The sequence below is a fragment of the Pithys albifrons genome, chromosome 1 (genome assembly GCF_047495875.1).
Source record: "Pithys albifrons albifrons isolate INPA30051 chromosome 1, PitAlb_v1, whole genome shotgun sequence".
In the NCBI taxonomy this organism is placed as follows: domain Eukaryota; kingdom Metazoa; phylum Chordata; class Aves; order Passeriformes; family Thamnophilidae; genus Pithys; species Pithys albifrons.
Window position 1 is genome coordinate 73,977,973 of NC_092458.1, and position 288,358 is coordinate 74,266,330.

The following is a 288,358-nucleotide window of genomic DNA, read 5'->3' on the forward strand; positions in this document are numbered from 1 at the left end:
AGTTTTATATTTAAATTATTTATCCTCCTCCACCTTTATTCCTGTGGCTTTCAAGAGCTCAGAACAGGTATCCTATTCAATTATTGATTATATTCTGTTACAAATTGTGCTTATATTCTATTTCAGACAGAATATATATCTTATCTGTCTATTCAAATTTTTATGTTAATGTTTCCAGGTTTGTGGTGGTCTACTTGTTGGAAAGGTTGCAGAAATCTAGCAGTTCTGCTTTAGCATGAGATTTGTTGTAAATAAGTGATGAAATAGACTGTGACAAAGCAAGGCTTCTGTCTCTGCAGCAGAAGCTCCCACCAATGCCTAATATGTAACCATGGCATTGGTATTACTGCCAGGTCTTCTCCTTTCTATGCATTGCTTCCTTCATCCCTCCTGCCACCCACTACTACCACTCTGGTGATCTAGTCTCTGCCTCATTGATCTATTTTTCCATGACCACTGGTAATACTTTTTTTATGGCCAACAGCACCACAGATAGCACCTCAGTATGCAATTTTTGGGGGAGTTAGATTTCTCTGTGTGTCTACTGGTCCCTCGCCTAAGGAAAGCAGAAGTCAAGAGAAAGTCAAATCCTACAACACTCCTGTAAGATGAGTTATGGACAGAATTTCAAAGGCAGAGTATCTTGAGATTAATTTTAAGGCAGAGTGATTAACAGCTGTGGCAGCCTTCTGGTGTGATTAAGTGAACACCTCACTCACATGTATCTATATTTCTACAACAAACTACCCTATCATCTTAACATTTATATTTTGTTTAGAAGACGGTAACTTAAAATAATTTTCTGTGGTAGGTTTTCAGAACACTATCTTTCTGCTAAATACTTAACATAGAACTGGGGCCTTTGATCAATGATGACACCTCTGGGGATGAACACAACACCAGCATTTATAACTAATAACAGAACTAACAAGGCTATTTCACAAAGGAATATTCTACTAGAAAGTCTGTGCTCTTTACTGACTTGAATAAATTTTCTTATTTTGAGTTACCGTAAAGCACAGGGAACTAGATATTTTACATCTTTCTATGTCTAGCTGAGGGACTAATCCGCAAATCATAATTTCGGGTGAACATAAAAATAGTTTGTGTAACTTGAAGGTTTTACTCTGTGGTAAATAAAATTTTATCAATGTGTTAAACAGCCCAGGCTTTATACCAGTTTAGTTTAGGCAGCCTTCTCATCTTTTAGAAGATTCTATTTAATTGAATAGTGACCTCTTATTTTCCATATTCCATACAAGTTTCACTATTGATTTTGTTTATAAAGGGCATGTAGCACTGTTAAATTTCAGTGATGAAATTTGCTGTGATTTACTTAAGAACCTGAGCAACCATCATGCCACAGCCATATATCTTCCCTTCACTTCCTGTGGTTTAATATTCCACATCCAAAACAGTGCCTAGCAGGCTTGTGGCTTAAATCTAGCTATTTTTATTTTTTTTTTAATTGAATAGTCAGTAATAAATTAAAATCTGCTGAGGTTTAAGTTGAGCGTTTGCATGACAAATCTTCACTTCTGGGTTTCTTGACTATTTTTTTGCTGCTCTCAATTGAGATTCATGCTCTCTTTTGCAAGAATTCAGAATAACAGGGTTTTTTCAGTCAGTCAAATGTGAAATACTGGTTTTGTCTGACACTTTGAGAGAAATTTCTTTAGAGAAGTTTCCAAACCCAAAGGTACAGTTGTGAGAGTCTTTGAGGCTTGCTAGGAAACAATGACCTGGCAATGACCTGGATTTCATACAGCTGTGTTGATTTATGGCATTCAAGTATCTGATGCAAAATTCAGAGTCTAACATTTCAGTTCTTTAATTATTAGTTGATTTAAAAACAAATGGCAATACTTTGAGTAGATTTTATTGTGATACACCGTCTGGATAGAACTTCACCTTTCAAAAGGTAAAGGTGAAGATCAAGGTGATCCTACCTTGATCTTTGTTTAATTTTAACATCGCAGGGCACCTTCCTTTGCATCTTAGTATTCCTACTCAGAATTGCTGAACATATGGACACATTCACAGCTAATCCTCAAACAGAGGCAGAGTATATCTTCATCTTGATAACTGTTTTCCTCAAATGATACTGTAAAATAATGAAAAAATACCATTTAAAATTATCTTATCCAGTGACAAAATTGGATCAATTAAATATAAAGAAAAAGAACACCATCACAAATGATCTGCAAAGCCCAGCCAAGAATATCAATACAGCAGAGGGAAATATAACAGTTGTTTCAACCAATACAAAAATTGAAAAACTATTTTGCTACAGTAATAAATTTTGTGATGATGCAGAAAGACTAAAAGGCTGTTTAGAAGAAAGCTTGAAAGCAACACAAAGTTACATATGTGGTTGAAACTAGAAAATTACTATACATCCACAAAATGTTCTGTGTTTGCACAAGCACAGTTTTTTATAAATTTTTAGGAAAATGGAATTTTCACAGACATCAGTTTTCAACATGCAAATAATTCATGCATAAATATTAACTATTGCACAATATAAATTACTTATATTCTATCTTAACAAATTTATGTTCTTATAGTAATGTGTAACTATAACACAATTTGAATCCTCTGCTGTTCAGTTCAGTGTATTTGAACAAGTAAATTGGTGAAGTCATCAAAGAAAGTACTATGAGGAATCATGGGAGAAGGAGACATGAAAAATTGGACAATTTCTGACTTGCAAGAATTTAATGGTGATAAGTACCATATGAAGATCTGATGTGTTCCAAGGAGAGCCCATATACACAGTAAGTATGGCTGATCTGAGGTAGAATGCAGAGCCTAACCCTCACCACTGATATAGTTCCATGTTCTCACAGCAGAAGTTTTATTAATGCAGCTCATTCTTGTACAGAAAGGAGCTTGGTGAGACCTTTAGTTAGGCAAGATGGCCAATCAAAAAAAAAACCCTAATTTTTCTGACACAGGAGCTGTTAAAAGTAAGCAGGCACAGAAAATACTTATGTCATTTTAAAATTTATATATTCATGCAAAACTTTCCTCTTAGGAGACCAAGCAGGCTTGCATTTAATGCAATAAAGTTTCACAGGAGAGGTACAATATTGTGCAACTTAATACATGAGCAATGCCTTGAAAACATATTTATGCTTCTCTTTCATCGTTTACATGGCAGATTAATACTTTATTGCAAAAATGGATTTTGCAGAAAGAACAATTTTTTGAGATTTTTTCTATAATGATTATAGGGGTTATAACATGTCAAAAGGGACATATGTATTTTGAAAAAGTAAATGCATGTTTTGGAAGCTTGAAAAATTTTATTGCTGAGCTCTGTGTGTGTGTGTGGCTCAGCTTCGCAAACGAAGATTTGGGCAGGGCTGTCCCCACGTGGGTGTGCCCTTCCAGCCTGCGCAGTGGATTTTAGGTGAGGCTCAGCGTGCGCAGAACTGGCCCCACCGTTTAAGTCCTGAGGTTCATCTGCCACGGCTGAGCGAGCTTGGACAGTGACAGTGAAGTCCTCAGCACTAGAAGCTACAGCACCCGGCATTTCCCAGGAGGTCTCCCATCCAAGTACTAATCCGGGGCTGACCCTGCTTAGCTTCCGAGATCTGACGGCATTGGATGTCAGGGAGGCATTTAACTGCCTGCTGAGATCTAATTAGGAAATAAAACTATAAAGGTTATAATTAAAGTAAGAGCCCAAGAACTTTCCAGTTCTGTGAAAAAAAAAAAAGAAAAAAAGAATGGAAGATTTCATGTGACATCAATGCAAAGCAATGCTCCTTTTTTGCTATAAGTCATATTACATTTTTTAACTTCACATGATCTTCTAATATAAAATATTAAGAGAGCTACCAGTTTTGATCTCTCTTTTGGCACCCAAGAGTAATCTAGCTGAAGTCAGTTCATCTACAGAAATGTAAAAAAGCAATGTGTCCACACCTGGACTTCCAGACCATTTGAATTCCTGTGAAGGATGAATCAGGCAAATGTTGGCACTCAAATCTCTTCAAGTGCTTTTACCAGCCTATTCTGGAGTATAACCTAAGTCTGCCTGTACCACTGTTTTGAGACAGGACATTTACTGTTTCCTTCCTCCTGCTGCACAAAAGCTTTTGCAAGAAGCATGCAGATAGGTATGGGAACACTGGGCCTTGGCTTTCCTAAAGTACATTCTAAAGTACAAGCTGCATGGTTTGTCAGACAGAGGACAGACTCCGAACAACATGTAGGAAAAGAGAGAAAGAGTAAATAAAATTACCTAGAACTCCCTAAGAACCGAAACACTCTGGAAACTTGTTAGAGTATGGATGGAATTTCAAGCAATGTTTTAGTCTCAATGTGGCAGTGATAGGACACAACAAGATAAAAAACTCAGGTTATTTTTTATGTGTTTGATATTAGAACATTTAGCTATTTCCAATTAATTTTGGAATAGCTAAGTATGATGTAACATTTTTATACTGTATTCCTTGTAGAAATTAATATATGCCTTTATGAAAACAAAATAGTAATTCAGAGCAGTTTATGAATATTCCAAGGCTGAGGAGTCAACTGTAGAGGGATTTCTTACAGAAAATGACCATGTGAGCGACCCAGACTATGTGGACTCTGTCAGACTGAAGCAGCTACCAGCAAAGAATAAACAAAGGCACAGCTGCTGCTGAGTGGTAAAAAAGAAATCACTCCCCAGGAGTTAACACAGCAACTCCACAGACTTTCACACAAGAACCCTTGAAAGTTTCTTACAGAATTCTTGAGATTCACCTGGGAACAATTAGGATGTTTTATCAAAACCCTGGACTGGTGAGATATGGAATATAACAAATAAGAATTTTTGCTTTATGGTGTGAAAATTACTATAGCCAATTAGCATGTAGCTTTAACCCTTTATAAACCGCTTCCAGGATATCAATAAATGGCATTCTACCTAAAAACATATTGGTTCATCATGTGATGTCCTTTGATCCTCTGCATTAGTTAACTTTGAAATTTCATGGGACAACCAAAAAAACCAACTATGGAATACAAGTAAATGGCAGATTATGTCTTGCTAACATACTTTGAATTTGCATAGGAAGGATGTCTCTTATGAAATGAAAGTTGGCAGCAAAGACTGTGAAAAACTAATTTCATTCAGCTTTTGAAATCTTAAGAAAGTTCCATAGTTATGTTGAACCCTTGTTTTATCTTTGTGTTAAGTAGCATTTTCACATCAATTTGGATCTCTAGATTCACTTGTATATGTCCTGAAGTTCTATCCGGTTGTTACCTTCTCTTCTATGATAACCTAAGACACACAGTTTAATCAGGATATTGGTTTTAATACTTCTGAAGGTCTATTGTCTACTTCTTTCTGAATTTCAAAGATGCTAACAGCTGTTTAGTATCACTAGCCAGCAAACAAAACTTGCCTCAATATATTGACTATCATGAGTGTTAAACTGCCAGGAGTCATCTTTTTCAATTGAGCAGTACTGGGTTCAATTTTCCATATACAGCCGTTTCACATATCTATATAAAATACATATTCTGTATGTACAGATAATTGAATACCATATTTTATATAAGGCAACCTTTATTTCTTTGTCCTGATGATAGACAACAGCAATAGAAACACTTCAAGGAAGGTGATGGGTGGGTAAAAGTCCCCCAGCTGGGCCTGAAGGGAAGTGTATCATGTGCCTTTTGACACCTTGAGGTGTTGCATTCCTTGAAAGACAAAGGACACAATATTTGGGAAAGTTTTTGTGGTGTCCTCCATCAAGCAATGATATTCTCTCTGGGGCATAAAACCAGAAAGTTTCTCTTCTCTTTTTGCCCCTCCTCATGCCCCTGCTTATTTGCTCAGTTACAAGTGTATTGTATTCTGCAGTTTGGTGAGAGTTAGCTGAAGTATAAAAAGTCAACAATAAATAAAATATATTACTTCTTTACCAGAAGCAGTTATCAGTTTCATGACTATAACTAGATACCCGTCTGTTTTGTCCCTTTGGAGAATTTATAAAGATAAAAGTGCCTCAGAGCCCACTACATCTCCCATTTCAGTATTATCCCTGTAGCAACTTTAGCACCTGAGAGCAAGAAATAATGTAACATGGCCTGTGATTAGCTTCCTTTCCCTCATCTCCTTTTAAAACTCTATTTCTTACTTTCTTTGCCACATACCTTGCTCTTTTACAATGCTTTTTGCATTTACATTTCTTCCAATACACCCTTGTATTTAGGAAATCGACAGTTTTGACAGCTTTCAGTAAATCTGATGGTTTACCTTAAGGTAATAAAACCTCATAATAGGCCACAGAGATTAATTACATTGTGACTTGCCTTTGCTTAGAGGAAAAGAAAGTATGCCTACAGTGTAGTTTACAAAAATAGGATTTCAATAATATTTTCAATTATTGTAGTAGAGCCCTCTGATACTGGATTTTAAGGATTTAGGACTCGATTCAGACCTCTTCATGTAGGTGTCAACATTGCACTGCCCAAAAATCATGGCTTTTAGAGTGCTTCAGATCACAGAAGTCCTTTATGTCTTTAATAAAACACTAAGTGTCTCTGAAGAGCTGCAGAAAATGATCCCCACAGACATCAATGACTCTTACCTGACTACAGAAACCTGATCAGCTGCCTCAGATGGGAACATTTACCATCAAATCACATCCCTGATGCTGAATGCTTCCATGACTTAGCTGGTATTTCAAAATCATCACGTCTGAGAAGGATGTATTCAGTATCTGCTGGTATCCTAATTTAAGTAAAAGTTAGCCTGCTAACCAGGGCCTACATTTTGACAGAACAGGGATGCAACTGCAGAAGTACATAGCTCCAAAAACTGTAACAGCAAGAATGTGCTGTTATTTACATGGCACTACTATGTTTTTTATCCTCTACACTACATGCTAAAAACGCAGGGGCTTTTCACAGTGTAGGAATTGCAAAATGCAGTTACAGAGATAATTTTTTTAAAATAAAAATTTTATGACTGTAGTAGAAGCCAAAATCTCTAAGCCTCTTCTTACGGAAACTGCCTTTTTTTTTGGGGGGGGGGGGGCACGAACTCATAAGTTGCTTGAAGCAAATAGTCTTTCCACCTCTCTGTTTATAAAAAGTGAATCTCATTTTTGGTTGTACTATATACTAAACAATAATAGTACGAAATTGTGAGACATTGATTGACTGTGAGAAACCAAACCAAAACAACATTATTTTTAACTTCTAAGTTCTGCTGTCCAACAGGCTGCAGGGAACAATGTTGTGGTCATTATATGTAAGGTCTGTACAGACTAAGACACTAATTCAGAAGAAAATATGGACAATATTTAGACAAATAATGTGAGTCGTAAACACTTATATTTCTGGTGAATATGCAGGTGCTTATAGTCACATGGCCTTGTTAGCATAGAATTTTAGCAGACAATCATTAGTAGCAGTGAGTGGAAACTATTTGGTGATGCTTTCCTTTTAGTACCCCCTATTCAGGCCATCTGCAGCTCTTTACCTCTCAAGTCTTGAAGCAGCAGGAAGGAGGAAAGTCACTGTAAGGAAACATGTTTTTGGAGCACAATTTTATGGAGATGCAGGCCATGAAAGCCCCGTGCATATGGGGAAGTGGAAATGAGAAAACAAGGCGGTGGCAATAAAAAGGCATTACAATTAGCTGACTAAGCATGAAAACATCAGGGGAAAACCAAAACCAGCATGGAGATGAACAGGACTGTAGAGGAACTTCTGTCTCTTCTGAGAAAAGGCAGGTTTGGGAGAAGGGAGAAATACGGTAGCATGAAAAAGACAAATTCAGTGGCCAGAGAAGCACTTCATATTATTTGTCTTAATTTCACATCATAACAGAACTGGGTAGCTCCTCTTCAATAATTATTTTAACATTGGTTCCACTGATAAGTTTTGAGAAAACATCTTCAGCTCTTGGTACTTGCTGGTCAAACAATTCTTTCCCCTACAATAACAACAGAGTGAAACAATGATGTTCAAGAGATATTCCTATACATAACAAGTATACTTGGAGGTGCATCACTCTGTTGAACCTTCTAAATGTATAGACAGGTGCCCACATAACATCTGAGTTTTAAAATGTTAGTTATTGCCTCAATTCTTCTAAATACTGAAAAAAAGTTTATTCTATATATCCCTGAAGGAATAAAAGGCATACTCACAAAGCAGTCTATAAACCAGTAGTATTTTACAAAGAATACAGTAAAAAGTACACACCACAATGAATAAGATTTATAGGACACCACTGCTTCTATAAACTTGCCCTGTACGATTTCAGATGCTACTGAAATAATTTCAAAGAGTTGTGTTTCTCTCCCTGAGAATCTGTCCCTTACAGCCTGAAAATGTTTTGAAAGTGAAAGCAACTATTTCATGGTAATCAGTTTTTTGGAAAAAAGGATTTTTTTTCTGCAAAGCATGTTATATTTACAGAGCATAACCAGGCATTTAACAGCATACTTTTCTCTACATATCAAATATATACTTACTCTACTTAAAGACACAAGGACTACTCCTATGCCATTTTATTATTTTCTTCTTTTTTTTTTCCTTTTCTTTTTTTTTTTCTTCAATTAGTAGCTGTCTTATTGAGCTGAATGGGTTCTGCCACAAAGCCAACATTTTACACAAAATGCCAGGCAGCAATTAGCTGGTGACAGCTTCTTGACCAGAACTAACCTGGGCTGCGTTTTAACTTGCTACATGCAGGCTGGCCAGTCAGACTCTGTAAACCAGTTCCCTTTTCAACATCCTCTCATACCTCTGACAAAGTAAAGTTTAGAAGCAAAAAATGCCCCACTTTCCAACTCTTTTGTGGAAAAGACTTTGTGCTTTTTGGTGCAGAGGGTGCTTTGAGGTCCCGTAATGTAATTTAAAGAGCTTTACGATGCCTTGGTTTCTTTGATACTGGAAAACAGATCCTAGAAGAGGATTCGTGACAGAGCTCAATCACGAAAAACTAGTGAAGCCTGAAAGGGACAGTGAAAAACAGACAAAAGGAAGCATTTACTATTGTCACTGCAAATCAGTAAATCTTGTTTTGCTCTCTGCTCTCCTCAACCAGGGGTCTCTTGCCCAGTGTTGCACTTCTTGGGACGGTGAAGGGAGAGGACGGAGCGCTGGCAAAAGAGATGGGGGAAATGGATGAGAAGACAGAATACCAAGAGAGACCAAAAAGCGCCGACCTAGGACGCGATAGGGCGGGATGTGTGCACGGCTAGCGATGGGAGGGACAAGCGGGGGCAGGCGGAGTGGAGGTGGAGCCGGTGGGAGCGCTGCTGGGGGAGCCGCGGTGCCCGGAGGCAGCGGAGAGAGTGGGACCTGGAGGGGCGAGCCCGTACCCCGAAGCGCAAACCCTTCGTAAGGGACTGGGCTGGCGGCGAAGAGGGGCGGGGAGGGAGGGACGGGCGACGGGCCGTGGAGGCGGCGGCCAGCGCTCCCGAGGCGGTGGGAGGCAGTCCAAGCACGGGCGAAGCGCGGAGCCGCGAGCGGCAGCCCACCCAGCGCTGCTGAGTCTGGCGGACACTCCGCTTTCCCACCCGCGCCCCGCACACGCTCTGATACTTTCTTTTCTCCAGGCTGCACCGTCCCCGGCTTCGTGTCACCCGCTCCCGGCGGCGAGGGCCGGGGCTGAGCCGTCTCCGCGAAAGCAGCACCATGTGAGCGGGACCTGTGCCGCCGCGAGCACGTCGAGGATGTGAAGAGCCGCCCGCATCCTGCACCGCCCAGCCGTCCGCCCCCCGCCGCTGCCCGGTCGCCTCCCGGGCCGGAGCCTCGCCGGTGTCCAGCGCTGTCCCGGGCCAGCATGACCGAGGTGAAGGCTAAGGAGGCCACAGCGCCTCCGCCTGCCAGAGACGGGGCGGTCCTGCTGCAGGGCCAGCCCGGCCGAGACCCCTTCCGCCGAGAAGCGGAGCTCATTGACATCTCCCTAGACGAGCTGCTCTACCCCAAGAGCAGCGACGAGGAGGAGGACGAGGAGGAGGAGGAGGAAGGGGAGGAGGAGGAAGAACCGCGGCAGCAGCTGCTGGGGCAGGAGGAGGGCCGAGATTCCGTCTCCTATCGGCCAGGGAGCGGCTCCCTCTTGGATAAGGACTCTCTGGACACCGTCCTGGACACCTTCCTGGCTCCCACGGCTCATGCCAACTCCACCGTGGCCGCGGCGCCGTGGTCGTTCTTCGAGGCTCAGGCAGCGGAGGCGCCCGACGGCCCGATGAGCCGCGGCCCCTCGCAGAAGGCGAGCGAAGCAGCCCCGGAGGCGCCCGGTCCTTCGCAGCCCCCGTCGCGGCCCGCCCCGCTGTGGCCGGCCGGCGACGCGCTGCCCCCCGCCGCTAAGCCGCGACCGGCGGGGCCGGGGGACGGCGCGGAGGGTCCCGCCGCGCCCCCCAAGGGCGACGCCCCCGGGCTCGGGGCGCTGCCTGGCGGGTCCCGGGAAGGGGACCCGGGGCAGGAGTACCTGCACGTGCCGCTGCTCCCGCTCAACTCGGCCTTCCTGGCCTCGCGCACGCGGCAGCTGCTGGACGGGGCGGACTACGAGGGCGGCGCGGTGTCGCGGTGCTCGCCCCCCGCGCCGGACCTGCCAGGCTACGGCTTCCCGCCGGCGGACGCCAAGGAAGGGTCTTTCGCCTACGGCGACTTCCAACCCGTTCTGAAGATCAAGGAGGAGGGTCTCGGCCTCGCCGCCCGCTACTCGGGCGGCAGGGCCACCCCCGCGGCGGGCTGCTCCGACTTCCCGCCGGCTCCGCGGGCCGGACAGGAGCCCTCGCTGGAGTGCGTCCTCTACAAGGCGGAGCCCACCCTCCTGCCCAGCGCCTACGGGCCGGCGGCGGCAGCGGCGTCCGACAGCCTGCCTTCCACTTCGGCCGCGCCACCGGGGCTGTACCCGCCCCTGGGGCTGAACGGGCACCAGCCGCTGGGCTTCCCGGCCGCCGTGCTCAAGGAGGGCTTGCCTCAGCTCTGCCCGCCCTACCTCGGCTACGCGCGGTAAGGAGGGCGGCGGGGCGCTCGCCGAGGGACGGGGCCGGGGCGTCGCGCTGCGGGACGGGAGAGCTCCGCGCGTCCTTCTCCGGAGGGGCGGCCTTGGGCGCTGCGGGGGCATCTCAGTGAGGTGCCGAGACGAAAACGAGCCAAGTTTCTGTCGGCGAAGGCCTCTTCGGGGTTTTAGGCAACACCTGCAGCCCCGTTTCCATTCTCTGCGCTGTTCGAGCGCGCCGGGGTGTCCCAGGGCCGTGTGAGACCGGCAGTGTCAGCTTGGCAGCTCGCATCTTGTGGCTCCTTTAGGCACGATAACGCTCCAGGAGATCGTTTGTTACCGCTGCGGGGCTTCGGTCCCGTCCGGTGTCCGAACCAGTGCCCGCTCCAGAGAGTGGCTGCTGTGTTCTCCAGATTGCCCTCCAGAACTCTATCCCGATTTGGAAAAAAACCAAACCAGTTGATTTCACACACACACAAATAAAGAAAGCTGAAACACTTGTATATTGATTTCCTAGAATGAAATGGGATACTGTCATGCCAAGACGTGGATTACCTAGAAATATGTGCAGAAATATGTAGATGCAATGCTATAGTTTCAACAGAAATCCTTTCTGTTTTCTAAATGCAGTGGTTACCTCGGTTAGTCTGTGCCTTTTGTTGGAGGGAAATTGAAAATACCCTTGATATATGCCCATCAGAGTTAGTTACTTCTGACAATGTTGCAGCTGATGGGAAGTGATAATCTGGTTATTAAAGACTTTTTAGTTGAGATGAAATTTAGTTATTTTCCATGTGAAAGAGGCCTTTGAAATTCAATTGACTTCTATCTGATTCTATCTCTGCACAGGAAAAAAAGAGTATCAGTCACAATGACTGCACTCACAAGAGCTGTTGATCTGAGGAAGATGAACATTTTAATAAAGAGTTTCTAGATTGCAACTTTTTTTAGCTAAATGGATTAAAATATAACTTCATGCTTTTTCCCCACTGCTTTCCTCTAGTACCATAATAGAGACAAACTCTGATGCTGGAAGGCAGTCATACCTTTTTTTTTTTTTCTTTTCCTTCTGTAGCTTGATTACAAATTTTAAAATGAAGTTTTTAATATAAAACAGATCAAATTAAGTAGTTAACTGTGCAAAGCTGGATCTTTCATTTCTTCTTTTTCTTTTGAAGGCCAGATGCAGAAACCAGCCAAAGTTCTCAGTACAGTTTTGAGTCGCTACCCCAGAAGATTTGTCTCATCTGCGGTGATGAGGCTTCTGGTTGCCACTATGGAGTACTCACCTGTGGAAGTTGTAAAGTCTTCTTTAAAAGGGCAATGGAAGGTACTATATGATACCATTGTTCCTAATTATCTGAAATATATCTTCTAGGCACTGTTAAAGACATACTGTTTATTTATTGCTCATCTTTATAAATATTATCACTGTAGTATATTTTTTTTTGTTTTGCCAAATCTGTGTAAATATTGCAGTGAATACTGACAGAATTCTTCCTTATTTGGTTTTTTAGTATTACTTGTTTTATTTTATTTATTTACTATTATTTACTGTTATCAGTTAGTCTTTCCAGGCAGGCAGAGTTTCATAAAAACTTAGTATATTACACAATTTGTTTTAAAAAGTCTAAAGGCTGTTGAAAGGAAAATATTGTGAGTATGAACTAAGAACAGGCAGATAAGAATTTATTTTGGCTTCAATCTTTCTTTGAAGCCATAGAATTTTTCTTGCTTGCAGGATCCAGTTTTGGCTTCCTGAGAATTATGGAAATATTTAAAATTTCACTGAGCTATTTCAAGTCATACAAACAACAAATATGTTTGACTTTTTTTCCAAATAGCCATTACATTGTGAAGTCAAACTGCAGGTTTAATAAATCAGTAGCAATACCTATGTTGATTATTTTCCTTTTGGATTATATTATATACCTTGCCCACCAAGATTTTAAATATTAATGCAAGAGCAGATTGTTTTAAATAGTTCAACAGATGAAACAGTAAAAGTGATCCTCCTGCTTTTTAGGCTTTGTCTCCTTTTTTGATTTTTATTTAATCCTGTCAGAACTAGGATATTCAATTTTCTGTTGCATATGCTTAACAAAACCATTGTTACAATGGATACTATTCCTTAAAATAAAAAAGTGCATTATGCATTTTCTTGTGATATTTAGTTTCTTCAGGTTTATAGAGTTTATTACTCTTCAAATGAAAAGGGGAATATTTTGCTAGTTCATGGATTTTCTCTATCTTGAGATCTTTTTGTGTGTTGTGAGATAAAGCACATAATACAGTAATATTAAATTTTTTGCTAAATGTCTGGATTTTATCTTAATTACTTCTGTAATCTCAGATGTGTTGGCTGTTTCAAATCAAACAGCCTATGTATTTTTGTAATTTTTTTCCTGTAGAAATTGTCCTATTCATACACTGTTTATTTTACCTTCCCTGGTGTGTAGACAATACTATTTTGGTTAAGTGCTTCCATTTGGATAAAATGGACTGTTACGTTACCCAGATAACTCTTGGTTTTTTCCATCTCTTAATATTTTTGAAATAGAACCAGAGCTTATTTAAAATATTCAGGCTGAACAATCTATATAGTTTTATAGCAGTGTTTCTATACTAAGTGTGACTGAATCACACATTTGAATGTAAGTAGTAGAGACACATACAGCTTAACAGGGGGGCAGAGTTGTGTGAGGATCACGAAGGTTCCTTAGAAGGCTCATTGGCACTGAATACTTAAATGTATATGATTTTGTAGATATTTTCCGTCTTTTGGGTTCTCGGTTCCCCATATGTGGCTATTTATGTGAAGAAAAAGTTGGTGTTAATACAACAAATGTGGTTTTTTGTAGGCAGAATTTTGAAGTAAGGTTAAGCAAAAATGCACATCCTTTTTTTGGGAACCTGTAGTACAGCAAGTTATGAAATAAAGTTAGTACTGTGAGTGGGGAGGAGAAAACGGGCAAAGATACTGGGTTGGTTTTTTAGGAAACATTTATTTGCACTTAGAGGTGGTACATTTTCTTTTGGACACTTACAAATAACTGATTTACTAGTCTGTAGAGTCAGTTAATGCACAAATAAAATACAAATCTTCTTAAAAATACTTTAAAGATCTCCTTTAAGTATATTGAAAATAACAAAAGTTACTGTTATTTATATTCAGTTAAGAAATTTGGAAAGAGAAAATTGGATTCACTATTTTGATGGGATAGTGCTCTTCCTGCCAATGAGCTGAGAGTGATGAGCAATTTGGAGTAAGCAATCAAAAAAATTCAGAAATAATATTCAAAATGCTTTCAAATATGTAGAGTTACTATATTTGCAAAGTAATGTGCTATTGATGATCATGCATTATTTATTTGCTACCAATATATCTCATTCATGGCAACAAAAAATAGAGAATATTTCTAACAGGGCATTAGGAGAATGAAGATTAAGAAAGGAACTCTACTTTTTTAGCACTAAATTGTCAAACGGTTATTATAAAGTTTCCTTCATGTAAAACTGTGCAGGGCAACTGTGATCAAAGTGCTGGCAGAACACTGCGGTGAAGTGTCTGTCCCTGAACAGGAACCCTGTGTTTAGAGTATTGGGATGCTGGAGTTACACTGTTGCTAACACTTAGTTTCTTGGTAGCCTGCCGTCTGGCCTTCTGGTTGAAAATGTCTCCTTTGCGTCAGTTTTACTAGTGAAAATTTAAAATTACCTAAATTCTGAAAAAAATTTCATGTGCTGTTTTCCCTGTAAGGTCCCACTTCTCATATTTGTTCTATATGTATATCTGCACTTTGTTTATATTATTGATATCTAAGGAAAAGCCAACAAGAATACATGATATTACTGCATGTTGGTCAGAAACTAACTCATGGTTTGTTTAAATACCTGGGAACAACCTATTACAAAATGCATCAAATTATTGTGTAGCACATTTGTCTAGTTTTAATATGTGCTTCAAGCTCAGGGTAGCAACTCTGTGCAGACAATGGCATCAGGGAACAAGCTCAAGCATGTGTAGTACATAACATTTAACTGACCAAGTGTGAACTTTGGTTTTCTCTGAGACGTGAGTTTAGTCAAATGTCTGACAAAAGAGTTTCTCTGTCTGTATATGGAGAGGTACTGTGGAGGAATTGATGATAAGCTACACCTACACAGGAAGAAGGCTGATCATGACTTCAACCAATCTTTCTGATAAAGTTTATCTGACTTTTATCAGTGTTATGATAGGCAGTTTTGTGATGACTGTGATTCACTGTGTAAGTAGTGAAATACTCTGCATAAGAAAAATTGCTGGTCTAAAGAGTTGTGCTTTTCCATAGCTAAAGAATGTAAAATGGCACAACATGCCAACTATTTAAAAAAATGCTAACTACTACTAGCAAATCCTCTTTCAAAACCAAGACAAATGCAGTATCATGGAGACATTTTCGGCTGTGAAATTGATGAGGCAGGTGTTAAAAGTTTCTTTTTCTCCTCACTACACAGGGATTTCTAAGTTTTAATCCAACTTTCCAGGCTGGATCTTGGGATAAGAATTTGGTACAGCATGTACTGTAAAGTTGATAGTGATTAAATTTTCATGAATTAGAAGACATACAAACATACAAAGCAGACACATGGCAAGTTGACAGATAAAAATGCTTTTCACTCAGTACAACAGATTTAATGTTATTAAAGTTCTTTTATTTTGCACATGGCCAAAATGTGTTAATGTACAATAAGATGTGTATTTTCAAATTAATACATAATGAATATATAAAGTAATATATATAATATATAATGACACTTTTTGCGTTCAAAGAATTTGCAATGTGAAAAGAGGAAAATCTGCACTGGTATGTAATTATGTATCTTCATCATACTTTTGACTTCCGAAGTATTTGTTGTCCAGTCATTTGACAAACAGTAATTTGATGAATTGAATTGTATGAGGCACAAGGATTGAGCAAGCTAAGGTATCCTTTTGTTCAGGTACTTTGGCTCTTGTGCCAATGCTGGGCTTCCTGCTGCTCTCTCAGTGACTTACTGGTGTTTTGCTAACAGACAGAACATAATCAACTGCAGAAATGTCAATTACTAAAATTTTTCGCTTGCATTCTATATGATATTTTAGAAACAGTATCAAATATTATCTTAAACATCTTCTCTGGTGGAATGGTAGCTATTTCAGGTAGTGTAAAACCGCATGCTTTAAAAAGGACCAGCAGCTGACTGCTCAGAGTTGGTAATACTCTGTTCTAACTTCACTTCACATGTACACAATGTGAGCAACTGAGCTGCTCATCTTAGGTTCACTTTACAGTGAATGGAGATCAACAAGAATTTTTAGGAAGAAATTTACTGACTTATTTTTAATACATACTTGGGATAAAAATAGCAGTACTTTAACAGTACTGCAGTAACTTTCTGAGCACTGAGTATCAAGGAGTATCTGCATTTGATGATATGAATCCCACCCATATCACCAAGGTAGCTAACACATTTCTGTAGTACATAAAAGAAATATAAGAAGCATATAAAATACTCATATTACTTATTTTAAGTAATAAGTGTTATATAAAAGGTATTATAGATATCTTATTTCATATATAAAATCATAATTAAGTATTAAAATATTTATAAATTATATAAAAAGTATATAAAATAAAAGTGTTTGTAGTAAAACTGTTCTCTGTTAAAAACAGATTTGGATTTGATGTTGTCCACCTCCCTAAGCTGTGTGTCTCTTCCACACTACTCATGATCCACAGTAAGGAGTGATTTTTTAGAAACCACTGAATGGAAAGACTTAGCAGATGGTATAATTTGCCACTGTGCATAGTGATACATGACTGAACTTCAGAGGTTTCCTGGTTATACTTAGCCACAACTTCTGCATTTTCACAAGCGGTTGTTGCTGATATCACTTAACATCTGAGGATATTTCAACAACATGGAGTTTTTTGGAGTTAAAACATAGAAAGACTTACATGTGGACATTGTGATCCAGGAGAATATTACCCTATCCTCATCCTACTGTTATGATTCCATATTCCCTTATCCTCAAAGACAATATTTTTTGTGAGCTTTGTTTCACCAAGCTGTAGGCATTAAAATGCAAACATCTGTTTTGGGCTAATCACTTGTGTCCTTTGGCGAGCAACAAGCTATTAAAAAACCAAAATTTAGACATATACTCAAGGTAAATTGCATCCTAAAGTGCCTGTTTTTCACTTGTGCCCAAGAAGGCAGTGTATGCTGCTTGTTTTGATAGATGTCTATGCTTTAGAATCTAATTAACTGAATAGAATCAAATTAGTCTAAGGTGTTTCCATCAACAGGCAGCAGTACCTGTTTTTGTTTTTCTCTTTTCTTCACATTGCTTTTTTCTACTACTAATGTTTCTGGATTTTTCTACCTTTAATATTCCCATAGTGAGTGACCCTGTTCCACTGATTCAGTTGTAGGACAAGTCAAGGAATGTAAGGAAAATACATATGAAAAAACTTACTATGGCAATGTGCTATGATACTTCCACTAAATTCAGAATAATGACATGACTGAAATACAAATACAAAGCTTCTTAGTTGATAGAAGAATGTCACACTCAGGGTTCAAAAGAACTAATGGTACTTTAATGCTTATACCTCTGAAATAGTTGATGTATTTTTAAAGTGGTTTTCTGTCCAAATCCCCTGTTCTTCATTTGTAAGAAATGGACCCTTACTGACAAAAATGCTGACATTTCCATCATTTCACATGTCTATATCAGTGATGTAGGTCATTAACTTAAAAATTATGACCAAGGAGCAATTGTGACACAAAGCCATAAAAAGAACTGGAAATACTGAGTTGTAGAAGCCGCCATCTCCTCCTAAATGGTATTAGCTGTGGAAAAATTTTACTGTTGTCAGTTCCCATATTTAGGCTCAAAAATTATGCATTTCAAGTTGTTGCAGTAGTAAACAGTCTAGTCAAACCAACTGAAAATCAGTATGAGATAGTATTCCTAATTTTGCAGTTCATGATACTTTCTGTGAATTATGACTTAATTTTGCTTCATTTTGTTTTTTCTGTGGCTTTTTTTTTTGTTTTTCTTGTTGAAAACAATGGAACAGACAGAAAAATGTAAAAAGATTGTAAAAAAGAGTATTGTAACTACTATCTTTGTCCAGAAATGAATGAAAACAGTATAGATACATTCAATTATTCTATTTGTAGATATCATAAAAAAGCATGTACAGGTTGCTCTCTGGAGAAGTGATTTTGGAAGGAAGAAGCCAATGGTATTGCAGAATTCACAGGAAAAGGCAGGAAGATCTTCAGATCAGGATACAAGAGAAGGAAAGAATCTGTCAAAGATTTTGCAGACATTGGAAGTGGTTTGTTGATGAGAAGGAAAACAGTGCAAGCTACATGGTGATTTGAAAGTGATGCTTTCTTTCTAGAGAAATCAACTTTCTTTGGTCCATTCAGCAAAAAAACCTGACAGATGACTGTGATATTAATGCTTAAAGCCAACAGTCAATGGAGTGGAAGAATGCCAGAAGTTTGCTGTCAAACATCAAAAATTACTTGTAAACATGTTCACCAAAGCAATATATACTACAGAAAAACACTGGGTTTAAGTTAGCAATGAACGTCTTAGAGTTTCTTGAACAAAAGAAACATTTTTACTGAACCCTTTTTTCATCACATGTGAGTAAGGCAAAGGAATGAAAGACTAGTTCTACAAAGGTGAAGAAATTACTAGTACCTGTAATAGCAGAGTACATAGAGGAGTTAAGGTGCTCCCTCAGGACTTGAAAGCTGTGTTCACCCTCTCCAAATAACGTGAAGGAAGTAAAACACACCTCTCTGTGCAGCCCTGACCACCAGACAGTTGGATGACCTGGAATGCAATTATTCTTTATTGCCTTCACTTTGAATTACGTTATTATGAAGAAATTCCACACTATTTCAGGTGGATTCCAAGGTGGAACATATTCAGTAGTCACTCTGCTGTCTTTTGTTCTCTTTGGTCCATTGAATTCTAGATTCTTTGCTGTGAAGCAGACTTGCATTGGTAGCCAGTCTTTATACCAGTATAGACTACTGAGGAGTAGTCAGGACACCGGCTTAAGAGTTGAGAAGTGAGAATTTCACTTCAATGGGCAAAGAGGGAATTGGGAAGAAAATTCCCCACTAGCTACTGGCCTCTTTGTTAAAAGATTGTGCATGGCAAGGTCTGTGGGAGATGTGTTTTTTGGATAAGTGGTTAGAGTAGAAAGTCTTTCAGAGACTATTTTCTTTTTATAGAAAATGTTAATTCAGAAATGAAGCTGGTATTAAATGATTAAAAAACATTGTTTGAGGTGTGTGAAATCTTGGAAACTGTAATGGCATGTAATAGCATACAATTACATGAAGGGTGTCTTTTCAGTATTAAAGACTGTGTAGTATAGACTACTAGTTCCCCACGACTGAAGGCCATAAACACAAATAGTGAAAGGTAAATTCAACGCACATTTCCTGTTTTGCAGATTGAAACAGTTTAAATAGAGCAGTGTTACATTTGAATCTGGGCAAAAGTTGATTTAGCTGTGCTTCCCATTTTACTGAGGATGAACTAGGCCAGACTGTTCACCAAGTGGTGGCAAACCTGACTTGACAGAGCATTTTCAGGGTCAGGATTACCATGTATTTGCTCTGACAAGTCAGTTTTTCAACAAGCTAAGGACAAGTGTAGTCTGTTGTCTTAGCTTCCAGAAGTCAAAGTTTTACTCAAAAGCTACATCTGCACCATTATGTTTAATTAAGGTATACAGTTAAACCTATTTCCCATTTTTAAAATTTTAAACCCATATTTATTATGGACTTCCAGAATTCCTTTGTGTTTGGTTTTGTTGTTTTGGGTTTGTTTTTTGTTGGAGTTTGTTGGTTGGTTGTTTTGTTTTGTTTTTTAACCTATTGATTTAATTGTTACTTTTGAAAAATATTTTCAAAAGGCAAAATATACTGCTAGAAAATTATTTAACAAAACCTTGGGGCTAGTGTTCAGAAAGGAAAAAGTCAATGCTGGGAGATATTTGGCAGTAATTTGCAGTGAAATGCAATAGATATTTGCATTTTGAGACAGAAATCTAAAATAAATCTAAATAAAACACCATGATATGTTCTGCAAAGAACAGTTCACTAGAAACTGGTTATTTTATACAAAAGCATTTCCAGTTAAGAGAGATACAGGGAGGTAGAATGAGATACAGGAGAGAGGAAAAAAGAGTTGAGAAAGTAGTCTTCTTAGCACATGGGAGGAACTGAGAGATTGCAAACAAGTGCTTTGCTTCTGTGCAGGGTGGCAGCAGTTCAGCACAGATGCAGTTACCCAAGTCACCCATTGCTGTATCTGATACCCTAGGTTCAGATAAAGCCTTATGTTTTCCATATTTTGCACATCTGCAAAGTTGCTTCAACTCATGAGTTTACTCAAGTGATTTTAAGTTACTTATAGCATGTCAGTGAGCTAAGTTAATTGTGCAGTTTTTAAAAACATTGTGCATGCTACTTCCGGCACTATTTGGATTAAAAACCTGTCCATATAGCAATAGTCATTACAGTACTTAAAATTGCCTGTGCTTGCTTAGTTAGGACTTGTACCTTTCCTAATATCAACAGATTTCGATGGAATTTAAGAAAAATGCTATCCTACAAGAATCTGAGTATTTGAGCAACAGATGAAATGGTCTCTGTATTTTCTCAGTCAAGCTGGTCATGAGCTGAAACATTGACACGTTGAGAGGGACCCTCAGGGACCCTCAAAGTGCATTTTCAAAAAGCGGTGAAAAGTTAAGATGTACAGGAAACTCAGCATGGGGTGAAGCTTTCTGAGGATGTGGCAGTTGCCAGAAAGTTCTTAGGTTCATATTTCTGTAAGAAATCCAAATACCTTTACTTTCAAACCTGTGCTTTAGTGATTATGCTGCTACCTCGTTTTTTTTCTGAGCTTTTGTTTGGTTGATTCGTTTGTTTTTCATTTTCCTGGTTATAATGACAGTCATGTAAAAGATACTGAATGTCAAGCTACCAATTGAATGGTAATTTTATCTAGACGGTGGGTTTTGGATACTTCCAATGCTCACGTATTAAAGACAATGAATTCAAATATAGATGACCCTAAAGACTGAACTATAGCAAATGTATTTTCAAATAAATATTTTAGCTTCCCATGAAAGCATTCTAAACATCTTCATCTAACTAAATATTGCGCTATAATTTTGAAATTAACCAAACATCTGGCATATGTTCTACTTCTTACGCAATCTCTCCTTCAGATGGCTGCTGTCCCTAAAATATTAATGTCAAGTAAGTAACAGCTTCCCAGAACTCTTCTCTGCACAGTGGTAGAAGCGATTTCTGATGAGAACATTCACTCAGATTTATCTATTGATATCAAATCCAATCAGATGACTGAGATAATAAAAAGAAATTCTTGACAGATGAGACTATAAAACATACTATATAATTGAATTTTACATGTTTCTCAAATAAGTTGCAGCTAAATCAGAATGAGTGGAATACACTTAAGGAATGGAAGGTGTTGGAAAGAGATAGGATAGAAATAAGTGGAGTGGAAAACACATGTGAAGGTGTAATTAAAGTGTAGGATATGACTGTGGTTTTTTAATAGTCTTGAAAGTATGAAAGTGGTTAACAATAAGCACCAAGGCGTGCCTGAAACTTTGTCACCACAGTCTCATGGGAGGGTTGGGTTGGCAGGGTTTTGGCTTTTTCCTATGTTTTGCGCTAATGTCATTGAGGCTTTATGAAAGAAATAAACTAGGTAAAGACCTAATAAAGGTTAGATCATTGATCATTATTAGATTTGTAAATACAATTTATAAAACAAATGTGAATGAAATAATTTTGAAGATCAAAGCAAATTTTAATGTTCCTAAATGGTAGTAACAGATTTCATTGCTTGCATGGTATGCACTGGGTAGAGAGATCATTAAATCCTGTCTAATCTGAAACTTTACAACATATGAACAATGAAAAGTAGTTTTCATAATTGTGATTCATTTGTGGTTTGTTTTGCAAATCTGAAAAATTTTGTTCAGTCTTAGATTTATAATAAGGAGGTTTTGGCTTGCAATGTGATGATAAAGTAATTCATCCATTTTAAACTGAAGTGCAAGTTGGATCTGCTTGTAACCCCTAAGTTATGTAGATTTTTTTAAGAGATGTAGCTAAACTTAAATCTGTAACTGTAAATTTAAAATTTTGTAATTTGATTTGTGATGCTTTATCTTAGATGCACAATATTTGAATGCTATTATGTAAATAGTACAGGCTAATAATACAGTGTATCAGTATAAAACAAGCTGTTAATTTCTGGTTTTTCAAATAATTTCCTCTTCTAGCAGACAGTCCTTAACCTCCTTTAGTAGTTAGAGCATGCACTTGGATCTTCAGTACACAAGTCACATACTCCTCTCAAGAGTGAATCCTAAATACTGACATAATTCTACAGTATAGAAACAGTGTTCATTTGGTTCATTGGATTTGGGGGATCATAATTTTTCTGTGCCATTATAGGAGGAAAAGTAGAACTTGAATACCTATAGCATTGTGAGCTGCTTGCAAGTATTTCGTGTCCTACTGGAAATCCATAGTCCATTTTTTGGTCTTGCAGTGGACACGGGTTATATGGACTCAGACCATGTTGTGTAGACTCAACAGATTCCCTGGAAAAGCGGTCCAGAAGAAATAACCTCTCAGGGGACCAAAGAGAAGCCCCCAAGAATAGAGCAAACAAAACTTGAACTATGTTTAAGCATTCCTTTGTAAATTAACTGTACATTTAAACATTAGAATGCCACAGATTTTAGTTACACTAATGGAGTTTTAAAATTGTCATTTCTTGTCAAAAGACTGAATGCCTTTTGTAGCTAATAAAGGCAAAGCAAGACAAGGAAAAACTGCAAATAATCCCAAGGAAGAAATGTTCAAAATAAGCCTTTTGTTTACTGGTCTACTGCTAAAAGCAAGACAGATTTTTATTCATTCAGATTATTTCAGTAATGTTTCCTGTAAGAATGAATCCAGGATTAGAATTAATGGGAGAAAGTAAATGAGAATTTCTTTTGGTTTGCTGCATTACTAAGTACTTTTTAGGTGCCAGGCAATGGGTGAGGCAACTGTTTTTGTTTCCAGTTGTTTTGTTTTTGTTTGGCTTTTTTTTAAAGGAAATTGTTATGAAAATGAATTTCAGACAATCAGGTTTCTGTCACTAAATCCAAACAAGTAATTCTTAAAATAATCAGTAAGAAGTAAATTATTTATCTTTTAAAATGTTAGCACAGAAAGAAATACATTGTTTCACATGGTTTAGCACTAGCTCTTTTCTTTTTTTAAAATGGAATGTTGTTTCTCCTGTATTTTTATCTGAGAATTAGTTTATAGTTTGTCTTTCTTTTGTGCAGAAAAGTTACTGGTGAACAGTTGTTCATTTTACTCAGTGGTGAGAAAGGGCAGAATAAAGCTCTATTTTAAAGAAGGCTGAATAACAGTATCTTAAGTAGAAAAACCCTCTTGGATTTGTTTCATGCTTGTGACATCAGATGGCTAACTCAAGAGTAATACTGATCTAGAAATCAGTAAAAATTTGACAGGTTAGGTACTGATGTCTGTCCACATCCACAGTACTCTGTGAAGAAAGTATGCATGATATTGGTACATCTGAGATGTGTCCTTAGGTTTTTGATCTAATTTGTTGCTCTCAAAATTTTTTCAGTTCTTTTCGTGCTTTAGTGCTTGGTACTGGTAAGAAACTGAATAGAGGATGATGTGCACAACCAGACAGTTCATGCTGCTTACTAATGTATTTTGGAATTTCATAGATGGGGAGTTTCTCTCTTAAATGGACCAGATAAATAATAATATTCAAATAGTAACACATGATTATTTGAAAATTAGCATAAAATGAAGGAGTTCTTTAATGATTCAAGTCTCCTTTTAAAAAATTGTCAGTAAATTTGGGACATTGACACACAGAAATAACTTTACCCTGTTAGAAAACATAGTATTAATCCTGTTCTTCTCTTGTCTGCAGGGCAGCACAACTATTTATGTGCTGGAAGAAATGACTGCATAGTCGATAAAATCCGTAGGAAGAACTGTCCAGCATGTCGCTTGAGGAAGTGCTGTCAAGCTGGTATGGTCCTGGGAGGTGAGCTGCTTTTCAAATCAGATTTATGAAAATAGGCAGTCAAGTACACCACCTTTAATCTTGTCAAGCTTAAACAACATTACTTTGATTCTGTAAAGGAAAGAACCACATTCAAGTGTTAGTTTTTGGAAGAATTACCTAATATTTTATGATTTCTTAGAATTTTTCTTTAATGAGTCTGGAAACCCTGAAACAAAAATACCTTTCTGTAGCAATCTCTCTGTCCTACTGTGCAGCGTTATACTTATTTTCTTGTAAGATCAGGAACTGAGTCTTTGATGTGCATTTATTGATAATTTTGTATCAGAAAATTTGATTTAGGTAAAAAATAAAGAAGCAGATTGAAATTGACACTAAAATCAGGAATCAGTACTGTCCCCTTCTCTTTCCTGTTATGCTCTCTGTCATTGCTTTGAGTGCATGTTAACAAAATTGTTCTGTTCCACCAAAGACTGTCAGGCAGTGATTGCACCAACACTACAGTCTTTGCACACTAGGTGCTGAGAAATCCCATCTTTCTATTAGTTCTTACTGTACCAGATTTGCTTTCTTTTTATGTATGAGCAATCAAAACAATACTACTACAAAGGCAGGACCTAAAGCATTTTTTACTTAACTTTGGAAGAGGAGAAAGCCAAGGGGTCTATAGTAGGCCATGAGAAATACAGGGTAAGAATGAAGACTCAGGAAAAGAGGAGTTGGCAGATAACAGTGCCTCCCTTTTAAAATCTGGGAGAACTTGTGAGGTTTGATCAACTTGATCTCTAAAATATATCTCTGCGTACGGCAGGAGGGTTAGACTAGATGGTCTTTAAAGATCCCTTCCAATCCAAACCAATCTATGATTCTAATGGGTGTAAAATACAAATAAAAATTCATTCCTTGCTGTAAGTTTTGCACAGCTAAGAGTTTGATGATGATTTGATCTGAATTTTCATTTATGATAGCCAGAATAACACCAATAACTGAACCCCACATGTTTTAACAGGCAGCAGTTTCAACAAGCAGAAGAGTGCGTGATGACCCACTAGCATTGTCTAGTCTTTTTGCTTCAGAATTGTTCTGCATAGTAACACTATGTAGGAAAAGTTGCCAGCAAGCTTGACATCATTCTACATTTTGTATGCATTTATGGATGCTAATTTTACTAGTTTTTGTATGTATATGTATATGTTTTGCTCTGGGTGTAGGTACTTAAAATGGAAAAAGTTGGATACTTTTACTAGTGTATGAAGAGCATAAAACCTTCCTCTTTCTCTTTGGATCACCTCTTTTTTCCCTAGCTATTATTAAGCACATGTGAATAGTTTCTTTGTTAGTTGTTCTCTCTAGTCTGTTTCTTTTTGTTGTTTAGACTTTTTCTAAGTATACTTAATCAAAGATGTCTCTCCTTTTTTGGAGGAGACTGTTGCAATCCCAATATGGTGCTTAGTACTGGAAGGAGAAGAAAGGAGAAGCGTAGACCAAAATATGAGGAAAACTGGAGTGAGACTATATTATTTGTAAATGATGATTTAAAATTCAAACCAGCAAAAGAAATCTCAAGATAGGCAGTTAACCATAATGCTCTTTCTATGGTTGCTGTTATCCTTCTTTCTTTTGCTCTGCTGCCATTTTTTCAAACCTCCTTTAGTGTATCACATGAGCAGAACTTCCTGGCCATGACTCGATGTGCTGATCAGCACGGTATGATTCATATATGGGGTACTACAGAGCCTAGATCATGTTACCAGGGGCATAAGTATTCAAGGGGCTGGGAAGCCTGTGAGGAAAGGGTGAGAGTACTGGCTTTGTTGAGCCTTGAGAAAAGAAGGCCTAGGGGAGGCCCTATCACCACATTCCATTATTTATAGCGTGGTTGCACAGAGGACAGAAACTCTCTTTTTACAGGGAGCCACGTGGAAAAGACAAGGAGTAATGAGTGCAAGTTACTCCTGGGGAGATTCCAAGTAGACACAAGAGGAAAATTTTTCACAGTGAGATCAACCAGCCACTGGGATAGTCTCCCCAGGGAAGTGGTGGATTCCCCAGTGTTGGATATTTGTAAGATTCAGCTGGACATGGTTCTTAAACATCTTATCTAGACAATACTTTTGCCAAGAAAGTTTGGACTGAATGATCCTTAAGGCCCCTTCTGTTCTGATATTCTGTAATTCTGTAAGTGTCCATAAGCAAACTTCCAGTTCTTGCAACAAATTACATGCTTAGATAATTCTTGAGTATTTTAAAAGGATCAGAATTGGCAATACTTTAAATCTCCTCTTGTGTTTATGGCCTGTTTACTTCAAGACTTTTTGTGCACTTTCTGATTTCTGCCATTCACAACTTATACAGATACCTTTTTGTTCTTTTGCCCCTGATCCTTAGTTTCATAAAGCTAGTCTTGAGTTCCTAAATGCAGACCTCTAATATTGAGTTACTTGAGTTGCTATAAACACTGACCTCTATTACTTAATTAACATGAGACACATTGTACAGGATATTAATGATAGGATTCTAAAAATTATTATATTAATTAAATTAAAATCACTACTTGGAGAAGTATATTTATCTTCCACTGAATGTTACTAAGTGGCAACCATAGAGTGTAGCATTATATCACATGGACAACAGTTCCATTTTTTTGACCCTAATTTCAAAGCAATAAACTGCTAAATTGTTCTAAAAGAAATTGTAGTCAGTTTTAGATAAATTATAAAATAGCAACGAATAGCTTTTGTAACTGATTTCACTATATGGACTGTTTCTTCTTAATATAGAGAAGGAAACTATCAATTAAAGTATGTATTTCGTAGTACTTATTTGCCATTCTCTGTGAAAGTGTTGCCTTTGAATATTTAACCTCATAACTGGAGACATTAATCTGTCCCCTTTCGAATCTTCTACCTAATAGGATATCAATTAGCTGGGTCTGGTTCTTGAATAAACAAATAACTACTCGACTCTCTTATTTACTATAAGTGAATCTGTAGTTTTCCCAGGCTGATTATCACAGATTCCTGGTTCAGCTGTATTGCCTAATTATTGTGTTCTTCATTGTTTCAGTGAGCTTTCAGTCTGCAGTGCAGTGATTACATGCAGAAAAATTTGAATTAATTTTCCAGGTAGTACTTTCTGAAGTAGGATTAAAGGGTTTATTAAAATCTAGATGTATTACTTCTGCTTGGTTGCTTTGTTTCTTTATTTTGCATACACCTCTTTAAGGTGTACACAGCTTGTTCTTCTGCACAAAATGCAAGAGCATAGTGACCTGAAAATAAGGACCATAGTGTTCTGTCAAGAATAATAAATTATTGATGTTTTTCACCTGATTACAGAGTAAGGAGGATAGTGAGATATCATACTTTTACTAGAAACACAACTCTTTTAATATAAAATGTCTATCATCAGTATTATCTGATTGTCAATATGATCCTTTATACGTAGTTAACATTAGAATATAGAGTTATGTACTAAGGAGAATATCATATTTGATGATGGGATTAAGTAGATTTTATTTATTTTTTTGTTTTCTAGGTACATGTAGTACACAAACAGTATAGACATGCTATTCACAGTAATCAAGGGTAAGGGAACAGTGGGTCCTGAGAAACTGCTTGAGTGGCTGGCTGTCTTAAAAAAAATAATGAAAATGTCTAAATATGCACAGGCAGGCTATAGTATGAAGATGAATAATTGCAGAGTGGATGGATGTTCTTTACACATTATAGGACTAAGTAGAGTTATTTATTTATCTTACAGCAGGAACTTACCTGGTTATTTTGTAAATAGCGAATCAAAAACTCAGCTATTGTTAAATTTCTGTGGTTTTCCTTATGTCCTTAAGAGATTTTATTAATTTGACATAGTCTCCTTGTGGTAGATGGGAAAAGTTTACTGTGAGTTATTAATAGTCACCTCTCCAGTAGATAGGTAACAAGAGGAGTTGCTTTACTACTGGCTGTTAAGCAACGTAATTATATATACACACATAAGCAATCCTGCAAACCAGTGTGACATTAATTCTGATACATTTAGTCACTTGGAAACATGGGTACTTATTAACTACTAACATTTCCATGTGTTAAGCACTCTGTTTGGTTTCTTTTTTTACTTGTTCTCTGAACTGTAAAAGTATCTGAAGCTATTATTTCAGAAAATGCCTGAAATCATTATTTATGAACTATCAAATGAATTGTTCCCTCTGTTTTCCTTCATGCCTAAACAATACTTGGTGGGAAATTCCCAGCATGTTTAGGACTATGCATAGATTTGTTATGACAGAGATTGGCTCTAGGTCTTTTCTCATAATAAATTTTCTGGTTTGGGGTTTTCTGTTGTTCTGCTGTAACATAAGGTATAACTTTTTGTTTGGTTCTTTACAAAGGAGTTGCTAATCAGAAATATTTTTATTCTTACTGAAAGTGATAAAATGAGCATAAGATTGTTGGGGCACATGTATGTATGTATGTATGTATGTATGGCCAAGCTTCGCAAATGAAGATTTGGGAAGGGCTGTCCCCACGTGGGTGTGCCCTTCCAGCCTGTGCAGTGGATTTTTTAGGTGAGGCTCAGCGTGTGCAGAACTGGCCCCACCGTTTAAGTCCTGAGGTCCATCTGCCATGGCTGAGCGAGCTTGGACAGTGACAGTGAAGTCCTTGGGACTGTCACAGCACCCGGCATTTCCCAGGAGGTCTCTTATCCAAGTACTAATCCGGGGCTGACCCTGTTTAGCTTCCAAGATCTGATGTTGGATGTCAGGGAGGCATTTAACTGTTTAGTTTTATTGTAGGAAAATAGTAAAATGCACCCTTGAAGGGCACATGACACTAAACTGATTAAACCCATAGTTAGGTTAGTGGGAGTATGACCCCTGATTGCATTGCATGATGAGTGTTACTGAAGACCCCATCACTCATATTTACACTATAATTAAAGTGTGTTTCTTGAAATTTGGTTTAGCATACTTGTTTTGATTTTAAATGCTGTTTCAATTAAAATCAAAGGTTTGCTCTTATGTGTATTACTTCTTTGTACGTGAAATGCATAAACATGCATATTTATGACAGCATAAAACAAAATTAATTTTTATTAAAGGTAGATTTTGGCTTTTTTGGTTATGTTCCTCTTATCAATGCTGTCTGGTTCAAAAACAAGAGGATTGATTCTGCCTTCAGTTATGCCAGTCTACAACAAAAATACTTAAGTAATAGCATTTGTTCTGTTTAACATCAGAAATCTTTCCATGTTTGGATTTTGAATCTTGCTTGAAGTTATACTGCCTGTGTATTAATGAATGTTTTGAAAAGGCCAGTTTAATTCTCTGAAGTGTACAACCAAGGTCTTCCTAAGTGGAAACACTGAATTTTCATAAAATTTGAAATCTTGTGTGATATGGGAGCACATGGGGAAAGTGGAATAGATATGTTCTTAAGTATAACCATTTTTGCCGAACCTTTCTGATTTAGTGTGTAGTTTGGAAGACTGGGATTTTCCAAGGAGAAAAGTAATAGATGAGTCTGACTATACTAGTATCTCTCCATTCCTCTCAGAAGTTGTTGAGAATGGATTAAGATGTGCCAAAGTTTAGGCCCACCTGCTGTGTCCTAAAGCTTCTTTGGAGCACCGGTTGCGTTCTGACAGTGCAGCACTACTTTAAACTAAAATAAAAAGAAGGCAGTAAGAGATGGAGAAGTCTCTATTCCCTTTCCTTTAGGATCTGGTAAATTTCCTTGTCTAATTGTGTACTTGTAAATAAAAGTACAGTTTTTCAAAGGAAAATTTGATATATACATTAGAAACTTGATTTTAATTCAGCCAAATAGATGCCTACAGTTATGCCTCTATTACCTTTCACCTTCTGTACTTTTAGAGTGGTTTTTGCACATTGTCATTTTGTAATGTAGTTTCTCAGTGGTTCGGTAGTTTAATAGGTGTGGATTTTCCTTTCATCCAGTAAAATTGGATGCATCTCTTTTTCTACGGTTTTTGAAATATTCAGCACTTCAACAAGTAAAATTATCCACGTGATTTTTGTAGGGCTTTTTGAGCAAGACCTCCTTCCTTATTTTCTTTAAGGTTGAAACATGTGAACTTTCTTTTCTTTTTTCGGTTAGCAGAATGATTTACCTTTTTTTTTTTTTCTCACCATCACCCCCATCTCTCTTAATACCCCACTGTCATATAAATCACACCATAACTATCAGTATCTTTATTGCATTTTTATCCCTTTTTCCCTAAGCCACACTTGTTTGGCAGAACTAATGATCTGTCAGGGTTTTATCACCTTTGAGGATCTCTTTAAAGCAAGTGTGTTCCATGCAGTCATCTTCACATGGATTTGCCTTTTTATTGAAACTTGTAATATGGTAATATGTTACTGTGAGTTACTGTCTTTGAAACTCTCAAGGAAGGTTTGATTTTTTGTGTCTATAGGGTGCACTTCCAAACTGTTTCCATGAAAGAAATTTGAAGAGTTGCTACCTAGAGCTCTCTGTATTTCCATTGTATCTGTGCTTATTTTGGGAAGGTAGTTCAGCTATGCTTTTTTATTTTTTATTTTTTTTTTTAGTTAGTTAGTTGATATACCAATAAGAATTGCAAATACTGCAAAAGGAAATTAATCTTTAGAAAGTGAAGCATTTTGTAAGTGTTAACATGTGGTTTTACAGGATTTGTTGACCTTTCATTCATCCCCTGACCATCAAAACAGAATTCACCCATGAGACTGAAATGCTTTTAGGGAACTGAAGGAAAAGAATTCTGTTTGTAGTAATTAATTAGTAGCATTTTTGTTTCTGAATATTAGGGGGTAAAAGAAACAGTATCCTTAACTGACATTAAATAGAAACCGAATTGTAGAGCCAGCTGGCTCAGCTGTTGGAGTATGACAGAGCAGTGGGAACGGAACCAGAAAACATTTTATGAGGTTACTGTAACCTAGAATTCATGGCAGTAATTTTATTGGGTGGGTGCCGTTCATCTCTTAGTGAAGGGAAGAGGATATGGAGCGAGCTCTTAAGAATTTTCCATGATTATTTCTCAATTATATAAATAGTCAAAAAATAGAAAACTTATTTGGAAGACAGTTCTCATTTCCTTGTATAGATTAAGAATGTAATCCAACACTAGCGGAAAATATTAATGTTACTGGTTAATTCTTTCTAACAGATAAACAATTTTCTTTTTCAGGTCGAAAACTGAAAAAGTTTAACAAAATTAAGGTTGTGAGAACACTAGATGTTGCACTCCAGCAGCCAGCAACCCTTCAAGATGAAAGCCAGTCTCTAACTCAAAGGCTGTCCTTTTCTCCAAATCAAGAAATACAGTTTGTCCCCCCAATGATAAGTGTTTTACGAGGCATTGAGCCAGAAGTTGTTTATGCTGGGTATGACAATACAAAACCTGAAACACCAAGTTCCTTGCTGACCAGTCTAAATCATCTTTGTGAGAGGCAACTTCTTTGTGTAGTCAAGTGGTCTAAATTGCTACCAGGTAATGGCATTTCATATATGTAGTGCATTGTAGTTCAGCAAAGATGAGCAGTTAAAGAGAATATTATTGTCTGCATCCCAATTATTTCTTAACAAATTCCAAAATTATTAATCTTCCACTTCATCAGATAATATAACTAATCAAATAAATTATGATGGGGGTCATATTTGAAAGAATCCATCTAAATATTTAGACTCATTCCAAGAAACCACAGAAACCCAGAGAGTTCCTGTATGTGATTGTTATAGCCGCCTTTCCACCCAAACTTCTCCTACTCTATTATTTATTTATTTGGTGTAAAAAGGGTTGTATTTCTGTATATTCTTTATTCTTATTATTACTAAAATGAGTTTTTGACAGCAACAAAGATAATTAGTAGTACCAATTAGTACTAAGAAGCTCACAAACAGACTGGTAATTATAAGTGACTGAATTTATGAAGATCCAAGACTGGATTAAAAAAAAAATCCATGCTGGGTGTGTATGTATGCTGTATGCTCATAGGGGCCTGATCCTGGATTATACATAAATCAATATTTGAGCAAAAGCCTGGAAAATATGCTTTCATGTGAGCTCAGTTTGACACTTCACTGCTGCAGGAAAGGGTAGTCTCTATGACTGCTCTTCCTGTTGCAGTTTGTGTTTATCAGACCTCTTGAATGAACAGATTCATCTCACTAAGTGAGAAGAAAATAAACTTTTTTTTTAAACCCTCTGTATTTTTCTGATGTCTTCATGAGCTGCGCCAGTTCACTGAGGGGTGGCATAAATGCCAGAGCTTGCTTGAAGGAGGTAACAGGACCAGGGGAGCAGGAGCAGGAGCATTGCTTTCAGTGGCAGGAAGCTGTTAGTTTGATTCATAATTCATGGCAATCTTTAAAGTTTCCAAGCAGCAAAAGTTGTCAAAGGCAAGAACACAACTGAATATGCTTCTCTTTAGTTGAATACAAGAAAGGTATTCATATACAGATGCTTACGATAAGTACATTTCATGTTAAAAAACCTGAAGTTCAAGCTATCAATATGATAGTGAGATATATATATATATATATATATGGTTACAGTGATCGTGTTACAAACTGATATTTTTACCAAAGGAAAACGAGGTTCATTCCTACTCCCTGAAACCATAATTTATGCTAAAGTTAATTTTACTGAATCAGAACCAAAAGACAAGAGGTTGACTATTGAAGTGAGAAAGCCAGTTACTAGCCAAACGTCTGAGAGCTATATCCCCAGAAACACTTGTCTTTCTAGGTGTACTTAGTTTGATAGCTCAGACTTGTAATATCAAACACCTACTCAGCTGTGGTCTAAATGAGAATTTTGAAGTATTTTAACTTTTTAACTTTTAATTTCATTTCCAGGATTTCGGAATTTACATATCGATGATCAGATAACCCTCATCCAGTATTCCTGGATGAGTCTAATGGTTTTTGCAATGGGATGGAGATCATATAAACATGTCAGTGGTCAGATGTTATATTTTGCACCAGATCTGATTCTAAATGAGTAAGTAGACTCTGCTGTTGCATTATATGAGTAGCATTTTGAACTTACATGTGCCAATGAGACTGTGACTCCATTGGGACCAGGATTTCATTCATTACTTGTTCTGTTTTAAAATTAACAGCAGAGAAATTCTTCTGGCCATATCAAAGTTCAGCAGTTTTTGGAAGGATTTTGTGGGAACCCTAGCTATTCTATTTACATGGTCAAACAAAATGAGTTCTAATAATATTCTAATTATCTAATAGAAAAATAATAATAATTGGGAAAAAAAAGTGATGCTGTCATAAGATTTACCTGAATTCATCTGAATAAGACCTGAGTTAATGTTTATTAAATGGAGCAGACTGATTTTCTTTTGTTGTTTTTGTTTGAGTGGTTTTTGCAAATACTTTGCATATGGTCTAAATACTCAGTTTTGACCCTTTCTGATAAAAATATTTTTTAAAGTACATTTCTTATTAGAAAAATACATTTCTTGTTGGAAGATTGCAAAAAAAAATTAACAAGAAGGAATTTCAGTATCAAGAAGAAAATATGTGAAACTGCTCTTTTCTGCTGAGGGGAGGGGATTGTTGGCATAGATTTTCAATTCCCTAGGCTGTTTAAGTTAGTTAGTCTTCGTTTCAGACTGTGTCAGTTTTTCAGATCTGCAAATTAATATTGTTACATCTTTAATATTAGATACTTTGGTTATAGTACATGGAAGGCTGCCAGGAGCAGTAAAATCTAATTTAATCTCTATATTTATTTTTACTTAATACATTTTTGTAGTTATTTCTTTCTTAAAATATTAAAAAAATAACTATGAAGCAAGATGAAAGTGAAACAGGGTTTTTTTGTAAGACATATCATTTAAGGATTAAGAGGTGAATTTGCAGAGATTGACATCTAATTTTAAAATTCATAGAAGTTCCTGCCAGTGAAATTCTTTATAGAAAACATTCAGTGGAGCAGGCTCTGTAGCTCTTGACCTTTTGTGTTCCAGATGACTGTAAATCACTATGAGGTTATTGAGTAATGAATTCTTTCCTTTTCCATTTGTATTAATTATGGTGCACAGACTGAAATACTTGGAAGTGATGAGTTTGAAAGAAGTTCTGACTATGCTGCTGCAGCATAATCTGACATATTTTATGGTTATATTCAGAGCAAACAGAGTGAGATGGCTTTAGGCAGTAATTTCACAGCTTGAGGTATTACCCTGCATGTTGGACCACTGCTGATACCTTGTGAAGAAAACTTTCTTCTAGAATAGGGTTGAGATTTTTGAACCCTGATTGTAATCCATCGGTTGCTTAATGGCAGTTCGAGACCATCTTCACTGGGAAGGAGTTGGACTGACAGTACATTCTTCCCTTGATTATAGAACATCTCATCAGGGTGATATTAGAGACATTATAAACAAAGAAACATGAAAAGTAACTGGCACACTAAATTGTAGCTTACAGCTATTTGTTGGGAAATAAGTTAGCTTTTAGATAAGTAAAATGTAAGCAACTTCACTGTCTGCGACTGTACTTTCCTAATCATTTAAAGCAAATGTAACTGCTGAACATGATTTCAGCTAAGCTGTACTGAACACTGTCAAACGAGAATTTATATGCCTGAGAAGTACCCCAGAAAAAGCCATTCATTAGCAGGCGGAGGTGATCCCTGCCTTGACTCAACACGAGGGAGTGCAGGTACTAATGCCGGAATTGCAGGAGTGCATGCCTAGAGGTAGAAAGAAATTCCTTCTACAGTGGCAATGCACACCTTAGTTGTTTCAAAATGACCGTGAAACCACAATCCAAAGATTGTTTCACAGCCAGTCTGCCATTTGGTGAACTGAGTTGTTGTGCTTCTTGCAAAGGGCTTGTTTGGTAGCATCAATTTCAGAACAAGAAAGCCAGGAGTGTTAGTTTGACAAAGCTTTCATAGTCTTAACATTATACAATTATTTACTCTTACTTTTACTTGCAGTGTCTGACAATGTAAGAACAGCATTTAAGCACACCACACCCTGAAAGCTGCTATCACTCTTTATAGATCATAATTGGGAAGAGATGCTACCAGAAAGTAACAGGAAGGGAGATTCAAAGCCAATATAGAAATAATGAGTCCGTGCAGACCTAGGAAATTAAATTTCTATGTTTTTATGTCTTTTAAGAACTGGTATGAGATATCAGATGTTGAACAACGTTGAAATAATTTTCATTCAAGATACCAGTAACTTTAAATAACAAGAGAAATACTCAATGCATTGAGAAAAGTCTTTCACTTGTGGAAAATATCTTCTGTTTTCATTGTTGAGGGTACGATCTGCAGTCAGATAGTTGGAATGCTGATCTGAACTTCCTAGGGGGCAAATTTAATCTTCTTGTGCCACATTCATTAGGATCAGGGTGCAACTTTGTAAAATCAGTCCAAGTTACTGGATCATCAGGTTAATGTGCACTGAATTCGATCTAGATTAGAATCTTTGTAATGCTGTCATTGCAATCATTTCAGTTGAAAACTACCTTCCTAGTAAAAAAATGCAGTGATATATACTCAATACAGCAACTCATGAAGGGCAAAGTAGTATCAAAGTGCTGCAAAATAAAATAAACAGTTTTATGTATTTCCTGTATGATGTGTCAATTTGTGTCTGTGGGAGTTTAGGTAAGGCTGTATTAATATCTCTGTTTATTTAATATGTAACATTTTTAACTGTTTCTTTAATGGCATAAAATGTTTCAAATAATATCATTGCTATTAGAAGTACAATGTTAGAGTTGCTACAATGTACTTTGGTACAGACATTTTTGCAAAAGCTAAGAATAAATTTTCTACAGACTTTCAGGTTTATCTTTCGTTCTATGCTTTGAAGTCTTTTCAGAGATGCAAAAATCTATCAGCCTCTAAAATAAAATAGCACTTCACATTAATCATTACAGTATTTTTAAATAATAAAGTCGTTCCCTCCCCCCCCCCCCGCCCCCCTTCCCTATTTTTGATGGTTAGCATTCAGCTTTGATAGTCTCCAAGTTGCTTTTTTCTGGACAGCAGTGATAGATTAAACATACAAAATAATAGCACATTCATTACAATTAAAAAACTAGCATAGGTCCAAAAATTCAGAAAATTGTTTATGTGTATAACCTCTTCTCTAATTTCTGTAATTTGATAGTTAAACTGCTAACAAGGGATTTCTTTCAAACAGTTAGTACTGAAACCATTCTTTTTCTTTTTTTCATGTTTTTTAATTTATTTTTTTGTTTACCTTTTCTGGGTGTAAGACAGAGGATGAAAGAATCATCGTTCTATTCCTTGTGTCTATCCATGTGGCAACTCCCACAGGAATTTGTCAGACTTCAAGTTAGCCAAGAAGAGTTCCTATGTATGAAAGCACTGTTACTTCTCAACACAAGTAGGTTCTTTCATTTCTTTGTAACATATCACTACTAAAAGAGTTTTTAGCCACGTTGTTTAACTTGACAGTCACTAAGCTGTCTGGCTTAAGAAATGGAAACTTCTTTAGGAGGAATGTTAGCATTACAAGACTTAAAAATATTTTTCTAGGATTTATAAAGAACCAAGAATTTATGATTCATTGTTGGTTTTATTCTGTATAAAGACTCTGGGGAGATGTTGAATCCCTTTTAACATATAGCTATATTGTGTTAACACATTTTCAAAACAAGTGTGCAGCATTTCTGCTGGGAAACATCTGTTTAAGTGACTAGAAACAGATAAAAATGAAACAAAACAAAACAAAACAAAAATAAAACAACCTTACAAGTATTAGAAATATATTTTAAAATGTTTAATAAATTATAAGGACTAAGGACTTTATCTTGGCCAAGATCTTAAAGAATATTTACTCAAAAGAATTAGGGAACTGGTCATGGCAAACAACACTAACGTTTATTTAAGTTTTTGTTGTTATAAATAGGTGAAATTTAGCAAAGATATAAACAAATCAAAATGTTTTTCTTTGGTTTGTTTCTCTGGAACAAAATCCATGATCACTTTCTATCATATGCATCTTTTAAAGAATGCAACATGGAGCTGCATTGCACTTCATGTAGGAAATGAGGTAGTTGGTGAAGTTATCTTCCAAAAGCTTTTATAAAATTCTAAAATGGGCATCTGCTGAGGCCATAATTGTTAGCTGTGAATCCCCAGATAGAAAGTTTCAAATCTATGCATGTGCTATTAGAAATGAAAATAAGCATTTTTGAGAAATATAATGGAAAGAATGTAGAAGTTTGGTTCTCAATTCACTTATGGAGTCAGAGGAGAGATGTGCAAATCCTGTGTAGCCTGCTTGTTGGTTGTACAAAGTTGAAGTAAAAGATAAGACATTAAAATTCATTCCATCTTAAGCTGTTCTTGAGTGGTATTTGCATAAGCTAATGCTTAAAAAAATTCAGTCTCAGAAGAGTATAAAGATTAAATTTAGCTCATGTGAACATAGAAATTGCTAAAATAATAGCAAAATACCATAGACTCTGCTAAAGCAATAAGGGCAATACGGATAAAAATCCCTCTGTGATATAACTCCAGTTGCTTTGTTGGAATCTGAATGTATTCCTATTTTAAATATTTTCCACCTTGTTTTTGTTACAAATGAACTCCTTTGTCAATCATCTGAGCCTTGGAGGGAACTTTAAAATTTCAGTTAAATGTAGATAAATTTGTGACATTCCAGCTACCCCTTTCTGTTCCACAATATTCAGATCAAATTCAAAAAAGCATTGCAGTTATTGTCCAATCCCTCTCATTTATGAGTGCATGAATTTTATAGAATTCAACAAGCTACCATTCTTTATCAACTGCATTGCACTCAGAAGCTAACTTTAAAGATTGTATGTTTATGTATATGCTAGAATTTAAAAAAAAAAAGTATTTCTGCCTGTGCTGATGAGTTTTGCTTTTTGTTCTCTCCTGCACTTATTGTCTTATAGGAAAAAACTATTTGTCAGATCTTTGGGAAAAGGAACACAACCGTTGTTGCTGAGACGTTTAGTAAACCTTTGGTACTGTATAAATATAATTCCACAAAAGTATTTTCAAAAAGCCCATACAACCTCATTGTTGCTCTAAAGCATTTTTAAGACTAGTTTTGTTTTAATCATGATATTCATCTTAATCCTCTTCAAATGTGAAAGTATGGCCATTTCAAGCTTTGGTATACTAACAGTATACCAAGTCTAATCTTTGAGTCTCTCATTGTGTCTTTTGTTCAATTTGTTATTTAGATGAACTGTTTTAGACTTTTTATGCAATTTCAAAGAAAGAGTAGTTTTTATTAAAATAAATAAATCTAAGTCTTGAAACATTTCTAATTGTGAATGGACCCCTGCAATTGAAATTATAACATTTTTGATTTTGTATTTTTTTCTTGGAGTTTGCTGTGGATTAAACATTTTCTTTATAATATGCTTGTGATAGTTTTAAAGCTGTCTTGAAGGCAGAATTAGAGTGGACAATAATTTTATTTTCTGCCATTGTTTCCATTTTACAGGTCCTTCTTTACTGTATGTATCATGCTGTGTTGTGATAGTGCCCCATAAGTTTTAGGTAGGATTAGGTCTTGCAGAACATCCATCTCAGAACTAATACTTTGAACTGTTCAGAAAGACTATGATTTAAGAAACTAGAGCTATGCCAAAAAAAAAACCAAAGAAAAAAAAAGACAGATAAATAATATGAGCTCTAGCAATAGCAAGTTCAGTTCTTTTTCTAACACTTTCCAGACTTTTGATTTAAAGGGATTTCTGAATCTTGTTTTGTAAGGTTTTGACTTGGTTCTTGCTGCTGAATAAAAACATCCTCATTCTTTACATATGTTCAGTGGGAGGTAACATTTGAGCTGCCTGTGTTTAAGCTGCATTTGTCCATGTAAGACATTGTAATTCTTCACTCAGATAAATAGCTTAGTGGAACTTTTTGTGACTATGTGGGAATGTGACTGTGTTTTTGCAGAATTCTAAGGAAACAGGCCATTAATTGCTGGAAGATATCTTTTAACTTAAGTCACAATGGAAATATAAAGGCTTAATCGCTGTTTTAGAGATGTAAGTCAAGGATAGCATCTACCTAAATCTAAACTCCATTAGAGTGTCACTTTATATGAAAAAGATTTCCTAGTTGTCTGTAAAACTGTGGATAAGACATACCCAGAACCATACAGACTTTGAGAATTAAGCTATTCTTTTTCTGTGACATAACTGTCACAGAACACTGTGAGTGTTCTTGCCTGCATTGCTCCTAAGCACATTGTGTTCTCCACAAACCAAAAGGTGTCTCTTCTGTTTAGACGCTTGATGTAGATGTGACAGACACACTTTCAGATACCTCCTTTAACTGTCTGAACTTGAGAGTCAAAGCAAAAGTCTGCCTCGTTTCATCTCCCTCAGCTTCCACGTAGTGGAAGTAAGTGGAAGTACCAGGTTATAAACATACTTTCTGTGGAAACAGTTACAATTTCTAATCTCTATTTTTACTTTTGTTTGAATCCTGTTTTAGTTAAGAACCAGAGCCTCTACATAGGCCAACTCAGTGTTTAGACACTTGTCTTTGTAGTAACTTGCTATTTTCTGTCTGTCTATTTCCTTCCCCCAGACATGCAGTTGTCTGAGGACACACTAAGTGAGAGACTACCTTGGTAAATGGGATCATTTCCTCTCATGGGCATGATAGAGGAGACTTCTGCTTAACACACATAGAACAGAGATTTGAAATTCTGTCTTGTCGTTCCTCTCTGGGCTCAAGACAAGGGAATTTTAGTTTTAATATGCTTGCCAAAAGTGTCTCTGTTCCCCTTACATTTTTCTGAGGAGCCAGGAATGACTTAGACAACTGATTTCAGGACAGCATTTCTGATTTCAGAGTGGAGAGCAGTGTTTCTGTCAGTGCAGGGTTTGCCACTCAATTCGTTTTCAGGCAAAGAGTTTACGTCGTCCCCTGTGCAGGTATCTCCTTTTTGTGTGGCTTCTCTCTCAAGAATTCCATTATGGGGTATCTGACAATGTGGTGCATTGTAACAGAGAGTCATTAAACACATTTATTTATGTTTTAATTCCAGACATTGACAAATCAATTGGAATTCAGGTTTCAATATATTGAATAAGTCAATGTCATTATGAACCAAACTTATTTATTTATTTCTTTGTTTATTTTTAACGAGAGTCAAGTGAAGTGTGTTGTGGCCTCATGTCAGTCATAGTCCGATACCAGACTGAAGATGTACTAGATACGTAGATAGCTAGTAGGCAATTTATTTAACAGTGTGAGCTAATCCTCATGACATTCTTTTAGAGTCTGTGGAGAAAAATAAGCATAATTAATTTCTTTCTGAGGATCATTCCAGAAGTCCAGACATTCCTTGTGCCCAATACTTGCCTGATTATTCCCACTAAAACTACAAGCAGTTATGGTGACTAATAGATGAAGAGTAACTAATAGCCTAGAGTTTGGTGAGGTGAATCCTTTTCCTCATGATTGTCAGAATATGAAGTGATGTTGCAGTGTGAAATGTCATTGGCAAGAAGAGAAAAAGGAGAAGAAATTCAACATCTCTTTTGAAAACAGTCTGTTTGAAACAAGCCCATGTTTTTATGTGATTATTATTATAGTGAAGCAAGGATTTAGATTTGATTGCCAGATGGGAATAACTTTTATAGTTTCATTTCTACAAGTTTTTAATTTCTTAGTTTCATTTGGCAACATAAGTGATAAGACCTGTGTATTAACTCTGCCATGTCAAGGACAGTCGAGATCTTTTATTTGTTTCCTTACAATGTTACCAACACTTAGCATCAGTGATCGAATACGCTCTTATCACTAGCAGTTCATTTCTCGGTGTTCTCTCCATGTCCTCATTTTGATTCTGACCACTAAGACAAGAGGGAGTTCAGTCATTTTCTCCTCCTTGCTATTTTTTTCTAAAAAGCTGTTCACGTGTAAGACTCTGAAAATACAGCTGTTGTATTGAGTGAAAGAGGTTCAATTGGGAGGCCTGAACCCTGGATGCTTTACTGTCCACCCAACTTGAGCATTGTTAGTTCTTTCCTTGACTCCATTATGAAGCACTCCAGCTAGAGGCCTCTACCATAAATTTGCTGTGAAGTGGGCTGGCTCTCAGCAGTGTAAAAATGAATCAGTCCCTAACGTATTTCCCAAAAGATGGGAGTGGTTCTTTTGGCTGTCTTTCTTTTTTTTTTTTTTCAGCAAACACATGTAGCTGAGGCTGAAGGATATTTCTAGATGTAGGCAATTAGCAAAACTGATTGATTATTGCTGGTATATCCTTTTAACTAATTGTATTGCTCTTTCTGGAGTAACTTTTGAATGGGAAAAAATACCTGGCATATAGTAATGAATTGCACTGTACAGCATGAAATACAATAAACTTTTCCTGTACTTTAAATTTCTTTCATTGCCCTCAATGTAATTTGTAACACAACTCTTATTTTTGTTTAGTTCCTTTGGAAGGTTTAAGAAGTCAAAGCCAATTTGATGAGATGAGAACAAGTTACATCAGAGAGCTGGTGAAGGCAATTGGCTTGCGCCAGAAAGGCGTTGTGGCCAACTCGCAACGTTTCTATCAACTAACAAAACTGATGGATTCTATGCATGATGTAAGTTTATTTGTTAATGTGTTTTGCTTTTTATGTAATTTTATAGGAGGAAGCAGTCAACATTTGTAAACAACAAAAGAAAACAACAAAACATTTTTCTTTCATCGTGTATATGTGTGTGAATAGATAGCTAAGTATTCAGCTTCAGGATATATATTGTGCAAGTATTATATGACATACAAGGTTTAAGTATTTGTGGAACATGCTTTTGAATGCTACCATTTTGTTTCATTATTAATGTAACATAACCTACATAATAAGCTTTGGTAGGGAGTGGTGTGTATGTGTGTGTGAGCATATGTAGGAAAATAATAATGCAAAAGATAGGCAACTCAAGTTGCCAAATCAGCCAACTGAGAATTAGAGAAAGATTGTCTTTGCAACCTCAATTCAAATATTTTTATGTGTATCTGTCTATATCTGGGAATTGAGTAATCTTTGAGAATTCTAGTAGTGATATCATATAGATTCATAGGTGTCTCAAAAGATGCAACTGAATCCTTTCCACATCTTTGAGAACCGTGTTACTTTTAGATTCATTTAAATTGAGGAGGGACATTTCATATAAACCTTTGCCCATGTGAATGTTCATACAATGATAGAATGGTTTGGATTTGAAAGGAGATCTTAAAGATCATCTAATTCCTACCTTCACTGTATGAGAGGGGAACTGGACCAGGTAGTCAGAGCTCCTCATTCTGTCACTACCTGCCTTTGCAAAAAGTCCTTCTCCAGATTTCTTGTAGCCCCTTAAGGTACTGAAAGGCCACAATAAGGTCTTCCCAGAGCCTTCTCTTTTCCAGACTGAACAATCCCAACTGTCTTAGCTCATCTTCACGGGAGAGGTGCTCCTGCCTCTGGTCATCTTTGTGTCCCTCCTCTGTATTGTTTCATCAGGTCCACATCCTACTTGTCCTGAGGGGCCCTGATCTGGACTCCACCCCAAAGGTGGGGTCTCATGAGAGCATAGCAGAGAGGCAACATCACCTTCTTGCCAAACTGTTTTTTATGCAGCCCAGGACATGTTTGGCTTTTTGGGCTGCCAGTGCACATCTCCGAGTCATACTGAGCTTCTAATCAACTAGCACCCCAAGTCCTTCTCCTTCTGCTCTCAATTCTTTCTCTGCCCAGCCTATATTTGTGCTTGGGATTGCCACTACCCAAGGGCAGGACCTTGCACTTGGCCTTTTTGAACTTCATGAGATTCACATAGACCCACCTTTCACGCCTGTCCAGGTCCCTCTGCATGGCATCACTTCTTTCTGGTGTGTTGACTGCACCACACAGCTTGATGCTGTCAGAAAACTTGCCAGGGATGCACTCAATTCCACTGTCCATGTCACCAGCAAAGATGTTAAACGGCATTGGTCCCGACACCAACCCCTGAGCAGTTTTGGGTTTCAGTGTTTGTTGTGAGGACCATACAGGGAGTTCAGGGTGGATGGGATTTTTGCATCTTTGTATTCTTCAGCACTCAGCAAATCTGCATTTTGTTTTAATTCAATCTCTTAATTTCAAATACATTAAGTAAAAAATAGCCAGGAGGCAGGGAGGGATGGAGGGAGAGAAGCTTTGCTGCAGAATAGCAAAGGGATGTTTGGTACATAGAGTATCTTTGTTCAAGTCCCTGTTTCAGCTCAGGGTGATAAAGTGATTGGAAGTAGAAGGAAAAGACAGATCATCACACTGAAGAGCCTTGTGTGATGTTAAAGCCTAGGGTAGCAGAAATAGTATGATATTTGACAACCTAAAGGTCACTAGTCTGAAAGAGAAATTGGAGCCTCTGAGAGAGGATGGAAGAGATGAAATAGTCACATGTATTGAGTAATTGCTTTCAAGGGACTGTGGAGTTTCATGTTTGCAACATACTCAGGCATGAGCATAATCAGAACCATGGAAAAGCTCACAGGTAAGTAGTAAATGCTGTCCCTCCGTGCAGTGTTTGAATAGCATGTAGTGAACAAAGCACTGAGTCTTGTCTTGAGTGTGAGATGGAAGACTGATTACTTGTTAAGTAATTGTCTTTGTTCATCGCACATGTCATGAGTGAGGATTATACTACTTTGTAATAGTAGTGAGGCAGTGTTTTTATATGACATGCCATTTAGCTATATTTACGATTTTTGTCATTAATAGAGAATAACAAGTACCCTAATTACAGATTCAAGAAATGACAGAGTAAAATCATTATAATGATGTCAGCTAATGAATGTATAAGTGATTGACAGCATGTTTATCTGTCTGCTTTACTCTTAGCCTGATTGATCATGTTTGTATTTTATTAAATCCAGCTAGTGAAACAGCTCCATCTCTTCTGTTTGAACACATTTCTCCAGTCCCGTGCACTGAGTGTTGAATTCCCTGAGATGATGTCAGAGGTGATTGCTGCCCAGCTACCCAAGATTCTAGCAGGGATGGTGAAACCTCTTCTCTTTCACAAGAAGTGAAATGTCTTCTCTTATCATAGAGATGATTTCTGAGTCATTTTTTGTTTGTTTATTTTGGTCAAGATTTTGGAATGTCAGGACTTCAGTATATTTGTCATACTTTGCCTACTGCTTTACACTTGTAACATAACAAGCCATTTAAGCTTGATGTACATATTGTGAGTTTCTGATTTCTTAACTGCAAAAATCACAACAGTCATAAGAAATGTTTTGTAAACTTGGCTAGGCTGCTTTTTAGATATGCAAATGAATGACAGTGAGTTTCTAACATGACAGATTTCTAACACCAGTTATACATTTTTCTTACATATAGCACGCTCTCAAATTTCTGACACAGTGTGCCAACTTTTTACTTTAGTACATTGTGTGCAAGGATACATGTGGGTATGTGCATAATACAAGATTTTTGAGGAATTAAAATAAATTTTTCCCACTTTTTCTCATGGATATTTCACTTTTTATGAACTAATTAGCCACACAGAAATTGCCTTTCAAAGTCAGTCATTCAGCATTAAGCAGATGTAACTGCAATACCTTCATGAGTAACTAAAATTCTAGGCACACACTGTACATTCGTGTTTTATCTGTGTTCATGCTGCATGGAAACCCTGAGTCCAGCATACTGTTTTCTGCAGCATTCAGTGCAGCTCTGCTTCAAAAATCAGAAAGCTTAGGAAAATTTCAGTGTGTATTTCACCAGGAGTAATGTGTATGCAAACCCACTAAGCTTTGGTTTGTGTTGTTTTCCTTAAAAGTTTGGCACTTATTAAAGCTAAATCACTTAGCTGTAATCTTAAATTCATCAGCTATAACATTCTGTATTTCAGAAGCTTCAAATAGATATGTTTTCACTGACTACAACTCTTAATAATGTTTTGAATTCCAGTGCTGAATACTCAAACAGTGATTAGCATCAGAGTGAGATTAAAAGCAAAAACAAATGGAAAATATGACTGCAAACATTTTTATACACAACAGACTCATTTCAATACTATTTAGTGCAGCTAAATATTTTATATTTTAAATGCATGCCATTATAATTGGGGTAATTGTAAAAGAGGAATTGAACTAAATTAGCTTTATACATTCAAGAATTGCATGTTTTGTCACAGAAATACTTTCCTGAAAAATTACAATGTGATGGTGTTTGTTCCTCTGATGTGGATATGAAGAAAATCATGCATTTAAGGCATGTAAATTGTAGATATATTCAAAAAACAGAGTAACAGATAAAGCCTAAGATGAATTTATGAGTCTATTAAAATATAACAATTTTTTCCAGTCACTGGAAATGATATTTAAATGTAGGAAATAGTGAGTCTTGTTTGGGTACTTGCTGGTCATATGCTTTTGCTTTTCCCCACTACAATGGATGTTGGTTGCATCCATTGTGTGACAGTGAACTGTTGGTGGTGTGTAGCTTGGTCTGTAAAGACAAATCCCTGTCACATGAACAAAGGCCTATGGGACATAAATTCAGTGTCCCTGGTTAAATTGGGATGCCCCTCATTAAAAGTATGGGATGTTACTTGTTCATAAAAATTGCATCTTGATTCGTGAAAAAAAACGTGGACAACTGACAGCTAAATGTATATCTAAAGGTATCCTCACTGGTCATAATTTCCTGAAGCCAGTGAAGAAGAGCCTGCATTACAACTGGGGATAAGAACATTTTTCAGATTCCTGAGATAGTAGCAGAAAACCCACTAAAGCTGGTGCAAAGGTGTGGTCCTTGATAAAATGTTACAGGCAAACTTCTGTGTTAGTTGACTTGGGTTATCATTTCTAATTGCCCAGACAAGCAATTTCTTTCATATTCAGTAGAGTCTGACTTTTAACTGTGATTCTTAAATTCTTTTAATAAATATCACAAAATTCTTTGTTTCTACATACTGAAGTTTTATTTTATTTATTTTAATTTGTGTTTGCATTCAGTAATTGTGGATCTCTGTAGAAAAGTCCATTTCAAGCATTCCACTTTTGTGTAACAGTATTTCAATGCATTCTTTTGGAATTTAAGAATTTTTACATGAGTTACCATTGAATAAACAGACCGACTATGTTACCATTTAGATTAAACTGTTAATAGAAACTTCCCACACTAAAAATTGCTTCTCAATACCCTAATTCTGAAATTAGAAGACAGAGCCAGCAGTATGTTTCCCTTAGGAATGCACAGATCAGCCTACATCTGCCTTTTACTCAATCCCTAAGTGGCTGACATGTCATCATGTCCCATAAATATGGCAGATTAGTCTGAAATGCACTATATTTGTCTCAAAGGCATAGTCAAAAAGGAAGAAAATACATCTTTTGGAAATAAATGACAAATGTTAAAAACATTTTCAATTTTTATTTCTCAAAGATCTGTAACTCACAGAAAAAAATCTCAGAACTTCCTGGTCATGCTAAATGCCCTACACAAAATAGAAGATGTTTGGCTAATTGTGGCTGCTGTATAAATTTGAAAGTCTTGTGTTCATTATATGATTATCTGAAGTTCAAAAAGGAAACCCATTTAGTTTGAGAACGTCCAACTTTGACCCCAGTTTATAAAATTGCCTTTAGTCTCCATTTTGATACTGTAATTTGCTCTGGATTACACAGACACCATGAACAGCAAACAATGACTTGAGGCTGCTGGTTGACAGCAGCTGAACATGACCCAGCAGTGTGCCCAGGTTGCCAAGAAGGCCAGTGGCATCCTGGCCTGTACCAGCAATTGAGTGGCCAGCAGGACCAGGGCAGTGACTGTCCCGCTGTCCTCAGCACTGGTGAGTCCCCACCTGGAGTACTGTGTCCACTTCTGGGCTTCTCATTATAAGAAAGTCATCAAGGTGCTGGAGCATGTCCAGAGAAAGGCAATGGAGTTGGGGAAAGGTCTGGAGCACAAGTCTTATAAAGAATGGCTGAGGGAGCTGGGGGTGTTTAGTCTGAAAAAAAAAAGGGCTGATGGGAGGCTTCATTCCTCTACAACTATCTGAAAGGAGGTTATAGCAAAATGGGGATTGGCCTCTTCTCCCAGGCAACTAGTGACAGGACGAGAGGAAATGTCATCAGACTGCACATGGGGAGATTCAGGTTGGACATGAGAAAGAATTTCTTCACTGAAAGGGTGGTTAAGAGTTGGAACGGGCTGTCCAAGGAAGTGATGGAGTCGCCTTACCTGGAAGTGTCCCTAGAAATGGCTGGACACGGCATTTAATGCTGTGGTTTGGTTGACAAAGTGGAGAGCAGTCAAAACCTGGATTCAATGATCTGTCGTGGAGGCCTATTCCAACCTTAATGATTCTGATTCCATGCTCTCTGAGCACTGATCAAAACACCAGATTGCTTCCTTCCCTAGAGAAATCTTGTGTAGTGAGGCAATGTTCAGAGAGCCATTACCTGTTTTTACTGATTATGAAGCTTTATAGTTGTCTGTGCTTCTCTGTATTAATATTTGTTTAAAGATCAAAACATTTTTTTGACCTGAGCTTTCTAAATGGGTCTAAATAAAACATCTTGTAGTGCTACTCATTGTATCGAACAAGGCAAAATAATGCTGGATCTTCTTATGCTGCAATTTGCACAGTAGAAATAAGAGGTTTCAGCAGATGGACTTTTTTGTTTTTTGACATTTATGATGTCCCCAATTTTAAAGTTATGAAACCTGTAGTAAAAACTATAATGCTTGCCAGTCATCTTCTACAGGTTGTTGTCTGAGTTACTAAAAGTTCTTCATACACTAAATAATGCAAGCTATACCTGAAGCTAAACCTCTCCTGTTCTGTACAGTCAAGGTATTTTTGACATGAGCCCTTCAGCATTGTCCTCTGCTGGTATTTCAGTGAAGCAAGCAAACAAACCAACCCATGAAGTCATCTGTTTTCTTTGAGCTCTTCTGTTGTGATTCAGCTCTATAGAAGCATCACACTTGTAGTTTTTAAAAACAGTTTTGAAGTCTAAAGTGTCTGCCCATGGCAGCCCACCTGTGTTTGGAGACCTGTGACAATGCAGTGCAGAGAAGAGGAGACCTCCAGACCCAGCAAGCTGCCCTCTTTGTCTACAAGCAGCTTTGCGATTGTGCTTGCTGTGGTCCAAGAAACACAAAAGATCAAACACTTGGCTCATGTTTTCGACGATCTCAGCTGGATCAACAGTTTTGACCAGCCTTTAGTGAAGGGAGAATGTGGATTCCTTAATACCTAATCAGTGACAGAGAGAAATATAGTCTGAGAAACTTTCAATCGATTTCATGGCACTTTGGAATGGCCTGGTTATATGTGTGCATAATAAACAGAAGCTCAAGTATTTTTGAACTGCAGCTGTTCCCTCAGCTGCACTGCAGTTAGGCTTTCTTGTCCTCTATCTACAATAGAGAAAGTGAGACTTAAATTTGTATTTTCTGACCAGTCAGTGCCTTATTAGTACCTTAGTTTCTTTTCAAGGGCAGTAATGTGTCTCTTTCAATTATCTTTATTGGAAAGGTAAGCTGCTTTCTTGTGTTCTTATCTCAGTTATCAGTGATGTATCAGTAGCATGAACAGTCCTTCCTTCCCATACTCTCCTACCTGCACAAACTTAAGGTTAGTTTATCCACAGAGCAGGGGAGGATAGAGCAGCATTCCATCCATGTAGCTCTGCAGCTTCAAGCACACATTTCTTGCCTTACATGCTGTTTGTGGCACGCTGACCTTTCTTTCCTTATGAGAAGTCAGCTTACAGCCACAGAGCTAATATCCAAAACCCTCCCAGCTTTCCATGGCTTAGAAGCCTGTCTGCATACTGCCAGGCTGGACTGTCAGCATTGCTGGATTTATTGGCTTGTACTGCTTTGTGTCATGGTGACCTGACTTGAACAGAGGTTTTGTTTGTGGTTTAGTTCTCTTCCCCTTGGAAAATGAAAAGGAAAAAAAAAGAAGTAGTATTTTAGGTATTTTTTTGGTTTAAAATTTATGTGGTTTTTTGTTTGTTTGTTTTTCTTAAATGAATGCCATTCATTTATTAGATTGATGTTATTTGCATGCAGAATAGTATTGTAGCTTTTCAGATGCTTGAACAAAAACATGCAGTAAAAGGTGACTGCACAGATATTATTAACTAAGTTAAAATTTAGCTGTCTGTTTACTTTAAAGAGAAAATAAATAATTCTCAGAAAATAGTCCTTCAGTGCTGTTGGAGCTAATTCAGCAGTTGCATAACTTAAGTATAAGAGCAGTGCTGCTCCCTTGATGTATTTTTTCACTGATATTTAGGAATTTTTTCCTGGGTTGAGCCCATAGTGCTCTGTATGAGATATTCAAAGCATATAAAGGATATCAAAGAGTGGTGAGCATTCATTTAATTCTAGTATGTCCTTTAAAACTGGAAACATTTCAGTTTCTTGCCAGTGTGGGATGGGCTCATTATCAAATACCATCATGAGTCTTTTAGCCATAGATTGTGTTTTTCTGACCATGAAAACTAAGTTACCTTTTTCACCTCTACAGGTACAATAGTTCCACCAATTTAGCATTCAGGCATACCAGTGAGGAAGTTCTCACAGTGTCATTTAAATAGTCTCACTCTATTGCACTTTCCCACACTCAATTTAAATACCCACCCAGCCAGTTCATTACTAAAATCTCTTTTTGCTGTGTTGAGGAAAAAGAAATACATCATTGTCAGGAATTCAGATCACCGCATCAGTGAGCCCCACAGCTGTGTACTCTCAAACAAGAGGCTAGATTGGATGAAAAACAGCTAGTGAGCACAATAAGTATATTTGACATCAAGTCAGAAATAACTGAGCAGATAAATAGAGAGACCCTTGTGTTTTACAGGTGAGGTTTATATGAACATCACCTTAAGTTGTCATTCCATCTTGAATGTACAATTTTCACATACGCCTATTTTTCATATACTAGATAGCAACAGAGCAATGCTTTTAAACTTCATACCCTGCACTGTTTGTTTATGTCCAGCCTGAGACTCTAATCTGCGATGTCTTCAGCTGAGAATAATGTTCTCATTATGGTGCTGCTCAAAGAAACTCATTTATTTTGGCAGGCCTGTTCTGAGCATGAATATGAAAGCATACTGAGTGTTATGTAGCACGAATGAGGAAAGAACCAAAGGAACATATATGTGGCAGTGGGCATCCAGAAAGGTGTGCAAGTGCCCTTAGAGTACTTGAAAAACAAATATACATTGACCTGCAATCACTATGCAGTTTTAAAAGTAAATTTTATTTCAAAGGAACACACAATTATATACTGCCTGAATAAGAATAATTTAAAGGATCTCTAATTAATTTCCAAAGAAAAGAAGCTCCAAGGAGTTACATAATCTTTGAAAACCGTAAACCACGTATTTTATAAATTACCCCAAATGGACACATCTATTCAAAAGGCAGTTAATTACAGCTATTGCCACCCTATCTCATAAGAAAAGTAAAACCAACTCTATGAATATCGTGTTTTACACAGTACATTTTCTGGCAGTATATGTCCTTTGTATAAATGCATTTATAAAAATAGCGTCATAATTCACATTATGCATCATTACAAATCAAAACCAGTTCAAGTGGCATGAGCTTTCACATGCACCTCAGAGAAAGTGAGGGTTGCAACTTTGGTGTTCTGGGAAGGGACTGAAACATTGGGCTAGCAGGTGGCAGACTGTTACATGTAGGAATCTTCCATTTGGTTAGAAATACTTGGAGCTGTTATATCTGAAATGTGATATTTCCCTTTCAGAATAGTGACAAAGATTCCTGTAGTGCAATTAATATGTACAAAATAATTTTCCCAAGTCCCAGCAACATTTATAGCAGCAAAACATGGATTTTGCTGGCCCATGTAAGCATATACTATTATAGACAAAGTACAGCATATTTGACAAAAGTCATACACTGTTAAATAGAAAAAAAATGTGACATAATACCATCAGGACAGACCCCCAGCCTGACTGTGGGGCATTAACACACAATGGGTGAGAAATCATCGTTTGGGACTGTCATCACCACACATTGGTTGGTCAGCTGAGGATGACAAGGCTTTTCATTTGAAAATTCAAAGTTTGGTATCCAAATCTCAGCTTACAATATTGCCACACTGTGAGTTGGCCAGTTTTTCATTTTCATTTAAAGTATCCTGAAAGCCTTCCCTGAAGACAGCCATTACTTTTAAGGAAAATTACATGATAGAGAAAAGCACAACCTAAGGCTGGACACTCTTGCAATGCATGATCTGTTGGAGTTTCTGAATTTCACACAACATCTAAATCCCAGTTCCCCACATTTGTAAAACATTTATTCTCCCCTCCTTCCTATGCCTTCAACACACTTTCTTTCCCAGTGAATTACTTGGATGTGTAATGCATTAACAGCTTTGCAGAGGCTTTGTAATCCTCATTGGAAAAAATCTGTAAAAAGCCAAATAGTCCTTAAGTTTGAGACTTGTTTGGACTGATGTTCACATTTCTCTGTATCTAACATTCAGGATCATGCTGGTTATAGTTTATAATGCATTGCTATTGTTTTATTTTTTGAGAAAAAAAAAGACTTGTATAAGATTTCTGTATTTTCCTCTTGTGAAGAAAAGCCTTCATCTATATATTTGTACATCTGAAATAATAGCTTTCAAGTATTTTTGTAAAGGTGTTGTCTAGCTATGTTGTCATGTCCAATAAACTGGGGATGTGCTTGCTTTGTAGTAGTATGAGAAATGTTTAACTCTTCGGTTACCAGCAGATGTAAAAAAATAATCCACTAATTTGACAAGTAAGTAAAGCTACAGAATGGCTCTGGGCTGTAACTGGACATGGATCTGCAGTTGCCAGTACCAGGCTGGTGCAACCACTCTGTGCTTGCAGTCCTGCAGAGCAGCTGCCAGTGGCTAATTCCAGTGGAGTTACTGGGCAGCTCCAGGTTAGAGACCACACACACCGATTATTTATTGAATTTAAACCTGTATGGATGGGGGGTAGGCAGAATTATTTTCCATTTTGTTTTCAGGTCAAACTCTACAAGACTCAAAGAACAGGAGATGATAAAATTTTATTTAGTTAGTTATTTATACTTAAGGGAAGGTACTGACTTTAATAAAAACTGAAACTGTCAAACTGCTAGTGTATAAAACCAAAAATAAGTTGCAATGCATTCCTGATCTTTTGGCATAAATACATACAAAGGAAAATTTTTATTTAAAAGTCTTGCCTGCCACAGACAGGGTAGGAGGTGCATGCACAGCAGCACTAGCAGCAGGTGCTGACATGGGAGCCTGTGACACTGTGGGACCAGAGGTGGTGGCACAGTGCTGCTAGTCCAGATCAGAAAAAATATACCAGAGTAAAGACACAACTAGTACAGCAACCAACACATCAGGCAGTAACTTATTTATATGTATTTAGTAGCCACGTTTTCAGCATTAATTGTCCCTAGACTTCACAGGGGAGGTAGCTGAAATCACAGCCATGTCCATCCCAAGAACTGGAGTTCTCCCTTGCCAAAATTGATCACTGCCAGACCTGGCTCCCAAAGTGCAAGATGCAGCACACTGCAGGGTGCCATTGATCCACCCTGCAATCTCCAGTCATGGGGGATAAGGTTCTTTCCTTGTTGCTGTCACTGACTTGGCGTGGTGCAGCCTTGTCTTGGCTGTACCAAAAAGGCACACATCACCTCTGCCTTTTGAGGAACTGCTTCACTCAGGTCATCTTTTCCTCATCCTTAATGTGTCCCACTAACTACATTGCTGCTTTCTAATGTGGTGTGCAGCAGGCAGGAGTGGGACTCACACCCTGGTGAGGGGCAAAATGGCTGGGAAACAGGATGTGTCCTCCATGAACAAGAGAGACCAACCCTCTCTCCCTCCTTATTCTGAGGAAGTACTGGAAATACTGGACTGCTAGTTGGGGTGTCAATCCCTTTCTAAGGATATGCTGGAATGTTAGTGTGCCCTCAGAGAAGCTTTAGTCATGCCAACAACGTCAGTACTTGTAGACATTATTTCCACATAATGCAGAACATCTTGAAAGTGATGTTTCAGTTTCATTTCTGAGTGTCCTTGTTCTTGTGAATTGATCTTGTGGATGTTATCAGTAGTCCATGCACATATCATGAACAAATTGACAGGGATGGAATTTACTGCATAGATGATTTTCTTCCAAGTTGATTTAAACATTCCATGAAGAAAAAAACAACTGGGGAAGGCATTTAGTCAGTACAAAAATACAAAAATTACTGTAAAGTGGAAGTTCTATTAGCAGCTAGCACACAGAAGAAAATAATCTTAAAGTCTTTGAGATACTTTGAGACCTTTGAACTACAAGGTGTCAAAGTTTAAGACTGTGGTCCTATTTAAATATTCATTCAGTTGAACAAACCTGCATTGGTGCCTTTATTTAGTACTCTATTATTTATTTACACAGTGATGTTCCTCTGGATTGAGTGGAATGACTTCATATATACATATGCTGTGTCCCAATTCAGTCTCAATGCATACCTCTTTGCTCAAAACGAGTTTTGGGTTTTGTTCTCTTTAACAGACAGGGTAATGAAAGGGTATAAGGAATGAAATAAGTTTACTTATTATTTGACATAAGATCTTTAGGTCCTTCGAAACAGGAGTTTTCGCTTTAACCTTTAGCGAATAACAGCCCACATGAATGAGATGGGTTTTTTATTGTGACAGCTCAAAGTGTGTAATGACACAGATGCTATTGAGCCTGACTCATCTCTGCACAGCACAGGTGAGGTTACACAAACAAAGAGTTCATGCAATAATCATCTGCTGCTCACAGGAAAGACAGTGCTGCTATTTTGTGATTATCTGAGTGAAAGAAGTAAGTTGTGTCAGACATCCTGCTGTGCAGGACTTCAGGTGAAACCATCATTTGCTTTCACATGTGTTAGCAATGAAGATGCTGCAGCACTGGAGAAGGCACCAAATTGAGCCAAGGGTAAGGTGATGGTATGAGGAGGTCCACTGTCCTAAATCATCTCCTGTGCTGCATTGGATTTGGGGTTACCATTGTTTTACTCAAATGTTTCTGCAGGGAAGACTGACACAAATGAGTGCCTTGAAAACTGAAAAGTGAAGAGGTGTTTGTTCCTGCTGTCTTCAGGAGAGGAGCTGTTTTTGAGAGACGCACACAAATAACACCAGGATAAACACCCTTTCTTGATTTTCCCTCTGGATAAAAACTATATAGCAAAGCTAGTTGTGTTAGCCAAAAAGCCACAATATTCACCTGAGTTTCTCATGCTGGTATGCTTACGGACATCTGGATATTTGGATTCCCAGTTCATTTAGTCAGGAAATATTTCAAGGGATCATTTAAACAAAGAAAGAAGTATTAAAGAAAGGCTATAGCAGGGGCAGAACCTGAACCTCTTCGTACAACATGGTTCTGTGTTGCTCTGAAGGTAAAATGAATTGAGCCGGTTTGGTTTGCATCATCTGAACTTCAGGAGGATGGGGAGGGCAGGGAAGGACCCATCTAGAAACCAGTGTTACAAATCACAGCTGAAAAAAGCTGTGCAAAACACTCCTATGACATTCACTGCAGGTTTCTCAAGGAAGGTCTGGAGATCAGATCATGTAGAGTGACCATTTTTCCATCCAAGGTAGGCAATTTGTCATAATTACAGAAAAGAAACAGCACTTTACAGAACAAACAAAAATATCCCTCAACGAACAGCGACAGCAGGAAATAACAAACTTTAAATGACCATTTAAGCTGTGGTTTTATGTAATGATATATTTGTATCACTGCTGCCCAGCACAATTTGTTGGCACATAAATGTCTCTGAGTTCTTCCGGTATCTACCTGCTTCCTTTAGATGTCCCTGGAGTGTGCCAGCTGGACTGGGGATTTTCCCTGCTGATAGGTATCCTCCTTGTTTTGTGTAGTTCAGGCCTCATACTTGCCACTGTTTTCACAGTCTGTTTTCATCACTTTGTGCTCAGCTTTCTGGCTTAGGTGCACTGAAACCCTAATCTTTGTCATCTTCTTGTGAGGCTCTTGCAAACAGCATGTGTTTTATTCTAGGAACCAGTTATATCCTGTCCGTGAGTTAATTTATTTGGAGGAACACTGTATAGATTGGTCAAGCTCAGGTTTCTTTTCCTTCTTCCCCCTTGGTTTGGGAATTGTCCTCTGAAAAGTTTCTCATGGGCCTTCACCGTGGTCTGTGCTGTCTCACTTGCTTATGTCTAGCCAATGTTTCCCGAGAGCCATGAGCATATGGTCATGTCTGCACTATAGAACCCCCAAAATGAGCTTGGTTGGAGCCCATGGCTCCTGCTCTGATCTCTGCTGTGCTGGGACATGTTGCATGCCCTCCATACCCCCATCCTGCCACAAGCCCACCAAGGGTTTACTCCCCACCCTCTCACCCCACCCCACCTGCTAGTGGGGATGGGTCTCATGGCTGCTGTAGTCAAAGCATGGCATTTCTAATTTCATTTTGAAAATATCCAAATCTGCATGTGCTGCATGTTTCCCTTTAAATGTGGGGTTTTTGTAAGAATTCAAAAGTAATGACCATCAACAAAACTAAATTGCTGATGTTTTCCATTCCGATGGGACTCTAATCCCTTCTAAGGGTGCTCAAGAGCCATTAACAGTGATTTTAAATGAAATACACCTGTGCTGGGTCTAACTAATCAGTTGCTCAATTACACTGGCAGAAAGATGTATTCCAATTACCAAAGTCCTTTCAAGTGAATTAAGACTCCTTTCTGTACTGGCTGTGGAGGTCACTCAATGTTCCCATGAATCCCTGCATGTTTACATTAAAAAAGCACACCATGATCTTTTGGCAAAGGTGCTTGCTCTAGGTTAGTTCAGCTTTTGAGGCTGCTGCCATTAATACAATAGAAAAGCAGCCAACTGTTGCACAAGAAGCCAAGAATTTTTTTCAATACTTTGTTTCCGTATCAGTAATTAATCCAAATGACACTGGAAAAGCTTTACAATCGTGAAATAAAATTTTAAAAGATGAAAATGCAAATGCCTTATTTACCATGTTTAATAATCACACTGTTTGTGTTAGAAATACAGTTTGGTTTTGAAGGAATATGGATCATGCCCAACTAACAAGAAAATGTTCTGAACTGGAACCTGAACTGACTTTGCCACCTGTTCAGTTTACATCTATGCCATTTCCTTGGACCACTGAAGTTTCTCCTCTTTAGGCAGGAGGCCGTGGATGACCTGGTTTATGTCAGCCCACATTCTGTACCAAAGGTTTCCCATACATCACTTTCTTAATACTTGACAATGAAGGCTTATCAGTAATAAAGCCATAGCAATCTATTTTTCCAAATACACAAGAATCATGCCCTGTAAGGGGCCTTAATGCAACCAAGGTGATGAAATGTGTCTTCACTCTTCCTGGTATCACCCCTTAAGTTTTCAATTTGGTTTTATCATGGTAATGTTGTGTTGGTTTAACAGCAATTTAGGTCTTTTTACACTGAAATGTCAAAATGTAGCAAGCCAGAACATGTTTCCCAGAAACAGAGAAATATCTTAGTTATTCCCTGATGCCAGGTCAAATGGGACACTAAGAAAATGAGTGATGAGATCTACTTTAGAGCTTAGTCTAGACCCCACCTAGTGGGTGTTCACTCCTGCAGATGAGTGGATCTAAAGACAAAGAGCCTGCAACCCCCAGGGGAGAGGGTAAAAAACTCTAATAGAAAAGCCAAGAGTTTTAACATAAAATCAGTGATAAACTATCATTTTTTGTGAATTATCAAAGTGCAGATAGTCTCCATTTACTGTTGTGCCTACTGGCTGTGCAGAGCTGGGCATCCGTGGTAGTTCCTACCGTCCTTGTTTCATGGTCCTCAGCAGGAGCGGAAGAGAATCCAGCCACAAGTGCTGGCCCCAGATGAAGGTGTCACAGTTCGACTGATACAGGTGTGGGCACAGGCCCAACCTGCCAGGCACAAGAGAGCAGCAGGGCAGGGCAGGCATCTCCAGGCAGCCACATGCATCTGCCCCTGGACTTACCCTCTTTCCCAAAGTCCCTGTGGTGCTGGGGCGTGTTGCAGGGAATGAGTGGTGACAGGGCCCATCACAGATGTTTCCTCTGGGGGACAGCTTTTATTTTGTTACTACACCTCAGGTGCAGTTCTGTGTGCTTTAAGTAAGGGAGTTTCAGCTCAGCTCTAACCCCTTCTTGCAGCCCCTCTCCTTCTCAGGTTTTTCCAGCAGGTCTAATATAGCTAGAAGTGGATTCCCCAGCCCAACCACATCCCTCGGTCCAAAGGGGTACCCTGCCTTCTCCCTGGCCCACTCCTGCCTGGGACATCAGGATCTTAGCAAGGTGCAGGTCACGTTTGGTGACCACAGGCTGCATGTGACTTTTTAATTTCTGAAAACAGACTCCTCATCTCTCAAATCCTCAAGCAGGAAGAGCTGTGACATATAAGTTTCACATACAAGCAGTTGTTAGAAAGCAAAGACAGGGTAAGACTTTTTCCCTCTGGTCAGTGCTGCTTTGCTTCTCTAACTACCTCATTGTTATTCATGGCCACGGTATTGATGTTTTAAGATACCTCTGATGTGCCCCTGAGCAGGGTGGTGAGCACAGCGCCTGTGCAGAGGCAGCAGACCCTCTGTCTCCTCCCAGCAAAGGCAGCCAGGGAGGCTGTGGCCAGCCGGGGGCTGGCAGGCAGGAGCCAGCAGCAGCCCATGTGTTCCCAGGGCAGCCAGCAGCCATGGCTGTGGGAGCAGGACCCATCGTCCCTGGGTCTCCTGCGGCAGTTCTCTGCACTATTCAAACCCAGGCAAACAGTGAAGAGGGTAGGAGTTTTATCAGCTTGCTAGTTTGATCTTTCTTGCTTAAGAAAGAGGTTTTTTAAGTCAATCTAATAAAAATGCCTCATTGCATTAGGGATATAAACGTCTCCCAGGTTTCTGTTGAGTCCTTTCAGAGAAAGAGAAGGCAGGCCACCTCACAGCTCCTTTGGCCTCAGACGCAGCTGTAACTCCCTCCTGACGGCTGGGAAAACTGCAGCTTCCTGAGGCAAAAGGTCTTAAGAGAAACGCTGGGGAAGGGACGCAAGGAAACTTGGAGAGGCCACTGCACTCCCTGCACCTGGCAGTGCTGTTGGAATGGAGCCATCAAACCCCCCTTGCATGAGCCTGCTCACCTACTGATTTGCAGAGGCAAAGACTTCATCACTGACGTTCTGCCATACCAGAGTTGTGCTTCTGGATACCTAACATAAAGCTGTCATTTTCCTTTCCTCAAAAGCCACATCTTTGGAGACTTCCACATGACCAAGACAGTGGATGACATACTATTGTCTGGTATTCATTGCTCAACATTAGGAACAATGTCCTCCATGTAAAGCATCCTCAGGGGTGAAATATTACTATTAATTGCAGGTTTGGATAGAAGTAGAACCAAAGTGGTGTTACTTAGAAAAGGCTGAACCAGAGCCCAGATTTAAAAACAATAAAAAAAAGCAGTTTGTGTAGAAAGCAATTTTATTTTGAAAAACATTTTTTCCAATTTTTGAAATACAGTGTAAAGTACAACATAGAATTATGTCTGCAAGTCAGTTTATGCATGTCATGCTAGTTATTTACATGTAGATATGTACAGAGTGCAGATAATTATTGAAACCACACTACAAAATAAACAGAGAGTTCAATAAGATAATTTAGTAGGACTTTATTAAATATATATAGTTATTGATTATATATAGTTTCCTATTAAAATACCATATAGTGTCTAAAGTAACCCCTATAAACTCTAATACCTCCAGAATTGTCATAAATATGATTGAAAATTGAATCTATCCATGTGCCCTGTTCAGCTGCTTTGCCCTTGGCTCCAACAGAAACTCTTGCAGAGATAACAGTGCTATCTTTTAGTGCCAGAACTTTGATGATAATTCCTAATGAAACACTTGCAGAAAGCTCAGATGCAAAATAGCTTTTAACTGAGGCATCCAAGGGTCGAAGCAGCATGCTCTATACTTACAATAACAAGGATAATCCAAATGGTTTATTAAATACTGCCACACACAGGACAATTAAAAGACCGATATGATCCTCAGTGACTGAATTAGTAGCTGTTTGGATACCAAGCACCTTATTAAAACAAAACAAGGCAAACTCCCAAAGCCCATGCAAAATCTTAACCAAAAAAAAAGTAACCTTCCAGTGGGTACAGGTACAGCCTGCCTGACAGTCTAACTTTAGCATGAGTAGGAGCTGGACGGGCTGCAGTGGCAGCAGCTGCCAGGAGAGACTACTGTTGCCTACAGCTCGATCTCTGGTCACTGAATGATTCACACAGGGCACTCTGCTGAAAGAAAGGACAACGCCAAGCCCAATCATAAATTATACCATTAACAGAATATTCCATCTCCTTTCTGGGGGCTTCTGGCCAGCAAACTCTCACTATAAATTGTCAAAGATCTGTCTTTGACTTTGCTAGAGCTTTGAGTTTCCATCAGTGGAGAAGATCCACCCCAGTCTGGAGGATGTTCTCCCCTGCTGCTCAATCCAAAATTGCACAAACTTCTGCCTTAGGAAAAGGAGTATGAAGAACAATTTGCTTTTTAGTTGCATTATTTATTCTGATGCAGTCTTATTAAGTAGAAAATAGAGCAGGATAGAAAGGTAAAAAAAAAATCCAATTACTGCCATACAGTGCTTTTTTGTTGCTGTTGTAATTATTGTTCTGAATTGCAGAATTTTGCAACTTTTCCTCTACTAACATGTCTTTCCTAAAGGCACATAACAATTCAATCCAATTACAGCCAAAGACTAGAGATTAGCACCAGAAAATATATAAAAGGAAAATAAGTTACTATTACTATCATAGAATAGTGCTGGTCAGCAAATCTGTGCATCTTTTGTCCCAGAAATAATTGTACAATGAACATTATAGATTAGTTAGGGAAACAAGTGATAACGATGGTTTAATTTAAGAGTTTTGTTACATATAGCTCTAAATGCCAAAATATGGCAGGGACATTTTAATACTGAACTCATAAGAATTACACACAAAAATTTTAATCTTTATAATCATTAAAAAAGTGTGAATATAAAATATTAATATACTTTACATATTTATCATATAATATATCAGTCCTTCACACTATTAATCTGCTTCATGTTGTGCTGCAACATGTATCAAAATGTTCAGCAAAGAAAAACATGGCTAATTATATATTTGGGTACAGACATTATTTCCACAAGACAAACAGCAATCAGAATGTGTCATCTACCTTGAGTTCTACAGTCATATTTGGAAAAAAACCTGCTGCATCCTTTTAAAATGGATAGTAACAATTATGAAAAAATAATTGAAACCTTTGCTTGTAGAGTGAATTTGACTATCACAAAAACCATTAAATCAATACTATGAACTAATTTAGTTCAGATGGCCTAATTTTCTGGTAAAGCACTATCAAGATATTACATCTTCCTTTAAATGTTATATGGATTTCTGATTCTTTGCTATTATCAGAAAGGATTTTTGGTCAGGGCCGAGCATATCATCATTAGAGAAGCTTTGGTGCCACCCTCTCCCCCATTTCAGTCTTTGCACTCCTAGTTACTTAACTTTCTGGTTCACTGTACAGCTTCTTGCAGAGATAAACTCCCCTATGAAAGCTAGGGAAGAGCTGGGGCATCCACAACCCAGTAGTGAGATTATACAGAAAGTGCTACTATGTGCCGCAAAGGAGAGTAGAAGAAAGACCACAGAAGATTTCAAAAAATGAAAACCCCTATTTCTGCAGAGTGAGTGCTTAACTGTTCAGAAAAAGGGTCTGAAAAAGCTGCAGTCTTACAGAGGAAAATACAGATCTTTTTTGTGAGCAGCACACAAATGGAATCCAATTTCTTATGAAGCTGTCTTCTGGAATCCAAATTTCTGTCTAATGTGAGTGAATGCATGGGAACATATGAAACACTTCTCCACAGGATTCCTCCAGGTCTTTCTACAATCTTTCCCTCAGCGATTATAGGCTCTACTTGCTGAATCTGTAACTCAGCTTTGCATTTTTTCAAAATGTGTATTGAACTTAGCATTTTAAGTCCTCTAGCTTGCAACCAGATCAGCTGGTTTCAAAACATAATATTGGAGAGTTGTAAGATATATACCGGGGATGTGAAATTACCTAAGCTTAGGGTTTTTTCTGCTTATTTTTACGTAAGGCTAGAACAAAGCAAGCAGGAGAAAACATTTCCTATTTCACCATTCTTCAAGATTTCACAACAACCCTAAGTTGCCCCTAAGAGGTATGAGGGGTCATCAAATGATGTTCAATACACTGTCATCCTGCAACAGACAGAAGTTGGGATTTTTCCCGCAGACCCCTGTGTTTCTCTGCCTGAGTGAGACATGCTGGGCCTCCAGGCTCTGCTCAAAGTTCTGCTTCCCTTCCTGCTCCTTTCTGCCTGCAGCAGGACTTCTCCTGAGATGATCACCAGAGGTAAGCCTTTTGACAGCCTGGAGTTTTTCGACTGTGAAATACAGCAAATGCACAGCCAAAACCATGTTTAGATTCTCAGGGAAATGGCAGTTTCAGGCATAGATCACAGTAAGAAAACTTGGCTTGCTTTAAAATGAAGAAACACACAATCAGGTGAGAAAAGACCTTCACTTCCTTTCACATCTACTCTGGGCAAATCAGATGAGCACACATGTGTCTGCCTTCACTGCCAGTGACATCTGGAACAACCCTTCATCTCAACACACGGAACACAGTCTGGACTTAAGATGAAGTGAAACATGGTTTGGGACTTAATGAAACTGTTTATGGTGAAGAAAGAACCCAGGTCACTCAGTCATTAATTCAAGGGGTCTATCCTCAACTGTCCACAGTCAGCCTTGCCCAGACTCCCCCTTCTGAAAAGCTAAACTGTTTTTGGAAGGATACCCTTTCAGCCTCTCTCCTTCCCTGATCACCACTTGATACCTGAATTAACAAGGAGAAGGATCCTGCAGGCTTCTGTCACCAGCCTGAATTCTAACAACTGCTCTTAAGAAATCATGCACTACATATAAGTAAAGAATGTTCTGATGTGCTTCTTTATGTTAGCAATAAATCTTATTTTGCAATTTATACAAGAAAAAGGCCATGGAAAGAAAGAAGAAGCAGTTAAAAATTCTTGATGTTTTTAGGAAGCTCTGCCTTAAACTCTCTGGTAGTGTACAATTTAGAAATCAGCAGAAGATCTGTATGCTGATTTCTGCTACTGAAGAAAGAACTAAGCCTGGACAGGTCTATGAAAGTAAGTCTAGATGATTTTATGAAACACTGAATTCTTTTGAAAGCACTAATGTTGAAGAAATAGTAATATAAAGGTTAAATATCTTGTTTTTCAATCAGGCATAGTAAGCAGCCAAGCAAGCAGTGCATGTTTTCCCTCAAGGTGTACAAGAGAGATGCTCAGACTCAGAAAGCTGCTTAAGGTTTCTGGGGTTTCTTTGACTTTGGTTTGGGTTTTTTTTCCCTGTCCTACCAGAAGCAATCAACTGGTCTTTACAACACCTTTGAAAAGTAAGAATTTTTTAATTCTGTGGAAGGAGAAAAAACTTTGTCAAATATTTTAGCAGAAGTCAGAAGAAATAATACTAAATACTTTTCTTGCTAAATGGAGCTTTCAGCATTTGTAGTTTATAAAATTGGCTAGTTCAGAGACCCCATTTATCTTATTCACAATGCAAAGAGCTGGAAAAACAATCAGTTAACAGTTTATCTCAGGTTTCAAAACATACTGCTGTTTTTCACTGCTCACTTCACATGACTACTAGTCAGCTCAGATTCAGCATCTGCTTGTTTTTGACAGATGTTCTGGGATACACTGAGAATACCTTCCAGATGATGGGTTTCATTGAAGTAACAGTTGTTAATATTATCTATACTGATACAGAAAGAAGGAAGAAATCTAAGAAGTACTTGAATGAAACATTCATTAAACACAATCACATTTTGAATGAGCACTTGCTGCTCAGGCAGTGTATAAACTGATATCATCAGTTGCATAAATTCTATATCATACCATAATCTCAATGACTAACAGAAGTTCAAACTTCTGATTTACTGAAAACTCATTTCTTATTTGAAATGATTAGGACTAATTTCAGAATCAAGTCTTCTAAGGGGGAATTCCGATCACAACAGAAGCAGTACTTACATTATGAAAAAATCCACGATTTTCCATATTAAAAAACACAGATTGCGAGAAATGTCATAGAGTGCATTGCCTCTAAATTTCACACTTCTGTGAGCAACATCCTCAGACCTGCAAATCTGCAGCTAAATAGCAACTTTTTTTTATTTTATTGCTCTAGTGTTCCTTACCCATAAAAGAGGAACAGAACAACCTTTTGCAAACAATGGAAGTTACTTAGGCAGAGTACAGAAACTGTTAACTGTTTACATTCTGTTCCATTGACAGGGAGCTGTGTAACCTGCAGCTGCAGCATTTGAAGGAAATCTACCACTCAGCTAAGGGGCTGATTCCATATCTGTGTCAGATAAAAATCACAGTGCTTATTATTTGTTACCATGGATACCATGAAGATATTGCTGTCCACTAAAGATTACTAGAGGAAGACAACATAATTCTCAGGAACTAGTCCTGTTTTGCCTTCATAAGTTGCCTTTAACCAGCCTGGTTCCACTGATGGATACACTGCAAAAAAGCAAACACAACTAATTAACATTAAAAATCATTTACATGCTTCATATATTTATTTAGGTGGTATTTATTCAAGAGAAATTGAAAAAAACAGGGTAAAACCTGAAAGCTGAAAGTGGAATTATGCTCTCATTTTGTGGATACAGTTTAGGTTTTTTAAAGTTTTTTTTTTTAATATATAAGTAAATTTAAAACACATCTTACCATTGGAAAATATTGCCCCCTGTGGGAAAGACAGCTCATGACTATGTTCAGCCTTACAGGAATACATGGCTTTTGCTTGTCTGAAAGAAAAAAATACAGGCTTGCAATAAATCAGGTAACAAGGAAAAATGCATAAAGAAATTAAATTAAAACCTGGGAAGTATAAGAAGTTTCACAAATGCAGTATGATAATGACTAGTTACACAGCAGTTCAGAAGAGCAGAATTTCAGCAAGTAATAACTTCAAGTTTACTGGGAGTTAACAAGCATGTTTTTGCAGAACAGACTTAGGTGTTTAAAGAGGAATATAATTTGGAACTTTTAAAATGAAGTTGTCATTCAAATGAATTGAGCATACCACTTGAAGCAAACTATGGACTGCCTGGAGACAATTAAAAAGTGATCATCAAGACATTAAAGGTGTCCAAAAACATGTCTTGTGAGAATCTATCACTGATTGGTCCACAAAGGAAAATAATACATAAAAGGTAAACATGAGACAAAAAGGAGTAAAGGTTCTTTCCCAGAGAAGGAGGACTGAAAAAGTCACCTCTTGGTGACTCCAGAACTGTAATTATGCAATTTACAAAATAAGGATTTGAACATGAAGATGGGAATTAGGAGTTCTCTCTAGATTCCAGCACTTCATGTAATACCTTGACTTTATACACTCAGAACAATTTCTTTAAACCCATAGTATAGCAAGTGAAGATGAACTTGTTGATTATTTCACCTTTGTATCACATGATGGGGAGTTGCTGATTCAGCCTTCCTTCTAACCAGGATTTATTTCAAAGACCTCGTATGTGACCTGTGGTGAAGCTTAACATCTTTTGCATATTTTTTGAGAATGTGTATATGCAACTGACATGTTATCTATCACATCCTTCTACCAAAACAGTGAGATAACAGAGCTGTAAGTGAGATTAATTAACAGTGACGCATCATAGGCATTAGCATCATTCAGCTGAATTGTTAAAAGGGTATGAGAGTGGATGGACATATTCCAAAGTTTGTATGTGTGAGCTTTCTAGAAGTGATTTCTCTCTCTGAAGAAAAATGTTTTCTGTTGGTTCTCTGAAGGTGATTTATGACTGGACTAAGTGGCATATTTTTCCTTCATCTTAAGTGAGCAAATGACTCCTCAAGAATTACACTCTCGGGATGAGATTTTCAGAGGAGATCAAGAATTTTGAGTTGTGCCCACAATATCCAAGGGCAGCTTATTTTCAGGATGCCAGAAACATTTCCAATTTTTAGTACCGTCATTCTGGTTACATTCCCAGAGCTAACTAGAACAAGATGAGCACTGCATCCCTCTTTGTCAACTTTGCTTAAATGTTAGCTTGCTCTCGGCCTGGTGGTAGACTGCTCCGAGTAATACTTTTTTAAGAAAACTTCTTGGTGCCTCCTGTCACGAAGAACTTGCCATCTACCATCAACAAGATGGCTGTGAAGATCCATTATTCTGTATAATTATCAAAATGTATACTTAATAATTTACGCAACATATACTAAAATATACAGAGGGAGATTAGATGACTTTACCAAAGGTCACATATAAACTGCAATTGAATTATTTAAACTCTTTTTTTCCTCAAAGTCAACAAAGAGATTACAGATGCTCTAATGATACTGACTCAAATCAGTAACAGTATGACAAAACAGCTATGGCCTGTTGTGGTGGGTTGGTCCTGGCATGACTCCTTGTCATGCAAACCCAATGCACCTGTGTGGCATAATCATGGATTTTACGCATATAAAATAGTAGGGTAACCGGTAACTGGTTATGTATGTACGGCCAGACTTTGTGAAGGAAGATTTGGGCAGGGCTCTCCCCACGTGGGTGTGCCCTTCCAGCCTGCGCAGTGGATTTTTTAGGTGAGGCACAGCGTGCGCAGAACTGGCCCCACCGTTTAAGTCCTGAGGTCCATCTGCCACGGCCGAGCGAGCTTGGACAGTGACAGTGAAGTCCTCGGGACTGTCACAGCACCCGGTACTAACCGGGGTAGACCCTGCTGAGCATCTGAGATGTGACGGGATGGGATGTTAGGGAGGCATTGAACTGCCAGGGGACGGTCCCACTGAGACTCAAACTCAGGTCCTTGGGATTTGGAGTTCGGAGTGCTCTCCTTTACACTACAAGACTGATTATAGTTACAATGAATATAAGGTAATATGTAGTGAATTTACCAAAGCACAGGGATGATTTCAAAACTAAATAACTTGACTATCAAGCCAGGTGCACATGCTAAGAATGGGACCCTGAGTAATACAATACTGTGACAAAAGACATTTAAGGCAATATTTAAATGTGACGCAGAATTACTTAAATTACCTGAAATATGACATGTTTTTATTGCCCTTAGAAAATGTTAAGAAAATTAATGCAATTTTCTTCTGTACTCTCTTATGTCTACTAAACTATTCTGCTTTCAATTTCCAGCTTTACTGATCTGAGTATGTTTAATTTAAAAGTAAAAACAAGATAAGAAAACATGAACTACATTTTAGAATTATAGAATCGTAGACTTGCTGAGATTAGCTCAGTGGGTTAAAACTTGGTTGTAATAATGTCAAGGTCATGGGTTCAATCCTCTATGTGGGTCACTGACTTAATATTTGGATTCGATGATCCTTGTGGGTCCCTTCTACGTGAGAATAGTCTGTGATTCTGTGATTCTGTGAAGTTAAGGTTGGAAAAGACCTCTAAAATCATTCATTCTGTAAAGAGAAAGCTTTTCAGCATTTGATATTTTAACAGACACAGAAACACAAGAAGTCAGTTTCTCAAAAGTTAACAAATTACAGTATTCTTCCCACTACCTTGCTCCTGATGCAAAGTAATTACACCCCAATGTTATCTACAACCTTCTGTGATGGTATAATGAGGGACAGATTTAAGAATATCTACTCATAATTGTGGAGCAATTTCCAAGCCACTGGTTATTGCCTCCACACTTATTTTTGATTATTTAGATTCTCATATTAGTTATTACTCAATTCAACCTTAAGCAGCTAAAAGCTCTGACCGTGAAAAGGCTTGCAGGTTCTTGGGCATTTTGTTTGCAATTATGAAAATGGACATTCTTACTTATGGTGTTAATGCTGTCCTCCCTACAAACAAGGCTGTTTGTTAAAAAGCATGTGATAGCATCACCATCACCTATTATAGCTCTCTTAAGATGATGCTAATAATCTGAGAAGAGTGTGATTCATATTGTTTATGGCAGAGAAATAAAAGAAACAACTTAAGAAAATGATACTCGTACTTCCTAGAAGTTTCTTCTTTCCATGACTTTACTGGATAGACGTCAGATGAGAAAAATGCATTTTCCATTTCCTTACTTTCTATTTTATTTGTTTTGATCCCATAATGATAAACATACTAGCAGTCAAAGGATCAATACTCATTAGATCATAAATCCTTTTGTTTGACTACAAGCAGTCAGTAATACCTGAGGTCCTAATAATAATAATAATAATAATAATAATAATAATAATAATAATAATAATAATAATAAAAATAATAATAGTAATAATAATAGTAATAAGACCTATTTTGAAAGATATAAACAATTTTTAAAACTACATTCCTGCCCTAATGAGTTTTTAGTTTAGCAAGACAAAACCAGAAGCCAGAAGAAGAATGAATGAGGGAAAATATATGAACCTCTCTCAGATGAGTTCTCAGTTAATATTATCCTACAGGAAGAAAGGTTTATAGAGCTCTGGAGATGGCAGACTTACAACCAAGTTTGAGCAGAAAACACTGGGCTGGGCTGGGCAAGGCATTCCAGGTGTTTAAATATGGCATGAAAATAAAAACAGAAGAATGACTGAAAAAGTATATTTAATCATATGTTTGTGACGGGAGCATAGGTCTAGAGGGCTTCATGTTAGTCTAGTCCTAAGGAAGTCCCAGCCTGGCACCTCAGATCCTGTTGAGAGCAGAGCCATTCAGTATCACCTACTCCTCTCCTTCCCATTTTCTAATGAAAATTCTTCCTATAATGCAGTTTCTCACTTCAAGAGACTTGACTTTCTGTGTACCTCTAAATTAAAGTCAAGAAACTGTAGAGTCAGGGATTACGTGTTGGTGCATTTCTGTACAGAAGCTGCAATAACAAGACCTCAGGCCTAAGACTGTTACCCAACTGCATTATTGGTGAAAATAGTAAGAAAACTCTTGCACCTCTTTCAAGTGCATACTAAATTAGCAACAGAGATTGGTCTCAGTGTACACAGAAACTTCATACCACAGTGAGAGAGATGGATGAATAATAACCTTGAAGTCAGGAGGGAAGGAATAGGAAGACTGAGAAGTTAAAGTAACTCTGTAACTGGAAAAAGAGAGCATAGGCTGGACAGTGCATAGCATTTTGGTCTTCCCTGTCCAATTCTAACACATTTACTGTGGTCTCTCATTGTCTGACTTAAAAAAAATCCGTAGTGCAGGGCATGTACTCACATATACAAGAGAAACCAGGTCAAGTAATGTCTCAGCATTAAAAAAGAGGACACACACACTCAGATCTATTGCATGATACAAAGTCACAAGACAGGGTTGCAAAAACTGCTTGGAAGAAGGAATTAAGTAAGATTGGGCCACTGTGGTGGCAAAGCATCAAGTGCAAAATTATCTGCTAGAATACAGAACACAATGGGAGACTGCAAAGCCATATAGGTACTTTTGATCTGTCTGCTGTACAAATGACCACAACAAGCAACAGATGCTTCAAGTGGCAATGAAGCTACTTACATTCTATAATGCATAGGTAATCAGTAGCTACAAATATCAAAAGTAGTTATTTTAGCAGGGTAAATCACTCCTGCATGGAGTACAACACTGCCTTGACTTGAATATTTCTGGAATCAATCCAAGCAGCTTTAAAATATACTGGCTTACACTCTGTCCCGCATATAATAAATAATTGGATAGTAGTTATGAACACAGGAGACCTTTCTACTGGGGGGGAACAAGATGTAATTATCACAATTTCAGAGCACAAAAAAACACCTCCAAAAAAACTCCAACTATCTTAAGCCTTTAAATCAGCCTTCATGTTCATAACATGCAAGTAAATAAAAGCTGGCTCTGAATTGTAAAATGGTACTCAGATTTATGCAGCACTATAAGAACAGCTGAGCTACTTCTGATTCCCTCCTCATTTTGCCTGCTGACCTCTCATTTTCCATTCTTCTTGTTACTGTTGTTCTTCTGCCCTCTTAAGGCTGAAGTAGAAGAGCTATTCAGCCTTTCAGTGTTTTCTGCTTTGTTATCTGCTCTCCATATCCATTATCAAACAGCTACATTTTTCCTTTGTCAGATTTTTGCTTCTTACATGCTTTCTATATACAGATACAGGTGGAACAGGGTCTGAGGGAACAACAGGGGAGAGCTTGCAAGAAGGAAGTAATACAAAGTAAGAGAAGGAACAGTGTTGGAGGTGAAACGATGCAGGACTGGGTGAAGCACTCATTGCTTTTAGCTTAAGGAACTGACTTAAGAGCATTTCAGTCCCTTCATTTATACTTTTCTTCCTTAAATTATTGCCCTGCTCTTTTCATACTCCTTTCCTCCCCTGCCACCCTCTCTTTGGTCATCTTAGAGTTCCTGTACTATACAAAATAAGAACAGGCTTGATTCCTATCAGCTGCTTCTCTTGAAAAATCAGTGGGCAGGTCAGCTTTCTTCTTCTCTCCCCTGCCAGTTCTGTCAGAGAGGACAGCCACATTTCATGGGTACACATCTCAGCATGCTGGCATCTTCCTTTACATCTGTGCTACTTTAGGTACTACTTCTGGATTCACAGATTGAGATCTTTTTCATTACTCAACAGTTCCAGTAAGTTCCTGATGTATCAGTGAGTAAAGTGGTGAACAAAAACCTGTGCAATCTGTCTCAAAGAACTTGAAAAGCAGGGACAGTGAAAAAAGAGACAACCTTTTCCCCACATCCATTTATTTTGATTATCTGTTTAAATATAATAATTATAAGGGGGGGTAGTAATGTATAGAAGATACTGCTTTCTACACAAACACTTACCAGAACATTCCATATTTACTTAATATAAGAATAAATCAAATCCAACAAATAAACACAAACAGTTGTAAAGAATTTGTCAATAACTCCTGCTGCACACTATCAAGAAGGAAGGGCGACAGTTTCTACAGACAGAACCAAGGCATAAACGGTGCAATGTTGAAGACAAAAATCTTGATCAGGTTAATCCTGAGCTTTCTAAAGTATATGTTAATAAAGACTTGCCTATATGAGCAAATATACAAAAAAATTGAATTTTTGCTATTCTGCTGGAGGCAGGTATATAAAAACAGCTGTATGGAATAAATACAGCACACCCATTCTAATTTAAATCCTGTTAATTTACTCTTGTAACTGTGTCCTTAAGCAGACCACTGACCTGAACATGTTACTGTAATTCCCCCAGGTTAGAGAATAACCAGACTGACCATTACTCTCTAGTAAATTTAGCTTTCTTTTGAAGAAAGAATGAGTTTAATAAACAACAAAAATTTCAAATGTCACATGATGCTGTCCAAAAGACACAGAACAAAGCTTCAAATACTTCCATTTCAATCTTTGAAGCCAGCAAAACAGAAAGGATTTTACAGACTGTTACACGGTATGAAGGACTTACCGTCCTGAAGAAACTTGTTTAAGTGAACCAGCACTTTCAAACAACTGTGCTCTTGCAGCCACTCTGAAAATAAAAGCATCACCTGGCTTTATACTTCAGACATTAACTAACTACACAGACTATTTTCACTTTTAACCATCCAAAGACATGGACATATTTTAAAAAATCATTGTAATTATTCACTCATAGAAAGTGATGAAATTCAAAAGCTGAATTTACATCCCTATTCAGCAGAATTTGTAAGGGCATAACCTAACTGGGGCCACTGACATCCCCATGCTATAGTGCCTTGCTGAGTCACCAATGGAAACCTCAACACCCTATGTTTATATTGGAAATCCTTTTACTGACAGCCTATCACTATCATGCTGGAATTCTTATGCTGTGTGGAATTCTCTTTTTAAGTAAGACACAACAGTCTGTTAAATGACTCCAGTGATCCCTTCCAGCATAAAAACTGGAGAGGCTGCGTGATGTCCTAAAGTATTTGGAGAACTTCTTGGCACTCTGAAGATCTGGAAATCACTTGTTCATGGGGACAGAGATATTCTGGGTCAAAGTCAGAATTACAGCAAAGAATTTTAAGTCTTCTAAAAGCACTGAGAAACAGTGTTAACTCAAATCTCCAGACTAAGTTATAACTTCTATTGCTCAGAACTATCCTCTCATCATAAAAAAATCCCCCCAGAACCCAACTGTTAGAAATCAACTATTTAACATGCAGCAACTGAAGAAATTTCATAGCAGAAGGGTTTTTTATTTTGTTTTCCTTTCTCTAATTTTGGACTTAAATAAAATCTGAAGGTCTTCCTGACTCTCTTGGGTTGAACATGGTTAACAGCGTGGACAGTAAGTAGCATTTCTACTCCTTGAAACATTACATTCCAGAAGAACTGGAGATAATAATAATCACTTTCCAAAGATACATTTCTTATCTGTAGTCTAATAAAGTCAATGAGAGTCTTTCAACTGACTTCAACAGAATTTGTGCTGTCACTTTTGTTTGCAACTTCAACAAAACTAGATAAATAATTTTCAAATACAGAAATATTAAGATCAAGTATTCATGGATGCTTTTTCAACTACTTATGTTACCCTCTGGAATCACTTTATAGTAGACAATACTGTAACAACACAAGTCTCCAAATGACTTACACAGATCCTGGTCTTTGATAGCCATTACTTGATGCAGTATCTAATCTTAATCTCCTGCACATTTTGGGAGGCAAATCAGGGTTTGGTGGAGGCTTTAGTGTATCTTTGGTATCTGCTGAAGATAAGCTCTGTATAGATCCACTGCAGCTTTTGTTACCTAAAGAAAACAATCAAATTATATGGAATATTAAAGGTAATTTGAAGTTGTTTCACAACATGTGTAACATGCAAAGCAAAGGTTCTGCTGTTGCTGTTTGTTTGGCTTTTTTCTTTTTTTCTGGAGTCAAAACAGGTCGAGAAACTACTTACTAAGAGTTTCAGGCAGAAAGCCAGGGAAGAAAAACCAACAGCAAGAATGAAGAAATGACATTAAAATGGAGAAGGATAAAAAATTACATTGCAATTAAATGGCTCAATAGTACAATCACTAAAAAGTAAAAATAATAATATTTATAAAGTAATACACTGCATAAAATTGTAGAAAAAATCACACAGGAAGGGTTCTCAGAAAGTCATCTGATGAAAGCAGCATCCACTATGAAATAAGACCACATTAATTTGTGAGAATTAATATTCAGTACACAGTGAAGCTTCATGCAGTTTAAAAAATATACTTAGGAATAAACGACCATGACTTGCCTAAAACAATTTCTACTGTAACCTGTAAAAACAAATCTATAGGTATACACTGTATTACAGGAAGTCCTTTTAGTGAATGCAAGGCATGGCCCCATGTGTCCTTTAAGGTGACCTATCTGTGGACTGCTGCCTATTTTTAATACATTTTCTGCAAGACAAGAAATGCATCTGCTTGTCCCTTTCTTTATTCCAAAGAATAACTGATTTTTATAATGCTTTAAAAGCTGTTATTATATAAACAGACCCCAAAATATAAGAACAATACCTATATTATTAATATTGCTAATCTACAGTATTATTCTGTATTACACATTATAATTTAAGGATGAATCACAGAAGGATAGAGAGTGATCTAAATTCTGAGAAACATATCTTTTAAGCTGTGTGTACTGTGCTGGTAACAAGCAATGGAAGTATGCTAGAAGCAGTTTTGAAACTGAAAGAACACATGACAAAAACTGAAAAAATAAACAAAAAAGATGAATGACTATCATTAGCTTTCAGTGCAACTCTTGTTTTCTGACGTGTCAACTAACACCAGTGTGCTAAAAGACCCTGAAAATTACCTTCAGCTGATGGAATTGATCTCAGGGAAGATGCTGAAGACCTCTTCAGTCCAGACAGACTGTAGGAACTCTTTTTGGTCAGGTCTGTTGATGGACTCTCTGGTCCAGTGACAGAAGCTACACTTTGGCAGTCTGACTCCACATCTGTTTTGGTTGCATCCTCCTTTGATGAGGATTCTGGACTTGTAGTCCACAGGCCTGAACTTTTCTGGCCATTAGAAGAAGGGGGAGAGGCAATCCATGGAATTCCTCCTGATTTCTCCCTGGGCTGTGATGGTGTGCATTTGGTGGTGCTGTTCTGCTCAGAGGAGTGAGAAGAGAGAGACTCAATGCTGCCCATGGGAGTGCTGTCTGGGCTACTGCTGTACGAGTCACCTAAGGCAGAGGGAGGAAAGAAGGGAGAGAGAAAAAAATTTACTTTTTCTAATCATGTGCATTTCTCTCATGTCACCTTTAGCCCTTTTATAACTTACTTGACATCAAATTCATTCATCTGTTGTTTCCTGCAGAAGGAAAACAACGCATTCCTACATTTACAACTTGAAGACTTCTCTTGTCCCTTTAGAGACCATTAGTCCCTGGAAAACTGCATGATTGGCTAACACATTTTTTGCCAGATGCATTTTCTGTAATTTTCTGTCATTCCCTACCATTCAAAACCTGTATGTCTTTTCTCATGCCATACAGATTTCCTTTATTTCCTGCAATATAGTAGTGTCCATGCCTCATTTAAATGATGACTTGAAAACCATCTCATCATCATGGCTAGGCTCTGCGAAAGAAGATTTGAGAAGGACTCTACCCACACTTGCTGCAAATGTGCTGATGGCTACAAAGGCTGATGTGAGATAGGCAAATCCGGCTGCAAAAGGCACAATGGAAAGTCTCCTTAGGCAGTATTGGTTTCTTCGTTGTTTTTTCTCCTCAAGAATAATTCTACATGTGTTCTCATAAAAAGCAGCAGCATTATGAATAGTGTGTCTCCATGTCTCCCAATTGGAGGCCAGAGTGGACCATCCAGTACTTCAGAATTTGCAACTTCCAGAAGCCAAGGCTCTCTCTTGCCTGTCTCCAGCCACATCTAAACATATTTGGCAAGAAAAGTACCTCTCTGCTCCTGCCTCAGCCTTCAGGGCAGAAGCGAGATCTTAACTGGAACTTGGTTACACAAGTGCTGATTTTGAGCAAGAAGTGAAGCACATGTTGTGAGTTCTTGAATCAGACTTAGTGCCAATCAAATCACCAGTGCAAGACGTGTCTGAATGAAAAACCACAAAATCATTTAGGTTGGAAAAAACCTCCATGATCAAAGTCTAACCTTTGACCAAACACCACCACGTCAAGTAAACCACAGCACTAAGTGCCATATCGAGCCATTTCTTGAACACTTCCAGGAATGGTGACTCCACCACTTCCCTGGGCAGTCCTCTCAGTGAAGAAACTCTTCCTGATCTCCAATCTGAACACTACCTGGCACAGCCTGAAGAAGTGTGAGCCTGCATATGGTCTGCAAAATACTTGTAGGGAAATGTCCCTTTTTAATGCTGTTATTCATTCATTGCAGTAACACAGTGAAAAACACCTGAAACTTGCCCAGTTGGTCCTCTGGTGTCTTGGGTTGAGCTGGCAAAACGCCAACTGTCCAAGACAGAGTGAAAGTGTTCTTCCCCCTCAACCAGCCAAGGCAAAAAGAAGAGGGAGAGAGGGAGAAAACCACTTCAAACTAGGTTTATGCTGAAACTAACTACATGTATTTATACAGAAAAGAGAAAAGTAAGAGAAAACTACAGTATAACACACACTTACACAAGTTTATATATATATCAGGAAATAACTTTCCACTTCCCAGTTAATACAAAGCCCACAACTCTAGATTTACAAGCACTCCAAAAGACACCCTGCAAGAAAGAGAAAGTATAACAACAAAATATTTCTACTTCCCTGAACTCAAACAAAATACGATGTAGCGGCAGCAGGAGCAGGGCCTAACAGAATAGAACAACTGCGGCACATCTTCTCTGTACTCCAGCCATAGTGGAACTAACCAAGCCACTCCCACACACTGGATTTTACACTCTTTGAGATGATGTAGTATGGTATGGAATACAATATTATTGGCTGGAAGAAGTCAGCTGCTAGCTAGCTCAGGCCAGCTCAAGTCAGCTGACAATTTCAGGCCTGGTCTGAACTTTAAAGCCTAACTTCTTGGCCTACTTGGCTAAACCCATAACATCTGGGAAGCGCAACTGATTGTTCCTTTGTAACTTCTTACTTGGGATCCCATGCTATTCACACTGGGAATCCATGGGCAGGGAGTTATTGCTCTCATTTAGTATTTAAACTCTCACTTAGTAAACTTGTAACACAGACCCATGGAAAACACAGCATCTGTGCAAGAATATCCTGAGGATACATTTCTTACCATTGCAGACTTCAGAATTACTACAGATACTCAAGAATAGATGCACCTTAACTATGGATTAACTTACTGAACCAGTTTAATGTAAATCTTCTTGAAGAATTAAGGCACACAGGAGTTCTTCAGAAAGTTTGTTGCTGTAGTGGAACTCTTAGCAACTTGAGCTTTTATGAAGTTTCAACACTTCTTGCTGGTACAACCAGTAAGTAAAATGTGGTGGCTCATTTGATGAAAATGTTTGAAGTGAAACTTTTTAATAGTCACATCTACATAAAAATGAATAAGCATTCTAAGCAGCAACTAATTATAGACATAATTCCCTGTTGTTAAACAGTAAGCCATAGGATAAGTACACTGCTTCCTCCAGAAATATTAAACATAGTTTCAGTGGTTTTGGCAACCAGTGGCTTAGTTTGAACCAATGGCCACAGTTTCATGTGAAAAATGCCAAGTGATGGGTTTGATCTCTTAACCTACCTTGACTGAATTACGTTTCTTACAGGAGGAGAGGAAAGACTGCATTTTTAGTTTCCCAACCTTACCAATCATCTTGCAAGCAAGATAAACCTCATATAATGAACTTTTGAGTTTCAAAACAGACTAAATTTAGACTAGAATATAAAGGCTACTTTGAATGATGTTGAACATGGTATGCAATGCAAGACTTGCCTAAAACCAAACATCCTTCCTCATCTGAGAAAAGCAAGGAATGCAGTCAGTCAACAGTGCAGCCGTGGCTCACAGAGGTTAAAAAGCTGATGAAACCCCATCTGCTATGTTTATGATTATTGGAATACAGTATCTACTGGATATTATTCAGGTACAGTTAAAAGACAAGACATAACAAGGAAGGTAACCAGTCCACCAGGACAAACTTACTGTCAGGATCTGCTAGACAAGGTGTGTATCTTCCTTTGGGTTTACGAGAACCTGTGGAGAGACAAATTGCTCTTGTCCTTCTTGAACTTGATCGGGACTGAGGTTGGGGAAGAGGAATATTGGGGTCTGGTGCTGTGTGAAATATCTGCATAATTAAAAAAAAAAAGGGAAAAAATTACATTAAATAACCGAGGTACTCTTACACTGCCATTATTAATCCATTTGTTTTCCTCACCACTGCACCTGAAATTAACTCTGTAATAGTCTCATACATTACAAAAGAGTAAATTCACAGAATAGAAGCTTTGCTCTGATCTCATTTTACAACTCAAAAACCCCAATACTGAGCTGCACATAATATATATATGCATTTGCTGAAATAGGTTTATTTTTCAGCCCTTGTTAAGAAGGGCTTAACAGTTGAAATTGTAGAACAAAATAGGTGCTTACTACTGACTCTTGCCCGAGAAGTGATACATTTTTTAAATGTTATGACAAGATTGATTTTATTCTCTGTGTTCCAGTGAAAGTTTTTGTCCATCACAAAAACGTGTCATAGTCATAACTTATTACAATCCACTTTAGATTTCAGAAAACCACTTTCTTTGGCCAAATAAGTCAAGTTTGCTGAAAAACAACTTTACATTTAAAGTACCTCCTGGTTCTTATCTTTTACCCACCACTGGTCAATTTTGCACTTCATTGCTGCAGAAAACAAAATTTTTACTATGTTATACCGGAAGACATCTCTGCAAGGAGAGATGGCAACAAGGCATTCCCAGAAAAGGGTGAAGAGAACTATGAAAAGACACCTACATGCCATTCACAGAAGTGGAAGAAAGCAAATGTACTTCCACAGTAGGAAATACTTTAATGGACACCTTGAGATGCTCTTGAAGTACATTAAAGCTGTATTAAGCATTAGTGAGTAGCACATCAATATAAAAACATGTCTGTAGATGGAGAATTATAGCAAGGTGACTGGTGGTGCAGCAATAGTCTTTGCATGGAATGAGCTTTAATTTTCTGGAGGGGAAACTCAATGTTGAAAAAATGCATAATATACAATTTGGAATCAAAGCCAAGAAGGCTATCAGTGTTATATTAATTTTGAAGAGTCCCTATGAAATGTAACTGATGATACTGAGCCGTACTGTCAGTAATTACTGACCAACCAGTGCAGGGGATCCCAGTATTGATTGGGAACTGCTCCTCACCTGAGTAACATGCAGTGAAAGAAACTCAACAGTTTTTCCCTTTGTTTTGTCAGTCATCAAAGAAGATTATATAGACCAACAAAGATCCCCAAAATAAAATCTATTTTGATGAACAAGTAAAGCAGATGTTGACTGCTCTGCTGAATTCTGAAATCAAACAGTTTAAAATTAAAACAAAAAATCTGAGGAGGCTTTTCAGTGAAGCTATACCTGCAATGGTAGTGATTGAAAGTAGTGTTTAAGATTTTATGTGTTTTCCTTTTCAAGGTCTTCTCAGTCCTTCCAGGAACTAGACCTCTACTGTGTAGCTGACATCTCTAAGGACAGCAATGGTCAGAAAGACTCTGACATGATGCACTCAGAGGAGAATCCATGAGTTCATCCAGAGAGAACCTCCATACAATGGTACCATAAAAGAGCTTGAGGAGCTGGGAGCAGTTATGACTTTCTCATTCTGTTTCTAGATTCAGAAGGTCACAGCAACCTTCAGAAAGCAACTGAAAAGTCAGGGCAACTCTTTCAAAGCATGGGAGATTATTTCTTGCACAGCCACAAAAGACTTGCTGGGAATACAGATTCATAGCAAGAGATGGGAAGAAGGTATTATTTCTATCAATGACCTTCTACAAATGTTGGACTTTTATTCTTAGAAACTTAATGATGGTAATGAAAATGAGATTTTAGTTCCACTTCATAATGAAACAATCGGATGATTTCTTTCTACCTTTTCATAATGCTCTATCAGAATTTCAACAACGATGTTCTGAAACTTAATGTTCATCATAGCAGCCACGGTTTCTTCTTGGGCTCTCATCAGAGTAGGTCCAAAGATAACACCGAGGTTGGATACAGTCATTAGATTTTGCTGGCTGTGCAATGATACCCTTTAAATGAACACAAACAATATGCAATTAAATCAGTTTGCTAAACTACAATTTCAACAGGCAAAAATCCATTAAGATTTTTTTAAACAAAATTACAAGTTCATGCCTCCCTTTCAAACACATTTTCAAAACTTTCACTTTTATTCTAATCAAAATACAGTGTAGTACAACTACTATATTTCCATTAACGCTGCTGTACTGCAATAACTTAATGATAAAGAGCATGTCTTCCTAGAGTAAGTATTTCAGTTCCTGACATAACTGACAGGGAAAGCAAACTGTATTTGGAGGTCTCCATAGAGAGATCCACACCGTCTAAAGTTTATGAGTCTCAGACCAGACACCTCTCTCTCTCCAATGATTATACAGGAACTTAAAGATGTTGGTTTGATTGAAAATACTATGTGATAATGCAGGTCAACCATACACTTTAGTTTTCATATAAAGGAAAGAATCTTTGTTACTGCAATCACTTATTTTGCAATGAGATCTCTTTATTAATATGATGAAAACATAGGATCAACAGATTCAGTGAAATCATTGTTTTCTGGGGGACAGATAACATTAGATGATCATAATGACATCTGCCTTTAAAAGATATTGACCTTTTACTTCTGTGTATCTGTTATCACTTACTATTCTTCTTTTGTTTTCTCTTAAGGAGAATTCAGAAACTTAAGTTTTTCCAATAATTTATCAGACAGTAAAATGAAAACCATCAATCAGTAATCCTCAATGCCTCTTTCCTCTTCTTAAAAGTCTGACTTGCCAAATAAAAACCTTATCATCATAAACACTTTGAAATAACTGCAAGTGATTCCCCCATCCCAGCTGTCCTGTTGCCTCATGTCTGAGGAATATTATGCCAAGTCAAGATTTTAGAATTACCTGAATGCGTAATTTTACTGCATCTGCTACCAAATGAATTAGTTATTGAGACACTTGTTCACACTTCCCTCTTCTTTCTCACTACTGTCTCCTACCATTGTCAAGCTGAGCATTTTTAGCAATTTCCTACACAGTGAAAATAACTCTTGTACCTTTTAAAATTAAGAAACAGTAAAATCTATAAAACATTCCCCTCATATTCAGGACAGGAACATTTTAGCAATCCATTTACATCAAGAAGAAGGAGGAATAGGGGAAAGCAGTGAGTATTGGAGGCAAGTAAAAAATGCCTGTCTTATGTGTTTCCTATGTTGCTTCATTAAGTTATGTGAGAACTTTCCCAAATGTTACCCCAGACAGATACACTGGCAAAGAGCATTATTTGGAAGCCATGTCATAAGAATTACTCCCTCGTTAAAGCACATTTTTAGCCAATTATGTTAATATAACTTTCTCTGAAACAGATCTTATGTTTGTCTTAGATGAGTAAGGCAAGCCCACCTCAGATGAGTTTGGAAAGCCCACCAGTATTTTAATAAAAATGAAATGTTGAATAACTCAGCTCTAGGTTTGCTAGGAAAATCTTAAAAAAAACCCCTTGCAAGGTTATTCTTCTTTGTGCTGCACAGTGACTGTAGAGATCTGTTACAAAAACATTATAGTGTTATAGCATAAGAGAGAAGGTAGTATTTGTCTAGTGTTTTGTGTTTCCTTGGTTACAAATTTTATATCTTGGTTAATAAAAGAAAAGATGAATTTAATAACATTGCAACCAGAAAGGACTCTCTACAAAGCATTTTAAAGGCTCAATTCCTTGCAAAAGAGAAAGAACCTAGGGCTGTAAATGGCTAATTTTGATAGCCACTTTCCCCTGACCTAATGCTACTGTTGCTGGGCTACTGCACAGACACAGGCTGAGGTAATCATGCATTTCAGCCAGCTGTAGGGCACTCATTGAGGTGCCATTGCCTTCTCCTCAAAATCTCTTTTTTTGATGCATCACCAGCAGGTTTTTTTATACTAGTAGATTGTAGACTCACAACTGTCTACCACAGGAAAGTATCATGTTACTAAATCATACCAAAGAATGATTCATTCTTTAAAGGAGACAGGTAATTTGACTACTAAGGAAGTTTAAAAACAAAAATTGAGCTACCTACGTGAAAAAACACCAGACTTGCTGTGTTTACTGAGCTACTGACTGAGTATGTATCCATGCAGTGTCATCTCTCTCCAAGGTGCTTTTCAGGATTTACTAGTTTTTGTTTGTTTCCAGTATGATCTACAACCCATGTAATCTAGATCATATTTAATTTTGCACAGTGACACAACACAAAAGTCAAAGTAGGCAGAGATGTAAGGAACATATGACTTAAATGAAGAAAAAAATATTATCCTTATTTTATAACTCATAGTTAAAGATACAGTGTTTTCACCTAGATGCAAAAGCATGCATAACTGAACAGTTAAAAGAAATACAGGGAAAATATGTACATTTTGAAGCTGAATTTTTAACAAAGGAATGAAGAAACAGGAGACTGGTTTTCTTTTTTCAAATTTTCCCATTTTCATAAAATTAGACACTTTACCTGTTCCTTGAAAAATTCCCACACAGTGGTTGGAAAAAGTTGAGGAAGGAAGATAACTAATACATCCGAGAGACTAAGTTTGACTTCTGCCCACAAATAAATCAGTTTCTATGCATGTATATCTCTAATTTTGGGGCTTCCAGCCCAGCAGCTTTTACAAAATTGTTAGGCTCTCACTAAATGCTTTCACTTTTTAGGGAGTTATAAAGGCATAGATATTGTAATTTGTAGCTAATTCAACTACTCTGTGTGTAAGGAAACTTACAAAACTTTTTTCCACCTGGTTCTCTGTGTCACCCCATGTATAACCAGATGCAAGGTCTGATTAATCAGGTTTTGCAATGGAAGCACTCACAGCAGCTTGCTATCATTAGTTCTCCAGGGGCTAATGACCAAAAGAGCTTAAAATATTTTTTAGGGCTAAATAATTTCCTGTCAAATAAATTTTCAAAGTTCTCATTTCTATAAAGGAAGCAAAATTGCATTACACTCCACTGTAGATCACTTGCTGCAGGCTGTGGCTCAAGCTGTGATGAAAAAAGCAAAACAGCTGGGACACAGTGAATGGAATGAAAACAGCATGGACTCCTATGGACTCTTACGTCTTCTACATATCTCAGTCATGTGTACCTTAACTGACCTACTCCTGCTTGTCTATTTCCATTTCCAGATCACTGAGAAATGTACTAAAAAGTACACACCATCCTAAATAAGAAAGAATAACACATACTAAAAAGTATTTAGCAAATACCATTGAAAACTAACCAGAGATTTAGAAAAACTTACACAAATAACACTTGATGCAGAAAGAGGATAAAGTAAAATGTAACAATGGTATGGAAGCACAATTAGTGATACAGAGAGACAGATAAGCATAAAAAATTGTCTTTTTTTTATCTCACAGCACATGCCAAGTGTAAATGAGTGAAGACAAAAGATCATTGGTTTAAAGAAATGCAAAATCTTTTCTATCTGACAATTAATACTCAAGGGAGCATGGATGGATGTTCAAAAGTGAGGCATTTATATAGGTATCAAAAATATAATTAATAATAGTTAAAATTAGTGCTTTCAAATGTTACTATGTTTCAGAGCTGTTAGAGAAAAATAAGATCAACCATGAAGGCCAAATATTATCAGATTAGTTTATCTCCTTCATGAAACAGTGTGGGATTTTGAGACAGATTCGAACAATCTTGACTTAATTTTAGATGTTTCTTAAATATAATTAGTTACAAGTCCTGAAGTAAATAGGAATGTGAATGAAAACATTGACTGGGTTTATTTTATAAACATAGTTGGCTATCTTGGTGACTCTTTATTATAGATGACTATTTTTTATTCTGTTTCTAAAGACTATTATTCACGTTGAGAACAGCATTTCAGAAATTCAATGTAATTTCACGTGGCATTGTTTCAACAGAGAGAATGGATTAAGCAACAACTGACAAATGTAAAGCAGAAATACAATAATATCAAAGAGAAAAATAAAAAAAATAATTACTTGACCAAGTGCTTAATAAGGATGTCCAGCATCTCTCTGTTTTTCTCTGGTAACTTATGCACAAGTGCATGTACTGCCTCAACTCTGTAGTTCTGATCATCTGACTCTAGTAAACAGAAAACAAATTGTTGATAAATTAGAACATGTGCTATGAAGTGACTACAAATGGCATCAATGCCTCTATGCCAACACAAACATGCATTAAAAGGAGCCAAACACAATTAGCCTTTAAAATGATGAGGAAAATTTGATTATATTTATTACATTCTGAAATCTGTATTTCAACTAATTCACCTAAAGCAATTATCACCAATACTGGAATCAACAAACTAATGGCAATATTGACCTGATGTGCCACTTCAGTAAAATCTAAGATTTTGTGCATTGATATTTAAAATACCTAAAATTCTTCAGTGTCTTATTTTTTTCAAGACAAGAGGAAATAGGAAAATAAATTCAAAACTGAAATCACTAGAAAAAACAATCTCTGCTATATCACTACATCTAATTACTACATTTGTTGAAAGGAGATAATTATCATCCCTTCTAATTTTTCAAGGCAAGCTGAGAAAATAAAGGTCCCCGGATGAGAGGCATGAATGTAATAAAAGAATTATCAGCCTATATGAAGCAAACAAACATCTAAATCAAGGTTAAAAATTTCATGCAGAAGGCAGTCACACAGAACCACTAAAAAGATCAGAACAAACCACTGAACAGCTTCATCTAGTGTGACTTCTCTGCTTTGAGGGCTGGATCACTGAATAATAGAGCAAGAAGAAAAGCAAAGATAGTGACTGAGGAGATAAAGTTTAGAAACAGTATTACTTTCACATAAGTGTACTTATCACTTTACTTACTAACAGCAACAATGAAATCTTTGTGCAGCTTGAAAGTCATCAGTGGTTCTGAAAGACATCTGGTTGTAAAAAAACATATTAAAAAGATATTTAAAACAGATTTGAAGTATTTTAAAGTTTTATGACTGTGATTATGATAGCCCTTAACATCTGCCCATCATCCTACTGGTCCTAGGAAACCCAACTCAGTGATCAGTGATTACAAGTAGCAATGTAACTCAGTGACAGTCTGAAAACCAGTTTGAGTTGGATCTGGTCTCACAAGGTAAGTTAATAAGGGAAATGCTACTGGCACTGACTTCAGCACAGCAGCTCACTCTTTCTTGTCATCCATACTGTAGAATAGGAATAAATGTAGGTAGAGACATGGTACAGTGGGCTGCAGAAGCAATGTTTTGCCCATGAAAAGCAAAAACATGATGAAATTCGGAACTGAAATTCTGATCTAAGAGATCCTAGGTCAGCCTCTGAAAGACTGTGGTTGTCTTATGGATACTAACACACAGCTACTGCTTGCTAGCTCATGTCCTAATTTCAAAAAGGCAGTATCTACAATGATTTGTGCTTCTGAAGGTGTATTATGAATTTCTTCAACCAATCCAGTCTTTTCAATGAAATGTACATGAGCATTGCACTATGAATCCTAGGCATATTTTCCACAGTTAGCAGCGATTTCTGATGCTGACCTTTGTTAGTGACGGATTTAGGAAATGTACATTTTTATAAGGCATAGAACACCCACCATCTATATTGGATATTTTTTATTATAGTTTTCTTGCATTATGTATTGAGACCTGAAAGAGTTATCACACAAGTACTGCAATTTTGAATATTCTGTTTCTTATCAGCAAAAATGACAGCGTTGGAGGGATATTTTGTTTGCGAAGATATCAACAGCATAAGATAAAAACCTGTGCTTTTGCTGGGATTTTTATTCTACTCTAACAATGATGACATGAAACCTCATGGTACATAACTTAAAAGATTCAGAAACAAAAGACTGAGCACAACATGCTTTGTGGTTAACATTAAGAAATTTTAAATAAAACATGCAATGAATTAAATTCTGCTGAATTTAGGGCTATATAAGGCAGGACTATCTTAAGAAGACAGAAAGTGTGTATTATTACACATAATCACAAGGATATTAGTCAGGATAATAATATACTCAATTATTACCATGCTAAAGGATACAAGAAATGTAATATGATATCAATAAGCGAAAGATTAATGGGCCAGAAAAGAAATACTGAGACTGCACAGGACCATACTCACCTGAGGTAGTTTTTTAGTCCGCTTGTTATTGTTTTATTGTCCCAAAGTTCCATATCAATATCCATATCAGGAGGAGATTTAGGGGCTGGTAGAAATTTGAATTACCATTGTGTTACAGTTTGACTAACACACTAACTAGAAAAGCAGCACAACAGAAGCTATTAAATTAGCCATTTAGCTCAAGTGATTACTTATTAGCCAGAGTAACTACCAATCTGATCATTTTGAATCTTTAAATCTCTGCCAAAATATTAACAAAAATGAATTTAGTACTCATATTTAGCAACTGCAAATATTAACTTTATGAACTGCATTGAAGTGAAAGGTAAGCCCAAGTCCAGAGAGAATTACTAATGTATTTGTCTTAGATATGCAAACATAGGCATTGGACAACCAAATTGGCAAGAAAAGTGAGATGGAACAACAGTGTATTAAGTCATGATGTATTACAGAACTAAGCTTTGCAGAACTTCTGAAACATGACAAATATGTAACAAACAGAACTTTAAAGTTAAAAGAAAAAATGCCTTTTTAATTTGTAATTTGCTCATTTATAAAATGCTGAAAGTGAGTACTAATGCACACAAGAAACCAGAGATGAGTCACATATTTTAAGACTGCAAATTCAATTTAGTGGCAGCAAGTACACATAGAAAATTTTAAGTATCATAACACACTCTTCTGAGCACATCAGTCAAGGTAAAAGGACCACAGCACAAACACTGGACACCGACAAAGGTTCACTTCAGATACTTACAAAATATGGTATTCATCAGCTTTTGCACCTTGGAATTTACACCACCTATTCTGTACAGTCCCAGGATTGTAATACCTATGTTGGGAACACAATTAAATGAGAATAATGAGAACATGCTTATATCAATATATACTGATGCATCCCTGGTGTATGTTTTCAGAACATCTAAACGCATTTACAGAGAACTGTAACATTACATTCTTGAATATTGTGCTACCCTACAGAATTCTCTTCTGGGATATTAACAAATGCATTCCACTGAATCCACACCATACGACACACTAAGCATAATTTTAGATTAATAGAACCCTTATGCATAAAAATCACACATATTAGCAAACAACAAGGTGATAGCTAGGAAAAGTGAAAAGTAAGACCCAAAAGTAGTTTTAAAACATATTACACACTAACAAGTTTGTATCATCTAGAAGTCAGTGGAATTACTAAGCATCTATGTTTGCTTAAACCATCAACCCTTCCAATTAAGATCTGATTGACATATATAGGAGAAATTATTGTACATATTGTAATATGAAAATAAAAACATATACTGTATACTGTTGCAACACATTAGTTGAAAATTTATCTTACCCATAAGTTACAACTGTTGGGGTTTTTTTAATAGCACAAATAATATTAACAAATGTTTAAAGAGTGACATTTGCAACACAGTAACCTGAGTATTTCAGTGATGATAATTTTATTGTTTTTAACTGCCTTTTAAAATCAGCAGGATTTAAATGTCTTCCATTCTCCTTACTTCTAGCCTTACCATTTATAAAATGTTTAATTTTCCTTTGAAAACAAAATTCCAAAATCTGATCTCACTTAGATAACTTAGGTCTTTGGTTTTGAAACCCTCTTTTTACCCTTCACTTCCCCCTCCAAAAAAAATGCCAGCTCTGAGGCAGCAGTGATTTAAAAGCTATGTAACACTGTTGACTGAGAAACTGAATTCATAATGAGCTCAAAGTTGCACAGAGAGACCACATTTGAATTATAAGAAATCTGCACACTGATAGTTCAAAAACAGGTTATCTCATTTTATGGGAGATGATACAGCCATACCTCTCCATTTGGAAGGGGATAATTTAAAACTTACTGTGAGTTGTAAGATATCACCTCATCAGTAGAGTGATCATTACTTCCTTATTGAACATTATCACTACCAAAAACGAATTGCTAAACATTAAAAAAACCCAAACAAAACAAAAAACCCACCATGTGCAAAATAACTGAATAAAATTATTGGAGTTATGCTCTGCAAAAAAACAGATGTATCAGCAGAGAGCATTGATGGCACTTTTTGGCCTTCAGGTTTCATACCTGAAAACAAAGTTGGGAGCTAAGACCCCCTACAGTTTTATCACAAGAAAGCACAATTCAGTGCACACGAATTAAAGACTAAGGATGTGTGCAGCTGTGTATAAATAAATAGCTATGTATAAAACAGAAAATGTTTAAAAAACCTACTTAAATGATATGATAAGTACTGTTGTTGGAACTTGTAGCAACAATTTTGAGTTGTACATTGAAAGTGCAAACAATGCAGCTAAAATGTGAAAAGTCCAAACCAAATGATGGACACACTCAAAGCACTGCTGTAAAACATGCAGAATTAATCAAAGTAATATTTCAGCAAAAGAAATCATAATCATCTAATAAATAATTTGTGATTAAATACACACCTCTTGTTTCTACAGCATGAATACATTTCCTCACAAAGTTGAAACCTGCTTCATTTAAGAACACTATAAAAAAAGAAAAAAAGGTCATTACTTTCTAACATTAATACACAAACCCTCTGAATTTAGCTAAACTCACTTATTAGTCAAGGGTTGATACACATTTATCCATAAGGTTATGATACTCATTCTGTAATAGTATTTCTGTAGATATATCCTTAGCATTCAAATCCGACTTTCTGGTCAACAGTGTGTATCTTTAGAAGCTTAATATTATACTGTCTTTCTGAGAAATCAGTAGCTCCTCTAAACATAAAGCTGAAAGCTTGTTGCTTTGAAAGAAAACTACTGTACTCCACTCTGCTGAGCAAAATGCTTTTAAGGAGTTCAGGACCTACATTATGAACAGGATATATTCACTGGATTTAATATAACAACATTCTTTGTTTCCCTGCACAGGCACATTACTGCTCATAAAATGGTAACATAGGAAAACAATCCTTGTTATTGATTTTAATTAGTGAGGTTATTTCAAGTGAATATATTTCTCACTAATTTTCTATCTTCAACTCCTACTGCTCTAAATAGCTAAATAAAGAAGACTAGAAAAATAAACTAACTAAATTACTAGATTACTAAATAACTAAATTACTAAATAAAGAAAATCATAAACAGTGTATTTATCACCATTAAAACAAACACTATCATATAAAAAAAGATATATTGGCTTAAATTTCAGATTTTCAGAGTCTCAAGTACACCTTCTATGAAGATGTATGTCCTAATTTGACCGAGTTTCTCTGAGATACATACATCCCCACATATATTTAAAATATTTTTGCATATTTGTGTCAATATGATGTTAGTAACAGGTGTGGTAATACAGTGTTAACACAATTATGCACACAAATCTTATAGTATCTTTAAACACACTCAGCCTATCTAATATGTGCATATACACCTAAAACTAAAAGGATGTCATGGGCCAAGGCCAACTGCATGAGGTTCAACAAGGCCAAGTGTTGGGTCCTGCACCTGGGTCACAACAACTCCAGCCAGTGGTACAGGCCGGGGGAAAAGTGGCTGGAAATGAAGAGGACCCGGACACGTTGGTCAACAGTGGCCGAATGTGATCCAGCAGTGTGCCCAGGTGGCCAAGAAGGCCAGTGGCATCTTGGCCTGTATCAGTAATAGTGTGACCAGCAGGACCAGAGCAGTGATTGTTCCTCTGTATTCAGCACTGGTGTTCAGTTTTGGGTCCCTCACTGGAAGAAAGACATTGAGGTGCTGAAGTGTGTCCAGAGAAGGGCAGTGGAGCTGGGGAAGGGTCTGGAGCACAAGTCTGATGAGGAGGTTGTTTAGTCTGGAGACAAGGAGGCTCAAGGGGGAACCTTATTACTGTTTAAAACTACCTGAACAGAGGTTGCACTGATCTCTTCTCATAAATAACAAGTAACAGGACAACACCAAATGGCCCCAAGTTGTGCCAGGGATGGTTTAGATTGAATATTAGGGAAAAAATTCTTCACAAAAAGTGTTGCCAAGCACTGGAAAAGGCTGGCCAGGGAAGCGGCTGAGTCACCATCCCTAGAAGAATGTAGATGAGGCACTTAGGGATATGATTTAATGCTGGATTTGGCAGTGCTGGTTCAATGGCTGGATTTGATGATCTTAAAGGCCTTTTCCAACCTAACTGATTTTATGACTTTATATGAGGATATTATTTCAACATAGTGGAATATGTTTACATTTAGGTATGCAGACTACCAACAGAAACTTCTAAAGATTTCTTAAATATGTTGTAACTTTGGAGGCAATCAAATTTTTTTCCAATTAATGTTTGATAGCAATACAAAAGTTGAACACTGTCCCACAGTTTACATAGTTTAGGATGTGCTTTTGTGTAACCAAATTATTTAATTCAACAATGTTATTTCACAGCAATAGAAATAAAACGTAAAATAATAAATATCTCACTCCCCAACATATTAAGAAACTGGAACATTACAGAAATCTAGTAGTAGTTGGTAACTCAATATGAATAAAAGCTTACTTTCTTCCTTCTTGCTAATTATGGCTGGTAGTGTGTAGATCTGTAAAAAACAAACAAACAACCAAACAACAATTCAACAGGACAATAATTGTGCTTAAAAATCGTTATTGCCAGGTTTGTTAGTAGTTGCAACATGCTATGTATTAGCTTGCTGCTAGGAAAATGCCAACCTTGCCTTTCACCATCTCTTGATGGTTAACCATTCCAGCACACACCCAGGTTAACAGCCCTATGCTACCACAGGCAACTGATGCATCAGAAGGCAGGTTTACAGTCTTCAAGTGTGTTCAACTTCATTACAACTAGCGACCCAATTTCTGTAGTGGTTCAGGCAAGCAAGAAGCATGTAAAAGCACTCATCTATCTCATAAAAGTGATCAACTACTTTTTTCCTATCAGATACAGGTCTGACATCGCCCTCATTCAGTGACTACTTTAAGGGTAGCCAAATAGTGGAAAGAAAACTCAGACAAGCCTGTCTCTCAGTAGCTTTCAACACATTTTTCTGCTCTCTGCAGTGCCTTTTAAGATGGTGCTAATTGTTTACTCCATGACATTGCCCAAAAAGGTGGTTGCTTTTTACTATTGTAGTGACTACTTCACATGTGTTACTTGAACCATGAATACAATATGCCATCATATTACTTAAACTATTATTACTTAAAATGTCCTAACGTAAAATAATGATATATGAATGTAGGCTTAAATTAACAGTTTCCCTTTTCTACTTTGTACATATCTTACCTATGTACTTGCAGTAGTGTCTCACAAAGAAAAGAAGCGTATTTGCTGGTACTGCAACAGAGTATCTGACGTATACTAGCTTCTTTTTTTAATATGTGCACCATAAAACTGCAAAATGGAAATTTAAAAATATCCTTACTGGTTCCTTTCCATCCATAGCTTCAAGCCAAAGTTTTCGGTTGGATTCTGAAAAAGCTTGCAGTGTGATGATTCCAGGTCTGTCAAAAACAAATACATTCAATGAAGTTACTGTTTTTCTCAAACAGTAACCTAAGTCAGAATCCACAAGCATGTGGACATGTGAATACGTAAAAGGCAGACAGAAGTTAGAGAAAGTTGACAGTTTCTGACATAACAGAACAATTTTGAGGTAGATATAAAACAGGTCCATTTACTAAGTTTTGCAATAGTCATAAAACATTTTTTGAGAGAACAACTAAAAAAGTCAGCCTATATTATATTCTAACAGAAAAAATAATTCAATATTTCTCTTTATTCCTTAGCTTGGAAAAAAGAACTTCTACAAACTACTGTATATATATAGTTCAAATAAAGGAAAGCTGTTTTCATCTATCTGATATAATACCCAGGAATAAGTGGAAAAAAAAGGTAGATGTAACTATTCAAGAAAGAAAAACAATGTGCTACCATACATTTCTGAAAGAAATAAAGTTTTGTGAAGAATATGCTTATTAGTAAGTATTTATAAAAATATTTATCATTTGTTCTAAAAGAGGACAGTCAGTTTTCCTACAGGTTTCATAAGAATCCATCCTCTATCTGCATGCAAACATAATGTAGTAAAGCCAAAATAAAAGCAATGCAGTGAACTTTGTTAGAAAGCCAGGTTTGAACAAAGAAGTACTAAATCTTGAAAGCCGAGTTTGTTTGCATACAAACATATTGATAAATACCTGTTCCTCTTAGAGGAGTAATTACTAAATATTTGCTGCTAATATTTTCATATTGTTACTACAAAAACAATTCAAACCTCTCAAATACTTCAATATCAAAGCAGAAACGTTTGTCAATCGAATCCGTCTTTCTCCTGATGCAAGATTTTAGCTTGAACATTTCTGGTGAGCTTGTGACAAGGCCATTCTACAAAAAAACCCCAAAATTAAATTAGCACAGGCTTAAATAACTTTGCTTTGTATCTTAAACTTGACTGTGTGAACAGGGACTAAAATTATTTGGGAATTTATACACTATTTTTCCTGCATATAAAGACAACAGTTATTAGTTTTCTGTCACATATTTGCTGCTCACAGAGGGCCCTCCCAAACCAGTCTATGCATCTGTGCAAATGTGATTTGCAATGACCAAATTAGAGAAGTTATTTAATATGTGGTTTATGTAAGTTTTAAAAGAAATATTACTTAAATATTTATCCATGCAATATAACACATGCTAATGCTGTGTTCATGTTTTTTTACCAATTCTTAAATGCTTAATATAAAAGATGCAATATGCAGCTCATGTATGTGCAACTCACCACTTTTCCCCCAGATTTGGCTTCAGCTAGACTCATTGTAAATGTTTTTGTTCCTTTGTCGTAAGTACAGTAGTGTTTTACCCATGTGAATCCAAGAGGTCCTAGAGTAAAGAGAGATAGTATTAAAAGTAATTGTTTTAGCATTTTATCACTATTTTAGTTGGAGTTAGCATAGAAAAATAAAACAGCAGCATTCACATGTAGTGTACAAAATATAAAACTCTCTTAATTTTTTTTAATCTGAGTATGTTGTTCAGGTACAATTTTCAAAAACTGAAGCTTAATAAGGTTGCTCAACAAAGTTCCAGCAGACTGATTTTCTTTGGCACCTGGATGGCTAATACCTTAAAGACTGGTATTAAATGCAGAAAACTGGACGAAGTAATAAAATCAGAGTTCATTTTCCTTTAGCCTCAGAGTTCTTCTCAAAGGTAACAAATGCTTTTGGTACCATCATAGAAAGGCTATTCTTCTACGTGTTACCTTAAGGGAATGGGTAAAATGGCAGTCGAACACTGACAAGAGATTTCATTATATGAAAGAAAGCAACAGAATTGTACAGTCTAAAACAACATAGAGATGAGGGATAAATTGCTGAGTGGCAGAGGTGGCACCTTCAGCAAGAAACATTGGCCTTTTATGCCTTGGAGGGGGTCTTGCTGGGGAAGAGGTGGCTGTAACAGTGATGCACAACTGACAGTGTCCACAAAAGACAGCTGCACATGCTCACAATACCAGAGTATCCTGTACTTAGGGATTCACCTGTCTTCCATTTAGACAGGTATAAGTGAAATCTATAGCGATCCCCAGGTGGATGTGTGCCTTACCTGGAGAGGTCACACCACACTAATTCTTCCTCCTACCGCAAAGCGTAGGATCTCCGATGCAGAAGATGTTATCACTCCTGGATTAGCCAGGGCTTTGTTCAGGCACTGCTGTGAACCCTTAGTGAATCTAAACACCAAATCCTCTTGAGCTCAAGCTCAGTGGTTGTTTTAAACTTTGTCCATGCTAATGCAGCTTAGATACAGGCATTTATTATAATGTGTTTTTTGCTGTGAGGCCATGGAGTAAATCCTCCCACCGTTTGCAGAATTCTCACCACATCCTAGAAATACAGTTAAGATGTCTCACTTTTTTCTAGGGGAAAAAAGTTTACTGTAGGAGAGAGAATAAACCAAGCTCTCAGAATGTTACAGACACATCTGGAATGGTGGTGCACTTCCGAGGACAGGATAATTCAGGTTTTTGTAGTGTGCTGATTGCTCCCCCTTGGGTCAGAACAGTATGGCTATACCTGCACTGGTTAATAAACCGTGTTGGCACAATTTACCATGACTACACAACATAGTCAATAAGCAACTTGGAAAAATCTTCCTGATTTTTGACAATAGGAAATTTAGCAGAGAGGATGGGATATTTTGTACAAGATTGTCCTGGTGGCAGGGTACAGCCCCATTTATTTTAGTAGCATTGACACAGTTTCTGGGTACTCAGCTCCAGAGACCAAACACACTGGCTGTGTGAAGACATAATAAGAAGGAAGAGCAATTCTTTTCTCTTGGACAGCATTATGCTTTGGAACCTGGCATTATAATATGGTTCCTTTCTGCAAAGCTATCACAAATGGAGGTGTCAAAGCAGAGATAAATACATATATAAAAAATGCAGTTTTGTAACTTTTGTGTAAATTCTGAATAGGAAAGGACTAGGTGATAGTTTTAACTCACATGTGATTTTCCAATTAATTTCAGTGAGAATTACTCATGGGAAAAACATATTGATTTTTTCAAACTACAGTATGCATGGACCTACTAATTCTTTTTAAAATGTGTCATGGCTTAGGAATGGTATACTACGACTGAGTGTTCCCACCAAAACATTTCAAACCCATGTGCCACTCGCTCACTCCCCTGTCTTTCCCACCAGATCCCCTGCAGCAGGATGGAGAGGAGAACTGCAGGCAGAAGAGGTAAATATCACAGGCTGAGACAAGAACAATTTACTAGAAACAAAAATGAAATAAGAAAATGAACAGTAACAGCAACAGTATGAATGACAGAGTGTACAAGAGGCGAATGATTCCAATGTGAGTGCTCACCATGCAGAAACACCTGACAATACCTGACCGCTCCCTACTACGCAACACAAAAAAGACCTCTTCCCACGTCCTTGGAAAATGACATAAAAGGTGATACAGAATAATCTCTGGGTCCTATCCATACTCCTCCTGGATACTGAAAAAATTAACCCTTGGTCGGAACCAGGACAAAATGAAAGACCTCTGTCTTTAAAAAAAATGTATTTTAAGGGGTTTGTGTGGGTTTTTTAAATGTAAAGAGTGATATGAAAATGGAAGGTGTTGAAAACAAACCTAGTAGTTTTAGTATAGATACAATGGCTTTGCATTCTAAATGTAGCCAAGAAGGTGATGGTCATATGAGAGACTGGATCAGTCATGTAAGTTGGACGTCTGGCAATCCAGATATGCAGATGTGCAAATTTACACGATCTATTACGTTGACTTCATGAACACTCTCCCATTGCCTGTGTTTTGGAGGAAAGTAACCTCATGACTTGAAAAGTCAACTGGTTATGCACTCTCAGAAGCTACCTGTTCTGTTTCTACATTTTATTTCTACTTAGCACAAAAAAATCTGTAATTATTCTGAACCAATTTTTTCGTCTGATGGCAATTCGTTATTTCATTTACCATATGTAAGAATCATAAGCACTCTCAAAGCAGTTTTAGATGAAGTCAACTTTTTCACTAAAAAATTGCAGCTAGACACCTATGTTGCAACTTTAAGCTTGTTACTCTTGATCACCCATCTGAATGAAAACAATCTATGGCCGAGTGCCGTATTTTTCAAAAAACTGTATTTACTATGATGCATATCAGTAATAAATAAATATAGAATTTAGTCTCAAGAATAGGAAACATTTAACCCAGTTGCCCACAATTTGACAAGAACCTATAGGATGACAGTTGTAGGAAAGTAAACTTGCATCACAAGGAATTATACAACTAGTACCTTCCCCAGTGCACAGTGATTACAGACCCTGCTGTTACTCCAGAATAAACTAATGAACCGACTTCTTTTCAGTAAGAGGATGTCAAGTTGGCCTCTCACTATTTAATGAAGTACAGCATGTGCCCAGTGCTTCACTCCTTTTCTCCTTCCCCCATTAGCAGGGCTCAGCTCCACTTAACACAGGTTTCTTCTATGATTATTACTCAATTAAAAAACACAGAGGGTCTTCTTAAAACTTCCAGTGCTACTGAGGGTAAACGCGGATGAGGTTAACTATGATAACACTATATTTAGATGACTTTTTTCTTACATCTTTGATTCCCATTAAGTGCATGCTCATTTAAGATGGCTGGGTCAGTGGAGATCCCTGGTAGAAGCTGCTTCTGGATGGCTGAACTACAGGCCCTGTATAGACAGGGAAAGCGCAGGAGACAGGGGGTAGCCAAAGCAAAGTGCTGGGAGCTTGCAGCAAAGCGCAGGGCAGCCAGCAAGAGCACAGATTGCTAATACTGAGCCACTGGGGCATACAACAGCAGGGACCTTCCCATAAGGATGCAGAAAGCAGGAGCTGAGTTACTGAAAAGTGTTTTGATCACCATTCCATCTAACCGTAGCTACTCTGAGTGCTTTTTGAAAACCAAACCCTTATTTTTCTTTTGAACCTCTAAATCATTAGGAAGGCAACCACAGCAGAAGTCCACAGAGATTCAAATAGAGAGCTGTTTTGTTCTGCTAATTAAATAATTTCTTCATTCTTGCCTTTCAGATCAAATCAAAAGGTACATCTGTTGTACTCACGTTTCTCCTGCACATAGAGATAGCCTTCCATTGTCCATTGACTTGGTGGTCTGTAATCCTGGTTGGCTGCTTTCATTCTTTGCATGAGTCTCTCCACTTCCTGTCTAGTGCTTTCAAAGTTATTCCGAGTCTAATATCCGGAAAAGGAAACAAACAAAACCCCACATTAATTCATACAAGTACTAAAACAACAATGAAGAACTCATTATTAATAATGCCAAACAGACTGTATCAGAGACCAACAGGAGCACTTGCCAGAGACATAAAAGGGAAAAAGAAAAGGCAATAAAGAATAATACTCTTCACTGCTAGAAACTTAGGAATAACATAGCAATGAAGAATTCAACTGAAGTACACAAGTGTAAAGGAAACGTAGCTGAGAATAGCACCATTCCTCTTTCTGCAGGCCACTAACCTCAGACAGGAGTCATTTCATATCTTTTGATATGCTTACACAGTATGTTGCAGACAGATGTGGGCTTTCTCTCTGTATACTTGAGGATTCTCAGACAGATGTCTGGCTAAACTAGAAACTGCTGACAGCTTATTCCAAAACCTGAAGTAATAGGACTCACTGAACCAGGTGAAGTACAGTGCAGAAAACACTAATGGGTGTTAAAGCCAGGGTAATGTATCCAGCCACACAGCTGTGATTTCTCCACACATGGAAGAGAGAAATGTACTGTGTATTTGTACCTGCAGCAATACCACAGGTGCTGACGCTCAGAATAGTCAGGTTACTGGCACTGTCACAAACATTTTTTGATGCAAACACCATAGTTCCATATAACAAAAATATGGTAGGTAAGAAAGAGGCCACAAGTGGCAGAACTGTGCCAAAGGCATGGAAGTACTGTGTCTGTCCTAAATATCATCTGTGTAACCTGGCAACTTGCAAAACAAACAATTAAGGTGCTAAGGCGAGTTTTCTGGTTTTGCTATACCTATATGCATGTGAATGGCCACTTTCTCCTAGTGAATTCAGGGAGCCTAGGGTTTCCCTCCATGCACCAAGCACGGAAGAGTAGAGGAAAATTATTATGGAGGGTTGATAGGCTGCTCTTAATATACCATATATTTAACATTTTGTTCCTACTGGTCATAGAAAAGAATAAAGATTTTTGTAACATTTCTACAACGTCTGCAATGTTTCTACAAAATCATCTATGGGCTCTAATCCTGACTATTCAGAAAGATACTCTCAGGACTTTATACACCAGTGAATACTTTCCCCTTTTCATGGGCCATTCATTTAGTTAGTTGCACAGTAGGATAATAATACATGTTTAATCTTCTTTTTGAAGACAAAAATTATTATTAGAGAGGCAGGTAAAATTCTGCTCTGAACTTTTCAAATTGTATGCTTCAGGTGAAGCATCAGTTCAGATCAAATTTAACAGGTAATTTTGAGAACTTCAAGAGGGACATGCCATTGAAGGAATGTCCCTATGGTGAGAGTTTACATCTGTCTATTAAGTTCTTAGTACCTACTTTTAAGCAGCCAAGTCTCTGAATCAAATTATAGAAAACAAAGCCAAATGGACATACAAAGTACATCACTGGCCAGTTGAAACAGTTGAAATGACAACAGGTCATGTTAGAACATGATGACCTGTTAAGAGCTCTCAGTCTGCTACTACTCTCCTACTCCTACAGCTGTTACTGCTCCTGCTCTAACATGTATGACATATTTAAGAACAGAAACAGCAGTTTAGGTCAACCGTTCTCCAAGGTCTCTCTAAAACAGGCAGGCTGAACACAATTTTCCCTGTCCTCAGTCTGTCTTTCCATATACAAACTATCTCACTCCAGTCTGAGGTTGGGTGATGCTCTGAATGACAAGCCAATAGAGAGCCCAGCTGGCAAAAAGAAGCTGTGGATCTAGATCTGGAGCCAGAATTGATACTTCTGTGTTACAGGAGTGAATGACCTACTGATCCTACTGTTTCTTCATGTGTATCATTTTCTGATGTATAAATATGATGAACAAAAATAATCATAATACACTGATCCTTCTGCCTAACTTTACAACTCCCTCTATCACTATAGTCTATTTACAACTTCAAGTTGCAGTTATATAATAAGACATTACATTTAACTATTTCTGATTTAACACTGAAATTGGAAAAATATCTTCTAATAATTCTGCTTCTATACATACGGGCATAGAAGATGCTAACATATTATGACTTACAACGCTAGTTTTGGTGTAGGTGTTAGAGGCTCATGTTCCCCTCAGAACTTGCTATATTAAAAGAAATAAATTTCTGTACCGAAGCACATTTTTCACCCTTTCAGTGAAACTGCTGTGCAACAACACTGACCCCTTGTGCCTTTATTTAAAAGAGTCTTAGTTGCAAACAAAATAGAAAACACGTAATTTGAAACGACAAGGAGCTGAGATCCTCTACAGTCAGAGAACATTTGCATTTTGATGCAAAAGGAAAAGGTTAATAATCTAGGACGTTTAGCCATATTTCCTCAAGCAGCATTTAAAATGGGATCTATACCTACGTATGAACAACAAACATAAAAGGTAAGGGTGCTGTGGAGGTTTGCTGAATGTGTTTAATTGCAGCAATACCTGGAATGTGTCATACTCCTAAGAATGTAAATCTACATTAACAGTCATTTTCCAACTTTGAACCAACATACGCCTCTCTAATAGCAAGGTGCTACAGGGAAAATGACATTATTTTATTTTCCAGTAATCCACAGGATTGAGCACAGTTAAGGTGCACTCCCAGACCTGTTTCATATACCTGATGTTCAGTGGCCAACGCACTGTCCACAAAGGCTGATGTCAGGTATTCTAGACTGTTGTGGCTTCTTTGACTCCAGTGCAGCTACAAAAATTTCTGTCAGGCGTGTCTTTTCTTGAAAGACTGAAATGGACTTAACTTTTTTTTTAAATTTTGTTCTGGACTTTGATGTTACTTGTCATGAAAAATGTAGGGCTGGCCCAATACAAATACATTGAACTTCACTTTCTGCCTTAAAAGCAAAGAATGCATAAGCAAAGGGTGTAAAGACAGTTTGTATGGCCTTGGAAGTGTCATAACTGAATTACAAAGTGAAACATACATACTTGTACACTGCAGTTATTAGGTGTAGAAAAGTATGCTGATTAAATGCATTTTAGTCATCTCTAATAGATAAGAAACTTCTGGGCACACTTTGTGACCAAAACAGGATGTTGTATGGCTCTGAGTACCAAATCCAGACCAATGCAGGGCAAAGGATCCATCTGCTCAGTTAGAGTAACTCTCTACACAAAGAGAGATACTTTCTTCTGGTGAAACTTAACACTCATGAGAGCTGCTCACCATGGGCGAAGGTCCCACCAGTTCTTTGATGGTCCAGAAAGAAGCCAGAGAAGAGCTTCCCAAGTATGCTTTATACACAGTGGGAAGCTAGCAGATAGCTGGACAAAGCATATCATTCTACATCAGTTGGAGCATTTTTGGTACCTTGATTTACTCCAGAAAACAGGCCTCACTCTCAAGAAAGTATGCATACAATTTTAAACTTATCTGGACTACTGTGTTTTCTATTAAAAACTCAGTTGCTGTCCTGTTTTTCTTGTTCTTGCTCCCAAAACTTTGATCTGGAAATCACAAATTACCTACTTTAAGATTTGTTTTTCCAAAGTTATTTGTTGTCAGGAATATTACTTACATGAACATTACAAAAATAACTTTTCCCTATTTGTGTATTAATTTGATTCCAGCTTACTAAAACATTGCAAGATTTAGAGTTTCAATAAAGTGCTACGGGACTACTTAATGTCCTGAAATCAAATTAGCAAATTAAATGGTATGAATATAGATCATCCTTACATTCTGCAAATTGAACTGCAGTTGCTGCTTGTATGGTGCAAACTCCTGAGCCAGTTCATATCCTTCATGGTAAAATGTAAATAATCCTTGAAGAAAGGCCAAGAGCTGAAAAGGTAAAATTGAGAAGCATTACACATTTTTAACTCCTGGAACACTCTATGCTTTATGCACAAAAGCAAGGCTTTGCTGAGAACAAATCTATAGTCAGAACTTAAGAAAGAAGTGTTAAACAGCTTTTGTATCATGCAGCTGTAATTTCCATAATAATTTAACTCACTGTCCTAGTCATTTTATCCAGTACTTCAGCTGGAGTCTTCACTGGCATGCATTTTCCAAGTTCAAAGTTTCAGAGTTCAAGTTTTTGTTCTTCAAAATATTTTTTCACTTTCTTCATAGTAATTGCTTGGTCTATGACCTATTTTCCACAAATGAGACTCTCGAAAGTATGTTTTGGATAGCTTAGTACCACACAAGAAAACCAGACAATTTCTCCCTGCTCTGAACAAAATGTAAATTCTATCTGGTATGCCTGTGATTGACTCCAACAGAACCATTAAAAGTCTGTACATATCCAGTCGAAAAGTCTTTTTAAAATTTGTTTTAAAACAATGTTCAAGTAGTAAATGAGCAGACAGATTTTGGCTCTTGAGTTAATGCATTCCTGCCATCTCTTAGTTTTAAAAGCCTTCTAACTTATTCTGCTTTAAATTTTAAGAGTGTTTTAACATTGCTGTACACTTTCTCACCTCCTATTAAATAACAAGAATTTAATTTCTTATCAGAGACTGTTCTCTTTGTACATAATTTAGCTAATGAAATAAAAACAAGCAAAGTAAGCAACAACAGAAAAGAGACTTTAATTTGTATTGTTCAATAACAAAAGATTTTTCTCAGTATATTACACCACTGAAAAGCTAATCATTTAGGTTAAGTAACTTGCTGTCCATGCTGCCTCCTAACTCAGTATAAGAACCACAGGTATTCATGAGCATAATTCTTTTTCCTTTTCCAGATTTTCTCTCAGTATGGGATGAATGATCCAATGAAAATATTTATCTCTCTCCATTGACTGCTGAAGTAGTCTTAGACTCAGGCAACAAAAATGCCATTGTTCATATTTAATGCACTTTGCTTTGTGTTACCAGTACCATAGATTATTCTAAGTGGAATAGCTTAAAAATGTAGTTTTTACTGTGTTTATATTTCCTTTAAATTTACTCTCAGCCCTACTTGAAGAAGTGTAGTTACATTGTTCTGCCTCCTCTCTCCTATTACTCTCTAAGACACTGCTGAGAGTGAACTTATCTGCCTGCTGTTTTGCTGCATCAGTAACCTAAAGCACTTTGAGGTGAACAGACCATCAGTGCTGGCACAAATGCAACTGTGAGGGTACAGCTGGGAGAAGCACTTTGCCCTTGGTTTTTGCTGGTACTGCAGGATCAGATGAAACCCTGGCCTCAGGCAGAGATGGTGTAGGCCAACAGCTTCCCAGTAAGCAAGTCAAGGAGCCTGAAGAACTGGTGAGATCCTTGGACATTAAAGCAAGTATTTGTGGGGACCTCTACAATGGGTGTCAATTCCTGAACTGTACTCCACCACCAAACCAACAATGAAGGCAACACAGTCAAGTGGAAGGCACAGCATGTGTAAATTTTCTTAGCTTAATGTGATCAACTGTCTAGCTGAAATCGTTATCTCAGCCAATGACCTGATGCTGAAAGTCTAATATTGGTTATTCAAGTGGTTCTGAGGAAGGTCCAAATACAACAGTTTATCTTAAATAGCTCCAACTGCATAAATAGATAGAAAGACTTCTATAATTTTCTATAATTCTAGAGTATAATTCTAAATTTCTATTATTCTAGGAATAATTCTGTAACAGAAAAGAAAAAAAATTAATCTTTCTTTTCTATGAATAAAGGATAAGTAAATTATAACTAAGGCTCTGCTCCAGTTCCAGTTATGTGAAGTCCGTACTCACAGCCTAGATCCAATTACTGTCAGTGTCCCCAAATACAATTCCTTCAGATGCATTAGCATTAACTACTCCTGTGCTTACTCTGGCTTGGTTCAGTCTAAAGGATTAACATAACCTGTAAGTACAAGCCTGCTGCTAAATCCACTCCTTTCAGCTAGAGACGTACTGCAGGAATAACATGACTCCTCACAAACAGCAGCCAGATCACAATGTCAGAGCACACCAGAATTAAAATAAAAGTACTAGTGGGAGAAAGTTTCAGTGTGTCAGTTTATGCCTGAATTATAAAGATCAGTTTAAGGAGAATTTTAGCATAATGTACCATAAATTGTTTAAATTTCAGCTTCAATACTTGAAGAAAACAATTTTCCACAATACAAAACACTTTTTGCTATTTCTCAGTGTACTCCGTAAGAAAATATCTAACACAAGATGGCAGCAAAGCTGAATTTATCAGAAAGCAAAAATACAGCAGCAGCAAAAAAACCCAAACAAAACACCTGAGAAAAATCTGAATTAATTTTGGGTTAAAATACTTCTCAGGTATTCTGGCAGTTGTGCATTGCAGAGGATCTGGCCTTGAGGTTCTCTTGGTCAAATACTCTCTGAGCACTCAGAAAAATAGGAATAAAAGAAAAGTATTATGCAAGTTCAAGATCAGCTTATTCAAGGTTTGTGCTGAAATGACATGACACTGAGGATGGTATTTGCTTTAAAGTACGTGTCATTAGTAGTGGAAAAGCAAGGATCAGAAATGGGCCTATACCCAATGGGCCTATGTCTATAATCACTTCTATCAGGACAGGTACAGCCATAGCATTGCACAGAAGAGATCTAAGAGCCAAGGACTTCTGCCCCAGGCTTATGAGAATAGTGCGGTTTTCTTATTCCTTGTGTTAGAAGTGGCACTCCTCTTAAAGGCAGGCTCATAATTTTGAAGAAATTAATATTACACAGAAGAGAAAAATAATTAAAAACAAGAGTAGAAAATCAGTACTTTTTCCCTTCAAAGAAGATTTTCAGAATGTAGTTCGAGGTGGTCTTTCCATATAAAAAGGTAATTTGTTTCATCAAACATCACAAACAATGCCTGATGCTTTCATAAAACAATTTTTTATTTTACCAAGTGCCTTACAGTTATCTCACTCTGAGTATCAAATCAGTCAAATCCATAAAGAGTGTGGTCTGAACTCTGTAATACAAAGCTACTCACCACCCCAGAGCCACGAGGATTTCAACACAGAACCTGAAACTAAATCCAACTACTTCTTGAGACTTTATTTATTTTTATGTAGAGTTAGTGACCTCAAGACTGCCTGGTCGTTTCATTCTCACAGGAAGAAGACTGTACTTAGGTTTCGGATAGGGGAGGAATTTAACCTTTGGCCTGCAGCACATCAGCCAGAAGTCTCTGTCTCCCTGTTTTCATTTTATTTATAAGCAGATAGTGCTTATTCTTCAGATTAAAGTGAATATAGTAATAACGTAGAAAATTTAAGAAAGTGGAAATCAAGTCCCATGTCCACTGTGAAGTCTCACGCAAATGCATGCAATTAATTACAGTTACAGTTTTTTGGTTTGCCGCTCCTTTTTTCTTATCTTTAAATAAACATTTAATGGACCACCCCTCAGATTTCAGATACTTTACTGCTTACGAACTCTGTGCCATGATCTCTGCAGTACAAGGAAGTCCTGGCATCACCATAGGACAAAGCAGAGCTCTAGGAAGGTGTTTGACATTTTTCAACAACCATAACATCCTAAGAAAATGGTGTTGGTTTGGACTAGCAAGGGAGATTGGTGTAATTTCCTTTGCTTTTTTGTTTAACTTGATGTAAAGGAAATTTAACACTAATTTGTCCTTCAGGAAAAGTTTAAATTCATGATCTTTTTGAAAACCTGAGTAGTTTTACTCCTCGGAAAAAAAAAATCAAGATCTAGGAGGATCACGATTAGGAATATGTTAGTCACTCACACAGTACACATTAGTGATCCCTGCAATCAAGATGAACAAAACAGAGAAACCCAGGGCACCAGAAGCAGCTGCAAAAGTCTACTGTAAATATTATCACAGAATCATAGAATCGATTGGGTTGGAAAAGACCTCCGAGATCATCAAGTCCAACCCTTGGTCCAACTCCAGTCCATTTACTAGATCATGGTACTCAGTGCCGTGTCCAATCTCAGTTTAAAAACCACCACCTCTCTAGGCAGGCCATTCCAATGCCTGATTACTCTCTCTGGAAAGAATTTTTTTCTGATCTCCAACTTAAATTTCCCCTGGCAGAGCTTGAGCCTGTGCCCCCTTGTCCTATTGCTGAGTGCCTGGGAGAAGAGAACAGCCCCCACCTGGATAGAACTTCCCTTCAGGTAGTTATAGACAGTGATGAGGTCACCTCTGAGCCTCCTCTTCTCCAGGCTAAACAACCCCAGCTCCCTCAGCCTCTCCCCATAGGACTTCACCAGCCTTGTTGCTCTTCTCTGGATCCGCTCCAGCACCTCAATATCTTTCCTGAACTGAGGGGCCCAGAACTGAACTCAATACTCAAGGTGTGGCCTCACCAACGCAGAGTACAGGGGAAGGATCACTTCCCTGGTCCTGCTGGCCACGCTATTTTTGATACAGGACAGGATCCCATTGGCCTTCTTGGCCACCTGGGCACACTGTTGGCTCATGTTGACCGTCCTGTCAATTAGTACCCCCAGGTCCTTTTCTGCCTGGCTGCTCTCCAGCCACTCTGTGCCCAGCCTGTAGCGCTGCATGGGGTTGTTGTGGCCAAAGTGCATGACCCAGCACTTTGCCTTATGACCCGGCACTTGGTCTTATAATCCTCTATTTCATGTCTGAGTCATTAGCATTTTGTACTTTAATCTTTCCCTACTCTCCTCCAGGAAAGAACATATTCCACCCTTACCAACTTCCACTGTCCTAGCTCTAACCTACCTGTCAATTGTAGTGAGGTTCTCCCAGTCTGGTTCTCAGATCATCCCTATCTTTTGGCGTAAAAAATGTGAAGGTTTTGAAAGGAGGCCCAGCAGATTATTCGCTTTCCAAGTTCCATTCCCATGCCACAAACTTATCCTTCTTTCACATGGACATCCCAGTTTCCTCCTTCACTGCACTAACAGACTTACTTTGTTAAACTCTTCTTCAAAGAGTCTATCAGCAACATGTCAGACCAAGAATTATATGGACGTGTGACACTGTGCTATTAAATCAGAGACATGAGAGCACATGCGCTAGAATGCCCCATAACCATCAGAGATCCTGAGAAGAAACATCTATATAGACACACACCACTAGGCATCTTCTACTATCTGAACATCCATAGAGAACACAGAGGAAAATTAATACGACAATTCTTTTGATATGTGATTTTAAAGTGTTAGGCTTTGTCCTTTTCTAGACCTTGCATCCAGGAACACATGATCATACTTCCAACATCACGTACATAAACATGCATTTTTACAAAGCCTATTTTGAAGTCTTGGGGGTTTTTTTGGTGTTTTTTGGGGTTTGATTTAGTTGGGGTTTATCTCACGGTATTGCTGATTTACATTATAATTTACTTGGCATATTTTGCCTTAGGGGATTTAGTAAATGCTTTTATTCCAGCACGCCGTATGCAACGGAATATAAACAAAAAAATCGAGAATTTTGAAGGTTAAAAATTTTGTAACTGATGTTATAATTTAAGCTTCATTTATATTCAGATTTATAAGACATAAATTCACATCCAGAGTCAAAAGACACTGCCTGCAAGGGCTACCCTTACTCAGTCACCAGAGTATTTCCCGTACCGTCCTCTGGAACATCAAGTAATGACCCATATGCAACAAAGAGTATATTGGGCTGAAATGCTTACTGAACTGAGACAGGATGAAACTGATCCACTTAAAAGTAAATTCTACCTATTATAGCTATGTCCAATTGCACAATATTTTCCAGTGAACAAGGTCTTTTTAATACTGAAAGTTTCTACTACATTAAAGGAGCATAAAGTCTTCTATACTGGGGTCAGAGCCAGGTCAAGATTGCTAGATTTTTCCAGGATGTGAGAGTTTTGCAGGAGACAGAGAAACACACTCTGGATTAATCTGTGACAGGTAGAAAAATGTTCTTATTTAGGAATCCAAGCAAAGTTTTAGTCTCTAAGATTTGGCAGCTGTATGCTGTAAAGATAGAATTTCCTTAAGTACTGCTTGCTGAATCCAGGTTCATTAGTTTGCATCAATGTCAAACATTCATTATAGAATACATTCTCATCTCATGGAAAGAAGGTATCTGAGAAGCTTTTCTTGGTGACACTGGGTGTTAGAGATGCAATTCAACCTTTTTCACAGTCAAGAGTGCTGCTTCAGTAGTTACAAGGAAGCTGGAAAATGGTGTGGAGAGAGAGAAATCCTACTTGCCATGTTTCTCTTTCACAACTGATGCCCCACTATGCTCCTTTGGCTTAATGGGAAGGGGAAGATGACATTGGAAGTTGTCTGTGAAGGGCTACAGGTAATTACTAAATAAGGCAACTGGTAAGCTAGCTCTGTATGACGTGAACAGTAGTAATACTAGTAATATGTCACAGAAATACACTAGCACATCATACATATCATACTGCTTTTGGTACTGACTGACTCAAAAGATAGTTTGGGGCCAAGGAGGACAGAAACACAGTCCAGAAGAAAATCCCAGACATAAATATGGACTTTGAAACACAACTTTATCTTACCATTTAATGAGGTGTCAACATATGCTTTCTTTTATATGCAAAGTAAACCAAGGACAAATGGTTCCACCAATGGAAAAATAAACTTAGCTATCCTACAGAAAAACTGATTTTTCACTGTATTTCATGTGTAATCCAGAAGAATGTATATGTAGACTGGGTACGTGAAATATTTAAATTAAAAAGCTGGCTCAAAATTTAAGCCATTAAAACACAGTACTAGTTAACATCCATTATGTGTTGCATAGACACAACATTACCTGTTGTCCCATTAAAATGTTATACACACTTCAAGTCATCAGACATTTCACTTCACAGTAGATATGAAACTCCTACATAATCCCTTAATAAACATGGAAAGTGCCCTAGTCAAGATCTTAATGTCCGTCTATATACAAACCTGCATTCACAACTTAAAAAGAGAGCAAAAAATCAGTAACTTAAATTAAAATTTCAGCTATAAATACAGGCATTCTAAAGAAAATAAAACATGAAACTTACAGGTTCTACAAATTCGAATTTCTTTTTCTCTTGTACTTCCTGAATTTTAAAAACATATTCTAATGATGCTTCATAAAAATTCTGATGTTCTCTGTCAATCTGTGTATCTGCCTAAAAGACAAAATGAAATAGAGACAACATTAATTTAGTCTCACGATGAAAGATTAAATATTCACCAAATAGATTTTCTGCAAGATTACAAGTTTCAGGGGGATTCAGTTTTATTTTTGAAAATTAGAATACTCAAAACAGCTAAATGAAAGTTTAAGAAGATGACATTACATATTTTAGCCTAATGTCTTTCCCCTCTTTTTTTTTTTCTTTCCTCTTCTTTTTCACACTAGTTTTTAGGAAAGTCTGGAGTGGAAGAAAGGTGGCAGCAGGTACTTGATATTTGCAAGTTTAGAAAAAGAAATAGAAGTGAGTAGCACAGGAATCAAGGAGAGACAAAAAGAAAATTATTTCTATTGAAATGTTTCCGAATCACATGCACTGAAATCATATCTATTTCTCAGCTTTAAATACCTTCCCAAGAACATTTTTCTTTCTTAAATAGGCTGTCTTTAACATTGATATCTTGCAAGTTATTGTATGAGTCACATGCTCATGGAATGTAAACATATTTAAGTCCTTAACCTCATAAATCAAATATATTCCACGTTTTAATTATCAAGAGACAGAACTACAAAACAATTTTGTCAGAATTGCCTGACTAATACCACTCAACATGGAGATCCAATACCAGAACAGTGTCTTCTGCCTACATAGCTGAGGAATTAACTCTTATCAGCTGATAAAGAGTAATAGGCTTTTATCCTCAATTTTAAAAGCCACAGAGAAGGAACTAACAGACAAGAAGTGCAGCATGTAGATTATGCTTAATGAAGAGATGCAGATTCCATTTTAATTCATCCTTCTTCATAACAAATCATTTTCTCAAGCAAAACCCTTTTGGGCTGCATTAGTTAAGTTTTGGTCTTTGGTCAAAATTTTATCGGGGATCCAGAACATGAGTAAGAGCACCTTACCTGTTTTTGATGTATGCTAACTAAAATAATAGAAAGAACTGTAGTTCAATTCTGGCACTAAAAATAACAAATGTGGGAAAATTGGAAAAGCTTGACATTGTCTTCCCTCGGCAATAAACATTAAACCCGCGAACACATCATAAAAGTGGTTTAGTACTTTTAACAGTATAAAAGCAAAAAGTCACTGTTTTCCTTCAGGCAGGACTTGGTCATTAATAGCACCATATATAATTAAGATTGCTTGTTTAGTCAAGGACATGCTTCTACTGTGATTTGGCCACACAGACTCTTAACAATATCGATCCACCTCCCCACCCCAGTGCTCTAACGCTACTTCAACACAGAGGCCTCAATGAAATATTTCAAGTGATTCTGTACCAGCATTTCCTTCCCATGTCTATAAAGAAAACCCAAACAAACTAATATTATGAAAAAGAAATCAAGCACTCAAAAAATTCCAATAATGAACTGCTCTACCTCAAATTAACTCTGCCATTTGCCATTCATATAGTGTGTTTGGCTACTGTTTTCTCTGATACTGTGTTAATAGTTTTATTTCACTAAAAAATACATCACAAAGAAATTGCTACATAGCTGAACAGAAGCAGTTGTCACCACTCTGGGACATGATCCAAGAATCCCTTGCTCATAAAAGTGCCATCAATAAACATTTGAGACAAATCTCAGCTTTTCGATTTAGTTCTAAGTAAATAATAAAATTTAGTTTTAGAAACCATCTCATTCATGCTTTGACTCAAAAAAGTATCTAAACACCTAATTAAATCCATCTCTATTCTGAATAGCATTTAAGCAGGCTGTAGTTGTAACGATACAACAACTAAGTGCCATCTTAAATATGGTTGGGTTCCTAAATTAAGACCACAATAGCTAACAGTGAACAGGGTCTGTATGAGAATTTCACAAATATCACAATCACAGAATATGCTGAGTGGGTAAGGACCCATAAGGATCATCAGGTCCAACTTGTAGCCCTGCACAGGTGCAATATACATTCTGTAGAAGCTTATGAACTTGTGTGAACACAAAGGATTCAGATTTGCAAGAATCACTTTGAAAGAGATTTTAAAGTTTCAAAAGCTGAAATGATTTTCACGTGGTTTTTTTGTGACTTCAAGTTGCATGTAAAAAATGAAGAGATTTGGTGGATATGATTCTTAGTCTCTTATGTGTATTATATCTAGTTACAGTGAGTAATATTTTCCTTGACGTAGGCTATTTCTACCAGAACTTGACATAACTTGGAGACTGATTTGGAACAGATTTAAGAAAATTAAATTAGAAGTTTATTAACTTTCTCACATCACTCCATTTTGCCCATTTTCTGCTCCACCATGGGCTTCCATAGGCAGTGAAAAGATGCTACTCTGAAGTTTCTTTTGGAAGCTAAAGGAAGAAAGTCTAGTCATCTGAATCTTGCAGACTCTTGAAATGCCCAATACATTGCAATTAGGTGAATGTATGCAAACTGCTCTCTATGGAATATGTTTGGAACATCAAACTTCAGATGCCAACATGCTCTCAACTGCACTTAAATGAGATACTGAAAAGAGCCCAATGGAGTATAAGAACTGCTCCTTGCATATCCCAGTACTCCTTAATTCACTTAATATGAGGAGGTATCAAGAAACCTCATCAATTCAAGGAAATAGACGGTAAAAAAAAAAAAGTATTTTTTCCATATGATTGTAGCAGTCAAAAAGTAGTATTCCCATCTCACTAAAGACATAGCATGACATTGGCTTGAGGCATGGACTTCCCATCACCTGCTCTGAGCACCAAAGCCCCAGCTGCAAGCACCACTTGGTTCTTTGGTCACGCCCTGGTTCTGCTGTGGGATCCTTCAACAAACTCCATCCTGGACATCTGTGCTACAAAAGGGACTCACTGAAACCACTCTGGATGAGAGTAAACACTTATCACTCAGATTTCAGGCCAGGAACTGGTGCTTGGCCTCCTTTTATTGACAACACAGAAAAAGGCCAAAAGTTTCTGGTTAATATGTTTGGTACTGACTTGCAATTGTACCTTCTGCTTATGGTGAGTCTATGTTGCTGATTCAGCACATTTAGAGCCGCAGAAAACTGGGGAAGCCAGAAATGACAAGTTATGCCCTTGATTCTTTATGAGGGAGACATCCAGAAAAGCAGAAACTCTTAGCCTCAGTTACAGGACTTTAAATCCAGATATGTCACTTAAGGACACAGTGGAAAAAATTATTCCGGGTTTTCCATTAGTTTACATACGTGAGCCAAATCCACGTTATTCTACCATAGTTTATTAGATTCACAGTTGTTACTTTTCAGTTGCTGCTTTTACATATCTCAAGAGTAAAATATTTTATTTATTTTATTTATATTCTAGAGTAAACTGGTGCTTAAGTTCACTTTTCCAGATTTTGGTAAGAAACATTTTTTCAGCTGGAGGTTAGTCTCTAACAGAACTGCTTCTCCATCAATACACAAGATATGTAGGAAAAATGAAAGCTCTGACATACAAGTTGAACAATTAAACAATCCTACATAATTAATGTCTTATCTGGACTGATTACAGCAATTCAGGTGTATGAACATTATTACAGATTCTGAATTGCTAAGGCTTATTTAATTTGAATTATAATGTTATTGGTAAGCATGCAAAAAAAATCCTACAACCTGTGATTGATAGTCACATCTCTGGTGAAAATTCCATCTGCAAACTAATTCTCATGATTTAAGAGCCACTATTGACAAGACTAATCCCATCAAAATAATTTTTAACTACTTTTGGCACAAATCCCTATATGTCATTGATATCATATTACAGGGTTTACTGTCATTTGCTTCAAAGACAAATCCAAATTGTTTCTACCAACATACTGAAAAGCCCTGGAATCCTCCTGTTAAACTATAAGTCTTCATGGTTTGTGTTTTTTAACAGAAAGGAATCAGTCATAGAGACTTTTCCAAGGTGAAGTTTTGGACACAATTTCAGGGCATGATGCTGCAATCTCAGAATAAGATGACAAAGAAGGAAAAAGAAAAAAATGTGTATCATTAAAGTGATCTCAGTTCAGTCTTCCATATTAAATTTATGTGAAACAGAAGCATAATTTCATTGACTAATATACTAAATAGCAAAAAAAAAAATTGACTTTCAAATATTCCATATTTAGCTTATAAAACATACACTTCTATAGCAGTAATATAATTCCACTGTTGCAAAAAATAAACACTAGTTGTACTTGAAATGCACAAAGTTGCACAAGTAGAATATTGCTTTGTTAAAATATTTAACAAATATTTGGGTTGTATTAATCCCAGGGAAGAATTTATAGTCACAAGCAAGACTACAAGATATCATGATTTAGCATTAACAAAATACAGCATGTCTTAAAGAGAACCAGTTTGTTATCATGATTTCTATGCAAATGTGAAACTGGGTAAGATTGTGTTCAGTGCTTACATCTTGCAAATGAGATTCTTTCTTCTTAGCTGATAAACTTAAGTGCTTCTCTAAGATGGAATAGTATTTCTCACTTTCCTTGTCAAACTTCTTCTTCCCATCCTGAAAAACAAAACATTGCCAAGTAAAGTATTTGACTAAATATTCCAGCTAGCATAAAAGAAATAGCAGATGCCAAAATAAGCCCAGGTTATAAAACCGCTTTTGTTGATTACAATCTTTTTAGGGTTTAATTCAGAATTGGACCTGAAGATACTAGGGGAACTGCTTCAATTATTAAAAGCAATATTAAGCAGGATTTTTCCCATAAATAACAAACCCATACAACAGACGTGGACGGTTTCCCATAAAAAATATAAATGAGGTTTAATGTAGGTGGTATCATTCTAGGCCAACATTTAATGCAAAATAATCTTCCTCGAGTTTTAAAGTGTAACTAATTGCTACACTGTCTTTGTTGAAAAAACAACCACTATGGAAGAGGTAGGTGAGTGTAAAAATGTGATTATAATATAGGCCTATCCTTTGCATTTAAAACTAATATGCTTATTTTCCACCCACAGTCTTAAAGATGATGGAAAAGCATATGTGTGGTTGCAAAAGGAAATGGGTCCAAAAGTCTGTTTCAAATAATACTCTGATGTGTCTGAATATTTAAGCTTGTCTCATTTAAAAGAGTTATCCTGCCTTTTTCCTTTCCCGGTCCTCTTAAAAGTTTTTCCCATCACATGCAACCAAGCTTCACATTTCCACCATAAGAATATTTTAACACATGATAATACAAAAGAAGGCCACTACTTTGAGCCAATTAAGAAATAACTTATTTTCTGTTATTGAATTCAGAATTCGTACTTCAAAAGTTTTAAATCTGCTATTCTGAAATTTAAATCTGAAATTTAAGAAAAAGCTTTCTCAAAAGCTTTTCCATTTTTCAAGAAGTGCCAAATTTCAAGAAATAAGAGAATGAATCAAAGTCAATATCCCCTCAGAGTATCATTAATGGCATAAATAAAACTTTTAATTATAAAATTATATATTCTCTAATTAACAGCAACTCTTTGCTAATTGACTTGAATAATCTTATGTAAGTCCTAATGATTAACAAGCTAAATATTTTGAAAAAGCAAAATACCTCTCAAGACAAACAATCCTACTTACACATGTGCAAAAACTATTAATGGTAGAAAAACTAATTACTGGACATTATGCAGTAACATCAGGTCAACTTAAGAACTGTACTGATTCTTTTCCTGACCCTTTCTCCCCAGAAATTGTTATCTACAAAACCAAATAACTAGCTTGCATTGTAGCACCACCCTGTTTTTCTTTGTCATATCATGGGAAAGTCAGGTCAGTAAGAGAACTAAGAAGTAGGAGGAAGAATTTAATGACATGAATTAGAACTTATCAACCAGCTGTAATAACAAACCACTTACTGATTAGCTCCAGTGATTAAATCTAATGGTAATTATAATAGATTACAAAACACATCATATACTTTCAATCTTACAAAAAGTTCAAATATATTCCGTATGAAAAATATCAACAATTTCATGTTTTCATTACTTCTTTTGGTACGAAAAATATACAAAATTTAATGTTCTCACTACTTCATAACAGAGATATCTCCAAAAGACACCATAAGGAAAAGAAGGCATTTGACCCCCAAAAATATTAAATAACAATACAGAAAAATTCCCAATGCCTTCTGGATTTAATTACAGATAGGCAGATATGAGGATACAAAGGTAAAAAGGAAAATTAAAATACTGTATTTTGTTTAGGAAGTGAAAAAAACCTATAAGAATTATATTCCAAAATCTTTCCCAAACACATTCTTGGAACAAAGCAAGGCAGAAGGCAAGAGTTGCCAAATGACTGATAAGTCAAGATATCAACTTCTGTGGGACTGAAATTACAGGTCAGTTCCATAGCGGCAGTTTCATTGGGGAATTTACCAGGTCTTTATGAGGAAGGAAGATCAATCTTAGTATCTCAACATCACCTGTGGTCACAAACAGAAATTCAAGGCAGTTGATCACACACTACAATGTACCTTTTGAATAAAAGGTGCAGTTAGTTACATACTGCCTTATCTTCTGAGATGATGTTAAATGCTGGACTAGAAATACGAAACAGAGTATTTTAAATTCCATCAACAGAGGTGGCAAAGTCACCATTTTGAGGAAATTTTCATGTCAACATAAACCTGATGCAATGAAAAATGCAAAAAACTTTATAGGGTTTTTTTCCCCCATGTCACTGAAAGTTGGGAGGGGAGTCTGCTTGATCACAGTATTTAAGCCTTTGGTCACAAGCTACTGGAGTTCAGTGGTGATATCCTGTCCATTAGACCACATACCTCAGCAGGTAACATGACACAGCCTTTGACAATAAGGTCTGGGTGTAGATACACACAGAACATTTGGGCTTGATTTTGTGCTTGCCTTGCTGCCTCAGAGGCAAGATCAAAGGAAGGAGCCAGGGAGCCATGGGCAAAGCTCCCGCAGGATTACCTGTTTCCTGCCCAGCCAGGTCAGAACCAGTTCCTTCCCTAACAGATTTATGATATGAACAGTAGGTATTCCTCTTGCCTTGTGAACTATTTGTCTCAGAATCAAGTTGATAAATAGGTAATGGATGATCCAAAGTCTGATCAGTCACTTGAGCTCACCTTGCCATTAACATAACCTTTACTAACAAGGAGCTGGAAAAGAGTCTGAAGTCTAAGCTACTCGGTGAGAGACAAAGAGAGAAGTGTGAAAACGGGGCTTGGCCATCTGAGTACCTACATGCAGCATGTCAAATGCATGTTTAGTGCCAAGACAGGCCCATTGGCACATCTAATGTGGCTCCTAATGCACCAAATCCAGCTGGTTGTATTTTCTATCATCTACAGCAAAAGCTGTGAATTATGTATCAAGTATCTACTTTCTTTATATGCAAAAAGAAAAACACAAAAAGTAAATGATCACATCTAAACAGGTACAACTACCCCAAGAACAAGAATAAAACAAGCTCAAATAAGCCAACTGTGGTTTTAAGGTATCTTGTATCTCATGTGAAGCTTCATGAAGATCTCCATGTTATCATCCCTGAGGTGACACAAAATCTGAAGGCCTCCTGGTCTTCTGGCATCATCCTCCAACACTGAACCTCAAACTGTCACATCTGCCCAACCAGCTTTTATATCAGTTAAGTTAAAGAGAAAACTACTAATTGGAGCTTCCTTGTGACTAGGACAAACTCCAACTCAAGCACAATGTTTCCAGGGACAGCACATCTCATCAACTTCTTCTTCTTTTCCACATTTTAACACAGCAATAATTTCTTCCTTCAAAAGTAGGAACAGACGAGTAAGGAGAACAAACAGAAGTAAACTGCGAATAACAATCCCTTGGCAGTTTTGACTGCATGAGTGTCCTTACCCAGTGTTATTTCTGGGAATAAGGTTGCAGTGCCAGAAGGACAATGTATCTGACATTACTCTGATTACTCAGCCATGTTTCTAGGAAAAGTACAAAAAATACTGGCCCCAACAGGTGACGAGTTCCCTTTGCTTGGAAGGTCCTTTGCTGTGCCAGTAAAACCACATATTTGAATATATTGAAGTCTCTAAAATCTGTTTACTTCATAAAACCTAACAAAAAAAGATACACTCAGAAGCAGGTGATTCATTTCTGGATGAGAAGAAACACTTTATGCCAAAATAACTAACCTCAAACTCAGTCAGTGACTCACAGTACACAGATGCATCCTAAGTGGAGTCACAGACTCAGCCCATTCCAGCTTTAACCTGTTCTTCTGCAACCCTCAAAACACTTACAGCTGCTGCCCAACTGAATAATCTGAATCCTGGTCCCAGCAATCAGTGCCCACAGAGAAACCTGCTTTTCCACATGCCAGGAGGTTTTCAAAGAAAGTTTCCATGCAAAACTATCTCCTCAAAGCTTAGGAGACAAATGATTGCTCTTGCCTGGATTTCACAGTGGATCAAATCCCAAGGATAAGGGATGTGGTTGGATAAGAAAACTCATGCTGTACTGTTACCAGAGCAGACTGCACCAGCCATGACACAAAACATTAAGTACATGGCCATTAGCAAGATGCTAATTTCTGACCCTGCACTATGTCTCTTATTCCCTTCAGACTCCAGCTTTCTTTCATCCTCGCACATCTTTCCTGCAAGTAAACTTGATCCTTTCTCTTTGCCCTGAAAACATATCAATAACTTTTTTCAAAATATTAGCTAGAACATATGACTAAAACCCCAATAAACCAAAACTCAAAAAATCCATGTGAGAGAATTAGGAGAGTAAAATAAAAAAAAAATATCTAAACAGAAAAAAGAAAAATTATATAATACTAATCCTTGGCATGTTTTGCACTGATGTTTAAATCATCAACACCTTTTTTCTAGACCGCCCTGCATCTAAACATTGTTAATGTCTCTCCATGGTTTTTTAACCATTCTTAGGTGCATCAAGCCTTAAGTCAGTTAAAAAGTATTTACAGTTTTAAATGCTTCAAATTTCTAACAACCTCATTAGGAAAGCCCTAAACCACACACTCAGCTTCTACCATGTAATGGAGTCTTAACAACTTCCAGTACCCTCTTGAGACACTCAAGCCATGTAATACCAGATTCAGATTTCATTTGTGGTTTTATTATCTTTCCTCAGATATCCTATATAGATTTATTTCAAAACTGATTAGGCAATCTCCAAAAAAAGAAAATCAGAAATAGATTTTGCTCAAGATACTACTGAGTATAGACATGCTTGTTAATAGTTTAACGCAGAAGATGTTCTTCTAACGCTCTGGTGTTACAGGTATCTATGACTGTGAAAAGATCAGATATTGATTATGGAAAAGATTATTAAAAAGGTGACTCAATTGAGTCAGATAACATTTTTTCCTGTTCACAAAGATTTTGATTCCATGCTGTAACTAATCATATACATGCCATGAATCACTGGCAGGATTCCTACAAATTTTACCCACAAGCTGTATTTTTGGATGTAAAGCAGAAATAGTTGTTATATTTTGAAGCTGACTTTTCCACTGGGAACATTAAAAAAAATCTACCACTATTTTGTGTGCAGTATCTAATGTCAAAATTGTTACATGTATCTTCAGATTTATTACATAAATTATTCCTCTTTGGTTTTTTGCCATCCTTGTTTATTTCCATTTTTTTTTCTAGTTGCAATGAATTTTGGTGCTTTACTTAACTATTAGTCTATCTTAACTACATCTTACATCTGTTCCTAAAGAAATTTTTTAGCTCTCTGTTTGTCCTGGAATTCTAACAAGGTAAGCCTTAAAAAAACCCCAAACCAAACAAAACATCATCAATAACAGTATCCTCATGAAAGCATAAAATAGACATGTTTTGTAAGAGGTGATTTTAAAGGGATCAAGAAAGGAAATGAAAATAGGAATCATTACAAAGAAACTATTTGGAGAAAAATGTCAGTGAGACTACTTTAACTAGAAAACAAGTGAACATTGTGAAACATAATTGTGATAATTTCTTTTTTCCCCTCACCCAAAATTAGTACATATTTTTCTCACCCATTTGAGCTGAGGTGCAGAAACTGTACAAACTTGGCACAGAAATGCAATATTTAGACTAAAATACAGATCATGTCAGATACATTTGTCAGCTGAAGAACCTGAAGGCAATGGTGAACTCCACGAAGATCAATAAAGCCACAACTCTTTTCTTTCTCTTTGACAACAACTGCAAAAATGTCGATATAACAGACTGGAGATGGCTCACTGCTGGAATGTAAGACTTCAAATATATTTTTAAAGCCACCCTTTTCATTACTTTCCAAACAAAACTCCATATTGTATTTCTACAACGCTATTGTAGATTTTTGTTTGGAGTTGTAAGTTTAGGGACTATCTCTTACTAAGTAGCAGGACAAAGAAAACTAGAACTGTAGACTAGAACATAAGCTAAACTCAGTCTTGGAAAGACTGATTTGAGCTCAGATCCTATGGATTTCTTGGAAAATGTGAGATCTCAGAGTCTCACAGCTTCTCTTCTGAGGAGAAAAGAAATAAATTCACTTTCCATTTTACTTTGCCTGAGGTTTTGTTGAGGCAGTTGGTGGGTTGGTGGGTTTTGATTGGTTTTTAATAAAACTGAAATTATCATACCCATCTGAGAGCATAGACTGCATTTTGATAGATGTCTGGATGGTAGGAATTTTTTTTTTGGTAGAAATTTGGATCTGTTATGTGAATGCTCCAGTTTCAAGGTAAGGCCAAAAGATTTTCCAGAAGGAAAAGAAAAAAAGGGATGTAAAACTCCTTCCCTCCTCCTCTTTATCCCAAAAAGAATTTAATGTATCATGAGGCTATAGGGTTTTCCCAAATCCATGAGAAAGCTAGAAGGTTGAAGGGCATGGTTTATGAATTGTTAGCAAATAATATGAAGTGGAACAAATTTATATCATAGTTCATACAGAAATTATTGTTAATCAATATAAAATAGGGTTAATATAGTAATAAATTATGTCTTTTGTTCCTCATAACTGCTAGTGAAAACACTTCCAAACTGAAGCTGAATGCATCATGTAGAAAATTACATGTCCAAACAACTATAAATCCTAAAATCAATTCTTTACTAAAAAAGAACAACCATATGCAAACCATGATTAGCCAGAAAAGAATATGGTGTAAGACAAAAATGATTATAATAAAAAGAACATATTGTAACTATGAAGCATAACAAGGCAATAAATGTGGAATATGAGTGTTTAGCAGCATTAAAACTATGAAGACAGATATTAAAACTGGCAGTTTAAAAAATAACCTCAATTAAAATCAGGTAAGGAATACATAAAATTGAAATATATTTTCAACAGCTCAAAACTAATTTAAGTTTAGATGGAGTTCACATCTGTGTAAAATACTGAATAACCTTGGAAGAGATAATTTACCTTTAGGTTCATAAACTTTTGAAGAAAATTTTCTTTTCCCTCTGTATTGCCTTTAGAGATCCAAATATCAGATACTATCAAAAGTGTATCCTGGAAGAGGAGAATCCTACAGCCATTTCCTAATAGTTCCCTATGCAATTCCATCAGCTGTTTTCAAATTACTATTAAATGAACAAATGTGCTTGTAGGATGTTGTTTGTTTCTATCCAAATATAACTCTTGAAATGGAAAAAAATATTAGTAGTTCCCAGCACTGCTGCGAGATGACATTTAAACCTGCCAGGACTGGCAGGTTGCAAAGCAGGACACATCAGACTCCCTGTTGTTCAGCTGCAGAGCTATCTCAAAGTTTATTTGGCATTTGCTGATTCCAGGAGTAGCTGCTAGATGTCTGGGAATCTGCTAACTCCCTGCCCAAACAGCAGGACTGGTAAGTCTACACACGTAATCTAGTTTTATTGCTTTACTGTCTACTAAATATGAAGTATTTTTGCTGGAATAGCTCACTTAGGATATTATCATGTTACTGCATAAATAATATGAAAAAGCTCCCTAGAAAGCACAAACTGAATTTTTAAACTCTTCTCTGAAGCAGGTTTAGGATAGATTTCTGAAGTTCAAAAGGGTTTTTCCTAACAGGAAGGGGGTCTTCTGTTCCTGTATGAAAGATTGTGACTTTAAATGATTTTGAAAGGAAAGTTACCCATGCTTTTTTAGGAATTCAGAAAGAAGCTGTATTAGCTCTGTATACTTAATTTAAAAAATCTTGTGGAATAAACTGCTCATGTCATAAGCACTGCAGATACTTGACAGAAATCAATATAGCCACAGAAGCTGAGCAGAAAGTAAATGACAATGGAAAATACGTCTCAATCCTAAGTCATCAGCCACATGAAAGAAGGAAAGAAGTCAAGTGAGATTTGGGCATGCTGTTCCTCAAAAATAAAAGTCAATCAGCAATAACACATATTATGATTTAAGAATATTCAAAATGCTGAAGTCACTGAGCCAACAGCAATATCCATGAAAACTTGTTAACAGTAATGCTTATAAAATCAGACCAGAGGGGACACCTCTCTATCAGCAGAAAGTAGCTGTACTTTTCCCCCACTATCTAGTTTCAGTATGAGCTTACAGAGCTTCTTAAAGGTCATTCAAAAAATAAAAACCAATGTCTTCTAATGTTTATGCTTCATTTCCATACACACCAAATTCTTGTTCAGTTCAGATGACAATGTGGGGCAAACAGAAAGAAAAGCAGATTATAGGAAAAGACAAACTTAACACCATTGCACAGGTTTGGTAGGTTGTATCTGACTCTTAGTTGCAGCTGTGTTCCCCCACCATGGACTGCCAGAAAGAGAGAGGCAGGTTTAGAATTGATCATACTGAAGCAGACTGGTCCTATTCACAGGGAACAGACAGCTCCAGTTTTTGCCTCATGTTCTATGCCAGCACTTAGACTAAGTAGGGATAAAGCTCTCAGTTTCACTCGTATTTAGACATCTATAAGTTGGCCTATCGAGTTCTGCAGTCATCCCAACTTGTTATCCAACTGCACCAACAGTGAAAAATGGCTTATTTTCCTTGAGACTCTAGTTCTCATACTAAGGACAGAGAAGATAGGATTGGCTCTACAGTTACTAACACACAAGTGCACAGAAATGCCAATGACAGAGCATTCAGCTACATGGCTGTATGCACAGTGCAGGGCTGCTACAGGCACAAGTGCCTTAGTGTGACCTTTGCACTTGACTGTAAGGCTCACTTTCATTCTAACACTCAGGGCCGCGAACTTCTTAACTAGAAAAAGAGCATCCAATTTTTAAAACTGTGTGACACGACTCAACAATTTCTCTCTGTCTCCACCACTGTCCTTTTCCTGCCACCGCTGCTTCTCTCTGTCTCTTCCTCTATCCCCCTCCCTAAGTGGCCACTACCCATTCATTCCCTGAGCAGCTGCCCTTGTTGGCATCCCACACCAAACATTGCTGCTCTCCTTGTCCATGTTCCTCCCATCTGCACCGGCTTTCTTTCCTTTCCATGGAAGGAAACTCTGCTGTTCCAGGTTCTCCACACCTTCTTTCCTATGCTAGATTCCTCCTCAAATGAAATGTATTTCAAGAATGTTACTACACACCAGTAAACTAAAATGTCCATGAAGAGGCCACTTCATCTGCACAGTTAACAACATCTTTGCTTTGTGTACTTTAAGATAAAGCAAAAAAGCTTCAAAGAGCATGTCATTCAAATAAAGCAATTCCAACAGACTAGCTTATAACTTCACAAGCTCACTGCTCTATTTTAAAAGCTAAAGATAAAAATATCTCTTTCTTAACTAGTAATTTCTCTTTTAAACACTCTTTGGGAATCTTCTGTCTATGCCAACCAATCAACCAACATCACTGATTTCTGTGTGCCCAGCAGCATGTTCAGCACAGCTCATGATCCCATGGCACCTCCCACGTCATCACCACACGATCACAATGTTGACCTGAGGAAGAACTTGAGGCGTGCTATGAGAAATTTTTTAGATTAATAACATAACTGGAAGCTGTGCTGTTTACAGATACTAAAAAAAAAAGCAGGAAACAGGCTGGGGGCAATGTCAGAAGTGATTTTGTTTTGCTTTAAAGCATCTATTTTCAGAGTCCGTTTTACAATACTGATAAAGGAACACAAAATATCACTTTGGGGTGAAAAGTGATGCCTCCCCAGTGGCATTATTAAGCTCCACTAGTGCTCTCATTTTGCGTCTTAGGGGAGGTTAATCTTCTCATCAAGACAATGATTTGAGACCATCTCTTCTTGGCAAACGCCACAGGAACAAATGGTTCTGTAGTAGCTATTATAAACCAACAGATCCTGAAATAACAAAGCTGGTTCATTTGGAGGAAATATGGAAATCTTACTGCTCCCATACCTACACCAAGGCACTATAAAGTTTCAAGTAAGGATGCCCAATTTTTGTTACAGTACAGAAGTGATACTTCCCAGATACCATCACCCACTACGCTTTGGAATACAACTGTTTCATACTTTGCCTTCCCAAAAGCAAATTGCTACAATGGTAACAGAGTGCAAATTGTATATTCCCAGGCCCCTCCAGAACCTGCTGCACAGATGGAACAAGATACTCGATGAGGGGAAACCTATGATAAATACAGTCAAGTGTCCTGATCAAGTGATTTTCTAGGTAGAACGAAAAATACAGCTCCATCACAGGTAGGGAATAAAGACTCATAGGCTCAACAACATCTGAGTAATGTTCAAACTCTAACCACTACTGTTTTTATGCTGTTATCTTAAATATACCACAGAACAAAGGGAAGCAATGGAGATCTTAATTTTCCCCAAAACTTATGAAGAAACCCAACACATAATAGAATAAGATTAACTGCTTAATTTATACCCATGTATAAAGCCTCATGACTCCGGTGTTAAGTGTTCAGTACGGCTGTGGCCCTACACAACATCCACAAGCACAATTCTGAAGTAATCTCTGCAGGGTAAGAGAACGCAGCTGCCTTTGTCAAAATATGGAGAATTTGATTTGATAAAGGATGCTAAAATTCAGGGTGGAGTCTTATTTTGAGCAAGGGGAGGAAGGGCAGGGGATTAGGTGCCTTTGTCTAGATGAAGACAGAGACCTTGTGCAGGGAGCAGAATATTAAACTCTCTGTTTCTTCAAGTCCTGTCACGCTCTGTGCCTGGCCAACCGTCCACTTCCTGTATTTCCTTTATATCCTCCTTGAGATTCTTAAAGTCTCAGCAACAACCTTGAAACTGGTTTTTCAGGCATGGAACATAATCCTCTCCATGCTGTGGCCGGGAGAATGCTGGAAAGGACGTAACAGATGAGAAGAGCTACTGCACCCTATTTGTCAAATCCTCCATGCCTTGAACACTCACTAAGAAGTTTTGTTCCCCTGCAAACTGGAAATAAAGTTTAGAGGTAAATGTCCTTGTTTGTACTTTTAATCACAGCTCAGGAGTTCAGCAGGATTCTAGCAGCTGTGCAGGGTTAGGATGCAACCTTCCTAAATCCTTCCTGTGACACACATTAAAACAGGCTGCAGTAGATTAGCAAGGAAAAAACTCCTAATTTAATTAGAAAACGCACAGGTTTTCTTGCATTTTTATGTTCCTTTGTTGTTTTCCAACAGACAGGCTGATACTTGCTACCTAAGTTTTTTATTTTTTTGTTTTACTAACTGGAGATTTTTAAAAAGTATACAGTTCTTTCTGACAAGAAAAATACACTGCATGCTGTCTTAAGCAATTCCACCAATTAACAAATTTATTCCAAGCTTTAATTTCTAAGTGTTATGGCAGAACAGTAAATTATTTTCCTATTTACTACAGGGGACTAATTTATTTATCCCTAATTTATATCTGTTTTCTTTAGGATGCAAATTGGAATTTTATTAAACTGCAGAAAAAACACAGCTTCAGAAACCTGTTTTAGTCAGTGAGTCATTTAATCATACTAAGTTATAACAGAAAGACTGCATTTAACAGAATTTATTAAAACTGATTATGCACATAACATTAACTGCTTTCCTCACAAACACCTGTGGTTAACAGACTGAACCAACAGTTTTCAATCACTGTGTCCGCAATCTTTTAGTTATGAGCGTTGAGTTTTCACTCTCATTTTTTAAAAGAGTGCATGTGAAAAAATGCTTTTAGGACTCTTCTTTTTTTTTTTTTTGTTCCCTGTTGACTTCCTAAAAGTTATCAACTTTGAAAGAAACAGTAACTAAGCTGAAGTAAACTGTAATAAGAAAATAATTCTGCTGCATTTGCAGAACAACAAGAGCTGTCCCAAGTAGATTAGTCACTTCAAAAACACTCTGGGTTCAGGTGTTCAGCCAATAGCATCTCCCAATTTAATAGTTTGTTTGGCTTTGCACAGGAGAAAGTAAGACTTCTTGAAAAGATGAAGTGTTTGCATGCTGGGCTCTTCACCACTATCTTGAAAGTCACCAAATATTTCACACACCGAAGTGCAAAAGAAGCAATGGTTAATCATACTGTGGCATTACAATTATTTTGTACTCTGTAAAAAATAATTTTAATAGAGATTACCAAATTGACACAGGTATTTAAACTGCTGAATAACTAAGGCAAAATTTGATCTATTTTGAAAGTGCTTTTTATACTACACATTTTTATTAGATGCCAATTACAAAGGGAAAAGCAGACAGCTGAAGCTGGTAAAGCAACAACCTGGCTACTCCAAATTGCAGGATCTGGGTCACTTCACAGAAGACTCCATAAACAGACACTGAAATCCAGAGGGAAACAATACAAATCAAAATGAAGTAACATACATTTTAAACAATATTTAATTTGAAGAAGTTTTCGTATTTTCAACTTAAAACTGAATTTTAAGAGTAATCACTACAAAACCAGTATTTTATTAATAAGCTTAGTCTCCTGATTCTCAGCTCCTACATCTGTCAATACTAGGTTAAATAAGATACCAGATTAGACAACATGTACAGAATTATTTCTCAGACAAAAATGTTCTAGGACTAACACCTGGGAATTAAATATATTTACAAATAAAGTTATAACTCTTTCACAGTTCACAAACTGTAAGTAAATCTGAGGATTTATATAACTAAAAGTAAACCTAAAGAAAATTTGTACTTTTCTATCTAGCCTATAATACCTTAAGAGACTGCCACTTGAGTTATTTATCAGTACAGCAGATTTTTTGGTAAGCAGCTGTCTCATGACCATTGACCAGCCTCAGTTCCTCATGCTCAGTCATTTCACCTTACACTTTCATCCCAATCCTCCAGTCCTAATCCTCTATCTCAGCAACCAACATCAACACCACCAGATTTTCTTTTTACCTGGTCATTACTGAAAATGAAATAACAGACTGAGCTCAAATTGCCCCATAGGATCTTCGTCTTTGACTAGACAGTCTCTCCCATAAACAAAACTCACTGCCCTCTTCCCATTAGCCAGTTCCTCTGACAGATCAAATTTCTCATACTAAGCCGCATGTAAACTAAATTACAATGCCTCACGTAGAGTGCTTTAAAAGCCTTGCTGAAATAGAAACAGATTTGATGCCTTGCATTTCTTTGCCTTCAGAGTAAGTTATCTTATCAGAAAAGACACCAGGTAACTCTGATAGTAACCAGGTTTGAGAAATGGTGCTGCATTTTAACTCAAAGCATTTGGTCATCAATTATCCTAGCCTGGACTCTGCTTCCTTTCCCTGGCCCAATCCCATCACGGTTCAGATTGACATTAAAATATACTAAATCTAGTGGACACAAGTACCAAACCTTGAGTGACAGACACTACTTGTAATGCAACACTTTCTACCATACCTACTAGAGCAAGGTCATCTATTTTTCTCAGCTGAAGGGCAAGGTCATCTATTTTTCTCAGCTGAAGGGCAACAAGTGCTATAATTTGATCAGGTACCAAAGACACTGTTCATGAAATGGGCATTCTGGTATTTCTAACCAATCTCAGATACTTATCTAAAACTCTGCTTTGACAGTTTTCTGACAGACCTTAAAAAATGGGGGGTTTGTTTGTTTTACACTCCTCAATTTCCAGACAATCCAAATCAAACACAGAGAGAACGTGCCAGCTCCCGCATGTGAGGATAGATGTGAGCAAAGATGCAGGAAAATTAATCCCAGCAGGGAATATGGATTTATTTCCCAAGTAGAAAGGAATTCGCAGCTTTGGATAAATGAATGAAATTAAATAATAATAAAAATAATCCTCCTGGCCAAAATAAATTATTTTATGAAACAAACAGATGGAATTGTAAGGACGAAACAAAACAGTACTTTTAAGTCCTAAAACCAAAATTGCTGCTGTTGTCTTTGATCTGATTTAAGTTGCAATAAAGATCAATGAACATTGGAATAAATATTGCTAAATGCTGTACTCAGTGGATAAAAAGAAAGATGAAAGTTTGGCTTTATTGTCCATAATACATCACACACAGTGAGCTCACCAAAGTTACCAGCTGGGGCCTCACAAACCACATTGACCAAATAAGGCAAAAGACTTCGTGCCTGGAATCCTTTCCCAGTTACCTCACCAGGCTTCTGCTCGCCTTTCGACAATAATTGCAGAGGTCATTTTTTTAAACTCAGATGGAGTAAATCAACAGGCTATCCAATGCAAAGCTGGGTTTGTGTAGTCTCTGGAGAGAACTCAGCTTTATTTAAACTGAGTGTGTGCAGAAAGGGAATAACTGAAATATGCGCAATAAAAACAGAAGAGCAAGTAGTATAAATCGAGAAGAGCAAGTGATGGCGATTTGTGTATTGCCCGTTTCATTACAAACATTAATGTTTTATGGTGAATGTTTTGCAAACTTTTTGGGTACCTTCAGGTTTTTAAAGTTCATATGAAGAACTGATCTTTAATGTTATTCGTGTGACATTCCAAAACCACTTGAACTTTGCACTCTGAGTTTATACTGTCCTTGTATTTGAAATATAGCTCTATAACATTAACAGGATATATTTTATCCTCCATATTCTCTTTGATTTCTGTGACCATATATTTGGCTTAAACATGCTATAGTTTTGAAGAAACAATGAAATATTCTCATTCTCTATTAAAACACAATTAGGATTACATAGATTACACAGGGTACGTAGGATAATCCTATGCACTTCATCATGGTAGCAAAAAACTTGTGAAGTTACCGATTATTAAAACAAAATAGCGATCCTTGTAATTTATTTTCTCCTTTTTTGCCCTGCATGTGTGCGTGGAGGAGAGGGGGTGCTGGTGGGATGGGGATTACTTGTTTTTATCTCCAGCTGAATTTCATCTGGTCTTTTAGAAAAGAAAGAAAAAAATCCCTGCAAGTAACATTTTAACATTTAAGCACTCTCTTGCATAATCTTTACCTCAGCAAAATCTGACAGTAGTATGTAATATAATTTCCTATTATGTACATTGGTAGCACAACCATCTAATAGGTTTTATCTTCAAAATTTGGAAACGCGGCTTCACAGGGTACTAAAATCTACAATTGCAAAGTTCAACTGGAATTGAAAATCCAACACCCAAGAGCTGCTTGCACCTCTAACTACCACTGACACGGCCAGTGCTAAAGGCATATATACAATTAACCTCATGCTTCTATACCTAATCTCTTTAAATGTTAGTCCATAAAATATTTTGATGCAAATTAATTGTAAAGTCATAGCTCAAGAAATGTAAAAACAACCAACCTATCAGCATCCTGTGCAGTTTGTACCATTTAACTTCTCTTCAGAGAGGAACACATCACAGAAATGTTTGGGATTTTGGAAGGAAGAGGGGTGACAGAGAAACAGAACCAACTTTGGGGTTGACATGAATACATTTCTCCACACTGTTGTAAGTTATCACTATGGGGAAAAAATGAGCTCACACCTGGTATTTCTGAGCAAAAACTAACAGCTGATACGTGCTCCACACAGCTGATGTGTTTAGAGAAGACCACAAATAAGAAATTACCTTCTCAGTGTTCTGTGAAACTTGCCGCTGAAATCCAAAGAACAAGAAAACATCAAAATTTTTTGGTTGGCTATCAGTACAGATCACCCCAGAGGAGTTCAAAGAGCCAAATCTCTGTGCAAACCTTCATTAACTGCAGATAAATAAGTAGCAAGCTCAATTCATCCCTTATTTATAAGAGTTAATAAATGCTCAAGGGTTGATCCCAGTGAGCAGAAGTGAGGGTAAGCAAGCTGACCATGTTCTCCACTTTACTAACCATGAGTTCCACAAAGCCCAGATTTATACTCTGTTTCATACAGGTCTCATTATTCCTAGATCACATGTTGCTATTTTGTAATTACTAGAAAACCAGTACTGAATGAAATTAATCTCTCACTTCTTTGTGTTGATATCATGTACTTAAAGGTCAACTGTAATTGCTTACACTAACAATAATCAATTCAAAGGTGAATGTTTGTATTGCACTTGGTTTTGAAGGAGATCTGAATCCCCCATTACTGAGTTTGGCAGTTGAACTCCATGTGCAGTACAGGAGAATATGAGTTTATTTGACAATTTATAAAACAGTGAGCTGGGAGAGCTCTCTCTAGGGTATCAATGTGTTAAAGCCAAGTATCCTGAACTGCCCAAACCAAACAGCTCTGCATAATAGTCCCTCAGACACTGGAATAAGAGCTGAGCCAGGCTCCCCTCCCTGAACTCATTCTGTACACTGTTGTGTGACCACAGACAAGTCACAACAACCACTGTAAGATGCGCAAATGCCTGTATTTTATCTGGAAGAGATATGGAAAAGAAACCAGTCATTGTGATACACCAAACAGAGGACTCAACCTGTTCTGTAGTGCCCTACCTTTAATGTTCAGTAGCTGATGACACAAAAAACAAAGGAGTCATCTTCAATTAGATCATTATGTATGTGTTGACATCTACTGAGTGATATTCAAAGGAGACACAAGTGTCTTATAAAGTTCTACAGAGAATCCTGTGAACCACCTGTGTATTGTCTCTCTGATGAACTGAGACAGTCAGTCTGTTGACTGTACAGTGGGTTAAGGCTTTCAAACAAGGTGCTCTGCAGAGAAGAATGATATCCCTTAGACTATAGAAATGTGAAATGAAATGAAATGGTAACACAAAGAACAGAACAACTACCAAAACCTACTGAAAACTAAAAGTAATTTTGTGCTGGGATTAAAATCTGGTTTATGCAGCACAGAAAATAAAACTCCCAGCCCTGCATCTCACAGCAGCATAGGGGTGGGACAAGAGAAGAATGCAGTTGTACACAAAAAAAAAATCAAGTAAGAGGGTAAAGAACATCCCTTTCAGAGAAATCTGACCTCAAGTTCACAGTTAAAATTCTTCACAAACTTCTTAGTTCCTGTGCGGAAGGAGTCGCATCTGTTTGCTACACATTCATAACAGCAGTACAAGAAATATAAACCTTTGGTCTCTCTTTCCAATAGCTCTGTTCTTCCTCTGAGTTTGTTTTGAGTACAGCAGAAGCACAACCTCACCTGCAACATCAGAGAACTTTTTTTTGTACTCATTTAACCTTACAAATGGAAGATTTCCCAGAAATTTTTATGAGTGTTAATATAAGATGCAAAATGCTTCAGAACTACCATATTAATGCAGACAGAAGGAATCATTACCAATCATATCTCCAGCTGACTACTACAGCCTTTATGCATCTCTCAGAGACTGTTATCAGTGCAGTCACTGATAGCCACTTAGGAATCTAGGATCAGACCGAAACAACTCTTCCAGACTAACAGTTCATTCCAACATTTTTCTGCCAATATTATCCGACTTCCTGGGCTGACTACTGTACCCTGATATAGACAACCTACACTGTTTCTCTAACAGAGGTATAACGCTTAACACCAAAAAATTGGCTTGAATTACTAAAGGGAGCATTTCCATAATGGGAAAACCTTTGAAGAATATTAACATGAATATTCTGGCAAAATGGCTATGAATCACTGCACTGCATCAGCCATGTAAAGAGGAAGGGGAAAGCAGACCCAGAAAGTAAGCCCAAAGTACCCTGACTTCTGTCTTTATACAACGGCCACTTGAGGGCCACTGCACTCACAGCAGCTGTTTGAACCCAATTTGTGGTTCTGGGTTAATCCAAGATGCAGCATAATGTAAATGCAGACATCAGATGACGAATATAATGCCAGATGGTAGGAATGTGCAACAGTAGCAAGAGCTGCTCCCTATGCATAAAATCAGTCTTTAAGATCCATTTCTAAATCATCTCCTCCTCTGAAGCAAAGGATTCAGTATAATTTACTAACATATTAACAAGGACTGTATCAAGTCTGTTTGAATACTAAATGCCTGTTTCCAGTCCAGCCTTCAAAACACACTGATAAACTCAATATACATGAAATGAAAAACAACCACAGACACTTACTTTTGCTGCTCCTATTTGCTCTTTACGAAACTTCTCCAGCGGTGCTATTAGCACATCATTAGCATTCTGGATCTGCAAAGTTAAACACAAAGCATATCTTTTTAATATCGTATTTGCAGCAAGTAGAGTCACTGTAACTCTACCAATGTGCAAGACTGAAAAATTCATGCCTGTAACATTCTGGTACGAGCATATGGGTAGAAGGCAAGTAGTTATGTTTTCTTTACACAAAACACACAATACACACATACACTAGTCTATTATGGAACATTTTTATTAATAACTAGAAGCAGTTGTAATGAATGTTTCTCTTCAGTATGGAGAAAGGTTTTCTGCTACTTTAATTCCATTTCTTGCATCTTGTCTAAAACCAGAATAGAAAACTTTCAGGAACATGTTTTGGCAGAACAAAGACAAACATACTAGTACTGACAGCACTGACTAAAAAAGCCTATGTTTACAGGATCTGAAACTTTGACAGCTGAATTTTTTCAGTTACCTCTTTGGATTACATACCTATTTACTGAACAGAGGAGAGTGAGGCAGAGAGCTCTAAAAAGATAAGTGGACAGTTTAAAAAATACTCCAGATTGGGTTCCTTCACTTTTCTAAACTAATTTAAGATGTCCTGCAGCTATTTTTATCCCTTTAACCTAAACCAGAATTCTAAATGAAACACAGTATTCCCCTCACAGCCTCTGTTTATTTAGTGTAAATCCAGTCCTGGGAACCCCTCTCTGAAAACCATTCCCAGCAGCGACCACCCAAAGTAGTCCCTAGCTTTTTGTTCTCTTCACCAGTCAAGTCTTTACCATACTCATCATTTGGGCTTTGGCAGATTTGGAGGTCTGGGCAAAGCTAACATGCACCTAAGCTAAACATGAATGAATACAGCTCCTGTGCTTCTTCCCTAACAATAATTGATAAGCCAGATTGTCAACTGAGCACAAAAACTTTGCAAAAGGCTGTACTAATAAACACAGAGAAGAAACACATTGAAATACAGAAACATTTCCTTTCCTCACAAACCTAACATTACAATTTGAAAGACCACAACTCTTACCAGGGAAAAGTTTCAGGAAAAGTTGAAACTCAGTTTGACACCCTAATGAAACAAAGTCCAAGACAGCAATGGCAAAACTGGAATGCTCAATGATACAGTGACCAAAATGTGCTGTATTTAAAAACAAAATCAGGCAAGATGAAAAGGAGTGTTTTCACTGCATTCAACATCCTCCATCAGTTCCACTGGATCAGACTACAGAACTGCATCTCCAAGTTGACATTTCCCAATAATACAGAGATTTTTAGGCATCATCTAGCAATCTGCCTGGGACTCAACACTTTTTACAAGACAATATCCATGTTCCTAAAGATAATTGCAATCCCAAGGGTCACTAAAGCAGATTAAAGATTATTGGGGTGCAAAACTTCAATGACTTGCTCACAGCCAGGCAGTGTTGCAGTGCATACACCTGGAAGCAGCAGCTTGAAATTTTGGTAAGTTACAGAGCATGTACGTGGCTTTTGGCAGCACACACTGAAATCATAAAGGCTTGCTGGAGTCACTGATACAGAAGTATGGATACATTTTAAATTTTTTTCATGCATAAAATTAAGATTTTTCTCTGCCTTTTAGATTCATTGCTAAATACCTTACAATTCAATTAAAAGAGATATATGTATTATTAAGTAGTTACTACTGATACCAGTGATCACTTCTAGTCCTGTTGCTACTCATTGTTGGTCAAACTAACCTGATGTGGAGCTGAATGGGCTTCCCTTCGCTCACTGCTACCATGGTTAGGCAGCGTCCATGCTGCAGCATGAGACCTCACATCATGTATAGTCCTCTAGACAGCATTAAAGAGACTGAAACACAACTCCTACCCATCACCTCACTCAAAGCTGCTGCAAAGCAAATGATGTCTTGGAAAAAAAAATCCTACTTCAAACACCGTGGAAGAACATGCTCACAGGAAGCAGTATCATGCTGAGAGGAATCATCTGAGAAGCAAGCAGCTTTGCTGGGATGAAGTACAGTGTTATTACTCAAAGTCCCATCTAACCTGGCTGTGAACACTTTCAGGGATGGGGCATCCACAGCTTCTCTGAGCAACCTGTTCCAGGGCCTCTGCATGCTCACAATAAAGAACTTCCTTCTAATATCTAAAAACCATCCCCTCTTGTCCTATCACTACTGAAGGTGCTAGAAGTTTTCCCCAGAGCCTTCTCCTTTCCGGGCAAGATCTACTAGAAAGCACACAACTTCATTTGTGGAGAACTAAATTTAATCTTGAAAAGTAGACTGTTGGTAAGACTTTAAGAACTGAGACAGTTTAGGATACTTGAAAGAATTTTGACAAACCCAGATATTCCTGCAAAGCTCAAATCTTTCTGGCACAGAAAAAATTACGGTGCGGGCTGCAGGAGAGAGTGATCCTATGACCATCAGGGCTCTCCACTTCCATAGTCAGTTTTGTATTAAGTCCACCCATGCAGGACTCCTTTGCTGGAGACACTGGCTCACCATTCCTGTACTTGGCCAGCCCTCGTTCTTCCCCTTTCCCATGAAGCTTTCCTTCTTTAGGACACTGTAAATTCCATGGTAGCAAGAGATCTCCTACTCTAAAGTTTATTTCGCCAATATGTTCAAATCCCACAACTATTGGTCAAGTATTTAATCTGACCCTTCCTCTGACTTGATGCTTAACTGTGTGGTTACACTGCAGGAATTTAAAAGGAAAAAGACAAAAGAGAAAATTCCAAGAGGCACATGCTGTTGAACTAGAAACTGAAGAAGAGTAAAAAATATTTAAAAGCTATTTTTCAAATCAGAGGTTAAGTTCTTTTAAATACTTCAGTTCAAACAAGCTATTGCAGAAATTTGTACTACTGTACATACTGCAAGACAGTGCATCTTTCACATAAAGAGACCCCATATATTTTCATAGTTTTTTCACTCTTCTCTTACAGAGTGAATAAGACTTTTCACAAAATTAATAGCCTATTAACATTAATTTGGACTCTTGTTTTTTCCTCCACCAGTCTCAGTGCAGGTAAGCTACAGGGCAAGTTATGTAGAGTATCACCCCAACTGTAATTGAGACCAGTACTAACAAAAAGAAATTACATTCTTGAGTTGAGAAGGAAAAGAAACATTTCATCATTCTTGAAAGCATACTTAGCACCAGGATTTTACTTGTACCCTTTTGTGTGCTAATGGTACAAAAGAAAAACAAGAACCTCACTGAGGGAAGCCAATTCAAGGACTACCCCCAGAACTGCACTTGAAGGGGAAAAAGAAATAAAAGTAGAGAAAATTAATAAAATCAAAGAACAAACAGTTCCATGCATGCTAAAAAGACTGCAAAGTACATTATAAAAACAAGCAAACCTTGCCGAGAGTACTGTGACTATCTTTGTGCTCACTAACCAGTGCAACCTTGCCTTGTTAGTTAGGAAGAATATCAAACACCAGAAGGTCCTCTCAGGCTTTCTGTCCCATTTAATAGTTTTCCTTGTTCCTCCCAAGTATCAGCCAAGGAAGAAAATGTTATAGTTTGCAATGAAGATGTTTTGTGAGCTCATTAGCAGGAATGAGCAAGTACACGTCATTTTAGAAATATTCCATCATACTATCTTCATTTTTTTCCTATTTTTAAACTACTCACTATCTATTAAGCACACCATGTAATTAAAAATAATTAAGTTTAAAATACTTTCATTATATCAGCATGTGAATCATTAATAAAGTATTTATATAAGCCCCATTTCATTAATTTTACACCTCAGCAGTCTCACACTTGAGGCATATGCTTTCTGAGCTGTTTCCACATGGTGCTAAACAAGGTGATGATGACCTCTGCTATCTCAGAGGAGGGTACAAACAGTAGCTATCAAATACAGCCCAACCACTCTCAAGAATCTTGCCTTTTTTGCAGTATCTCAATCTCTATGGCAAACTACAACATTTATGGTACTTCAGCACTCAAAGATCCCAAGGTTCAATACAACCTTTAATAAAAATAGCAACTTGATTCCCTTAGAAGAAAGCACCAATATCATCCATGTCTGCAACAGTTGTGAGAAGCTCCTTTCTTCCTCCCAGAATCTATGCCTCAATAATGACTCCAAAAGCCTGGACCTTTGAGACAACTCCGTACTAACACTGGTTAACTTGTCTGGGGCCAAGTAACAACAGAGAAATATTAACTCTAAGGACTGATATTAAGAGAATTAAGAGAATATAGAAAGAAAAAAAAAGGACTTTTGAGGTCAAATAACAGTTCTCTGACAACATCCGGGAAATTCAGGTGTCCCCTAACCAATCAGCTTAGGCACTGCCAACAGCAAGATCTGACAGAGGACATTACCATCTCAGTAACAATACCAATAAAAAAGAGTATTGAGGACCTACCAAACAATTAACTCTGTCACTCAACATCAGATATCCACGTTCTCTGGACTTGATATGGCCACATAACCTTCCCTTCCCAATCAATGGGGAGAAATAAGCACAGCATTCCTGTGATCCACTCAGACAACATGCATCACAGCATGAAATTGCCAGGTTGTGTGCAATCAGACTCAAGTGTGTTCATCTGCTTACGTGAAGGTAATTCTGAGTAGATGTATAAAGGCTAAATACAACACTATTTAGATGTTTCCAAGAGAAAGCAAATGAACATCTGGACCACTGGGCTTAAAGTCTGCTCTCCCTCAGGGATATTGCAAAGCCATTTAAAGTTTTATGTAATAAGCCAAAGATATCTGGGATGGGGCAAGAGAGTCACTTCTCATTCAGCAAAAAGCAGCTAGATTCAATAGAGGCAGCACAAACATTATAGACATTACAGGATTCAGCAAACGTTACTGACACGTTAACTTCATAGGTCAAAATTACACTCACAAAGGTGTATGGCACTCCTAACATGTAACTGAACAGCTGAACTACAAATGCAGTCATACTCTCAAACTGATGAAGAATAAATTAATGAAGTACTGCAAACAATGAAAGAGTGCAAAAAATTACTTGCTTCACAATTTATAGAAAAAATAATCAAATGCACTTTAACATCATGCTAAACAGGGATAATATGTTAGATTTAATTATGTTAGGTCGTACAGAATATGGCTTAGTCTAAGACCAACATGAAATAGTATTTTTATATCTCTTGTTTTCCTGGTATCGAATGAATTTCTAGCATAGTTATTACAGCTATCACCACCAAATTATGTGTGGAGTGGTGAAAGAGGTGTGTAATCAAAACTTCTCACTTGTTCTAAGCTATTTTACCTGTCAAAATCTACATTTATCATTGTGTATCTCTTGTCTTTTAGATGGGGCTTCATTCAGTCTCAGAAACAAGCATTCTGCCCTATGAACCCTGGCAAGCATGGTGCCTCAACTACTCTACTCACACTTTCTGTCATGAATGGGTATTAAGACATCAGATTCATCAGTTGACTCTGGAACATGGCAGCTAATTGGTGTCTAACAGACAGAGGGCTCAGACAGGGAGCTCACTGAAACTGAGCATGGAAACCAACAGAAAAAAATGGATCTGCAGAAACCAGAAGCTTCCATCATCTGACTCTGCACTCAATGCTGCTCCAGAAATATCTGAACATTATTATATTACCCAATGACAATGTCTTACAGAAGCACGGGAAAAGTTCCCAACAAAACAAATATTTAACAGAATTATACAGATTGCAACATGTCTTCCAAATGATTTCAAACATCTTACAATTATATTCCTTAATGACTTATTCACTTCTTCATGAACTGCAACCATAAGAAACAATTCTCCATGACTGTAAGACTGGACTCTGACTGTGACACTGTTCAGTGAAGGATAAGACACATAAGGAAGGGTAAAAAGGCCCTTAGATGAGAGTACCTGCACCATAAGAACTTACAGCAGCAAGTTTCAGATGCATCTCAACAATTCTTCTTTTGCATAACATGGTAGGTTATTTATGACTGAACTTATCATTTGAGGCAAAAGAGAGCCCAGTTAGCCACAAAATTTCCATATATTACAAGTTTTTAAATATGTAAAAATGGTGTTTGGGATGCCTAGATGAAATATATTATCAACACATTCATTTAACATTTCTTTTTAATGCTATTTCCCTTTAATTATCTTCTTCTCTCAATGGATTCATTGCCTGTAATATCTCTGGAGGGAAAAGCTAAATATTCATTCCATCTGTTTTAAATTCCACGTTTGAGAATATGCAGTAAGCTTAACATATCTTTGTTGCCTTATGAAGAGAAAACATCATTATATTTAAGGTCCCAGAACTGTTGTTAGTTTCCAGCAGTTAAGTTTTAATGTTTGTATGCTAATATGTTTTGGTCATAAACACAAGATTCTTGCGCACTGTTGGGTCAATAATACTTCAAGCACAATCTTAACAGCACCAATAAGAAGCTACTCAATTCCTACCATTTCTACATGGAACAGAAATTGCATTTATTATAATCCATGGTCTGGTTTGGCAAACAGAGTTTACATTCAAAGCTGATGTTCAAACTGTCCTGCTGAATTAAGAAAATGCAGCAGATCCGTATTATCAGTCACTTCGAGTAGCAGTAAAGTCAGAGGCTGCAAACCTGCTACATATCCAGTGAAAAAGCTGCCTTTGATAACAAGTACTGGCAATGAGATGTCTAATATATTTTATGGACAGTCTTAAAAATTATTTACATCACATAATACAGTGTCATCTGCGTACAGAAAGCAGATTTATTCCAGCAGGAATATCAGGCGCCTTTCGAGCACTGGGAACTACTGAAGTGACATTGCTACAAATACCTTTATGTTAATTCTAGTTTACATCTTCAAGATGCACAAAACAAAAGGCTTAAAAAAAGATGGATTACTGCAAACACTCATGTTCCATATATAATGCACATGTAAAAACTCAGATATTCTCTTATGTTTTTATGATAATTTTACTGCAAATCTCAAAAGAATGCTAGATTTAATTATCTTTAGATAGCTGAATGAAGAGACAGGCTAAATACTTCAATTATTTGATATAAATATGACCAAACTGTATCTTTTCCTGCTACCATTATATTCAATAGTATTTTATAAACTTACATTACAATAGGAGAACCATGTGATTGTAACCTTTAAAAACGTCTTTTTTTCCAGACGTTTAAAATATATTCACTTTTATAAAATTATTGTGCCAAAAATTTACACTTATAAGATCTTCTAAAGTAAGAGATTACATAACGAAATATATACTTTTAGATGTTATCATCTACAAAAACAACCTTCAGGAAAAGCAACACAAAATATTTTAGAAGACAAACAAGGCAATGGAGAAATGAAAAAGAGCAGTTGATGAGAATTCTCAGAAATAAAAAGGAGATTGTGCTAGCAATAGTCTGGAGAAATTGAATGCCAGAGGTTGCACATATGGCTGGGCTTTGCGAACAAAGATTTGTTCCCCCATGTGGGGAGTGCCCTTCCAGCCTGCGCAGTGGATTTTTTAGGTGAGGCTCAGCGTGCACAGAACTGGCCCCACCGTTTAAGTCCTGAGGTTCATCTGCCACGGCCGAGCGAGCTTGGACAGTGACAGGGAAGTCCTCAGGACTAGAACCTACAGCCTCGGTATTGCCAAGAGGTTTCCCATCCAAGCACTAACAGGGGCTGACCCTGCTGAGCTTCTGAGATCTGATGGGATTGAGTGTCAGGGTGGCATTTAACTGCCTATGCCACAGGTTAGTATCAAGACAAAAGAATTTAGCTGAATTATAAAAGGGCATGGCTAGTTTTATGAGCATTAATAAACACAGACTAGCTACATGTGTTAAATTGAAGGAAATCAGATCTTAGATTTGAAAGCGTTTGCAGAGCAAGCAGGTAACTTCTCCTCCCTCTCCCACTCACGGCATACAAACTGGCAAAGGAGTCCTGTGTTTGTTGAAACATTGTACACTCCCCAGAAGAAACATCTGTGTACAAAAGAGGTCCAAAAACATTCAGACAAGTTATGCTTTAAATGTAGTTGAAGTGGTAGGATAAAAACTGAAACATTATTTATCATACAAAAATTAGTAGTTTTAACATTTAACTTCTTCCCTTTCCCCTTGGTCAGCTAAATAAAATGATGAAAGTAATTTCACAGCTCCTCTCACGTGTGAAGTCTCTATTCCAAATGTTAAACCCTATATCAAGTATTACAAGTACTGAATAAAGATGTAAACACTGACATGTTGTAAATTAGGCTTCATGGGAAAATTAAGATGCAAAGGATGGTATCAAGGGAATTGTCCAGACACAGGTTTAACAATGCTGCTCCTGCCCTCCCACAGTAACTTTTAACAAAATTGACTTAATTCTCACAATGTGCTTTGCCAAGAAATGGATTTCAATAAAGGACCCTCATTAGCAATAACGTTTGCATGGTGGAAGTACTGCTTCAACTTTTCTTTCCTTAAGTATATCCAAGTAGAAGTACTTTGCTAGATTGGTAAGTGTCCGCACAAACCACTGCCAGCCTGCTAGTCCTACTGTGTCAGCTGCTGCTCCACCTTCCTCAACAGCAGCAGAGGAATAAACCTGTAGCATCCCTGCACTGATAGTTAAACTTAGGATGTCATCCTTCTCTACCAGCTGTGGAGCCTACAGTGTCTATTTTGCCCTTCTCAACTTCTAGCTAGGCTCTGTAATGTTCTCTGGAAGATGATAAGAAGTCTGATAGAATTTTGCAATTAGTGTTAATACTCAAACCCTCTTTACCTGCTGCTTTTTAGCTTCTGAGCAGAATTTTAAGGTGTTGGTGATTCCTGAATGTTATGGTTATGTGCAGGGAAAGTATCTAAGCATTTTTCAGGGTTGCTCAGAAAACTCTGCTGGTATTGATAGGACTACTACATTAGTGACAGGATAAAGTATTTATGTTTTACTACTGACAGCACCACTGATCCAATCTGAAAATAAAGAATGTCATATCTACTTCAAGCAACTTATGGATCAACAGAATTGTGAACTAAATTCCCTTTATTAAGCAATCTTGAATTCAGGTCCTCATGCCACAGCTGCACATCTAAAATAGGGTGCCTCAATCAATTTTATGAAATTTTCATTAAAGCACCATTTTAAACACTGAGTTTTGAACAAAAGTGACAAGTTACAAACCTGGCTCCATGAGGCCAGTAATCTTTAACAGCTGGAAGGTTCATACAGCATGGACTACCCTTGTAAATAAAGTAGCTACCATTGTGTGCTAAAGGCAAAAAGCAGAACTCAAGATTCCTAGCATTCAAAAACAGTACCATAACTAGGACACCTGAATTCATGGTGAAAACACCAAAAATGCCTGAGCAGTGCCTACAGAAGGATCTGCAATCACTCCATCAGCTCAGCTATGAAGTGTTAACAACAAAAACTTCAAGGGCAAAACATTTAAATATGATTAATTGGGAGAATAGTCTCCAATATTGTTACATGTAATACATAGAAGAAAGAGACCAACAAAAATCCTAAAAAAAACCCCTATAATGCAAAACCAAAACAAGCCAAGCCAAGGGTTTGTTTTTTTCCCCCCTTTTTTATTCAGGAACCCTCTGAAAATATTTAGAAGACATAAATCAGCAACAGTCATGGTAGGTAACTGTCATCAAATAAAACATACCATTTCATTTTATGGCTTACTCCATGGACTGTAACTCCATGAAAATAGGAAAAGATAGTAACTGCAAACACAACCACATTGAAGGAAAACCAGTTCAGTTTTGTACTTACAAATTTGGGTATCTATATTTTTATCACTACCATTGATACAGTGTATGTCTCTTAACTAGGCTGAGAGTTCAAGTCATATTGAAAGCAAAAGAGAGCTTGGGAAAGTAATTTCAGATAGCCAGCAGAACACTTTTCTGATTTTACCTCCCTTTATGGCTTTCCAAAACAATAAAAAAAATTCTCAGCTTGAATGTTTACATTACATATTATCAAGTGGGAAATGGCTGTATAAACACAGGAAACAGCATAATTGGAGCACAGAAATAAGGAAAAAAATTGATCCAGAATTCAAGTATACTCACACTTCACAACATTTTCAATAGTAAATTATTTTACTGAGTACCTTGGTAAATGTAGATTTTTTAATATAGGCCAAGTATCCTTCACTTCTTAAACATCTATCACATGAAACTTATTTTTTCCCCATGAAGAAAAACTAAACAAAACAAAACCAAATCATCTCCTCCTAGGGGGAAACCTTCAGTTTAAGAAGTGAAGAAGTGCTACTGTGGACAGTTTGTGTGGCTTTTTTCTTTTAACTTTTCTTTAATTCAGTGCCTTAACAGTTACAGAAATTATCTGATTAAGATAAATCTTAGCAATTAAGCATCAAGCTTTATTTTAAAAAGACGTTATTCTAAACCTTCCAAGACCTTTTCAGTCTGGCTGTTAGACCTACTTAAGAGTCACCCCAAATCAGTTCCATATGTCTATTACTTTGTCTCTTTGCCTTTCCAAATCCTGACCTGTAAATTTTGCAGCCAGGCCTGTTTTCCTCACTGTGCAGATGTCAACAAAAACTCTCCAGATCGGAGTGAATGCACCCTGAACAGGCCTCCTTGTGAGGTCCATTAGGACACAAAGTTCGAAACCAATAAAAGAATAAATAAACACAACTAATCAAATGAGGAACTTTCTAACTTACTATGAAAAATAAGCCCAATGTTATTTAATTAGCATACATTATTCCTTGCTGTCAGACTTATCACAACACTTATTTTGTAAAGCTTCATTTGTCAGAAACTGACTTTAAATACGCTTTCCTCAACAACACAGAAAATCAGAATGTGTGTTCCTTCTTTCTAGATTGAAGCTGGAGACATTAAAGCAGATAGACAAGCTATTCTTTAGCGACAGACTTAAGAGATCAAGAGTCTGAGTGCCCAAATGTCATAAGCAACAACTTCTAAGTCCAAAGTAAGGATAAACACTTCAAAATTTAAACTCAAACAAACAAACAAACAAAATGAAAGTTTAACAGTGAGGGATAAAAATAAGCAAATGGCTAACCAAACAAGGGAGCCAAGATGTTGGCAGAAATGTTTACTAGAGCCAGGGTTTTGTTTTAAACTTTTCAAATTGCCAGCAATGGTTACATTCGACATAGTAGTTCCTTTGTCTGATCTTCTGAAAACAAACAAACAAACAAACAATAAAAATGGCCAGCTACAGAACCCTCCATAGAAATTTAGGGTCCTAAATACTGAAGTCAATCTGTTTAGAGCCTCACACAAAATGCTCTTGGGAAAAATGCCATGGCTAATGATGTTCCTCTCAAATTCAATTGGAAAAGAAGATCTGTTAGAGGTCCAACTGCTATTTGCAGTTCTTCCCACAACCCCTACCTTGAAAAAGAGTGTGGAAGTCTAGAAAAATCCACCATAATCTTAGCCCATTATCATGATGGACACCTTTGAAATAACTTACTGAAGAATATTTAATGACAATCTGATTAATCATGCTCCAGGATAAGAAGTATGCATGGCCTTTGAGTAATACAGAAGACTTGCTCTGTTTCTACATTATATTTTCCAACACTTGGCTTAATGTCAGTTTGTGCCTTACACACATCTATTTTCCTTGGCAAAGTACTTCACAAGGCAGCTCATTGTGAGGAAGTTTTCCTAACATTCAGCCTAAATTCTCTCCCAAATTCTTCCTGTCAGATGATTGTCTCTTCTTAGCTAGATGATGTAAGCAGCATTCACACTTCCCAGACAAAGAAACAAAAGTTTCAAATCAAAGAGTTATAGCTTCAGAAGGAAGGAGAACAGCTCAGACTGAAAGGGGTCTTAATGATTGATCTACACTTTAGCAGTCCCTGTGTGTTTGAGGATCTCTGGCTAAGTGGTGGCTATGGGGACTAAGCACCTGTGTAAGCAGTCACCTGTCTGTTGCTCTTAGCAAAGCTGAGAATTGAATAAACAGCAAGGCAGAGTTGTGCTGTCAACTGGCCCTGCACTATTTGTAACCACTGTATGCTGCCTGACAATATGAAAATTAATTTTCACCTTCACAGACACTGTAGGTCTCCACCGGTCAATTCCAGTAACTTGCAAGTGGGGTTAACAGCTCTACTACCTATTATTATTAGGAATCAATTTGCATTATATTGCACAGCTGCTGTGATATAAAACACTGAGAAAGGCAGTCTGACAGTTCAACACTTTGCTTCTATGACATGCCTGGTTCTTGGTAGAAGAGCTATGGCAGTAACCAAACTATCTACGATTTGTTATCTCTCCAGTACCAACAAAACAAATCCCTAAAAATCATTCTTAAAAAAATAAAATAAAAAAGTTGGTGTTGAGGAAACTAGTTATTCAAAGAGATTAATGTAATTAGAAGTTGTATTTTGCTTTAACAACTACTTCATGAATGAACACATCCAGGCATAAAGCCAGAATCAGCTGAGCTGTTTGTAATGGTACTATGCCCAGGAACTGTTAACACTGAAACTGGAAGTATGTATCCTTTTCAGGAAACAAGGGCACATGTATGAACGTTAAAGATATTTTCTGAAGAAATGTAGGTTAGCTATAGATTTGAATTAATCAGAGATAAGGGAACTTATACAGGTACCGGATCCACAGTTCATGCTATTGACAGTATTAATTCTCTATATTTACAGCACTACGGTATCCCAACCAAATTTAAAGATTAAATTAGAAATATGCAAGGTAGCTGTTCAAGCTAATTCCTTAAAACCCATGGAAAAAGTTATGAAGTCCCTTTAAAAAATTGGAATAATGGTAAATAAACTAATTTGAAAATACAATATATGAAATTATAGAAGAATTTAAATTTTATAGCTGCATACATACAAAATTTTACTGATAGTTGATACACAGGAGAATGTTCAAAGGTTATTTAAGTCTCAAATGCTGAAGAATTTTAAACTAGAAAGTTCTGTCAGTTGTCAGCGGTGAAAATTCAAATGAGCATGTTGGGAACAGCACACAAAATTAAGACATGGATGCAGGACACAGAATGACACGTGCCATGACAAGACATTTAGAGCAAAAGGCCTAGAAACAGTATCAGACATAGAATTATTCACCTTTTTTTTCCTGTTCTCATGCAAATATGACTAACAAAAAGATCAGTTTAGAAAGCTCTCATTTAGCTTGTATAAAGTGTAAGTACCAGCTTAGGGGACAGAAAGGGCTAGTATGCTTTCTTTAAAGGCAGCCTTTTACTACAGGACAGATATCCAAAGAAGCAGCTCTCACAGTATGTTAATCGTGAAGGCGACCAAGCTCATTGGCCCCATAATTCAAAACTTTCTTGACCACGTGATCACAGCTTGCAGATTTCTACTGTAATTTCCTTTTACCACCAGAAAAATAACCTCTTTCCCTGATCACAGTTAGTTGCAATAGTGAGACTGCAACAAACATTACATCAAGAGGTCAATTTGCAGGCATTCATTTTGGTGGTCATGCTAGTTAAGCAGTTTGCTGATCTTGCATTGTTTCTTCATCCCACCTTTGACTTCGCATTTTGTCCTCCATTGTTGTGACACTGAAATAGTCTGTCACAACATGGTTGAAAAATTACCAGTAAGTATTTTGTTTGTTTTGCTTTTAGCCAGGTCAGTTCTCTGAAGCGGGTACATAATAAACTAGCACTGCTGCCAAAAGAACAGACAAAACTGTTAATCTGTTTCAGTCTTAGTTCAAAGCACAAGTACTTGCTCCAGAAGATGCATCCAAGAAATTTTGTCCAAGTAACAATAACTGGAGCTTCTACAGACATTTGGAAAGAATAATAAAAGCAATCTAAGTGTTCTTCAAATATTAAGACAACATCCTAATGAGAATACTTCAAATAAAACAACTTTGTGTGTAACACAGCTATGGGCCCATGCAGATCACACAGACTGCCCAAGGGAGAATATTTTGCTTTCTTGTGAAAAGGTAGGGGGGTTTGTTGCTGTTTGTTTGGAATAAATAAGGGTGTATTTGTTTCTACACCCCCTTGATACATATAGCACTTGCATTGTTATCTGGTTTTAATCACATTTCCAAGGACAGACACTAAACAAGAACAACAAATACAGGGGTTTCCAACTATTCTGGAGAATAGACTAAATGAAGAAAAATTTAAAAGTAAGTTGTTTGTAGGAACAAAGTACCTTTTCTCATATTACTGGGAGAACTGCAGAAAAATTCACAATCCATTAAAAAAAAAAGAAAGCTGCAGCATGTCACATGTTCTGGCAGCATGTTCTAACATTATAGGCTAGTAATGGGTATAGCACATATCCTCAGCTATGAGCAACTCCAACCCCTCCCTCTCTAGTCACAAAATAAATGCATATTGGTTGGCTGATCCAGGAAAACTCGGGTTCCTTTAAAATACTCATTTGGAAGTAGAAGCATCTTTCTCTTTTCTCTGTCAACAGTCATCTGAGAAGACACTTGTTTAGTGACTGTGTTGAAAGCAATAGCATCTACAAACTGAAACAGCAACTACACACATTTCTGTGAAGACTAAAACATCATTAAAATAAACTCCTTCCAGCTGCACTACTCACTAAATGCCTCTCAAAACTTTGGGAAGCTGCTGTTGTGTCATGCAAGATTACATGCAGTGAAACACATGCATGGATGGAATGAGCGTATGAAATTGAAAACAAATTAGATTTATAAAATACAGTGTAGCAAGAGGATTTCCAACTAACCATTCATTTTGTACTTTTAATGAACAGAGTATTTCATCTCTCTGTCTCTCCATGATACTCTTCAAAATCAGGAATGGCAAGCAATTTCAATTTTTGAATGTCACTGAAAAATGCTGCAAAGTAAAGCTGGTGAGGGACCTTTTACAAAGAAACATAATGACAGGACAAGGAAGAATGAGTTTAAAGTGGAGAGAGTAGATTTAGATCAGATATTAAGATGAAATTCTTTACTATGAGGGTGGTGAGACACTGAACAGGTTGTCCAGAGAAGGTGTGGAAGGCCTGTTTCTGAAAGTGTTGAAGGCTGGATTGAGCCCTGATCAACCTGGTGAAGGCGTTGGCATTCCTGCCCATGAAGAGGAGGGGCAGACACTGATCACTTCTCTGTGGTGACCAGTGGAAGGAGCTGTGGGAATGGCCTGAAGTTGTGTCAGGGAAGGTTTAGGTTGGATATTAGGAAAAGGTTCTTCACCCAGGGGAGGTTTAGGCTGGATTTTAGGAAAAGGTTCCTCACCCAGAGAATGGCGGGCACCTGAACAGGCTCCTCAGGGAAGTGGTCACATCACCAAGACTGAGAGAGTTCAAGAAGTGTTTGGACAATACTCTCAGATATGTGATGTGACTTCTGGGGATGGTCTTTTGTAGGGCTAAGGGCTGGACTTAACGATCCTTGTACCCTTCTAACTCAGCATATTCTGTGTTCTGTGATAAATCTGTATGCATATGGAGCTAAATACAAATACAACCATCTTGAATTTAGAAAGCAGGAGAAACTGTAAGAGTTAACTGAATCAATTACATTAATCTACACTGTAGCACTCAAACAACACACACTGTATTTTAAAATTAAGTGGATTTTCTTCATTTCTATTCTCTGCAGAAAACTGAAGAGCAAGTACAATTAGGACACTAATTATCAAAGCTTGCTTACTAAGGCTCAGTACACAGTGTAACATGCTAGATAAACATACATGAATCATAAAAAGAGCTGTAAACACGGACCAGAGCTAGCGAATCCCCTTATCTTTGCTACACTTTCTTTTCCTCTTGAACAGTTGTCCCAGGTCCTACTCTGATCCTCTTGGCCCAATCAAGACAGACAAGTGCTCAATGTTCAGTGCCAGCTAACCAGCCAACACAACAGCAGAGATCAACATGACAGACTGACATTTTCACACCTCTGACAAAAATTGCTTACTACAAGAAAATACTATGTCACAATTCAACTATATGACAGCTATCTTGGAAAACAGTCAGATTGCTTTCCCCCTCAACTGATAGTTTATTTACAAGGCAATGAAGGAATCTAGGCCCAAGCTTAGCAGGACAGAGTACAAAAGGCTCTGCATAAGCTACGGTTCTGCACTGTGGACATTCATATCAAAAGGAAGCAATTCACACTTTCAAAAGAAAAAGAAAAAAGAAAACAGCTGCTATGTAATACAGTGCAACACATAAGCAATAGGTTCTCTGCTGACTTCAGGATCATAAAACTCTGAGCATATTCTGAATTAAAAGCATTACCCTGTCATAGAAAAATGATTCCAGAAGTACCTTCTGCAAAGTTGAAGAAAACATGGACCTATATTTTCAGTCCTAAAGGGTGGCAGTTACAGGGATGTGAGAGGGACTAACTGCAATTAGTTTCAACTGAGATCAGTTTGATTTTTAAAAATTATCATAATCAAATGTCCCCAGATTACTTCAATTTACTTCATTTACACAAAAATAATGGAACAGATTATTTTAAATAGTGAAAATTATTAGTGTAAAACTGAAAAGCAACATATATTGCTAAATATTATCTGATAAAATGATAGAAGTTGATGCAGTGTTATCTGGAAAATACTGTTTACTCTGCACTAAGAGCACTAAGAATTTTATCTCCAAAGTGTCTGCCCTGGTATGTATTCTTTATTTGGGAAAGGTTCAAAAACACATACAGATGTTATATGTTAAACTGCATTTATGATAACAGAACATGAGCTGTTTACTTTTATTACCCCATATTTTATTTTTTTTAATTGATCACAAATGCTAAGAAAAATTCACTGAACACGTGTATTTTTATATGTAAGTGGTGCAAGGAAAGACAGCAAACAGGATTCCTTCTAGCCCAAGACACAGCAAGGGGGAAAGCTGCATTGTGAGTTCTTCCTCAACAAGAACACATCAAAGCATCACGTTACAGATCTGCTCTCTGAGAATTCTGCATGAGAGAAATATGCCAACTACTTCTTGATTTCATTTATCAATTGTAATGGTCACAGATAACATCTGTAGGAAAATGAAGGAATAGGTCTAGTATCTTTTTTGATATCAATTACATCAAAGAAATTACTATCTTCTTTACAGTAATTCTGACTGAGAAGGTCTTCATTTGCCTTGTGTGCACTGAAGTGACAGGAAAGAACTGCTAGAAAGTCAGAGCCAATTGAATTATTTTTCCAGCTGGATCACTTCTCCAATTATGTTCACCATACAATCACACAAACACGTACACCAGCACAACAGGGAAGACTGGACACTTCCTTAATGGGTCCAAGAAATACTCTACTAATATGCATTTAATATGAATACAAAAACATTCTTCTAGATGTTGCTGAACTCCACTTGAGTTACCTCCCATGATGACAGTATATGGAACACATGGCTAACTCAGATTTGGGGCAGAAAGCTGTTTCAGAAAACCACTGATTAGATACAATTCTCTGTAGCACATTTCCTCCAGACATTTCACAGCTAAAACACAGCAGAAAACCAAATACTGCTGCTGAGTACGCTCTTGCTTCCACATAGTTTCCAACGCCAACAGTCAAAAGCCTCAACAAAATCCTATTATATATTCTGAAAATGAGAATTTGCATTGTTCTATGTAAGGTAATGACAAATCGTATTTTCTATAAAGGGGATAAATGAAAAACATAAGCAAAAGTTATTCTATGAACTAAAAAATGTTGAATTAATTAGCATCTTCCAGAAACACTGAAGAATCACACAAATTAACTATGTGAAAGTCAAAAATTCACACATAGTCCAAAGAGAAACTTATGCATATTGTCATAAAACTATTTTTCAAGTGCCTATGTAGAGTTGACAATATGTGGAAAGTTTCTATTTCTTTTCCTTCATTGTGTGAGCCTAGACTGGAAAAATGGAGATGACTGCAGTGTATATGCAACTCTGTGTTAGGGAAATTTCACCTGTATAGACAAAACATACCCTTTTTGTGAGGCTGCAGACACTCTACTAGGCACTCCAACACCAGGATGTATCCATGACATGTCGAAAGACTTCCAGGAGCAATTTACAGTACAAAGGGGTGTAGCAGCAACCACCAATCTCTGCACTCTGAGGCACAGGGGTCCTTAAATGTTGCAGATTTGGTTTCTTCTCGCAAAGTAACTGCCCTTTTGGGTTCTTTGAGGTAGATGTTTCTGCAAACTAGTCCCTTAGATCCCAACTTCCTTTGCCAAGAAAAGAGAACTAAGACACAATTTGCTGACGTGTTGCCCTGCTTTGCAGACCTCTGCTGTCCACTTTCAGGCATGCAAAACTTATGCTGGTGGAGACACAAAAACTTGGTAGTGATAGCTCTACCCTGCATACTGAATATGTATGTATGAATGGCCAGACTTCGCGAACGAAGATTTGGGAAGGTCTCTCCCCATGTGGGTGTGCCCTTCCAGCCTGCGCAGTGGATGTTTTAGGTGAGGCACAGCGTGTGTAGAACTGGCCCCACCATTTAAGTCCTAAGGTCCATCTGACACAGCCAAGCGAGCTTGGACAGTGACAGTGAAGTCCTTGGGACTGTCACAGCACCCGGTACTAACCAGGGCTGACCCTGCTGAGCATCCGAGATGTGACAGGGATCGGATGGCAGGGGGCATTGAACTGCCAGGGGACAGTCCTCACTGAGACTCGAACTCAGGACCTTGGGATTCAGAGTCCAGAGTGCTCTCCTTTACACCACGGGACCAGCATACTGAATAAATTCCCTAGTGATACACTCAATAAGTGAAGAACAAAGGCTGAGGTGCTTCTTTCATTTCTCATGGTATTCACAAATGGCTCAGCTCAGAAAGTGGAGCAGAAGAGTCTCTGATAATAGTCAACAGGAGAATTGGGCATCAAGCAGGATTATAGTTATATGACTGTTAAATTGTATTTCAAATAATTTTGGAATGTCTGTTCTAGTTAGTTCTTATGAAGTAAGACTGACAATAGTATCAGCAAGAAAAAAAGAAAAATCTAATTTCAATGGCTGAAGTGTTAATGCATTGCTGAGGACTAGTAGGTCTGGTCTGCCAAAAACTTTTTAAGTGAGCTGAGAGATGTAATTTCAATTAATCAGTCATAGGCCTTCAAATAACATTGATCTAATTTATTTGAACTAAAGCTAATCAAAGAATCCTCCTTGCAGTCTCTTCTCATCCTGAGTTCCTAGGTGTTAAGCCTTCCTTGTTGACTATCTCTGGTATCTTTTCTAGTCCAAATAATTTCTGGCCAGAAATGCTTACAGCAAATATTCAAAATGGGGGCTCACAAAAACATTTACAAAGGCACGTGATTTGTTTCCAGTAGTTTTCTAAATTATTTCTAAAACTTAGCTTGATTGTCAGAGGACAGTAAGATGATGGTGTAAAAAGAAATGACAAAAAAGTAAGAGAAATATTCAAGTTAGTATTTTCACATCTTACAGAATTTCAATTCCCAAAGACAATGATTTTTTCTGTAATTAGTATCAACTCTGTAGTCTACTATACCTAGAGTTGGAGGAAGAAAAGGGGGGGAAAACAATAAATAAATAGATAAAATATAGGTAGAAATACTTTTTATAACAAAATAAAGTAATTCAGTACTGCTTTACTGATCCTTGTTCAACAGAAACCTCAAATTGGTATTTCCAAATTAGTAGTTTGGTGCACAAGTTCAGGAAGTCTTTCCAAAGGTCGGTTAACAACATAGTCCATGCTACCATAATTATTCAATAGGATATTTACAGCCACCTTAAATACAAGAAAAGAAATTTAACCCACCAAAACCAAGTGTGCCAAAACACTAGCATAAACTATTTTTTGTAATTTTGACAGACACACAATGCAAAACAAAATGCCAGGTGTATGTTCTGCAGTCTCACGGTGCTAGTATATGTAAGATTCTTTTTCCACTTTATGAACTGAGTAATAAGCTGCACCTGTGGATTGAAGACTGTTTATTCTTCTGATGGAATCTGTAACCCACTTCACATTACAGGGAAAAGGTTAATTCTGCTCAACAACATGCTGTGTCCTTCAGTATCTGATTTTATGTATCATTCCATGGATAGCTGGTTTTAACAGTCCATTTATTTTTCTTCAAGTGCAGCTTTTGAAATTGAGTATTTTGATGCTTTCCCTGGAAGCAGATAGCATCAGATCCCTTGTGTGAGGGCAAATGCAGAACCACAACAAGAACATCCAGTTAATACAAAAGAAGTCCACAAAAATGAGATACTGTTTGAAGCAGGAAGATTATTAGATATGAAAAGACAGATGTTACAAAGAAAAATACTCATCAAGCACAGTACAAAACTATCAACTTCACAATTTTCGTACTATCCCCTGGAGTATTTAATACTGGTCAGGAATCTCACTGATTCACGATGCCAGAAAGCAAAGCTCAGGCACCAGTCAACACTTGCCAGCAACCCATAAAAATTTGGGTAAATAGCAAAGAATTTAAGAATTAAGAGCCTATTTTACTTCTGGATTCAGTAAACTTTCAGAAATAATCAGGGAGTTACAGCAAGATAACACTCAGGAGAACTTATTCAATGCTTCAAATTGATAGTGGATCTCAAGGAAGAGGAAATCAGTAGCATGAACCAGTTCATCTATATTTGTGACAACATAGAATAATCCTATGAAAGGAAAAGGAATTAAGCACTTCACTTCCAGTACATTTCTGTTAGCTATAAAGTTTACTAACAATATCAAATTAATGGGAAGCATGCATAATTTATGTATCTCTAAAATAAAACACCATATCACTTATTTAATAGAGAAAATGCAAATTCAGTGAAAGAGGAAGGAAATTATTTTAAGTAAGTTCCCTTGATAAAGATTCAAACATTTACATTAAATTATAGCATCTCCATTGTTCCCTAATAATCACTGAGAAATACAGGTCATTATTTTATCACTCCCTGTTTCACTTGTTGCTAAAGTCATTAGAAATACAGGGGGGATGAATTTGACTTTTTATCCTATTTACGCTACTCATAAAACCCCAGAGTCAGTGCTGTTTGGTTGGGTTTTTTTTAATGCACCATTAAGCAACAGCCTCATTAAATTTACACCACTATGAAAGGACAGATATTAAACCTAAGGCTGTGTATCATAAGAAAGGTGTCTTATTAGCTACTTTCTCCTTTATTTGCTTTTTAAAGGGAAAAGTACGGTGCATGGCCTCTGGTTTTTCTGACTAGTAGTCAACATTGTATCATCAGGAAATAAGAGACAAATATAAAAGAAACTGACTTGCAATAATCACCATAGTATTACTGCTGCCAATATTATTGGCTATAAATCCTTACACAACAGAATATTTATTTATGTGTTACACAATTTCAATTAACCTTATACTTCAGCGTTTTTCCCAGTAATACTGTTCATAATACTGTTCCTGATATCTTGTTTCATTAACTTCTTCCAAATAAAAAAACCTAAAAATAGTTCCTTCTGGCTCTTTATGCAAGAAGGGCAGAAGACTTGCTAAAACTCCTCTCAAACTATTATTTCTTTGACTATAAGAAACACTTCATTTACACATTCAGTGGAAAAGTATTCAAACACTCTCTGTGTTCACCAAGACAAAAATAGGAAGAATTATGAAGAACTTAATAGGCATCACATGTGAAATAAATTTGTGATATGAATATATATATACTTTCCATATTAAAATCTAATTACTGTACTTACATGCATGCTCATAATTTAATAAAATTCAAGGCATGGAAACAAGGCCATTAGCTGTTAAGCAAAATTAATATCTGTCATTCCATATTCCCCCACATCCTGTGTTCACTGATACAACAGTGTCTTACATGTGTCACACACTTCAAGAATTAAAAGAAAGTTCTAAGTGATATGAGGAAGTGTATCCATAAAAAGCCCCAACACTGTCCAGCTGTTTTTCTCCAAGCCTTCAATAAAATCTCAGAAGGAAGAAGCCTTTTTTTTTTAGAACTTTTCCAAGTTTTCTATTTTTATGCAGAAGGAAATTGAATTCCTAAAGACCTGCATGCCCTGTCCCAAAGAATTATCACTAATCTGCAAATTGACTGACTTAAAGTGGTTCCAGCAAAGAAATCTAAATTAATGCATAATGATCCAAACATCCTCAGAAATAAGAAAACGTGTTTTGAAGATTTCACAGTTAAATCACAATTTTGTCAAGCAGAAAATGCATTACTAACAACCTGTTCAGCATGTCGCATGGCATGCTGATCCTCCCTGGCACCTCTGGATTCTGTGATGGCATGTAGGTAGTAAGAGACTGAAGAAAAAAAAAAGGCATCTTCGGCAAAGATGATGCTTTTGCAGTTTAATTCCAATAATAATTAAACAAATTCCACCAAAAGGCATCTCAAAATTTTTTAAAACAGAGATTTTTTAAGTTTGTTAATTTTCCTATTCAAATATGAGTACCATGAAAACCACATGTCCTCAATGTTCTCATCATGTACATTCAGTTTGAAGAACAAAGAGAACAAGGTTATCCCAAAATGAGCAAAAAGTTAGATACAAATGTCTTCCCATGAAAAGCAGCTTCTCCACACATTAAGATCCCATGGGGAAACCCATGCTGGAGCAGCCTGTTCCTAAAGGACTGAATCCCGTGGAAAAGACCCATGCTGAAGCAGTTTGTGAAGAACTGCAGACCATAGCATGGACTCATACGGGAGAAGTTAGTGGAGGACTGTCTCCCATGGAAGAGATCCACACAGGAGCAGGGTGAGGAGTCCTCCACATGAGGAGGGAAGAGTGGCAACTCCCATTCCCTGTTTTCCTGTGCTACTGGCGGGGAATAAGTAGAGAACTGGGATTAAAGTTAAGACCGGAAAGAAGGGTGGAGTGGAAGAAAGTTTCTTTAAGAATTTTTTTTTATTTCTCATTACCCTACTCTGATTTGATTGTCCATAAATTAAACTGATTTCCCCAAGTCAGATCTGCTTTGCCCAGGACAGTAATTGCTGAATGATTTCTCCCTGTCCTTGGCTCAGTCCATGAGTCTTTCCTTGTATTTTCTGTCCCCTGTCCAGCTGAGAAAGGGAGCAACAGAGCAGCTTTGGTGGGCACCTGGCATCCATCCAGAGTCAATCCACAAGCCGTGCATTCCCACTGAAGCAATAATGATATAGAGCAAAACGTATCATTCCATCTGACCAGTCTTTTTCACTTATAAAATTAATGGTTTTCCCCCCATTTTACCCTAAAGTCCTTCCTACATCTTAAACAGAGTAACACATTCCATGGAAAGATTAAACTATAAATCACAGAGAAGTTAGATACTTCTAAAAGTGAAAAAGATAGTGATTCCTCTGAGAAAAAAAAACCAAAATAACAAAACAAAATAGGAAATTATGAACACAATATGAAAGACTAACCAGTTTGAAAAATAAAACTCTCACCTATTCATTGCTTTTTCCTAATAGTTAGCTCACAACAAACTTTAAATTAAACTGGAAAGCTATCAATTTGAAAAGATTGTTTAACTAAGGAATTAGAAAGTATTTTGCTAAATATCTTCCAAGATGTTAAGTACTGAATAGTCACCTCACTCTTCCAGTGTGAGGAAAAATATACCAGAAAAAATATTTAGCATGAAGCAAAAACACTTTACATTTTTATAGGTTTAGGTGATATTAATTATGCAACTGTACCATATAAATCTTATGGTTTTGCCACTTTAAAATATTTATCTAAACAGAAATAGTGGAAGACCAATTCTATGATTATTTACTTCTAATAATAAGACAACTTTATGTAAACTTCTTCATGGATTAATAAATTTTCTCTAATCTGAGTCATAATTTCCTCAACTCCCTAAGTACACATAAGGGCAAGGAAAATCAGGACAGTCAGCCATTGGATGGATTTGAGCTAGTTAAACTTTCACAATATTTAAAAATCCCCCTATTGAGGTTAATTCTTAGCTCACTTCCTTATTCATCACTGACTCCCAAGGAAGGAAAAATAGTTTTACAGCTTATGTGGATTTTTTTTAAAGACCTTGCAGAAGAATACACTTAAAACTTCTTTAACAAAGCTGCATTTGAATAGAAATACAAATGAAACTACTCAGCAGATTCAAAGGGAATAAGGACACCATATCAATGGACAAATCTGACAAGTCTGATCTATAATGTATCCTGCAAAATTTCTCTGGGGTGACAGATTTGGTTTCTCTTCTTATCACCTACTTATCATATGCTTGGCTGAGTAGTATACATTCACTGGGCAGTACTCAGGGTATTTCTTTAAATATAAATACTGATCTACATCTCCACTATAAGCTCCTTGGGGGAAGGGAAAGGTACAGCAGCATTCAAAGGTTCTTTTGGAGCAGGGAGCAAGGAAATCAAGAGAAAACGATTTTTAAATCGATGTAAAAGTCTTTGGTTCAACACCCTATTAAAAATTACGTGGCAAAATTTCAATAGTTCTTATGAAATACTTAAAATCTACTACAAAAATAATAAAAAAACCACTTAAGTGGAATAGGGAAAAAAGTGTACTATTTTACAAAAAAAGCAGCCTAATGCAAGATATTCCTGACAGCAAACTTACCAGTCGTCTTCTCTCCTCTTCAACAGCAATCAGGAGCCGAGCAAACTCTTTCAATGACTGGGCTGAAATGAAAACAAAGAAAAAGAACATTCTGCTTAGAATCAGATTTTAAGACCAGGTGAGTCTGTTACCTGGATTGAAGCTATAGTGATAAAAATACTGCTCTTATATAGTACTTCACTGAAATCAGCAGCCATTAAATGAGGCATAGACCAAAGCAAGAAGAATGTCAAGAGCAAAGAAAAAGAACCTGAATCATAAGTCATATGTATTTTAAAAATACTTTAAAAAATGAAATATTAGCAAACTGATATTCCTGACACATGTAAAAATCAGTTTCAAAACAAAGAATTCTACTATCAGCCACAAAATTTACTTTAGCACACTAGAAGCAGAAAGAAAAATATTAAGGTGTAGCAACAAATATTTGCAAGAACAATGAAAAATACTTGGATAAAATTTTGAAAGTCAGCATTTTAGAAGAAATGCCAACTCTTTAAATTTAACAGCTGTTTGGCTTTATGTTTTACAACGCCAAGCTCTCAGCTGACCCAAAGAAATGATTGATTTATAAGCCCTGAATTCTGTTACAAGTGTGAGAGTCTTTGCTCAAAACTGTTTTCAAACAGAAGTCAAAGGGCTAAAGGAGATGTCAATGGAAACATTATAAAAGAATTAATCCATAAAAGAGGGCAAGAAAATAGGAACGTATTCTGAAAACTCTTGAGACTTTATTCTCATGTGTACTAATCTTTCCAGAAAAATCTCTCCATTTATTTTAGTTTCTCAAGGGCATATGGGCTATTCAGAATTCAGCATTACAGTTCCACAGACAAAAATGCCACAGAAAAATCATGTGAAGAGAGCTAAGTATCTCCTTTTACTTTCCTCTGATACAACCAGCAGTAATTGCTACCACTGACAGGATGCTAGATTTCATGGTTTAAAGCTCTGATCTCTGACAACAGACTCATAAATCCTAGTTTCTCACAATAAACTTGAGGCAATTTGAATCATTTTTCTATGAGGGGGAAAAAAGCATGGAAACAAAAGTCACAAAATTTCTCAAAAGAACAGGCTTGAAAAAGCCTTCACAGTTAACCAACACACAGTGCTCAGGTTATGCTAACTGAAATCATCCTCTTTGCTATTATTCCATCATCTTAACTGCTTTTATTAAGATATGTCAGTCTCCATTAACATGGCTTTATCCTCGACCAACTTCCCAAAAGATTTAAGGAAATAAGGCCATTTTCTAGAACGTACTGGAATATAGCAGATTCTTTAAAAGAGGGAACCAGTATCTTGCTTGCCTCCACTGCCTTGTCTGCACTCATAAATTGCTACTTAGTTTTTGGACAATTCCTAAGTAATTTTTATCCTTTATACCACCAGGACCTTGCAGAGGACATCCTTGCATTTCTCTTGTTCTCTTTTAACTTTTACAGTTGAAGAACACTGTGCTGTTTGTTCTAATTTCTTCGGCAAAGAACCTACATAGTCTATTTTTTGCAACTATAATGTTATATATCTTGACCTCTAAGTCATTCTTTGCTGATGAATTGTTTTTTTCCCCATTATGAGCTCTTCCTTTAGTCCAAATACATTTGGTAATTTAAATGCCCATTTAGTTGGGTCTCAAGTCTTTTCCTTTAATGTTTCCCTGAGAACAAAAACACTGGAAGCTTTTGCCAGTCACATCAGTATCAAGAACTTAGTTTGATATCCACTGAATTAACGCAATCGCTTAAGAGTCTGCTTATAATGTTCATCAGAAAAAGACAGGTAAAGAAATAAGATCATGAACTGACTGTTTATGTTACCTGACAAGGAATCTGTTGAGCATTACATTCAAGAATATCTAAGTACCCTATAAGAAATCCTAAAAACTAAATAAACAATGAGCCAGACAGACATGGCTAAACTATGAGGAAGTGGGGGAAAAATAAAAACAACCAGTAAGACAGGCTTTAGAGTCATCTTCCTGATTTCAAGGCAGATCAGAGGGATTTTTAGTTTCAAAGCTGAAACTTTTCCTTAGGATTCAAATAAATCCAGCTCAGTCAGAGGAAAAAAGCACATAAAACATGTTCTGAAGTCTGCAAATCAAGATTTTTCCTCAATATTTGACACTAATATAAAGGTACTAGTATGTCACCTATAGACAGTGCCTCCGCTAAAGACTGAGAAGCTGTCTCAGTCTTCTCTTTCCTATTGACTCAACTTTGGGGAATTATAAAGATCAGAGATTCACTAAGAACACAGAACCTACACTCTTCAACAGCACTAAGACAATCCATCTCCCTGATCTTAAAGACCTTCATTGGAAAGACACCGTCACATCAATACTGACTACAACTTTGCTACTCACTTCCCAACACCCACATCCATCTTTGTACTGATCAGTGTGGGGAGAACATGAGCATCTCGTAATTCGGACTGTAGTGAAGGATGCACGCCCAGTACACAGAACTCTACAACACAGACATCTCTGGTGACCCCACTGGTTCCTCTGTCCTTGCAATGCCATCACATACATCAAAAAAGACATCACCCACCACAGCTCTCCTACAATACCTCTGAGTATAGCAGGAATTCTGAATCTTTCATGTTATTGCACCCTTCTTCCCATACAACCCCCACTCAGTGTGGCCTCATTGAAAGCTAGGTCTGTCCCTAGAGAACTTCATCTGTGCTGGAAGCTGCAGTGGGAGGGGGAAAGGGAAGGAAAAACGGTGCTTGTTCCACTTTTCCCAGCATACATTTTTCCCTTCTTTCTCCCCTCTTTTCCCACAGACCCCTCTTGTTGCAAACAGGTGACAGCTCCACCTCACCTCAGCATGGGGCTGGGCAGAGGGAGGGATGCTGAGGGCAGAACTCACCGAGGGGGGTCAGGCCTCCCGAGCAGCTCACCCACAGGGCACTGGGCACCCAGGAGAGCTGTGCAGGGACATCCTTCCCATCCACAACCAGGCCCCCTGCCGGGATTTCAGCATGACCCCCCGGCACAGGGTACACACATCTAACTCTGGATTCCCAGCTCTCAACAGGAACAAACAAATATTACAACAATAACAGTCTGAGGGGTTTCTGTGCAAAAATTCAAAATCTAGAAGATTTAGAAATCAGACCCATTTGTGCCAGATGCAGCCCACTGTCTGTCAGGATGCCCAGGCATTACATACCAGCCTCACAATCTTTTCTCACTAAGGCTGCAACAATTTTTTTCTCCCCTTCTTTTTAATCAGAATAGACACAGAAGAATTAAAGTGAACTTTGTAAATAAAAATGGGGGCAGGGGAGGAAGAGTCAAATATTTTACAAGGGGAAATGTCATGGGAATGTGCTGATAAATAAATTCCGAAAACACACCAATAATATGAAGTACAATACGTAACCTAACATATTAGATATGAAGGTATTTTTAATTATTTTCAAAAAGAATTGTTGCTATTGGTGGGCCATTTTAAGAAAAACCAAGTGCTGACTCCATATATTCTAACTTATTAGGCAATATTAGCTTACAAAATCCCAACAGTTTTACAGTCTGCTTTTTATTTAAGGGCTACTCAAAAGGACTTGTAAGATACACCTGGCATCATGATGGAGATGATGCCTGTGAAAAGCAACATCCAACAAGTGAAAACAATTTTATATGTATCTAGTTATACACTTGTGGTCTCATTCATCACAACCACAACAGGTTGACAGATGTTCTATTTGGAGTAGTCCCAACCCAACAATAATGTGCTGCAAAATTGCCCTTGTTCAGGAGAAACAGCTCCCATTGCTTTATTTATAAAAAACAAAGACCCACTGTCCATACTTTTAAATGAAAATTGTTTTAATTACCTTGCTTCATAAGGAAGCACACTAACAGTATGAACAGCTTAAATTTTAACATTGTAGTTCAACAATATCCTTTTTTCCCAAAATCCCTAACAATTCAAACACATGGTACAGCTCCATAAACAATCACATTTTCATAATCAAAACAAAAAAATTGAAGCTTGATGTACAATGAGGTGAATGAGGGAGAAGTGAAAAAGAATAAATATGCATTTATCTGAATTTTTAGAATGCATCATTAAAAATACAACTCATTTATGCTCTAGTAATCAAGTTCACTCCATCAAAATCAACCCCGCGGTTCATAGGAAGAAAAGGTGCATGTAATAAACCTTCCTAAGGTTTTGCTATAAACTTGTGTAGAGAATGTATCATCTTAAAACAGCATGTCTATGGAAATTATTGAAGCTAGAATACCTATCAATCCTCAACTTAATATTAAAGAGTACTGTGTTACACTGTACTACTGTTACACACAATAGTTATGAAATTATCCACATTTAATGAGAAAAGGAAAACAAAGTGTATGGAACATATAGTAATTTTACATGACCACTACTGAATTCAAAGACATAAAGCAAAGTTTGGAAGGTAATGTTCAACTCAAGATAGAATAGAAAGTTGAAGACAATAAAACTGAACATTCTTTTCTGTGAAATGGACTGTTGGTTTAATTTCTATTTATACATGCAGTCTTAAACAATGCATAGGCAATTTTACACAAAACAACATTCTATAGCATTATGAGCAGATAACACCAGCAAGGAAAAAATACACATACAGAAATAAGTAATTTGTTCTTATGATACCTTGCTACATGAAAGACAAAAATGTGCAAGACTGTTATCCCTGCATCTTCCTGATCTGACAGAGGAAATGCCAGGACTGTGCTGTATATTGCTTCCAGCACACTTCTGCAGGAAGGTCAGTCAAGTACATCCTCAAGAACTGGTTGTAACAAGCACAGATGTCCTACAGCAGGCTCCAAATTCATGCTTTAGCATGAACTTCAACTAAGTCTTCAAGGGAGTTTTTCCCAGTAGAACATAACTGAATCAGAATTCAAGATGGACCAATGGCCCATAAGGAAATTTTCTAAGGATTTACACTTGCTTACTAGACTTCAGTGAGAAAGCAGAACAAATGTAAGACCCGTGAAGACTGGAAGAACAGACTTTCTTTTCCACTTCTAAAGTTAAATTATCAAATAATTGTTAATGCACATCTATATTCCCAGAGCTTTTAATAATTAGCATTATTCACAGCCGCAAATGCTATTTCAAGCAGTTTTTCAAGAAATCACATCAAATAAAATTTCCATCCTTCTTTCTGTGGCTTTAAGCCATACTGAAAGCATCGGAGAGGTGGGAGCGGGGTGAGAGAGATAGTAGGTAGGACAAGAGTAGCAAAAGACAGCTTCCCAATCAGACACAGAAATGAAAAATTTCAGATTAACACTGACAAGCCACAACAAGTATGAAGAGACAATAATCTGCTTTCTCAGTACTTTCTACCTAAGTAGAATTGTAAATGTAGTAAAAGTCACATAGGATCTGTAGTATCTGTTGGAAGGTAACTAAATTGGATATCTCAAAATATCACCACAATGCCAAGTTTTCAAATGCCTAACTGTAAACGCCAAGGAAGACTGCCTCAAAAAAAGACTCCCAAAGCCTGTCATTCTCTTTGTCTTTCCATATATTGACTGTGAATTTAAATAGAATCTTACCTTATACAACAGAGGTTACCTTTACCACTGTCACAACCTGGACTGATTTGTTAATGATTCTTTTCTTCCTTTTTTTCCTACTGAATTAAGCCTATAAAGCATTAAAAGCGTACAATTATCTACAGCTTTAAAGGGAATATTACAGTTTAGTTCAATGGGAAGAAGCTGAAGGAGGAATACTTTAGTCTACAAACTGAAATAAAGAATAATTTGTGCAAATTTTGTCCAACGTGTCAAATGTGCTTTAACTTCAACCTGAGTGTTGATGTCAAAACATTTTGTAACTAGAGTTGACTGGGCTCAAATAGTCAACTCTAGCCTGCAGTATAATTAAAATACAGTAGCGTAAGACAACTGCAATATATTCATACAGAAAATAGTTGTTGTTTTTATTTTTAAAACACATTTTCAGAAAGCTGTATTTTGGTAAGTAGACCTATGTCTGATAAATCCTCCCAATTATTGCTCAGGTTTTCCTTTTTCTTTAGCTGCTGATCTGTCTTCTGCTACTTCTACCCTAGGTCTGCTTCCCTCAAATTCCAAGTGACAACATTTTTGGATAAACTTCAGCATGGGACACTGAACTCAGTACCATAAGTAATATTTACTGGGGAAGCAGAAAAGAAGTAAAAATAGGAAAGGAGTGCAAGATTTGAAACTATTGTTTTTATTACCTATTTCATCCTCTTCTGAGTTTCATTCCCAAGATATTAGAGGAAACAGACTAACCGCTTTCTTTTGTTAAGGTTTAAGGTGATATTGCTGGTATTTATGTAAATTCAAGTTTGCAAATTCACAGCATGTCATATAGGCTTTAACTTTGAGTATTGGTGTCAAAAGATAAATTATGTTACAAGATCCCACTGTGGAAAAAACAAGTGAGCATAGCAAGATAATGGTTCATTTCTTCAGGGGATTTCAGTCTCATTTAATTTTGGAAGATTAATATTAGATGTGCTGCCTTACCCTCCCCATTTGGTTTTTCTTACTTCCCTAATCTGGGTATCAGATTTTATGGATCTGTAATAAGGGCCTCATGCATTCCTGTTTTCTGTGTTTACATTTACCACAACCTCCACAAGAACAGTAAAAGAAAGCTATTTTTACCTTCCAATAATACAATGAAATGTACTTCTGGCGGTAAAAGACAGGGGCTGAAACAAAGATTCAAGTGAAGAGGTTTCAAAATTACATGGACATACCCTTTCATGGAAATCCATTCTCAAAGTGGACAGCAGACAGTTGTTTAAATTCACAGTTCAAATAACCACAAATTTCCTTGAAGACTTCATCACGGGAAGGTACACAAAGGTAGAGACAACCTTGTCTGGTCTGTACTGTTCTTGTGAAAGAATCAAGACCTTCTCGGAGCAGACAAAGTGAAGCAATTTTGGACTCAACAAACACTTATTCTTACTATTTCCTCAATAATTAATCTGGTAAGTAAACATTGCAAGGGCTTAATCCAGTGGTTTTTTATCAATTAGCACCATGATCTTTCACATTTTGAAGCCATTTCTACGTAATCCAGATTTTAAACCTTCAACTATGATGAACTAAAAAGTAAAAAAATAAAAAAAATCCATCCAATTTTAAGGATGGTTTATCCTGACTTAACACAGACATACCCATAAAAAAAAAAGAAATAGTAACTATTGCTGTAAGAGATCCTCCCAGGGAGCACAACTTCCAGCAGTAATTTTGTTTCCTGTGGTAATTTACTCCTTGAATTGTGAGAAAAGGTATTTTGCCAAGTTTTTTCAATTACTGAAAATAAGCATGCTACCTTACAAGAGTAAATCCAAATTTGCCAAACAAATCCATTATACATTAGGAAGAAAAAGTATGATAAGTGTAAAGAGACAGAGATGAAAAATGTCTGGTAGAAAGCTCCTGCAAAGAAATTACACAAATGAACAAGCAAGAAAAATGACAAAATTAAGACATTTATGTCCAAATTTAGACTTCAAGGACAATATATTGTTTTCCAAATATGATCACAACTTCCAGTACATAATGGCAAGCAGAGAATTTTATAAAAGCACAGCTACTGAAATACATGTAATTAAAAGTAAACAAACCCCAAGGCTTCTCTACTTCATTTGTGTTAAAGCATTGTAAACTCAGTATACATTAAGTGGTATTGTGAACTCCACATCATAATTTGGAGCATATTGACTCTTTGCAATATTAGAACAGAGAGATGGTAGTAAGCGCTCCAAATTCCCATGAAGTCAAAACCAAAAATGAAACTATCACAGATTCAGCAATAGCCCCCCTGCCTGACCTCCCTTGGTTTATGGCATTTGACTCCTGTATGTTTTCAGGCAGTGTTCCCTGTGAATAGACACTTTAAAGCCCTTCAACTGCTGGCCACATAGGAGGCACAAGCACTCAGATTTTGTCACACTGTAAAGGCAAGACAAACCAGCAGAAGAGGCCAGCAATTCCACAGTAACAATGGAGCCTCCTGTCTTAGCACAATACACGTGTGCCTTGCAGTCCAGGCCAGTAAGAGAACCATAAAAGGCAGTAAATCAAGATCTGAGCTTAATCAAGCCCAAAGCTTTCCAAGATGTGTTTGCAAGGACAGTGTAACAAGCACATACCAGATAAGGCAACTGGAACTTAAAAGTATTTTCATTTTGCAAAACTTAATGAGCAAATATAGCAAGGTGTTTTATGAAGTTTTTTTCCTACACTATGTAAAGCATAAAATTTAGACCTTTTACCGTTATTTTATTGAAACAAACCTTTGTCAGGGTAACTATCTAAATCCAGTTACAAACAATATGATATTTGAGAATTCTTTGCTACAAAAAGTAGCTATTATGTCACAAATATTTAAACAAATACAAGCCTTGTACAAAAGTTAAAACAATACTTCGAGCCAAGACATTTACACTTACCACTCCACTCCTTTTCAAGAAAAGTCTACACAAAAAGCTACATTTATATACAAACTAAGAATATTTTCAAGAAAGTCAGGTTATCCAGAATTCCCAGATTCACTGTCAGCACTTGTCAAACACAATACTTGGAGAGATAACCTTAAGACATGCAATGTTACATAACTTAAATAAATCCGATTACTTGACATAAAAGTAGTAAATTGCTATGCCCTGCTTATGGAGAGCCTCACAAAACAAATCCAAGCAGAAAATTCTAAATGCATCAAGCAAGGACAAAACATGTCATAGAGTCCTGGAAGTTTTTTAAAGTTTATAATGGCTGTCTATCCCACGCATGTTAGTAAAAACAAAACCAAAAGAAACTCACTCCAAACAATTATTCAACTACCACCACCACATTTTTAACACTTTACTGAAAGTACAGTTGCAATGTATCTACCCTGTGTTAGTGTTCTTATCTATTTATAAAAAACAATACATATTTGGAAAATACATTATTCAAATTGAAAATTTATTTATCTTTTGTAGCATGGATTCTTCAACACAGCAGAGATGTGGTATAAAAAGCCCACTCTAGACTCTATTACTATAGCATCTCTCCCAAAACTTGACATCCTTGAAGTGACAGGAGAAACATTTTAAATTATCTAAGTAATTCTTCCCATTTTCTTAGGAACATGGGAATGAAGATCTCCCAAGCAGTAAATTGCTCTCACAGAGCACTATATCAATACTCTTCTCCAAATTAGTAACATACTTCTTGTGTTTCTCCTTCTACACTTCTGAGAAGGTATGGAGGCTTTTGCCACTAGTCACAAGAAATATTCTAATTTTGCCATGTTCTCATATAATAAAGAGATAATGAGTTTAAATAAGTGGTCATTAAGAAATACTGTATCTCTGTGTCACTACAAAATGGAGGTTCACATTATTTTATCTGCCTAAGAGAAACCAGCCTCTACTTCCACCTGATGGAGCCACAAGCACAGCAGTCCTGGACATGAGCTCCACAGCTGCAGAACACAGCAGGGTGTGGAGAACAATATTCAATACATTATTTTTTGTCCAACAGGTAAGAAGTGATTTTGAAGTGCTTCTGGAGACCTATTTTGAAACAACAGCAGCTTGAACTGGCCCCTATTGAAAACTAACAACATAACTTGCTATACCAGAGGTCATTTAATCCAATTAATCTTTACCTCAACTGAATTAATAATTAACCTTTATCTCAAACAGATCCAGCTTCTCCAGAGTTGACTGATATCCTACTGTTAGAGTAAGAACACCTCCAAAAAACATGGACTATTCAGAAATTTGTAAGTTCAAAGGTAAATTCTGGTTAAATCAGGTTTCAATACTCTCCTGGCTTCTTCCCCCCCAGTCCTCCATCCCATTAGAAAGAATTGTGATATAAATTGAATGTGAATACAAATCTTTCATTCTAAGAAAAGAATTGTTACTTCAAGCTCAAGTTTTTTTGAACAGCTAAATAACAATACAAAGTGGGAAACAACCACTGGGCAACATATAGCATGTTAAGCTGCAATCAATCATAGCATTCCATAAACAGAGGAGTTTCAAGCAATTATGACTACATTTCGGGCTTGGCAACCCCCAATTCTTCAGAGGCACATCCGTACTTTTAGGAAAAAACTCCTGATATTTTAATCTTTCCAGCTGTACAAACCTTATCTGTGTGTGGCTCTTTGAGGGTGCTGAAATAGGCAAAGTAAGAGGAAAAGCAATATATTAAAAATGCATCTGAGAATCATTAATACTGGTTTTTTTCTGATTTGTAAAATTTAGTGCATTTATAGCCTGAATGGTGAACAGTTTAATTAGGACAAATATCACCAAATATTTTAACAGATGTTAGGTTTGCCGTAATTACTTTGTTGAATTTAGGCCTACAAAGGGATCAAGGACTTCCTGTGCTTGAAACTCTAATCTCTACTAAGCATTTTGATTTCAGAAAGCACAAATCCCTCATCTTACTTGCACAAACCTGAAGACGATTATCTCAAAGGTGAGTTAATCAAACCACTACCTGTTTTCGAAAATGAGTTCCTATTGCTCAAGAGGTATGGTAACTCAACAACTCTAAAGTGTTACACCTTTTTACTAGAAGTGTATTATACCCAGCAATAGCACATACATGGTTTTTACAGAACAATTCTGTAAAGCAATTGTCTAGTCCTCAGACTGTCTACCCACAGACATTCTCATACTTTCACTGGGACACCCAGCTCCAGAAATAATGAAGCTAAGTGATACACACAGGAAAAAGAGGTATATTGAAGGCATGGAATAACGACAATAAAGTAGAATCCACCTATAAGACTCCAGAAGATCAAAGTATTAATGAGGGACACAAAAACTACTTTATCTTGATCTGTGAGTCATCTACTCAGTTATTCCAATCAAATGTTGACTCATTTTAACTCCTTAGCACAATGCACCTGGACAACCAAAGTTACTCCTGTCCATTGCCTGCCTCAATCTCCTGTGAACATCATAAGCTCCAGGGCAAGTGGCATCAGAGACACCACAGTCTGCAGAACAATGCAATAAAATGAACTAACATGAATTTTAGACTCCCTTAGCACACCAGGATGCAAATTGCAATGACTTAGGAGAGCTCCTACTTCACATCCAGCTACTCCTGACACAGAAGAAGGGTAGGACAGACAGGAATGGCAGTAACTGCATAAGCCACCTTGATCTAATTCCTTTTATTTGAATACTCAAACACAGAAAGAAGCATGCAAATTCAAACAACCTTCTCATAGGTGTCTTGGAGAAGAAGAAAAAACAAGGGTTGTGTTGTTGATCTCATTTTACCTTTTCCTCCTGCACAGATGAAGGCCTCCTGCAACATTATTTTATTTCCTCCTTTGTCAATCTCATTTGACCTTCCAAAGCAAGGACAAGAGCTCCAGCTGGACCAACAGAATGACAGCCTTCACCTTCTGGTGCAGATGTTTTTTGAAGCCTTGATGGGATCCCAGCACTAGCATAAAATCACTCATTTCTTGGACTTAAGAAACAATACCATTGCGGAAACAGGTTGCACTTGTTTAAATTGTCAAATATGCAACAGGGATTAAAAAAAAATAATGGTAGGAACAAAATCAACAGATTTTAAACAAACCGTTTAGGCATTTTACACCCTGATTATCCTGAGTTCCTCCCATAAGTTGTTACTATTTAACTTTTGTAGATAAAAATAGTCCAATAAGAGTACTAAAGAATCCTGTCCTATGATCTCACAAGTAGCTTATGCAAAGTTGCTTTGAAAGTAATCTAAAAAGTTAATCTTAAAATTTGTTCTTCCAGCTGGGGGAAAAAAGAGTTGGAAAGTTGAAGCAGATTATTACTGTGGAAAGCCAGCATGCAGTCTTTCTATGCAAATTCACTCTTCATCATAAATAGCTTTCTAGTCTAATGCAGGACTAAACCCTTCCCCACCCATCTAAAACAAAACCACCTTTCGTAAATACACTTGACTCTAATATGTTCCACCAGGTCAACAAGAGACAGCATTAGAAAAGTTACTGGCATGATGCCTATGCTAAAAAATATCTACCCCTCAAACTCTACCCTCAAGTGGTGGCAAGACCCTCTTCTTTCTTTGGTTGGACAAGGCAGTAGTGGACATGAGATGCTGGAATTAATTTTAAACTCTTTTGGTATTTGGTAATTCCATTCAAAAGTCTGGTTACAAATGGGAATTCAGTACCAAGTAGGCAGAATATTAACACCCAAAAAGAATTTTCTTGAACATCAAAGGTAACCTCAAGTGATTAAGGAAATGACCTGCAAGATATCCAAATGATTCAGACTGTAGGTGGCTCAATCGCATTTAAAAATAATTCAGAAAGAGCCAGGCAAATTCAAGAAGCCACTACACACCACAAACAATACTGGTTTGAAATCGTAAGTAGACTGACAGCTACCTGCTCAGGTTCCTGATTAACCTCCAAAAGACTGTCCTAACATTGAGACTGAAGTGTCCACAGACTGTTAAGATTTGCCTCCATACGTTGGAGGCAGGCATAAAACTCCTACATGCTTTTTTGTTTTAAATTTATTCATTTATTTGAATTGAACATTGTATGCACAAGATTGTACCACTAAAAATGGCATTTGGCACCTCTCTGTCAATTAAACTTTTACGTTGTTACAAGAAATGGAGGAAAGGAAACTTTCTGATTTGTATTCTCTTTTTTGTGTAGTTTTATACACAAATTTCCCAAGACAGATCTATTTGCTGCTTTGAATTACAGGATACTTGTCCTCTGACAGGCTCTCCAAGAGAGCAGAGCAAATGCTGACTAAAAACTATTGTGCATGTGGATGCTCAGTACAAGAAAATAAAAAGGCTGACCTTCTGGCATCATTGCTCTACTCAAACAAGAGAGTCTTTAAGAACACAGCACTGGACTCTAACAAACAACTATTATTTACATTTTTTCATTTGTTCATTTGTTTTTGAGTTCTCTTCAGTAAATTTAGATGATTTTTCAAAGTTCAAACTGAAACTAACTGCCGTACACAATATAAATTCTAAGAATGAGCTAGCAATTCTGCAGATGGTTACTTGCTAGCAATTAATAATCTCATGAAAAATCTAGGTGTGACTTAGCAAATATCAAAAGAGCCACAATTGCTAGCAGCAAGAGAAGAATTCAGTTCCCACAGGAAAAGGTAACACATTTTTGAACTTTGGACCTATTCTTTGTGGCTCAATTAAGATGGATTTCATAGATCATCATAATCCTATTAAATTCTTAAATTATGCATCTGATGTCACCTGAAACATCTGTCATAATATATTCTCATCAGAAGAAAGAAAAAAAATTTGAAAACCAGCAGGGACACAATGATTTCCAGTGCTTTTTCCAAAACAGCATGTGCTAATACAAACAGAGAGTAAAATAAAATGCCAGAATATCAGAATGTAGTATTTGCCTTGTTTGCTTTTAATTCTGAAGACCATGGTCTTATACTGCTGATATTAGATCTCACTGATAAGTAATTAGCTATAATAAAAAATAGACACAAACTTCTTAAAGAAAAATAGACACAAATTTGTTAAAGGCACAAGACAGAATTCCACTGAGTTAATAATGTTTATTATTTTCATTGTTAGCAGCCACAATCCAGGGTAACACAAACAGAATAAATGTGGATCAAAACAGGGAGATTCATGGGGAACGATCCAGGTGACACAAATTGGATAATACTAAGGAGAGGCAACTTCTTCTGGCAAAATTTATGCCCGCATGGTGTATACTGACGAAAACACCCCCATGATCATTAAAAACATAGTTTGTGCACCCATTGCTCACGTGTAACAGCCGAAGTTACCTATAACGTTTGAAACATAAAAATTATGAGTTCATTTTACACAAAACTCTCACTTAGCATGACAAATTACTGACCTCCCTTACATTCACTGTCTATCTGAAGTACTTAATTTTTGTGCAAAATATTACTTGCAAAGTGGGCTGAGAGTAACTGCACAAGGCGATGTGTCTAAAAGAGCAAATGGCAAAGTGTTATTGAGTCTTGATATTTCAGTCTGACAAAAGTGCAGTTGTTAGATGAGGGAAGCAACACCCTCTTCTCAGAGTAAGTTATATCAAACCTTCATTACTATGTTTTTTTAGTATTAATGATTCACTGTCAGCCATCATGTTATTTTTGCTTTGAAGACGCTACTTCTGCAAAACCTCTCGATTGCACAAAAACCAATCATAGCTTGGCTAAATCACATGCCACTGGAGCCAATAACCATGTTCTGCTATCAAACCGTATGGCCTATGCATTGCTGCAGATCACATGCTTCCACGTGCATTCCAAAACAGAGAAAGAGACAACACTAGCAATTGTTGCTAGCTGTTTTATTTTTTAATGAAAAAAGCTAGTAAAGCTAGGGAACGCTATTTCCCAAACCAAATGTGCTGGCAAAAAGCTGAAAAACTGAAAAAGCTTTTTATAGCACAAATCCTTTGATGTTCACAGTTTAAAAAGAAAAAAAAACAAACAAAACCCCAAAACCAAAAAATGAAGCTGTAGACAATCTGAGTAACCAGCCAGCCTGCTTATCCAAGAAAGTCGGAGGAACTGCTTTCAATTCATGCATAAAATTATTATAAACTGGGCATGGTATATCTGAAAGTGGCTATGTAGATTCATCCGGGTGACTTGCAACATGAAAAAGCTACCTAAAATGCCTTATACAACCATGCAGATTTTTTGTCAAAGAAGAATAATACATCTGCTATGGAATACAAAGAATACATCTGCTATGGAAGCATTAAACATTTGTAAATATAAAGTAAGAAATCGTCAAAATTAAAAATCAAAGACAGAAATATAAAAAAAGGAAAACAAAACAAAAAGATCACTGGATTCAGTAACAGACAGATTAAAATACATATAAGAACATCATCATAATTCTGTTTATATGGAGTGTATCATGGAGCTTAACTAAAACTATTTCTCATCTATTTTGTGTAAAGAGCTTATTGGAATAGATGAGTTGTATTAAGAGAGCAACTAAAAAGACACAGATTACAGGAAATGCAAATAAAACTGCTGTTATTAGACCTCAGGTTGGGGAAAAATAAGTAAAAAATTAGGTTGTGCTTAGTTACAAAACAGAATCTCCAATTCTAATATTGCCTCAAAACAAGTTAGTGGAGCTATCAACTCAGTTTCAATATTTATTACTGGTAAGGAAAAAAAGAAAAAAAATCACTTATATTACTTGTATTTAATTCTCAAAAAAGCGCTGAAACTTATTTTTAAATAATTACACCCTGACAAAAATCTTATTCAGAGGGTGAAATTTCCAATGCTAAGGTGGATAAGGACGAATTTTCAATGCTAAGACTGAAATACAAATGTAGACCCTATGTGTACATGTTTTTTCACAAAACTTATCAAGTCAGCATATCACTGCACTCTGAAGTAGAACTTTGCAGTGGCCTGCACAGCTGCAGACATTCTTAAAAAAGGAGGTGTAAGCAGAAGGAGGCACAGAGCAGGATTCATCTATACAAAGCTGTCTCTGATGATAAACAAGCATCTAGCTTGTTGGGGCACGTTAAAGATATGGATAAATTCTAGGTCACTGCCCTAGGGAGATCAAAACTTGAGCCTTACCCTATAAAAGCAGACAGTATCATTTGAGCTCCGTTAGACTTGAATTTGATTTCTGTCAGTTTACCTTTTACACTTAGAAGCTTCTTTGATGTACATGACAATCCATCAGGCCATTGGTGCTTTAGAAGCTAGAAATCCCTCCTTTGAAGCTTCAAGTGAAATAAATCAGCTGCCAAACTTCATGAACTCTGTTTTTTTCCTCAACAGTTTTTAAATGCCTGTTTAATATCCAAACAATAAATGTCTTTTCTTTGTTACATACATTCAGGTTGGTTACAAGTAAAATGAATGTTGTCTTTGTGATCAGTCACTTCATTTTAAATGTAAACCTTATGTCTTTAAAAAAGTTATTGACCAAATCGAAGACGTATAACTGAGATATTGCAGACTTAGTTTAAAAAATATGTAGAACGTAACTTAAACAGTCAAGAAATAATATGTAGAATGCCAAACAGTACGTCCAGCATTTCCTTATTTGTCTCTTTTCAAGCTTGATACACTTGAAGAATGTATGTAGTTTTGTACTTGCAGCTGAGTGATTTCACTAACCTATTTATAAGCAGTAAAATTAAACCTCCCCTCCCAAACCCCTGACAAAAGCTAGTGGAAGACAGTGAGACAGTGACCAAATACTAGTCGTCTTTGATGACAGTTTTCAGACTCCTGCAATGTTGTAGGTGAGGAGGAGGCAAACCTTGTGGGTGAAAGCAAACAGCTCAGACCTTGTGTCCAATGACTCAGTCAGGAAAAAGAAAAAATTGAATGGAAAAGGGACTTAAAAATAGATTATAAAAAGAGATATACTTGGAAAAGGCTAAATCCGAGTTTCCTCTCGGCATTACATAGGACTTCTTTTAAAAAATACTAACATGTTCTATGTTCCCTCTTGTACTGCCAAATTATTTATATTTAGAAGTCACTACTCTTTAAGAACCATTTTACTTCCTCTCAGATGTTTTGGGAGACACATGGGGGCCATGTGGTATGTAAGACTCATGACACTGAATTCAGCCATTCTGAAAATGGATTAAAACCCAAATTTCTTGCCAATGGGAGTTAAGAGCATTCCAGATGCTGTGCTACTGCCCAAAAGCATCACTATAACCACAGCAATGCCCTGCAGTAAAGGCTGCCTGAACTTCTGAATCCTGGAAACGTTTCAAGGATTAGTCTGCTGAGGAAAGAATATTTTTGATGACATTAAAGAGGTTTATGCTGAAGACAATTTGAGCTCTTCAGCCCTGCAAATGAAGAATTTCTGGGTGTGCATAGAGACAGAACATTAAGCAGCTAGTAAATTTCACTGGCAAAAATTCAGACAACTATATATTTAGGAATGCACAAGTTGTAAAGAACATACTCCTCTTTTTGGACCCTTAAAAGTTCCTCTGTCTTACTGGGCACTTAGGTAGTTTTTTTGCAGACTTGTTACATCATAGAAAACTTGTGTACCTTTCAGTAACCCGTTGAAAAATTGCCTGAAACATAAAAATAGCAGCAGAATTTAAAGGATTCACAGTTGACTCAGCTGACAAAGTACTGCTGAATACTTTCCACTACAATGAACCAAGTTATGTCATGAACATAGAGTTTTTGACATGTATTTTTAAAGCCTTGTATGATTTGTACTTACTGAATTTTTCCTGGTTTTGTGACATGCACCATTGAAAACCAACTGTGAACTGCCCCACCGTATTTCTGATAACAGATATATAAAAAGCAATATAAAAAGGTTACTGGAAGCAGAGCATGGAGTGTACTTACCAATATTAATTTCATCATCAGTTTCAGCATCTCCAATACACTCAAACTGAAAATCTTGTAAAGACTGTGAAAATTTTTGCACTGCCATAGATAAATCTAGAATAAAAAAAAAAAAGAATAGAAAATCAGAATTACTCTACTACAACGTCACTGGAGTAAGGTGTCATGCATTTTTTCATTAAGTATTTTTTCTGTTTACAAAGTTTCCATCTAGTATCTTTTTTGGACAGTAACCTCATTGAAAAATCACCATCACCACTTTGAAATTGAAGTACCTGAGATATCCCAGACACCTATGAAACATGCTGATGCCAGATTTCAAACATTATACAGGTATTATGCTGACAACTAAAGAATTATCATACTTCTTGAAAAATAAGAAATTAGTAGAAGAAATCAAGGTCTAGTGATAAATTGCATATGTAAGTAGACTACTGTTTAAAATACTGCAAGATAAACTCGTGGATTAAAATAAAGCTCATGACAGTTTCTTTCATTAACATTACCAGAATAATTACATTCTAATTATTCTGATACTTAACACCATGTAATGCGTAGTCTGAAAACTTTGCAAAAAGAAATTGAAAAGAAAAAAATAAACAAGTGCTTGCCAATCAACTAGTTTGTCCATGGATTATGAGCAATATTTTTGCTGAAGTTACACAAAGCAATCCAAACTTTACAGCATGAAATTTCATTATATTGTACATAATCAACATAAATAAAGAATATCAATACAACCACATAAATCTGTTCTGTTCTTTTCTTTTTTTAGGTTAACTAATGGCAAATGCAGAGATGAATGTGATAATCAACGAACTCGGTCAAAACTTAAAAACCCCACCAGAAAACCAGCATCAACACTCTGCATCCTAGAGGCTGTATCTATGGTATCTATTCTGATGCTAGGAAAATGGATAATTAAGATTCTGATATATGCTAAATATAAGCGACATTTATGGTAAGGATAAGTTATGATCAAAAGTAAATTGTTTCAAAAGCATCACATATCTGTCTTCATCCTTGCAGGTGTTCCAAAGCTGTCTGGACATGGTCCTGCCCAACTGGACCAGAAGACCTCCACAGGTCCCTTCCAAGTTTACTCATTTTGTGATTCTGTGATTTCTTTAACCCTCTGTTACTCTAAAACCATAAATATTCATTAACTCAATGCTGGACACAAAATTAGAGAGCTAACTTTTCCAGGCAGAGATAAAACCCAGCAAATACAACCTCACATATATAACCACAAAGTGTCATTTAAATTTTAACAATCTCCACCAGTAAGAACCATTCCACTATCCTAAATGAAATAAAGGTTGAAAAATCTTTCATCCACCTCCAAATATGAATCCACACAGTAAAACAACTTTTTAAAGGCAACCACTACCAAACACACAGAATCTCTACCAGGATTGTTCTCTGCCCCTGATTTATTGTGTCTGTTCTTTTCACACTTTTACATGGAGCTATAAAGTACATCAGTACAAAAAGAGAACCATCAGCTTCCAGACAATACAGACATGAACATATTTTTTTATTGTATTAGTATGTTTATCTGATAAATAACTATGGTGTAAAGAACTGTGGAAAAAAATTCTGTATCTTTTTGATAAATCACAAGCAAAACAGGAAAGAACTGCTCCCTAAAATTATTGCATCCTTATTGATCATTTCCTACTGTGTTGCACATGAAATTAACAAATTAGATGCTAAAGTGTTTCCTACTGTTGTACAGGTGAATACAAGATCACCTTTATAAGCTGAGGCACTGCATTTTATGCAAATACAACATTTTTGATAACTAAGTAAATAATTGTTCTTTAGGTGTCAGAAAGATCTAGACTGGATTTTTTTCACAGCAGGATGTTTTTAAGTTTAAAGGGAAGAAACACAGTTTTATTGTTGGCTATTTCACCAGCTTACTACACTTAGTCCTAAACTCTTGGATAAAATTGCTGTATACCAACTGATGACAAAGGGAATTACATGGCCCTAAGGCGACTGAATTAAAAAGATTCTATACTGCAAGTGCACTGAAATGCAAAAATTACCTATAGCTAATAGGAATGCAGATTTATTTCCTCTGGACAATCTAATAACTGTCCATGATGAACAACATCTCTGTGAACGTGAAAGGAAATAAGGAGCATGGACTCTACCCTGTCACACTTCCACATGTGCAGGGTTTAGTGGAAAAAAAATGTCAAGGGAAAGAAAAACAAATTATTAAAATATCCAGGGTGGAGTCTCCATTTTATATCCTGGGTTAGTGATGCATGATGCCAGGTCTTTCTTTCACTGTGCCAGCAAATCAGACAGTGCTTACACATTCTGAACTTGAAGGAGGCATGTTTAACCTAACTCAGAAATTGTGGGTATGAAGAATGTAGTCACAATTACAGAGCTCATTAGATAACTTAATAAAATCATCCAGAATGGTACGATTTGCAGATGACTCCCCCTAGATGAGTTCTTGAAAATATTAGAAGATACCATAATAAAACTATTTCAATGTAGCAAAGAATAAGATGAAGTTCCAAGGTCAGATGTTTTCTGTGACACTAATTTACATGTACTGCAAAAAGTTAATTTAACCTGAAAATATAAAAAATATTATTAAACAGAAAATTCCAGCTTACTCAAACAGCTTCCTACAGGCTGGAATAGGAAATACTGCGTAAGAACTCAAAGTTAGACATCGCAGTCGAACTGCCAACAATGAACCAAGATGTACAACTGGTTATGCGCATCACTTTCTTTCTTAGGAACATCATCACTTTAATCAATTATAAAATTTATCTAGTCACACGAAGGACCGGTTGTGCAATAAGCAGATGCCCTTTAAAAAACATGAAGCTTCAAAAGTGAATTAAAACAGATTTAAGCGCAACAGTCTGTTCAATCAAGAGGCAAATGACGGACAAAAAAATGAAAAGAGTGAGGAAATGGAGCACAGACCACACCCAGCTTCACAACATGTCACTTATCACTGTATATCCTGAAGTCTTAATGCCACTAAAAGCCCTGAATACATGCTGCTGCTGCTGCTGCTTCCAGACCCAGGAAGGTAAATCATCACACCAAACAAAACACCTTTTTAGCATCTGCAAGCATTGTGACACTTCAAGAGTTGCTGTTACTCAACATGTACATTCTGAAGTCATGTCCTTCTTTCCATTGAATCCACACGAACAAGGATATTTCACTTAGCCTAGGACATTTTCTTTCAAGTGGAGACATCTGATCTTCTAAGTTACTATAAAAACCTCCTAAGTTTTACTGACTAACAGTACAGGCCTATCACCCAGGGAAGGATGCCTGCTCAAAAGTCTCAAAGACACCATAAACGTTGCTGATCCTGCTCTTCTGCAAGCACTCAAATAAAGTTCTCTCTGTGATTGCCAGCAAAAGAACAAAAATGCTTCCTGATATTCCTCGTTTGACAGAGGGGTGAACTGCTAACCAGCAATTCTGTTAGCATGTATTTTCTGACAGTACTCACCTCCACCTTTTGTCCCCTGTTCTCCCTGATTCCAAAGAAGGATTCAGTTCAGTTTTGTAGTGAGGCATATATCCAAGAGTAGCTATCTACACTATACAGTCAGGGAAAGGAGGTAACCGAGACAGAGTTGCCTGTTTTAGTAAGGGCTGCAGCAAGTCAGTTGGCCAACAGTATTTTTTTTTGTGGAGCTCTGACAGAGGAAGTACTAAAGAAGCATACTACAATATGACGGGAAACAATAAAAGGATAATTGCAGCTTAACCACAGCAAAGTAATCTAACATCAGTATTAAACATAGATGCATATAATACCAACCCTCAGTATCATTATGCTAAGGAGGGAATAAGCAAAGTCAGCATCCATTCAGGAAAGTCACCAAGGAATTAGGAAATGCACCACTGTATTGTACTTCTTCCTGAAGTTCTATATTTTTGATCAATCCGTTTAACACATATTTATTCAATTTAAAAAAAACTGAAAAAAACCTCTGAAGTATTCCAGAAGTCAGGTTTACATAGGATTTTGTTTGAAATTGCCAAAAATTGATATGTAATTTGAACTGTAACATATTTTCTTATTAGGCATCAGATAGGGTCTTACAGCTGGATGTAAGGTGATAAAACTATGAACAAGACCTTTTGTTTTAACAGAACCAGTCAACTTTCTTGTCCTAGATTGATTAAACAGACCATAAAATAATTTCTTACATAAAGCCTTGAGGGGGAGGCCACAATGCCACAATGTGATGAAATAATGGTTGCTAGTATATGAAGGACAAAACAAAAAGTGTATGTTTTAGCACAGCACTTCACAACAAGGATGAAGTCCTACAGGTAAGGACATCTGACAATATTTCTACAAGTTGACAAGCACAATCGATTTTTTATTAGGCTGTGAAGGCTGTAATTTGTTTGGTTTGCCAGTCTGGTGTCTGAAAGAACAGAATTAAGTCCAAGCTTTTGATAGGGATCAATCAATCTACAAAAGAAGAAATTTTATGCACTTGCTAAGGACCCATCTCCCTTCCCTAAGCAGCAGCCTGCAAGAAACAGTTCTCAGCAAATACATCAAAGCCAAAGACTTTCCACTTGTTTCCTAACAAAGATGACTTCATTAGTAAATGGAGTTCTAATAACCAACATCTTTCCTGACTGATGTCAATCATCCTGGAACAGCTTGGTATCATTCACTGGGTTAATAAAGAAAAACAGCAGTTGAAATCTAGTGAGAAGATAAAACATGCCTAAATGAACTCCTTGAGTGCCAGCTGGAATGCAGTAAGCGGGACTTCAAACAGGAGACGCTCTGGCTAATACAGGAACAGCAACATATCTGGCGATCAGACACAGAGCTAGTTGTTATCACATGGCTTCAAAGAGAGCAGAAGCAAAGGGGTGATGGTTGAGCTGGCAGGATATTAGAGGCAATTCTTCAGCCAGCTGAATTTCAGGACAGTTGAAGACTTGGAAACCAGATCACATACAGTCACCTTTGGTGTTTCAAACCTCTGGACAGTATGATTCCACTAGCAGATACAACTAGACGCATTGTGGTGCCATGCTTGTTGAGCTATTGCATTTGGTTTATTAAAACCCAAGCTACTCAACAAAACTGAGTATTAAGGCACTGTAACACATGAATAACGCACAGCAGAAACTGAATGATATTTCCAGAGTACTTGATAAACCAGCACACTACTATGCAGAAAATCATTTATCTAGTTCACTGACTTCTACTCCCCAGTACCTGAAAATGAGTTACTATTGTGGTTATTTTTAATTGCTTTAGAAATAAATTTATTTTCTTGATTTATTTCATAAGCGACTCTCATCCTATAAAAATTTTGTCTGGCTAAGTTATATAAACACTTGAAAAAGCATGTTTATATTGGAGACATTATTATTGTGAACAGCAGCTAGGAGCATGATTTGCAGCATTCTTACCACACTAAATGACAAAAGCAAGGAAGCATTTAAAAATTCATACAAGTGAAAAAAGGGCTTTCAGTATTACAAATATCAATCCGTAAACTGCTATTTATTCAGAAAAAAACTTGTGCGATACATGACTCCTTGAAGAGTTCATGATGTGCTTCTTTGCAGTGAAGATGAACAGAGAACTTCCTTGGCTTTGTTATTTTATGAGAGAATGAGCTTCAAGGATGTGAGCTGTATCAACAACCAGAAATAAGCTGGAGGAACAAGCACACCCCACTGAGAAGCACTGAACTTCAACAGCTTCTGTGTTCGCTACAGTCAATTTGGTTTTAAGTAGAACATGTCACAGTGGGACATCTTTTTTCCACATCATAGACTGTAAACACAGCAGCTGGCACTACAATTATATTTAGGCAGTATGAATGATTAAGCAGTTAAAAGCAGAGATCATACAAGACTGTATACATCACTACTATATTTCACATTTCTTCCTGGCTTAAGGGCTTGCTCATTAAAAATCCCAGCTTCACATTTCTTAATTCAGAAAACAGCACCAAAATGCATTTTCTTCACAATTTTTGCCTTTCCACTCTTCATTGCTCACTTCTAATTTAAAATTAAAAAATAAATGAAAATCAATAGGTTTAGAATTCTGGGATCTGCTGACGGAACAGATAATCCCAATTTAATAAATCATCACCACCATAAAACATGTCCAGATCACCTATAGAAGCAATTTAAAATGCACATTAACATATCTTTTAAACACTGACAAAAGATCTGTCAGATGCAGTTTCTGATGTCTTCAGTGTCATGACTTTCAGTACCAGAGTTCTTCTTTAGCAAGGAGTATTTTCCAAGGCACTTGTCTTTTTAGAAGACTACTTGATTAAATTATTTACATGCACTTGTTATTCTTTACTTCTCAGCTGAGTTAATTTGTGGATCAAATTAACTTTTCTGATAGTCATGAGACAAAAAGAGAAAAAAAACCCACAAAAAACCAAACCCTTGCCTGTTATGAGTGGTCATATTTTACCAAAAGAATTGCAGAATAATTTAATTTGGCAAAATGTAGGGCAGGCTGGCACAGCCTATCTGTACAGGCTGATGGAGCTAATGCTGGCCACTTGCCATAATGCCTTATAAAGAATCCACAAGAAAAGATCACAAGGGAATACAGAATCCATTGCCCAGTGCCAAACATTCTGCAGCTTTAGGACCGTTGCTCCGTATTGACACACTCTTTCCTTGTTGCTCTCAATGAACTCTTTACCCCCTTTATTTGCCAGCTTCATTGGTGCATATTCTTTGCCAACTTGCTATTCATGGAACTATAATAAGCAACTAAAATAAACAACTCCCTATCCCTGCAATCTCACACTACTTTTCCACCTAAGGGTCTACGATTTGCTCTTAATTTAAGGGAAGCTAATTTCTTCTCACAATCTCCAGGGAAAGGACATCAGGAGAATGTGTCAACATGCAGCCCATGCATTGCTGCATTCCTGTGGGGTTACATAAGGCTCTACAGCAGTGTGAAATTTTTCAGTGTCATTCTCTTAGCCATGAATATTTCCATGAGAAAAATGCACAATTTACTTTCCCATTCTAGTAAGCAGTAAGAAATCCCCTTGATCAAATGCAACAAAATCCCCACTTTCTTAGCACTATGATGCAAGAGCTATTGAAAAGTTTGTTCTATAAACTTCACAGCTATTAATACCAACACTTTTAGGTCGTAACTTCCTCATGTTAGAAACTTGCCCAGTACTTTGGATATTCTTAGTATTTCGCCCTGGTTAAGAACTAAATCCAACACAGTCATGAAGACAGTCCAAGAAGGAAACACTGAAATTTAATGAAAAGGGGATTTTTACGCCACACTTGCATGCTTACTTGATAAAGAACATATTAAAACTTCCCTGAAACAAAACTGTTGAACCAAATAATACAGACCAAAGACAATGTTGGTAATATTCCATCCCTTTTTTCACTATTCCTCTCGTCACCGCCACTCACTTCATCTGTAAATGTGGAGACCTAACCTTATGCACATAATCAGAAGACCAGAAAGAAGTGAACTTTAGTTTAGTATGCAAAAGCTGTAAAGTCTATAAAATTACTAACTTGTTTTGACTTTGCATAATAATAAATGAAAGAATGAAAATGCAACGAAAAATGTATAACCATCAATGTGACGGACACCACACATAATGTACCACAGATCTGTTTCTCTAAAGTTAAGGCATATATATACTTCATAGCTCTCTGCCATATTGATGTGTCATTTTATTTTGTTTCTATACTCCCACATTCTTTTATTTTATTTCTCATTACCTCATTGTTACACCGTTTAACAATACTGCTACATCTGATTAGAAGACAAACTGACTATGCAGGGAATTACCATGCCCTGAGCCTTCTAATCACCAAACCATATTCATAGAATTACACTTTACAAGTGACTAACCATATGGTTAAAAGCAGAATAGAAAATTTTCCTCTGCTGTCACAGCAATTTTTTACATATTTTTCCACAAATATGGTTAGCATTTTCATAAGGCATTTGGCTTCATTTTACTTCTGAAATTGTAAAGACTGACTGTAGGGTATAATTTAGTACTATTTCTAGCATATTATTATATTTTTATAAATTACATTCAACCAAAACATTTCTATACAATGACAGCTTTGCAGATATTCTCGTTTTCATCCTGAAAGCTTTTTGGCCAAGATTCACTGTAAAGATTCCAATATTTCTATGACTGAAATATTCCAACATTTTTTCTGTCTTAGAGAAAAATAAATATTTGAAAACAAGCGTATTTTCGTGCTTTTTTCGTGTTCTCAAATAATTGAACAGCAGTACTGACTCATTTGCACTCTTTCAGTATTTTCCCTGTCTATTGATAAAACTATTCCACAGTTCTCTATCAGAACTATCTCGACTGTTTAGCCCAACTTTTTAACCACTCAGTAAAGTGCAAGAAACATACGTGCTGAGAAGCCAAGACTGTATCTGGTATAACACAGAGTAAATAATCACTCCTTTTCCACCTTCCTTGCTAAAGGATGTATCTCACATTCAAGTTGCTTGCTCCAGTTGAGGGCTGTATAACCACCCTTTTCACAAGCCTACGGCCTTTCAGCATATTTTGATACACTCTCCAGAGGGATGCAATTTGCTGCTCCTCAACCTACCATGTACACCAGAAGAGTCTGGGACACAATGGCACAAAAGACCTTATAGCTGAGCCACATGATGAAACTTTTGGTCACGTAGACATCATACACTAATTCTCACACTACAAAAGGATATTTATATTAATAACGTTGGTGCAATCTCAAGCTGATCTATCTCACAGCTGCTCTAAAATTTCAGACGTCTGTAGTATAATGTAGATAGCACACCAAGGTAACCAAATCAACACACAGCAGTGTAGAACTGTTTGGCCAACATCAAACACTGTGTATATGCCAGCTCCTCTTCCTTTTTCAAATACAGTTAATTACAGCTTTGCTCCAACAGTCATTTGAATTACAGTCAATTTGAAGCAGTAGCCTTAGTGTAAGATAATACTGAAATCCTAAAGTACTGGAAAAAGCTAGAATGTTAACTTTTTTCCCCTACACCTTTTTTCTTTTAACCCATTTTTTGTTAGTTTTTCATACCTTCTTTTATATCATTTTACTTTTAACTTCTGCATATTTTTCTACCATTCCATTATCCAGTCTTGGTTCCTAAAGTTTCTTCGCTGCAAACTTGCTTTGACCCTCAACATGCTTTCTCTTGCTCCTTCTGGGGATTTTAAATGCTTTTTCATGATCTTCCACATTCTTCCTCCACCCCATGGATGTTTATTTCCCAGAACAGTGTCAGCCTTTTCCAGGACACTGGGTCCACAACCCAACCTTACCCCCTAGACTCCTTCAATGAAACACGGTTTATCAGGCTTGTTGCCTCATTTCTCACTCCTCCTGACACATCTCAGTGACAGTGAGCAGAGAAGCACCACAAAAACACAGGACTCAGAAACTAAGAGCAGATGCTGCCAGAGGTTGAAAAAGCATAAAGTGACTTCCTGTCTAGCAACTAGGGAGTTGCCAGAAAAAACATGGGAATTCCCAGATTTCTAATGCAACATAAGGTATTGGTGCATGAGCTGATCTTTTAGTAGTAGTTTAAAAGACACTATTCTCTGTTCTTAATTATAAAATGGACCCAGAGAAATTTTAAAAATGCATGCCTATTTACAGAAACACAAAGCAATATATGATAGCAAAATTTCACAATATAACTAAAACCTACACTGCAACACTTTCGTAAGGAGTCACAGTTCTGACTATCTGGACAAGATCAGTTCTGCCAGTTCAGTGCTCTGTACATGTAGAATGAGATGCAATTCCCCCACTACCACTGCTCCCCAAATATTTATCCAGGGGAAAAAACAAAAAGTACGGTTATTTCTGGTATGAACAGGGAGCTTTAAGAAGCTGCTTCTAGGAAAACCAAGAATAAATCACTGCAGCAATTATCACAGAGACCTTAAGCTGTAAAAATTCCTACAACATATCTTCAAATGCCTTTATGTGCCATGATTTTTACATTAGTAGATTCCCCTATTCTATGAAGAGAGCTGCTCAAAAGAGGATCAGTCACATTGGCCTGTGCTGGATGGCGGGGGAGGGATGAAAGGAATGAAAGCAGTTATCAAGGCATTTGTAAGTAGTGAGCTCTTGGAACAACATTAGAGTTGAGGGTCATGGGAAACAGAAGCATTGCTCACCCTTCTTCCTGGCAAAGTTTTCTGCACTTGGGCAACAAAGTAAAATGTGCTGTAAGACCAGAAGGAGGAGCAGAGGGAAAAAATTAAAATGTGTATATTTAGCTCATTTAAAAAGCAAAAAATACTACGACTGCTTTAAAGGAAATGAAACACTCTATATGAAATTCTTTCAGGCTCTTAGAGCTCAGGAATAACACTTGATTAGTAGATTCCTTTGATCAGACAACTAATACCACAGTCACACGAACTTCAGTACTGCACAGAACAGGGCTGGGGTGTGGGCGGTGAGAGTTCTAACACACACACACACGAACAGATGTAAGTAACATTTGTTTAGAGAACCAGATATGCACCTCCAGATACGGAACACAGAACTGAGAGTCCTAATTAAGCAGGATTTCGTTCAGCAACATCAAATGCAGCTATACATCTTGACCAAATGTGGCCCAAAGGAGTTTCTTGCATTTGGTTTAGCCTAGAGCCAGTTTACTACATATCTACTTCTCACTTAAAGAGAATGGATACCAAACACATCAGTTTTATACAGCAAACAAGCTTAACATACTACTTACTTACTTACATATTACTTAAACCCTCTTCTACCTCTCAAATATGAAAGGAATTCAGAAAAGGCAGAGATGAGAGCCATGAAAGCACTTAAAAGCCTTAAAGATATATTTCTGAGGGTTTAAATTAAATCACTTGCAGTATCTTAAACACAAAAATCTCTTACCAAAATACCTACCTTCTAATAATGGGAGAAAATATCAGCCAAATTAAATACGCTTCATTAACAAACGAAATGCACAACTACAAATCAGTTTCACCAGGTGAGCTCCTGTTTGTACAGCTCGGGAATGAAGCCTTCCCAAGGGTTTGGAGTTAAGTCCAATTTGCATGTGACTATATCATTATCAGTTATGCAAGTTTTTGAATCTTACTTTCCAGATTTATTGCATTCAGCTAGACAAAGAAAGAACCCCTCTAAGAAACAGTATTCATATGATGTGTCTCTCTATGTATAAAACTATTCCAAAGAACAGGCTCTTTGTAATTAAGAGAAATATCCCTCATATTCATTTTGGTGGACTTTTTCACTTAATTAACTTCTCAGACAAAACTAAGGAACTCGAATGACCTTTTGCTGAAGTCTGTCTAGTTTTTAAGTCAAATAACTTTTAAGAAGGACAAACTAGGCTTCTATATATTTCATTTACTGTTTTGTTCAACTTTTAATTCTCTGGAATTTTGCCCTACTTTCCTGTCACAAAAAGATTTAGGAACATATGACACCATCCTCTTCTTATCTTCCTGGCAGAGTGATATCCTTTAATTAATAATCTTACCATTCATTAGTACTACTAGTGTTTATATTATGGTATGTGCAATGAGTTCTGAACTAACTATTATTGCTTACAAATGAGACCTTGTCATTAATACAGATAAATAATAACAAGATTGTTTTATTACTCTACATTCAGGCACCATCAGGAAACAAAATAAATAGAAGCAGTTATTTGAAATTCAGGATAAAGAAACAGAAACATCAATAACGTAACTCCATCAAGACCTCAGAGACCTACATTTAAACACTATGTACAGATTTTGTCTTACTCCTTGATACCAAGATGCAGGGAAATGAGGCAAAGGTAAATGTAAGCAAACGGCAAGAAAACTTTGTTAAAAAAAAAGCACATACAGTAATCAGCCTGAAAGAGGTAACTGGGGAGCTACAAGAGCTCTACAAAATCTCAAGCAAAACAGAGAGGATGTCTGTATCTTCCAAAATGAAAACAAAAGGCTATCTAACATAGCAAGAAGCAAGCTCAAAACAAAGATGATGCTTTTTCTTGAAATGTGTAGTTAAATAATGAATCTCCCTACCACTGGATGCTGTGGATATTAAATATTTATGTGGGTTTGAAAAAGAACTAGACAAGTTCACAGAAGAAAAATCCACTGAGAGCTATTAAAGACATAACTAAACCCTTGCTCAGGAAATCTTCAAGCCCCAAACCACTGAGGCAGTGAAAGCATCACTATATTCTGCCTGCTGTTATTCTCAACCCTAGGCAAGCAGGGTTGTGCACAGGAGAAAAACACAACTCACAACAAAGCACTCACTCGTATCTAGAGACAGGATGCAACACAAGATAAGCTTCACGTCCGACTCAGCACAGTTCTTATGCTCTTTGCAGGAAGATTCGGACACATTTATTTTGCAACAGCTTGAATGCCTCAAGACATTGTTAGCTGATCACCACCATCTGCTAGTAGGAGGTTATCACTCTCTTGGATGAGCCTATACGCCACCCGGGCTAAGCACTCTTCAGTCACTTATCTGGGGTCATCTATTTTAGCAAAGAAAAAGGAGCTGAGTTCACATTTCAAAGTTAAGGATTATGACAATTTTCTATCTCACTGGCCGAATCATGGGAGAAGTTCTTCAGTGTATGAGCAACAATGGGTAGATGAAAGTATCATCTTCAACTGCTTCAAATCCAGAAGAGGTGGACCATTATGCTTTTAATTATATTAGAAGGCTGTAATACTTTCAGCAAGGACTTGTTGAGTGATTTGTGCCATGAGGTAAACTAAGCATAAATTTTAATAGCAAGAAAACCTACATTAATAAATAAATCACTGACAAAAACCTGATTTGGCCTACCAAGCCCAAATGGCTTCAATGAAGACGGATTATAAAGCTTTACTCCTTGCACACATTTATTATCCTCACCCTCCTGCTTCAAATCTTCTCCTAACTTAGTTCTTATCACAAAGGCAATCACTATGTGAACATTTATACAATGCCTGTTTTGAACTGAGAGTTCAATATTGCTGTCTCCTCTCACTATTGCTGACTGCATACCATCCAAGACTAGTAATGAACACAGAATTATCCCAGTCTTCATGCAAGTCGAATCTAGAAAGAGTAAAAAAGCACATTTCTGTGACATATTCAGCATCATTACCCTATCTCATAGCAAGACTGCCTAAGGCCACATACACCAAACTGGTGATTAGCCCTTGTTGTTCTCTACTTCATGCCCTTTACTCCAGATGCCATTCCATCAGACCAGGAGATGACAACCAGAGCTGCAAACAACACAGCACACCACACTTCCCTGTCTCTACAAAGGAGTGATTAACTTCTTTCTTCTAAGGGGGTATAATTTTAAAAAATAGTTTTATATTAAAAAAGGAGAAGAAAATCCTAATTTCATTTAAAAATAAATTAAAAAAAATACAGGCAACACAACATTGTTCTGATCCATTTAATGCAGCCCCTACAGAATGCCCAGTTACTCCAACTACAGCAGTTGTGCTTTCTGTTTCAAGTCAGTCTCCAGGAAAACAAGAAACACTCCTCACATAAACATTCTTGCTTGCTTAACAGTCACTTGCTAAACTTTCGTTCAAGCCTACTTTAAAAAAAAACCAAAAACAAAAACAAAACAAAACAAAACAAAAAAAAAAAAAAAAAAAAGAAAAGAAGACTGAAACAAAACCAGGACAGAACTGTCAAGATTGGCCCAATTAAACTCTGATGTTTTCTGAACAGAAGAGTTTACATTTGAATAATTTTAATATAGGCTTTTTGCATATAAAACGTTTTTGTCAGTTTTCATGTGCTGCAGGATGCTATTTCTCTTTCTTAAAAACATATTAATTCCCACTAAGGTTAAATCCAACAAAGATTTCAATCTAACTTCATCACAGCTCAATCTCAAGAATCAATGTTCAGGGGAATACTGAAGAGACCGGAAATATAGAGTTTCTTTTTTTTGCATAAAAGTTCTAGAGGAAGCATAGAAGGTTTTTCTAAGAGAAATGGGAAAAAAGCTTTCCTAGAAGATACAAAATGACACTGAAATATCTGGTAACAAAGCTTTTGGAAAATATCCACCCAGCTTGTTTCCGCACACAATGGAAAAGTCAATAATGAGTCAATGAGTCAATAATTTACTGGGAGAATGAACTAAAAAAAAGAAACACTTTGAGCCTGACCCAGTTATATTGTAGTATTCATAATGCAAAATTTGGTGTTTAACTATAGGACTGGATTTTAATCCAAAGACTGACTGTAGAATGTCCCTGATTATCACCATACTACTATTTTCTCTCCAGTATGTTTTAAAAAGTTGCACTTGGAGCACCAGATTTGCATGGCTCGCATTTTGTTGGCTTCATGGATTTCCATTCCATTACAGTCTCCTGTTCTACCTTTTCTCAATGAAAAGTGACTTGAAGGCGTTGTCGATTCCATTTCAAATGCCCAGTAGCACTTACATGTTGACTTTTCTGGCCTCTATTTAATACAAGTGGGAACTTTTCCATGAAATGATACTTTTCAAAAAACATGGGAATTCTTAGCAAGCTTAAAACCTAACAAGCTCCTGAACTGGGCACAATTCTGAAATCATCAATTCCTTTTAAAATGGAACTGGAATTCTCTGTAGGGCAAAAAATTACAGCTAACCTAGACAGCATTTGTTGTTTACAATGAGCAACATGAATCAAACGAAGAGAGTACAAACATGGCAGTCTGGATTTTGGACACTGCTTTTCAAAGTCAGTATTTTTTCTTTCCATGAGCATATAAAATGCTTAACTGCAATGGATGGTCCTTTCAGAGTTCCACGTCTGTTGACTGCAATCCTTTTTCATCTGCAGTCGAACACGTACATAAGTATGAATCAATGAACATTCTGTGGTCTTTCAATTACTCAAGAGACTACATGAATAGCCAAGTAAAACACCTTCTTCCCAAAACATTCATGTTTGCTTCCTTGACATAACTAAACAGAGCATATTAAAATATCATCTGCAAGAGGAAAAAAACCATAGCACCTAATGGGGGAGGGAGGGGGTGGTGTTTACTATTTTTAATTCTTTTCTCTAACATTACAGCAACCAATAGGCAAATGGTTTTACAGATATCTTTGGCTCTAACATGCAAGGCAGTACATAGTTTCTCCAAAGAATTCAATTCTATTCTGTTGTTTTTGAATTAAGGACCCCCAATCTACACATTGTCAAGAGATTACAGTAACTCCTGCTGACTGTTGTAATTGCTCAGCTATTAAGGACTGTGATCTTCTGGCTCCCTAAACATACAATGTATTATAACATCTCTTATCAAGCCAATTATTCACAAAGACAGGCTTGTTAAATCCTTTTACAAGCACCTTCCAAAAGAAAACAATACTCCTGGGATCCACTCTGCACAGACAAGAGCCCAGAACACTGACAATAATCAGAGCTACCTCAGTGCAAGCTGGTCACACTCATTACTTAACAGCCAAAGACCTACTAAGTTTAACTTTGATATCATATCCTCAAGCTAAATATGTAAGTTAATTTTGTGTATTCTGCTGATTGGAAGAGAAAAAAAATATCACTGTGGAATATTAATTATAAACTGGATAAAGACGAGTAAAGATTTCTCTCAAAATTAGTGTGGGAAACTGTAATTGAAATTAATATGGTGAGAGAACCAATATTAAGTTTAACATAAATAGCCTCACTGAGAATTATTTTCCTGTTGGTTTTGGAGGCCACGGTTACTAAGAAATAGAACAACTAAGTTAAACAAAAACTAGGCCTTTCAGTGCCACTTTTTCAGTACACTCAAATTTCCTATTTTTTTTGTGCCATTCCTTCCTCCTCCTATATTTAACATGAAAAATTAAACCTCTTTTCCTTCAAAGAAAAACAAAATCCATTAATAACCCTCAAAAGTTCAGCCTTAGTAGCAGGATTTTGTAAAGTTTTCACATTAGGAAGTCTCCTTGAACTGAATTACCCAAGTAGCTAAAAGATTATGCAGCTGCTAATTTTACTAGTTGGTATGTAGCTTCCCAAAATATATCTTCAAAAAATCAGTTTAAAATTCATGCTTTTGTCTTACTGAATGAAAAAACAGAACACGTTTCTGGATGTGCACAATCTCTCCACAGACAGGCAAAGCAGAAGGGCTTGACAGAATTTTGGCTTGGAATAAAGACTTACAGATTGAAGCTCTGATAACTTTCAAGTGTATGTGTAAATGATTATCAGAAGAAAAATTAAATATGAGAACATTTACTGCAATATTCTAAACCAGTAGTTACCTAATATTTCCCTATCACAACTATCTGCCTGACTGCAGCAAGGCCTGGTAGAGCTCTTCTGACCAAACTTATCACTGACACAGATTATTTTAAAATTCAATGCTGCAGGCTATGCAACATCCAAGGTAACAAAAGATAACCTGAAAAATAAAAGATACTTCTTTTTTCCTTTGCATAAGAAGTGCACAGGAACAGAACAATAGACCAAACATTAGCTGGAAATAATGCATATAATGAAGATTGCTGTAACAAACCCAGAGATACTGGAGATAAAATATATAGTCTGAATTAAAAAGTGATAAAGTTTATTTATTACCTGGCCTCTAAGAAAATTTCATTTGATCATTTCACTAAGCTTTGCAGGAATCTGTATCCACAAGTTAAAGAGCATTTTTATAATATAACTGTATTTATGTCAAAATTTAATTTTGATAAATATTTACATCCTTTTCAGAACACGTTTTCTTCATGTTCTGGATTACTCTTTTTGCTATGGAATTTTTCATTTTAAAAAAACAAACAAAAGAGCAGGCTAGTAAGTATCTAATAGCACAAGATTTTGACATCTTAAAAAAAATACTAGTGGTACAGTTGAAGGCCATACTGGGGAAATTCACAAGATATGACTGATCACCTTCTCCTCTGTGTCCATTCCCAAAGGTATATGGCAAAAGCTGACATATTTTTTAAGTACAGAATGACTAAAACATAATTTTCCACATAAGGTATTATTCGTATAATTCTTCATTGGGACTGTATGTTAAGAAGGAGAGCAAGTCCGGAGAATGAATTCCGAAGTGGGAAGGGGGGATGGAAATCTAACCTTTTGCTAAAAGCACAGAAAAAACATGGATATGAAGCAGTAAAAGAGCAGGTTGCACTGTCATGATTATTATTTCCTAATCTGTCAGGGTTTGAGCAAACTCTAGTATCTGAGATGTTTTTTCCTTCTCGCTTTTGTCTGGAATCCTGAAGACTGAATCCAGCTGATTTTTTTTCTCATTGGTTTAGAAGGCCCAAAGATTCTTCTTGAACCCCTCTCAGGCCAACTTTTTTAGTACTTCTCCATTTTAAAATTACAGGACTAGCACTGAGTTTCTCTCTGCAACTTCTGGGAAATATTGTCTTAGTTCAAAAGCTCTCCAGCAAACACAGGGGACAACATTATTTTTCTGTGCCACAGTCATCTTACTTTCCAAAAACCTACTTACTTGGACAATGGCTTGCCTCAGTAACTGTTTCTATTGCCCTCATTTGAATGCATAATCCACAGAGAATAGATTTCCCCTTCCGTGGCATTCAGAGTAATAAGAAATTAATCAGAACTGTAAGCACTCATGGCAGGTGGGCTGGAACTAGATGAACTTTAATGACCCTTCCAACCCAAACCATTCAGTGATTCTGTGATGAAAGGTGGCTGCCTAGAGCTCTCACACTCACAATCAGAAGACATTTCTGACAACAGCTTCAAAAAGATTCCACACAACGTCTCCTAAAATACTCCATAAATTGGAATCAGTATTGTCAAGAAGTTTTTCTATTCATTGATAAAAACAGAAAAACCCAAACCCACAAGAAATTAGAAACAGCCAAAGGAGTAAGACTTTTATGCAGATTATACCTTCACATGGGCATGACTCACCAGGAAGGGGAAAAAAAAAGGAATACCTAGGTATTCTTGCACAACAGCTTTTTGAGTGAAGAGGTATCTACTTCTGAAAGATCACATTCCAGTGAGAATTCAAGAGCTTTTAGCCCTTGCTCTTTCACACACCTGAAAATTTCATTAGTAACCCACACAACCCTCATAATATTTTACAGTCCAAAGAAATCTTTTCATTTAAAGATCAAGGTAGAGCAGTAGTTGAGTGTAAGGAAGGTGGCAAGAGACACTTCTTTTTAAAGCTTCAGTTTTGCTAAATACTGAACTCAGCAAAGTGCATATTCCAGCTGTGCAAAAGTATTTATCTTGAAAGAAACACAAGAGGATGTGGGCTTTAAGCCAGTAAAACATTCAATAATCTGGAATCTCACAGAACAGACCAATCAAACTGATTTCACAACTGGCAGTGCATGAAGGCAGCAATAACTACTTAACTCAGTTGCAGCACCTTCTTATAACAGAATCAAACTTTAGTAGATTTTCTGTATTGTCACTATTAACACTTCCTTTTCCTGACAAATAATTCCTTTCTGAATCTTACGGGAGCCCTACTATTTATCAGAGCCAGTATAAAATCTAGAGATCAGATTGGAAAAAGGGTGTTAACACTGAGTAACATATTTTGCTGCTGATACAGGTGTTTATAATCAGCATTCACTTTTTCCTTTCTTGAAAAGCCGCAGAAGGATTGTCACAACCTTAAATGGCAAGGAGGTGAGGAGATAGAGGAAAATTACACTTAGGAAGAACACACAAATACATATAGGAAAAATAATGATACCCACATAGTATTTACATTAGCTTTAATTATCCTGTAAAGATCTTGGAATTACTGTAGACAGTTATTTTATAATATCAACTCATCAATTAGTGACAGAAACAAATATTAAGGCCTAGTAGAGAGAGAAAGAACAAAGCAGAAATTGTTATTTGATGCAGTCATGCCTTGACTATTCCATGAAGTTTCTTGCAATCAAACTCAGAATGGGCACAGTTATCACAAAGAAGGCACAAAGAAGGTTGACCAAGGACAACCAGAGTGACAGATTTGATTACTTAAAAGCAGAAACAAACTAGACTAGAACTTTTCAGAGAAGCTAGGGAACAAAACCTGCTAGAGAGAAAGAAAAGAAAGAAAAGACAGGTCTTCAAAAAAAAAAATCAAACCCAGATGAACAGGTCAGGCAGTGGATACAGGCAACAGTTACTGTTTCTAATAGAACAAAAAACTGTCATCATAAGATAAAATAACCAAGCAGAAGGTATACAACAAAGGAAGCCCTTTTGCCCCTGCAGTACACACTTGAATCGTGAAACTCTTCATTCGCTGTCACAGACTGCTCTGGAGTCTAACAGGACACCTGAAATTCCAGCTCAGGTCAGATAAAGCCCTTTCTGAAAAGAGGTTATTTGAGGGCACTTGGAGTAACTTTAGCAAAAGGCTACCACAATTTAGAGATGCACATTGGCCAACATATTCTTGAAGCTAAGTATTTCTGTGAGGGTCACCTACTGGTCAGTTTTAGTCTGGAGATCTGAAGGCACAGTGTCTGGCTCCTCTGAGACTGCAGAGAGGCTGACACATCTCAAAAGTTAAGCAAGTTCACAAGATCTGAAAGTTGTATTTCAGTAATAATAAAACCTAATTATTGACTACATGAATTTGTTCCATGGGGAAACAATCAGGTTTTGCAGAAGTGTCTAATCACTTTATGGGTTTTTTTTTTTGTTTTTTTATTTCTTTAAAAATCCCAAACAAACTTTCCATATACTTGACATTGTTTTAGAAGCAGAAGCCAACTTCTGGAGAGACTAAATTTCGTATCATGGATCTGGATCTCACCATCAATCTCCTCCTAAATTTCTCCAGGAGGCACAAACACAATCCTTACACTGGAATGAATGAGGAGTTAAATGAGTATCAGACTTCATATTTTAAGAGCCAACATATTTTAGATGAAGCTTAACAAAGCAGTATGGTAAAATTTCTACTGGACAGTATGACATACAGCAGCATGACAAGTTCTACTGTACTAATAGTAGGTATTATCTAAATAATCTGTTTAGCTTCAGAGAACAAATGATGAACTTCTATGCTGTTTTAATAAAATACACTAATCAATTCTTTTAAGAACCCCTTCCTACACTAAAAAATGCCTGTTTTAAAAAGTACCCAAATCAAACAAACTCAAACAGCAATTTAATTATAAAACAAGTATTTAACACCTTTATATATCATAATTTTTTTAAACTAAAGATATATGTAGAAACTGAGATGGAAATTAAATCCCTCATAATATTTAACAGATGCTTAAATTACCCAATACCTGTTTATACACCGTAAAAGACGAAGTGCTAGTTATAAAGATGGACAGAAGTTAAAGATAAATCTCCCCAAATCACAGGTTTTACTTTACTATGGGACAACTATGACAAAAAGGAAGAAAGGACTCTGCGTATAAGTCGTCTAATTTGGACATCTGTCAAGAATCCAGATGTGGGATTTGATAGGCAGAAACTCCAACTCCCACTGGTACAGAACCTCACAGTCCTGCCCCTGTTCACTGCGCTCAGCACCTCACCCATATCCCACAACGGTGCAGGGAGGATCAATATTTAAATCACTTAATATGGTTTTAAAAGGACAACCAAACAAAACAAACAAGGAGAAAGTATCAAGCCACTAAAACATCACACCCTAACCCACTAGTGTTCCCTAATAAGAGTAACACTGTTGTCTTGTGCTTCATTCCATCTGTACAAATACACTGTTGTTTAAGTGCCATTTTAATGCACAATGGGATAAGGGAAGTGTTTATCAAAATATCATGAACTCCTCTGGGTACATTAAACGTTCCAGAAAATGCTGCAAGCCTGACCCCTGACTCACCAACAGTACCCAGGGCTTCATAATGATTCCTCAAGGCAAGCGACAAAAGTAGGCAAATAAGGGAGTTTTTATCATAAAATACTTTTGAACTCTCAAGGTGTACTGACAACTTCAGCTTCACACAGAGAACATCAAAGAGGCTCTGGAGTGCCAATGACAAGAAATCATGACAGCATAAGGCATATTTTATTGACAAATTATTTGCGAACTGCCAGAAAGTTGCAGGGGGGAGAAAAGGTGCGATTTGCAATGTTATTTTAGTAAGTTTAAGATGATTACAACTCTTAGGGAGATTTGGAATCTGCTGCATTAAGAGACAAGAGTAAAACAAACTGAATCAACAAAACAGAGAATTACATCATTGCTGTGCTGTGGCAACACAAGTAAAATAGAAATAATTACATTTTAACCTGCTGCATTTCTTCACACAAAAGGCACAGAACAAAAGGAGCAGAATTATGTACAGTTTTCAATACTGTACAAGAATATAAAAAGTAATTCTTAAGTTGTATGGAAGGAAAAGAAACAAACAGATTCTGTGAATGTGTGGGTTAAATTTACTTAGACCAGAGACTAACTTGTCTTGGAGTACAGGGAAAAAAAGAATGGTGAAAAATTGTACCTGTCGGAAAACTCATAGTTTTTCACTTCCCATTTAAACCTGAACAATGAAATGGTAAAGAAATTTCTTTAACATGGTCTTAACATTTTCCTCTCCAATCCTACAATCTGGGGATAAATAGAAGGTGATAGGGCTCAGATGAACATCCTATCAGTTCCCTTCCCCATGGGAAAATTAGTTATGTCATACTGGCTAGGGTGCAGCTGATGGCATTTTCACCCAGCTAACCAACAGAAGCTACAGCTTAAAGTGCAAACTCAAAAATTCTGCATGAGTTTCTACAGGAAACGTCTCAGCATACAAAGATTTGTTATGTAAACAGGAAATTTACTGCTGTGCCTAAACGCCTCTTCATAAAATGAAATATTTTGGATTTCTCATTTGACCTTAGGCTCTCAAACAGCATGAAGATGCAGAAGCCCTAAGCCCACATAGCAAAAAGCCAGCCATACCGACTATTTGTGAGAAAACTTCATTAAGTATCTCGCCAAGCTTGCATTTATGCCTACAAGAATTTCCTTGGAGACACACTTCCATTTTTATTTATGTCAGTGCTGTCTATTTTCCAATTAAATCAGTCATGGTAGCAGATGAAAAGCAAGGTATATATGAGAACTATGAGAATTTTAAGATGTTTGAAGTACTTTAGATAACCTATATCTCAACAGGTTAACAAAGCTAAGCTATTAACCCCCCTTTCCTGACATTAAAGATCACTCATAAATGATGGGTTTGCTATCTTTACACACTTGTAAGACAGAAATTTGAACTGAACATATTTGTTAAGTGCTTCTATACGTGAAAATAAAGGAAGTATTACCATCTTCAATTGTTTGGTTTTGTTTCAGTGTATATTTGCACAGGCATGTATGTACACTAAAATAAGCCATACCATCCAGTAATCAAAACTAGGAAGGGAAAAAGAAAAAAAAAACAACAAACAAAACCCACCCCATCAATTCCCCCTCAGAAAACAAACAAACAACAAAAAACTCCAGACAGACATCAAAAACATCCCTGCCTCCATTTCAAATCACAATGATGATACTAAAATAAGGAGAGTAACAGGAGGAACTCTCTGAGGCCTCACTTGAAAGCATTTTAAACATGAAAAACATTAAACTGTAAAATGACTTAAGGTTGTATTCTTCTCAGATTTCAAAGCTTCACTTATGCATGTACATTCAAGTAATGTAAATTGAAGTCTGGAAAGCAGAACGAAAACACTTCTTTTTGAGGCAAGAAAAAAACCACTTCGGTCAACAAGCCTTGCTACCCTGAACAGGAGTTTCAGGACTTAATACTTCAAGTCCAGAAGGTATAAGTGAACCTGACTGCATCTTAGGGGAAAAAAGTCCAAACAATTTAAGAGCTTCCAGCAATGAACAGGCCATTAGTCTAAGGAAGTATCTTACTAACTGCAGCTGCAGGTTTCTAATATTAATTTTTGTAGCTTCTGCAACACTTGAATCTTTACATACCTTGGTCTCTTAGAGAAGCTTCCCATCAAGATTTTTTTCTGTGATATAAATGCATCTTTTAACTTCTGCTTCTGATTAAGCAATGGCAAAAAACCCCCCATATGCTTTATGGTGTTTCTGGTTTTCAAGGAGCTGGAGCATTTTCCTATGCTCTTCAAACGTTCCAAGAGTGTTCTCTGTCCCTTCACATTTCAGCATTTTCCTGAAAACAAGCAGCAGGACCAGACTCAACTGGTCACCCATAAAGGCAAAAAAATATCCATACACCTTTCAAGTACAAAAAAACTATACTTGCAAACATCATACATTTCTGGTATCTGGCAGTCTGTAAGCCCATGTTAACAATGCTCATGGATTTAAAACAAGTTTATACAAATGGTGAATTCCAAGGAAGCCAAGTTCTTGTGTTCTCCCTACCTGCATTCTTCCTCATCATTTGTAAGCAAAGTTACAGGCAAATAAGGCAAGACAGAAAAGGCTGAGAAGCTGAATGGAATGGACTTAAAAAAGAATGTAAACTTATGAATGGCAATGGTTCCAATGTTCCTAAGGCCTTGACAGCACTGGTAATCAAGGAAAACTTTGGAACACCAACATGTACCACCATAACACTGTAAATCTCTATTCTTCATTTAAATAGGACCTACACTTTTAAAAACTGCAACTTTTAAGAACTGATCAGGAAATACTTACGCTGACACTTGGCCACTTGAAATCAAATTATTACAGCAGAAAAAAAGGTAAAAATACATCCAGTTATCTGTTCTTCGTCTTTACTATGAAAGCCTACCCCATGTATTGCTTGTTTTACCAAGGACTTGTGCTTTTTTGCATGGTGGTGAAACAGTAGCACGGGTGAGGACTTGGGGAAGAAGAGTGAAGATTATTATTATAAGTTGGTAATTCTCCAGAAGCAACCAGGTTCTTGCCTAAGTATTTTTTTGCAGAAAGTAGCAGGATGAGGTCATCATAAAAAAATTATATCCTTAACAGAAGTCTGAACAGGTCAGCTGAGTGACCACCCCATCTAGGACATACTGTAAAAGAATTAAAGAGCTTTGCAGCTTTTAAATAATTTATTCCCCTCTTTGTTTCATAGATTCACTTGTCCTCATCAACAACAACAAAACAATTCTCAGTCATCAAATGCCTGCATGGCAACTGATTGTTAGAAGAGGAACCAAAAGCGTTCTCTTCCGAAGACAGAAGCACTGTAAGCACTATGAGAAGAGCTATACTATTACATTGCAAGGGTTTGGTAGAGGGGGAGGAGGGCTGTAGAGGTGGCTTCTCTGAGAAAACACCAGCAGCTGACCTCATGTCAGACACAATTGGTTCTACAGGATCAAATCATATACTCACAGAATACCAGGTTGGAAGGGACCCTGAGAATCACCTGGTCCAAGTTTTCTTGGCAAAATCACAAACTGATTCTCCTTATTGTTACTTGTTTTATTTTTCATTATGTTTATTTGACTGAAAGGCTCTTTAAAGAAGGAAAATAATCCTATTGGAGATACCAACTTTCATTTACAAAACATCTTTCCAGAGAGAAAGAGTACCCTTGCACATAGACACTACAATCCAGATCTGACATGCAAACCTCTTCTTTAAGCAACCTCAATATAACAAGTAACATCAATGGCAGAATGAACTGTATGGCCTAGTCATTGCAGCACCTTGTATCATGCTTTGAATACTGAGCTAAAAGAAGATAAGACTTCTTAAGACATACAGCATTTCCGTACTGTTTTCCCGTGCCTGAACTATATTAAGCAAAACACCAGTGCAGCAACCTGTTTTAGCTTTTATGTCCTGTGAAATACAAGTTGAAGAATTCAGGAGAGGGAAGTGATTTAAATTGGTAACTTCTGAATAATCTGAAAAACTACACTGCAGCACAGTCCGGAGTTCATAACATGCTGTGAAATACATCTTTCTAATGAAAGTTATTTGCACTTCACAGGGTGCCAGTGGGAGGTTAGATTACTTCCCAATGGTACTTCAATTCCATATTAATATGGAAGAAGGTCACGTTAGTTTTCTTCAGTTTAATATTCACTTTGTTGCTACTGCTTATATGATCCTACGACTTTTTCACCTTTAATCATACACTTGAGGAACCACATAGTCAAAAGAAGACCATAAACATTGATTTCATTTAAGGGTTGATGTCCTCACAGAATATGATGAGGAAAGACTAATATGCTACTTTTGTTTTCCCTACTCTTACTTCTAAGCTCCTGGACATTTAAAAGTGAACTCAAAAAGGCTTAGAAAAGAGCAACTGAAATGACCAAGAAACCAGAAAAACTCTTAGAAGAGGATGAGAACAGCTTGTTCAGTCTAGCAAGATGATGTGATTACTTGCCAAGCAAATCCAAGTCAACAACAGTGCAGAAATGTTGAGTGAAAGGAAAATGAGCATAAACAAGTCTGAATTTCCAGAATAAATTTATTTTTAATGAGTTAGCCAACTCTTAGAGTAACAAGGTCTAGAACTGCCTTTTAGCAGAAACAATAAGAATAAAAATTGTTTTTAAAATGGAGCTTGACAAGCAGGCATTACAAGATGTAATACTAGCAGGAGACTAGATTTAATAAAGGAAATCCATGATACCAAATTCTCCTAAAATCCAAATTTATTTATAATTAGTTTTGGTAATATAGGAAAAAAACAGAAAGGCAAAGACACAGCACTGTTTTACTTATTCAGTAGAAAGAAGGACTGCATTGTACTCTGTATTTTTTGCAGAGGATGAATACAAAATTATTTACTATTACAGGAAACTGCAAATTGCTGTAGCACTTCTGCCCACGAAAACCCAAGAGATCTGTACAAGTTCAGTGACCACAGCATCATATTTTCCATTGTAGTAGAGACAATATTCACGAAGCATCTGGTTTCTTATTAATAGAATCATTTATCTTATTCATAGAAAATGAAGCACAGAGTAGACAACAAGCCAACTGTCCCATTGAGAAAAAGATTAAATTTGACCTTTTACAGAAATCAGTTCAAAAATTCTAATATAAAAAAATTCCACAATATTTTCTTAAAGCAGAACGTCATTTCATACGGCGTTTGAAACTGAAGCCTGCTCCTTTGGTAGCCTGACGTAATCCTGACAGTAAGGAAATTCACTTGCAGGGAATATGAGCTCAAAATGAAACATCATGTGATGACCAGAAAATAAGGTGCTCTGTAACAATCCACTACATACTAGTATTTGCTTTCTTCATATATTTTTGGCTAAAGATAATATGATACAGACTGCAGCTGCTTTAAACACTAGAGGAAGCAATTAAGATCCTTCTCTGGCCATGAACCAGCTTATTGTTGGTATCTTTACATGAAAGGCAGAACGCTGCCGGAACTGTTTTTGAAAGTTACGTCCATAATCCACAGATAAGGCAGACACCAGCAGAGGTTGTGCAGGACCTTACAAATGCCTATCAGAAGTAACGGAACAGTGAAGGAACAGATAACTTAAAAAACTAATGCCAGTTCCTAAGCTTCAACTTCCTTTTGGTGGGGAAAAGAGAAAATGTAGTGTCTCACTGTAAATACCAGCTCTAGGACAAAGGCTCAAGTAGGCATGATGGCTGTACATGTGCACCATGAAGCAGCTGTTGACTACTGTGAATGTAGTGAGAACTGATAAAGCTAGGATGGGTATCAAATCCTCAGAAGCCTTTTCCGAGCACTTTCTGCACTGTTTAATCCTCTTTCTAAGTAAGTAAGGCCCTGGGACTACTCCAGAACAACACAAGTTATGTGGTCCAGTTCAGGTAGGTGTTAGCATCATATCTATATGTATGGCCAAACAAGGTGAGAAACTTTTTCTTAACCTAGTAAGGGAATCGTATATTTAGGGACTAAGAAATACAAGCTATGTCTACATTAATAAAAGAGGATGATTGTTATCAAACTTCAGCAGTTGCTGTTCAGTGAATTCAGTCCTGCTCCACTTAGAATCTGGAAAAGACATTGCAAAGATAAAATCTCATAAAAATATGTGAGTCAAAGATATCTGGGAAAATGCATTTCTCTGGAAAGATACAAAGGGGGTTGGGGTTTTTTTTACATGAAAAAAAATTCCCCAAAGAGATAAAAAGATCATAGGTTCTTATGCTGTAATTTTGTTCTTTTACTTCTCCAGGCAACTAAGCCCCAAAATTTCCATACGTATAAACAGTTTTATCACTGTATTTTTATAGTTAAGCTTATGAGAGAAGAGAACCATCCCTGAAAACTGTATGCCAAACAGTTTAAGGCAGTCTTTTTCATGTGAAATTTCTATAAAACCGTGGTAAAAAATATTCCCTCCCACCCTCTGCAAAAGATGGTATTTCCAAATTGTGTCTGTTTGTTTGTTTCTCCACATGACAAGCAGTGAAATAATACCAGTGATTGCTACCGAACTACAAATTCCTAAAGATGTCTGCTAAATCTTATGTAAATTAAACTACAGCTCTGCATTACTGTTTGCATTATATTAAAACACTTTAAGAAGCATTGTATTACTTAAAACACTTGTAAATCTACAGAACTTCTGACCATTTAAACCCAAACTTACGTAGTTCTGATCTTTGAATATGCGAATTTGATAGGACTTATGATGGTGAGGGCCTCAAAACTCAGAGGAAGAAACTGAAGGGTTCTGTACACAGTGAGCCATAAGGGCACCTGTACAAGATGTGTGTCACTTTTTTCAATTGTTTAACACAATACTGATTCAGTAGGTCTATTATGGAAGTTAGAAGCATTCAAGTACTTCAATAAAGCAATTTCCAATGTAATCTATACGACAACACCCTAGACTAGGTTGCTTTACAGAAGACAACTACAGAGAAATTACAAAGTATATGACTGGCAAAGAGCACAGGAAAAAACAGACTTCATGGTTTAATTGAAAGTACGCTGGAATCTATAAGAAGGAAAAAATTCAGTTATGCTTTAAGAGACCACCTACAGCAGGACCTCACTACATAATGCATTTAAGCATATACACTTTAAACATACACCTGAAAATCTATTCAATTAGGTGACTGAAGAAGTTATGAAATCAACAGTTACCTAATAATCAAGAAGGCCACTTGTAACAAGAAAACAGTTTTTCTAAAAAGTTCTTTCCCTCCCCCCATTCATAAGCTAACAATGAAGAAACCCTCCTCCAGATGTACCAAAGAAAATTCCTTGTTTCTACTTAATTGTGCCTACACACAGTTAAATCTCTGTCAAAACATAACTTTTGAATGTAATAGAAACATCTATGATATCCATAAATTAAGTCTTTCAAGAGATAGTAATGTGTTTAGTACCTCAGTTGATCTGAAAAAGGAAGTGTAGTCAGGCAGAAAGGGACTTGGGGGTACTAATTGACAGGAAGCTCAACATGAGCCAACAGTGTGCCCAGGTGGCCAAGAAAGTCAATGGGATCCTGTCCTGTATCAAAAATAGCATGGCCAGCAGGACCAGGGAAGTGATCCTTCCCCTGTACTCTGTGTTGGTGAGGCCACACCTTGAGTACTGTGTTCAGTTCTGGGCCCCTCAGTTCAGAAAGGATATTGAGGGGCTGGAGCAGGTCCAGAGAAGAGCAACAAGGCTGGTGAAGGGACTGGAGCACAAGTCCTATGGGGAGAGGCTGAGGGAGCTGGGGTTGTTTAGCCTGGAGAAGAGGAGGCTCAGAGGTGACCTCATCACTGTCTAGAACTACCTGAAGGGAAGTTATAGCCAGGTGGGGGCTGGTCTCTTCTCCCAGGCACTCAGCAATAGGACAAGGGGGCACAGGCTTAAGCTCTGCCAGGGGAAATTTAAGTTGGAGATCAGAAAAAAATTCTTTACAGAGAGAGTAATCAGGCATTGGAATGGCCTGCCCAGAGAGGTGATGGATTCACCAGCCCTGGAGGTTTTTCAACTGAGATTGGACGTGGCACTGAGTGCCATGATCTAGTAAAGGGACTGGAGTTGGACCAAGGGTTGGACTTGACGATCTCGAAGGTCTTTTCCAACCCAATCGATTCTATGATTCATTATAAATACTAAATGTAGGACAAGACTGAAGTAGGCACTATGGCCAAACTGGACCACATAATCTATGCTGTTCTGGGGTACTCCCAGAGTGTTAAACATTTAGAAAGAGAATGAAACAGTGCAAAAAATGCTAGGAAAAGCTGCTGAGGATTTGATATCAACCCTCAGCTTTACCAGTTCTCACTGCATTCACAATAGTCAGCCGCTGCTTCATGGAACACAGTATTACAGCTCTGCAGACTACTTGGGAAAGTAGCACTCTTCAGAATTAATGTAGCAAAACCACATTCAAGTCACTGACCTTACCTTGGGACCACTCCAAATAAAATGCAAAATATTTGCATACTACGTTAAAAATATTTGTTCTACCTTTATTTTGGGTGGAATCTCTTACCAGGTATTTATAAACATTGCATTGTTACAGTAACTTCTTTGACATTTGATTGTGCAAATACTAATATTTTGTAACATTTGTAATACAGAAGTTTAATTCTACCTGAAAAACTATCCATATACTTCATTTTATATCTATATTTAGCCAATTTGAAAAAAATACAGTCTTTCTAACTGCATTAAGTCTCATTCACTGTCTCTTCTCTAAACATGCTTAGGGATGATGTGTTCCAAAACTTATTTCCATTGAAGCTCTTCAGCACAGTCCAGATCATTTAAACCCAAGAGAACTGATCCTACAAAACAATATGTAAATAAAAATCCCAGATCACCTGAAGAGATACAACATGATAGATAGTGCCTGGTTTTCTCCAGGGCTTGAAGGTTATTAAATATTCAAAGATAAAATCCTAAGAGTTCTTACTGAACTCAACTACTTCACAGTTGAATATTCAAAAACAATTAAAGAAACTTTACAAATTAAAAGCCTTGCACAAGTATTTTACACTCCACTGAGTTTGAAGGTGATTAGGAGTAGCTGGTTTGCTTAAACAACTCAAAAGTTCTGTGCTCTAGGGAACCTACAGTAGTGCTTCTTGAAGTCTCTACAACTGAGTCTTCATGGTATAAACCCTGGATTTTCAGTTTATTGAGGAAAATCCAAACATTTCTCCAGTTGTCCAAACATAGGAACTAAGGACAGTATCCTGTGGAAGGTATGGTCATGAAATTGGGATTAGAAATGAAAAAAAGGAGAAAGATTTCTTATTATACCAGACCAGATTTATTTTCCTAAGGTTAAAACACACTGTAATACAACACTGCAGAGCTGTACAAAGGATACAATAAGCATTGTGTCACACCTTTGAACTAAAAGTTTCAAAAATTTGGAGAACTTGAAGCACTCATTGCTCAAGATGGAAATACTGCTTTTAATCTAGCAAGGATTCACAAGTACTCTTCACAAAAATAATGGGATTACTCACTTCAAATCAAAGTTTCAATTACCTCTAAAGAACAATATTCCTTCTACAGCAGTCTATCTTTGACAATCTTAGAAGGCTTTGGCTTGGAAAGAGGTACTTCAAAGATCATCTAGTTCTAACTCCCCAGCCATGCACAGGGACATCTTTCACTAGAGCATGTTGCTCAAAGTCTGGCCTTGAACTCTTCCAGGAAAGAAGCATCCACAACCTGTCTGGATAACCCATTCCAGAGTCTCAGCACCCTCACAGGAAAAAATTACATCCTAATATCGAATCTAAACCAATCCACTTTCATTTGAAAGCCCTCCCCCTTGACCTATTCACTGCATACCCATGTAAAAAGTCCCTCTCCAGCTCTCTTGTATGGCACTCTTTAGTTGGATGAAAAGCTGAAGGAATTCTCCCTGGAGCCTTCAGTTCTCCAGGTTGAACAGCCCCAACTCTCTCAGTCTGTCTTCAGACAGCCACAGAAGAAAGTTGTATTTCTTCATATACCAAAAAGCAGTCAGTTTTCAATGCTAATCCAGGTCAAAAAAGTACCCATGTGGTACCCTAATCTATCATTACTATTTGTTCACACCATCTTACAGGATAAGGTTTGTAAATCGCAAGTTTTTACTCCTTAACACAAGCTCCAACTTCCTGTTACATGGAGAAAGCTTTTTTAGCAAACAGACTTAAAAGAAAACTAAAACTCAAACTTTTTTGCCTGGAAAGAAAATAACACCATTGAGTTCATACAGATATACATACATAGATATATACATATATATACATACAAGCACTGTTTCTATGTAATCTCATCTCTCATTCTGTAAGCATGGATACTGGAATATATTGAATTTAACATGAAGTCATGTAAGATGTTAGATTTGTACCCAGCTACTCATTAAAATCGAGATGTGTCCAGAAATACCAGCACATATATGAAGAAAGGTCTCAAAAAGAGCTGCTTTATGTAAATGCAATGCTGTAAATAAACTATAAGCAATTGATGCAGGAACAAGAGCAATTCAATCCTATTCTTGGACAAATAAAATCCTCAAACTTTTTACCTCCCAAGTAATGAGACAAACTTTGGGTTTATACTCTGGTTTAGCATCAGATAGGTTTCTTATGAGCTATGGAGCTCTTCAACACCAGTTCCCTGCCCACATAACAAGCAATGCTGCTACTCCTCACCCTACAAAAACTAGCATACCATACCTATACGGCAGATATTTTAAGGATTAAAGTGATTCTTTTCTTTGAACATCTCACGTTGCAGCATGAGATGCTGTCAGCTACTTCTCTGCTCTACCTGACAGGTGACAGAGATCCAAAGTGTCTTAAAGGCACAAAGTAAGTGGCAAGGAGTTACAGGAGGAGGACACACCAAGTGACACTCCTGGCAATTCCCAGCTGTTCACTTTATGCGCTTCAAAGCACAAGTGCCATTTTCACGCCCCAGAAACCTGTCACTGCTGAACTCACAGACCTTTAAAAGCACTACACTGCTCATGTTTATCTTATCTCAGAACCTTTAAAAAATACATAAAAGTTAATATACTACAAGAAGACGTGGGAGTATGGGAGGGGGGCGAGTGAGATATTTAAATTCACTTCAGTAGCTTCCTTTGTCCATTTACTGCGGACATCTTCGTCATCTAAAGACCCCTAATCAGCAGCCAGCGTCCCAAAACGGGAGCCCGGCAACACCCCATGCCCGGTGCGTACCGCGCAGCGACCTACACGGCGCCAGGGCTGCGGGCAGGACCGTCAGAGGTCCCTTCCCACCGCAAGGATTCTGTGGTTCTGTGACTCCAAGCCCGCAGCCCTGAGCCCGGGCTGCTCCCCCGAGCCCGGGCGGGACCTGCCCGCGCCCCGGCGGCAGCGGCGCCCCCGCTCTGCCCGTGGCCCCGGCGGGGAGGGCGCGGCGGGGCCCCCGGGCCGGGGCAGGGCCCCGCACCGCCCCCGCTCCCCCGGGGCACCCACCCGGCCCCGCCGCGGGCCAGGCGAGGCACAGCGCCGGGGAGGGAGGGAGGGAGAGAGCGAGGGAGAAGGTTGCGGAGGCGCCTTTCGGCGGCTGCCGGCAGGGGAGCCCGCGCCCGGCGCCCATTCAAACAAAAGAAGCCCCTTCTCCTGCCGGCCGCCCCCGACCCCGCCGACTGACTCACTTCGCAAGGCCCCGATGAGGAGGCTGCCGTCCTTAATCAGTTCCTTGATAAACTTGTTCGTCCTCTCCAGCTCGATCTCATGACACTTAAGGCGCTCCCTGAAATCCGGGCTGTCCAAGTAGGAGTCGCTGAACTCCAGCGTGGGCAGCCCCATGGCAGCGGTGGCCGCAGTCCCCCGGCCAGTGACGGAGGGAAGGAGGGAGGGAGGGAACGGCCGCGCAGAGGGCACAGGGCAAAGCGGGCGAGAGGAGAGGCGAGGCGAGGGGCGACTGCCGCCTGCCCGGAGAGGCTCCCGCCCCGCGGCACCGGCCCGCTCCGGCCGCTGTCACGCAGCTACATCGCTGCCCGCGCCGCACCGCGGGCTCCCAGTGCCGCTTCCGGCAGCGATCCCTCTTCCTCCCTGCCCGGCACGAACTCCAGCGCGAACCTCCCCCGTCCCGGCCGAGGAAGCCCTGCTCCTCCTCCCATGCTCACACGCCGGGACGCGGCCCGGCAGCGCCCGCCCCTCGCTCCCCGCCGCGCCCTCCGCGCTCTGCCCTCCAGCGGCGGAGCGGCCGCGCCGACCTGGGGGCGACTCGGGGGCAGTCGGGGCCGCTCGGCCCTCTCAGCGCCGGAGCTACCCTCTGCCTGTGCCCGGGGCGGCCCAGAGGAACGCGGGAAGGAGGATCCGCCACCGGGGCAGGGAGGACCAGGGGGGCATTTGGAAGGGTGCGCGGGGAGGAGGCGGGTTTATGCGTGGGGAGAGCAGCCTGCGGTGCCGGGGCAGGACGGCTGCCTGCCCGGTGCCTCCTGCCATGGCTGCGGGAGCTGGGGAAGCTGGGGCCGGGGCCAGGGCCGGGGCCGGAGCCGGAGCCGGAGCCGGAGGGAGTGCGCCTGCCCTGGGCAGATGTTCCTCGCACTGGGAGCGTGTGCGGGCAGCGCTCCGAGGGAGCGGGACAGCGAGGGCAGGGAGGCACACGGTAAAGAAATGTACGTATGGCCAGATTTCGCGAACGAAGATTTGGAAAGGGCTCTCTCCACGTGGGTGTGCCCTTCCAGCCTGCGCAGTGGATTTTTTTAGGTAAGGCACAGTGCACAGAACTGGCCGCACCGTTTAAGTCCTAAGGTCGCTCTGCCACGGCCGAGCGAGCTTGGACAGTGACAGTGAAGTACTCGGGACTGTCACAGCACCCGGTACTAACCCGGACTGACCCTGCTTGGCATCCGAGATGTGACGGGATTGGATGGCAGGGAGGCATTGAACTGCCAGGGGACGGTCCCCACTGAGACTCGAACTCAGGCCCTTGGGTTTCGGAGTCCAGAGTGCTCTCCTTTACACCACGGGACCGCTCTCTGGGTAAAGAAATAGAAGAGATAGAACCAACATGTGCTGCCATGGCACTCGGTTGCTGTGAAGGGGATACTCCTGAGCCAATTCATCCTAAAGAGGAGGATCGGGAAACTGCAAACCCGGTTACTGCTGCAAAGTTGTTTTCTTAAAATACGTGAGTGGGCTTATCTCAGTAAACAGAAACACTTTGGATGATTCTTGTATGTTTATCTGAAGTGGTTTATCCAGACACAGTGTGTCAGTTTGCAAGTATGTATACAAATGTACGTGGGGGTTTGAGAAGAGTCTCTGTAAACACACCTTCAACTCGGCAGTAACTCCCTTGGAAACAACCATCCAGACAGAGATATAAAAGTAATTGTACTAAAGACGGCCCACCACTTGCCAAAAATAGCTTTCAAGAAGACAGTGATGCTTCCCTGTCAGCCGTGCACACGCTCCTACCAATCATTGACAGTCTCCATACATACACGGTTTAATGTGAAGGTGAGGAAAAGCTCAAAGCTCCTGTATGTTGTAGTTCTTTGACACAATTTGTGCACTTCACATTTCTTAATTGTTCATCAGTGCTTACTTCTTTGTGTTCACAATAAATTTTTGTTAGTGTCAAAAGTGCAGAAAAGGCACTACAATTTCTGATAATACAGCCTGTAGAATTTGTTGAGGTGAAAAAATTAATTCTCAGTTTTTACAAGGCTGAGACTTCCTCAGGACAGCCTCTGAGTTAGCTGTCAGTGGTGGTGCTAATACACCCATTGAAATCTCTTTTAATTCATAGTGATTGCAAAACTGTGCTCATTAACATGCTCCAGGAGTCAAATCATTTTTCTAATAATAGAACTGGAAAGGACTGTTTATTTGCTTGCCTTTTCAGACAGTAGCATGTAATTTCACTTGTAAACTAATAAACTTGATTTTAAATGAAGTTGAACTACTGGAAGGATGTTCCAAATAGGTATTTTTTCTGATTATTAAAAACCTAATTTTCAGTCTACATATATCCAGAGTCACTTTAGGCACACTTGTTCTTCCTTCAGTGTCATCTGTAACTGAAAAGATTCTTTGTCTTCTACCACGTTTATTCTTTGACATAGTTCTAGAATGCAATAATATCAGCTCTAAGCCTTCCATACAATACTTAAAATAAAGCTTTCTGCCATAAAATATTAGCTAACTTCTTTTTTCTTATAGTTCTTGTTTAGACCTCAAAGTTTGATTTTATCTTACTTGATCATGGTTTATTGAATTATGTGCAAGACCTTGTTCAGTCACATTAATGACTACGTTACTACACCTTCGATGAAGGTTGTATTTGTCTGTTTCTCAGTGAAATTATTTCTGTCACTTAGATCTTTGTTTTCCTCTGTTTTCAACCAGCAGATTCCAAAGTTAAAGCAGAAATATTTTTTGGTCCCAAAAACATGTACTGAGCATTTTAGTTCAAAGCAATTATTCTCATAATCAGGATGACTCATTTCTTACTATATAATGTTCTCATCTTCAGAAGTTCCATAACCACATTGCTGCTTTTGGTATCAAGATCATGAATGGAACTATTAATGAGACTGATACTAATAGCATACTACCTCCAAGTAACTTACCACTATACATTTAACTGGTTCCATGTTTCTCAGAATAATCCACATCTTTCTCAGCTGAACTGAGAATCTCCCAGCATACACTGTATCAAAGATCGTGTAAAAATTTTACTGTTTACATGTACTGCTATTCCCTTTTCTTAGCAAAAGCCTTTCTTTTTAAGGAAATAGATTTGTTAAGAATTATCTTCGCTTCACAAAGCAGTATGTGATCAGTGAACACCCAACCCTGCATTATCTTCCACTGGCAGAGAAAAGTTTTATACTTAACACATGGGCTGTGAGCTTTCATGGGTACATGTGGAGGAGGATCTGGTAAGTGAGGTGTTTGGCACACCTGCAGAGATGTTAACAAGAGAAGTCTTGATAAAAAGATAAGTCTTAGTGTGTGTTTTGCATTGGAGTTTGGTGGAACCTTGTAGTTTGTTGCTAACTAAAGAAAACAAGGTATTTGAAGACATATCTGGGAAGTGTAAAAGGCCCAAGCTTTATGTTGAGCAGGAAAGAACTGTATTTGTTTTGGTTTATTTTCTTTTTCCTTTTCCTGAGAAAATTCTGTGGCCCTAGTAGAAACAGTAGCTTTCATAACTTCAAAAGATGGAAGATAATGGGTAGAAGCCTAGATTTTCCAAAACAGCATCTTTCTTGGGAACTATAGACTAGAAGAGGGTGAACCATAATGAAATACAACTCGATTAGACACCTAAGTAGGTTAAAGCACCTGTCCCTCAAATGGAAGGCTCTAGTAAATAAGTTAGCCTGATGTTACTACTAGTTATTAGGAGATGAATGAAGAGTGAGACTTTTTTTTCTGAACTCTGGGGAGCTTTGTTCTGTTTCATTAACTTCTGTGTTTGTTATTCTAAACTTCTCTAAAATCTTACATGCTAATGAGGTCAGATCAATTATTGTGGATTTCTCCTTCATCTTAAATATAAACACTGGGCTATAACTTCCAATCAGTGGCCCTGTTCTGACTCTAGAGGATGCCTGAAGCATATCCTTATCACGGTCCTATTATCTAGATTGCTTGGGAAAAGGAAAGGAGAGGTGCGTATTGGTACTGCTTTATTGCAGCACATGTCCCCTACTCCTACTGTGAGGAAGTTGCTATACATGCAATCCCCAGCATTTGTGGCTCTGTCCTGCTGTGTTTAGATGCTGTTAATTTAGCAGTTAATGCAGACAAGTACTGTGAGTGCCTCCTATGTACTGGGGAATATTTGAGAATAAAGACTCTGCAAACTTCCTTGTTATTTCATCTGCCTCAGTGTACACAATTATGGGGAAATTACTTATAGAGCTGTATGGTATGGTTCTGTCTTCTCAAAATTGCTGCTTTCCCTTGAGGCACTGTGGGATTAGACAGAAAAATGCAAGGACACTGACGCTTGTAAGTCCACTTGAATTGCTCAAAGGTACAAGATTAGCTCTGTACCTTTATAATACAGAATGTATTAATAACATAGAAAACCCTGCTCAAGTAATTATTTACAGAGTATTTGAATTTGTTTCAGCTCTCTAAAGATCTTATTTTATTCAAGTTTTCCATTGTTTTTTTTCATGGGAATTGCCAAGATTCTCAGTAACTTACTAGGATAAATTCTATTAAAAGTTTTCAGTTCCTCCTTATTAAATTAAGATACTAGATGCTAAGCTTATATTGGCTAGCAGTGATAAATTTTAAAAATAATTTAAATAAATAAATATTAATGAGGAAAGTATGCCTAAATTTTGTAATTCCTTACATGTATAAACTGAAAGTAATACAACGCTCTCTGTCTGGAATGCAATCTCCATGTTGCTAACTGTTTGTTAAATGATACAGCTGCCAATGCATTCTGTTTGTTTTGTTGGTTTGAGTTTTTTCACTGCAGGGTAATGTTAGAGAAGGAGACTAGCTAGACAAAAACCATCTAATTTAGTGTGTATAGACCATAATATGCTGAAATATTGGTCTCTGTGCACAAAGGTCAACTCATGTGCATTCCTATCAGCATTTCAGATTGTCATCAATAATTCCAGATCGGTAACAATTCTCAAAAAAAAAAAAAAAGTAGTGTTTTTAATACATGAGTTAGCTCCGAGTGGTTTGGAAAAGCTTCAAACAGCAAAGTTCAAAGCTGAAATTGAAAATCATGTTTAGTAGCTCTTATGCTGTGTTTGTTTAAGCCTCCTGGGTACTTCTGTGTTGCATCTGAATATTCCCTAACTGGCTGTGGTTCTGCCGTCTGGTATGCTCAAAATAGCATTTACCTCCAGAAGTAGGTGCCTGATACCATGTGAGCTCCAAACATTGAGACAAGCAGCTCCCAAATCCCAGATCAGATTGATAGAGTAAGAATGACTGAGCAGATGAAGACCTCTCAGCATTCTGTGGGAACTAGTGGCAGCTTAAAAATCACAGCAAGATAATGAGGATTGCTTTATATATGTTAGTAACTAAAGCATTAGCCTACAGGGTGGGAAAGCTAAATGTTGGGTACTTGCAGTCTTGGTTCACAGTGTTCGTCTTTAGAAGGAGGAAACTTCAGACCACAACTTGTTTCCCATTTCTTCTTGACAGCTTTTGGGAGCTCCAAACAGTATGAAAAATCTTTGAGTCACTCTCTGTCTGTATACTATAGAGAAGTTACCTCCATGCTTTAATTTTCCTTCGGGAGCAAAACATCTGAGAGGTAGTAGATGGAGCATCTTAACTGGAATTTGATTCCTGTATTGTTTGCTGAGATTCTTTTGTAGCATTCTTTCTGTATTTCCTTGAAAGTAACTTTAGTAGTTTATTTAAGTAAACAAACAACGGGCCTCTAGAAATCATCATCAAGGTAAACAGCAAGAAATGCAATTTTAACATCACTATCCAAATTTATTCTTTCATAAGTTTCCTAAGTGAGTGCCTTCCTTACTAGCCTTGTCACTTGTGTCACGTTGAACATGAGAGGAGAAACAGGCTGTAGCCGTTGAAAACAAATTCTGGTCATGCCCTTAGTCAACTGACTGCAAGTTTGTGCTAGATAAGAACTGGGTTATTGCATGATGCTAGATGAGCCAAAAGACAGGGTATATTCAGCTCAGCCCTCTGCTATGTCTTTGCACAATATTTGGGTCACAGTGGATGTCTGGTTACTGCAGACTGTACAAACATGGACAAACAAGAATAACAGAAAGTACCTGAAGGAAGCTCAGTCCCTTTGGAAGAAGGATGGTAGAAAGGATGCTTGCAGAAAGGTTAGAAAGAGAGGGAAAGTGGACAGACATCTCTGCTGTCTTCTTTATTGAGTATATCTCTACTTCATGGAAACTAGATAGATGCCAACTTCAGCCATACCCTGTAGTGGAAACAGACATCAGGAGACAGCAACTGGTAGAGAGTCACAGAAAAAGTCTTCACTATGTTTCTTGGGTTTTCAGGAGCAGAACCAGATCTACAAATACAGGGCGGTGAGATGGCATAATTTTCTTCAGCTAGTAGTTTAACAATATGATTTTCAGGTATGTAAGGTCTTTAAAGGAGAGGTCACTATTCATTTCTGACTAATCATAGCTCACTATTGGTAATTTTGAAGTAGTAATTGTAACCTGCATTCTGTGCATGCAGTGGAAGAAGACAGTGGTTTATCCTTACTATGACTGTAAGATGACATGAAAGTCTGTAGGATCAAGAGGTCCTGGTTGCTCACATTAGGTGCCACTCACTGGAATATTGAAGTCCTCAGAATTCAGTACTCTCTAGCACATAATTTGCATTTAGATTGACTCAGTAGATAACTGTGAAAAGAAGATCAGGAAGTCATTTTATGATACAGTGTCATCTGATTCTCGTTGTCTGTGTTGAGATCTGCTAGATCCGTCCTAACAGAGGAGCTGTGAGAGTTGAAGGGACTCCAGTAGCAGCTCTTGACAGCGGGCACTTCTAATGAGCAGGGTTGGCCTATTGCTAATAACTTCACTGTGTGGACAGAACACAGTTGAAATGCCCATCCAAAGGACAAGTCATGAAGGCCTCTTGGCAGTCATAAAGCAATGAAAGCCTGTTGCCAAGTAAAAGGCTGGATTCAGTTACGAAAAATAAATCTGGACTTGGCCAAGTTAAACACTGATAGAAATGTTGGATGACACATGTACTACTAGTATACCAAAAGCAATCCTTACTCTGAAAGCTAAATTTAATTACAGAAAAGTTTACTTGGAAAGTAATGCAATTCCTGAGAGAAAAATTACCGAATAAATGCCATTTTGAAGTAAATATTTAAGTATTTTTTCATTGATCTAATTATATGTTTATGGAAATAGATAAACCAGAAACCAAATCAATAGCTTGTTTCCTTAAATGCTTTTCTAATTCATAGTGTTACCTAAAGCTCTGCTTTTGTGCATGGTCAGAATTGCCTAGGTCTTGATTGGGCTAAGTAGTTTTGAGTTTATGAGTTATGCCTGAATCCAGAAAAAAGGTATTCTTTATGGCATATAAGGAAAGAATAGTTTCTGTGCCTACTTATTAAAGCCTACAAGGATGTTTTCTAATCCCATTCTTCTCTAAAAACTAGTCAAGCAATTTATGTGAGAATCATAAGGGTGAAAGACATAGGCTATGAATCTGGATGTCTAGGATCAGATTTTAGAACAAAATACATGCAGCAAAATACATTTTTATTTTTATAGGTAGGGAAACGGAGACAGATTAATAATGCAAAAGCAAGTCACTCCCATAAACTTGTCTACACTTGGAAGTTTCCTAAAAAATACCTGTCATAGAATAGCAGTGTCCCCTTGAGGATTTACAGCAAAATGATCATACTCAAATAAATAAGGAATAACTATCTCAGTAAATCTCAAAATGCGTAAAAGATATACAGTGCAGCATTAAATTTCTCAAGGATATTTTAGCCAAGCATCCTTTCTTTACATGGGAACTCTTGAGTTTAGGATTTTTTTTCCCATTTACTGTGCAATTGATAAGTCCTATAACATGGTTTTTTCCCTTTGTCCTATAAAATACGTGAGTTACGTTGTAATTTCCGAGATATTGAAAGGTTTACTACTCAAAGTAGGAAAGTGCTTCTTGTTTTAGTATAAACCCCAATCAAATAGAAAGTGAAGTCTATTTTTCATGGCTCTGTCTATGAATGCACAATAGATCTTCATGTGAACAAGGGAAATATGTACTTTCTTTGAACTCTGTCCTCTTCCCATCAGTGTTTCATTTTTTGTTTAATTCATAATGTTTTCATTACATTAAGGGAACAACAGGGTAGCCCTCCTGTAGATAGTGGAATAGCTATCTCTCCTTATCCTGTGATCCTCTGGGTAACTTCTTTTATTTGAGCTAAAGTCCTGTTGGTTTTGCATTTCTTAAAAAACCCAAAAACAAACAAAAAAACCAAACCAAAACCAAAACCGAACCAAACAACCTACGTTTTTCTTCTTGTTGTAGCTGTGTTTTCTTAGTAACAGCTTCATAGAGTGTTTAACCAGAAATGTATTGATAATGATGTCATCTATATTACAAATATACTAAAAAATCTTAAAAGCTATTAAATTAGGCTATTATAGCCAGCCTAGGTAATGCTTGATGTAGTTAATAAAGACGGAATGGAAAATAGTCTGGAAGTGTTGAAATTAAGTTTTCTATAATGCAAAACAATCCAAATTTCATTTTTAATGTCAGTAACTTAAAAGTGAGTATTACCCAATGATAAACACATATTTGGGAGAAGAGAAAGAGAAAATACCTGTTTAAATGTCATCATCATGGCTAGGCTTCGTGAAGAAAGATTTGGGAAGGGCTGTCCCCACATGGGTGTGCCCTTCCAGCCTTCTCAGTGGATATTTGGGTGAGGCAAAGAGTGCGCAGAACTGGCCCCACCCTTTGACTCCTGAGTTTCATCTGCCACGGCATCTGGACGGTGACAGTGAAGTCCTCGGAACTAGAACCTACAGCCCCCGCTATTCCCAGAAGGTCTCCCATCCAAGTAGTCAATGTATTTTACACATGGCCCACAATACTATCTGATATTGCTCAGAGTCATGGGAAATCAAGCTGCTATTCACGTTGCTGCTAGTCTGTTTTGCTATTCGATGTAGCATTGCTTCCGTGTGGTCCTTCTCTAGCATTATAATTATGCAAATAAAACTAGCTAAAGACGGGTACGATGAAAAGCAGATGCTCCTAATATGGAATTCTAAAAGTACTTTAGGCATTGCTAAAAATGATACAGTTTATTGGTCTCTTCTCCTAGCATTGGAAAAAGAATATTATGTAATTTGTCTGTTATAATGACTCCCCCTTCATCCTCTTTTCTTCATTTTTGCAAATCTAGAAATGTATAAGAACATGAAAGGGAGCATACAGTATGAATTTCCTCTCAAAGGCTGAAGCCAGTTCACCTAAGCCATCCTTGAGAAAGAACTTGACTGCCTGTTAATGTTCTTAATATGATATTTTCTTAGTTTTTTTCAGACAGTATCTTCTATTGTTTCACCGCCCTGCTGAAAAGCTTCTCCAGCATTAACCTTTGCTGTCAATAGTGTTTCTTCTTTTTTCTTCTCTCTTGGACATCAAACAACAATTACTGTCCTTTTCCTGACATTTTTAAATTTCCTTCATCTTCCTTCCCAGACCAAACAAAGTCACTGCCTTTTTTTTTTCCTTCCCCCAAACACTCATCCTCTTCCTAAAATCTCTTGGTCTTTTTTTTTTAATCATTATTCTATCCAATTTCATTTTAGACACGCAATTCCTAAATCAGACACACAATTACCTGTGAGGACTCAACAAAGGTGATTTTGTAAGATTAGTTATCATTCTCATTATTTTATTCTGGAAGGAGATGGCTCTTTGGAAGAACATTGCTGTATAAACCATTGTAATGCTAGCCCATTTCTGTCTCTACCATCTAGCTAAATATTTCTCATTCTGTATTTTGTGTATTCTGTATTTTGTTTTCTCACCATTGCACATTATTTTATTCTTTTATTTGTTCCAAACCCAGTAAAATAAAGCCAGTTATTTTGCTGATTTGGCAAAACTATTTTAAATTCTGATCCTTTCACCAACAGTATTTTCTGTTTCATCATGACTGGTTTTATAAATGAAATTGGAATTTGGAAAGATGTCTTTGGGAGTTGTGGAATGTTCTCTCAAAACAAGGAGATACTAGGCATTCTCACTTCCTTAGCATCTTTTGTTTCTCAAAGAAGTTCTCATTATTCCCTTTGTCTTCTTATTGTGTCTTATGTCTACAACTTTTTTATATAAACCTGTATGACATATTACATCCACTCAAATCTTTGCTTTTATCAATATGTTCTTGGTTTCTTATGTTCATTTTGGATTTCAGTTTTTATACGATTCATTCTTCACTGGTCCAAGTTGCTAAAGAGCTCTTAATGCAGACATAATGATTTCTGCTACTGTCTGACTTTTCCTGTTTAATAGTTTGGCTTACTAAATAATCTTTTAGGAATTCTACCTGTACTCCTTCAAGTTCTTTCAGAAAATGACTTTATTTAACATCTTCCTGTGTGCTGAAATCTACTTATCTGAAAACTCTTGCCCTATTCAACTACTTTTGCCATCTTTTTTTCATTAGTGTAATAACATTTGACCTTTAATGATCACCCCCTAGAGATAATTTTTTATGCTTTCGTAGGAGTCAGAACTGTATCTAAAAGAAATACTGCTATGAATGAAGAGACTGATTTCTAAAAAAAATTTGCCTTTTATAGGTTCAAAGGGCTTAGCAGATTTATCATCCAAATTAAGAAAAATCCACTCTTTTACTACTCTGTTAAGAAAAAAAATTCCATTACATTTGTGAATGAAATTACGGTGCAAGGTTCTGTATTAAGAGCTGCTCAGTAGTTTCAATGAAGAAATGACCTGGGGAAAAAAAAAAGATCTCTAACATGTTATTTATTCATAGAAGAATAGAGTAGAATAGAGTAGAATAGAATAGAATAGAATAGAATAGAATAGAATAGAATAGAATAGAATAGAATAGAATAGAATAGAATAGAATAGAATAGAATAGAATAGAATAGCCTCAGTTGGAAAAATACCCACAAGGGTCCAGCTTCTGACCTTACACAGGACAGTCCCAGAAGTTACACCATGTGCCTGAGGGCATTGTCCAAACATTTCTTGAATTCTGTCAGGCTTGGTGCTGTGACCACTTCCCTGGGGAGCCTGTTCCAGTGCCCAACCACCCTCTGGGGGAAGACTCTTTTTCTAATATCCAATCAAAACCTCCTCTGACACAACTCCCAGCCATTCCCTCGGGTCCTGTCACTGGTCACCACAGAGAGAGATCAGTCCCTGCCCCTCCTCTTCCCCTCACAAGGAAGTTGTAACTACAGTGAGATCTCCCCTCAGTCTCCTCTCTTCTCCAGGCTGAACAAGCTGAGTGACCTCAGCTGTTCATTGTACAGCTTCCCCTCCAGACCCTTCACCATCTTTGTAGCTCTCCTTTGGACATTCTCAAATAGCTTTATATCTTTCTTATACTGTGGTCCGCAAAGTGCACAAAGTACTTGAGGTGAGGCCACAGCAGCAGGGCAATCACATCCCTTGACCAGCCGGCAATGCTGTGCCTAATGGACCCCTGGACATGGTCCTCTTGGCTGCCAGGGCACAAGAGCAATATTTTGCACTTTATGTACAAATACAAGACAAGGAACAACTGTTTCAATAGAAGTTGTATGTAAATCTTGGGGTTATAAGAGATTCACAAGCTGAACTTTAATTTAGTAATGTTATATATCATTGCAAAAAGGCAGCTCCATTTTGAAATAAGCTCTGCACTGGACAACTTTGTCCTTGGGTATGGTGGTTCAAGGATGTGGACTAGGTGAAGGGGGATAAGCAGAAACAAGTGATAATAATCAAAGATCTAGGAAAAAGAGGAAATGTTGAAAGAATGTGACATGTATACAGAGAGAATACTAAGGGGTGATGATACAGGAGTACTTCAAAGAGGAGAGTATCTAGTTTACATGTTCAGTTTAGACAAAACTTAATTGGTTCAAATCACATAATGAGAGACTCAGCTTAGACTAGGAAAAATGGCTAGTGATAAGATACTTAAATTTTGGAATAGTCTCATTTATTCTTAAAAGCTATAAATAATAAAGGACCTGTTTTTATAGAAAATCTTCTAGTTCATTCTTGTCCTTAAGTAATATCAACTACATGTAAAGTAAAAATCTCTCAAAGTGCTGCTTATCTCCTGGTTTTCAGACTATGATACCTCTAGTTTGCATCATCTCTCTGAATTGTCCCATTTTGTCTCCTACTGATAGCTTCTAGCATGGGGAATTAATCAGATTCTGTGAAAACTCAAAACGTAATTCAAATCCTAATAGTTGTCTTGCAAGGCTATAAAGTTGGCCGTCCACAATTTATCTATCTTTTCAAAGACTAAGCTAAATTAAGCCTAATTGAAAGCCTGTTGAAATCAAGGGAAGTTCTGACAGTTTTCAGTGTGCTTTGACTCTAAAAATATTAGCTTTTTTAAACATCTGTTACTTTGGTCTTGTCATTCTAACCCCCAAAACCCATTGAGTAATCTGTCTTTGTCCAAAGATGCCTTACTTTGCAATTTTTTTTCTGAAGTTGCTGGTTTACTGGAATAAAAAGTGGGGGGTTTTCCCCCACATATTAAGATTTTTTTTCAATGTTTCTTTCAAGCATTTAAGCTTCTGTTGAGAAAATACTTCAAACGTTTTCATTCCAGTCCTTAAGTTCCTGTAGGTAAACAATTTTTTGCAGCTTGGAACTGTAAAGGCAGTTTGTTGACGCTGCAGAAGGGAGGTTTTCATTGATATCTCAAAGTGAGCATTTAATCTTATGTGTCTAGGACAAACAAGTAGGTTTCCACTTCCCACGCCCTTGCCACTTCAAAGTGAAGTGTCACTCAATGTACCTGAATAAAAACGCTCTTTGGTTTTTCTCGATTTTTACATGTGAGCCTGATGCAAAGGAGAGGGAACCCTGATTTAGAAGAAATCCTGTTGAACTTAGAATTGTGATCACAGCTCATGAGTGGGATAGTGGTGGGATTTCATGCAGCCAGGGAATTTCACAATAGGAAATTCTGTCTTTTCAAGAAAACATTTTGAAGCATTACCAATATCTATGTATTTGAAAGGTTGGAAAATTTCAAAGCTACAATCGCATATGTAAATAAACTCTTCCTATTGCACAAGTATGTAGCAGTAGAGATTTAAAATAGTTTTAATAATTTAATTTTTTTGCTCTGCACACTGGTGAACTTGTAGTGTAATTATCAGTATGCCTTTGACTTTCACAACACAAATATTTTTAATGGTTCTTTTATCCTAGGCTAATGTCTGAAAATCTCCTAAAAGCTACTGTGTAATAAGTTCAGATGTCTTTTATGAAGATTGTACAGTTTTAGAGGCTTTATTTTGAAAGGTGGACTGCTGTGCTTTGATAATCTGAAGGATATTAGAAAAAAGCCAGAGTGACTGTAGTAGGTAGTCAGGCTACACAAACACCACTTTGCCTTATCAGTGCTGTGAGAAAGTAGGCTACCATTCTGAAAGAAACTCGAGGCAAGTTTAAAAAATGGCTTGTTCAAGGTCTTACTGGAAGCCTGTGACAGAGCATGGAGCTAACTCATGTCTTTTCAGTTCAGAATTAGACCTAGAACTTTACAATCTTGATTTTCTTTTGCCCTAATGGGCATTTTCAGTAAAGATAGTAGATTGTGTGAACTGTGTAAAGAAATTAGTATTGGGGATAAATTGTATGTTTCTCACTCATCTGCTTAAATAAACTGATGTAGTCCCCTTTTAATGGAGAACACATTCTATTTTATTAGAAACATGATTGCTTGAAGGAAGTGAGCTGTAATCATGCAGTATTGTGATAACAGAAACATGGAAAACCAGTTTGAGGACTAAGTGAAACAGTAATACCTATAATGATACAACATCCTCCAGGCAGTAGCAGAACTTCCAACCACGTAATTTAGGTCTTCTCAAAAGAAAGACTAGTCTTATGACTTCAAATTGGTGAGGCACAGAGACAGAACAGAGTCTAAACAGAACCAGAAATGGACATATGCCAAAGGAACAGTATTTCTCATACAAAAACCAGTAGGAAATATGCCAATCTGCAGTGCTTCTGTCAACAGGCTGTCTTCCTCGCTTAGTCCAAAGAGAAGGCCTGTCTGTGGGCTGCAACAGTGAGGAGGTGCCCAGGACTCGAGTGCTATGTGATGTGGAACAAAAAATGTTGATTGGGAACTTTGTAAGCAGAAGTAGGTTGCATCATCTACTTATTTAACAGGAAAGTCATTAAATGTAAGTTACTTCATATTGGAAATTTTTCCTATCCTCCCACAAACAGCTGTTTTCATTATACTTAAACATCCTTCCCTGAGGTGTGATCTCTATGGTGTCATAGATTTTTGTTAGGATTCAGTCTTTGAATAGGAAGCCTTATGTGTGAGGGGAGAAGAATGCTGATTCAACAGTATCTTTTCACACCTGCACAGCTCTTGCTTTCAAGCTATTACCTTTTAATATTATACAACTTCTTCATGTGTCACTGTCCTCTCTACTCTTCACTCAGTTTCACAACTGGATCTTTAGCCTTGGTGGATATTCTTATTCCATGTGGATTTGTGCCTTATAAGAGTGGTTTTGTTCACATCTAGGTTATTTGGAATGCTTGTATCTACTTTGGAGTAGATCTTCACCTTTCCATAGGCAAACTAAACAACATAGACTTCTGTTTCCATATCTCTTTATATCACTCACTTGTAATCTCTCTATTCTTATTTCTCTGATTTAACAATAGGCATATACTGTTTCACTCAAGGATTGTCTTCTTATTTGCAAGATACATGTGGGATGTCTGTTACAGAAGAATGGTTGTAAGCACTACAACAGTACAAGCAAACAACAACTCTGGATCTAACTAATCTGCTTTATTGTGTATTTACAAAATGACTCATTCTCTGGAGTTGGTTTGATTGTGCTAGTGTTCATCACATGAAGCCTAAATTCTTTTACTGATTCAAACTGCAATTAGAATTCAAAATTCAGGAATGCCTACTTCTTTTCAGGGTTGCATTTTCTATAAAAAATCTGAAAAGTGTACACAAATGTTCCCATATCATTCTTCTAGAGCTTCTACTGAAAAAACCCTCAGACATTCATGAGATAAAGTGAACAATTGACTGATTGAAGCCTTCCTCCTGTATGAAGTGTACATACTGTTTTTCAGCCTACTTCATGCATCACATGTTAAAAACAAACAAACAAAACTGCTGCAGTGGCCCTGAAAGCAACGTACAGAACACAATGGAGTGTAGGTCAAAATCAAATCCCCTTGTACAGGATGTCTGAAGCTCTGTATGTGTGTGCTGTAGGGTTGTAACACATCTTCAGGGAGATAAGAGAGTTGCTTTAGGGAGAGAGGAGGTTAAAAGTTTAAAGCTCTTCTAAGCTGAGGAGAGCTTGAAAGTCTGGATACCTTTACTTTTAAAAATATACACTGTTGATTTTAATTGACATTGCCTAAAAATGAAAAAAAAAATCCCAAACTACTATCTTTTCTTGTTTTTGTTAATGGAAGGACTTGTTTTACTGCGTTGGTATAGCACTTGATTTGGTCTGCAGCTGTTAGACAATTCCAAAGTGCAATACACAGGTACAGTTAATGTGCCACCTAAGCTGTAGTGCAGTGCAGTGAGTGGTTCAGTGTTCTTTCCTGCTCATGGCTGCATGATTCTACCCTTGTTTTTGCCCTTGCCTTTGTCTGACCCCAGGACATCAGACATACTAAAACAGATGTAACCCTACAAAAATGTTAACAGTGCCAGGAATGCCGTAAATGAAATAAAGTTGGGCTACTCTATTGCATTAGCTTAGTTGAACCATCATCTGTGTTGCTAAAAAACACGTGACTGATTATTTCCACAAGTGTTAGCACAGAAGTGACTATAGGCCTGCCTTGCCACATGTGCTTGTTTTGGATGGGGTAATTATTTTTCTTCACTGTTGCTAGTGAAGAACCATGGGTTAACCAGGGTTAAATCATGACACCATGCCAATCAATAGCTTGGATCTGGGCAGAAACCAAGACATGGAAAATTTTATTGAAAGAAAATTCAGTGTTGATTTAGGCAAGAGTCTTGAGGACTGCATTATAGGATTTGTACTTTGGAATACTTTGTTGGTTGTCTTCTAGTTAGGACCATAGGGAACTTCACTGGTAAAATGTGTATGCTTCTTGCATTAAGAATTCCTTGAGCTTTTAGTTTAGGTTTCCTAAAATGTCATGTATAGGTACCTCAATTTTTTTCCTGATAGTTGCAGTTTCTTGAAATTAGGCTGTGGTAGTGAGCTCTCCTTTCGTGGTAAAATCATAGACTCATTAATATTGAAAAATACCTCTAAGATCATCTAATCCAACTATTTAATTAACACCACAGTGTTCACCACTAAACCATATCCCCAAATGACAAATCCACGGGCCTTTTGAACACTTTCAGGGATGGTGATTCTGCCACTTCCCTGGGGGAGTGTCATTGTAGAGACAGAATACACAATCATTTGCCTTACAAAATACACAATCATTTTTCAGCTTACTTAAAATGTCTCTATGGTTTTAATGTTTGTAATTCATTTTAATGTATCCTAAATTATTTTGGTCAGGTACTGTATTGCTTTTTGTTATAAGAAAACAACCAACCAAACTAAAATCAACATGGAAAATATGATGAATATACACCAAAGATAGATTAAATGGAAAAGTAAAGTCAAGTTGGTTTAGGCTTCAGCTATGTAAAAAATAATACTCTAGTAAAAACTGTGGGCTGCTCTTGAAGAATCATGCCTTTATAACCCTTGGAAGTTTGCCTCTTCTTTTGCCATAACAATCAGGCATAACTATAAAGAACTATCATGCCTGAAACTAGTTTTAGTGCCATTGCTATTTTTACAGTTATCTGGGAAATTCAGGGGGAAAAACAGTTCTGTGGAATTAGAATCAGTGTTTCAGGTAATCCTTTTCTTATAGCTGTTGGCTTTTTCTCAGCTTCCTTAAATGAGATAGTTCTGAAAGTGAATCAGTTTGACCAGCATGTGTCATGTTCATCAGCAGGAAAATGTAGCAAGTGAATACAGACAACAGTTCACACTACTTGGAAAGAAAATAATTATTTTTTGACTCAAGGAAATATAAAAGATGACCCTTGACCAGATAAACTAGGAACATGACTACTTTTACTGCTTGTTCATTGAGCAAGGTTCACTGAATGCAAAACGAAAACATCTAAATTTGCTTAGCTAAAGCTAAATTCATGTTTGTTTCTTGTTTTGTTTTGTTTTTTTTTCTGGTGTTTTATCAAAGGGATTTTTGTTTGGGTTTTTTGTTTATTTCAGGCTGTAATCTCCAGTTTCTCATTGATTTGTTTCTTATCCTACATTAAGCCCCCTACAATTTCATGTTAATTTATTTGAACATGTATTCTCTGGCTTATTCAGAGAAAGTTTATGAACAAGTAATAGTTTACATTGAGGTGAACATTTTTTTCCATCTACTAGTAATATTCTCTGGTCTTTACAAGAAGAAATTACAATATTTATGTTTTTAAATGAACCTTTATAAATGGTTTTAGAATATTACATCTAACAAAAGTTACATTTTTATAATGAATGTCACACCTTCTTGGGATGTTAACAAACAATGTGATTTTTCCATGGAGGTCTATGCCACCTACCAGAAACATATATGCTTTTCTCGTTTACTGAAAAATAGCCCATGATTCAAGAAAATGATCCACCACAACAAAGAAAGAAGTTTTCTTAGTATATTGCTCTTCTGATCTTTAGCATGGAAAACCAAAAAGTTAGAACCATAAAATTAAAGCACACCACAAATCAAAACCCGGTGTCTAACAGCACGTCATTCAGATGTCTTCACAGATGATTTTAGTAGTTCTAGAAAATAAGAGATGTAGGGTAGCAAATAAGCCTTACACAGATTTACATTTACATTTTGAAATCTCCGCTGATTCAGCTACCAAACCTGTAATATGCTACAGTAATTGTATATGAAATTGCTGCTGTGCTGGCATGATTTTGCTGCTTTTGGTTTGTATGCTTAACATTTTCTGTTTTCCTTGGTATCCCAATGCTATGTTTAATATAAAGAAGTATTCCTACACCCAGTGGAACAGAGTCCAACTAGACATCTCTCCATTTGTACAGACCTGAAGTGCCACTACCAGTTTGGTAACACTCTCAGTCCTTGAACCTCTGTGTACTCAGTGTCTGCGTGGGCTATTTGCCTTATATTTTCATTGCACTGAGACTGGCTGCTTTTGACTATCCCTTGTTCCCACAGCATGTCAGGCATTTTATATCTTTAATCATCACTTATACAGTCTTATCTGCTTGCTATCCTATGAGGTAAACAGTCTTGGGCCTCAGCACTCACAGAGGAGGCTGCCAGGAAGTCTGACTCATTTGAAAATGCAAGACTTTTTAGATTTTTTTATGGACTTTATTACTGTAATATCTTCATACTTTTCTAGTTTTTATTTCCAATTTATGTATTTGCCCATAACCAACAAGGAGTGGATATTCCTTTTTTTTTATATATATATATTTCCTCTTCTTCCTTGGCATGGTAGAGAGAAATGTTAGTGGGTCAAAGTAAGATGTTTTGAATGTCCTCGTGAAGTAGATGGTGGCTGCATTCTCTGTTGAAAGTGTTAGAATGATGAGCCTCATGGTAAGAAACTTTTATTATTCATTCCTGAGAAATCGCATTGATTCATCTGCATGCACCCTCTTGGGGTACACACCCTTTATACAGAGTAATTTGATATCTTGGGTCATTTTAAGTTTTCCCCTTGTATTGTGTTTTATTAGATACATTTTACATCACAATTAAGTATCTTCTGTAGCCCAATTCCCAAAGGATTTGAATGCACAATTGTACCAAAGTGCCTTGACAGTCCTCCAAAGTCCAGAATTCAACCAACATCTCCCAACACTCCCTGCAGTCAGGTAGCCCTGTGCCTTGCTGAGTCTAAGACCTCCAGCTCCAATTATTTTTGCCACATATTCCTACTGGCTGCTTCCCCTCTTCCGTATGTATGGTCAAAGCAAGACCCTGATGTATAACTTCCTTACATGCCCTGACCTTTGAGCTGATAGGAAGACGTACCTCTCCTCTCACACCAAAGCACTCTGAAGGCTTCTATGAAGTCCAAGTCCTCCCATAGTCTGTAATTACTAAGCCAGGAAGGATGACTCTGACTACCAGTAGGTAGTCTGGGAAGAAAGCTGGTGTGTTATTAGAGCTGTGAGCTGCAAGACTTTTGGTACAAAATGCAGATGTGATCTAAGGGGCAGTAACTTGATCTTTTCCATCCAGATGTGCGTGAAGGAAGTAGTGTCAGTTGTAAGCTGTGCTGGATTTCTCACAGGAACTGATGATCTGATTTCCTTGAGGACATGCTCTGTGTGTGGATAGCTGTCCCTTCCCTGTATGCCTGTACACCCAGGTTTTGATAAAATCTCTGGACTAGGACTAGGCCCTTGTGAGGATCCAAATTGCCAAGGAAGGCAGATGCCTGTTGACAGAACTGGTAGATCCTAGTATTAAAGCATTTACAACAACAATAGTAACAACTCAATCCTGAGACACGTCAGGTGATTTGGCAGGACTTGGTGACCTCAGCACCCTTCTGGCTCCACAGCTTGTAAAAAGAATTATAACCCTGTGAAGCCTGTGTGGTGGTTGAAGACTGGTGGTTGAGCTGGATAGGTGCCAGTCTCCAGCAGGGCTTGATTGCTTCCCAGGTTTCAGCCCTTCTCCATCTCTGTGGTAAGATGCTGGAAAAGCAATAAGAAAATGGATCTTGGGTCAAATCCTTGTATCCATCCTTCGCTTAGTCGCTGCTATACCCAGGATACTGATTGCTGTGAATGCCTTTCAAAAACATGTCCTATCCATTACATGGAGAGAATTAAACATCCAATTTAGAATAGTTGCTGCCATTTCAAGAGCAAAGTTCCTTGAAGCTGAAGTTAAAAGTTATGTCCATGACAGACCTTGTACTCTGTACACCTCTTTTTTCATCCCTGTGGAAATTGTTTGCACTCACTTTTTTCTTGGTCATTTCTGGTCCCTAGTCTCCTTAGCAAAGTTGTTTGGCTAAAATAACCTCAAAAACCAAACAAACACAGGGAAATACAATATAAGTTCATTAGCCTAGCTATAATTTTCCTAATTTCCCAACCCCTCTGTTCTTCTACATTTACCCTACCTTCCTCAAAAATTTTACTTATATCCAGAAATCTAAACTGTGATCTAGTCACCTGTTGTTTGTTCCCTTCTCAGTTTAGTAAAACTTCTCTTCCCCTCAACACACACAGACATGCATATGCATTTTCACAGAAAAGGTTTATGTGATAAAGTCCTCTGCCTCCTGTTTTGAACTCCTGACTTTATGGCAGTTACTCAGATCCTCTCAAATAATCTCATATTCTTTAGATTTAACAAAGCAGGCATCTGTTATTCTTTTACTAACTGTGAGGTAAAGGGCAGCTGTAAATGCCTCATGTTTTCTAACTACTCATGTGAGACACTAAGGCACAATTACAATTGGCAAGATCAGCCAGCAGATAAGAGGACTTAAAGCAGTGCATAATGCCATTATTTCCCTAATGTATCTTTGCCTAAAACCTGAGTGGGAGGAAGTCAAAGTATCAATACTAGCTACTGTTTTCCATAATAGAAGGCAAGTATAAGCTCATCAATTTAGTTCCTTTAATGATGTTTTAATTTATAAATCATAAGTATATTTGGTGCATACACTGAAGAGACTAGAGTTGAGTAACCTGTCCTTATATCTTCAAATGTTCCCAGTGATAGTGCAGCCTTCCATAATACTCTATTTTCTCATTATACAAATGACAGTTCCTTAAGAGAAATAATATGCTTTAGTGTCACTGATCAGCCTCACCTGGGACCTTAATCCATAGCTGCAGCCCATTGGTCAGGGGGCTCATCTTAAGCTTATGCCTGGAAAGTCAGCTTATCTGCATTGTGTTGTAGGTTGTGGTTTTGCCTCCTGTGCTGTCTTCTGGATAGACTTTGTCTCCACCCTGCCGCTTCTGCCTGGGCTATCTGAATGGGCAATGCTCTGTGTGGGAATGCTGTGCAGGTGCAGCAGAACTATGCCCTGCTTGATGAGGATGCTGCCTGTACTGTGGTCATACTTGGCTCCCGCTTATCCTCCCTCATGTGACATGCTATTCCTTGCTGCAGGGTGAGGGATGGCTGCAGCTCAGCCGCTGGCATCACAGGCACCTGACAGATCTAAAGAAAGCACAGCCAAGTGTAGGCAAAAGAGTGAGACAGTCCTCACTGGCAGCCAGGAGTTAAGCTGTGTTCAGTGTAAGGTGAGCTGAGAGATCTTTCTACATCCTTAGTCACTTTTCTAGGGTTTAACTTCAGAAAACCAGTATTTCATCCAATGCTTTGAACTTCATTGTCTCTTGTCACTTGAAGTGACTGAGAATTCCTTTTGAGTTTCCTGTGCTGGTGATTTAAGGACACAGTGTAGCATAGCTTTGAAAGTGTTGTCAAATATTTATTTAGGTGGGGTTCGAAGGTGACCCTAAGCAGGTTCCTCATTTAGTCAGATCACAGTGGGAGAAAAGGCTGATTGATTCTTTTTCTTCGCTCCCCCCTCTCCCCGCCTTTCCTGATGTGTGTGTTTTTTCTTTTCCCTCTTCTCAACTCTCTCCCAAATTCAGGCATGTATACCTTTGTGTAGCCATATTTTTTTTCCTATTTTTTTCCATCATTATTACAGTTTTCTTTTCATTAGATTGTTATCGCTCAGCTCATTTGACTGGGAATTTCCCTCAGGATTATGCCTTGACAGAAGTAGTATTATTTTATGACAGATTTACATGAGAGCAGGTTTTACAGGTTCTTGGTGGTAAACTATTTGGAACTATGTAGATGGGAAAACTGCACTTTGCTGTAAAAAAAAAATCAGCAAGATCACAAACTTTTCTTGTTTTGTATAGGTACTTTCAGCCCCCCAAATAATTGCCAGCTAGCAGTGCATCCAAGGACTGTGGCCAGTATGTAGTCCCTGTGGTTCCAGAGATTTTTACCTTTTTAATATCATCACTGCATATCTGATATTAAATAGTTATTTAAATTACTGGTATGATGAAATATTTTCTTGTTTCCAAAAACCAGATTGAGGGTGGGGGGAAAACCCAACAGTTTTACTGTAGTTAGGAAGGTTTGCAGCTTTAATTCTGTTCTTCCTCTAAGTAGTAATTTTGTGTGTGGGCATTTCCGTTTAATACCATTGCTTAAACTGTGAGTAATTATGAATATGTGCTTCTGACAGGGAGGCTTGTCATGCAGTAGAAAATGACAGTCTCAGAGAAGTAAATGGTATTACAATTTCCATGTCTTAAATGGCTAAAGAAGAGATAGTATGGATCCCTTCTCCCATGCCAAAACCTTGTCCCAGGGCCTAGTAGACCATCTTGGACGCTAAGAGGACATATGTCACATTACTAGTAAGTCTGTCCTTTGTCCACAGTCTGAGCTTGTGGAAACTGTTATTCAGCCTTACAAACTGAAACTCTGGAACCTTACGAAGAGGTTAATCTGGGCACAGCTGTGGCTGACTATGCTGAGTTTGTGGCCTGACACTCCAAACAGACTGTATAGAAGTGCACAAGCAGCATTAGTAGAACTATATGCTGAAATCAAGGCATGTAACTGAATATCTGAAAAGCCCAGCTGGTGTAATTGATCATGTTCTTAGGCAAACAGATTTGGGTGTGCATCTTTTAAACCATCTAGAAAGGCTGCACTTTTAGCACTTGTTCCCATTTGTGCTAACTTGTAGGAACTAGACAAGTAAACATTATAATATTTATTCAATTCAGATCTTCAGGTGATTTTGAAGAACCACATCTGAAAGTCACAAAGTTTTATTAAAGAACTGTGTTATTTAAGAAAATATAAATTTATAATGTGGTTTTAATCAGTCAATACATAAACCAAGTTTTAACCTGATACTTCAATAGTGAGATTATTTGTATAAAGAACATGTAAATGAATTGTTAATATTGCTGAAATAAGCATTTTGCTTGCTAAAATGAATCTTTTCAACCATTGACTTCCTTGCTCATTGTTCTTTCTGCTTTGTAAGTGTATTTTACATAGAGTCTTAACATGCCCATACATTTAACTGTCTAACCATGAGTTTTACAGTAGTTCAGTGTACACAGGATAAACAAGTGAAAGTTTGAAGACATAGCTCTTAACAAAATAACTGTTGCATGTGGCATTTTACTTAAATACTATGAATCTGATATTTGAGTTGAAAACACTACAGTTTATACTCAAATGCTTACTAAGCTTCTCAAACTTGTACTCCTCCAACATAAGCAAACTGTGGAAGAAATGCTGGCCTCTTCATTCATTTTGTATTCACATAGTTCAGTCCTAAAATGCCCTCTGCTGGGCACTCGCAGCAGCCAGGGAAGCAAGAGGGTTTAAGGTTAGGAAAACTGGTGTCATAATGTGAGTGACATCATCCAACCCAGTGATTAGATTTTGTAGAATTGTCTTAACGAAGTTATATAAAGCTTATGACTGTGATATGGAACAATTTAAACGGAGAATAAAATAACTCCTGCTAGTTAGATTTAAATGTTTCTAAAGAAAAAGAAATATTGTTGCACTGGTATTAAACTACTTTTGGTTGGCATAATCTTTTTTTTTTCTGCCCCTGGAGACAAACAGTATTGTGTTGCTGACGCTAAAGATAAATTCTAATATATTGATATTCTAAAATTGCGGAGCAAGGAGAAGCCACATTTCTTACATAAAATTGTAGCTAAGAGTTTCATTACAGATGTTCACTGATCTGTCAGAGGTGCCTTGCATTACACAGTCTAATGATAATGTATAAGTAGGGTGGGAGATTTCAATTACTTTGTGTTGTACTGATGGATTAATGGTCCCAAAGAGTAAAGGATATTAATGGGATCAGGTCAGTGTGTGATACAGTTAAGTGTGTGGCTCTGGAATATGCATACAATTATGATATGCTGGTTAGTAGTGTGAAAAGACATCACCATTAAATACTTCTTAACTTTTTGAAGTCTTGATCGTGGAAAATGATTGATATATTTGGAGTGAAAAATAATAAAGCTTTATTTTCTCAAAGTCCTTATGTTAAAAATATAAGAACACATATATACTTAAGTCTTTTCCTTGATAGTCTTACAGATAGTCAGAGCAAAGACAAACTTTCCTTTTAACAAAAATATTCAGACAGGCTAAAGATATTCTAATGGTAAAAATTGCCAAAGTAAGATCCTCTATTTTTCTAAGACAAGACAGAATTTATTTGAAGAATTAAACAAATGAATAGTATTTTTGAACACATTCCATTTCTGTTGTGCATACCAGCAACCATGACTCTGGGAAAGCACGTTTAGCAGCACTGCAATGTGACAGGCTTGTAGTGCTATCAGATGTTTAAAATGCTGCCTTTAGATATATTTCTGCTTCATGGAAGTGTTTGTTTGATGATTTCATCTGATTGTTGTATGTCAGTTCTGGAAGCATCACTGATGCCTGTAGAACTACTAACTCATCTTTGAGCTCCAACGTAGCACCAATTAAGTTTTAACTGTGACAGTGTCAAGTAAATATATTGGTGTTTTGTTTTGGCTGTTTCTTTTTGACACAATGGTACCCATCATTGCAGATGTGATGACATAGCCCCTATCTTATAGGCCTCCTAATAACAGTGAAAATTGTAAATCTAAAAGAATCGATAGATAGCTGTATTGAGGAGTATTCCATTCTCACATTAAATTGTCCCCCAGTTAAATCTCATTTCCAGTGATTTATTCCTGCATTCTAATGTGGCTGTTATGTGGTTACTGGCATTTTTGAAGGACAAATTTGGTCAGTTAAATTTGACAGAAACTATAATCAGAAGACACTTGTTATAGTTCTCTTATTGTGGATAACTAGTAGCATAATAGCATCAAATTCTGTACTCAGGTGTAAACACCTTGTCTGAATCATCAGAGCTTTCAGGATCCAAAGCTATTGCTCAGCTACCACACTTTCAATTTTCTTGAAAGATTATGTGTTTCTATTATGGTTCAATTTGGAGGAAGTAAATAAGACCAAAACTTCAGTAGTGCTGAAGTACTACTTTGTGACTGTGAGTAGAGATGGCATTTCAGAGTGTTGAAAAAATAGCTCTGGGGGTAGACTCTTACTTCATTACTAAGGAAAGTTCTATTTATTGTCAGTTATATATGGCAGCAATGACAACTCCTTATATATGTGGAGAGAGAAATGGGAGGAGAAAAACAGAAGGAGCAAGTGGAAATACTGGTGTTCTAGGTCTCTTCAGTCGGTGAAAGAATTTCTTTTAAATATGGAACTCCTCACAGTTGCTTAATGGAGACACAGAGAGACCTATTGGACATGCTCTTTCCAGCAGTGTTTATACTTCTGTGTCTCGTTTTACTTACATTGACTCCCACACCACGACAGAGAATTCAAGACTGTTTTTTAAACTTTAACAAAAGATTCTTCTGAAATCTAAAAGTGAGGGCATCTGAATGAATAGTTTTATCTGCCTTGGCATAACTCTGAATATGTGAATGATTTAAAATTAAAAGATACTTTTAACTGTCTTTGAGATAATACTGTTATATTATCTCCAAAACCATATTACCCTTTAGGTTGATTTCTAAACTGTGTCTGAGTAAAATAAAAGCAGGTAAAAATTGAATCTTGAATAATGAGTGTCAACCATAATTTTTTGTAGCCTTTTTCTTCAAGCTTGTGCATCATCTACATCCCAGACCTCATTAAGATTCTGCCTTTAATATGTTAACGCAAGTAGAACATACTTTCATAACAAATAAGGGCTAGAGTTTTCAACAGCATAACATGCTGATCTGTTTAAACATCCTGCTTTACAAGGTACTTAAAAACTGTTTGTGTTACCCTGTTCCTTAGGCTAATTTGTTAGAACCAGACACTGTTTTTTTTCCAGTCATAATAAAAATGTTTGCCTAGTATACCCCAAAAAGAATTCAGACTTACAGGAAAAGATAAACTGTGACTTATCCTTCTTGGCTTTCATGTTTCTGTAGATGGCTGTAAAAAGATTTTCATCAATTCTAAGTCCTTATGATGTGATTGAACTGGTTGTCTAACACGGTCAACTTTTCACAGATAAATTCTGTGATAACCTTGTCTGGTGCTGTCAGTCTTGGGCACAAGGCTTCACATGTTACTGCTTTATATTTCCTCAATCTATTAATCAAAATTGGAACTTTTTTGGTATATCTGTGTAAGTTGATGGTGATATCTAATTGAACCACTTAACATTCTACAAAAAATATTGTTATTTGCATTGTCTTCCTTTAGGAACTTATCTCAAACCTCTTCAGATACAAATTACGGACTACAATATACCTCCTTGGAACCCATTTTTTTTTCCCTTCATCTGGAGTCTAAATATATCTTTTTCATGGGAAATAAAACAACCAAGACCGTGTCATTTGGGTACTTTAATGCAGATTTGTGGTTTGGAGCTATTGATTCTTCATGATTAACATGAAATATGATAGAAATTATGTATGTATTGCATGTAAATTTTCCCTGTGCATGCATGGAGCAACAACTGCCTTGCAGTTTTTTAAATCTTGGCATCTGACTCATATTAGGGTCAGAATATTTTTTTGTCCAAGTGTCTTGGGTTGAGCTGGCAAAGTGCCAACTGCCCAATACAGAGTGTCAGTCTCTCTTCCCCTCCAGCTGAGGAAAGGGAGAAAGGGGGGAAAAAACCCTGGAAACTCAAAACAGGTTTATATATTTATACAGAAAGAAGAAAATTAAAAGAAAACTACAATATAGCACACACACAAGTTAGATAAAACAACAATTTTCTACCTTCCACCAAAAACAGATTCTATCACTCTAGATCCATAAAGCACCCTAAAAGACACACAGCAAGGCAAAAGAGAGAGAGTAGCAATTAAATGGTTTACTTCCCTGAAGTCAAATAAAATGCGAAGTAGCAGTGGGCAGCAGCCAAGGCCCACTTCAGCAAGACAGCAGCTGCCTCTTTTGCCTCTACTTCGGCCATGATGGGAACAGAGAAACTCTTCCTACTCTACTGGATTTATATCTCAGTTTTGTGTTGTCTGGTATGAAATATTTCTTTGGTTGCTTAAGTCAGATGATGCCTGTCCCCTCTAATCTACATAGACTCTCTGGGCCTGCTGAAACTGAGGCCAAAACTATCACACCAGGTTAATAATAAAGGTATTTAAACTAAACTGAATTAAAATTGTAGTTAATCCAACTTTCTTGGATTAACTGCAATTGTGCAACATATATTGATAGTCCATCCAAAAATTTCAAGATATTTCACATAAAAGTAATCACAATAAAGTGCTGGAATTTAATTGAAAAGTAACAGCACAACTGAGCAGAGTGCAGTCTAAGTTATACTTGTTAAGTAAGACAGACCCACTGATATGCTAGAGCATTTGTGGAAGTTAGCAGGATTTTTCCTGTAGCAGGACTTCCCTGTGCAAAGTACTTGCCTTTTGCTAAGATTTTAAATCTATTTCAAGAAATACGATTTTTTAATCACCATGTCATACAATAGCAGGCAGTTAAATGCCACCTTCTCCCATCAGATCTTGGAAGCTCAGCAGGGTCAGCCCCGGTTAGTACTTGGATGGGAGACCTCCTGGAAGTACTGGGGGCTGTAGGTTCTAGTCCTGAGGACTTCACTGGCACTGTCCAAGCTCGCTTGGCCATGGCAGATGAACCTTAAGACTTAAACGGTGGGGCCAGTTCTGTGCACGCTGTGCCTCACCTAAAATATCCACTGTGCAGGCTGGAAGGGCACACCCACGTGGGGAGAGCCCTGCCCAAATCATTTGCGAAGCCCAGCCCATGCATCCATATACAATAGCTTTTGCTATCTTTTTTGCTACACTATGCTACTTCATGCTAGAGCACTAAAAGAAAAATCACTGTTTTTGTAAAGCAAGTAAGGAGGAAAATGAAATCTCTCTCCACAGCTGAATGCTGGTGAGACTCGATGTTTCTTGTATTGACATGTCTATTTTTCAATCTCTTATGATTCCTTCTTGGTATTGTACAAGGAAAACCTTTGAGTCAGCTCCTCATCTGCTAAATCTGCCCCAAATACCACTGTGACTCAGCTTATCTATTTATAAAGAATAAGAGGCCGTACATGGTCTCCTGCAGGCTATTCCAGGCAGCTGTTCTTTTGGGATATGTTTTCATTGTCTGTTGCACCATTCTGTACATCTATAAATGTCAAGAGACTGGATGCTGTCAGGTGTGTAGTGGATTTTCCACTACTGCAGAGCAAATGCTCAAACTCTGTTACATTATTTTCCAAATCTTCACAAGTTTTCAGAGCCTGTAACTCCACTTCTTAACAGCTTGCCCAGCTCCATTATGTTCCCAGCTCTCATGCCACAGATCCATTACTATACTTAATGTGCAATATCAAGATTTTATTAATTTCAGAATGCTTCCTTGTTTGCATTGTTAGCTACCTTGGCTTTCCTCATTATATTTATCTCTAAAAAAATTTGCAGATAAAATCTTCTAGTGCATTTTCTTGCTGTTATGGTCCTGAGTTGAATTAGTTGTAATTCAATTAGATAATAAGAATAAAGTCTTTATTTTTGGGGGGGGGGGGGAATGTTAAGCTATAAAAAGTATATATTACAAGGGAAAAAGTGTCTCTAGTAATTCAAGGAAGCTGTATTGTAGCTATGAGATGTCACAAAGTATATGATCACCATGTTGTAAACCCTGTATGTTAGGCGATATGTAGTTTTTAGTGGATGTGTGTAATAAGAACAGAGGGGCATATATATTTCCCTTTTTAATTTCATAGGGAAAGTTTCAAAGTTTTCATTATGCTTCTGGTCATCAGGATTATTTTATCTGCTGAAAGTAGCCTACTTTTGGTCTGCTTAATGTTTAAACAAGTGACAGTTCTCATTTTTTTGACAAGCACTGGAAAATAGTGACCTAAACAACAGGTCCAGTCCTATTCTCAGTGAAAGCTGTCAGCATACATTGCTGAATCACTTAGCATCATCCCATCATAACAATAGAAATTTTGCCATTCAAGGGAGCAAATATCCCCAAGGCTGAACTTTATATCTCCATTGTGAAACCTTAACAGTTAAATCTTGTTTCAAAATTTATTGCAAGAATTTTTCCTGATATTCTGTCTCTGTGTCAAGACCTTTTTTGCACCACCCTATTAATACCTACACTCCCTTGTCTCTCCAAATATTCCTTCTGCACATAATCCTTTCCTTATGCGGCTGTTGTTCCTGATCTTCCTGGTTTATCAAAATGGAGGGGGGAAAAAAGGGGATAAAAGAGCTTATGTGTATATTCTGTGCAGAGTGGATAGCATTTAATTTTATAAAGCTCTATCTTCACTTATTAACTGGTACAGCAAACCGTGCTGCATAGAGACATGTGCTTGTAGGGGTGTGAAGGTGTTGATGTCCTTGGATCTATTCTCTGCCACTATCTGTGCCTGAAGTGCTGAGTGGTTTTTTTGTGGCTGAAACAGAACAACCAGCAGGTAAGAAAAATGCAAAGGTGCATGTCATATTTATCTGACAGGAACAGTTTCAAATGTCTTTTCAAATACATCTTATTTTTTCAAAAATATTTCTATTTTCACGTGGAATAGTGAATGTCTTGGAACCTTTCTTAACTAGGGCTCCTGAAATCTTTGATATAGGGATAATTACTGTATCTGAGTTTTTTATAATTTTTTTCTTCTATTTTTCTCTCTCCAAAGAGAGATTTTATGCTGCCATTTAGGCAAAGTTTAGAAATGTAGAAGCTATAGAAAATGGAGTAAGAAGTCTTTCTCCTATTACTAATTTTCCTATTTTAATACACAAAAAATGACTGATTTGTTAATAATGTTTTGGGAAAATTGCTGGGTTTTGCATAGCTGTCAGTCAGCAATACATGTACAATATGGAAAATTAAGAAAATGTACAGTGAGCAATATATGCTGATTTTCTATGAAATATTTTATATTTATATAAATTCTTTTAATAAATTCTCTAATTTAGCTACTTTAATATATGCAAAATAAGAAAATACTTAATGCAGCATGACACCACTTTTCTTATGCATATTTTGCAGCAGTAAACTTGGTGGAAACATCCTATATATTACACACAACTATTGTTTCTTAGTTGCTAATTTTTTGCTCAGGGAGATTAAGCTGAAATTTGTGCTGCCATTTCTATACATTATTTTAATGCCACAAATAGCTTTGTTCCTTCTGTCACAAAACATAAAGCAAATAAATCCATTTCCAACACTTGTGGCTTTTTAAAATTAAGATCTGTCTTTTGTGACAAGTCTGCCATGACTATGCCTTTATCATAGCTCACCATAATTACAGTCTGTTGTAGAACATTAATGATAACAGTCTGGATCTGTCTACTTTACTCTCCCCCAATCAGATAATACACTGATAAGATTCCCCTGAGCCTTCCCTTCTCCAGACTGAACAGTCCCAGCTCTCACAGCCTCTCTCATATGACAGGAGCTTCAAGACCTTCATGACCTTTGTTGCCCTTTACTGGACCCTGTTCTGCATGTCCATGTCTCACTTGTACTGGAGAGCCCAACACTGGACACAGCACTAAAAACTTCTCTCTCCTCTGAATGGTGGGGAAGAATCACCTCCCTCAACTTGCTGGAATATTCTTCCTGATGCAGCCTGGGAGTATATTGGTGCCTTTTCCTGGGAGAGGCACAATGCTGGCTTCTGATCAACTTGGCATCCAAAGGACCCCAAGGTTTTTTTCTTCCATACTGCTCTTTATCCTGAGAGCCCTGGTGCTTGGGGTTATTTCTCCCCAGGGAAGAACTTGGCATTTCCCTGTGTTGAACTTCGGTGAGGTTCTTTTCCACACATTTTACCAATTTTTGTGGTCCCTCTTAATGGCAACACACTCACCTGGTCTATCTATCACTCCTCCCAGTTTTGTATCATGTAAAAATGTGCTGATGCTGCCCTCTGTCTCATTGTCCAGGTCCTTCATGAATACATTAGGCACTATCGGCCCCAGTACTGACCCTTGGGCCATACCAGTAGTGACTGTACGGTATAGAATGAACATGTGGACTTCATCCTGCTGATCATATCCATGTAAGTCCAGAATTTCAGCTGGTTTTCAGTCCACCATACTGTTGACATACCTAGTCCACTTGATCAGTTTGCCAAATAAGCTTTAGTCTTAGTTCATACTAGATGTGGAATAACAACTCTAGAAAGTTGTGTTGCTTGTATGGTGTTGTTTCCAAGTTTTCTCAATGATACTGTCACTGACTCTTTATTCCTGAAATGTAGGCAGAAGAATGTCATACTGCTTTTCTATTCAAGACTGTTTGTAGCCCAAATTCAAAAAATAAATTCTTCTTTTGGTAACCTGCCTTTTAATGAAGGTGAATAATGAGTGCATTATATAAAACTGATGTCCAGAAGGAGTAGATTTGCTGCAGAAAATAGAGGGAGATTCTTTATCCTCATTACCATGACTTGCCATGACCAATCCAGGAAAACAGATGGAGGAACAGCCCTGTGCTTATACAGCCATTCTCCTTGTCCACATGACTTTGGGACCCTTTCTGTATTTCAATAACAGATTTTGCTAAAATACTGCCTGGTTTATGTCCTCAGGAGACATTTTATAGTGAAAACATGCCTCACTCTCATGCATAAAATCCCTGTGGTGGCAAAATCCTCTTGAGCCATACAGGAAAAACTCCAGGCCATAGCTGTCCTTTTTAATTGTCTTTATGCGGATTGTCTTTAACTGAAAGCTCTCATATTAGTGTCTGCTGCATGGATTTGTTTGGCAAATTCCTGTCCATTTTTAAAAAGATCTGTTAATATTTTCAACAACTTTCTTTGTATATTTGAACTTTGACTGTAAAGGTAGGAAACCTTCATTATATCTGTAATGTTTGTTTCTGGAAAGGCAATCCCCCTTTTTTTGCTTGAATGGGTTTCATCTATTGCTGGAACTCATTTCTTTTTTCAGTGGTCTTTATTTATTAATATAATTTATATAGTTTTGCTTTATACCTTGGAATCCCACCTCATCCTTACATAACACATTTAATAAAACGTTTGTGTTGTTTTGGGTTTTTTTTCATCAGAATTAGTTCTTTTCCTCTGGATATACATTCTCCAATGGAGGCCTAAAAGTAATACATAGTTCTTCCATTGCATCCATCTTTTGCAAGTTTGGAGACCTAGACATCTAATTTTCAACTTGATTTATAAGTTGTGCAGCTGGTAGTGAATTTATGGGCATTGCTGCTTTTAGACAGTGTATTCTTGGATTCATCTTGCAAACTTTACATTTTCAGAAATAGTGCTTTTTTTTCCCAAGATCCTTCATGTTTCAAAGAAAGTTAACACTTTCTTCCCAAAGCAAGGTCTTTAGGGAGAAATTCATCTTGTCCTTTCGGTGAAAGTACAAGGGATCAATACTTGGATGTGTTGTTTTCCTTTTTACATATTTTTGCACTTTACATCTCAATTGTTATGCACAAGGAAAGACCTTACATGTGAAAGTTCTCTGATTTTTTTTTGCCCCCTACAGTTCTATTAGTACAAAGTTTACCTTCATTAAAATTAGCTTTTTCATTGTTTTTCGTTGTTTTTTTTCTATGATGAAATCAAGATTTTGTTTGTTTTCTTAATTCATTACCTCAATTTTATTTACCAACTCGCTGAGAAAATGCTGGGCTTAATGCTGTCCGGTTCCAGTCGCATTCTTGGTGTTTGGGGAGACTAGTGTTGATGTTTTGCTCTCTCTGATGCTGGAATATCTGCCACACATATGTTAGTAGATTAGTGTATATTCCCCTGTCAGTTTGTGAAGAGTCTCTCTCCCTTTTTTTTTTTTAAATCTTTGTGGGGTTTTTCCCTTTTTTAGTTTCCTTTTTTCCCCTTTTTTTCTTTTTTTCTTTCCCCCCCCCTGTCTTGGTTTGAGATAAGCAACTGCCAACCCCCCCAAGCACAGAGAGAAAAGCCTCACTCCTAACACCAGGGAAAGGGAGGAAAAGAGAGGGGAAAGAAAAAAAAACACTTCAAACTGCATTTATACTAAATCTACATATATTTTTCACAGAAAGAAAGAGACAATTAGAAGAGAGTACAAATATACACTCACACAAGTCTACAACAACAAGTTCCCCACCTCAACTTCTTAACGAACACACAAATTCTACTGTCTTAACTACACATTACTTAAGAAGAAGCTTATTCCCCAGGGAGACAAACCCAAGCAGAAAGGAGAGACCCAGAACAACACAATTTACTTTCCTGAGGTACCCTGTGAGCCAGTGGTGGGCCTGGTCCTCTCCATCCCCCCTGGGACAGCATCGTGTGTCCTCCCAAGAGGAGGGCTGAGAAGCGACTGCCTTAACCACTCCCACACTGGTTCCTACTTCCCTGGAGATGATGTCATAATGTGGTATGGAATACAAAGTTACTGGCTAGAAGAGGTCAGCTGTTAGCTCAGCCCAGCTCAAGTCAGCTGACAGCTTCGGCCTAATCCAAACTTCAGAGCCCAAATCTAGGCCCACCTAGGTGAACCCATAACACCCCCCCCCCCCAGAAATGGCAAGCTACTGTTTCCAAAAGCTTCAGAACATAAATCAGTGAAAACATATTTTCTTTCAATATAAATTCTTCAGATAAATCCCAGTAGAAATGGAGCAAATGAAGGGATTTGCTAAGCTGTTAATAGGTGATAAATGTTCATTGCCAGAGTATTTGTCATCTGTTTTGATAGTTTGGGGAGCTCACTGGAACACATTGTTCAAACTAAAGGATGTAATTCCTGAATAGTACTTATTGCAACTAAGCCTGTTGAAGATTTTCAGATAATTATTTTCTTTTAACAGTGTACCTGGGTCAATATGAACATTAACATTTTCAGTGAAAAGTGAACATTTTGAAAAATTTAAGAAGGAAAATATTGAGGTTTCCCTTAATGATGTTATGGCACAACAATATCTTGGGTTTTAATTTGAAATTATTTTATTTTTTGAATTACATATACAAAGTAAAAATCAACAATATTTTTTGACCAAACTAAAGTCAAGAAGTTTTTATGTAGAACTATAACTACAATGATTTTATTTTTTTCTAATTATCTCTGAAACTTACCTATTGCATGGCAAGATGTATTGATCATCTCTGCATCTCAGTCTTCTAAATAATTAAGAATTTAGGGGGTCTCTCTCCTATATAATTGAAAGAACTAGTAAGAAAGTTGGTATTATAATGATCAAGCATTGTGGAAATACAAATCAAGAACAAGCTTGATTCTTCGTTTAAAATAAAATTTTTGCACTTCAGACAGACTTGGAATTTTCAATGCATTGAGACTAAAACAGCTTACACAAAGAATGGATTGTGCTCTGGGGCATCTGGCTGTTTACCAGGGCTCAGTATTGTGGAAGAGGCTGGTAGATGTGGAAGTAGGTTGCATACACAACCAGAGTTCCTTCAGTGGTAATGTCTTCCTACACACAGGGCAAATTGTCTTTTAAAAGATGTAAATTAAAATGTATTGTATGCTTTGATCTGCCTCCTCCTTGTAAGCAGAATTAATAATTTCAAATAATTTTGTGTTAAGTTCAAATGGTAAGTATTGCTGAGACTGTCAGTACTGTGCACCATTCCATACATGGAAGAACCTGAATTAAACTAAGTACTATAGTCTGTTTTACAAAAGTATGGACCAGTTCAGTCTGGAACATAAACAAATGCACTGACTTAACTCCTGGTTGACCTACCTTTCCACAATCTCCAGTTCTTCCTGTACATGAGGAAAACAAGGAAGGAGGTTTCACTCTCAGTATATACCATGAACTTGTTGATCAATGCAGCTATAATCAGTCACCAAATAAACCTATTTTATCACTACTGACACTAATTTCCCTGTCTAAATTTCACATTTATCCTTTCCCATATTAGTTTTGGCAGAAATTTTTCCATCTAGCTGCATATAAGCTAATAAATTGAAAATCTCTCTGTCCTAGCCTGTTGATTTGCTCTCAGCAACAGTGCAGTCAAATAAACAGGCCAAGCACTGGAAAACTGACAGACATGAGATTCATAAAGGCAAGTTTAAGTGCTCCTCTAAAACCGTTTTGAAAGCATCATTAATCATGCTGGGCACTGAGCCAGTATAAGCAACCAGTTACAATTGTATTACTCCTTTTAACAGAAAAGATGAACTTCTCCTCTTTCTTCTACATGGTTCTTTGCACAGAAAGTACATCCAGCCTCAGCTAGAAGTCTTCCTTAGTAGGTTAGGAAAGAGAGACAGCAAGGGGCATATTTCAGTTGTTCTGCCCTTCCCTCTCCTTTGCTTTGTAAATGTTTGCTTTCATCAAAAATCTCTCCCTTGCTTCAATTGTAAAACTAATGGCAAGTTGTTCTTCTCCTAAGGGATACTCTACACACTATGCAAACAGGCAAAAAAAAAAATCAAAGCATATCTCCAGATTATGCATTCCTCTGCAGCAGTTTACTGAAAGGACACACTGCTTCTACCAAAAGGAAATTCAGAAGCATTTCTGTGGACCACTTGCATTGCCTCCTAATGCTCTTTAAGGATCTCACCCAAGCAAACTTACACTGAACATTTATGAAATAAATTGTCAAGAGAATTTTTGTGGGGTCTTATTGTTCCTCCCTTGCTCAGTGTCGGGGGGAGGGGGGGATGGCAATGGGTTTTTCCACCTATAATTTACTGCATCTACCTGGGGACTAATTGTACTAATTAGGCCCTTTGAAGATGAAAAATGCAATTCTTTGATTTTATGGATGTAGCTTTAAACTTTATGGATGTAGGTTTAGAGGCCTTCTGTTCTCAAGGACTTGCACATTACAAAATTCAGGAAAGATATACACTGTTCTTTACCTAAATGCTTGGTTTATACTATTTTCATTCAAAATGAAGTTTACTTTTGAAGACTTGTATTTCAGTCTATCACTTTAAATAAGCTTGGGATTAAACCTGGAATTCTAGGAGGACCAAGTATGTCATCTTCATTTCTATTGGTCCTGGGTCTTTCTCCTACATGTTTATTTAGTTCTTAAAATATGGACGAGAAAATTGTGTTCAGTTTTGGTCTTGAAATAGATACTAATCTCTTCAATTTAATGTAATTTTCATTTAGTTCAAGGTGAGATTTTAAAATGGACATTTAATTAGCTAGTGAGGTGTCAGCATTTATTTTTAACCCTTCCATTAGCAAAACACGTTTCATAGAAATGAGGAAGTATATCTTTAAGTGATGATAAATGATTGAAAATGCCTTGTTTTCTACCTGGAGGTGCTTGCTGGCCCATTATGATCCCAGTAAGAAAGCCACTCTGTAAGGTTTCAATAAAAAGGTATTTATTAGAGTTAACGTTACAAGAAGAGAACAGTATAGGCAATCTTTTTATCCCTTTAGATGATTAAAACCCCAAGTGGTATAACACTGCATGGCCTTCAACCCCCATGTGACACATTGTGGAGACTCCATTCATGGAAGAGATCCCCCCCTTTTTGGTCCTTCTAGCTAGTCCTTGTTTACTCACATAGAAACAACTCTATTCATAATTTCTATTGTCAGACAAGAGGGATGTTTGTGTGAGAACTGTCAGCTGTAAGTAAGATGAAAGCAAGGCAAGGCAGGCAGTGCAACTGCTGATACCACGTAGGAGCTGCCGCAGGCCTCTCTTTTAAAACCAGCTGGTTGTGTTTGTCCTGTAGCCAAAATCTGTGCAGCACTGGCCTGAGGGCTGTGTTGGTCCTACATGTATGTGATTGTTCCATGTGCAATGATCGAGCATTCAGGACCACTGCATCCCTCCCTAATGGCATTTTACTAGGAGGTTTTACTTTTGACATTTTACTAGGAGGTTTTACTTTGAAATTGAGTATGTATACGTCTGAACTTCAGGAGACTTTCATTTTTCTCTGTTTGAGGGATAATAGGATAAATCAAATTCCTAATTGGAAACCCCAGGAAAACTGCTTGAATTCCTTGTTAAGTCAAGTCCACAAGTAATTTTTTAGGTAAATAAACTTAAGTAAGTGTTCTTAAATTGTTTATTCAAATACAAGGTGATTTGTAAAGTTAAAGACTGCTAATAAATGGCAGAGCTGGCAAAACACATCATATGTCACCAGTTTTGATATAGCTGGTGTGACATGAATGCAATTACTTTATTTTACATTTCAAACCAAAAGAGAAAGAACCAGTTAGAGAAAGCAACTAAAATCCAGTGAATGAAATATAGTTGGAACTGAGTATTGCATTTGCATTTTTTTTCTGGCTTTTAAAATTGCAGCAATGGGGGCTCCTACTTTACCCTCCAATAGCAAAACATCAGGAGTCAAATTGTAATAATTTATGAAAAACAGTGTGTATGAACATATAATGGAGAACTAATGGAATATTTAGGAAATAAGGAGTAGAATACAAAAGCAGCAGTGCAATGAACATTTTCCCATTTCAGAAAGAGTATAGGCTGAACACTGAATATGTGCCTCAATTTGCAAAGTAAATTTCATTAGCTGTTGCTTTAATAAAAACACTTATAGTATATATATCTATTCATCTATAATCACAGTTTATCTTATGATGACACCCTCTCACCAGACCTAGGATGTATAGAAATAACTCATCCATCCTCTCTCCATCTCTATCTTTGCTTCACTTAGGCAGAAGGAAGAGGTCAGTGGAGGGCATTAATGCTTTATTGTTTTCCAGACTACTCACTGCAAGTAAGTTTCATTAACTTGTGTTGTATTTGGCATAAAATTCTGCACTGTGCTCCATAAACCAAATGACAAGAACAAAAAGGCCACCAGTAACTGGTTCAAACATTTCTCTGCATTTGATGTGGAAAGAGTGGATGTTTTCTTCTCTCTTCCCTTTATGCTTTATATAGCATATAAGCAAATAATTGTTTTTCCTTTTAATTTCTGTAGTACTGTTAATATATTTAAGCACTAATCATCAGAAAAGAATCTTTGTTTTCCTATAGCAAATTGCTATATTGTAATAAGGCTACACTATAATATCAGGAAACAGCAAAATGAAACAGTTGTGCATGCCTTACAGGGCTTTTCCTGAGTAGAAGACTGGAGTAATAAACTTTCCATAACTGATACTAGTGATTTTTAATACTTTCTGGCAGGCATGAGGCTACAATGTGTTTGAAAGCAGACTAAACACCTACAAAGAAGAGAATACCTTAAAATATGGCAGTTTTCTATGCTCATACTTGACTTTATGGGTAAAGATAACATGTTCAAGTACAAGATAAAGGGATGAGAAAAGCATAAGCTTGCAATATATAAAATTTATATATGCACAGTCTGAATATTTTGTTAAATTAGACTTGATCTGGATTCCTATATTTGTGTTGAGAGGCAGCTTCAAATACCCATTAATCCAGCCTATTCCAATCATAATATTTAGAAGGCCTCAATGCTAGCAGTGTAGAGATTTATCTCAGCCAGACTTAAATATGTGAAAGATTCTGTTTAAATCTGTACTTTTCACCCTAGGTGCAGTCAGTGTAAACTAATAGATGTCTGCAGAGAATGTCTCATCTGGTCTATGGAGACCAGAGAGAAGTGACTTATCCTGCAGCATGAATCACCCTTTGAAGTTGCCAGTTTCTTTCGGTGGCCTACAGAAGAAAGCAAGTGAGAATAACTGGATCTCTTTTTACGTTACCTGTCACTGCAGGAGTATGATGATGAAACTTTCAGTGAAGTTCACACTCTATTTAGAAACAGAGCTTGGGTTTTTGATAGATACAGAAGGGGAAGGAGATAATGAATCCCTTTAGTTTATCAAATTCAGCCTAACTAATAAATTAATTGCATCAGATTAAATTCTGGATCAGCAATGCTGAAAAAGTCATGGTGAGTTGCAAGGAGAAAAATCTGTATATTCTATTAACGAGTATCAGAACAATGTAGAAACAATTTTTCCCAGAACGACAGAAGTAACATGGGCACAAGGAAAGCTCTAATTTCCTTGACTGACCTTTTTGGTTATTTTTGCTAGTAAAGTCACTCTGCCTGATATTTCCAGCATTTTAGTGTTATCCAACACCTGTCACAGAAGATGATTTGGCTTTACCTGCTTTCAACTTTTTCATGTTTCTGTTTTCTTTGATTTTTAGAATGAGTTGAAGGTGTCTGGGAAAGTTCTTCCTTTTTAAAATTTATATCTACAAATTTTCTCAGATATTTTCTTTCAGAAGCTTTCAAGCAACTATTTATTATCCTGAAAGATTTTCAGCATTCAAATCTACATGCTAATAGCAAGAATAAAATTAATTTGAATATAAGAAGTTTGGTCTTGAAATTGTTTTAAGTAAAACTGTTATCAACTATTAGTATTCAATCTTATAGATTTAATAGAACTTTCTTGTTAATGTCCCTTGTGCCTACATGTTATAGCCAAAGTGGGTAAATTTGCCTAATTCTCATGTTCCTCATCTTCTAAGGTTATGTTGAGTTTAGATTTTAAGAAGTTCTCATTATATTTTTGTTGTTAAACTTTGTTTCATGATGGTCTACTATTTTTGTTTCTTGCTTGTATGTTAGTTAAGCTATTACTTCCAAGAGAGATTTTATTACCCACAATTGCATCTTCTATGTACTTCTTGTGTAGCAAGAAGTGCTGTTATGTCTAAGTAGGATTTTTTTGTAAAATGGAATGGTAATGTCTGTCAGGGAAGTATTCTTGACACTACTTCACGTTATGTTAACTTGCTTGCTTAGGCCTGATCTTAGTTTGAATGCACGATCTTAACTGTGTGCAAGATCCAAAGTCTTATTCATGTTAGTTATTTATCAGCATATTATTATATTTCACTCTGTTTTGCAGTGAATTGCACTGACAGCAATGGTTTTATACCAAATGTATGGTCTTCTGGGTAGGAACACTGCTGCTACTTCAGCCCCTCAGCTTTAACCTGACGGTTTTTTACCTCAATGATATAAAATCTCAGTACACTTCATCACTAAAACTCATTGTTAATGTGTATTAGATTATCACTGTTCAATTTGGTTTTATTTTTTTTTTCTTAAACTAAAGATATGTTATTCATTACTGAGTCAAACTTTCTTCCTTCATACTTTATTTAAAAATACTTTAGTAAGAGGGCTTTTTTCATGTTCATTCAGCAGTGACTATGTTTTCATTTGCAAATATCCTTTGTGTCATGTTTGCAACTATGTTGTCCCTTTGTTTGTACTATCCTAAGTATTCTGGTGTCATGTTTATGCAATTAATTTATGAGTTTTGGCTTTTCTTGTGACTGTGGTCTTTCCATGACTTCTTAAGAGTTCTTCATTGGTGTTCTCCTTATTCTTTTTTGTTTGGGTATAAGAAGCTTTTCAAGACTTTTGTGAAAAGAGTTTTTGATCCTGACTTAAACTTGTTTATTGATGAATCTTTATATCACATTGGTTTTGGAGTTTTTTCATTTCCCTGTTATTTCTCAACATTAAGTTGAGAAATAAAGTTTCTGTCTTCTCTTAGTTATGTAAGGATTAGATTGTCTTGTTCAGAACACTGTTACAATTGTTATGATATATGATAATATCATGCAGAAAATAATCCATATCCTGCTAATGGTGATTTCTTCAAATCTCTGAATTATTTATTTTCTTTGAAAATTGCTTTTGCTTTGTACCAGCTTTTTATCATAGTGGAAAATTTATTTTACTTGTGTTAAATTTACAACCATATTGCACATAAATTAATATTATCTCCAGATGTTCTGAGGGGCAGATTTAAGTTTCCTTCAAGTGTCTAGAAAATTATTGCTTTTCTTGAGACTCCTGAATATTTTGGGGTGAATGTGTGGAAAAAATGCTCTTCTACCTGTAAGCCCAATGCTAGCCACAATTTCATTAACACTCTACTATTTTGATTTCTGAAAATGTTGGTCCGTTTTTCCTTCTCTTTGTATTTATTTATCTTGAGAAAAGTCTCTCATTGCTTGCCTTAGCATTCTTGGGACTTTTGTAAGGCTAAGTTTGTAGGCAGTAGTGGAATTAACCTTCGATCTCAACTTTGTGTCATCTCTTACTGTATAACCTTACATAATTACTGTTTTCATGTAATGTGTTTAAACCTGGCTCAGAGCAATTACTGTTAATTGACATTTGGTCTATCAGCAATTTTTTCCGCTTTAGGAGTAACAATTAATACTGCTTGCTTTCAGTGCTAATCCTCTGGTCTCCTTGAATATTTTATGACTGTTTTTATTCTTAAATTGCTTTTGTCTGCTCCTGGCCATTGACATGTGCTTATTACAGTGATTTAGAATTACATTCATCCAGTTCTTTTAGCAGCAACATTGTATTGTTGCAGTTACAGTTGCTGTCCAAAAATTGGCTCTCACAGTTTGTTACATCTTAATAAAAGTTTAGAACCCTGGCATTCCAATCAGCTGTGCTTGCCAAAAAGAGTAAGTTGCTTGCTATGCTTTATTTTTAAGGAGTACCTTGCTGTATTTCTGTAACTTTTTTTTTTTTTGAGTGGGGGAAGGGATAGGGAGGGCAGCATATGGACTGTAGTTTGGAGAATCCACTCCCTTGACCTGCTGGCAACACTTCTTTTGATGCAGTCCAGGATATGGTTGGCTTTGTGGGTTGTGCTGGCTCAAATCGAGCTAGAGGGTGTCACTTGCTCTTTTCCCTTATGCACCAACACTGTAACCCCATTGTAAAAGGCCACCAGATTTGTAAGACCCAATTTTCCCCATGTAAAGTCATGTTGGCTGTCAACAATTCACCTCCTTATTTTACATGTGCCTTTGACTATTTTCCTGGAGGATTTGCTCCGTGACCTTGCTGGGTGCCAAGGTGAGACTGACTGACCTGTAATTCTGTGAGTCTTCTTTTCTTTTTCATTTTCAGAAATGGTGGTTACATTTCCCTTTTCCAGTCAGTGGGAACTTCACCACACTGCCATGACTTCTCAAATATGATTTAAAGTGGCTTGGCCACTTCCTCTGCCAGTTATGTCAGGACCTACAGATGCATCTCATCAGGTTCCATGAACTTACACACCTTCAGGTTCCTCAGTTATTGTCAAACCTGCAGCAGGTGGTTCTTCACTCTCCCAATCCCTACCTTTTCCTTCTGCAGTGTGGGTGGTGTGGCTGAAACATTTGTTGATGAAGACCAAGGCAAAAAATTCATTGAGTACCTCTGCCTTCTCCATGTCTCCCATTTCCTTTTAGAGGGGACCCACATTTTACCTAGGCTGTCATTTATCACCAATATATAAATATAACATTTGGTTATATACGTTAGACATAAAAGATAACATTTTGTACCAATTTAATATCCAGTTTTGCCAGCTGGATCTGTATACCAGGGAGAGTAACCTGAAATACGCCTCTCTCACATATGAGCTATTTGTATTTCTATAATGAGATGCATGTACCTGCAAGCACATGTATTTGTCATCTGGCATAAACACAGAGTTCACACTCCTTTCCTTAACAATTCTGCCTCTGTAATTCCACACAATGCATTGAGAACCTCAGATAGTTCCTAGACTGAACTGTGAGAAAAAGGGGCTGAAAATGGAAGTGCATGTTAAGTTCATTAGTTTTATTTGATTTACTGCTTTTTTATAATATTTGAGTGAGTGCAAATTCATACCCTGAGAGTTTGAAAATAATGTAAAATGGGAGTTCAATAGATGCTTTTTCCTCTTGGCCACCAGCATTTATAGAAACCCCATTTCACAAGTATTTTCCATTTTGCTCATTCCTGTCTCAGATTAGACAACCCAAATGGTGAAACAGAAATAAAAATGTCAACATTTTAAAAGATGGAGTCCTTATGAGATACATAGGTTTATATTTTGTGGTGCTAAAAGGTTCACACTGGCTATGTAGTTTTATTGCTCTGTTCTTGGGGATAAATAAATCAATAAGGAGAGCACTTATAAAAGCCCTTCAAAGCAGGTAAGATCATAAAATGGTGGATAGCTAGTTTGGGTGCCTTATTTATTTCATTATAAACTTTTAATGGTTTCTGTTAAAGTTATTTTGAAAAATACCCATTTCACTCACTCCCTTTTTGTTACTTTAGTTTAGTAACCAATCATATAAAGAATGGAAATAAGAACTACCTATTTAACAGTTTTTAATAAGAAATATGACTCAAAAAAGGCTAAGCATGTAGCATTTGCCTGTGCACACAAATAAAATTAGATAGAAGTAGAGAACCTTGTGGGAAAAAGAGCCTTCCATCTATTTTATAATAAATTATGTCCTTCCTGAAAAACTTTGTAATCTGCACCTATTAGACAGGTTAATAATTTCTGATCTAGGGGCATTTCCTGACATGATTAATTTAACTGTGTATTAACAGTGCTAAAAAAGACACCATGAATATAGTATATACATTGAAAATGGTGTTGACTTATGATATTTACCATTTTAATCCATTTGTAATTGGTTTTCCTAATTATCTTTTGCATAATATTAAGGACTCTAATTACTTGCTGAAATAGCTAGCTGAACTTTCCTTCATAGAATGTGTGTAACTATCTTGAAGACTTACTTGTCTAGAGAATTATTTAGAGAAGTAGACGTGGATATTGTATTTAAATACAGAAAGAGTAATAATAGTTTGTGTGCATTACAAACAAATGCTCTTGATTATGAAAAGGTAGGAAAGTGGGTTGTGAGGAGACGTAACTTGATGTGTTGCAAATGTGCTGCTTCTCGGTAGGCTCCTTAAATCTACCCATGCTGATAGAGCTTTGAAAAGATTCTCTGTGATATGTCTTGTGTTTCTAATTGATTCATATTGGATGTCAAGAATACAAGTCTGATGTTACAGTACAAGTCCTCATGACAAGTTCTCTTGGTTTGACTTGGCCTCCCTGCCAAGCCCATGCTGTCCCCCTCTTCTCCCTGTTTTTCCAAGCAAGGAAAAAAACTGAAATAAAATCAAAAACTTGAAAGAAACTGAATTAAATCAGAACATATATATATTTCAGATATCTACAAATATGTAAACAATCTGTACACACAACAGGGAAAAGGGAGGGGGAAACAGGGACAACAGAGGAGCAAAACAGAAACAGAACAGGCAAGTACAATCAAAACCCCTAACAAACTGGCAAAATACAATCTCACCAAATTTCTCCCAAGAGAAAGCCAACCTCTCCCTGATCTCCCGTGGGGCAGACGGCGGCAACTACTGCGACAGGGCCCCAGGCTCTGATAAGTGAGACTGACGCTTGGGCTGACTGCTCCCAAACCTCACTGGAAGAAGAGAGAGAAACATCTTATCTCTCTCTTAGTAATACTACCTTGTTGCATGGGAAAAAAACCCCATGTAGAATACCTGGGAAATGGGCATTTCCATAGTTACATCTGGTTAGTAAAGAAATCCTGGATCAAAACTCTCACAAAAGACAAATTAGAAAGGCAGAGATCCAAGGTCCTCATCAGTTTACAGGTTTTGAAAGCTTTGTTTAAGTACTGACTGACCTGAATCCTTTTCTCTGTTCAGCAGACTCTGATATCCTTGGAGAAACAAATTTTAACAACTAAATTGCCAAGCTGTAGGACAGTAGCCTCCAACAGTCAGATTTCTTTGACAGGATTCTAATTACCACTAAGAAAAATGTAGATTTAATTTGCATAATTGTTTTTTAAGATTAAAAGAAGATATTCATTGTAGGTAAAATGGGAATAATTCTTGCAAAAGACCCCAAATAACTAGTACTTATAATTAAAGAACTTTATTATTCAGTGCCAGCAACTGAACGACAAGCCTCCTTGATCTGTGGAATATAAGCCTTCACAATATTTTTCCTCTCAAGGATCTGTATTCTTTTGCAATGGCAGATATGCCTCAAGATATCTGTGAATTTAACCTACAGACAGAATCATTTCCTAAAATTTGGCTTGCTATGAACGTGCTGGTTGCTGTATGGTTGAAGAAACAGTTCAATCTCATTTAGGAAAACAATATGCAGAGACAAGATTGAGGACCATCAATATTTAGTAAGGTCCAATTTGGCCCTGATTAATGTAAATATCCTGAGGTGGAGTAAATCAACAAATTAATTGAAATAATAGTTCAGGATTGTCCTTTAAACTTTGCCATTATGCTATGACCTAATTATTTTCTGGTTTGTATCCTAGTGTCTGGAATGACTTCATGGTACTTTACTTGGATCTATTGTTATTCATACAGAAGTCCAATTTCATTCTAGTAATTTTGATTAAGTTAGCAAAAACTGTGAAGAGAAAATCATTGTTCTCAATCTGCAGTCATGTTCCATTAAAGGTTAAGGGAATCAGAACCCATGCAAAGATTATTACCAAGATATTTACTCTCACAATAAAAATACCTGCAGTGCATAGAGCCAAAACAAAGCAGAAATAGAACTGACCTTTTTATTAGCATTGGCAACAGTAACGTTTCACAACACTCACAGCAGGAACCTAAATGAACATGATTATGTTACTGGGGAATTCAAACATTATGGTCTGACTCCCTACAACATGAAGATAGTCTTATTGAATGAATCACTTTCCTTTTTCCTTTTTTAAACTCTTTCTATCCTTTCCCCTAGAAACCCACTGAGTTCTGAACACTAAATATTTCTATATCCTTTGCTGAAAATGTTTTTTTCCTGCCTTTTGAATTCTAATCAGAATGTATGGTTTACTCTAAGTCAGCCTTGGTTATCATTGTTACCCTATGTTTAATTAGACAACAATCACTGTTTATTTCAATAGTACAGCCTTCAAAACTGCTTTAAACTGTGATTTAGATGTTCATTCAGGATGAGTTGTGATGTCAGATTGTCCAATATCTTTGCCACGTACTTTAGATTTACATGTTCCAGGAATATGCCAATATGTGCCAGACCTGTTTGCAAGTATGTGTTTCATTGTATTTGAAATAAGCATGCTTTTTGACTGGCTTTTAAACAACTGTCTTCAAAAATATGAATATATTCACTATTCTAAGGGTATGTAAGTTCAAAACAATAGTCTTGCTTCTGGCACATATAGAATGATGGTTAAAAACATGAAGAAACTGGAAGTCAAACTGATAGTCTTCTGAATAGGACTGATCTTTTGAACCTGTCTTTCATTCATTAAAAAGGGAGACTAATAACAGTTAAAGAAAAAAGGTAGAGGCAGTATTCCCAGAAACTTTGAAAACTGTTTCCACGTGCTTTACATCCCTCCTTTTTCTTACACTTACTCAAATTGATTCAAAACTGGTATTCCTTAAAAAACATTTATCAAGGATTTGATTAGCAAAAGAGCTGTGTTTATGAGTGTGGATTTTTGGTGTTTTTTTTTTCATTCCCAGAAAAAGGGAGCCTATCTATTATGTGGACAAATTTCTGGAGAACAGATGTAGGGCCTAGAGAGGTAATCCTGGGGAAAAAAAGGTAAATGTGAATAGCTGCCTCAAGTTCAAGCCCATGTTGCCTGTCGAGGTATAAGCCAGCTATTCTTCTGTATCTAAAACTGATCTTTCCTGTTTTGGAAGCCTGTTTCCACATTCTGAAATGGAACTGAATTTATACTACGGATAAATAGCACTTGTGATTTTGTTTGGGCTTGAGAACTGAGATCTTTTCAGAGTAATAATCAATGGCACATAGATGTGTGAGCAGATGACCTCATTATAATTTCAGTGATCTTTGTGTTTCCTGCTTAAGTAGTTGGGAGTGATTTATCTCAAAATGATTGCTGAAAATATTTTATAGAATTTGAATAAACACAATCCATCTTGTGGTCTACAACAAAATTCTCCATTCCCTTTCAATTTAGCATTTCACTTAGTTTTTGAAGTGTGATACTGTTAATATATTCATATATCTATGTTTTAATAACACTGTGTCTATCAATGCTGTAAATATTTGCAATTTTTGGTTTTTTTAATCAGGATAGCAAATATTAAGTAAAAAAATTTCTAAATGTCTATTGTGTTCTATAAAAATACCTTTATGAATCAATCTTGTAATCACTGCTAAGGATGAAATCTGTTTTGCTTTATGAGATCTTTCTTTCAGGCAATCATGCTGCCTGCATTAGAGAAGTCTTTGATCTTCATATGGCTTCTAAATCTGACTTCAAGGAAGTTACTAGGCTTGTAAGAAGATCTTGTTGTTTGCTACTTAGGTTATCCGGTTCACCTTCTTCTACTAGCAGTCTCTTTATTGACATCAGAGATTTTTATTTTATATAAATCCCAAGAATTCATTGGTTTTACAAAACACAGTATTTTTGGTACTTCCAAATATTTCCTTAATTATGATGGATATTAAGGCAAATAGCAAAAACAGCTGATTAAAAAGTGGCTGTTCCTAATAATAGTCTTCTTGGTTTGAATCTGCTGACTCTGTTCTTTTTGTGTTACTATTTACTATTTGTTATCTCCATAAAAAATCACAGGATGGTTTGGGTTGAAAGGACAGTAAAAATCATCTAATTTCACCCCCCGCCCTCCATGAGCAGGGACATTTTTCGCTAGACCAGATTGGTCAGAGCCCCATCCAAATCAGCCTTGAATACTTCCAGCAAAGTGGCAGCCACCAATTCTCTGAGGAACCTGTTTCAATGTTTCACCACTGTCATTGCAAAAAAAAAAGCTTTCTTATGTCCAATTTCAAATATTCTATTTCAGTTAAAACCATTGCCTTCAGTGATATTATCTTGTCTTCAGTCCTTGGTAAAAAAATCTCTTTCCAGCTTTCTTGTAAGGACCCTTCTATATTGAAAGGCCACAATAAGGTCTCTCCTCAGCCTTATCTTCTCCAGGCTGAACAAATCCAATTCTCTCAGCCCATCTTCATAGATTCTATGATTCTATGATTCTATGATTCTAGATATGCTATAATTAGAATTTCAAATTAAAAATATACTTAAACATTTTCTTCCCTCAAGCCATAGTTCTATATTTTTCTTATTTTTTTTCATATTTTAAGTGCTGTAATTTGTTTTATAATTGTGAAGCATTTTCAGAAAATCCATACTTATCTAAATATTTTTCTCCAAGCATTATGCACTGTTGTTTTAAACCTGTCTAGTAAATGTTTTAACTTCTTGAGTTTAATCCATTTCCAAAGCATATTACAATGACCAACATTCTTTCCTTATCAGAATTTTTGCACATCAAGTCCAAAGTATAAAATTGAAGTTATATGACACCTTGATTATATGCCTAATTAATCACTCAAGCTGATTACATTTTTGTTATTATATAAGAACAGTAATTTTCTAGTCTAGAGTAAAAATGTGAATTTTGTATATAATTCAAGTGTGAATGAATGGCATTCTTCATCAGAAAGTCATTACCGGTCAAGTGTTAACCTTCATTATCTGATTTATTTTCCATACATTGAAAACATTTTATGTCCTCTTCCCTGTGAAGACTGGATCATTTGTGCCAGGATTATGTGATGACATTATTCAGCAGAGCAAATCTAACGTAAAATTGTTAATGAAATACAAACCACCCCTACAATACCAGAATAAAAAGGTGAGTTTTATCTTGGATAGATATTTGCCTTATCTAAATGATTTGATTTTATTTTATAATGCTTTAATCTGTCTTTATTAATCTGATCAATAAAAAGAACAAACCTGAGATTGTTACAAGAAGTGTATGGTAGTTATTTTGCTACAGTTTCATAAGCTTGAATTTTTGGATCCATTATTTTTCAAGGTTCTTAGGTGATACATTGATTTAACAGTAAGCATTAGTTAAATAGCTTCATTGATTTAATAAATATGAAATAAGACCCATACCAAGTTGACATTTTTAATAATTAGCTGACATTTTGTGTTACGGGATAAAAGGCAAAATTTTTTAAGTCTCCATAGATAAATGGCAGAGAAAGAGAATGAGAAACTGTAATAATTTCTTTTGCTTTGCTCTTAATCTGACAGGTAACACCTGGCATCTCGCACAGGAAGGATGTACTTGAAGCAAGGAAAGTTTACGTTGTGTTAGGTGCTGTATATAAAAAGTGCACAAAATCCCTTTTAGCTTTACAGCTATACTTTGTTGCTAGTCAAGAAATTAACAAATTTAAATTCTGTGCATTAGCATGTCTCTATTCCTACTGTATTTTATATTTCTAATGGATATATTTATCCATTGAAAGGACAAGATCACTGTGTAAAATAGAAAGGGAACCTCAATGACTGATTCAGATGCCCAGTACTGAACAGGCTTTTGCTAGATACAGACTTTACAATGTTGGCCTAAATCCAGCTCTGGTGTCTGAGACAGTATGCCCAGTTGTCTAAGTTTAGAAGACTACTAAGATATTTATATGGACCAGAAAAGAAAGGCTTTCCCCCCAAAATCACCACAGCTTTGAAATGTGTTTTAATCAGAAAAATGTATGTGAATGAAGGATAACAGTTCTCAACTACAAATATATATATATATATATATATATATATGTATGTTATATATATATCTATATATATACATAGAGAGAGAGAGATAGAGATAAAACCAAAACTAGGACAAAACAAACAACTATCCTGTACCTTCAAAGGGGGGAAAAAAAAGGAACAAAACACTTTACATGAAACTGAATTTTTTGTCTCTGTTTCTCTGGAAAGACAAAGACAAAAGGCAGTACATGAAGTGCTGACTTCTCTGAATGACTGACGTGCAGGAATGGAGGCCACAGGAGAGGATAGATGCCACAGAAGAGGATGGAGTGGAACCCTCTGGCAGGCAATTCAAGGTTTTCTCTTTTGTCCTTCGGTCAGGGATGAGAGACTAGGAACATGGGCTGGCGGTGGTGGTGCTCACTCCTCTGCAGAAGGAAAGCTGCCTCATGAAAAGGGGTATGTATCAAGGATCCAGGACCATGGCCATGGCTTTCCTCTCTCTCTCCCTCTGACAAGCAGCACAGAGCACCAGAGCTGAGCTGGGGTTGTGGGTGGCCAAAACCAGGGCAACTCAGCTCCCTCCAAATACCTTCATGAGTCCCAGGAATGGTGGGATTTTTTACTCACTGCAGCTGTCTAAGAAGAAAGTTATGTCCCCCTGCCCTCTGAGAAATCTCTCCCTCCCCCCTCAAGCAATCATATTGGAATTCAAAGCAGTTAGCTACTCCTTTTGTTATTTAGTGACATGGGGTTGGGCATTAGCTCCCAAATTCTGTGGTGGCAGGGAGAGAGAATTTCTTCAGCATCCAAAACTATAAGACCAGTCAACATTGCCTAGCCTTCATGAGTAAGAAGAGAATTAAGATACATTCTTCATTTTTCCTGATGTCCTTATTTTCTTGGGCATCAGCTGCAGCAGGTATTTATGATGGAAAACTTTTGGAAGGAATGGGATTGCAATTTATAAAGTGCAAAGTGAGGATGCAATATAAGCTCAGAGAGAGTAGCTGCTCTTTGGGAGATGCCTTGGCCTGATACTGTGAGCAGCCCAATGCCTTGCACCAAACTTGGTCCTGTGGCACAGGCATTCTGTCTGCCAGCCTGTTTGCTGCATGGACCATGGATGTTTGACACAACCTTGTTTTTCTCTAGCCCAGTCTGCTGCTTTTTATGACTAAACTTTCTGAAACCCTAGACCACATTTAGTGTTTGATCATGTCTGAAGTGCACTGCATTGGTGAAGAAATCTCTCAATAACACTACATGGCCCTGCTCGGGTCTTATGGGACCCTGTCCCAGTCAGTGAGAGCACAGCTCTGACCCTTGGCTCTTGAGTTACTCTCCTTAGGGGAGCAGCTCTGCTATGGTTTCCCCTTGCCACTGCCATCTACCGACAGCTCAGCATAGAGCTTATGCAATATAAGCACTTATAACAAAGCTCTCTTAGTCCACAACATTAGTGCATAGAGCAGGATCACAAGATACGAAAAGAAAATTGATATTCCATGGAAAGATGGAGTCCTTCATAGCTGAGATTCAAAGCAGAAAAGAAATTGGGTGGATATCTTTGATTACTGATTATTTGGTTTCTACAGAATCGATTTTTTTTATCCTTGCATAGAAGGTATAGAAGTGTCCAATATGTAAAGACTGAAAGCTTCTTTTTCAATGTCACCTCAAAGTAAAGTGAGATGGAATAACTTCAGATTTTGTTAAAGTTATGCTTTTACTGGTGGGCCACGTTACTTCCCTTGGAAACACATTTGAAACATACTACAACAGTAGTGTGAGAAACAAGAAAATGAAGTTATTCCACTAGTGGATACTGTAAAAGCATTTGAAATATGTTAGTGTCAGAATTGGGTTTAAAAGCATCAGTTTCTGTTTTATCTGCAGCACTTGCAAAATCACAGTTTGTATGCATAAATAATTAAAGAAGTGTTATTATACCAATTAAGAAGTGAAAATGTGAGTTATTGCTCTTTGTTACTTTCCAGGTCAGAGGGGATGCAATTGGAAAATACATATCCAACAATCTAAGGACAGTTTACTCTAAAATAGTTCTTTGCAATTTAGGCATTTAATTAAAAGCTTTAAAGTTTAATTAAAAAGTTAAATCATTTGTTTATTTCTGTGAAAAAAACAAAAAAAACCCCAGTGCTTTTGTGTTTGGACCAATTATATAACATAAACCACAGTGGTCTGAAGTTACAGCATTTTTTGGTCTGAAGTTACAGCATTTTTCATGCATAACAGCACAACACATAAAAATGTATTCAGTGTACTAGAAGCAAATAGATATATTGTTCTATTAAGCACTGTGTGAGACTGAGTTTTAATCTAAAAAGATTTTTTTCTTTCTTTTTTAGTGATGGTATGAAGACAAAAAGCCTTTTTAACATAGTGAAAGTAATGAAAAGTAAAAAATAACTCTTTTCTATTATACTTTAAACTTTCAAAATAACAGCCTGTTGCATTTGTATAGTGATAGTAAACTCTCAGCCAAACGTCCAAGAAGAATACTGAAGAAGGTAGAAGGAATTGTTTATTCAGCATATGAGGTCAAATTTTAAACTATATTAGGTAGTAGAATTTAAAGTTCAGAAATGTGATTTAATCTCATGACTTAAACCTACCATTTCAAAAGGGCTGGCAAATAGAGTAACAGACTCGGGAATATCTCAGAAATTCAGAAGTGGTCATAGCAAATACAGTTGGGAGTAGAAGTAAATATACTGTGTCTAGAAGTAAATACATTCCTACTTAACACTACCCTTTGAAAATAAGAACTACTAGATATTATTAAAAACAATTCTGTACTTTAGATATATTAATAACGTTCTTAGAAACTCTATTTTTTTCTGTATCAGTGAGAACTGTTCATTTTTATAAATACAGAATCACAGAATATGGTGAGTTGCAAGGGACGCATAAGGATCATCGAGTTCAACTCCTGGCCATGCATAGGACCATCCCCAAGAATCACACCACGTGCCTGAGAATATCACCCAAATGCTGCTTGAACTCTGTCTGGCTTGGTGCTGTGACCAACTTCCCTGTGGAGCCTGTTCCAGTGCCCAGCCACCCTCTGGGTGAAGAGCCATTTTTCTGATATCCAACATAAACCTCCCTTGGCACAACTTCAGGCCATTCCCTCAGGTCCTGTCACTGATGACCACAGAGAAGAGATCAGAGCCTGCCCGTCTGCTTCCCATCACAAGGAAGTTGTAGAATGCAATGAGATCTCCCCTCAGTCTCCCTTTTCTCTGGAGTTATCTCCAAAATTGTCAAATTGTCAGTTAACTATTTAAATCTCATCAGACTAGCACTCTCTGAGACAATTCTTCTCTGGATGGGGCCAGTCCAAATTTTAGGCATACACTGGAATAGATCCATGCACAGTTACATGTTTCACTCCTTGAAAATAATGCAAGCTTACTGGGCTGCATTAGAAAAAGACAAGTTCAGCCAACTCAAAACTGTCATCCAACATACAGTAATCCCCAAAGTCCACTTCTGGACTCATGTTTCAAAAGGAATGAAAAGAAACTGAAGAGTTTATCAGACAGCTATGAAGATGGCTTGGGCCTAGAACATCACCTCTTAAAAGATACTGCAGGATCTGTGCCTCTTTATGGTGATGAAAAGTAATCTAGTTAGGTGCCTACATCTATTGGAAGTATAGCTAAAAGGCTGACAGAAACAAACTTTGCCTGGTAGTGTCATCTGATATAGCAAACTAAAATGGCTATGAATTGTGGTTTAAGAAGTTCATAATGAACTTTGCGGGGGGGGAACAATCTCTAGGAAACTCATTACTATGGTTCGCCTATCAGGAGCCTGAACTCACTGATGCCACTTGGTCATGAGATTGAACTCCTAACCTGAGCATTGCAGATAAAACATCTGAATGCATGCCTAGTCACTGAAATAGTGTGTGCTAGGGACCACTCCTGGGAGACATCATGGGCATGACTCACCCAAATGTAGTTCTTTCTACTCCAAGTAATCCTCAATTCTTTCAGGCTGAATGCTTCAAGACTGTCTTGGCTGCCCTCATGCCATACTCTGTTGTAATCAGTACAAGAGCATCACTTTTACCATATAGAAATATTAATTTGATCTCTTGGCACACAACCTTCACATAATTTCAGACATTTTGAATTGATATGCTCTCACCCACTCCTCCACAATAAAAATGTCTTCTGGTTGCAGGAACCTCAGAAGGCTTCAGAGGAGAGCTGAAGGCAAATGTGATATAGCCAGACTATGCCACTGGCTGGATCAGAGATCAATCCCTGACATTCTTTTACATCTGATTTTGGCTATTTCTGCAGTCTTTTCAACATTATATTAAAAGGTATTTCATCCACTTCTTGTACTACTTGAATTAATTGTTTTCTGGCTCCCCAGCTATAGTACCTAAGACTATTCAAACAAAAAGCCTCATACTTACAAATACACAGCTGTTCCTTCAACATCTTAAACACAGTTGAATGTATTTTTTGCTATTAGATGCGCCATGTGATAAAATTTCAAAAGCAGAGCCTTCATCCCTTGTTTTTGCCCTCTGTTTATAAAGTAATTTGTTTTACCTTCTTCAAATGACATGATGAAAATGTAGTTTCATTAATAAATAACTCTATATACTATTTTAATAACTGTAGAAGCATTTATAAAAAACATGGGTTAATTTCCAGAGCTAGGCTTCAATCATCTATAGTAATATGGAAAGGCGGTATAAATGCAGAAATTATTTAAGAACAATTTAGTAAGTAATCATAAGGTTGGAAGAAAAAAATGCTGCATGGAAGTCTGTGTCAAAATAATGCATTTATGTAAATGCCTGAATTAGGACTGCTAACAAAAATGCTAATTATATAATCTAGAAATTTTAAAATGAAGGCTGTTAAACATTGTATCATTTAGAAATGTAGTTTTGAGTACCTAAAAAATATGTGCCTTCTACTTTTTTTGGAGAGCAGCACAGGTATTTTTCCATGGTCTTTTTATTTTTTGTGTTTCTCAGGCTCAGTGTAGAAGAAACTTCATATAAATTGTATTGAGTGTGCATACCTCAACTTGTGGAATATAATTATTAGGCTGTACTTCAAAAGAATGATAGTTCTATACTAGTGGAAATAAAGGCTAGGGTAATCAATACTGATGATGACTTTTATATGCAAAAGAATAGAATCTACTCACATGGTGTTGACTATGAAATGCCATAACCAGACTATGAAATGTATATTGTAGGTGCTGTGACAATAGTTTTCTTATCTGAAGGTAGTTGTCTGAAACAAGTACTGCTATATGTGAGCTTTAAGAATGAGATTGGATTTATACAGCAGTTCAAGAGTGCATACATTTTAGATGTTAGGAACATATATGAAGTAAAAATCAATCACCTGGTTGGTTTTATCTACTGTGAACATCAGCATTAAAGTGTTGTTTTAAAATATTTGTCTTCCCTGTAAATCTGCTACTAAATGACTGGAGTTATTTTTTTTTTATATTTACCTAATCTTAATTTCTCTTCATTTTTTAAGCAGGTTAATTATATTCATGAACCTGTGTCACATTATTCAGTTGGGAGACCTTGATTATGCATTACACATCAGAATTCTGTAACATGTACTGTATTCAAATGTGAGATAACATTATTAAGTCTTACACCTCAAAGGTATAAGTAAATAATAATAAAGAGTTTACATAGTTGGAAATAATTGAACATTAAGGTGGACTTTGATTATGTTCTGTTACACAGTTCAAAATTTTTTTTGCATAAAGAGTGCTCATGGAAGAGCTGATAATGAAAACCACACTGGGGATATAACTCTACCGATTATCTTCCTAGGAGTTAAGTTTAAGAGAATCTTTCTTAGTTTATCACCTCGCAGCATCTCCCAGGCTAAACATGTTTGGACACAATCATGTGGAGCATTCTATGGGTTTAATACTTTCTTTGAATGCATGGCATTTCACAGACTGTGGTATAGACAAATTTTGTCCCAGGAAGTTTCTGTTTGATAATAGCTAGATAAAAAATGACCATGCCTGGATCTCTGTGTAGGGCTGCCAGTTTTTCCATTCCACACAAGTTTATGGACTTGTCAAGCTATATGCTAAGTGCTGGGGGAAAAAAAAACCTGGTGTCCAGTAAGCATCCCATTGAACTTCTGGATACCCCATCAGACATAACATCTTTACTGTCATCATCAGTGTGAAATTTCTGGTGTTTCATTATCTCTGTTGATCTGTATAGTGGGTCTGGCTGAGGTGGAATTAATTTCTCCATAGCAGCCCTCTCAGTGTCATGCTTTGCATTGGTAGATAGAAAGGTGTTGATAACACAGCAGTGTTTTGGCTACTGCTGAGCAGTGCTGGCACAGCATCAGCACTGTAACATCCCTCCCCCCAGTCAACGGCAAGATCCTGGGAGGGGAGCCAAGTAGGCCAGAAGAAAGAGGGGGCATTTGTTATTTATGTTTGTCTTCTGAGCAACCATTACACATGCAGAAGCCCTGCTTCACAGGAAGTGGCTGGACTTGCTAACGGTAAGTAGAGAATAAACCTTGGTATTTTCCTCTTCACTTGTGTGCATGCAAACTTTCACTTCTGCTTTAGTAAACTGCCTTATCTCAACCTAAGAGTCATTTTTCATCTTATTCTCTCCCACCTCTCTGGCTGGGAAGGGGAGTAATGGAGCAGCTTGGTAGGCATCTGGAGTCCTGCCAAGGTCAACCCACCACAACTTCATATCTTTATGTTCAGACAATAGCATGAATATATTCCTCCAATTTCCCCTCTAAAGCACAGGATTCTTGGACTAGGCACTTGAAGAAGTTGGAAAGATATGGATATTGGCACTTAAATATATTTATTCCAGAGCTGGCCCTGGAATAGTTTACCCACTATTCAAAAATATATTGATTACTCCGAAGTTAAAGTATGATCATTGAAATTTAACCGTGGAATTCAAGATTAGCTTTGTAATGGGTGTTTCTTCATTCAATGTAAATGGAAAGTAGTTAATGTAAGACTGCTGTATGAGTGCTGTCATATTGTTGGCTACCTGCTTAGTACCCCAGATTAGAACACTTCAAATCCAAGACACATTTCATCTGTCTATCATTTTTCTCTTGATTATTATCTTCTATTCCCTATTTATTGATTGCTTTTAAGGACTGCTTACCCATATGCTAACTTCCTTCAATACCAACATTACTTGTAATTTCAGTTAATGTCATACATTCTGGTGCACCTATAACAGGGTGTTTCCATGTCTGAAATGCTACAGGTGCCTTGTGTGGACATTCATTGGTCCTTTGATTGTAAAAGAAGTTCTGCTTGGTGGCCTGTTGTTTGTCTGCTGGCATCATTGTTTTACCCGCACAGTTGCTGCAGTTGGGCAGCTTTTCTAGCGGGAATACTACTGCCATTGCCTGTACCTGGGGCTGAGGGTTTTCAATGATGAAAGCAGTAGATACTGAACTTGGTCTAGAAGCAGATGACAAATGGAGAAAAAACCCTAAGGTAGACTGGATTACCTCCTGCTGGTTTTCAGAAAAACCTTTAGATTTTATACATTATCACTGAAGCTATTTTCAGTAGACTGAATTGCCCTGCTGGGGCATAGCTATTAAAATTTTAATTTTAAAAAGTACCTAAGTTAGAATGAAAGTCATACAAATGCTTTTTTTCTAACCAGATTCAATATTTCAAAGCATTATTAGCATTTAGTAGAGTAACATATCTTTCTTTTAAAACAGATGTAAGAAAAAACTTCCCTTTGGAAAGTTAAGCTCCTGAGTTTAGATGCGTCTTGTGAATTGCTTTTTGTTTGTGGTGATATTTGCTTTTTTCTGGCATTGTAAGGATAAATATATATTTTGTGTGTTGTATTCTTCATTGCACACTGAGCTTCCTAATAATAGATGGTATACTAGGATAAGAATGGTAATGTACCTACTACATGCTAGCATATTCTGCAGGTGCAATTAACCATATACACAGATGGGATATCGAACTACTGTTTTGTGTGACTGTTGTATAATCAGATATCTTACAAATATCTTAATGTAGTCTTAGCTCAGGTTAACAGCCACAAAACAATCTTCTGAGCTGGTGGGTCTCCCCACAGTGTTTGTGTATGTGGAGCAAACAGTAAAATGGGTTGTGTTGTTAAAGGCTGGAGCAGCATGAAAGAAAGAGTACAGTGGGCTTTTGAGCATGGTAGGGCAAGTTATAGGAAGTTCTTTTGTGCATCCAGCATTTAGGACATCTCCAGAATGTCACAAAGGATGGCAGCATGGGTAAAAGCAGAGAAGAGAAACATGTCTTTGGTTCTTGTTTATATCAGTGTTCCTAGTAGCTGGCATATTGCTAATATTTCATAGGATGGATAATTAAATTGCTTGAAATGAAGATAAATTAGCTCAGTTGGTTAGAGCATGGTCCTAATAATGTCAAGGTGGCAGGTTTGATCCCCACATGGGCCATTCACTTAGGAGCTGGACTTGGTGATACTTGTGGATCTCTTCCAACTCAGAATATTCTGTGATCTTGAGTTCAAATGGGCATTGAAATAAAGATATTTTTCCATTTGCATATGGATTTTGCCTTTATCTCAGAATCATAGAATGGTTTACGTTGAAAGGCCCTTCAAAATCATTAGTTCCTACCCTTCTGCCATAGGCAGGTATGTGGCTTTGAGGGATAGGAGAGATGGTCCCTGCAGGTCCCTCCAAGCCAGGGAGTGTGAGAGACAGATGCTCACTCAGGGAGATTTGTGGTGAGAACACTTTATTGCAAAATCATGCAGCTTTTATAGGGTTCTGAGGGGAAGGTGCTGGAACTAGGACAGGATTGGGCAAGGGCTCGAGAAGGGGAAGTGACCCATGCACTCGGCTAGCCAATAGGGGAAACAGAAGGATCAAACGCAATAGAAACCCAGGGATTGGAGATAGATGGGTGAGATAACCAGTGGGGTTAGGACAGAGGTGGAAGCTGACAGAAGGGGTGGATGTGTCACCTGCAGCTGCATCGGCACCTCGAGGCAGAGCCGATTCTGAAGCAGAAATGCCCCAGACCAGACTGGCGGGATCACGCTGGCAGGTCCTGGCTGCTGCATTGGGAGCAAGGGTGGGGAGAGACGACCCTGGGATGGGCAATCTCCCGCTCCTGAACAGTGTAGTGACTCATTGGGGAACAAAGTCCCAGGGGAAAGACGCGGGAGGGGTGGCAACCATGCCCATGAGGGGATGACAATAAAACTTTTTGAACTTAAAACCATACAAGTAAATTGCATAACTTTTAAACTCCAACAACAAATCTCTCATGTATGTGGCAGGTCAAGTCTGACCTGCTTGCCGGTGCCGTTCTCCTTGTGGGTCTATATCAGAGCTTGTTCTTTCCATATTTCATAGTGCAGTTTGTTCCCCATAGGCAGGGATGCCACGGGCTAGATCAGTTTCTCATAACCCCATCCAACTTGGCCTTGAACACTTTCAAGCTGTTAACAGGATCTGTGAAATTTGTGTGTTCTTATCTTTTGTGCTAGTGACACTCTTTTCAAAGTAAGTAATACTAGATTTTCATTTATTACAAACAAAGAAATTTCATTTATAAGCCAGGTTTGTAGAAGAGGAATACAGCTACGCTACAGTGTTTTTATGATCAAATTGAATGTTGGGGAAGAAAGAACATAACTGAAGTTACTAAGAAGTAGTAATAGAAAAGAGAGATACAGGAATCTGGAAGGGATGGCAGGGAGAGGGCAAAGATAAGAAACAGGACACTGACAACAAAATTGGGTAGTAACCAAGACACCTGGAAATGGGAAAGACCTATAGATATATTGTCACTTTATTCTATATATATTATTCTGAATATATAATTTTATATCCTCCTCAATATATTTTTAAACACAATTGTGTTTACATCTTTCACTGAAAATATTTGTACAGTATTGCCTAAACATAGGAGTCATTTTTGCCATTTAATGTCCTGTATGGTGTTTATAAACAATTCTGTAACAGGGTTCACAGAAGGAGGATTTCTTGTTCGCAATCATTCTGTAGTCATTCTCACAGCATCTCCATCTTTATGTGAACATGAAGCCAAAGGCAAAACAAAAAGATATCTGTGAAAGCTGCTCTGGAATAGGTATAGTGCAGTAAATTATGTATTTTGAATTGAGCTCTACTTCTGTATAGGTTTACCTGTTCCTTATCTGTACAATGAAGTAACAGTATTTTCCAAGCCCATAAAGTGAACATTGATACATGAAAGTCAGTAACATGCCTAGGCAATAATGAGTGTCAGATAAATAGGTTAGGCCTGGATTGTATGGGCATGTGCACTCACATAGAGTCAGAACATGCACACTGTATTAGTGACTTTAATGGGATGTGCCTGAGTGCACAGCTGCCTTTGGACATCAGCTCTGAACCCATCATATGACAATTTGATGACAGAATTCAGGTACTGAAATACTCTAAGGAAGAAACAAGCTGCTTTGCATGATCTCTCTAGATAATCAGCCATTGTAGGGCATTTTCCTTTTTTGCATTTACAGGTAAAGTTACTAAATATATTAAAAATATGAATTTGAGAAATTTAAAACAGTGTAAGTTTTCTATTCTTTTAATATCACTTCATTGAAAACTTTAAGACTGCATTAATGATTTAATTTGTACAAGCTTCTAAACATATGAATTTTGAAGCTTGAGGTGTGGCCTTTTGTTTGTAATATTCATAAAACTGCAGTTCTCCTGCAGAAAGTCACACTTTTATGGCTAAACACTGAAATTGTAATTTTAAAGGATGTTTTATAAATACAGAGGACAAATTTGCACAAAAAAATTTTGCTTGTAAAATAAATTGTTATAACTATACGTGAAAGAAAGTTCATTGGGAGGAAAAAAATAAGCTGGTACTTTGATCGTACTGATGATTTAATGTTTACAGTCATCTATCCTACATTTCTAGTCCTAATACTGATGAAAAAGTAGTTTTAGCTTAACTTATACAAATCAGTTCCATTCTAGCATGTTGCTAACTTGAGCAGCTCTATACAAGGGACAGAACAGAAAGACATTCTCTTGATGCAAAAAATTAATTTCCTTTGCTGAAAGGTGTGTTGTTTGAATAGTCCTAGGCAGATATCCATGCTGCAGCTCCTGGGGGACCCCACACAAGAGCAAGGGGAAAGTATGAGGATGTAGCTACAGATAAGGAGCTGTTACGGACTGCCAGAACCCCCCTTTCCCTATTCCCCTATATTGCTCAGAGTATGGGAGTTTTGAGGAGACAGGAGTGAAAGGGTGAAGTTGAGCCTGGGAAAAAAGAGTGGGGAAGGTGTTTTAACTTGATCTATGTTTTTCCCTACTCAAATCTATTATAATTGGCAACAATAACATTAGTTTTTCCCAAGGTGAGTCTGTTTTGCCTATGTTGGTAGCTGATAAGTAATTTTCCTGTATTTATGTTGACTCCTGAGCTTTTTCATCCTATTTTTATCTCTATCCTTTGGGGAGGGGGAGTGAGTGAGCAGTTGAATGGACATTTGGCTCTTAGCCAGGATTAACCCTCCACAGAGAAGATACAATTATATCTTTGAATATGATATAACAATTAAACAGGCAAGATTTTGTGGGTAAGCTGAAGGAAACAACCCATTTGATGCAAGGTTCCTGTTGTATTTTGGGTGTAAGAGACATAGAACCCATGTTAAGGTTTGAGTGTGTTCAAAATTGTATGAGAGGAAAGAACAATATTCATTGTGACAAAACAGAAGATTACTCCTATTGTTATGTCAAAAGATGGAATACTGGATAGGAAGATTTTGCTGGCAAAAAAGGAAGAAAAGATGCAGCCACAAAAAACCCAAAGTATGAAACTGGACTGAATTTACAAGAAAAGAACAGTCTCTAAAGAAAATAATGCCATGCTGTAAAACGAGATTGTTTGCCTAAGCCAGCTGAAACAAGTGTTTTGTATCATAGAATCTGTTGAATGAGCGACAATTCTCACCAAACCTGGCTGTCCTCTAAGCTATGGACACTACCTCATTTCTGCCAGTCTACCCAGAAAGTTAATTTCAAATTGTTTCCTCATGCTTCAGTGTCTTTTTCCTCCATTGATTTGAGATCAATTTGGCACTTGGTCTGCTGAATCCTACAAGGCCAAATCTATGGCAAAAAACACATTAATTATCTCTTTCTAATCAGTGAACTGGCAGGAGGTTGTTCAACTTGTCTTCTCATTTCTATTAGCATTCCGTCTTTACTTTCTAAAAGACTGGTGTAAGTCTCTTGAGACACAAAATCTCAAATTAATCAATATACTGCATCATTGTTTTATTAAATCTAGCACACCACTCTATACCTTTCAACAGGATTGATAGGACATGAGCACAATAGTTTCACATTTTGGCTGTTCTTGAGGGCTATAAATAAAGGAAACAACAATCTATTGTGTCCACCTCTTCTGTGTTGAATACAAAGAAGAAGAAAAAGTCTAGTGCCTACACTGCAAATGCATCTGCATGTATTTCTGTGCGTGGATGGAAAGCTGGCTATAACTTCATTTGTGAAACCTAGATGTTTACCTTGTGAGCTGCAGCAGACTGGATATTCTCTTTAAAGAGCACCACTTGAAAACATGGGTTTACTCTTTGCCCTACTGTGAATTTTCCAGGTGACCTTAAGGAAATAACTTTTGGTCCAAATTCTTGGGTGTAGGTAGCTAAATAAAAGCCTGACCTTGAGATGTGTTTGTTGCTCCCAAGCTTGGTGGGAAATTTGGTAATATCAGTGAAAAGACTACTTAAATGATGCCTGAATAAGCATATGTGTGTCAGTTTTAAGTTATTAGCTTTACATCTCTGTGCTTCACTTTCATTAGGTGAAAAATTATATAGTAATGATATTAATAATAACAGTAAGAGTAATATTTATAATACAATATAAACATGAAGCTTATTTTCAGTAATATTTCTAAACTGTTTTGAATCATATAGAACAGCTATGTAAAAATAGATAAACAGAAAGCCATATCCTACAAATCACACCAATTCCATTGCCCTGGTACTGGCTACTGCCCTGTCCTACAGGCCTGGCCCTGGTTATCTCACCTCCTTGGTCATGGTTACCTTTTCTAGAACAGCCTGTTCAGCAAAATAATGGACCAATACTAGAATAGGCCTGAACAACTTTACTGCTCTGAAACATAGCTAGCTATCATTCTAAAAGCAATTCTGGATTTTGTTATTTTATTCTCCATTAGATTATATTCATTAAAACTCATAAAAGGACTGTGACCAGTGAAGTGATCCAAATGTGCAATAAATCCAAAAGATATATCTGATCATCTATAGAATTATTCCAATCATTTAAGTGGAACCATAATATGTATCAATATGATTTTCTAATGAAAAGCGTATTTGGGGGTTTTTATTAAAGCAAAATATCTGCTGTAGTTCTTCAGGTCAAATGGTAATGCTATTTTAGTAAACAACTCTCTGGTAACTGGTCTTGTTGATGTGAAAGACATTTCACAGCCTCATCACCATTTGGTTCTTAATGACATTCTTACTGTGCTTTTTTACATATAACTGTTTTACTGCACTGCACTACCCCTTCTGTGCTGTGGTAACAGACAACAGGCTTCCTCCTTATCCTCAGTGTTTGGGCTTGTATCTCACATAGTATGCAGTCCAATAAGTAAAAATTATGGTTTTGATTGTGAAAACAAGATGCAAGGTCTATGCCTGAGATCATCAGGGTTTCACACTCTCATGGTTACATCTCAATATGTTCCCATATGTTCCCACATGTTCCCACACAGTTGCCATCGAACTATGGCAACTCAAGTGCTTCTGCTAATGCACTTTAAAAGAGTCTCTGGTCTTTGCCTCCTTGCTCAACAATATCTCCTCTCTGCTTTGCAGCCTGTTTTTTTAGGTTCCCTATCTGTTAGGGATTGTCCCTCAGAATTTCCTTCAGGTCTTCTATTTCATTGCAATTCAGAGATTTTTCAGCATTCTTTAACAGGCTAAATAAGAGGTTGGCCAGTCCTCTTTAGAGCTCCAAACTTTGTGTTGTTTCTAATTATTTCACCTGAGCCCAGCCCAATCTGTTCTCAGGAGGAAAGGAGGTCTGCCAAAAAGTGTACAGTTCCCAAACTAAGCAGTTGGTTTTGGATACTGTGATATACCTGTATAAAAGAGAAAACAATTTCTTAAGCATCTAATGAATACAAAACCAGAGCTATGAAAGAAAGAGCTACTGCCTTCATGATAAAATTGAATAATAATATTTTGAAGACATAATCTTAATTCTCTATAAACTCAAAGATCTCACTTGTATGAACATTCTGACATCCGTGTCTCAGCAATGTTTTTTCAAAGCAGTAATGTGATCTCCGATCTTAAACGTATATAGGTGTAGTGATTTAAGGTGTTACCAACTAGGGTTGTTTTTCTGCCAGGGAGACTATCTGCACAAAAGGGCATTAAACTGAATGGTTTTGGCTTTTTCAATTAATGTTCTTAGTATCTGAACACAAACCAGCTTCATGTGCTGAAGCCTGCCAGATCTTGTGTCAGAGCACTAGAATTTTGCCTCAAATGCCATGAGAAAAATCAACATCAGTTTGGCTTTGTGGAAGAGCAAAAGCGATGAGATCAGTGATCACAAAATATTAAGGAATAATTTATCTTTGAGGCAGTCCTGTAGAATTCCTGGCAGAAAGACATCTCATTAACTTACTTCAGTGGAGATGTTGCAGGCATAAATTTGGAACTCCAAAAGAAATTTTGTTATTGGGGTGCTAAAAATGTTTCCAACATGAGTACTTAAGATCAGCTAAGCAATATAGTTGAACCACTTTAGTCTGCCAATGTCTCATAGAAAAACAATTCCTTACAGTGAAAAAAATAATGATATCTTTGATTTCATGCAGTAGTATAACTATGCTTACAATGACCTTTAAAAATAATGCAGACAATATGCTACTAAATCCTCTTATTTATGGCAATGAAATTAGGAGAAACGTATTCATTTTCTTTGGCCAGTGCCTCCAAAAGCAAACATAGACAAATTATCTTTAAATCTCTCTTCAAGTACATTCTGGATACTCTAATTTTCTTACAGTATGATTGATCCATATCTTTCAGGTTATAAAATAAACTGTCTTTCTGAAAAAGCTGTCTGACAGGCCAAACTACAGCAGATTACAGGCTGGCAGATGAGGGCTAAGAGGCAGAGCTGCACCAAACAATTATAATATGCTTGGTTTTCTGTCCTTGCTTGAAACTAGAGTTGCAGCCAGACAGCCAGTGTAATTCCTAATTAATCAGGTTGATTTACTCAGAAAGATGATTGATTAATCATAGTGGCAGGATTAGTACAAAAAGCCCTCTTGTGATGCAGAGAAATATCTCTTGAGTTATCAAATGTGGCCAGATTTTGAAATTTGCTTGCTTTCATGGCACAGTGGCTGTTTGCATGACCTGCAGACTGATATACTTTACTGGTTTTCTCTACATATTGCCAAAATCTATAAAAATCTGCACTGACCTGTTTGCTAACTCCTAGCATAAAACCTGTTGGGTGGTCCTCAGTTTCTTTGACAATGCTGTGGATTAGGAAAATGAACTTCTGATTAAAACACAAAGTTGACTTCAGAAACAGACATGAGGAGCTACTGATACACTTAAGCACGCCATCATCTATAGCAGTGCACTGTGGCAGACATGATGTCATCCTGCTTCCTGATAGCTATCTATTTTTCATATCTATTTCACAACATAATTTCTCACACCATACCATCATTTCTTAATGTAAAAGAAATGTTATCACATATTTCACATGTACAGCCTGCAAGTTAATATTAAAAAGACTCATCCTTCAGCAGTAATGTCTTTGTATGTGAAGACATTATAAGACAAAATTAATTTCAAGGTTCCCTTATTCATAGTCTCCAGGCTTGTGATTTTCCAGCTCTCCAAGTCTCATTTGCTGTGTTTAACTTTCAACTAAGAAGGCTTAATTTTCAGTATATTTTTGAACAAAATTTTTTTGTTTAAATACGTTTATTTTTGGCTCCCAAGAGAGGAAACCTAGTATCATGTGCACATTTAATAAGTCTCTGTTTAACTGTTTATAACTTTATCCTCTCCAAGTGTGTTGCTTAATTATTGATACTTTGGAGTAATTTATGCTTAAAAATTCAAGAATAGAACTCTTATGTCATATTCTTGCATTTACATGACTTAACCTTTCCTTTTTAAAATTCTAGTAGGCAAAGAGAAAGTTAAAAAAATGTTTTGCCAATCATTCTTTATAGGTCTTACCGTAAAAACTCCACATTTTTGCAGTGGAAGTGTATTTCTAGATGTTGTTGGATTGTTCAATTTTGAGGTCTATGATGATTTTTCTCATGGAAGTATATATTGTATTCCAGGGGGTAAAATAGTATAAATTAATTTAATGCTGCATTCAATATGTATTAAAGCCTTGATTCAATATGAGCTATTGAAAGTCACAAGTTTAGCTTAAAATCCAATTATTGCTTAAATAACAATTTTTCAATTTTAATTGCAGTAAATTTATGCTGTGATATTTCTATTTTGATAGAAAATTATTTTGGAAAATGCCACATTAATTTTTTTTTCTATTCTGGGATACTTTCCATCGTGTGGCAGATCACTCAGTGCAGTTTATAGAGTCTTACAAGTTATAGCCAAATTCTTAGACTTTCAGGACTCCAGTGAACTGATGTAGTAACCAGGATCCTACTAAACCTGGCCTGTTTGCAAGTATTAAACTAATGCCGACCCTGACCACATTTTCATATCATGGACTTTCATTTCATCTGGAAAAGCCTGCAAGGGATGTGTTCAGTCCAAAGGTTATTCTCTGGAATACAAAGTTTTTATCAGGGTCAGGAAGAGAAAACAGTACTTTCTCACTTTTAATTCCAGCCGCAGGAGAATTTTATACAAGATTTTGTACAGTGTGCGTAGCTCTAAGGCATGCTTCATTATTCCTTCTGTACTTATATTTCTCCCTCTCCTGCAATAAAAAATGCAGGACCTGCCAGTGTGCACATTCCTTTGTGAGCACCTGTGCCTTCCACAGCACCACAGAAAAGACGTCACGCTCCCTAGACCTTTAAAGAAAACAACTATCTGTCTGCAGAAAACAACAATCTTGCCTCATCATTTCATTATATCCTGACACAACAGGAAAAGAATAAAAATTTTCCTCTTGTGTTTTGAGTGCTGCAAAATGAGGCAGTTGAGTAATGCCCACTCAGGCCATGTTGTTTCTTTGCAAAGTGCCACCCGTGTATCTGGGAGGATTGTTGGAGCTTTGGGAGCTGAGTATTGGATTTTATTTGGAAACCTGTGGGCTGGTTTCCCCTATGTTTGTCTCTATGACTTTTAGAAAATAGCTTCTTCTGGAAAATAGTGCTTTTCTGGCAGGAATTTTTCTTCTGCAGAAGTTGTTTTGCAGTTGATTGAAATGCATATCAATGTATATCACTGAGACTGAGATGCCTGCCTGGATATATATAACTTGATGTAGCACATGAATGCTTTTATTTGCACTTGCTTATTTTTGAGAAGTGCAGAATATGGATGAAGGTTTCATGGAAAAACCTGTTACAATCTTCACACTTTGCTCAGTGGGGTGGAGGAGCTGTTACTTTTATGTTTATGAAGCTGTTCCTCAGGAGACAGAGGAGTTTGGAGGCACCAGTGCCTGTAGAGAATATCAGAGACCACTTTTTCCTCTTTTGCAACCAAGTTTGAAGAAAAACCATCCTTCCCTTCAATGTAATCTCTTTCAGCCCCTGAGGCAATAGAGATTTGCTACACCTTTATACTGGTTACTGTCTAAAAGCTACAGCATTATTTTAAAGATGGAGAATCTGATTTTTGTTTGTTTAGTTTTCAAAACCCTGAAAAAAATTCACCTTAGTGTTAACAGACTCAAGGAGGCAGAGCTTCAGGCATTTTCATCAAGGCTGAATTTAGATTCTTGAGAAATACTCAAAACATGTTCAAAGGCAGACAGCAGGTGTGAAGTGGTTAGCTCTCACAGGATTTCTGGTTTTAATCAGAAAGTTCTTTCTTGTCTGAAAGTAGCCCTGAGAAATCTTCATATAGTGTTAGTGTGGTATATTGTGAACATGGTATATCTGTTTTCTGAATGCCCATCAGCTGTTTTGGGCCATAAAATGTAACTCTTATTAGAGCTATTTAAAATGCATGGGAATTATTTTTTTATCAAACATGTAAGAAGTACTAAGGCGTAACTATCAGAATGAAAGAGAGGAAAGGTTGATTAGTAAAGTGTTCTAAGTTGACCAGACATAAGTGGGACCTCACAAATAGAAGTAGATGAGTATTAGTAAAACTACAATGCTACAAAATGTGATTGGAATTAGGACATCAGCCTCACTGACAACTTCCTAGGATTTAAATTTCAAAGGACTTCAGCTCCTCAGCTCTCCATTTAGAGGTATGTAACTATAAGCAGACAGCACTTATTTATAATGTGTAATGGGCTTTCTATACGAAGCTGGTTTAAAGTCAGGTGTAGAGGAGATTAAGGGAACTACTTTAAATCAGTGTAATAAGTGGGATGGATTTTAATCTAATCAAACAATAAAAGGAAAGCTGAGGGCAAGGCTATGACAAGCCCTTTTTTTGTTCTGGTTTTAAGCACCTCCTGCAGTGCTGTCATCAGTCACTTACATCCTCTGCAGGAGTCAGTGTTCAGTGGCTGTCGCAGTCAGTCCCTCACTTGTGGTTCAAGTTCTTTCCTTTCAGAAGCAACAAATTAGTCTCTCCTTGACCACAATGTTAATAGTCTCTGGGGGAAAATGATGAAAATTCTGACCTTCATCAATGGATTTTCTGTACTGGATGGAAAAAATGTATAATCACCCCCTCTACCCACTCTAGCAATATTTTAGCCCTGAAGCTGCAGAACTCTGTTCCACTTTGACATTCTGACTGAGATGTAATGAGACTGCCCCTTCTGCAGAGCTGAGTCACTCCCATAACAAAGATCATTCATAGCATCTACTTTACGTGTTTAGCTCTATATTTTTAACTTTGGAACAAAATCATTCTGTACAGGCTCCTCTACAGATTGTTCAGATTAGGCACATGTAAGAAAAGTTATGAAAAATATTTAACCTCAGTGATACTGAAGTGCTTTGGAGTGCATGCTTTGTTAGCAGAGTTTTAAAGCTTTAAAGCTCTGGAGTTCAAATCGTAGAATTCTATATAAAAAAGCTGAGCTGTATCCAACTTCAAATGTTTGATTTTCAGTGAAAAATGCATTTTTTTTCAAGTTTTCCCAGTTTTGTACTGGTAGAACAGCACTGTGGTGGTTGGCCTTAGCTGTCTGCTAGGTGTCCACCAAGCTGCTTTCTCACTCTGCTCAAAAGCGCAGGGATAGAAAATGCAATGGAAAAGCTCAGGAGTTCAGAAAAGGATGGGCAAACTACTGACCAGTTACAGTCATGGACAAAATGAGGATTTTTTTTAAATTAATTTTATTTATTGTCAATAACAGAGTAGGATACTGAGAAATACAATAAAACTAAAAGCACCTTCCTGCCATCCCCCACAGGCTCAGTTTTACTCCTGAATCTCCCACCTCTTCCCCTGGAGTGCCTCAGGGGGATGGGGAATGGAGTTTGTGCTCAGTTGTGCCTCTCCTTCCTCCTCCTGTTCTTCTCTTGCTCTATCCTGGGGTGTCTCCCACGGCATACAGTCTTTCATGAATTTCTTCAACATGGATCATTCTTGTGAGCTGTTGTTTTTGAAGAAAAGCTCTAGCAAAGGGATCTTTCCATGGGGTGTAGTCCTTCAGGAGTGGATTGTTCCTATAAGGGTTCCTCTCCATGGGCCACAGATCCTGATGGGTGTCCTGCCTGGTATCTACACAGGCTGAAACTTCTTCAGGATATGTCCAACTGGTCCAGCATGCAGTAAAGTATATACATGTGCTCCACCATGGACCTCCTACTGCAGAGAAATCTCTGCTCTGGCAGCTACAGCACCTCCTCCCTCTCGTTCTTCACTGACCTTGGTGTCTGCAGGGTTCATACATAATCTCCCTCTTCTCTCCCAGCTGCTGCATAGCAGTTTTTGTCCTTTCTTAAATATGTTATCACAGAAGCATCATCGTGGTTGCTAATGGGCTCAGCTTTGGACAGTAGTGGCAGGTCCAGCTTGGAGCTGGCTGAAAGGGGCTCTGTCAGACACAGAAACATGGAAGCATAGAATGACCTGGATTGGAAGGGACCTTAGAGATCATCTGGTTCCAACCCACTTGCAATGTGTGGGAATATCACTTGCTAGATCAGATAACCCAAAGTCCTATCCGACTGGCTTGGAACATTTCCAGTGGTGGAATGTGCACATTTTCTGTGGGCAGCCTATTCCTCACATGGAGGCAGCTCCTGATGTCTTCTCCAAAGGCCATACCTGCAGACCTCCACTACCAATACCTTGCTATACAAACCCAATACACGAAACTTGCTTTCATACAATTACATCAGATGAGAACCTGAGACAGAAGATGAGAATCAAGCAATAAATATTTTTATGATAAAGCTCCCAATTTTATCCCCCATTATACCCTTGACATTTTGTGAAATTTTTTTATGACTGTTAATGTCTTTAATGGCTATTTGCCACTTTTTGCAGTCTGACTTGTCCAAATTTATTTCTTTGTTCATAATTTTAACTACTAGGTACTTAGTCCAAACACTGTGAAGCATACAAGTTTATTTTATAGTTCTGCTGTTTAGTTTGTGAAAGTGATTGGCCTGATTATGAATGAGAAGAAGGAAATTGCTCTCCTGAAGTGTTATGAAATGACCATTTACAAGTTGTGGAAAGATACATTTTCATTTAATTTTCTAATGATAATAATGAATGAGCAGGAAAAACCTTTATTAATTTCACAACTGCGCAAGTGTTAAGTGGAGGATGAATCCCCCACAATTCAGTGTGGGAAGAATTGAGGGACATATATACATATAAATGAAAGGATTAAAATTATGCTGGGGTAATAGCACTATACTTATTTCTGGGCTTTACTTATTGAATGATTTCTTTCACAGATGTTGCAGTGCCTATATGTTTATGCATGGGGAAAAACAGGGAGAGAAATGGTTTTCAGATGAATGAATTAGGGGTGCTGTATTAGTGATCACTAGTGATCCGAATCAGTCTGAGAATGCCTATTTGACATAACTGCTCTTGCCACTATTGTGGGCTTTCTGACCTTTCAGATGCACACATTTCATTCTGGAACTAATAATTAAAATAGATAGCGACCTCTGAAATTCTTGTTGCAGAAACAATCTACTGTAAGATCATCCATGGAGTAGATACAGTAGATACATGTCTTCTGTCGTGCATGGTTTTACCACATAGAACCACATGACCTATGGTAACAGAAGTTCCTTTCTTTCATTTATGCACAAACTATCTGCCATAACTTGTGTGTAATATTATGCAACAGAGATCATGTGAGTATTTCTCACTCAGTGGCTAGTGTCTCTTGGGTTTCCAGAGCACTTGATGTCATGGTAATGTCCTCATGCAGCCACTGTAATTTCTTTGTGCAACAGAATCATTGTTTCTTCTTCAGTCTTCTTTAGGTTCAATTACCTCTTCCTCTCTTCACAGTGACATTATTGTCTCCTCCATTTATGCCTTTCATTTATGATGACACATGCACATGCCCCTTCTCTCTCTTTCTGAATTTTTATTTTTCATTATTGCATCATTAACTGTGTCTGGTAATGTTTATATTGTTCTAGAAAGTTGCACATATACCATTTTCTAGAAGAGAAAGCAGAACAATACAGTAAGAAACTGAAATCTGAAAGAAACAGGAACACAGTCAATTTTAAATAGCTGATTTTAGATTATTCTCCAGTGAACTCTACTATGCCTGTAACACTCACCCAGGATCAATTATCCATTTACTAGAGAAACTGTCACACTGAGTCCTCATTAAAATGATTTTTTGAAGGATTTTCTCTGGAACAGTGTTGCTAAGCATCTGAACTGCAGTGTAGTGTTGTGCTTGCTGCTCTTAGGTTTGCCCTGATGATATAACCAAATATCAGGCGTCTGTCTGATGTTAGAAGCAAACAAGAAGTTGATTTCTTTGATCCAAATTACATGAGAGAGACAGGGAAAGGACAAAATCCCTGGTAGACTTCTCCGATAACTTGAGTGTTTAGGGCAGACAGTACATGCTGGGTTTACCTTTAACAGATGAGCCCAAACCAGATTTACCCATCTTTTTCATGTGTCTGAAAAAAATTGGATGTGTGATTATCTTATCTGCCACAATTATTACAGGTTTCCTGAACAAAGAATAGATTGGAGTCCTGTACTCCACAGCATGGGAAGTTGAGCATAAATGTGATGGATCTAAAGTTTCTCTATGTTATAACTCTTTCTAGACTCCAGTAGGAACTGTGACAATACACTACAATTATACATAGAATCAAGAGTGCAAAGTCATTTAAACTCTGCTCAATTCTGTATTTTGTCCCTCCTGGAGATAAAGACAGATAGGAGTTCATATACTTACAATTATGTGCAGTACAATATGCTGTGTAAAACTACATATTTCTTAAAAGTTTTGTTATATTTGCATGTTCCTGGCCTGAGTTTTTTGCATGAAATTTTGAGTACAGTGTGGTGGACTAGCAATACTTAATTTCTGCTTTAGGCATAGTTACACTGAATACTCTGCTAAAAGGGTGACACATTTGTTCCAGTTTTCATCTCTCCTATCCTTTCCCTTTTTTTCTTTTTTTTTTTTTATTTTTTACTATGTATGTGGTGTTTTGTATTGGAGAATGGGTAAACCTTGTGTAAATGCTGTGCTGAAAAGTCTTACAAAAAATGTTGCTGCGTATTATGATGTTTAACATCCAAAACCCAACTGTGATCAACACACATCCGTGTTATAGATCTAAGGTTAAAAGTTCAATTATTTTACCCATGAATAGCTGAAGCACTCATATGATAGTTATTAATTAGGACCGAACCTTGACCTTCAGTTCAAAATTACAGGTTCAAATATTAAAGGCCACCTTGTCTGTAAGAAGGTGGTATCCCATGGAGATCACACTTTCAGAAAATTCACATCAGGACTTCACAAGCACAAATGTGTTATAAGGACATCCTGGCTTTAAATATGAAACAGTACCTTTTTGCTCTTTTGTGTTTATGTGTGTGTGTGTCTGTCTGGTGTCTATGTGTGTTCATGTGTATGAGTTTCTTTACACTGTCACACATTTAACTTTGTCTAGCTGATAATTCCTTTGCTATTTCAGCCATATGAGGCTGTACCTGTTTTTTTTGTTACTTTCTGACAGTCTGCTAAATCAGTGTCTTTCATTTCACACTCCTGTGTGCTAGCTCATCCCTCTGGGTGCTTCCGCATGCCCTCTTGACTTTATTTTAGGACTTACTGTTTCAGTTCTTGTTTCATCTTTTTCCACTCCCCAGAGAGTCTTGGTTTCTTTTCTCTTTCTTAGTATTTTTGCACTCATCAGCACAGGTCCCTGTGGCATTTGCTACATCTGATAAGGCACTATTTCCATGGAGCTATTATATGGGATTTGGAAATGTATCTTCACAAACCACAATAATAAAGCTGAATGTTTAATGTTCCTTACACTGACAGCAGTTGGCTTCATTTTTTTTTAAATGAAAATACACAAGAAAACATTAAGATAGAAACCAGGAAATTACAGCAAAAGATTATCAGTGAAACACACAATCACCTGAATTTTACGTCTATATTCATGTTTTTGGAAAGATGAATTGAAAGGTGACTCTAGGTTTATTGTATATGTTGCTTATATGTATGGGAGTTAGATCCGCTCTATTTAATTATGAGTTCAGTATCAGTCTTGTGACATACCTGTTTTCCTTATTTTCCTTTAAATATTTGCTTAAATACCTCTTTAAACAGCGTGGACCAACTATTGCACCCACAGCCTTGAAAGCAAAGCATGCTACATTTCATCATATTTCTATATTGACTGTTTTCCCGATGTTAGTATTGTGGACCAGGTCTAGTCCTTTATCTTGAATTACAAGACCAATCTAATAATCTACCCAAATCCATAAAACCTTGTCAGGCTGTAGCTGAAAATGTTACCAATGGAAACTGAGAATGCTTGCCCATCCTGTACAGAGAAGAACCTGACTAATTCAGTGGGATGTACTAAATAACATCTCTTTGTACCTCTTGAAATAACTATGTAAGCATTAGTGAGAGTCCTGGAAGCCTGATGAAAAAGCAGGCAAAGAGGAAATTGATTCTCCCAGAAGAAGACACAGGGCCAAAATTAGTCTGTGGAAAATGAGGTTACACATTTTTTACTTTGGACTAACTCTAATTTGGCCACATAATGTGTTTACATATTTGTGGAGGGAGCGTATTTGGATCAGTTCTGAGTGCAAATCCTGAATTAATTAAATGTGAAGGGAATTGAATTTGAGAGCTTTGATACTGCTTCAAGGTGAGAAATAACATGATCAGGAGATTTAGTTCAGAAGTGCATTCCCAATCCAGGTTAAAATAGTAATGTAGATGTACCCTTAGACTCCTAAGTAAGGTAGTGTCAGTTGTCATGCGGGTGGCTAATTTCTATGGGTTACAGTGCACATACTGTGCATGAAATATAGACAGTCTGGATCTGAAGATGTGCCTTTATCTCTGCTTTGATACTATAAATATGTCCGTGTTTCCAAGGGAAGCCTCAAAGCAACTGAAATATCAATTCTAAATAATAAAAATAAGACAAGTTTAATATAGATTATTTAAATTACAGTATTGTAAATAGATTCCAAAGTGTGAAAAACAGAACTATAATTTGGCCAAGCAGACATCAGTATCTGGTGCATATTCATCTGCCTAAAGAATTGAAATTGGTGTTTTTAGTCTTTTTAATGGTGAATAAAGATCTACCTCTCAAAGAACAGCAATAGAAATGGAGCAAGAGGTCAGTCATGTCAGAGATCTTAATAAAGTTAATTTGAATAGCAAGGAAATCTCCACTTCCTACTTTAGTTCTGGAAATGGTACAAAACTTCAATTTTAGTTCTGCTTTAATGCCATTTATTTGCTCAGTTCATGTTTTTAATTGCAAAGAATTAACTTCATGTAAGAATTTTTGGATTTGCTATTTTTTATTTGTATGGATGAGAAGAGGAATCTTGGGAATTCACATGTAGTGACAAAAGTGACTCTCAACAGCTTTTTCCATATCATGAATTGTTGTAATTGTATCTTCATATTTTCCCAATATTTTATATTTTTATACAGTTCTGCTTTGAAAACTCTAGATTAGTAAAATTACATTAATTTGAACAATTTAAATGAAACTACAAGACCAATAAAGTGAATTTTACAGTACATACCTATATACAACATTTCTATACTACAAAGCATAGAAATGTTACCAACTTGTCTTTTTACAGAATTACTATCTGGAGACTACATCTCATTGACATCAGGAACATCAGAGATGTAAAATGCAAGACCATTGTGTATTATGATGCCCATACTTGACATAATCATTGTTTAGTCCTGGCTCCTTTGAGAAAGAGTTAGTCTATATTTGTAATGGCTTGTGGTGTTTTTCCTAGTTTGTTTACTCTTTACTACTTCAGGGGATGTATTTGGTTTGTATGATTGATTGAAGCCGATTGTCTGCTTGAACAGTAGACCTAATCAATGTCTGACACCTAGGCAATTTACAGTGTACAGAAAAATTGAACACAAATAGACTGCGGGTTATTGTTGAGGACAAGAACAATGTATTTCCTGAGCCAGGGCTTGATGCCATGAAACAGAGTTATAGTATATTGGCATTTTCCAATTTTTTGATTGAATTTTTATTCTACAGTGTCAATTTCCTTTGCTGAACTCCATACAGGAAGACAAAACGGGGGTGTCCATTGAGCAAGACATAAGATGGAAGATATTTTAGTTTGAGTTGAGTAATAGCACTTGACCGCAACTTAAATATGAATGATAGTGCAATTTAAAAGTGGAATCAGACAAAGTAGTGGAAAACATTCAATTATAATACTACTACAGAATTTTATTTGATACATGGTGACCTACAGACAAGTATTTAATTACAGTTAGCCACAGGTAAAGAAACAGTAAGCAAAATTATTTACCATTATTTAATTGTATATGGCTCTCTGCCAGATGAAATCGCCTCAATTTAATTTTATATAAAATTTAAATAATTTTCCAAGCCAGAGACTGCCTGGTCAATAATTGCTTTGTGACCTTTCTAACCTTAATTCTAGGGGCTATTTTGATGCAATCATTTTGAAAGAAAACAGACTTTATGTGATGAAGGATGGTAAAGGGCATAACTTAAAATATAAAGGCAGACTTTGGCTCTAATCCTTGAATAAACTTTTTGGAATGATTTTTCACATCCAAAGATAGGTGCAGTAATGTCTCCATAACACAGATATTTCAATGTTTTTTTTTAATGGTCAAATATTTAACATTTTAAATTACCAATAATTAAACACCTGATACATATTTGCTAGTATTTTTTGTCTTTAATACTTTCATATTTTAAAATTATTATTTATGTATATCTGTAGGCTGTGTGTAGAATGATAAGTCTAATCTCCTAGGAAACTACACTAAAAGAAGAATTGTGTTATTGTAGGTATAAATATGAGAAATTATGTCAACAACTATCAGTTTAGAGTGTGCAGTGTCACTAACAGCATTCATAGAATTCATGAAAAATGTCGTACCACAAAAGTGACTCCTCCTGTTATGTCATTTCAGCTGCACTAAAATTAAAGCCTCTGGTATAACATTCTGCAGCTGTTTAAAAGTGTTCAGTAAGACTATAAAAGTTTAAGTTTGAAAAGAAAAGAGGATATTATGCCAATAACTGATTTTTATATTTGTTAGCTGAATAAAAAATATTTTGAAGCCTGTGCAGAATTCATGTTTTTACCTTCCTAATGAGATGTTTTGCTTGATGAAAAATAATTTCATTTAATCTTTCCCCAAATCCATAAATATTAAAACTGATTTTCCACACCTTGCAATGAAAATAATGAATTATTATATTTTAAAAGTACTGAAATGAAATCACTTAATTCTTTGTTGTGCATGTCTATTTATCTGTGAAGTTTTTGTAGATGTTGTGGTTTAATCACAGCTGGCAGCTGAACCCCACACATCCACTTGCTCACTGTCCTCCAGCAGCATGGGGGAAAGAATTGAAAGGGCAGAAGTGAAAAAACATAGTCTGAGGTAAAGAAAAGGCTGTACATGGAAGCAAAGTAAAACAAGGAATTCATTCACCACTGCCCATGGGCAGGGCTCCTTCACATGTGACAGTGGCTTGGGAAGACAAATGCCATGACTCCAAATATCCCCTCCTTTCATCCTTCCTTCCCTCCCTCCCTCCCTGTGCACTCCCAGCCTCCTCGCGGGTAGAGTAGTGTGAGAAGGAGGAAAGACCCTGTCTCTGTGTAAGGGCTGCTCAGCAGCGACTAAAACAACCCTGTGTTACCAACACTGTTTGCAGCACAAATCTAAAATGCAGCCTCATGCCAGCTACTAGGAAGAAAATGAACTATCTGAGCCCAAACCATTACAGTTGGCACAACAGTTATTTTTCACTGTGTTTGCCTTTGTGACTGTCCTTGTGCTTATGCCTTTCTCCCATCCTGGTCTTGTGCAGGGTACACAAAGCACTTAAAACCAGTTTGTATAACTGGATCTGTGGTCCTGTCACTGTGTTCCTAGAATTTTCAGCAACTAAGTGACTGATAGAATACAATAAAGTGAAGCTTTCTTCCAGTGCTGCATTAGAACACCATGCACAGGTTTAACTTGCAGACACCATCCGTGATGTGGTGGGGGCAGGTGCTTGCTGGGGAACCCCTCCCATTAATCTCAGTGGTGCATTTCAGGTATACTGAGCATCCTCTGTGCCTCTAGAATTTATCTAGCAATCTTTGTGCTATCACATTCCTTGTCAGTGACAATAAAACCTGTCTTGCCTATAGAGGATTTTCTAATGAAGCACAGAAGGCAATACAAGAAAAGCTTCTATGCACTGGTGATCAGTCAATAAATCACAGTCATAAAAGGCAAGGAGGTAGCTCAATTTAAAAGCAGAGAATTCAAGACTTTTATTCTACTGTCACTAATGCAGTAATTCCATATGCATGCAAAGGTCCCAGGATGATTCAAGTTGTTAATTTAATGAGTAATGTAATAGTATTGCACAAAACAATATAAATTTTGCAAGAGTGTCAGACAAATTGCTTCAGGCTGATACGGTTTACACATACCAGTCTTCAAGAAATTCTTTTTTCCCTACCCATCCTTAAACTTGATATATTTATACATACATAGATTATTTGCTTTTTGTGATTTTTAGAAAAGGCTTCTTTTGTGTTTCTTTCCTCACTCCAACCTACTTCATAGAAATATCTCAAAACAAACTATAAATATGAAGGTAGCTGCATAATGCTCCTCCTGATGTCTTATGTATGTAGGCAGAGGTCTTAAAATTCCTGACAGGATTTATAGAACTTAAGGAAACACATTTGCAACACATCAGCTGAGGACTAGCTTTGGCATTTCTATCTTTCAGTGGAATTGGAAGTATTTTCTAAAATTGATGGAGCATTCAGCACAGTGCAAGCAAAGCACAGTGTGGGGATGCCACAATTATTTTTCCTTCTGTCAATTCCATAGCTGTCTGCTTTGATAGATGTGCAGGTTTTAATTTTTTCTTTAATCTTTCATGGCCAATAAAAGTGAAGAGGAAGGATTACTAACTGGAGTGAAATGTGACTTTAGAAACAGTGATTTCATTTTATTTTTGTAAGAAAAATAAATCAAAGTCCAAAATGAGTAGAACAAGATTGGTCCTGACAGGATATTATTCTTGGAGACTACTTCTTACAAGTGCATTTTGGATCCCAAGCCTTCCATCCTTACATTTTTCCTGAAAGACAAATAATAATGCAATATTTTTGATTACACTATGTCTTTTTCATTGTTACACACACTGTTGTCCCAGGAAACCTGTACAGGACTCTAATCTAGTGTTAGCAGAAACAGAGATCCTGTGAGTAAAGATCTTGGGATTTGGACTGCAGTCTAAAAGATACCTTTCAGTTTTGCTCATTTCAGCTGAAGGAAATCTTTCTAAGAGCAGAGTTTACCTTCAGTTATATTGGGACCATTTAGCTGCTAGGTTGTCCTGGGCCTTCTGCAAAATTGCTTCTTTTGGAGTTTAGGAAAGGGCAGAGGGATTTAGAGAACAAATGGGAAGCATAGGCTGCTTTGTATCAGCTTCAGTGCATTTTTATATGCTGTACACAGTGGGAGAACAGCAATGGCTGTCATCTTTGCTTGTGACAACTCTTCCCTGAAATAAAATGAATAGAAGATTCCATCATGCTGTGGAATAACACAGTCCTAACACTTACTCTGCTGGGTTTAGTTTGTCCATATGGTTTGTCTGGGCTCTTGTTCTCCCTGACAGATGCAGGCAGCCAGTATTTCAAGAGGGAAGTTTTCCTCTACAGTGATTTCTATGAGCCTTTAGGAATCATGCTTCTACTTAGTTTACTCATCAGAACAAGTGCTTATAGGAGTTACTTTGAGGGGTAATCCTCACTGTCTGTTGAGGTGCCAGGTTCCAGGAAAATATGTAAAAAATCCAGAGAAGAAATTTTAAGTATTTTAATTTAATTTGGGACTTCAAGCTGCTAGGAAAGAAAAGAAAAAGGTATTGTCCAAACATGCTTTAGAGTCTGTTTTTTCTGACTTGAGGCATAACATTTTTTCAGTTTAACAACAGTGAGACATATAGGAGATTTGACTCTCTCTTGATGACATTGGCAAACTCATCCTTCAAAAGCTTAGCTTTCCTGTTAGCCTGGGCTGCCTTTGGGGTGTGTACCACATCATTATCACCTCCTGATTTGCAAAACTTGTTTAGTTGAAATGCTTTCTTTAACAAAAAGGAACCTGTATTCCAGCAATGGCCTAACATGTAACTGTTAGTGGGTGATTATATTTATAGAAAAGGTTGAGAATTCTTTAAGATAATTCTCATACATTTTCTGTAAGAGACAGATGAGAAAATCTGATAGTTAAACAAAACTCAAGCTGTTTAAACTCATTTGATCTAATGCCATCTATCCCTCACCCCTGAGCTTGTGTATGCACATGCACACATACATATATATTTTTTAGATCCAAAGTTACTTTTTTGCAGACTTGCCTCTTATGGAGTGGTATTCTAGTTCTGATAACATTTGAAATAAATGAAGGCTGTTCCCTTAGCAACTGCTAGCTGAATAAACTTAAACTGCAGTAGGAATAAATAGAGCAACTAATATTTGCTGAATATCTGGGGTTTGTGAAATATTCCTTTTCGTAAATCTAGCAAGTGGGTTTCTTCTGAATAGAGAGTGGGTTTTAAAATCATGTGTTATTATTTTGATGTGCAGTGCAATTTGTTTACTTGGATTGGGCATGTTCTACCACTTTGCAGCTGAGCATACCGAGAAAAATTCTGAAAGCCTATTAATTTTTTTCTCTTATTTATTTGTGATTTGTGTTTGATTTTTAAAAAGGGCCTTATACCTGAAGCCACTCACTTTTGAGATAACTGCTTATATTATACTGACACACTAGCTTTATTCTGTTTCCTTACTTTCTATTAATTTACTTGAGAATGGTAATTACATTATCTGGAGGCCAGATCAAAAAGAAAATACTCCATATTTTGAAGTATATTAATTGGAATTGTGAACTCTTGTTTGATTTCCATTCTATGGACATGTAGTGAACCTTACTCTGCTGCTCACACAAAGGCCATGTAAAATGAAACCTTGGCTTTGATTGCTCTTTGACACATGTAAAAAAAATTAAATAATTATGAAACCGATAAGTTTAGGAGAGAGGTTCCCTCTGACTCCCAGACATCTATCAGCTGGATGTTGCTTGGCTTTCTGTCTCCTGGAAGGGCAAGACAAGTCTGTCTGTTGCTGTATTCTAGTTAAATGTGGCCAAGGCAATGGGGAACACATTTATTCGTCTGTTACAAAGTCCTGGTAAATTCTGACCTGAGGGGAAAAGTGATGATCAAAACATGATGGCTCAGTGCAGTAACTGCCACTAATTAATTGTTAATATAAAAAAATTATAACATAGGAGGGAGTTACAAAATGCTTAAAAACCCCCTTATAAATGGAACTTCTGGAGGAATCTTTCTTGGATAGCTGAAAGACTGCTAAAAGGGCAATGGCAGTACTGTGCTATGAAACTCATACCAGTAGTTATTATATATCAGTATGCCACATTCCCTGGGAATAGAATATTAAGAAAAATATGGCATGCTGATACCTTGGAGTGATAGAAGTTTGTATATACCAAGATGCTCTGAGTTTATTCTTGTGGAAACAGGTAAGAAATATGAAATTAAAACAGAGATGATGAAGCTTTACCTGTGCTCTAGTTCTTGTAGACTTTCAATCCCTGTTTCAGGAAATTCTCAGAGGATATCTGTTATAACCGAGTTCTATTTTATGGTAGAAAGGTTTCATTGTGGTGGTTTTTTGTTTTTCTTTTTCTTCCTTCTGAGAAATAGAGCTGCTCACCATTATTTTTCCTCAGAATTCTTGGATTATTTCTTAATACAAATACGTATATGCATACAGTGGAGCCATGTGATAAATGTTCTTGAAGATAAAGACCAAAAGCATTAAAGTGAGCCTGAGATTCTAGGGGAACCTAGCATAGAAGTGTAAGAACAGTTCAGAAGTTCAGAAGGGCAGAGGCTTTAATGCCTATGTATATTGCTTTGTTGCAGTCCAGGTGAAACATTACAAAGTCGAAATCAGGATGAGACAGAGATTCACAGCCAGCTTTGAATGGAAATTGCTGTGTGAGAGGTTATCTCCTGGAAAAGAAAGCTAATATTCTGGTAGGTCTAGATCTCCCTAATTGATATTAAATTGAGAGTTTCACAATAATAAGTATCAGCATTATGGTGCTGGTAGGTCTGAGTTACATGACATGAATATAAGCAAAAACTGTTTTATAGAAATAGATATAAGACAATTTATTGCACTGTGAAAAAATCTTTATCTCAATTAGGCTGCAAAACTCAATTCCAGTTAGAATAATTTTTAGTTATTAAATGAGAAAGCAGAAAAAAATTGTTTGAATGCTAAAATTTAAAGCAGAGTAATAGTCTCCTTACTAAAAACTGCTGCTGCTGAATACCAGCTGTACTAACCATGTCCTTAACAGTCATCTGCACCACTGATCATTAACTTCACAATGAGCAACAGTGCTGATTTATTTAATGAACCTGCAGGTAATTGTTGTTTCTTTTACTAATTACATCAGGGAAATGAGACCTGTTAGCACTGAAATGGCTTGAAGTGCTTAAGCAAATCTTTCTGAAGGGTAAAATGCCTGGCTATTTTTCTCCTTATCTTTGTCCCGAATAAAGGTTTTGTTATTCCCTTGATGTTTTATTAGTGAAAAACCTCTTTTTCATCCCTTAAATAGTGAACCTTGGATATATCATATGCTTTAGTATTCTGGGAAATTCCCTTGCATAATTAGTACATACTGCTTATAAAAACTAGAGCACTTCTACTCTATTTATGTGGTAAAATTTTGTTGGAAAATATTTAAAGTCAGTCTTAAATGCTGAAATTGTTGAAGCTGTATTTTCAACAGCTCTGCCTAGTACAGTACAGCTCTGCTGTTCCTGCTGGAGAGGCAGGTCTGTGGTGAGACCTGCTGGGTTTTTCTTTCACCTCAGAGCTCTGCACAGGAAAATAGGGGTTTTGCAGCTTTTCTTGGCTTACACAGATTGCAGGTTGTCATAACAGATGAGAATACCCTGTCAACTGAATCTTAATTTTCTGTGAAGAAAAGAATTTTCTGCATTGAAACATTAACTTCTGGCTGTACCTGACTACCTAGTGGTAGGATTTTAAGCAAGTTTCTTCTCTCTAGTAGGGAGTCCATGAGACAGCAATAGATCTTGTGTTTATTCTTGCTGCTGGAAATGTGTATCTTGCTCCTAATCTGATTTTAACTTCAGTTTCCAACCACTGAATCTTTTTATGTTCTTGTCTGTTTTGTCTAACATCACAAATTGCATTTCCTCCAGGTCCCCTTGTACTTAACCTACTGTGATGCCAATGAGGATAAACCCCATTTTTACCTCATCTTTGTTCAGGCAAAAGTTACTCTAAGGATGTACTCTTCTGTTCTAGTGTCTATACCAAAACTTTATTAGCTCAAGGAGAAGTGACCTTATTGCCAGGGTGCAGGAATGACTTGTGAGTTGAAATGCTTGGATTATCTGGCACGTCACTTTCAGTTCCTGCTATTGCAAATACTTGATTTAAGAGATTGTCAACTATTGACCTAACATCAGGGCTCAGTTCTTCCTATCTGAACTGTTAGCATTGACAGTCATGCAACAGTAGCTTAATTCCCTTTTAAAAATCTCTCACAGATAGTACAGTTTATGCAGTGAAAATGCCAGCCTACTATTCCTATTGATCAGAAGAGAAAAATCTGTGACAAAATTAGATCTCCTCATGATTTGAATTTGTTGACCTTCCAAAGATTAGTAAATTCACAAGCAAATGCCAGAAACACAAGAATCAGAATGTTTGAAAGGAGAGAAAATTGACAGAATAAATTTCCAGATGGTGTCCCTACGTATCAGGGCAAATGGCAGAATCTTACTTTCTGGAGAAGAATTTCATAATAAATTCTATATTACCTGATATCACAGTACCATGGCTCCAAAGAAGAGAAAAGAGTAAAGTTTAATTATGCAGGAAGCAATCTGCCACACAATCAGGACCACATCTTGGAAGAACAATGACCACAAAGTTTTAAGGAAGTTGCTTCTGGTATTATAATTGAACCAGAACAAACTTCTTTTCCACATTGGTGATAACCTTGATGTGAAAGAACTGCAAGATCTTGATTTTCTCTCACAATTTTTAATGATTTTATGTTGAATGAAAAATTCATTTGTTTGTCTTACTATTTGTCTCGTTTTCTCTTTCCACGCCCTGAACAAACAACCATTTTGATTGAGTTGTTGGCACTCAGAGTTCCTTCTGCTAACTGAAGTCAGTGCTTAGTCACTGCTCTCACCTTGCGTTGGTATAAAAGCGCTACATTTTCCCAATGATTTCCTTAAGGACTATAATACATCTTTCCATTTCATTATATCAGATATCTGGAAAGCAATTTAACTTTAAAATACGATCATTACTGAATCTAGTTTACTTTGAGCTGTGAATTAAATTAAGTTTTAAAGAGCCATGTTTTTGAAAAAAGGCTTGCCTTTGTACTAAATTGAACTATTTGTTTCTTTAACTTGAAAAGTAATTGCAGCAAAAATTAAATAAAATATTTGAATAAACAGAAAGCTATGGAATTAAAAAATTGAAAAATGTCTGTACATCTAAATTAAGCAGCATGAGACTGGTGGGACTCATTTCAAGGCCTCTAAGATCTAATCAGCTTCAGGTTCTGATGTGAATATTAAAAAGTCAGCAATACTTGTGGGAATGAATAAATGTACATTAGGCTTTCAGTCAAAAATTCTCAATCTGTATTACAAATAAATGCTTCCATTTCTGCAAGAAGACACACAGAAAACTGTGTCTATTTTTAAGGAGACTGTTCATTCAGTATTGTCTCTGGGATTCCTAAGAGTAGATTATAATCCCAATGCCTTAGAGTCCTGCAAGGCAAAATTCTGTCTTTTACACAAACTGTGTTATAGTTATATTTGGCCAGTTCACAGATAAGTTGCTATTTCCCCCTGCCATTTTCATGACAGAGTTCTAGAGGACTACCTGAAAGTATTTGGTCTTGTATCCGTTGTTGTAGAGAATATTACTTTACAACAGTTCATCTTTTTATAGGAAACAGCTGAAGATAAACTTATCTGACTTGGTCAAAATTAAGTTGGTCACTTAACTGAAGGAGAAGAAATAAGCTTTTCTTCCTATGATACTCATGTAGAAATAGAGAGCTATACCAACCAAGGATATCCCAGCATGAATTTCTTGGATATTTTTAAAGAAATTTACAATCTCATGTGAGATTTATAGAATAATATAATTTCTATACTCTTTACCTTCTTCATGTGCCACCAGAATTTGATGTTACAGAGAGCTACATGTTCAAAGGAGTGGTGTAAAGGTACTAAAAGAGGAGGAAATAAGTCTGTGTGTGGTGAATTTCCAGGCTTCTAACTTAATCAGAATAATTTTAACTCATCACCCCTGGTAACATCCTTCAGTCTCTTAAACCTCCTAGCAATAAAACAAAGCAGTAGAGCTTGAATAATTAGCAAAGAAGAGGACTTTTTTCTTAAATTCAAATAAACTTTACCATTTTTGTAAAACCACAAAATGTTCTTCTGATTTTATGTGCTTGAAACCTGTTTGCTGTTACC

At 37.2% G+C, this 288,358-nt stretch overlaps 2 protein-coding genes across 3 annotated transcripts; one reads left to right on the plus strand and one right to left on the minus strand.

Moving 5' to 3' along the window:
• The first annotated feature begins 9,680 nt into the window (after positions 1-9,680).
• On the plus strand, positions 9,681-46,094 carry PGR (progesterone receptor). The gene is made up of 8 exons (XM_071571483.1): positions 9,681-10,983; positions 12,151-12,302; positions 24,054-24,170; positions 31,341-31,643; positions 33,011-33,155; positions 36,416-36,546; positions 41,607-41,764; positions 44,056-46,094. Exons 1-8 carry the CDS (start codon positions 9,809-9,811, stop codon positions 44,209-44,211), a joined length of 2,337 nt encoding a protein of 778 aa, XP_071427584.1. The 5' UTR covers positions 9,681-9,808; the 3' UTR covers positions 44,212-46,094.
• A 12,577-nt stretch (positions 46,095-58,671) lies between these two features.
• Positions 58,672-203,619, minus strand: ARHGAP42 (Rho GTPase activating protein 42). 2 transcript variants are annotated; one of them, XM_071555239.1, is made up of 24 exons: positions 203,169-203,619; positions 170,596-170,691; positions 153,169-153,230; positions 128,597-128,668; positions 110,705-110,806; positions 106,215-106,325; positions 99,012-99,116; positions 95,173-95,302; positions 91,340-91,440; positions 90,836-90,945; positions 89,984-90,062; positions 89,101-89,140; positions 87,051-87,113; positions 85,363-85,437; positions 84,606-84,690; positions 83,331-83,389; positions 82,471-82,576; positions 78,330-78,489; positions 76,389-76,533; positions 73,091-73,465; positions 71,886-72,042; positions 70,731-70,793; positions 64,069-64,148; positions 58,672-63,858 (listed from the first exon to the last, which is right to left on the minus strand). In XM_071555239.1, exons 1-24 carry the CDS (start codon positions 203,320-203,322, stop codon positions 63,770-63,772), a joined length of 2,619 nt encoding a protein of 872 aa, XP_071411340.1. In that variant the 5' UTR covers positions 203,323-203,619; the 3' UTR covers positions 58,672-63,769. The 2 variants fall into 2 exon arrangements, with proteins under 2 accessions (XP_071411340.1, XP_071411346.1); XM_071555245.1 differs by lacking the exon at positions 110,705-110,806.
• Positions 203,620-288,358: the final 84,739 nt, after the last annotated feature.

Coding starts and splice junctions, on each gene's coding strand:
- PGR (XM_071571483.1), top strand. CDS start 9,809: ATGACCGAGGTGAAGGCTAAGGAGGCCACAGCGCCTCCGCCTGCCAGA. Junction 24,171..31,340: donor AGCTGGTATGGTCCTGGGAG/GTGAGCTGCTTT, acceptor TTTCTTTTTCAG/GTCGAAAACTGAAAAAGTTT. Junction 41,765..44,055: donor TGATGGATTCTATGCATGAT/GTAAGTTTATTT, acceptor TATTAAATCCAG/CTAGTGAAACAGCTCCATCT.
- ARHGAP42 (XM_071555239.1), bottom strand. CDS start 203,322: ATGGGGCTGCCCACGCTGGAGTTCAGCGACTCCTACTTGGACAGCCCG. Junction 153,231..170,595: donor TGATGATGAAATTAATATTG/GTAAGTACACTC, acceptor TTTTCATTTCAG/CCCAGTCATTGAAAGAGTTT. Junction 76,534..78,329: donor TGATAGAGCATTATGAAAAG/GTAGAAAGAAAT, acceptor TTAATTATGCAG/ATATTTCACACAGCACCAGA.